Source organism: Halichoeres trimaculatus, unplaced genomic scaffold (assembly GCF_033239565.1).
Source record: "Halichoeres trimaculatus isolate MK-OKI-2021-1 unplaced genomic scaffold, fHalTri1.1 fHalTri1_scaffold_8, whole genome shotgun sequence".
Taxonomy (NCBI): Eukaryota; Metazoa; Chordata; class Actinopteri; order Labriformes; family Labridae; genus Halichoeres; species Halichoeres trimaculatus.
In genome coordinates, this window is record NW_027437186.1 from 12,391,638 (window position 1) to 12,679,995 (window position 288,358).

General features: G+C 40.1%; 8 protein-coding genes across 18 annotated transcripts; 4 read left to right on the top strand and 4 right to left on the bottom strand.

Moving 5' to 3' along the window:
• Nucleotides 1–11,922: 11,922 nt before the first annotated feature.
• Nucleotides 11,923–17,687, top strand: ccnj (cyclin J). Of its 3 annotated transcripts, none has more exons than XM_074675852.1 (6): nt 11,923–12,072; nt 12,283–12,375; nt 14,906–15,116; nt 15,223–15,522; nt 16,366–16,525; nt 16,720–17,677. In XM_074675852.1, the coding sequence occupies exons 2-6, from the start codon at nt 12,307–12,309 to the stop codon at nt 17,075–17,077; spliced, it is 1,098 nt and encodes a 365-aa protein (XP_074531953.1). In that variant the 5' UTR covers nt 11,923–12,072; nt 12,283–12,306; the 3' UTR covers nt 17,078–17,677. The 3 variants fall into 3 exon arrangements, with proteins under 3 accessions (XP_074531953.1, XP_074531954.1, XP_074531955.1); XM_074675853.1 differs by lacking the exon at nt 11,923–12,072 and adding an exon at nt 12,084–12,191 and having other exon boundaries at nt 16,720–17,679; XM_074675854.1 differs by lacking the exon at nt 11,923–12,072 and having other exon boundaries at nt 12,304–12,375; nt 16,720–17,687.
• Nucleotides 17,688–25,929: 8,242 nt separating this feature from the next.
• btaf1 (BTAF1 RNA polymerase II, B-TFIID transcription factor-associated) lies at nt 25,930–57,757 on the top strand. Its single transcript, XM_074675674.1, has 38 exons — nt 25,930–26,366; nt 29,332–29,455; nt 29,602–29,716; nt 31,002–31,145; nt 33,131–33,330; nt 39,803–39,936; nt 40,083–40,212; nt 40,324–40,392; nt 40,483–40,572; nt 40,655–40,750; nt 41,724–41,900; nt 42,108–42,248; nt 42,334–42,458; nt 42,916–43,036; nt 43,301–43,405; nt 43,583–43,732; nt 44,337–44,479; nt 44,619–44,793; nt 44,896–45,099; nt 45,285–45,702; nt 45,883–46,070; nt 46,160–46,316; nt 48,225–48,334; nt 48,934–49,135; nt 49,643–49,791; nt 49,894–50,046; nt 50,264–50,385; nt 51,478–51,645; nt 51,842–51,919; nt 52,010–52,139; nt 52,224–52,365; nt 52,765–52,895; nt 53,281–53,403; nt 53,623–53,775; nt 54,134–54,345; nt 54,439–54,598; nt 55,074–55,244; nt 56,706–57,757. The coding sequence occupies exons 1-38, from the start codon at nt 26,353–26,355 to the stop codon at nt 56,844–56,846; spliced, it is 5,565 nt and encodes a 1,854-aa protein (XP_074531775.1). The 5' UTR covers nt 25,930–26,352; the 3' UTR covers nt 56,847–57,757.
• Nucleotides 57,758–63,624: 5,867 nt separating this feature from the next.
• LOC141795485 (L-selectin-like) lies at nt 63,625–67,683 on the bottom strand. 2 transcript variants are annotated; one of them, XM_074676388.1, is made up of 7 exons: nt 67,667–67,683; nt 64,987–65,117; nt 64,857–64,908; nt 64,372–64,758; nt 64,163–64,267; nt 63,881–64,072; nt 63,625–63,745 (listed from the first exon to the last, which is right to left on the bottom strand). In XM_074676388.1, the coding sequence occupies exons 2-7, from the start codon at nt 64,987–64,989 to the stop codon at nt 63,735–63,737; spliced, it is 750 nt and encodes a 249-aa protein (XP_074532489.1). In that variant the 5' UTR covers nt 64,990–65,117; nt 67,667–67,683; the 3' UTR covers nt 63,625–63,734. The 2 variants fall into 2 exon arrangements, with proteins under 2 accessions (XP_074532489.1, XP_074532488.1); XM_074676387.1 differs by lacking the exon at nt 67,667–67,683 and having other exon boundaries at nt 64,987–65,227.
• A 2,038-nt stretch (nt 67,684–69,721) lies between these two features.
• cpeb3 (cytoplasmic polyadenylation element binding protein 3) lies at nt 69,722–141,551 on the bottom strand. 8 transcript variants are annotated; one of them, XM_074675443.1, is made up of 11 exons: nt 141,377–141,551; nt 138,840–139,732; nt 126,973–127,126; nt 110,837–110,893; nt 103,521–103,544; nt 96,777–96,944; nt 94,266–94,355; nt 82,079–82,197; nt 79,116–79,230; nt 77,005–77,186; nt 69,722–73,821 (listed from the first exon to the last, which is right to left on the bottom strand). In XM_074675443.1, exons 2-11 carry the CDS (start codon nt 139,719–139,721, stop codon nt 73,594–73,596), a joined length of 2,019 nt encoding a protein of 672 aa, XP_074531544.1. In that variant the 5' UTR covers nt 139,722–139,732; nt 141,377–141,551; the 3' UTR covers nt 69,722–73,593. The 8 variants fall into 8 exon arrangements, with proteins under 8 accessions (XP_074531544.1, XP_074531543.1, XP_074531546.1 ...); XM_074675442.1 differs by lacking the exon at nt 141,377–141,551 and adding an exon at nt 141,216–141,345; XM_074675445.1 differs by lacking the exon at nt 141,377–141,551 and adding an exon at nt 141,095–141,211.
• A 2,107-nt stretch (nt 141,552–143,658) lies between these two features.
• On the top strand, nt 143,659–183,512 carry marchf5 (membrane-associated ring finger (C3HC4) 5). Its single transcript, XM_074675119.1, has 6 exons — nt 143,659–144,097; nt 160,806–161,008; nt 176,834–176,964; nt 177,060–177,243; nt 179,231–179,397; nt 183,036–183,512. Exons 1-6 carry the CDS (start codon nt 144,078–144,080, stop codon nt 183,150–183,152), a joined length of 822 nt encoding a protein of 273 aa, XP_074531220.1. The 5' UTR covers nt 143,659–144,077; the 3' UTR covers nt 183,153–183,512.
• Nucleotides 183,513–187,220: 3,708 nt separating this feature from the next.
• ide (insulin-degrading enzyme) lies at nt 187,221–222,487 on the bottom strand. The gene is made up of 25 exons (XM_074675117.1): nt 222,317–222,487; nt 220,522–220,706; nt 219,870–220,077; nt 218,572–218,741; nt 215,917–216,039; nt 215,205–215,317; nt 214,912–215,074; nt 214,726–214,818; nt 214,515–214,606; nt 214,082–214,162; nt 213,455–213,558; nt 211,608–211,710; nt 211,381–211,503; nt 210,749–210,831; nt 209,804–209,948; nt 206,205–206,315; nt 205,874–205,994; nt 203,483–203,574; nt 198,534–198,645; nt 195,375–195,542; nt 194,746–195,018; nt 193,859–193,920; nt 191,112–191,184; nt 190,959–191,026; nt 187,221–188,121 (listed from the first exon to the last, which is right to left on the bottom strand). Exons 1-25 carry the CDS (start codon nt 222,400–222,402, stop codon nt 188,026–188,028), a joined length of 3,048 nt encoding a protein of 1,015 aa, XP_074531218.1. The 5' UTR covers nt 222,403–222,487; the 3' UTR covers nt 187,221–188,025.
• Nucleotides 222,488–222,551: 64 nt separating this feature from the next.
• Nucleotides 222,552–245,508, top strand: kmo (kynurenine 3-monooxygenase). Its single transcript, XM_074675118.1, has 16 exons — nt 222,552–222,589; nt 223,999–224,107; nt 224,433–224,502; nt 224,642–224,739; nt 225,954–226,043; nt 226,727–226,775; nt 229,054–229,141; nt 234,299–234,464; nt 234,554–234,625; nt 238,229–238,350; nt 238,823–238,970; nt 239,050–239,107; nt 239,201–239,283; nt 242,770–242,871; nt 242,948–243,007; nt 244,963–245,508. Exons 2-16 carry the CDS (start codon nt 224,045–224,047, stop codon nt 245,107–245,109), a joined length of 1,416 nt encoding a protein of 471 aa, XP_074531219.1. The 5' UTR covers nt 222,552–222,589; nt 223,999–224,044; the 3' UTR covers nt 245,110–245,508.
• Nucleotides 245,509–249,747: 4,239 nt separating this feature from the next.
• On the bottom strand, nt 249,748–266,752 carry opn3 (opsin 3). Its single transcript, XM_074676575.1, has 4 exons — nt 266,241–266,752; nt 261,023–261,342; nt 252,888–253,139; nt 249,748–252,352 (listed from the first exon to the last, which is right to left on the bottom strand). Exons 1-4 carry the CDS (start codon nt 266,563–266,565, stop codon nt 252,080–252,082), a joined length of 1,170 nt encoding a protein of 389 aa, XP_074532676.1. The 5' UTR covers nt 266,566–266,752; the 3' UTR covers nt 249,748–252,079.
• Nucleotides 266,753–288,358: the final 21,606 nt, after the last annotated feature.

Below are 288,358 nucleotides of genomic sequence, written 5' to 3' on the forward strand. Positions count from 1 at the left end.
GTTGAAATGAAAACATTCACAGCGCTGAGTGAAAAGCGTATGTGAACCCTTTGAGTTAATAGACCCTTTGTTTGGCAGCAATAACCTCAAACAGATGTTTACAGGTGATCAGACCTGGTCAATGGACGTGAGTAATTTTGGACCATTCCTCTTCCAAAACTCTTTCAGCATGATTTGGATGTCTGGTGTAGCCCACTCTCTTGAAGTAATGCTTTAGTATCTCAATTGGGTTGAGGTCAGGACTCTGAGGGCGCAGTCACACTAACCATCCGTGGTTCGCTTTAACTACAGACTGTATCAAATATGGGTGAAGTCTCAGCTACGTCACCAATCTGTTCCTGATACAGAGTAATGAAGGAAATCATTGGAAACATGACTCAAGAGACTTCGAGCCCACTTGTCTGTCACGTGAGCTGTGCTTCTGACCGGAAAAACTCTTGATTTTAATATCTTCTCAACTGTTCAGTTAGAATAAACATTCACCCCTTGTGAGTGTGTGCTGAATGTGTGAAATTGTCAATTCACACTCAAGCCGTTTTTTGAATCAGGCTGTTAACATATATTTTTAATGCTGCAAAGGTCTGTTTTTTTCTCTTGGTGTGTATGTGCTTCCCAGTTTTTCCACAGCCAGCCTCAAGCGGATACTCGATGAACTTCAACTTTTGGCACTTCCACATAGGCTTCTCTTTCTAAACTGTATATTGCTCCTTGGCTTCAACCCTAAAGTCCAGTTTGTTTGGCCAGTATGACCACTACTGTGTTCAGGCATGGTACACTTCCTTGGCTTTGGCACACTTTGGTAAGGTGTGCACTTGGTAAGTCCTGAATGTCCCCTCGGGGATAAATAAAGTATTTTCTATTCTATTCTATTCTAGGGCTTGAGCACAAGCATTCCTTTAATCCATGACGTATAATCCATCCATCATAATCGCTGCAACCACTCCTCTCAACAATCATTTTAAACAGTGGCAGGGGAGGGCTGTGTCAGACCAAAAAGACTTAACATGAGCCAAAAAGTAACTGAAGTTGTAGCCATGTTCTCTGTGTTCTCCTTCGTGCTGACTCTGAAGAGACCACACCTCGTGTAAAGAGACGCTTCATGATGACGTAGGCAGGCCATGCGTGTTATATTATGATGTGGTGACATACGTTCAAGAGGCAGTCATGCTTATGAAGTCTTTCTTATCGGCATAGTGTGACTGCAGGCCGTACCAGAATGGTGTTGTGGGCTTTTTTCACAGCAGTGGCTTCCTTCTTGGTATGCTCAGCCCAGATGTACGCATGTGCCAAGGATTTGTGTAAGTCCAGCTGACATGCCAGGATTCTTCTTTACTTAAATGTGTGTTAAGGGGCCATTACACAACGTTTTACCTGCAAATCTAGAAAAATTATGAAAAAAATCTGCCTGTTCACAGAAATGCTGAGGGACTGAAAACATGTAGTTTGTATGCCAGGCCTGTAGTGGGCAGTCTGATTGACCTCCATGGACAAGACGTCTAGCCAGCTTCTCATAAATAAAACAGAGGAGGGAGAAAGAATATATGCATATTGGATGCATCTTTGCATCATCTTTGAATGCTGATTGTAGAAGTGAAGCAACAGACACACATTTTGTTGAAAGACAGTCAGTAGATTCAGCAGCACAAGCACAACGCGGTAGTCCACCATTGTTTCTGTTGCTATTCTCCGCTGCATACATGACATTTTAAGTTCCCACGATAAAAGTGTAATACATGTGCAAAGCAGAGTGTGACATCAGCATTTTCACAAAAAAAAAAATTAAAAAATGCAAAAGTACCTTTGCAATTCATCCTAAAATTGAGCTGGAGCTTGACTCTGAACATTCTGTGCTGTGTTTTTGCAGTCTTCTTTGCAGGATGGGCATTCCTGGCCTCTCCCGATGGGATAGTGGCAACAGTGCTGAACTTTCTCCATTTATAGACAGTTTGTTTTTATTGAACTGATGAGCATCAAGGTTTTTAGAGACACTTTAGAAACCCTTGACAGCTTTATGAAAGTTAACTTTTAATCTTAAGTCTTCTGAGAACTCTTTTCAATTCGTCTCAGTACAGTGGGCATTTTACGGCATTTCCACTGACTCTTCCTGGGACAGACCCCCAAATAACCGAGACGAGCCGTCCCACTTTTTGGGACCCTTTCGTATGGGTGCCAGACTGAACTGATCTGCTCTCGGAAGGTGGAGCTACAACACTGCAGACCATTGATTGGTCGGAAGAATCATCACTTACCCCGACAGTGGCTGCATTCTCCTGGCGGCACACAGTCTTCTCTGAAACAAAGCTTGATTGCACTTTGTATCAAAGAGCTACATGCCAATCACAGGGAGGATGAAATGCTGCATGTCTTCCATCTACGCTCTTTGTTTACTGTTTCGCGTTTTTCTTCTTTGTTGGATGTATTAGCGGGGTAAACTGTGTCGCACTCCTACAGTGTCACTCTATTGTTTAACAGCTGCAGCCTTCGGCATCCAGCTTACACACTGCCTACCATGAGAGGGCACAGTTTTCCTGTAGAAACGCAAACGGGATCAGGCTTAACTGTACCTAACCGTACTGAACTGAACAGAACCGGACTGCTTGGTGGAAACGCGGCTTTTGTGTGATACATGATTCTCTTAGGGTAATTCTTCTTGAGAACAGCAAATGTAAAACCGGTGTGTGTCCTTTTTTTTTTTTTTTTAGAACAGGACAGCTTTAACCAGCACCTCTAATCTAGTCTTAATGATTGGACTCCAGGTTGGCTGACACCTGACTTCAGTTAGCTCATGGAGAAACCATTAGCTGAGGGGTTCACAACCTTTTTCACCCTGCACTGTGAGTGTTTACATGGTATGTTCAATAAAACACTGAAAAAAATCATATTGTGTTTGGAATTAGTTTAAGCACACGGTGTTAGTCTATTGTTTTGACTTAGATGAAGATCAGAAGACATTTTATGACAAGTTTATGCAGAAATCCAGGTAATTTCAAAGGGTTTACATATTTTTTCTCTCATCTGTTTGTCTTGGGCACATATCCACTTGAAACCACATCCATCAAAGAACTTGTGAAGAGATTTTATTAAACACACTGTTACACAAGTTGATTCATCTCACTGACCCACAAAAGCAAACAAGAGCATCAGCCAAAAACTAATTACCAGTGTGTTGTTTTTTACTGCTGCCAGAGGGTTGATGTTAGATTAGGAGATTAACTCAAGTACAGCCACTTTTCAAATTTACACTTCAGCAAATTCAGTAATGTGTTTGAGTGCTGAAATTCTCAAGGATTAGAGTTTTTATTAGAGCACAGACGCATGGCCTTCACATGAGTGCCAAATAAAGCGCAAAGACTGAATTCTAAGTATACAATATAGGTTGTTGACAACAATACTGAAGTTTCACAAGTTTCAGCAGAAAGATTCATTGTAACAAAGTGTGTCTCTACCAAATACTTCAACTGTTTTGCTGCCTCGGATATCAGAACTCACTTTAACTACACTTAACACACGCACATTTTGGCCACTGTTTTTGAACCCTTGACAGCATAGGGGCATATGTCTAGTGCTTTCTGGAGATGAAAAAATGCCCGTACCAATATTAGCCATGTCAAGCACAAATGGAACAAATGTGAAGTGTGCTGGGGCAAGTGTCCACACAAAAAGAGCATGGCTGTGATTACTGATGTTTCATTAAGATCCCCCTAACATGAGCTTGAGTGGGCAAGGCGTTGTGGTAACAACTTGGCTGAGCTTGATTTTGGGCTTTCAGGGTCACATTGTGGGTCATATGAGCAGCACTGGTGTGGGCAGCTTTGAAAAGACCAGCAATGTGTAAGAAGGATGAAAGTAAAATTTTCATGTAAATAAAGATAGTCCACTCTATCATAAACCTTGGGCATGTTTCAGTCAAAATTCAGACAGTTGTCAAATATAAGGTCCTAACTTTAACTGACTCGTCCTTTCACCCAACATACAGCAGGTGATGGAAATATTCTTTCTGGTGTAGTCGAGGTACTTCAGTCGAGCATTAGGGGGAACAGTTACTGTGTCTGCATCATTTTTACGACAACATGCCAAAACACAAATCAGGAACACAAATGCACAAACATGAAGCAAAATATAAAGAGATTAAAGCAGGAAATCCCTGCTCAACAGAAACACTATCACCGTGCCCAACAGCCTGCACGTAATGTTCCAGTACTGCTTTCCACATGAGCTTACTCTTACTAAAAAAAAAAAAAAACTGCTCACAATCTGAGATTTGAGAAAACATGAGCTACAACTTGAAGTTTCTAGGAGGTATACACATTCACAATAAGAACAAAAAAGAATCAGAGAATAAGATAATGGAGAGTATGTAGATCACACAGGTCACATGGTGTTCACAGGATATTGACTAACCCTTACTTTTCACTCACAATAAACTGTCCAGATAAATTTCAGCTGTGCTCATGATAGCTCCAGTTTAATGCCCAATTTTGACTTGGAGTGTTGGGAAAGTACATACACAGTCACAGTAAAGCTCCTGCCCTTTGTGTTCACCTGTACAGCCGCTTAGATAAAATCAGGAACATCCAAGGAGTGGTTTACATGTGTGAACATGGCTTTACATAGTCACATACTGTTTGTTTTTTGTCATTTTTGTTTTGTGATAATATAATTTGTGTAAAAAGCAGGATGACCTTTGTGCAGCATTTTAACAGAGCCTCCAAAAACCAAGATAATTTTGCTTTGTTGTATCAGTGAATGTCTGATGTGCAGCAACAAATCCAGAAACCTGACGAGTCATTAAAAATCCCCCACCCCGACAAGAATACTTGAATTATACAGCCTAAAGAGGATCTTACTTCTGTAAACCTGATCCAGTGTGGTTTCAATAACATCCTGTTCTCTGCTTTAATGTTTCTGGAGAAAGGGCAGCAGTGGGTGGTTCCTTGGTCAATGGATGTTCTTTCCCTCTACCAAACCTCTGCATGAGTCAGTAGGGGAGGAAGCACAGAAAGAATAACCACCAGCTCCCCCCACCCAGGACACCATTTGTCTTCCTGTGGGAGACGGTGTCAGTCCATTAAGAACAGGACTACCCACTACCTCAACAGCTAGCATCACAAATCCTCTTAAGATTTACGCCCTGTGTGCTGACACATTTTCTGCACTGCTCCTTTATATCCCTTTATATAGCACTGTTTCACTTTATTAAGACAGCATCTCTGCTTCCTCTAAAGAATGTAAAGAAATGCAAAGAATGCCACGATCATCTCAGCCCGTGGAGCACTCTGGGCTGCAACAACATGGTGTGTACAAAGTAATCCAGCGGAGTAATACAGTTGTTCCAGAGATTAATAAAAAAAACAAAAAAGGAAAAACTGTGTGTTGAAGAATTGATTTCCTGTCTCGTCTTTCACAGCGAGTAGGCTTGGGTGCCGATGCTAGCTCTACTGTAAAGTAACACCAAGTTGTGAAAGTGTTATGCTGCCTCCACTTTGCATTACACTGATTTTAAGGATGAGCTGTGAATGCAAATGGCCAAATTTTGAACCTTTGAAGGTTTAATTTTAAGAAAACTGCAAGTTGGAGGACAAAAATGTTTCCATCATGCAGCTTGTTCATGCATGAAATATCATGTAGCTGCTTCAGATGCTTTCCTGTTTGGTAGAATCATCTTTATTCACTCATCTGTGAGGACATCCATTGAGGAAAAACTGTTCTTTTATTTTGGTTTTCTTGTACTGCTTTGACAGCCTTCTTGGAAGTCTAGTAAACATTAAAATTTTATTGCTGCATCTTTTCCACAACATGTCATGCCTCTTGAGCCCCCCTCCCTCCATCTTACAGCCAGAGACGCAGCTGTCCTTTATAAACTGTATAACACTTGTCGATAAGATTAGATTTAAGCACTCTTTTCAAACTAAAAAAAATGTTAAACACAATCTAGATCAAAATTTATTTTGAGAGGCTTGAATACAGTGTCTTTATAGATGTAGCACTGTGATATCTTCTGTTGGTGTCTTAACTGTAAATAAGGAGATTACCATTCGGCAGTCACCATGCTGGTTTTTTGGACCATTTTGACCATATTTGGTGAACATTTGGAGGTGAGGAGAAGTGCCAAGTTATAAAAGCTAAAAACTCTAAGCCTGTCTATAATTCATCGGCTGGTGAGCTGGAGCTTGCTTACCCCTGTGTTTCTAACAGACCGAGATTCTGCAGCTGCGTTTCAATCAGACAAAAGAAGCAGAGCGCTCAGTAACACAGCGGACTTACTGTTCCCTTTCCTGAATCTGAAGTGAGAGGGGGCGAAGGACTTGTAACAAATAACTTGTAAAAACCTGGTCTTCTCATCACTGCAGCCCACTCTCTCAGGGCAAAAGCCAGCAATAATCCTGACTCCTAACTCCTATGCACTGGCTGACTAATAAAGAAATAAACCAAGTTGAATCGCCATAAAAATAACAGAATTTCACTCCAAAGGCCAGTTAGTGCCTCAAACTACACAGAGATCCATCTTACTGCATTTATCAATGCAAAAGTTATCAGACTCTCTTGCTTTTCACCACCATGCAGTTTACATCATAGACATATACAAACACTAGGGCCCCATTTACGCGACAATGTGTCATCTAAAAGCGCTAAAACACAATGAAAAAACTCTGTGTTTACACGGAATCGCAGAGGGACTGAAAACGCTATATTAAGCATGCCAGGCCTGTAGGTGGTGCCATAACTGTCTTGTCCAGACGCCGCTTTAGGGAGATCTCCACCAAAGTAGAGTTGAGCCGGTGTTTTGGTAAAAACCAAGTGCAGAAGTGGATCAACAGATAAACATTTTGCATGTAGACAGTCAGCAGATTCAGCACTACATGCACAGCACAGTAGTCTGCGACGATCGTAACAATGGTACTGTTCGACTGCTGTATGCGCTTGCGTGGAGAAGAGCGTCAGCAATTTCACTGAAAACACCGGCTTACTGTTTACACGGCAATGGTGGTGACAGTGTTTCAGAAGAATCCCACTCTGGAGGCCGTTTTCAAAAGTTTGCATTTCAGGTTGGTTAAAACGCTGTTTCCATGTAAAAGCGAGGCCAAAATGCAACAAAACTTTTGCGCTTCTCCCTAAAAACATTGTCGTGTAACCTGCCCCCAAATGGCTTATGCCTGCTGTGAGCCAATGGTCAGTAATCAGCCAATCATGTGGCCACCATCCTGGGACAGGGTTGCTCAGTCACCAGAGTTGCCAACTTAGCAACTTTGTCACTATTTTTAGGGACTTTTTGGACCCCCCTAGGGAGAAAATTAGAGAAAAGCGACTCGCGACAAATCTAGCGATTTCTTTGGTGGTCGGAGGCTCAGGACAGAAAAAAAGGATGTGGTGACTTCTAGCTACTTTTGGGCGGGCCTTTAGCTACTTCCGATGCTGAGGAGTTGGCAACACTGTCAGTCACTCATAACATTCAATGGAGTGTGGACTTTGAAATAACTGAAGGTTGCTCAATTTTCAACCGGTTTTCAAACGGTTTGGTTTGTTTTATACCTCAGGGATGTAGTTATTTTACTGCATACTTAATATCCATACAATAACTTACAACCAGTGTTGGGTGTAACGAGTTACAAAGTAATGAGTTACAATAACGTTACATAACTACTTTTTTTGGTAAAAAGTAGTGTTACGTGTCACTGCTGAAAATATGGTAACGAGACATAGTTCCTTTTTCAGCTGGGCACAACATTACTTTTCCCAGATACTGGTTCAACAGCAACACTGCCTCAGCTGCGCGCTTGCGCAGTAGTCACGGGCTCTCATTCTACACTGAGGCTGGTACTCCCAATAGCATGCAGTGAGCAGTAAGTCCTCATGGCATTACTGTTTTTCTTGTCAAGTGCTTTGGGGTATTTTTTCAAAATAAAGAGCACAAGAGAATTACCTCCATAGCAGAGTTTTATGGCCCATATGTACTGAGGAAATGAGATGGGGTTCTGCCCATAGTCGAGCACCATAAAAGTTTCTTTCCATAGAGGGTAACTAAGTAAAGGGACTACTTTCTCAAAAAGTAACGTGTAACTTTACTTTTTTAAAAGTAACTCTAGGGACACTTCCCTCTACCGATTGCTCAGTCATGGACCCTGTGGAGATAGAGGCTGGCTGACTGGAGAAGGATGGCCAAGCTGTTGCCTCTGATGGAAATTATTTTTCTAGTTGAAACTTATTATGACATTCTATTTATATATTCTTGAATGTTTTTCTCAATATACTTTATTATATATATATTAATGAAATACATTATCTTCTATTCTCTAAGAAAGCAGGCGCTGAAGAAGAAATATGACTTCACTGATCGTTGTTAGACTTATCATGTGATAGTTACTTACTGTATTTTGCACTGGGGCAAGATTCAAGTACCTAATGTTTGTAAGTTATCTAATTCAAATACAATGTATTCTGGTGCTGCTCCTGTTAGTATAGTAAAACTTCAAATATCTTTAAATGTAACAGACTAAAGATTTATATGATGCATTAAAACAAGATGAAAAAATATTTAGAATATAAATGGATTACTAGCTTTTCCTGTTGTATCTATTTTATTTGACTTTCGGATGTAATGCAAGTGTGATATTTGAACCAACAAACTTTTTTCAGATTTGGACTTAAACTCTTTACAGCTAGTGAATCAGTTAAGAAGTCATAATCTGTGTAAGAACAAGCATGCATACATTGTGCCTGTTACCATCACTGACCAGCGTGTTGGCTTGGGGAATCTCGTTATATTTAGAAATGTATAATTGCCATTGTGGCTCTAAAACCAGGATGGAGACATATAAAACATCAAACTCAAGCCCTAAAACAAAGGAAACATCTCTGGAGCTCAATCCAGATCTTTAGCACACCACAGCTTATACAAGTTATTAAAGCGGTAAGCCATGTGTTGTTGTCTTCAAATATTGCTTAATGAGCTTCACTTGTTCTGAAGCCTTTAAAGTCCGCTGCTGCACCCAGAGGAGGTAGGTTTTCTAAAGCAGGGACTAATGCATTGATGCCTTTCACACAAATACACAAACTCTGCCTGTAATCTGAGTGTCATGATTGATCACCTCTAAGGTTCATGTGGCCTCGATTGCTCAATCTTGTCGATATGCCCTCTATAACATCAGGAGGATCAGACCCTACCTGACACAACAGGCCATGCTGCTTCTGGTACAGGCCCTTGTGGATTTCATGCATCAACTACTGCAGTTCTCTTCTAGCAGATCTTCCTGTGTGTACATTTAAACCTCTGCAGTTGATCCAGAATGCAGCAGCACGTCTGGTTTTTAACCAGGCCAAAACAGTACACATCACCCCGCTGTTAATCTCTCTTCACTAGCTTCCAGCAGCTTGAATCAAATTCAAAGCTCTTCCTCTGGCTTACAAAACACTGACAAGCTCCTGCCCACCTGGGGTCCCTTATCCAGGTCTGCACTCCTTCTCGCCCACTACGCTCTGTTTGTGAAAAGATGCCTGGTTAAAGAAAAAGGTCAGGCATAGCTAAAGTAAACCCTCAAGAAGGTCTTTTAGGGCTACTGTGGCAGTAACTTGTCAGCCACAGGGAGCTTTAATCAGATGTTTTACGACACTGTGACCAAAGGTAAATTGGCACAGATTGTGGATTAGCGTGCTCTTTCCTTATGCCAGATGATTGCAGAATCTGATTATTGTTTTGATCTGAAGCAGCGCTTGCTGAAATGTAGGACAGACGATTTTTAGGCCTGGAAGTACTCCAATTTAAAGAAAACAAACTGGCATACACAGAAAAAAATATAATTACTTTTCTTGGTCTACATTGTCTTTACTGTTTAGCTCCAGCATCTTTAGCATATCACTAACATAGAGATCCCGTATACGGCTAAAATAGACTGTTTTCTCATAATTCCAGGTATGCAACATGTTCATAAACCCAGAGAGTTTGAAACCTGGTAACTAGTCATTAAAATAGTTTGGTTGATGTATTATCTCTTTTTATTGGCTGATCTATGCTGCTCTCATTGTAGAGGGGTCTTTTGGTTTCCTGTGTCCCAGATGTGACTTCCCCAGCATATATCTTAGAGAGTCGCCATAGCTGACTGTGCTCACCATAATGAAGCATTTTATCATTTTTTATGCCAAATGAAATACCAGTTTTGGATGTTAGACAACACCATTCCTCAAATTCAGTGTTAATGCCTGTTTTGTTTTGTCCCTATGAGAAATTCTTGGTTGTCTTCAGAGTGTGTGGGTTTGATGGTCTGCTCCTTTGACTTCATGCTGAAATGTTCATTTCATGAAATTTACACATTTTTTTCAGACCTGGCTCACTATCTGGTCTTCTTTTCTCTCTTTTGCTCAGTCTTTGTCATTACCCCTCTGCATGTCCTTTTCACTTTGCCACTGTAGCATTTGCATTTAGACACTGATTGAGTGGCTAGAAGTTTCAAAATCGAATCAAAGATCAGCAAACCATGTAATTAGCTGCTGCGTCACTGAATGGCAAGCTAATGTAGCTAGATAACTTGTAAGTTGGGACAGTGTCTTGCATTCTACCAAAAATGCTACATTACAAGTCCAAAAACTTACCAGACGACATTCATCCTATCAGTTTTTCACACTTTACAATGACCCCAAATTAGTCAAAACACTTCCTTACTCTTTGAACTTTTCCTATAATGGGCCAACTAAAGATTGCTAAAAAATATTTTAACAGATTTTTGTCATATCATCACATCCTTTGACACACAGAGACATCACGTGTTTAATTTGATAATAGTCATGAACACTTTTTATTTTTTTAAATTTATATTAACGCTACACCTTTGAAATAAATTTAGCGTAAACCCTATACGTCCCTAACCTACTGGACTCCATATGGAGATTTCCTGTTTGTTATTGCCCTGTCACAATTGGTAATGCAACTTTATCAAAGACATGATTTCAGTTACATGACAGCCCTGCTTGGGGGGGGGGGGGGGGGGGGGGGGGGGTCCACTTTACTGCTGTAACAGAAGAGGAGATAAAAGCACATAAGCTCAGGTGTCCTAGTAATGCACTGCCCTACATTACACAATGGGACCTAACCTCTGACTGGGACCATGGTTTTAAAAATAGAAAATGTACTTGGTGGGGAAAAACACCCTGAAAATGAACCTTAACTTGCAAGGAAAATACCTGTCAGGGTAATAAATCAAGTAGAGAATGGTCATTTTCTGACTGCCCCCTGATGACTGATATAAAGAAAACATGTGTATCTAATTGTATTGTCGAGGATTGTGTGAGGATCATGTCAACAGCTGGTTTATCAACCCAGGAGGAACCAGGTCAGCATGACCCCTTTGTTGAGACACAAGGCAGGAAGCCTTGCTATGAACTGCTGCAGACAGTCAAGGCCAGTTTGTCACATTTTTAGCTCCAACACAGACTCTAATGCAGGAGTAAGTGATTGCTATATTTCTTTCTTTTTCTTTTCTTTTTTTTTTCTTCTCTAGAAGTGATTGTTTTTCAAAGCGTTTAAAGAAAAAATATAACCAAGAATTATTTTTCATCCACTTCTTTAGAGTGGTCTAATGAGTATCTTACTTTCTCCCTGGATATTTGTTAAATTGTGTAACACTGAACGCGGTCAGCTGGTTTTTAACTTGGGACTGGCTTCCTCCTCCTCAGTGCCCCATATAGAGCGATGCATTTATGTACAAATCGGGAACTCTACTTCTCAGATAAATGAATTCACGGGGGAGCGGGAAATCACAAACCTCCTTGATTAAATCGAGTTTTAAAGATGCTCTTAACTAAACTGTAAAGAAAAGAACAAAAAATATACATTTTAGATCCCCCTAACTTGTGACAAATATTTCTGTTTACAACGTGGGCTCTCTGGCCCTTTCTCGTGTCATTTTCACCCGACCTCGTTGTGAAGCACAAGTGTCCGGCGGCCCCTGAAAGCAGCAGCGGTGTTTGCTAAACTCGTGCTGAGAGTCTCACTGACTACAACAATGAGTGAGAGCAGCGAGCATGTCCGGCTAATGTGAAGTTTACTTTAATGAAACCGTCTTCACTTCATGTGCTCATTGGGTGAGTCACCTCTTTTAAACCTCAAACCGGATCAGTTTTTATTTCGGCCTCAGTTAATCGGTTAACATCAGGAGAACGAGAACGAGGAATCAGATCAGCTAGCTGCTGCGAGTTTAAACGTGTGACTTTTTTTGTTTATCCATATGAACACCAGCTTTAGCAGTCAGTGTAAGTGGGTTAACTTCTTCCCTCGCTTGTCTGAACTTGCAGGATTTTCCCACAGCACTGTGTTAAATGGAGCTGGAGGACCAATGGTGGACAGGACAACTCGCTGCAGATATTTACCAGTCCCTGCGTTCCCGAGTGAGTGACACACATTCACAGCAGTGAGGGCTGCTGCCAAAAGACCAATAAACAGAGTACAGACAGAGGTCTTTACCGGCACAAGGTTCTTTGCCCAAAAAGTATCTTTTATTCAATGCTGCTCCGTAAAAAGGCTGCGTATCATTTCTTTTTGAGGTCTGTGTTTTGTCTCAGCAGAAGGCAACATCTTCATCTTCCTTATCTATTCACTATTTTGTGATGCGAATCTGAGAAATGCTGATTAGTTCTCATCAACCAAAATCAGAACAAAAAGGTGCTCATTTTTCTTTTCCGCGATTGACAGTTTTAATGGAAATTCGCTCTAATGTTTTGTTAATCCTTCAGAGTTATGTAAGTAAAAAACATCAGAATAATTAAATTAAAGCTACCCTGTGGTCTTGCCCAACATGGGAAAAATGTTTGATGTGATAATATTTCCAAATACTGCAACAATGATATGAGAAATGAACAAAAAGAGAGTGCATTTGCTTAAAAAAGATTGATTTTTGTCTGTCTTGACATCTCAACATTTCAGGGTCCTTTTTATTGAACTTTCTATGTTAAGATGTGCTGAAAGTTTTCAATGAGTGGAAAGTCAGCAGCCTGCAGACAGCAGACCAGTTTGGCATCCAGACTTTTCTACTACAGGGCATGTAGTTGTAATATGAGTAGAACATAGTTAAGCAGGTCTTTCTTAAAGGAGAACTGTTTTCTGCATTTCAGCACATGGTGCTCAAAAACCCCTGTTTATTGCCCAGCATTAATAGTGGTATCTTCCAGATTTAACTACCCATGTTTTGGGTACTTGTTTATCCTTGTAGAGTCACGCTTGCTGGCTTTCCAACTGTGTGCTGTTAACAAGCTGGGTGGTCCCCCTCTTCTGAGGAGTGTAGGATGCATCTGGCATTTTTTTAGAATAAAGACACGAAGACTATGGGACCATTTTCCACTTTCTGTCAGTCCATCTCAAACATGCTCAGGCTAAGTGAAGAATCTGGATCATGTTTATTTTACAGTGTCCTCTTTGCATGAAATAGTTTAAGCTTGCCTTTGTGGGTACAAACTTTGTTAACAGGGATAAAAAAAAAAAGGCAAGTGTATTTTAGACCATGCAGTGATTTACAATCTGGAGTCATGTCTGTTTTTGGTGAAGTACCACCTGAGGGCACAGTATCACAGATATCCAGTATTGTTTATTTATTTTCTTTCTTTCTTTCTTTTTTTTTTTTTTTTGCTGTTGTAGTTTGTTTTAAGTTTTTCTCTTTTACATGATGATTTCTCTGGACTCTCTGAGTCTTTTAATGACATTACTTACTGGGGCTTTAAATTCTTTGCTGTGAAAAGGAAAAATATCCTGAAATTGCTGAGCTATTTACTAAACCTGTCTTTTATAGAGCAGTGAATGTTTTCATAATTCACTTCTCAGTAACTCAGCTTCTCTGGGGTGCCCTTTTACAACCAGTTAACTTACTAACCTTTTACAAATTGGCACAATTAGTTGGGAAATATTGCTTTAGGTGTTTTTTTTATCACTCAATCTTTCTGGTGAATTGTCCATATCACAACTTTTTTAACAAGTTGTTTGAATGAAATTCAAAAAAAATATGAGCACAATATACTTGTTTACAAAACTACAAAACTTTTTTAGTTACAGCATTTGATATATGTTCCCCATATTTTGATAAAATAGAGGGTTTAAACAGTTCTTAAACTATCATTTTTTGTCAGCATTTCACACAGTGTCTGGAATAACAGAAAGAGGCTTGTATTTAACTTGAGAAATATTTGTAGGATGTTGTGAATGCTGATCGTGCAATAATATTAAAAGTGTGATTGATTGTGCAACTCTCCTTCCTGGTATCCTGGTCTAAAAATGTTTCACATAAACTGACATTTAAATAAGGTCATTTTTTTTCTTCAACAATCATTTCGAGAATTGTGCTCCCAGCAGCAAAAGAACAAGTAAGACAAAAAAGCTGAAAATGTCTGTGGGTGCAATGTTTTTAATAAGGTTATCCCAAGAACACAATTCAATTATGAGAAAAGAAATTAGCTTTCTTATCTCTAGTTACAGAGATAATGAACTCATTGTCTTCAGGAATCAAAAGGTCACATCTACTTGAAAACCTTCAAGGACCAAGAGTGCAATGACACTGTGTTAGAGTGATCTGAGTACTATCAGTTGCATTGATCATTGATGATTAATACACTGGAACTTACTCAAATCACTCCTCAGGTCTGAATCCTCCCTGACAGACAGAGATGGCAGTGATAGTGATCTCAACAAAAGTTTTTGTGGTGATAAATCGTGTCACTATTGAGACAAATGAGCCTTTTTCTATTTCAGGTGACACAGTAAATGAATATGTAATCATACAGAATGGCATAGATGTCTTAGTGTAAAGCCTCTTATAATTCTGTCTTTACCAGACAGAATACACATAACATCACATAAAAATAAAATAAAATGGTATAATATATTGCATAAAATATCCTATATCTTACACTTCTTTATGACCCTGTTTCTCAGGAGCTAAAGCTTCCCCCCTTCAAAGGCCAGTCCCCTCAGCTCAGCTTGAGACGATACTTTTCAGACCTCATCGCCATCGTCAGTAACCGCTTCAGGCTTTGTCCTGCAGCGCGACACCTTGCCGTCTATCTACTGGACCTCTTCATGGACCGCTATGACGTCACAGTGCAGCAGCTCCACATGGTTTCACTGTCATGTCTCCTCCTGGCCAGTAAGATTTTTTTCCACCTCTTGCTCCAGCATGTGACTGTTTGTCTCTGCATAGTGCCATCTGTTTTGTTTGCTCTGTAATTTTTTAAATACATTTGCCTCTCCAGGTAAATTTGAGGAAAGGGAGGACCGGGTACCCAAGCTTGAGACTCTGAACAGCCTGGGGTGTATGAGCTCCATGAACCTGGTCCTGACCAAGCAGAGTTTACTTCACATGGAGCTGCTGCTCCTGGAAACCTTCCAATGGAACCTTTACCTGCCCACAGCTGCTCACTTCATCGAGTACTACCTGTCGATAGCCGTCCATGAGGGAGACCTCCATGATGGCTGGCCTATGACCTGCCTGGAGAAGACTAAAGTGTACATGGACAAATATGCTGATTACTTCCTGGAGGTTTCCTTGCAAGGTAAACATTATTACACATGGTTTATCTGGTGGAGGCGTTGCAAAAAAGACATAGAAGTGCTGTCCTATAACCAAGAAAAGTGAGGTTGTCCTCAGTTCAAAATTACAGACACAATGTGGAGTAGACACTAAATCATTTCAACCTTCATCACTCAGATCCCACAATGTTTTAAAACCAAACAGTAGGGTAACTCTGCTTATAAACTGCCTTTATTTTTACACCTAGTTGACTTTTTTCTTGTAAGCGTTTCTGTTATTACATCTTCAACAGTCTAAAGGTTAAGATTTATCATTTATGTAAAAAAAAACATTTATAGTTTGATAGGAAAAAAACTCATTAAGTTAGTTCTGTAGTTAGCTTTTCTCTTTTAAGCTTGTTAGCCTTAAAGCTAAGGTTTCCCTGAACCTCATGGTTGGAATTACAAGTGAACTGAATGAGAATCCAGCTTTAGCTAGCTGCTCGAGCCAAAGCTAAAAATGTCCATTTTATGAGCTTATCCTTCTTTTTTTTCTTTTCTTTTTTTGTAGTGGATTGATTTTTTTTAATTAAGTGTTGACATTTTTGAAATTAGCTTTCCAGAAAGTCCTCACAGCCCCTTCACTAGAGTTTTTGTACCAGTTGCAATGTATTATATCTCAAACTCATAAGTTTGGGTAACTCTAGCTGCAGAAGAAGACACTCAACACAAAGTTTTCTTTTTTTGTTTTGATCTTTGTTGCTGTCAAACATGCAAACAGGTTTTGATTCTGGTCAGCTGGCTTATTTTAACCTTGAATCAAGCTGCAGCTGTCAGTTTCTATGTTTTTTGTTCATGTTTTGTTCCACTCTTCTGTCCTTCCTCAGATCATGGGTTTTTGTGCTTTACCCCCTCTCTGGTGGCTGCTGCATGTGTGGCCACCTCCCGCCTCATCCTCCACCTGTCCCCAACATGGCCCCTTCGACTTCAGCGCCTGGCAGGATACACCTGGGAAGAGCTCGTCCAATGTGCTGAGAAGCTGCTTATGTGTGTATCACTGTGTAGCCTCAGACTGTTAATCAACATGTCAGCAAGGACAATTAGAAATGCAAGAATTTATATCGTGATGAAAATGGCAACAAATTATGAACGAAAAAGATAGAAGTCCTTCATTACTGCACACCTCACCCCACTGAGTATTTCCACTGATATTTGTCCACTTTTTCTTCCTGTTCTTTTAGTGCACATGACAGTGATGTCAAAGAGGCCAACAAGCAGAAGTGCATGCAGCCCGGCCAGCAGCAGCAGCAGGGACAGACAGCGTTCCACAGTTCAGGCCAAACAGCCACTGTGGCCTCTTACCTGCACCGAACCAGCATGCAGTATCCTCAGCAGGCCCCACAGCCCACTCTGGCCCCTAACCACAGACCGGCCTCCTACCTCAGCCACTCCGCTAGCAGCCTTCAACCTCCTAATGGGACCCAGCACGGCACTGCCCAGTCCATCACTACCTCACTAGATCCAAAGAGCAGCATCACCAACAGGCCTTACCAAGTCAGCATGCACTACACCTGTGCAGCCCCCTGTTTTGATAGATGAAGATGAGGTGTGTTTGTCATTTTCAGGCAGATCTGTTGTGTTTCTCTTGAACAGAACAAATACAAAGTAGTTAACAGTGTTTTTAATTTTAGAAAGACTCGATGAGATTGGAAGAGCACTTTGATTGATGATGTGTACTCCATGTGCAATTTGCAAGCTCTGCTGTGGAAAGGCTGCGTTTGAAGTTTACTTAAGTTTAGTTTAGTTTGAGATATCGAGGACGGATGTTGTTGTGAGACCATTAGAGGCAGAGTTTGTGTCTCTGCACTGACTAGTGTAGCTGTATAATTTAGCTACAGACCAAAGTCTTGTATTTATTTGAACCAGATTACCTCAGAGTCATTGAATGTTTAAAAGTACCTCTTTCCTGCAGCCTCGATGAAGATTACAGGACTTGGTCTGCTGTGGTTGAGATTAGAGAGCACATTTGGAAGGTGTTCTGTGCCTCCCACTTTTTGTTTTGTTATACTTCTTTTTGTTTTTGTTGAGTGCCATTTGTGAAACTAGAGAAAATACCTTCTTTTGGATGTCACAAATAATTTGCTGAAACATTGTTGCTCTTCTGTTCACAGAGGATTTCAGTCAGTGCTGTGCACTAATATGATAGTTTTAAATAAAATACAAATCTGTGTTTGCTGAACTCGAGGTTGTGCTTTTCTTTACTTCATTTACTTTGTTTCTAATGGTCTCTCATATAAACCATTGGCATTGAGCAGGTGACTGAAGAAAAACAAACTTTTAAAATTTCCCACCACGTTAAAACACTGTTGGTTGTTGTTGTTGGAATAGATTAAAATAAACCAGAATGTACTTTATCAATCCCCAAAGGTAAATTCAGAGTCACAGTAGAAATATAAGAAAGTGTGTAGTGCAAAATTTCCAATAATATATAATTAGGATAAATAACTGTCAACTATAAAATAAGATATCCATCAGAGACAACAGTTTGGCCATAAATCTTCAGTCAGCTCTACGGGGTCCAGGACTGAGCTGGCTTCTTCACCAGCTGGTTCAGTCTCCTCGACCCTGTCTGCTCACAACAGGTGAAATCTTTTCAGTGTGGCGTATGTGTCCAGCATTAGCTCCGTTAGCCATGTCTGTGAATAGCATTATGCTACTTTAAACCCTGCAAATGCCCTCTGGAAAGTGGCTCATGCCACAGCCTCTCCTCAGTCAAAAATAGTGAAAAACTCTTTACATGCAGAGATGCACTTGTCGTACTCTCTGTTTTGTCGAAGCTGAGTTAATAACTCCTCTTGCATGTGAGTATTAAGAATTCAGTAGTAGAGATGTTTCCCTGACAGGTCTCGAACTGATCAAGATACAACTCCTTGAAGCCTCAGATGATATTCCTTAGAGACAGCGACAATTTTGTTGTAAATGAGACACACAGGTACAGCTTTTCTTAAAGTTGGAACTATAAATACATACTGATAAGTCCATATTTCATTAAAGCTGCAGTGTGTGTGTCTGTGTGTCTGTGTGTGTGTGCATTGGGGGGGGTTACATAAACTTCCAACTTAATGCTTTTGTGAGAGCAACATTATCTAAGCTTTGAATATATTGAATAAAATAAATAAATAAATTGAAATAAAATATATGTGTATATAAAAAAGGTCAAATCTCGTTTGAATTTAAGTCCCCCCTTTTTTTAGTTATCTTTGGTTCATTGGAGTTATCCTCTAGAGTTGTACCATTTTAAGCTACTTTATTTCCTGTGGAAACACTTATTGGTTAATTATCTTGCATATCATCTCCATTTTATTGGTGTTTAATTTTCCTGTCTTAAATTTAAATATTGTTGTCTCATTGTTTCCTTGTTAACACTTGATGATGTTTCCATAGGGCCACATTAAAGAGAAATACAAACAAACAAACATAAATTTACATAATCTCATGAGTTTACTTTTTTCTCTCTCTTTTGCTTAACCCTAATCCTCTGTCATAGTTTCTGTCTTGATCAGGCCCTTTTTATGACATATATATTGATATGTCTTTATTCCTTAAAAGACTGTGAATTAGAATGATGTTTTACTTGTATTACTTTTTTTTTAACTTATATTTTTATGTGAAGCACTTTGTTTATGGAAAAGTCCTATACAAATCAGTCTGATTGATTAATTAATTTTTCACAAAGATTTTTGGTCATGCATACACACAATTCTGTCACTGTTCACAGAGTTTGTTGTAGGTTTCATTATAGTTCACGGTTCATCAAAGACAGCAGATAAAACTGCATATGGTTTAAGCTTAGCTAGTGACAAATGCTTCATCAACAGTTGTTGCTCCTTAGATGTCCTTACAAGCAGCACATGTACTGCTGTCGGCCTAACCTCTTCACATTGTTTGCATTTGATAGCAGACAAATAATAAAATGTTTGACCTTTTCCTTTTTTCCATTCATACCTGAAACAGGTTGGAAACAAAACAAGCTATGACAGTAAATGGACACTCGAGGAGCTGCAAATTTTTGTACCTCTACACTTGCTTCACTTTTCAACAATAAAATGTTGCTGCTGGGTTAGAGAAAGAAGTCAGATTACAGGGAGGTCTGTGGAAAAGATGGCGTACTTCCCGCAAAACTTGTTACCTAAGTAGATGTTTCTTCAGATCACAAATTTCAAATCTTATTCAAAACAGCATGATGCTCAAATTATGACCCAATATCACTTGATACAGGCAATAAAGCAGTGTTCACTCATAGCTCAAGCATGGCTACCTTATGGAGACTGACAACTTCTTTATAGGTGCACCTGGAAAATGTCTCTTAGATGTTGGTTTACAAAATATAAAATCAACATTAGGCTGACTACTACCAGAACCTCTTGATCTTCTGTGGTCCTTACTTCCTCCAAAAATATCACAAGGACTGACTTTTAAAAAGTCAGCCACTAACAAATGGTTGAAATCATGGTTGCTGAGACGCCAACCAATGGTGGATTAAAGACTGTTTCTTTTACCCAACTAGGAGGTCAGTTAAAGCATATCTAAGTGATCCTCCAAAGCACTTCAGATTCCTGCATGTCCCTGAAAGCATGCTAACTAAAATAGCATATCCGCTCTGGTGTTATACGCACACAGCTTCCTGTGGAGGAGGACATAGACTGATGAGGCCGGTGATGAGAAACAAAGTCTACTCCTGCCCCCTCCCTCCCTCCTTTCCTCCTACTGCTGTTAATGCTGTTGATAACAGTTCAGGATCCAAACCAGTAGGTGGATCTATAAACCAGCCAAAAAGCTTTCTCTGAAATGGCTCTTTGTTCAGTTTATCTTCCTATGGCTGAGTGTAGAGCAGCAGAGGAGTAGGAGGCTAAAACTTCATTCATAAAACACACCGAATCAGGGTGAACAAATTACTATCAGAACAAAATACACCATTATACATTCTTTGCATGTAATTTTATGAATTAATATAAAATAAGATATATTTCCAGTGTTGACATAGGTGGACTAATGTTTAATATCTAAGTTTCAATTCCACTTAGTGTCAAAACATGTTAACAAAACAAACTGAGTCTGTCAAATTACATCAATACAAGATCAAATTACATCAAGCAGGATATTTTCTTGTCTGTCAGGATGCAATAATTTAAAGCTTAATGGGAAGAAGCTTTACTCTTGCCTATCCTTGAAATAAGTCAAAACAGAAAACTAAAAGTGCATCTCAAAAGAGAAAATGGCAAACCTTTGCAAAGACAAAATAAATCGCTTTGCATCAACGCAAACAAGACTACTGAGACATTCTTATGCTGTAAAAAAAAAATTAACAGTAAAAAAATGCCTTAATTTTAGAGTCCTTTGGATGCATAGGTTTCATTTTAACACAGTTTAATGTTGAAGAAAAACAGAGGAGCAAACAGGTGTGTATTTGAACTGAGGGCGGTGCAGGAAAACCACATCGGGGAGGAAGAACAGACACCAAAAAGTAAACCTACTCCTCTGTGCTGAGTTAATCTAGACATTGCTATCTTAATCTGAGCAGTTTGAGGTAACCAGGCAAGGTTTGGCAGAGAAACAAAAAGAAAAAATATATAAGAAGAAAGGAAATAAGATAAAGAAGAAAAAAAAACACATGATAAATGACTTTTAAGTACTTTCTGCGGTTTCCTGGACGTATTATCTGTAAAAGTGAACCACCCACCCATCCATCTGTCACCACACTAAAACAGACACGCACAAGGGTAAACAAACAGTATTTTCCATATTAAGAGTATTGTAGTCATTAGTGTATATTATATCAGTCAGAGTGGGTTGTTTTTCTTGGTGTCATTTTCCAAAACACAGCACTATTTGAGACATAAATCAGCAAATCTATCGCAAATGAAATGACAACCCTTTCATTTATAATGATTAGCAAGTTTAACAAGAAACAATGAACTTTTTTAAAAGAGCTCTATGCCTTTACTGACTGCTGGACTTTTACTCCACATACAGCAAGTTTGAAACCTTGACCTTAGATTACACATCAGTATATCTGATGTGGTTTTGAAATAATGATCCTGAACTGATAATATAAGAGACCAAAAGGCACTCTGACTCACCTCACAGGCCCAATACATCTTAAATTTATAACAGTGATATTTAAAAATGACAAGATAGAATGTACTGTAGGTAGTCCTAACACCACTGGCTAGATATGCAGAAATCAAAGAGGAGGAGAGGAGGGGCCTGAATTCATATTCAGAGTGTCCAAATGTGTGTCCAGTTCTGGCATGGGCCAGTCTTGAAATCTTATCTACCCAAAGGCCCAAATCCTGAACTACAATTACTCATTACTTCACTGTGATTAATTGTGATTCACTGTGAATTACTTTTATTTTCTAATGTGTTGTGTTGTGACACGTTTTCTAAATGCTGCGCACATGTTGTCAAATTGATGAAGATGTTTTCTTAATCTACTTGTGTTTTGTCTTTTTGCATGTGTTTGCTTAAGTTGCAGCGCTGTGAGCTCTCAGGGCCACCTTATGAATGTCTTTTATTGACGTCATGATGTGATCATTACAAATGTTGAACTTCTATTTATTACTTTTGGCCTTTAAGACCTATTGATCTGAAATTATACACCTCGAAATCAAGGTTCAAAAAATGTAATTTCTTTAATATTTTGACAATAAAAATAACCACCTTTGAAACTGTTAAATATTTGTTGAACAGTCACCTTAAATAACACCTATATTGTGTTACGGGTCAAAAGTAACTGGAAATATTTTATATGTGTACAAAGGGATTTATCCTACAAGTACACTTCAAAATTTCACAATATTCCAAGATCATTGTCTTCATCAGGGTTCCAGCTTAAGAAAAGTTAATTCAAGACTTTTTAAGACTTTTTTAAATGCCATTTTAAAATCAAATTTAAGACCAACTTCACAATGTAGGTGCATGCATTTATAAAAATGTATATATGAGCCATGTCTCAGTTCAGGGGCTGCAGCCTTTGTAGTCTGTACAGGTTACCTCATGGTATGCTGCAGTTTTAACCTGCTCTCCTAGACATTGCAAAACCAGTTATTTTGTACTTTATAGAATATGTGATCTCCAAATTCAATATACAGAAATTAAAAAAAAAAAAAAAACAATGTGTCACAATAAAGAACAGTCAGCCCTGCCGTTGTCACTTTAAAAAAATGTGTTCATTGTTGAAACTTGCAATGTGTTTTTTTCACTGTTATGAATTAAATTTAGATTGTTTGTCAACACTGTGCACAGAATAGCAACTTTTTTATGGGACAGGTGTGCTAGAAGTCCACCATTTTGTAAAAAAAAAGAAAAACTGATTTGTTAGAGAAGTTCAGTTTAAGTTATTCTTTTTTTGTCCAAAAGAGGAGATCTGACTGTGTGATTGACAGCTTTGTTGACACTAGAAGTCCCTGTAATTTACTTAACCAGGCTACCAGAGGGAGGGTGAAAATACAAAAAACACCAACGTCTTTTTTTATTTCATTCTTTCTTTCTTTCTTTCTTTCTTTCTTTCTTTCTTTCTTTCTTTCTTTCTTTCTTTCTTTCTTTCTTTCTTTCTCTCTTTCTTTCTTTCTTTCTTTCTTTCTTTGAGAAAAAAGCATCTCCCTCCCACAGATTTATGAGCTCATTTCACACACATGATGCCATGTGCTTTTTAAACAGTACAATAAAGCCTCAGATGATGGCTTGCATTTATCTTTGCATCAGGAACGCTCTCCCTCTCTCTTAGTTTGGATGACGTGTGTGTGTGTGTGTGTGTGTGTGTGTGTGTGTGTGTGTGTGTGTGTGTGTGTGTGTGTGTGTGTGTGTGTGTGTGTGTGTGTGTGTGTTTTTCTGGAGGCAGATGGTACAAGCCTGAGCCAGCGTGGATATGTCATTGAGATCCCAGCAGTGTTTTCAAATAAGACGAAGGGGGATTATTCTCAGCATGCAGCTCGTGATGGAAACGTTTGCAGATTGAAGTTGGCAGATGTCAGTTTGTTTTACTATCAGCTCCTCACCTGTCTGACTCTCCCTCCTCCAGTTTACCACAGGTATTCTCGCTCAGACGTTTTCAGCCAGAGTTATTTGGGCATTACTCTAGATTTCCATTTTTTTTACATCTAGACTCTTCACAATCAGTTAAATACAGTTCATGTTAAGAAACACAATATGCATCCTTGCCAGTTTCCAAATCGATGTGCTCATGATGTGTGTCAGTGTGGTAAGACTCACACTGAAGCTCCTTCTCCTCTGTTTCACTGAGTAAACACCCTCTCTGCAGATGTGAAAGTGTATGATATTTCTTCAAATGGAAAAAAAAATTATCTGCTTCAGGAAGAAACATCAAGATATTAACACATGCTCTGAAATCAATTTAAGGGAGAAAGAAAATGAATGAAGCCAACAAAAGAGGTTATGTACATGTTAAAAGCTTTTATATGATTCCTTTTAACGCACTGTAATTTGTTATATTTTCATTTTTTCGTTTGGGCCAGCTCAAGCACAACAGATAAAACTGGATCTACTGTAATGTAAATGTGAGCACACGAGCACTCCTAACAGCGCTGCCCTGTGCTTATTTTAGACATTGCATAACTATGTTTCATAACCAAAACTCTGAAAACAGACAGGATTCTCATTATGAGATAAAATCACTTCAAATTTGCATTTCTCTTTGTACTGAGACATTTATTTTACAAGATGATAAATAAAAGTTTAAAATATCTGTTTCCTCTGAAGCCACCTTCTCATAATGCTCTGTTAAAGAATATAATATCTCAAACATGCAGTGCTTCCTCCTCTTCATGATGCTTCAGAATGGTTATGCAGTTTTATATGCTAGGGCGCCATTATCAACAGTATTAATTATGTAACTCTGCAGTCATATCAAGTGTGTCAAGTGGAGATCTTTCTTGATTATACAATTGAAATGTGACAGAGAATATATCATTAAATGTTCTTTAAAGTGAATTTCAGTGAGAATTAAGAAAAAGTACAGAGTGTAAAAAAAATTCAGACCATGTTAAATGTTAAATCAGATTTATGAAAATAAAGTTGAAATTTTCAGACAGGATTTCAGACGTCAAAATAGAAATACATATGCCAAACACAATAAGAAAGCTGTTGAGAATTGAACAGATTTCATGCGAAAACCTATTTTTTGAGTACCACATCATGATGTCAGTAGTGACGTAAAAAATGGGAAAAATTAGTCAATATGTTTTGGAAACTTTTGTTAAAAAAAAAAAAAAAAAGTTTAGAATTCATCTTGTTGCAAAAGGGGAATACACAATGAATTTAGAAACAACAAATCATACTGCACAAGAACTGTTCAGTCATCAAGTTTAGGATTTTTGCTCAAGATAATTCATTATCAAAGAAGGCAATTTAATTCCAGTTACAAGTTTTATAGCACTGACAAAATTGGGGGATGTTGAGATAATGATTTCTGTTTCTAATTTGTCTATGGTGAAGGGGGGGGGGGGCCCTCAAATGCTTCCTTTTTAAGAGTTCCTTGTGTCTTATGCCCCCAAACTCTGAAATGCTCCCTCTAGACATCTGAGCAACAAGCTCTCTGAGTGTTTTACAAAACAAACTAAAGACAAACATTTTAAATCTGGTTTTTGATTTGGAACAATTTCTTTTTAGCTCTAGACTGCATTATTAATACGTTTTATCTTAACTTTTTCCCCAACTTGCTTTTTTGTTTTTTTTTGTTTTGACATAAATTTTGCTTTAATTCAATTAAAAGCTACTAAAAGTTGATGTTAACTAATTTTAATTAATTTCATTCATTGTCGCTCGTTTTATTGTACTGGCCTTTTGCTATTCAGAACTTATCAAGTTATTTTTTTCTTGCACTAATTTTTATTCTTTCTTTAAGTAGCCTACTTTTCTCATATATTGCTGTTGTCTATTTTATCTTTCTTTTGAAAAGCACTTTGGGCTGCACTTAAATGTAAAAAAAAAAGATGCTAAATGAATAACGTTGAGTTTGAGTTTAATGCTCCGTATACAGAAAGATTCTCAGTCTTAAACTCTAATGGCCAACCTATGACTTTCAGGACCATGGCCAGTTGCATCTCTAACTGGAAGCTGCAAGAAAAAAAAGAAACTCGAAATCATAAAAGACCGTGGATAATAACTTGTCAGAATAAAGAAGCATACTGAGTAAGTAGAGGGCTGAGAACATATCAAAGATATAATACTGGTAATTGGTGACTTAATGTTGATTTAAATGAACCATACCCACGTATGACACAACGTGTCTTAACCCAAAGAAGAAAAAAAACAATCCCTTTTGGCTTTTTTTCTTTCCATTCGTTTCCTCTTTTAACGTGCATTTTGATTGGTTCCCATTTTTGCTTGTAGCCAATCAGCTTCCACCTGCTATGGAGGAAGGAATAAATGCAAGATGGCTCCTCATATAAAAACAGTCTTCTGGGTTGCCCTCAACGTGCGACAAAATAACTCTTTACACCTTATCAGGCTGAAATATTTATCCGCGAAGAGTTCTGAAGGGTAACTCGGGCTACAGATTGGTATGCGTACGGTACTCGATGATATTTTGTGGGAGAAGATAGCGAAGAGACAAGAGGGAGAAGTTTGAAGCCATGAATCGGTGTTGAAGTTTCCCCTCTCCTCGATAGACGGAGCTGGGTGGTCAGAGGCAGCACACACTACGGGCCTCGGCTAACCAGCGAGTGGTAGCCGCTAACTAGCTACTTACTTCACCTGCTGTTTTCTGCAAACATTGAAGACAAGGGAAGGGAACTTATAAAAACACAGATTGCCTGTTGAATGTGGAACGTAAAGGCAACAGAATAAAAAACATGGCTGTTACAAGGTAAGTTTGAACAACGGTGGTGTCTGTCCGGTGTTTCGGTTTAACAAGGGACCCTGTTAACAAGAGACTTTCAGCCGAGTGCGTCTGTGGTTGTCGTAGTTACAGGGGGCGCGAGGGTACGGCTGTTTTTATTACGACAACCACAGACGCATTAGGGCCAAAGTTGCCAATAAACCGGGTAACTCATTATTTCTATACACCGGCTTTACTTAACACTTAGCTAGCTAGCCGGCTAGTACCCGCTTTAGACTTGTCAAAGAATGGCATGGCGACGGCCCACTAACGTTAGCCAGCCAGCTAACATAGTGTTACGTTATAGTGTAACTTTCTCACTATTGGTGTGCAGTTTACAGGAGGCAAGATAAGCTCATTTTCCCTAAGGGGAGTTTCAGCTGATGCGAATTTCCCGCAATTGATTTTGGCATCTAAACACTTGTCAATCAACATTAAGTTGTCAATAAAGTTGTATTCATTTAGCGCCTGTGCATAGCAAATATTATCTCAAAGCCCTTTACATAAAGAGCACACGGGGACCGTATTCCTTGCTGCAGGAAAACCAACACAAGTCCACCATGAGCAAGCATTTGGCAGCAGTGGCAAGGAAAAAATTCTATAGGCAGAAACCTCAAGCAGGAGCAGACTCATGTTGAGGAGCCATCTGTCTCAACTGTGCTGGGCTTTAAATTTGAGGAAGTGAAAGATGTTCAGAGAAAGAGATGGATAGAGGAGAACGCACAAATTTATAGCTATAGTGACAGCAATACAGATGAGTGTGTGCAATAGTTGCTGGAGGAGTGGAGTTTTGATCAGGTTGTCTGCAGCAATGATCCATAAAAACCTATTAAACAAGGAAGCTCACTCCTGGAAGTTATTTTTTATTACCTGTAATGTAAATACAGATTTTATGTTAGGGACATGCAGTAATATGACATGAGTGGAGATAAAACCTTACAGCAGTATGACTTAGGGGCTGGTTCAAGCCTCAACCAGCTTAAGTTTATCTGAAGCTTTATCAAGAAAGGAATGCTTGGGCCTTTTCCTGAGGTAGAGTTTAGACATAGGCAGAGAGGACTGATGATGGAAGTCTCTGCCTCCCATACTGCTTTTAGAGGCTGCACTGACCATGAGCAAACCTGCTGTTGTAGTTAGGTTTGCCATCTTTGTAGTTAGATCTGCTACTTCCTGTGGAAACATTTCATCATCTGTATATTTAAAAAATAAAATAAAAAAAAAGTTAATGCCAAGGTTGTAATAGTTAACTAAAACGAAACTGAAAACGAAAACTAAAATTTAAAATACATTGCAGTTAACTCAAACTAATAAAAACTAGAAAAGAAAACAAAAGCGATAAGTAAACTAAAACTGTATCTTGTGTTCACAAAACAAACTGAAACTAACTAAAATGATAGACAAAATTCCCTTAGTTATAGTTTTTGACAATATTAATAGCCTTTAGGATTTAAATTAATCCGACACATTTTCCCAATCAATTTTAGACAGTTTTAGGCAGTTGTCAGCACTGTACGGCACCATCATAGTGACGTACTGGGACGAGCATGTTTACTGCACTGACTGGCTGTGCGCTGTGCTGCCACGAAACGTAGAGGAGCAATGAATTAGAGCATCAGTAATAGTTTAATTGTTACAAAGTCCAAGTTTTTTTTTGTTTTTGAGTCTGCCTTTATTGTTACAGAGTCCAAGTTTTTATTTATTGAAGCTCATATTATATTGTTTTTTTATAATTTATGTTTATATTATTTTTATGTAATTTATGCCAACATTATTTTATATAATTTATGCTTATATTTTTTATATTAAGTTTGTATTATTTACATGTGTTGAAGGCAGCAGCCAACATTTCAGTATCAGCATTGACTGAGCAGTGAGGACTATGTTGGACTTGAAAATAAACAGTATGACAAAATATTTACTCTGACCTTTTAGAATCCTGCACCTGGTTAATAAGGTATGAAGAAACTAAAACTTAACTAAAACTAAGCCTTGTTGCAAGAATCAAAACGAAATAAAAACTAGAATGCCTGCTCTAAAACTAATTAAAACTAAACTGTAATGGACAATAAAATGTCAAAACTAACTAAAACTAAACTATTACTATCCAAACCTATTTTAACCTTGGTTAATGCTCAAAGAAAGGTTCTGAGTTTTTTATTTTGGTTCAGATGCTTTGGACATTAAAGTTGTGCATGAATTAACTTCAACCTAGGGAAAGTAAAACATTTTACAAATTGATGCCGTGGTCTTGAAAGTATTTGGAACATTCCCCCAAATATTTTTAAAACTATCTTTTACCTTAAAGTTGTTTATTAGGCAAAGCATGATATAATATTAGTATGAAGTGGAGCCAAACCTTCAAGACGAACCCATACTATTAGTTTCCATTACATATCTCTGGTATTGTTTCCATTAAAGTGGAAAATGGCAAGATGCCAGGAACAAGTTGATAATTGCCTCAAATATTTACCCTCTGTTTGAAATACAAAGGAGGTGTTGAATGTAATTCAGCCTATGTGTGGACAGTGGTCTCTGTCCTACGCAGTGAAGCAGACTTCTCTTCAGTTGAGCTTAAGTATTAGTAGTAGCAAGGCTCAATCCAGTGTCTCTAATCCAGTCACCTCTTGTATTAATAGCCTGCTAATGACAGCAGTTAAAGACCAGGATCATTAGACACTGTACCTTGGTGTAAAGCCCAACAAGTCATATTAAGGAATCATTTTAGCATGCATTAAGAGCGTGCTTAAATCCTCAGGGGGAGTCTTTGGAAAGCTCATATTTTTGAACATAAATCAAGATTGAGCTCATGTGTTCTGAGTCTGTTATTAAAGTGCAAAAGCTCATAAGAAGTCATAACACACCAGGGGTGTGTGGAGGAAGCAGCATGTTTGCGTAGTGTTGTGTGTGTGTTGTCTGAAATGTTCTGTTGACCTTTATTGTTACCTGTACGCAGACTTGATCGTCTGTTTATCCTGCTCGACACCGGAACAACACCAGTAACCAGGAAAGCAGCCGCTCAGCAGCTTGGAGAAGTGGTCAAACTGCACCCTCATGAGCTCAATAACCTCCTATCAAAGGTGTGTATGTGCGTATGTGTGTGTTAGCTTTGTGAAGACATCCTTATTCTCACTGTTTATTAAATTGCAACACTGTGTGTATCCCGTTTGTCTCTGTACAAATATGATGATTTGTTGTTACATAAAATCTTTTTTTGTCTATTAAGGTTCTGACCTACCTAAGAAGTCCCAACTGGGACACTCGTATAGCAGCAGGCCAAGCTGTAGAGGCCATAGTAAGGAATATTCCTGAGTGGGACCCAGCTCCTAGGCCTAAAGAAGGTGAGCTTTGTATAACTTATCGTCAAATTTAACCTGATGTTAGCTCAGGCTGATTCCTTCAACTCTGTGTTCCTTTGTTTTTAATCTCCAGTCTTGTTTCTCCTCCATTCAGCATTTTTGTGTATAAAAGGTTCACTACACTGATGTTCATATGAGTGAAATTTGGTGCGTCACCTAAAAGTTGTTGATTCAAACTCGATAGAGAAGAATCTGAAGCAACATGATCTTCGCCAGTCATATATCTGTGCTGTGTTTTTTCAGCTGCATCTCTGTGAACAGAGCGATGCAGGAGAGGCAGTAAGACAGGCAGTAAACCTCACATAGTGTGAAAGCTGTGAGCTGTTCTGAAACTACCTTAACTTCTCTTTAACTCGGCTAAATTTTAACTTCGATTCCTCATCCAGTCACACAAAGCTGTATAAAGAAGGCTGATCTGAGGCACACAGAGAGAACAGAAATGAGGCTGGATTATTTTTACTGATCAGTCAACAGCTGTCTTACAGTGAGCTCTGATTCATTACGCACATTACAGTTTAATACAACATGTGTCTGTTGGTTCTGACCAATCTATGAAAAGAAAATGTTGAAGGATTGTCACAAACAGCCAAATCCTGTTTGACTGTCAAAGATGAGCATCGAGTGCAGCCCTTGTTTGGTGCTGATACATGTGATCAGTGTGTGTGTGAGTGTCCCATCAGTTCACTGATGTAACTGATAAAAACGTACACTTTGTTAATCAGGTAAAAAAGCACAGATCATAATCTTTCATCGCTTTTAACAATATTTATTTTGGCTTTTTGTCATTTGAAATCAAACTGACGTTTGAAGTTGCCTTCTGCTCTTCTTGTGTTGATTTGAGAACAGAGATTTGACGTAAAAAGGAAGTGAAATTGGACTCTTCTTGACTGATGGTATAATAGGAAATAATAGGTGACCTGAAGACTAAATTTAGATTGTTTGTTATTTGGAATTCCTCAAACCATGACTGCTTCAAATTTTACATCTGAATTTTTAATGATATAAAGTAATGTTTGCATCTTTGTTGTGGTAAAATGTATCCCTGTGGAAAGAGTGCAGGTATGATGGTTTAGTATTTATCAGCTGTTAAAAAAAAGCATCAATGAAGGTATTTTTTTCCCAGATCCATCCCAGGAGTGTTACAGGATGGGTGAAATTACAACATTCTGCTTTGTAAAAGGCAGCACAGGGACATGAATGGGTTCACTAAGTTCTTCAGAGATACATTTTGCATTGATCAGCCTGTTCTCTTTGGTGTTTCCTGCAGAGTCTTGTGAAGATTTATCTCCAGAGGACTCCTCCTGCGACCGTCTGACTTTCTACCACTTTGATATCTCCCGCCTCCTCAAACATGGAGCCTCTCTGCTGGGGTCTGCCGGGGCAGAGTTTGAGCTGCAGGATGACAAAACTGGTTTGTAGCAAATCTTTTTATGTTTTCTATTTTCTTGACCTACATGTCCCAGCCAAGGTTATATTAGTTTTGGATTTGTCATTATAGTTTAGTTCTAGTTAGTTTTGACATTTTATTTTCCATTACAGTTTAGTTTTAATTTGTTTTAGAGCAGGCATTCTAGTTTTTATTTAGTTTTGATTTTTGCAACAAGGCTTAGTTTTCGTTTAGTTTTAGTTTAGTTTCAGTTTTTCATACCTTTTTAACCAGGTGCAGGATTCAAAAAGGTCAGAGTAAATATTTTGTCATTCTATTTATTTTCAAGTCCAACATAGTGCTCACTGCTCAGTCAATGCTGATACCGAAATGTTGGCTGCTGCCTTAAACTCATAAAAATAATATAAACTAAGTATAAAAAATATAAGCATCAATTATATAAAATAATGTTGACATAAATTACATAAATTATTAAAAAACAATATAATATGAGCTTTAATAATAAGAAACCGAGTCGCAATTAAACTATTACAGATATTCTAATTCATTGCTCCACTATGTTTCGTCGCAGCACAGCGCACAGCCAGTCAGTGTAGTAAACATGCTCGTCCCTATACGCTGCTATGATGATGCTGTGTGGCACTGACACAACTGCCTAAAACTGTCTAAAATTGGTTGGGAAAATGTGTCGGATTAATTTAAATCCTAAAGGCTATTAATATTGTCAAAAACTATAACTAAGGACATTTTGTCTATCATTTTAGTTAGCTTCAGTTTGTTTTGTGAACACAAGATACAGTTTTAGTTTACTTATCGCTTTTGTTTTCTTTTCTAGTTTTTTAATTTTTAGTTTTCGTTTTCAGTTTCGTTTTAGTTAACTATTATAACCTTGGTCCCAGCAGACACTTACCAAATTGAGAAAAGAAACAGTGTTTAATGAAAGAACAGGTGAACTCATGATGAAAATAGTTGGTGTCAGTCATGTCTGTCAGTTTTAGTTTGAGATGCATCCTGTCATGACTTTTTCTTGCCAAATAAAATTCATGCATCAGATGTTTTCCCTAAAATCACCTGCGTGCTGTGTAAATGGTTATTAACTGAGACCAGCTAATCGCAGTTAGAGCTGGGCTGTAAAGCTCCCCCAAAACAGCATCCTAAAACATGCTACAGCACCAATAAACTGGGCATTTTTACATTTCTAAAAGTCTTTCTTACAGTGCAGGTCACTTTTTTTGGTAGTTTTTAACTGCATAAATTTAAGAGGTACTTACAGGCAAAAATAAGTTGAGATAATGAAAACAACAGATCAGCTTGCAGCAGCCCTGAAGCAATTTTTAAAAGAGCATCGATGAAACACCTATGGTTAATTTAAAGCTGCTTTAACCAGTGTTCAGATACAGCTACATGGTGTGGTTAGAGAGGACAGGAGGCTGAATCGCAAAGTTGGTGTATGCTGTCAGTTTGTTGTTGTGTGAGCTTGAAAAACGTTTAAATGAACTATATTTAAAAGTTGAACTTCACAAAATTATTTTACCTCTGGATCCCAAAGCTTATAAAGGAAAAATCAAACATAAAAATGTAAAGGCTGAAGAATATAGAAAATGTAACCTTTTCCGCAATGTGTCTTCAACTTCAGCTTTTCTGTCTTGGGTTGTCTCTGATGGAAACAAAACCTCTAAACCTTGTGTCCGAAAAACAGATTTGCATGCTGTTTGAATATGGAAACCTGTTTCTTATCCTCCCTGGTTGTCATTTGAATTTGATCTTCTTTTTTGTCTCTTCCTTGCACTGAGTCATATCGTCATTTGCTTCTCTTTAGTTAATCTAAATTTAGCGTGCTGTGTGTGATTTTACAGAGCTGCCATGCACGTGATTCCCTGTATGTATGTACGGCTCTAACACGTAACATTTGTGATGCTGTTTTTTTACTCAGACATGGTCAGCTTTCCTAACACTGCTGCAGCTGCTAGATTAAGTGTTCCCGCTGACTGTATTTATGTTTCTTCCAGGTGAGATGGACCCAAAGGAGCGCTTGGCACGTCAGAGAAAGCTCCTTCAGAAGAAGTTGGGTCTGGACATGGGTGCTGCTATCGGGATGGACACTGAGGATCTCTTCAATGACGAGGATCTGGACTACACCTGCCAACCCAGTGGACTGAGAGCCCACGGAAGTAAAGCCACAGCTGGATCCAGCTCCAAAAATCATGTGGTGGGTACATTTTAGCTAAGATTTAATAACCATTTCAATGACAGTAAATCACATATTTGTATGGAACCTTTCAAAATGCAGTCACAAAGAGCTTTACACAAGAAATCAAAATGCACACAGACAGAATACAATAACACAAAAAAAGGAAAACATTAAAAGTAAGAGCTGAGCTGTTGATCATGCAAGATGAAATACAGTCCGGTTGTGCCAGAAAATGAAAAGTAATGAAATAGTAGTAAGTGAAATAACAATAATAATGCTGATTATTAAAAGCAGGAAATCAACAGATTTACTGTCATAAGACTGTACATTAATTTGGCGAAGTGATATGAAAGCAAGCTCAGACTGAGCTGACCTCACTTCCTCAGGTAAAGAGTTTCACAGCTGTGGGGCTGTAAGAAGAACACGCCCTCTCACCTTTAGTGACTTATTTATAGTTGGCTCAACAGCTTTCAGTCATTCGGTCTTCAGTGACTGTACAGTTTTTAAGTAGAGTGATCTGACCAAACGTGTGAGACAGGAAGTGGATGCCTGTGTTTGCTGCTTCAGTCAGCAACGGAGTGTCCTCTTACTGGAGTCTGTGGCTTTAGCTCAAGGCCAGCCTTACCTAGCTAAGTGTTCTTAAGTAAAGTCACTGTGGGGAGTTTTAACTGGTTATGTAACAGTCTCAATTTAACTCTCATACATCTCTGTGAATGAGGAGGGGGTGTACTAATGAAAGACAATCAGGATTGAAAAGAACTAATCAGGTGAAAATAGATTTGGTGGCTGTTTAATTTTTCAACAAGTGTTGATGCTTTTTGGCTTTTGTTAACAATTTTATCTGGGTAAGGGATCCAACTGAGTCTTCATGTGAAGAACTTCAGTGACACTTTTGAAAGTTTTTTCGGGCGTATTCAGACCTGGACTGTTTGGTCCCCTTTAAACGGACCAGGATTTGTTTCCCACGCTGGTGCGGACTTTTCATGCAGGTGTGAATAGACACAAACACACCCTGGTGCGGACCAAACAACTGGACTGAGGTCCACTTTTTGAGGTGGTCTCGGTCTGCTTTCAAACGAACTCTGGTGCGGTTCGTGGTTCTTCGGTGCAGGTCTGAATACAAACTAAGGTCCATCCGAACTAACTACAGGCTACATGAGCCTTTTGGGCCTACAAAGCCACCGTAACCTAACCGTCTTTGGTTCATACCTGATCCTCCATCTTCTGTTTAGCCACGCTGTTGCTAGCATGTTGTGGGTCAGGACACGCAGAGCATAGGGTCTCCTTGCTGCGCGCATTCGTCTTCGCTGTTCCAAAATTTGAAACGGTGTTGTTAAGCCTTCTTTGAAGGAGCTGCTATTGAAACTGAAAATGATTTTGCAGCTCTAATAAGAGCACAAACACACGTTTACCTCCATTTCTGGGTCTGTATTCTGTGTGCCGCCCTTTGTCAGTGCTGTCCAATGAGAGCACTGATCGTCACACACGTGTTTAGGTGTTTAAAGAATATAGTCCACTTGCAAAAAGTACAATCTGAATACAAACCACACCAAACGAAAAAAATAAAGTCCACTTTTGGTCCGGACCAAACAAGTGGACCAAAGGACTTTTCTGGTCTGAATACAGCCTTAAATTTCATCAAAGTTATGAGAAAACCTTTTGTTTATTCTTTTATTATTTGGTGGGGACGTTTTTTCCTTACAAGTCTTGTTTTGCTAACATAACTTAAACAAGTAACTGTTTCTGAATATAACAGATAAGACCCATGCTCTATCTTTAAGAGGTCAGTGACTAAATATATGATTGTGGATCCTCTATTTAATTCAAAAAACAAAAACTGTGTGTGACATCCTGACTATAGCAATTCAATTAAACTATGATTGAGATTTGGTGGATCTTTCTGCACATTCGATTCCAGTGACATTCCCAATATCAGGTTAACGCCTCAACTAAACCAGTTGACTCCTGGTCTGGCTCCGTTCATTATGCCAGTTTGTTGTCGAAGTCAGGCTAAGTATGACCTAGTTTATACCCAATTTGTTTTATTTTGAAAGTCATGGGCTGTTTTTAGGTAGTTTCCGCGCACAACTTCCTGTTCTGCTCGATCTTCCCTATGCTGAATTTGTGCGTCACAGCTCTGCATCTCACAAAAATAGGATGACAGTGAATTACCTGTGACCTGCCAGGCCACAACAGAGCGAATCCAGTGTAAATTGACAGGTTGACTTAAATGGGGATTGATAACATTTTCCTGTCCCCATTGATGTTCCACTCTATATCAGCTTAAAGCTTTTTTTTATCTGTTCAAATTACTATGGAACAAATTTTTTTTGGTAAATGTATGCAGTAAATATATTAAAAAGAACTATTTGAGTGAAATTAAAGATGACATCCTTGCTTGGTAAGCTTGGTAAGAGATAGATGTCCAGTGTGTGGTTGTGTGGGAGGAAGCAGTCTGACAGCTCTTGGTGTGGAGCTGTTCCTCAGTCTGGATACGCGTCTGTGAAGTCTGAAACCCTTCACCTGATGGAAGGTGGGCTCAGAGGTTTGACTTTGGTGTGTCACAGATGATGCTGTTGGCTCTGACTTCTCTGTTGGAGCTGTCCTTGGTGGTTGGCAGTACCGTCCCTTTAGGCAGAATGGCCTACAGGCTGTGAATTACTGCAGTCAGATGACCACTGATGGTTTTTCTGCATCAGCGTAAGGAAATGAAAAATTCTGTCGAGTGAAGAATTGCAGTAAATTGTGTAAAAAGTGAAATGCAGCAGAGCTTCAGTTGTCAAATCGATGTGCTTGTACTCATAAATGCATGGCAGCGGAAAAGCTTGTCCTGACAGGATATCTGTTCCAAAATGTGTTTGCTTCATTCTGACTCAGCTGTTGTTATCTATTCGTCCTGACAGTCTGTTTTGTGACTCACTCTGTTCCCGAGCCTTGAACAGATCAAACTGTTGTGTGTTTTGTGGATCAATGCTTTTGTTTTCATATGTTCCAGGCCTCTGTCTGTTTTTCTGAGGAGCTGCATTTATTTCAGCTTAAAAGGAGAATTTTAGTAACAGTGATTAGGAAATCAGGAAATACGATGAAGTCTCTGCTGAATGAAGCTCCACATTCCAGAGTATGAAATCATGAAGATCCCTCCTGAACGAGAAGGAAGAGGAAGTTGGATTTATTTAAGGCCAAAAGCAGCACACTCAATTCATGGAGCTTTTAGGCAGTGTGTGTTTGTAAAATGAGTCACTCAATAGTCTGGTCTACTCTGCATCGTATTACTTTGAATCCTGTGAGGTAGCTCGGGGGTCTGGACTGACCTGCCACAGCCAATCACATGCCCCGATCTGGCCTTTGCCATTGCATAAAATGTGAAATAAGCAAAAGTTCACAACTTAACCTGACTCTACAGTGTTCTCTTGAACTTAAACCACCTTTTGACAAAATTATACTCACCAATTCAGCTCGTTTAAGTAGTATTTTTATAGACATGTTCAGTATTCACTCAGCTCTGACAGTGAGAGGATGAGATGTTTTGCAAAGCAGACATTTCAAAGTGTTAGTTTCAGCTCAGGGGGAAACAAGTCGTCCATAAATTGGGAAATCGACGGTTAGATCTCTCTCTACCCCAGGATGCATAATTCATCGTCCCAGAGCAGCTCCAAGCTGCTCTTCAAGCAAGCTGTTATCACCCCAGTCTGTGAAATAAGACATTTTGATTCAGGACTTGGTTGTTGGGCCAATTTTGTGACACACAGCTCAATTTTATACCCTGTTTATTCTGTGGGGATCTTCAAACAAAGGGCGTAAGAATCACAGACCCACTACAAAAAGCAGTCCTCTGTACTTAATATAACGGAGTAAAAAAAGACTGTTTGACCTTCAAATAACATACTATTGTTTGGGCTGTCACTTTAATGCTTTAATTAGATTTATTAATTACACCGCAAATTAATGAGTTAAAAAAATTAACACAATTAACTCATTGGCTGCCAGCCATTTTCAAAGCATCATGAATGATCTTTCAAGACTCAAATAATATTGTTTTCTATGACTATGTAAACACTAAAACTACCTAAGAAGAGTTAAATCATTTTTTTATGTCTCTCTTCTTGTTTTTGATCCAAAAAACAGACAAAACGAACTTTTTTTTATCACGTTCAGGCGCTTCATCCTTTGATGCTCTCCATGATCTCCTTCGTCTTTTCTCACGGTCACGCTGCTCTTTCTCTCTGAATTACCCCAACACATTCTCAGTGTGAGCTGCCTGAACTTTTCTGACTTGCAGCGTCTGGCTATGTCTCTGTCAGCTCCCATCTTCTCCTCATATCCATGCTGATCTCTCATCCAAAGAGCACACCGCTCTCACCCACAGTAGATAACGAGCATGATTTTGATTGACAAGCTCCACCAGACCCCGCCTCACATGATTTACTTCTATAGATGCAGGAAATTGTTGCACAACATCAAAAGCAGCGAACACAGACATTTTAGTATTAGCCAGTTGAAAAATGTGGATTTCTTCTTCGAGTATTCATTTGATTAGTCATCCATCCATCCATCTTCTTCCGCTTATCCGGGGTCGGGTCGCGGGGGCAGCAGCTTAAGCAGGGAAGCCCAGACTTCCCTCTCCCTAGCCACTTCGGACAGCTCTTCCGGAAGGATCCCAAGACGTTCCCAGGCCAGCCGAGAGATGTAGTCTCTCCAACGTGTCCTGGGTCTGCCCCGGGGTCTCCTCCCGGTGGGACGTGCCCTGAACACCTCACCAGGGAGGTGTCCGGGAAGCATCCGTATCAGATGCCCAAGCCACCTCATCTGGCTCCTCTCAACGCGGAGGAGCAGCGGCTCTACTCCGAGCTCCTCCCGAATAGCCAAGCTTCTCACCCTATCTCTAAGGGAGAGCCCGGCCACCCTACGGAGGAAGCTCATTTCGGCCGCTTGTACCCGCGATCTTGTTCTTTCGGTCACTACCCAAAGCTCATGACCATAGGTGAGGGTGGGAACGAAGATCGACCAGTAAACAGAGAGCTTCGCCTTCCGGCTCAGCTCCCTCTTCACCACGACAGACCTGTGCAGAGTCCGCATTACTGCAGACGCTGCACCGATCCGCCTGTCGATCTCTCGCTCCATCCTTCCCTCACTCGCGAACAAGACCCCGAGATACTTAAACTCCTCCACTTGGGGCAGGATCTCGTCCCCGACCTGAAGAGGGCACTCCACCCTTTTCCGGCTGAGGACCATGGACTCGGATTTGGAGGAGCTGATTCTCATCCCAGCCGCTTCACACTGGGCTGCGAACCGATCCATTAGATTGATTAGTCATGCTCTACAACTTTGTAATGTCCTAGAATTCAAATTCTTTATTTTGGGACTTTAAGCGGATGAAATCAAAATGTGATTGATATGACTAATTAATTACATATTCTGTAATTAATTGGATTATTTTTTAATCGCCTGACAGCACTAGTTATTGTGTTTATTACTTCTCCAAGAGACAACGTAGTCTCACTACGGAAACTGGAATAATAAAAATGCTGAAATCTTTATCGCACACCTGTCTGACAGATAGTTCAGTGGAGACAATTTGTTGTAACTACCACAGAAATCTTGGCTTCTCGGTCGCAAATCCTATGTCCTATCCTATGTCGCAAATTTTTTCAAAAATTAACAAAATATAATAACAAAAATTAACAGTGATTAAACAGTAAAGCTACGAACAAACAAACACAGTATCGTGGAGCTCATTGTGTGATGCTGTTCAGATTGTTCTGATGAAAACGGTTCAAGTTGTGTTTTCTCATAATAGCTGTAATTTCACAATCTGTTGTAGAAACTGGGGCAGATTTGAGTGTAGCAGTCGGAGTATGACAGCCTTCAGGTGTCAACTATGAAACATGTGAATCTGCGCCAATCATGGGTTAACACATGATCATTGATCCATAAAACAGAAGCTTCTCTGAGCTGAAAATCCAAACCATTTCTTCATTTGTCTCCACCTCTGTTGCTGTTGATGTGCTGTACAACAAAGTGGCATAAAAGAGAATAAAAAAAACAACTTAGAGGAAATCACTGCAGCAGTCAGCATTACAGGTGAGACAAACTGAATTACAGTTGTGGTTTAAACATCTAATTGAAACCACCTTATTATTGAAATGTCTGTTATATCAAACTTCTAAAAGCCTCAATAAAAGAAACTATATTCAGGTTTAAAAAGTGTTCAAACTAAAAGATTGCTTTCAAAAGATGAAGCAGTTTTTAAAAGTAGGTGCAGTCAGACTCTGGCCTGAAACTATCACAGACTGAGGAGGATTGAGAGGTAGTGTCAGTATAAGTTGCGAGGGAAGCAGACGAACATGTGCCTGTGTCCAATGGAAGTAGTGACACATTTTTAATATCCAGGACGAGTGAAGCCACACCTTGATATTAATGATTTGATTGGTATTCTTGTCAGCACGTTAGGAAGCAAGTAACAAAAGTTTCATTTCTCCTTTTTTTCCAGCCTATTCAAGCTGCTGAGTTGATCGACTCAGAGTTCAGACCAGGCATGAGCAATCGACAGAGGAACAAGGCAAAGAGGATGGCCAAGCTGGTGGCCAAACAAAGATCCAGAGATGTGGATACAAACGAAAAGAGGTAAGATAATGAAACCCACCCCTGACACGTATTTAGTGTGACTTTGATTGTATCTGTCTCTGAAAATGGGCTCTGCTTATTGTTTGTTGGAAACTCATGTTTGTTTTAAGTTAAAATGATTTCCTGTTGTCTCCTTTTCCTCACAGTAACGACAGTTTTGAGGGTGAGCCTGAAGAGAAACGAAGGAAAACCACAAATGTCGTAATAGACCAACCAGCAACAGAACACAAAGTCTTAATCGACAACGTTCCTGATAACTCCGGTCTGTCAGAGGAGGTAAGGATTTCAAAACATTATCATTCATTGTGGGTCCTGTACAGTGTTACGACCTCAAATTATATCATAAACATTTGTTTATGATATATGTGTCCTGTTGCTTTCTTTCAGACACATGAGTGGCCTCTGGAGAGCTTCTGTGAGGAGCTCTGCAACGACCTCTTTAATCCCTCGTGGGAGGTATGAATACTGAATATACCTGATAATGCAGGGCTGAACATGCACTGATTGAAATCCATGTAAAAAAAGATCATGTTTGGTTGTTTACAGATTCGTCATGGTGCGGGCACAGGTCTTAGAGAAATCCTCAAGTCTCATGGTGCTGGGGGTGGAAAGCTAGTTGGGAGCACTTCAGAACAGGTACTCCTCACTCCCCTTCAGGTGTATTTCTTGTTTATAGAAAGCTGAAACATGACACAGGCTGTTTTACACCTTTGTTTAGATGCTGCGGCAGCATCAAGAGTGGATAGAGGACTTGGTCATCCGGTTGCTCTGTGTCTTTGCTTTGGACCGCTTTGGAGATTTTGTATCTGATGAGGTGAGTTGTTTCATTTTTGATACTACAGCTAGCTAAGAAACTTTTTTTGAGTTGAAACACAGTTTTAGAATGTTGGGCCAAATCGAACTGGGGTTGGAGGAGAGCTCTCTAAACTTTAATTTTTTTTTTAGAAATATTTGTAAAGGACCTCTCGTGGTGTAGTGCAAAGAAACACTGCAGGTCCTGAAAGATGTCAAACTTTCTGTTGGCTGCAGAATTCTTACTGAGGTTTAATTTTGAAAGTTTTTGTCACTGTTGGGAACTAAAAATGCACAAACATCACTGATTCAAACTTCATTATGTCTTGGAAATTTGAAACGGGTTACAAACTGGAACTGATTATTGCTACCCAACCCTACTTGTAGGGTTGTAGGGCTTTTGCATTATTTGCTAAAACAATTAATAAATCATTCTATATCATTCTATAGTATGAAGGCCAGGCCTACATGTCATGATGAAATGAAATAAATTGAATCATGCATTGATACGAATAATATATCTTTATCTAACTATCACCATCACAGAAGAACACTGACTCATTGATTTAACTTCAAGCCTTGTAGAGGTGTAATATTTTTTGTCAGAAATAACAGCATTTTGACTTTTGCTGGTTTTAAAGAAGAAGGAGCACAAGTTACAATATCCCCTCCAGGTCTGTGTGCATGAAACTTGTTTTAAATTTTAATTTTTTTAAATTGCAGACTCTGCGATTTGAAAATTGCACCCTGTACATTGCGATGTTGGTTTAAATTCAATTAATTGTGCAGCCTTAATTAAAAGTAAAAACCTCCTGGATATAATTTTATCTGGAGAAAGAGCAAAGCAGCTGTTTGCTACTTTTACTGCTTACAGTTTCTCACATGGCTACTGAAGTGTTGTCAGTGCTCATCAATATTTGTGCATTAATTGTTAACCAGCTCAATCTTTGCAAACATCTTTTTGTGATCTAACTGAAACCTTGTCCCTCCTCCAGGTGGTGGCTCCTGTCAGGGAGACGTGTGCACAGACTCTCGGTGTGGCCCTTCGCTACATGAATGAAACCGGTGTTTCCATGACAGTAGACGTCCTGCTGAAGCTGCTAAAAGAAGACCAGTGGGAGGTTCGCCATGGAGGCCTGCTCGGGATAAAGTACGCCTTGGCTGTCAGACAGGTACCATTTGTTCTGCTTGTTTATAGGAAAAGCTGTGGAATATAAAAAGGTCCTGCACCATGTTCAAACTCAATATGTTCAGACCATGGCCTGAGATAAAAAAAAGAGTGTATATTAAATGTAAGGAGATCTAACTGTTAAGATCTGTTTTATTTCTAATTTCTTTATTTATGTTAATCTTCACCTGCTTTTAACTCTGTGCCTCAGGACCTGATATCTGCGTTGCTGCCCTGTGTGCTCCCAGCCATCACTGTAGGTCTGCAGGATTTAGATGATGATGTCAGAGCAGTGGCAGCTTCTTCTCTCATCCCTGTGGTGGAAGGTTTGGTACAGCTGTTACCGAGCAAGGTCAGAGAGGTAGCAGAAGTTAAAATTAAAAAAAAAAGCAGCTTGAAGTTTTAATTCTAAAAAGGTTTGTTTGTGTGTGCTTCAGGTGCCCTTCATCGTGAACACTCTGTGGGATGCTCTTTTGGACCTGGATGACCTCACAGCTTCCACGAACAGCATCATGACACTGTTGTCGTCTCTGCTCACCTACCCGCAGGTCCGACAGTGCAGGTCAGTCATGGTGAAGGTCAAACAAGGAACGAACAAATTAATGCTTCAACCTATCATACTAAGGGAGAGATGAGGAGCAGACATAAAGTTTCATGGTTGCAGTGGGGATTTTAAGATGAAGAAAATAAAGTCTAATTTTTAATCTCTTAAAGCAAAGAAGCCAAATCAGGTTTGTGTATTTTGTAATATCTGATTTTGGCCAAAAGTTTTTACAGTAACTTGCATGAATGTCAAAAATAACTGCATGCCTTACAAAGTTAACTTGATGTACATAAACAAATGGTGCTACAGAGCAAAGCTGTGTATCACAATCTGGTGATGTCTGAATTTTTAAGTGTAGCTTTAAATGTAAACCTTGGTGCTTGATTCCGTCATCCTTTATTATAATCTTTAAAGAGATGACCCTACAGTGCCCATACTGATTGGTGTTCATTTCTACACGTTGTCTCCACTCCAGCATGCAGCAGTCGCTAACGGTCCTGGTCCCACGGGTTTGGCCGTTCCTGAGACACACAATATCATCCGTTAGAAAGGCGGCACTAGAGACGCTTTTCACTCTGCTGTCTAAATCTGAGCAGGTAAATGTGATGTAGAGCTGCTGGATATTCACCTATCAAATTAAATGTTTGTATAATACATATATAAGATGATGAGTTTGGACAATATTTCTGATTGGTAGCTCTCTAGTTGTTTTTTATTTTCTCACAAAAAACAATGTCCCTGTTGTTTTGCTCCTACTCTGCAATGAACCTTACTGGGTTTGGTGTTGGTTTTAGCTTTTAGTGTCGCCCAGCACAGTATTTATTCGCCTGCTTGAATACTCACTTGTGTTTCCTGTTCAGAGCTGTGCCTTGTGGATTAACCCCATCCTACAAGACATGCTCCGACACATATTCCAATCCTGCATACTGGAGAGCAACGAGGAAATCCTGGAGCTAATCCAAAAGGTTTGTTGCATAATCTAAAATATCTCTTATATCATGAGTGAAATACTAACAGGGGCTTTTATTTGGTGGAAGTTCAACAAATCTCACAGTTAGAATGGGATTAAAACATGTCACCACTTTGTATAATAAATCTTGCTATTTTAACTACACATCTGACCTTTTGGATTCTGTGTGCAGGTGTGGATGGAGCTGCTGTCTCAGGCCCCGCAGCAGTTTGTGGTGGCAGCCAGCTGTCCATGGATGGGGGCCTGGCTCTGTCTCATGATGCAGGCCTCACACATCCCCATTGACCTGAACATGCTGCTGGAAGTGAAGGCTCGCACTAAGGCAGGACACTTTGATTAATCCTCAACATGACAGACTCCTATGAGTCCTAATCCTGTTCTGTTCTCAGTGGATGTTTTGTCTTGATAGGTTACTATGACTCTTTCAGGAATGAAAGGTATTTTTCTCTGATTGAAAAGTCAATGCAAATATTGCGTCTCGAGGACATGAATGGAAGCAGCGAATCTTGCAGAGGTTGCTAGGTGACAGACAAACTGTAGGTGTAACAGTAATAAAAGGGACCTTTACATTTGTTTTTATGAGTCAGCAGAGCTTCAGCAAGTCTGGAAATGATCTAATAAGGTGAAGATGCATCATTTTAAAAATACAGCACCATTCAACCCCATGATTATGTTCAAGAAATAGTTTTGTAAGAATGACTTTTTGACTAAATGAGAGATGAGAGCGGATTTACTTTGCTCAAAATCATCTTGAAGTGGTTTATTACAGACAGAGTGAGAACTGTTGTTGTGGTTTTGGTGACTGATACAAAAAGTTTTGATATTACTGCCAAAGATGACAATGATTTGATTTTTTAAGGCAGTGTAGTGCTTTTCCTTCCTATCAAACTTTAACGTGTAAAATACTTCTGTCTCTGCTCTGACAGGATAAGGCAGGTACAAAGGCCAGACAAGGGACCAACCAGGTGAAGGAAACAGTTCAGGAGTATATAGCAGGTGCAGAGACGGTGACAGATGACCCAGGGACACGGGACTATGTGGTGATACGTGCTCGTCTCATGGCTGCTAGGTAAGTTGTGATTGTTGGATGAGGGAAATGTTCACAGTCCTGTTTTTTTGCCTGAGAAAACGGAAGAACCACAGTGGGTAGTTAAACGTTAGCTTACAGCTCTGACACCGTTTTTCCATCCTCTCCATCTGCAATCCAGATTGCTGGGGGCTCTGTGTAGGTGTATCTGTGACCCTCAGCTCAACGCCGCATCTCAGGAGATCCGACCAGCTGAGTCTTTGGGCCAGCTGCTGCTTTTCCACCTCAACTCCAAGTCCGCCCTGCAGCGCATAGCTGTGTCTCTGGTGCTTTGTGAGTGGGCTGCACTGCAGAAGGTGAAAACCCCTAAACACAGATTGTTTATTGTGGAAGATTTTCAAAATTCTGGGTGGATCAGGATTGTAAAATAATCAGAAATGTGTTTATTTCTCTTTCAGGATTGTCAGCTCGTGTCGTCCATGGTGCAGCCTCGTCTTCTGGCCATTCTGTCCGAGCAGTTGTACTACGATGAGATTGCCATCCCCTTCACACGCATGCAGAACGAATGCAAGCAGCTCATTGCACTGTTAGCCGACTCAAACATAGACCTGCAAGACCGGATCAACTGTAGTGTTTTCACTATTGATCAAGCTAATGAACTGGTAGGTACACCTGTGCACATATTTTGGAGCACTACACCTGATTACCTGACAACAGGAACCTTTGTAATCCTGAATGAAGCGTCTCAGTCTCTTGTATAATAAAATATCTAAAATGCCATCCTAAACTTAGCTCAGACTTTAGAAGTTACCCTCTCACTTTCAATCTCTATCTGCTTGTTTCCTAGGTAACCACCATCTTTACCAACTCAACAGAAGCTCTGAATGTCAAATCCAAACAGTGGCAGGCGTTGGACTGTAAACGACAGCAGGCTCAAGCCACAGTGCTGGAGACGAGCACGGAGTGGCAGCAGCTGCATTTGCGGGTTCACATGTTTACAGCCTGTGCAGTCATCAACCTGCAGGTTCTTCCTGACAAACTCAACCCACTGATCCGGCCTCTGATGGAGGCGATCAAGCGGGAGGAGAACACCCTGATCCAGGGGTATGCTGCCTCTTTTATAGCCAAGCTGCTACAGCAGTGTGCTGGACGCTCACCATGCCCAAACCCCAAGATCATCAAAAACCTCTGTGCCTCGGCCTGTGTCGATTCTTCAGCCACTCCTTCATCTGCCTGTCCCGTCCCTACACAGGAAAACGCCAAAAGTAAGAACTGTTAAAAACTCATCATTTCCCCAATTTTATACATTATTGTCATCTCAAAAAAAGTTGAATTTTGAAAAGCCCAGCATGTTTAACTTTTATTTAAAGTTACACGTTTTACCGGCCAAATCCACGTCAACACAAAAAGTGACAACACATCTTTCTCCTTATTCTTCATGTCAGTGGGCTGTGGGCTGGAAAAGGATGGCATGCATCACATGGTCAACAAAACTCGAGGAATCATCACCCTCTACCGACACCAAAAAGCAGCATTTGCCATCACCAGTAAAAGGGGGCCAACCCCGAAAGCTCCAAAGACCCCCACCACCGAGCTCCCTCCTGGCAGCACCATCAGCACTGATAATGACGAGGTAAAAACAAGAGTACAGTTTTCTCACATTCACTGCGTATCAATGAGACTTTGTGTAGATAATTTTTCATCTCATTTGTTCTTTTTCAGAGCAAGAAACCATTTCTCATTCAGAGACGAGGGGCGGAGTTTTCTCTTACGACTATAGCAAAACATTTTGGTGCAGACCTCACAAAGTCTCTGCCGTACCTGTGGGAGAACACAGTGGGACCTCTGAGAGCAGTGGTGACTGACAGTTACTGCATTGGTAGGTTGATGCGGTTCATTAGGCAGATTTTATTCCCTGATAGACAACACTTAAACAGCATCTTAGTGACCACTGCATACATTCATTTCAAAATGTGTTATTTTGAATTGTGTAACTATCTGCTTTTAAAATCTTGACATAAAAACAGGCTCAGATATATCTTGCTGTGATAAAGGATAAGGTCACAAACAGGCACATACTAAACTAGAAAAGCACTCAGAGAGCACAGACCTCCACCAAGCATATTGTGGTTGTCACCAACACTTCAGTCCTACTTTAATGTTGTACTCCCTTTCAGCAGACTGTCTGCTACAATTTGGTGTTACTTGCAGGTTTGTACCATGATTTGTTTTCTGACAGTGTTGAAAATTATGATGACCCAGTACATATTTCATAGATCTTAGTATCCAGAATATTGGCAGGATCTGGATCATACTTTTACATCTGTCAGAAATTATGGTGACCTTGTCTTGTACGGAGTGGCGTTATATACACATATGGTGAAAACAGCCGTATCTCAATGATAAAGAGTCCTTTGAAAAAAAATTCCGGATCCAGACCGCAATCCGGATCATCTCTAAAATTTAATCACTTCTACCTTATCCCAATTTTAACATTTCCTAAAAATTTCATCAAGATCTGTTTGTTACTTTTTGAGTTATGTTGTCCAAAGTCATAACTCCCTTGGTGGAGGTAATTATCAGCAACTGTCAGCTTTGAGGAAGACCTGAAACTATCAGTTGAGACTAGGGGTGTAAATCACCAGTTTTATGACGATACGATCTAATTATGTTTTAAAATTAAAACAGGTTAAATTCAGGTAAGGTGCTTTTTTGCCCCCACAATTACAATATGGGTCTTACTGTTATACTGTAATGTTTGATTATTATATCAAGTAATGATGCAACACTATAATTAAAAATTACTGATTACATAAACTTTATTATTGACCTCCAACATTTGACCATTTTCTATCAAATCCAAAATGTGAAGCTTTGATTTTAATTAAACCCAAACATTTCTATTGTTCAAAATTAGAACTATCAACTTAACTAACTTAACATTGATAGTTTTTTTTTTTTTTTTACTGTGATGCCGGATAACCACAGTGTGTATGTCAGTGTGATCAGACTTTGTTTCACTGTGTAATAGTCGATGTGGAGGAGGAATGACACTAAGCTCTCACCGTTTTACTTTTTAACTATATGAAATTTCATGAATCAGTGCGCAACAAAATCAAAATATAAGATAACTCACTGCAGTCGTGTGATGATGCACTTCTGTCGTGCGTGCAGCATGCATCCTCTGCTGTCAGGTCGACCGTATCTTACCCGGATACAGGAGAGCTATTTTACGATTGGCCGATATGTCTGGCTCCCTTTTAGCACTGTGATGCTAACAGCGTCTTACTACACGTTGGCCTACAGCGGTGTGAGTCGGTGGGCGCTAAACTGTACATTTTACATCAGGAGAAATATCAGGCGTGGCGTGTCAGAGAGTGAAAAGGTTCAAATGTGTGTCTCATACGCTGAGTGCGTGAGGCTTGAGAGGAAACTTAAGAACGACTCGCGGTTGGACAGAGACGGACATGCGTGTCCGGTCGGGATTTCAAAATAAAGGCGTACATCAAAGACCACGATGATGATCGATGTTTAGACTTTCCATCGATGTGATCGGATCATTGCTTAACCAATCGATGTATCTCGATGGATCATTACACCCCTAGTTGAGACAATGAACTTGTTTGGTCACTGCAGCAGCAACATTCTGCAACAACTGATTCAGAGCCCCCTCTTAATTTCCCCCACATTTCAGGACTGGCTGTTCCTGCTGATAGACTGTTGGTATCAGCTCTGATAGCCAGGATGTGCGGTGCTGATAAGTCCTGTTTGTCTCTGTGTGTTTTAGACAGGCAGGTGCAGCTGGAGAGGGGCGATGCTGCAGCTCAGGAACTGGTTAACTCTCTACAAGTGCTGGAAGTCATGGCTGGGGCCATGGCTGCTGAACTCAAACCTCTGGTGAGACTGTTAGTGAACTACTGATCACTCTAACAACAAATAACATTCACGAAGGTCCATCACCAACTCGAATGTAATTCCACCCAAGGTGTTCAATAAATCCTCACCCTTAACTCTAATGGCCATGGTGGCTACTTCTGTCAGGTCTTGTTACTTACATTTTTACTCTGTTTGCACAAATAAACAGCATTCAGTGAATGCTTTGTATGAGCATCACTTTGTATACATCTGCTTTTTTAGGAACCATATGTCAATGAATGTTTATCAAAATCTTCTTTTTTGTCTTTGAAAACACATGTCATTATTAAAGTTTTAGACGGTAAAAAGGGTTTTCAGACTTTTTTAAACAAAACATCTGTTTGTATGGTATCAGAGTAGTATTAGAGTTATTGGACTTCTTTCTCCTCCTTTTATTTGCCTTTTCTTACATTTCAACATTTCACATTTCATCACATTCATTTGATGTTAGTGACTATTTCCTGGCTACAGTTAACAGTGGAGCACTTTCTTCAAAATAAGAATTCAGTATTCAGAAGGGTTTGTGAATGTTACACCTGCTATTATCACAAATAATTAACTGTGTTTCTGTTTCCCCATAGATCTTGGAGCACCTGCCTCTTCTGTTCACCTGCCTGCAGCACCCATACACAGCAGTGCGTCACATGACTGCACGCTGTGTCGGCGTGCTGAGTAAGATCGCCATGCTGGAGACTATGAACAGCTTTCTGGAGTGTGTGCTCCCCTGGTTAGCAGCTATTGGTGACTGCACCAAACAGGAAGGCGCCATCGAGGCTTTAGCCTGTATCCTTCACACACTGCAGCTGCTAGCTATAGTCGCATTTATGGCTGACTGTCTGGATGTTGGTTTTTAAATGTCTTCATGTGTCACAATAATCAATACTAAGGGTAATGCCAATGAAGAAGGGGAAGGCACCGAAATTGTGTCCATCTTTTAATTGAATTTTTGCCAGATAACTATTTAAATGCATTGATACAATATTAACATATTTTTTGTAAATGCCTTCGGTTTTTAACCCCTTTTTTTTTTTTATTATTATTTCATTTCTATGAGCTGGATAAAAAGTCAACACTAGTGTCCTCTGCTAAGGTGCAGTCGAATGACACAAAAGCTTTCACCTTTGTGTAGTAGAAAGAACGAATTCTTGTCCTAATAAATTAATTAAGCAAAATTTAAATTGTGAAGAAACAAAAAATGTCACACCACATCCACTGGGGTGAAATCATGGATCTCCTAGCTGTTTCTGTGTTATTACTACGCAGTTCTTTCCTTGACTCCCATCTCTCCAGGTGTCATGGAGCAGCTGGACGTGGACATTGTTCCCTACATTGTGCTGCTTGTCGTACCAGTGCTGGGCCGAATGAGTGACCCCAGTGACAGCATCCGCTTCATGGCCACGCAGTGCTTTGCTACACTCATCCGCCTGCTGCCTCTAGAGGTAAAAACTAGAGGCTGAAATGCAGCATGAAGAATCTGCAGGCAAATGTCTTTAGCAGTGATAAGTCTTTTTCTTCTGAATGTTTATTTTCATGTCCATCAGGCGGGTATCCCCGACCCTCCAGCCATGTCTGCAGACCTGATCCGCCAAAAAGCCAGAGAGCGCCACTTTCTGGAGCAACTACTGGATGGCAGAAAACTGGAGAACTACAAGATCCCTGTGCCAATAAAGGCTGAACTCAGGAAGTACCAGCAGGTCGGTGAAAATTTCAACCAAAGATGGCTTGTGTTTATCTACTTCGACCAATCTTGTGTTTTTAATGTTGAAGTACAGAAATCTAGTCTAACTTTGTCACCAAACCTTCTCTGAACATCATCCTTTACTGTAAAAGAATGATCTGCTTCTGTTTCTCTTTCAGCCACAGCTCGATGCGCTGGTTATTGATGTTACTTTTCTGTATGTTGCTCCACAGGATGGCGTGAACTGGCTGTCCTTCCTAAACAAATACAAGCTGCACGGGATCCTGTGTGATGACATGGGCCTCGGCAAGACGCTGCAGTCCATCTGCATCCTGGCAGGAGATCACTACCTCAGGTACTTGATCCAAAAAAACACTCTGACTGTTTTTGTTTTGACAGCTACAGCACACTGACTCACCCGTGGCTTCACAGAGTTTATATAGGTGTTGTCCTGGTTTTAACACACTGCAGTGCAACATGTATCATGTTCAAAAATACTGCATCTTAAATGAAATTGACTGAGCACAGCTGAGTTTAGGCATTTTTTTCCATTTTCTTCCTGTTGTTGACTTATAGAGAAATAAAGAAAAAAAAACATACTTCATTAGATCATTTCGTCATGGGCTCTCCATCCTTTGATCCTCTCCACGATCTCTGTCTTTTCTCACCATCACGCCAATATTTCTCTCTCAACACCATGTCTCTTCTTCTCATATGTATGCAGGCCTCACTTACAGTATTAAACAAGCCTGATATTGATTGCCAGGCTCCTCCAGACCCCTCCTCCCTTCGCTGAAAAACACAATTGACTTCTAGATGCAGTAAATTATTTTAATTGAATTGACAATTGACAGACACAGTAACTTGACTGAGTACAAAAAAGGTCTTTTAGAGAGGTTAACATGCCAAAATGGACCAAAGATGTTGGTTCAGCAGTTTTTTTTCCACTTGTTTTCTTGTCTCAGCTTTTTGTAACTATGCTGCTAATATTAAGTTTTAAGATGGGTATTTTTCTTAAAACAACAGAAGATTTCAGGTTCAACATTTATGTGTCTTTGCACCATTTTCAGTTAAATAAAAGCTTTAAGTAACCATCCAAAACTGTTTGTACCAACATTTTAAAAGGAAGTAAAATCCTGTCAAGTAATAAATGTCTTAGTCAAGTCGTGCCACTTATAAAAAGGCACGTAGGGTTTGGCTGAATTGACATAAAAAGGGGAATTTCCTTCACAGCGTTAAGCCTATTATAAGAACAAATTTCTATTCATTTCTGACTGCAGTGAGCTGACCACATGCTGTGCAGCTCAACAACACACAAAGCAGAGTTTGACACATTCAACACCAACACAGACCTGATCTCATTCTGATCTCATTGTTCTTTAAAAAGCTCCTTCATGTTTGAGTAAACCGCACTCAGCCTCTGTCTGTGCGTTTGATGTTTTCTCAGGGCTCAGGAATACGCCAAGAATAAAGCGGCAGACTGCAGCCCCATGCCCTCTCTGGTGGTTTGTCCTCCCACGCTGACCGGACACTGGGTGGATGAAGTGGGCAAGTTCTGCTCTAAAGAGTACCTAAACCCACTGCATTACACTGGGCCTCCCACAGAACGAATGCGGTAAAGATTACTCAGGCTTTCAGAGAGGAAAATATCCTGTCAGTGCTAACAAAGTTATTCTGGCTGCAGATTTTTTTTATCTGAACGAGTGCAGTGAAAGAAAGCATTCTTTATTGTTGCCTTTATTTAACAATTGTGTCACAGTAATGGTTTTTCTCCAACCCTAAATGTTTTTTCCCTTTCCTTTTTTTTTCAGGTTGCAGCACCAAGTAAAGAAACACAATCTTATAGTCGCCTCTTATGATGTTGTACGGAACGACATCGACTTTTTTAGGTAAATTGAACTTAAATGACTCACTGTCCTTGTGTTCTGATAGCAGGCTCTCAATTTATGATGTGTTTTTCCTTTTTTAACACTTTGCAGAAATATTAAATTCAACTACTGCATCCTTGATGAGGGTCATGTGATCAAAAATGGGAAAACCAAACTCTCCAAAGCCATCAAGCAGCTGGCCGCCAACTTCAGAGTCATCTTGTCAGGAACGCCCATCCAGGTGAGGGGTCGGTCCAGAGTTTGGTGTCTGAGAGTTGACATCTTTAGTTTTGTACTTAAAAGAAGTCCCGCTTTTCCTCCACAGAACAATGTCCTGGAGCTGTGGTCGTTGTTTGACTTCCTCATGCCCGGCTTCTTAGGAACAGAACGCCAGTTTGCCGCTAGGTACGGAAAACCCATCCTGGCCAGCCGGGACGCCAAAAGTTCATCACGGGAACAGGAAGCAGGCACGTTTATGATGTCTGATGTTTTATTTTAAACATGCAAAAAGATTAAAAACTGCTTAAACAAGCAGCCAAAAGAGAACGTTAACATACTAAGTTGTTGTTAAAACAGAAAAAGGGATTGATAAGGAACCTAAAATTTTATCTTTGTCAGAGAGAAGTCCTCATCTCTGACCCTCATTAAAATCATGCCTTCTTGCTCTTTTTGGCTTATAGTTTTGAACATTGTGTGTGTTTTAAGCTACACAGTGAAACTATAGAGTGGTTAGAATGTGCTGCAACAGAGTCCAGGTGGTTACTCTCTGTTCCTAAAATGATTTGAGCTGAAGGCAGTTGCCTTTTTTTTATTTTTCTTACTGTCCTGATATCTCCTTCCTGCTAAACGTTCACGTCTCCTTCCAGGTGTTCTGGCGATGGAGGCTCTACATCGACAGGTGCTGCCCTTCCTCCTGAGGAGGATGAAAGAGGACGTTCTCCAGGACCTGCCTCCTAAAATAATCCAGGACTATTACTGTAACTTGAGTCCTCTTCAGGTACTTCATCATTTTTCTTTACCTTCTATTTTATGGATGTAATTCAAGCTGCGTCACTCTTTTTCCTCTACCGCCTCTTCTTTAACTATTTATGCCTTTTTTATGTCTGTTTTGTTTTTGCTTCTCTGTCTGCTCCCTGTATTACCTGCTTCTTCTTTTCACTTCTTTCCTTTTCTTCTATCATGTCCACACACCTACCACCCCCTGCTACCTCTTCTTTCACTATTTTACTTACTCATTGTTCCTCATAATAAGTGACATCACTGGTTTATGATTTACTGATTGGGTACAGGTTTTCTGGAAGATGTGGGATGTTTACGTGCACGGTCATAGAATAAATAATAAGTTGATGTAACAAGCCAATATGTTGTTTCTCTGCTTACAGGTGCAGTTATATGAAGACTTTGCAAAGTCACGAGCCAAAGCTGGTGTGGAGGACAGCATCTCTATGGCTTCAACAGAAGAGGAGGAGAAGCCTAAACTCAAGGCCACGGGGCATGTTTTCCAGGTATAGAAATTTTGCATTTCCCTTTTATTTCTCTGTGAGTCTAATGTGCCTACAGTCAAAATTTCATATTCCTTTGTTTTAATAAGTAAAATAAGTTTAAGTTTTAAGCGTTCATTTTATAAAAACATTGTTTTTACACACTTTTTTATTTAATAGAGCCTTTTCTAAGTATGATCATGTGGTAAATGTTCCTGTATTTCTCCCTCTCTATTCTTCTAGGCGCTGCAGTATCTGAGGAAGCTGTGTAACCACCCGAGCTTGGTCCTGACCGCGCAGCATCCAGAGTATAAACGTATAACAGAGCAGCTGGCAGGCCAGAACTCCAGTCTACGAGACATTCAGCACGCGCCCAAACTCTCTGCTCTCAAACAGGTAGATCACTGCTTTACATCACTTCAGCTCAATCAAGTGAGGGGTTTATCAAGGCTCCTCAGTGTCCATAGAAAAACTGATTTCTTTTTTTTTTTTTTTGGATAAAAACAAAGTTAAAAACCATTCTTTTATTATTGAGGTCTCAATGTGTAGTTTTTTATGTAAGACACTGAAAAATGTTTGAGGATGTGTTAATTTTTTAGACATTTCACGTCCTTCAATGTAACTGCTGCACATGTGCATTGCAGAGGGGATGGTCTAAAGGATACATCATACAGTCTGAAGTTTGAAAACAATCTGCATTCATTCCTCTGGAGTTGTTGATACAAGACACGTTTTTTTCTGCTCTGTGTTCCAGCTGCTGCTGGACTGTGGTCTTGGTGGCGGTGGAGGATCAGAAGGAGGCACAGAGGCTGTCGTCGCCCAGCATCGTGTGCTTATCTTCTGTCAGCTGAAGAGTATGCTGGATATCGTGGAGCATGACCTGCTGAAGCCCAAACTGCCGTCCGTCACCTATCTGAGGCTGGATGGCAGCGTGCAGGCCGGCCTGCGTCACTCCATCGTCTCAAGGTCAGCGCGTTAAAAACCATTCGATCCACTGGTGACTTGATGAAGATGAAAGGAAAGTTTTCTCATCCAAAGACGGAAACTTTTCTCTTGCAGGTTTAACAACGACCCGTCCATAGATGTGCTGCTGCTGACCACGCATGTAGGCGGTCTGGGTCTGAACCTGACTGGTGCAGACACGGTGGTGTTTGTGGAGCATGACTGGAACCCCATGAGGGATCTGCAGGCCATGGACCGAGCCCACAGGATTGGACAGGTACTGAGCGTGATAGGTGGCAAAGCGAAATGATGTTCCTCTTCGTTTATTCGGATCAAAAGTAGCCTCACTTTTGGTCACTGTTCTTCCTGACAAATTCACCTTTTTGCACAAATCTGAAACACAAGAAACAGCATTAATAAGTTTCAAAGAGGAGTCTCAGATTTCAGCAATGAAACCTTTTTTTCCCTCAAACATAATGGTTTCTTGTTAAAAAAAAAGTCTTGTCTCATTTGTATTTTGAAATCCCAGCTGCAATAAAACACTAATGTCTCCCACAGTGGGGTGTTCATCACTGTTTCCCTGATGAATAATTAAACAGCCTTTGAACAGCGCTGGATTGTGTGACACTGCTGCTCTTGTCTGAAACCAGTGAAGCAAACTGAGCCAAGTGAAATTAACTTGGCAGGGCAGCTCTGTCCCCGTCTCGTCTGGTGCATTCTCCTAACGCTCTCATTGTGTCTGTGTGGTGCAGAAACGGGTGGTGAACGTGTACAGGCTGATCACACGGGGCACGCTGGAGGAGAAGATCATGGGTCTGCAGAAATTTAAGATGAGCATCGCCAACACCGTCATCAGCCAAGACAACTCCAGCCTGCAGAGCATGGGAACGGACCAGCTCCTCAACCTGTTCACGCTGGACAAGGTGAGACATCGTATCAGACGCTGTCTTCAGTCCAACTGATCATTCTGATACTGCAGGAGTTAGTGATGATCACAGCTTCTTTATCAGACAAATAACGCTAAACTTTTTAAATTAAGGTAATACACAGCAAAATGATAATTTGATATGGACATGGAGCATCCTGTCTAAGTAGTCTTCAGCCAGGGACATTTAACAACTAACCTGTAGTAAGTAAAATCAAAATGCATGTTAGAATAGAGTAGAACTTTATTGTCATTGTAACAAGTACAACGAAATTTAAGTCACAGCAGCAATCAAGAAAACAAAAATAAGAAAGTGCAAAAAGGTCCATAAGAAAATAGATGATAACAGCTTGTACAGCATTCTCCAGTTCAGCCAGCCTCCACCTCCACAGGGTCCAGGACTGAGCTTCTTCAGCAGTCTGTTCAGTCTCTGTCTCCTAGATCCTGTCTGCTCACAGCAGGTGAAGCTCTTCCAACATGGCGTTGGTGTCTGATGTTAGCTCTGTTAGCCATGAATGTGAATAGCATGATGCTACTCTGTCTTCTGGTATTCTCTCTTTTGCTGGGTTAACACGGCTAGCTCGTCCATCTCATTAGAGATTGATCTTACGTTCCCAATAGCTATGGATGGAAGGACAGGTCCATATCGTCACTTCTTAGCTCACCTGAGAACCAGCACATTGTCTTGACCTCCTTCTCCTCACCTTGTTGGAAAACATCAGGCCTTACACCAGTTAGCATTGACATGCTACAGGCTGCTAACAGCTGAGTTCACACGTAAACAATGCAGCCATGGTTACATGTAGGATCTCCACACAAACTCAGGAGAAGAAGTAGTAAAAATATCACTGAAGACACAAAAAGTTTGGTGTCCATGACCAACAAATGAGCCATACAAAGTAATGATCCACTTCAATACAAAGATTACAAAAAACGGACAAAGAAGAGAGAGCTGCTGCCAAAGGCAGCCATAGCCAACAGGGCAGCGCCTTGCAACAAAGTTAAAGTTTGGTTTGAATGACAAAATGTTTTTACTGTCTGTGGAGAGGAAATGAGATCACTGAAAGCTTTTTGCTCCCTCTGCTGTAAATCGTACATCATGACTCCATAAACGAGCAAACGAACAAAAAAAGCTCACTTCATGGACTCTGCTGTCTCGTGATGAGGTACAGAAACTAATCAAACTCAGAGGTATTCTTTAGCTTGCAGTTTTGTTTTCTTATGCAAGTACAAAATGAAGCTAGCTTAGTTAAAGCAATTTTATAAAATGCTTCATAAATGCCACATATATTCTTGGTAAATATATTGATAAACAGGTGGAGTTCTGACATTCAGTCTCACACAGCGATCAAAAACACATCTGATATGTTTATACTCCAAACACTCACACCTCCTCATGCTTACTGTGCTGTTTTTTCAGTTAACCATACTTCACTTCTGCCCTGTGGTTGTGTTTCAGGGTGAAAAGGCCGAGCAGACGGCGTCAACCTCAGGGAAGGCCTCCATGAAGTCTGTGCTGGACGGACTGGGGGAGCTTTGGGACCAGCAGCAGTACGACACAGAGTACAACCTGGACACCTTCATGCACTCGCTGCAGTAACTCTGCAAACCCTCCACCCTCGTCTACTCCTGTGCAGCTCTATCTGCTGACCCAGCTGGACCTGGTCAGAGCTGTAGGAGAGCTGCTGCAGATCAGCCCGTTTCCTGTGGGTGGACTTGGGACAGTTAGTAAAGTTAGGAAGTACACGTCCCAAAGCAATAACTGAACACAGGAAAACTCAAATTCTGTTTCAGTGCTTTCAAATGGTTAGTCTGAGGCTGTGTTTCTGAACGCTGTAAAGAATTCAATCTGTTATTTCTTCAGTATTTCAAACAGCCCCTCAGAGTTTAACCATGAAACCACTTTGTGCCACCTGTAACATCTCCAGTGTTACTTCACACATCCTGCATTCATTAGCATCATAATTACTCCGTCACTGTTTCAGCACCAGGTGCTGCATCCACCACCTGCTGCTTTTCTCCCATGATGCATTGTCAGAGTATCCAGCGTTAAACCCTCTTATCTCCCTCATCTTGTGTTTTTAAAGCACTGCGACGCCCCGTTTTGTCTGTCAGCAGCTCTCTGACTGGTACAAACATGTTTCTGTTCAACAAAAGGGAAATGGGTCAGAGTGGTGACAGGATGACTTTCATCACCTACTTCTCACAGCACCTCCATTGAAAGACTCTCCTCCTCCTCCAGAGGGCGCTGCCGTGTCCACTCACTCCAGGAGAGACTGTCCACATGACCTGTGTGTGTGTTTGAGAGATGAATGAGTGTGTCCAGCTCTTCCACACGTGGTGTCAAAAACGAGCACTTGAAGCAACGTTACAGAGACTGAACATGGGGCCAAGATGAATCTGGTACCTGAGAGATGCCACAAGTATTTTAACAAGAAAAAAAAACAGACTTGTACATATTTCTGTAACTGCTGCTTTTTGTTTATGATTGTGGAGTTGTAATAAATTCTACAGACCTTTGAACAAATTGTTCCTGTTTTCATTTTCCTTCATTTCAACACATCTAAGAATATAAATGAGACAGAAATGAAACCTTACATCAGGCTGAAATATAACTTCACAAGATGCTCCACAGTCCTCGTGATTGTACAGACAGCTGCTGCTCTCCTAGGCTCTAGAATTAAATTTATGATTTTATTCTCATGAATTTGTGAGATTAATCTAAAAAATTACTTTGTTTTTTTTTTAAAGTGACCCTAATCTTTTAACCTTACTAACCTACCTAACTTTGTAACCCTTTTTTTTTCTTCGGTTGCTAGGCGCTACCCAAGTAGCTGCCTGTTGCAGCAGCTCTCTCGTCTTTGTCCGTTTCTTGTAATTTTTTCGTCTCTTTTTCGTAATCTTTGTATTTGGAGTGGATCATCACTTTGTATGGTTCATCGTCGGTCACGGACACCAAACTTTTTGTGACTTCGGCGGTATTTTTTTACTACTTTTGCTCCTCTGTTTGTCTGGAGATCCTACATGTAACCATGGCTGCATTGTTTACATGCGAAATTAGCTGTTAGCAGCCTGTAGCATGTCAATGCTAAATAGTGTAGGGCCTGATGATTTCCCTCGAGCTGAGGAGGAGGAGGTGAGGACGACGTGCTGGTTCTCGGATGTGAGCTGGGAGGTGACGACGTGGACCTGTCCTTCCATCCATCATTGTTGGGAACGTGGGATCTAGCTCCGGGGGATGGACGAGCTAGCCGTGCTAACCCAGCGGCATCATGCTGTTCACGGACGTGGCTGACGGAGCTGACATCGGACGCCGCGACACATTGGAGGAGCTTCGCCTGCTGTGAGCAGACAGGATCCAGGAGACAGAGACTGAACAGACTGCTGGGGAGGCTCAGTCCTGGACCCTGTGGAGGTGGAGACTGGCTGGGCTGGAGAGTGGTGGACGGGATGTCGTCATCTAATTTCTTATGGACATTTTTGCACTTTCTATACCCTTTCTTACTTTTGTTTTCTTAAATGCTGCGGTGACTCCTGAATTTCCCCTCGGGGATAAATAAAGTATTTTCTATTCTATTCTATTCTATTCTAATCCTCTGTCGTTGGGTCCAACTGTCCCTGAATTGGAGAAGTGGAGCAAGATTCTGTAATGCAATCCAGTAATCAGAGCTGGTAAATATATCTCTAGATCATGGATTGCAACAAAGAAAAAAAAAAAACATAAGCAGAGCTTACTGCACATTTGTTTTTCTTCTGTCTTTTGATGACAAGACGGTAAGATAAAAACTGAGCTGTTTATATCCACCAATAAAAGCATCAGTAAGCTTGTTAATGGTAAGAGAGTGATGGTATCACAGAGGGACAAAAACTGAACAGATGTCAGATGACTTCTTTTTTTCCCAACAATATTTTTATTGAGTTTTGAATTTGCTTCCAGGATGTACAGACAAAAGCGTACTCTGCCTGTCAGGTCTGTATAAGATCAGTTGGTGGAAATCAAAGTAAATCACGTGTAAATATGGTAACAGAAACAAATGAGAAAGAAAAAAAATGTAATAGAAAAGCACTTACTCAGACCTCCACCAAGCATATTGTGATTGCCAGGCAACACTTAAGTCCTACTTTAATGTCATACTCCCTTTCAGCAGACTGTCTGCTACAATTTGGTGTTAGTTGCAGGTTTGTGGGATAATTTTTTACCTGTCAGTGTTGAAAATTGTGATGACTCACTACATATTTCATATTCCAGATCTTAGTATCCACAATATTACCAGGATCTGGATCGTACTTTTACATCTGTCAGAAATTATGGTGATCTTGTCTTGTATTGTTTTGCAAAGCAATCCGACCATTTATCATGGCGTTACATACACATATGGTGAAAACAGCCCTATCTCAGGCATAAAGAATTCTTTAAAAAAAAATGCCTGGATCCAGACGGTGATCTGGATCGCCTCCAAATTTTAATCACTTCTTCCTTATCTCATTTTGAACATTTCCTGAAAATTTCATCAAGATCCATTCGTTACTTTTTGAGCTATGTTGTTCACAAACAGACAAACTCTCCAAAAAAAACACAACAATGAACAGTAATATACATATAAATGAATGGAAGCAACAACAATAACAAAAAAGGCTTCCCAATTTTAACCTGGTTTAGCCTGAATTATTTCTTGTTAGTGCAAGATGATCAAACTCAAAATTTACATTTGGCACAGGGTAGTGCATAAAAGAGTCCAGTGTGTTTTGAAATTGTGGTAGTTTACTCTCTAACATGTAAGTAACTTTCTCCATAGGTAAGATTGTGGACGTTTCCTTAATCCAGTCAATGAGTTCTGGTTGCCACTGCCTCAGCCACTCAATAAGGATACAGGGATCCACTGTATCAAAGGCTGAGCTGAGGTCCAGCAGCACCAAAACAGAGCATTCACCAACACCTGAAGACATCAAAATATAATTGGACACTCTCAGAAGAGCTATAAAATAATACAGTCCTCAACTGAGCTGCCCAATAGCACAAAGGTGGATTTGGGCACTTGAGGCCACCTCTATCAAATGGTAGGTACAAGAGTGATAAACGTAACCTTGGGCGCCTTTTATTCCACAAAAATCGTACAAACACTTCCTTTAGGTGTGAGAATAAATGGTGGCAATGGGATGTTGTGGAACAAATAAAGAAGTGTGGGCATAACGTTTGATTTAAGAACACTGATTTTTGTTACGAGTGACAAGGGCAAGGGGTTCAATCTGTCTATAAAAGAGTGACTGAGTCTACCCTGAGGGTGTAGTTAACTTCAACAATGTCTCTTAAACACGACAGTATTTTGATCCCAAGATATGTAAAACACTCTACTGTTGGAGAGGGTTTCCCGCATTGTTTCTTTCTTCTGAGTTCAGTATCATTACTGAAGATTTATCTTTGTTTACTTTATATCCTGATATCCTTCCAAATGAGTTTATTAGATCCAGCAAGACTGGAATAGAGTTTTTCCAGGAAGAAAATGACACCATCAGCAAATAAAGCAATTCAGTGTTCAATCAATATTCGTATTACTGGAACAAGAATCAGCACAGGCTGACCTTGGATATCTGCTTTTTGGGAAATCATACCAGTGAACTGATGAACTAGTAAATAAGTTATTACCAAAGTCCTCTTTCACAATCTTTGACTTGTCATCTGCATACTGTCAAACCATCTGTATTACTGGAACCTATGAATCTTGCAACAAATTTCCTCTAAGACTGGCTCAGGCTGACATTGGATATCTGATTTCTGGGAAATCAGATGAGTGGATCCATCGCGACAAAACATGGAGAATCAAGAGTATGGTCAAGAAGAAGAGTAAAGGTTGCTATCAACGCATCCTGGGTTTCATCACACCTCAGCAGAGCATAAACTGGCCTGACTGCATAAATGCATCAAATTTTCCAAGCACTGGGTGCATTTAATGAACATAATTTTTAGAATTCCAAAATTTCTGAATAAAAAATCCTTTTTATTGGTCTTATGTAATATTCTTTTTTTTTTTTTTTTTAATTATTATTACTTTTTACTAGATACTGAATTTGGGGTTTTTGATAACTGAATTACTTGAATTTCACATTTTGAGAAAAATGAAAGCCACAAGCTGTGATAAGCCGGCCCTCGCCCTTTGAGACAGCCACTGTATTTGGAGCAGGATTATCACTCAGATGTCTCTAGCAGTTCAGATTGGGACCTGAAGGAAGATGTGGCGTTGAATAAAGGGTTGCTGTAATAATTTTTGTATAATTTTGTGTTTACTGCAGCCATGTGATAATGTGTGTAGCTGCAGAAGGTTGAGAGTTCCTGAGAGGCTACAGATCATTCAGTACAAAGGAAGAATAGACACCATTAACAGGAAAGGTTTTGCTTGAAATCTAAATAATTAGTCTTGTTTACCCATATTTTACCAAATAGCTGCTGAGTGTCTTTGTTGAGTTTTCAGCAAATAACTGCATGAGTGTGCTGGGTGTGTGGGATGTGATAGAGATAGAAGAGGGTTAGAGAAGATAAAGAACAGTACCTAGGGAGGAGACAACAATTCTAACAAGGCAGTATGAATGTGTGTGAGTGTGCATTTAATCTTTCTTTATTAGGAAATCACTGGATGATGCTGGGAAATGAGAGAAGACATCACTGGTTCACCCCAAAGATAACGTTTCAGATCAGTAACTGAAGGTCTAGAAAAGGCAGATCTTCAACAATAAAAGAGTTTAAGGGCTAGAAAACTGGGTTCTTTCCTTAAAGGTCCCATATCATGCTCCTTTTCTGCAGTTTAATATGGATCATTGATGTCTTCATGAAATGGTACTAACATGTTTTGGTCCAAAAAGCCAATAAATCAAGCACAGCAGCATTGTTTCCAGGCTCTCATAGCCCCTCTGTTCAAAGCGGTCTGATTTAGTGGGCGTGGCCTTCATATGTAAATGAGCCACCACTGATACTGCCCCGCTCTTCCGCGTCATTGACAACGGCGCCACAAGCTCAGAGTGTGCAATGTTCAGAAAACAGCGAAGCTCGTTTACCGTAATGCAACACGCTAACTGCAGCTACAGTTAGCATCCTGAAGCTAACACAGAGACAGGGGGGACACTAAGGAAAAGCTCTTACGTCTGCTCCACAGCACACAGCATTTAAAATACTCACATTTCCAGGGTCCGAGGTTTCTTGGCGGATGGTTGGTAATGCGCCTGGATTCAGGACCAGTCTATTCACTAGCCCTCTGTTGTACTGTCCAACGTTGGAAAAGCAGTCGGCCGTGAAGTGACTAGCACACACCTGCACAGTTTTACTGAGTATAGCTGGCACATTTCTTTGATAAATGAACTCTAGCCACTTCCCACTGAGATGGGAAGCTTGTGCATGGAACTATGTGACTGTTTACAGCCAAAAACAGAGCAGTGATGGCTCTTCAACTTTGGCATTCTCCTCCCCGCTGCTGGAGAGAGGAGTGGGCATGGAGAGGGTGCGGGGGTATCTGCTCTGGTGGACCAATCAGGTCAGACTTGCTCCTGATTGGTCAGAAAAGGGAATTGCCAAAATCCAAACAGCTCGTTTTAGGATTTTACGTTCACAAGCACTACTAAATACAGGTTTTGTCATTAAATATCACATTTAGTGGGCTGGGAGGAAAGCCAAAGACCCACAAATTTCACCAAAAGACTCAAAGTGATTTTTGCATAATATAGGATCTTTAAAGGAAGGGTCCGTGACTTGTATCAGGGCTGTCAGGGAGAGTTAAAAAAGAACCCAAAGCTCTGTCGCACATTTTTTACTTGCTTTAATCAATAAATCTGAGTTACTTGAGAACATGGATGAGTCCTGGTCATCAACTCTTTGATCAACGAGCATGCTGGGAGTGGTGGAAAGGTAATTGAAATATTTGGGAGTCACAGAACTGGACTTTACTTTGAGCGACAAATAATATCTGCAGAGTACCCTCTTTATTTGAAAAGGTGGCAGTTAGGGAAAATAACTGAGCACACAGTTACAGAGTACCCACTCCTTCTATGAGATATTGCAGTTAGGGAAAACAGTAAAACTGTCACTTGAAGATACATTAAACTACCACTTCCCTTTTCAGACCTCAAACGCCTACAGTTACTAACTGTCATCTTGCTGCTAGCAAGTTACTGTAAAATCTACAGCAACCTTTTTACAGTTTAATAACTCAGTTCTCTAGATCTCTCAGATCTGGACACTGAACAGCTACAATGCAGAAAAACAGGGTATGACAAAAGCAGCTTCTACAAAAAAAAAAAAAAAAAGAAACATTTTCCCTACAAAGCCCAACTAAAAACGTTTTTAGAAAGTAAATTTACCCAAACATCACATCGCATGGTACTGGATCGGATCCCACAGGCGCACAGCCATCATCATAGGTGAACACACATGTGGCCTTGTAGATGAATGGACCTGGTGAACCAGAGCACTCCATGATCCTCTTGATGGAGGAGACATCTCCTGTCACTGAACCACTATGGGAAAACAGGACCATGAGAAAACACTTTAGAGCAGATTTCATCACTGTGAAAGAAAAACTGAGTCACTCATGATGAGATCACTTGAAATCAGAGGTTTTGACGGCCAGCATCACATTCTTTGAGACCTACATTTACATGTAGGAGGCCGCCCTGACCACTCTCCTGATGCTGTGCAAGTCAGGAGTCCTGGCATACTCAGCTGATATCCTTCCTCACAGGAATATTGGCACGAGGTACCAAAGGAGAAGTCGCCATTCTTGTAAGTGCAGTTCACGCTTCCTGTATCTGGGATTGTCACCTCATCTTCTTTACACTGAACAACTGCAGAGAAAACAAAACACAATCACATATCATAACCTGGCTGTGAGCGACTCAAAAATGTGATTGCAATTAATTTTTTTATTTTCTTACCTTGTTCGCACCTGTCTCCGTAAAAGCCTTCATGGCAAACACATTTGTGACTGTTGATGGTTTCTACACAGTCTCCATGTTGGCAGGAGCCATTTTTGCAGGCAGCTAAGGAGAGAAGAGAGTATCACTTAACAGTAACAAAACACAAATAGCAAAACAAAGCAGCTAAATCTATAAGTATGAGTATCTCAATCAGTAATTTTCTTAACCTGTGTAGCACAGAGCAGTTTTTAACTTCTCACATCTCTCATCATTCCACTTTCCAGGCTGATGTTGCCTTTTGATATACATCTCCACACAGTCCTCCCCATCCCTTTCATTATTTGGTTCTCCTCCTGCCCAGTTAGTTGCTTCTTCAGTCAGAGTCTTGTTGGTCCCCACCCAGGTCCACACTTTATTGATCTTACGGATCCCAATCCAGTAGTAGGTGCGTTTCTTGGGCAGCCATCTGTTGAGATGTTCAGTCTCCTCCTGGTTTTGGATGGCCACCATATCTGTATAATGCATCTGGCACCACTCTCGAGCTTTCTGCCAGGTCATGGAGCTGTTGGAGTAGGAATAGGACCAGGAGTGTGCAACAGACCACACGCACAGCACTGAGGGGGAGGATAGACGTGCTTTAGATGTCAGAGTAATACTGATGGGTTTTAGAATGTTAAGGAAACAGGGTTGTTTTTGCAGAAGATTAACTTACTTGTGCAGAGAAAGGTGAAGCTGATCCATGTGGAAGTTTTAGATCCACAAGTCTGAAACAGTAAAGAGAGGATGTTAGGAAAAGTGAGACCAAAGATGCAAGTGTTCAAGTAAAGACTGCCTCCACTCACCATTTTTATTGATATGTGTGACGGTCTGTTGAGAAGTCTTGGTATTTCTTCACTCTCAGCACATCAAGAGATAATAATAATACATTTTATTTACAAAGCCCTTTTCATCAAAAGATCCCAAAGTGCTAGAGCTTCAAAAAAACAAAAAAAACAAAACAGAAAACAAGAAATTAGAAAAGATAAAACAATTTAAAAACAACTAAAAGCAGAGAAGAGATGAGTTGACTCGGAGGTTTGTGTGCTGAGGTTCCTGCTTTTATACTCCTTATCAGTCTGCTCCACTTTTCCTGGAAGCTCCCATAACAGCACTTCACTAGAAACACGCCCCCACCCCTTTCCCCACTATAAACTCCCACAGTGGTCTCAGGAGCATTCCTATTTTTCTCTTTCTTTTCCATGTTCATTTGAGGAGACCTTTTGCTACCATTTTCACCCTTAATATTCATTTCATTTGTGACGGCCTAAAGCTTTCGATTTATATTCTGCCTTCCTCTCCTGCTGCTCCAGGTAGCTGTGGGTGGAGCTTGTTAGTGACGCAGCACACCTGAGCAGGCTGGGCTCAGGAGCCTTTAAAAGCTGAGCTGCACTGCAATCTCTTTCTCTCCCCTGACCTGTAGACTGTTGTAGGATGCACACACACCAATTTTTTTCATAAACTGCTCCTCATTTCAAAGCAACTTGTTTTCCTTATTAAAGGAATTTGTAAACCATCGCAGACTACGTGTGGTCTCCCTCTTTTCTCACACAGTTTTGAGCTCAGTTGTGACAAATTTTGTGCATTTTCTTCATGTAACAGCAGTTTTTATTAGTTTAATACACTATTTTTTTTACTCACAATGCATGATAACAAAGTCTGTGGCTCATAAATTATGCTCTGATTAAACATTTAGCTGTTTTCAAGCTGTCCAACATTGGTCCATGCCATGTGGAACACAGGCAGCCAGTCAATGCCTTTGAGCTCAGGCCACGTCCACATGTAGTCAGGTATTTTCAAAAACGAATACCCCCCCTTGTTCGTTTTTAAAAATACTTCCGTCACACGCAGCGGGTAGATCCGCCGGTGAGTCATTCCCCCATCATTCATCTGTGACGTTAAAGAACTGAAAACTCTGTTTACAGGCGTCTACATGAAACCATGAAACTGGAGTTTTCCAAAATCTTCACAAAATGATATACAAATAATTTATTCATTTTTATATCATTTTATTTTGTTTATATGATTAATAATTGTCTTAGTTCCAAAAAATTCAAAAAAAATTCTGGCTTTTTTTGATGGGTCAGGTTTTGAAGGGTTAATAGCAATTGTAAATAGAGGATTGATAAGAAACCTGATCAGTCATTTACGAGTAAATCCTGAAGCCAGAGGTGACGTGGTCAGGTTCTGAAAAACATGTCAATGAGTATTTTCGTATCTTGAAAAATAGCACTCAATACCTTGATTCTTTGCTATGGAAATGTGTTGTGCATTTGACATGGTCAAAAAATGGTAATAAAATTGTGGCCACGATATATACTATTATCATTCCTGGAGTACTGGGTAAGCAAATTGAGCACACCTACTCTCAAAACTACAGTAGTCTATGTGATGTCCCCAGGGCAAGTGTTATCCTGCATTTAAGCAGTCATTTAATTAGGCCTATGTTTGATACTTTGCTGCAATGGGCAGTCACTCCATTCAAGACAGACGGTGACCTGGCAAAGTACACCTCCAAAATTGGAGGTAGGGTCTCCACCATGGCTTTCTGCAGACAAGCAGCACTGTCACAAAAATCAGCATTCAGGAAAGAATCCACATTTTCAAGGCTACAACAAAGACTCACTGAAGCTGAGAGAGTACCTAAAAAAAGAGATAATCTAGGTGGGTAGGAAATACAAATGCCAAACAGGAAGTGAGACAAGTTTAGGTTGGCTGGATGGATTTTGATGAGAGAGGTCATTTTTTTCTTTAAGTCTATGTATAGCACAACAAACTCTCCAAGTGTCTTTGTCTGGTCTTTATTATCTTGCAAGAGGGAGCAAGCAGTACAAAGTGTTGCACATTCTGCAATAAAGCTCAACAAGTGTTAGTCCATCACTTGCTTTTAAACACTAGGACAACAAAGAACATGTCACAAGAACATTTGTGCTGAGTACAATTAAACACTTCCCTTTTTCAAATCAGTGTTCATGTGTCACATGAGAGTCACATGTCAGGAGATGTCTATTAGCCACTTCCTTTTTGTTACAAACTGTTACTGAATGAACTTTAAAATTTCCGTTACAAAGGTACAATCAGGTGAAGTCTGTAAGAGGATCTCGCCTTTAAGGCGCTACCAATAACAGCGAGCGATAGATAGGAGCAGGATTAGACCAATCACAGTGCAGTTTGCTTCAGATGACGGATACAGAGCGTCGGATAGTCTTCTGATTGGTGAGCGAGACCAAAACAAACCTTTGACCTTCCCCCGGTGGAACTATGGGAAACCAACATGGCGTGTAGCATCGATGCTAATCACCGAAATACGGATAAAGTGTGGACAAAAGACATCCAATATCGAGTATATGATAACAGACTTATTGCGCAGGGACCCTAACAAACAGCCTTTTTTTCCAGGTCCGGACGGAAGATAAATAAAAGTAGTATCTGTCTGTGGGTACAGATTACTGGCTGCACCTATTTTTATTCACAAGCGTTACTTACCCTTACTTCTCACTGCGTACCGCCACCTCCTGGTGGGTCACCAGTCCCCACTGTGCTTAAACTTCTCATCAGTGATAAATAAAACCAAAACATATCAGGATTATATCCGAGCCATTAGATGATAATCTGTATAATAAATCAGTCATGTGGAGAGATATGACCTGAATGTACTCATAACATGAACTTTAAAAACTCTAGCCAGCCCATCAATGAGGCAGCAGCTGCCCAGGCTCAGAGACAGAGGTGGTTCATGATGGGTTTAGGATAAGCTGCCTGAGCGTTCATTTACAGGAGGGTAATTTCAGGGAATATTAGGATTCAGTCTACTCTGTTTTAAAGATTGTGCCAGTTTAGCAAATGTAGACTTTACCAAATGTAATGGACTTTTATTTCTTTATAGAATCTAATTTGATTAGGTTACTAGATTTTAGGTTGGCTCCACTAAATGCATGTATTGTAATATCCCTGAAAATCTGATTTATCTCATTAACTACATACGGACACATTATTATTACTGTAAGATAATGTATGCAGCTGTAAGCTCTGGAAATGTGTATCATACAATAATCATGTTTCAGTATGAAATAATATCATTTATCTTTTTTTTTCTTTCTTTCATACTTTTTTTTTTTTTTTTTTTTGACTGTCCATGTCATGTCTTTGTCTCGGTACTCTAGCCTTGTCTCAAGTTTGAATTTATCACGATGCTAACCAATGCTAGCTTGTACTAATCTTTGGCTAGGAACCTACACTAGCTAAGATAATGAGGCCCTACAGTTTTACATGTAGAATTCATTTATCTTAACATTCAATCTTCTAATTCCTCAGCCAACAGATGGAGACATCGTTTTTTTAGCTGAACTTTTTGCGGACTGTTTGTTGGAAAGTTGAAGTTAAAGGTAGAAGATATTAAACTTACATCTGTAGGTTAACAAAACATTGAGCAAAAGCTGCTGACTATCTGTCTTAGCTTAACACTCCTAGCAGCTAGCCTAGCTTTTTTCTGTGTACCTCACAAAAATTTCTATTCACCACCTTATTTATTCTATCTATACACTGATAGGAATTTAGCTGTAATTTTGTGGGCTAACCTTTTTTTCTTGTTTCTTTGATTTTAACAATAGCTTGTGTTAAGCTAGACTAACAGCACCCTAGAAGTAGTTTTATACTTAAGGGGCAAACTGGTGTCAACCCTCTGTTCTAACATTGGGCAAAAAGGCAATTTAAAGAGGGTCTGAGGACTAGAAATTTGAAGTTGATTACAGCAACACCTTTGGCCAGCACGCAGATTGTCATAATGACATGACTCTTAACAAGGTGTGTGTTTCTTTGGAAACATGAATGGAGTTAGGATCTTTTTTTCACACTACTTTTCTTTGTTCAAGACAACATTTTAACAGGAACAACGCATAGAGGTAATTTCATTTATTACATCGCGCTGTTGTTTGAAACCTGACAACAAGCTAACTTTGTCAGTTTGTATCATAGTTTAGGCCTTGTACACATGTAGAAGGTATTTCCAAAAATGAACATCCCCTCCTCGTTTGTTTTTAAAATAATTAATAAAATAAAATAAAATAAAAAATAAATAAAAAATATACTAAAAATATATAATATTGGATGTATTTTGTCCATATAGAAATAAAACTGTTTTGATTCTGATAATCTAGTTTTGAATCACAGATTATGGTTAGGCATGCATCTAGTTGTGAGACTTTTCTAAGAACACTTAGAAAGTCTTTACAGTCTTTTTATTAAATATTCAAAAGTTTAAAATTATTCATTTGAGGCAAAAATAAGAGGGAAATGTGAAAAAATATAGCTCAGAGACAAGTCTGAGCCAAGAAAAAAGGAAAACATTTTAAAGTATTGCACCTTTCTTTTCATGACGCAGTGAATCTGTATAACAATCACTCTGGTGCACTCTGCAGTTTTTCAGAGCGGCATCATGTTTGATGGTTGTAGTTGTTGTAGAGGTTTGTGAAATGTGGCAGAAAAATTAGAGAATCACAAGTATTTTCCACGCTCCAAAATCACATCACAATATACAGCATGTATGCTCCATTCTGCAATTTTTTTTTATTTTATTGCCCATTCATTTGTTTACATTGCGAATCACTTAAACATCACCAACCACCAATCTGCTGTGTGTGAGTAGTTCTCTTTTTTTTTTCACACTAATGTAAGCAACATCAGCGAGTTAACACATAAAGCTTAGCAGTTCAAGAATCGAGACACTTTAGTAACAATATAACAAACTTTTTTTTTTTCAGCTTCAAAAAATGAAAAAGTGAACAAACCAAAAAAATAAACTTTAAAAGAATTAGCATCATAAAATTAATTTATTCCAAGTAAAAATACAAAATAATATTAATGACATTGACCAGGTATGAAAGTCTCCCCCAGAAATAACTATTAATGGTTGAGAAACAAGTCTGTAAAGAAAAATACGAAATAATAATGAAAATATGTAAATATGTTTAAATTCTTTTCTTTTTTAGCAAAACTTTCTAAAAATAATGAAAATTTTTTCTCAGTACAAAGGCTACATTACTACTGGAAGGTACTAGCAGGTAGAGTAGGTAAATACACAGTAGAAAATGATTTAGTGAATCACAATGCTTGCAATGAAAATAATTCTGCAATAAAGATTTATGCCTCTTTTTCTTGTTTTCTTCTTTTCTACAAACAGTACAAACAGTATTGCACATTACAACAAAGAATCAAGGTTCTTAGCCTTAAAAAATGGGACTAATTCAAGTCTTGCGTGTGTAGAAGGCCACCAGTCAAATGATGCACCTTGGGGGCTTCTGATCAAGTTACAGGTGAAAACACTTGTTGTGTCTGTTTTTGTGTTAAAGAACATTCTCTCTGACTCCAGCTGATCTGTGACTCTCACAAGTCTACGCTTAGCTTCAGGGTCATATCGCCTCTTTACAAAACAAAAGGGAGCACAAACTTTTAGGAAACATAAAAAACTTCTCTTAAAAAAATAATGAACAGAAGATCTCTTTCACAACTCTGGTCAGCATAGTAAATGATTGGTTATAAATATACAAAAACGTGGGAAACATGGTCAGTTTTCTCTCTGAGCACCTGATATTTATTTCCTAATGAGCTCTTCTCTTACGTTTTAACCAATTTGACCAGTGGGAACCTCGCCCAACCTCCACTGTGATAAAGTAGACTCTCACTAACTACGTCATTATATTAGATATAAAGCTCCTTCAGTTGTCGTCTTTTTCAAAAAAATAAATTCTTAAAACAAAAGCAAAAAAGCATGATAAAAATAAAAAAATCAACCATCTGTTAAATTGTTTCTTTCGAAGAATTAAATTAATATATATTTTTCATCTGAATAAACTTACTTAGAAAATATCAGTTTCTCTCCTAGAATATTTCAAAATTGAGGTATTGCAAAAGATCTTGTCAGTCAGAAAGCACGCTTTTTGTCGTCTCTTTTTTTTTCTTTTGTCTTTTAACAAAAAGGACCGCTGACCGTCTAAAACTGTTAGGATACAAAGAGTAGTGCATAACAAATATCGATCATAGAGAAGAAACAAACATAGAAAACCTGTCCGGGTGGGGGAGGAAATGTCACAAAAACACCCAGAATTCACTTTCAGAGGGATACGTATTATTACTCTTTGTTAGCCTCTTTTTTTATCAGTAAAAAAAGTATCTTCTGCTTTGATTACTTTCTTCTTCTTTTTTTGGACAACAGAAACACCAATCCTGAAGCACAAAACAGTTTTCGACTAAAATAAGAGAGGGGGAGGACAGGGGGCGCCAACACGGGACTGTCACACTTGACAGACGAAAAGGGGGAGGACACACATGAACTGTTGCAGGATCAGATTGTCCACAAAACTGCTGAAACCAGTGTTAACTTGCCTCCCCAAATCTAGAGCTAGTCTCTCATTCCTCATCCCCTCTTCCCCCCACTCCCTAAAATCCTGTTTGAACTGCTGAACCCTTTAATAAACTAAAAATCAAAGATGTCCGCCTCTTTTAGCAGGTCCATTACTTCAAGCTTTGCAGGAAAAAAAAAAACATCTGGATAAATATGACAACCCCAGCTTGCACATCTGCATCCTCTGGTGTTTTTATACCCAGTGTACCCACCCCAAACCCACCCAACACACCTCACTCCAGCCGTGTAGTTAGAGCATGTGCAGAGCTCAACCTCAAGTCTCCAGTAGCTTCAATAATTCGCCCCTCTCCTCAAACCCACTCCTCTAATCTCCTCCTCGTCCTCTCCTCCTCCTCCTTGTGGAGGTTATCTGTTACAAATCAAACATGTGAGCTCTTTGGTTGCATTCTGGGACGTAAACGTGCGCTTCTGTCAACGAATAAACAAACAAAAAAAAAACACCTCAGTCGTCAGTTAAGCTCACATTAGTTTGTCTTCTGTATGTGCGTAAGAAAGACAGCCGTCCGTCCGTCCGAGTGTGTGTGTTTGTGTGTGTTCATGTGTGTCCAGAGGCTTCTGTGTATTCTGGTGCAAGTTTGTGTTTACAAGAGAACATATATACGTGTGCATACACTGGTTATGAAGTTTCACAGGACTTCTATGTCGGACATTAACGACAGTTAAAGCGAATCACAGTTCTAGGCATACACACCTAACTACATACGGTATAAAAAATTGCACAATTATATCAACAATCACTGCAAAAAAGTACTTCACCTATCAGAGACAGTTTGAATGGTTATCCTACATTTAATTTGTGATTATTAAGGTTGTTTTCTCTCCTGTCGCGTGAGGCAGGAGCCGCCATGATTCCTCTGACCAGTCGTTTGTGTTTCTATCCAGTTTCGTGCGAGTCGAACGTTCTCGTTGTGCAAACATGGGCAGAGTCGAATAGTAGACATGATACTGAAAAGTCTTTGCATGCAGCAACCTGATTGAAATAAACATGCAGTTAGGGTCGACCCACCCTCACCCCCTCCCCCCCACCACAAAGGTAGCCATCGTTGTCTGGGAGCGCCCCCCCTCTCCCGATGATAGCTTGTTGATGCCCGGTGCTTCTTTAGATCTGTTACTGATTATTTTACACCCAGCCTGAAGAAAGTACGTATGGTATCTGTTTATACCATGGATTTAGCAGCAAAGCTATTGCAGCATTACATTTACATAACACTAAAAAATAATGTTATTATAAAAATAAAGACCTAGAAATCAAAAGCAAACTAATCCGCGTATGAGGTATAAATATTTTCAGAGTCAGAATTGAAAGTGGATATAGCCGTGTTGTTATTTGTACTCACACTACTGGATAATTGTTGCTACATCTTATGCCTCCTATCATCTTTTCTCTTTATGTGTATTTGCCTTTGGTTGTATTCTTCACGAGGGGCAATAGAACTACAGCTTTTCAAAATAAGTGCATGCTCCTTTTTACATAAAATTTAAATTATCTATATATGAATAGATAGGTAGAAAACAGAAAATATATTTATATATTTTTAAATATTTAAATGGTCCCACCTCTGTCTCAGAACGGGGGGAAAAGGGGGGTCCAACAGGACGTACCACAGCACCCAGTCAACAGCAGACAGGTGTCTAACAGATCATCCTGTGTTCTTGTGTGTGTGGAGGTGTGAGTGTGTGTGTGTTTGAATATATGATAGGATTTGTGCCAAAGTGCAAATTTTGCGCTGATAGATGTTAGTGTCCCTGCAGTGCTCATCAGCGGGGACACACTGAGTTCAGAGAGGGTGGGTGAGGGGGTGAGACCGGGTTATTTTTTCATGAGGTGTTTGAGGGGAGACAGGTGGAGGAGGTCTGGCTGTGGGGGTGTGGTTGTTGCAGCGCTGACCCAGCCAGTAGGGTAGGAAGGGGAGCAGGGCGTTGTTTTTCTTTTGAGGGGCTGAGTGGGCGTGGGCTCCCCTGGTGCAGGGCTGAACTCTGGACCCCTCCCCTCTCAGCTCCAGCGGAAGGACACGTGTCGAGGGCGGTCGCCCCCCTCCTTCACCAGCGGCTTGTGAAACTCTCGACCGGCTCTTGAGTGGATGCTGGCCCAGCAGTACTCACAGTAGTACTGCAGGCAGGTGACGTTGGCACAGAAGAAGGGGGCGAACTTCCCCCCGCAGCGAGCCCCCTGACACTCATCACACATCTGGTCATCCAGGACGTAAGGCTTCACCTCCACCTGAAGACACAGAGGGCAGGGTTCAGTTTATCCTCATGAACAGATACAGATAAAAACATGAGCTGAAGGTCAAGTCACCCAATACAATGCCACCCACTGGCCAGCTGCTTCTCATGTACGAGATGTGTCTGCAAATCAAGAAGGCCAGCAGCTGGTCAGAAACTCTGCACTGCTCAAGATTATTTTGCAAACATTTCTCCTTATAATGCAGTTAAAAAAGCTGCAACTCAGAGTGAAAACTAAAAAGTAATATTATAATGTTCATTTTAAAGATGCTATGAGGAGGATCTGTTTTAATTGCACTCCCTCGCCACCTTCTGGCCCGGTGTGTCACGCACACTGTTGTAGATTACTTTTAGTGAGGCGTGTGTTTGTTTTGGAATTAAATGGCGATCAGATAGAAACAACTTTTCTTTGTTCAAGACAACTTTTTACTGGATACAACATGCTGAGGTAAAGTATTTATCAGTACAGTTATGTAGCGCTACGGTTTGAAATGTGACATCAAGCAAACGTAGCAGCTGGCTATATGTTAGCAACATCATCAGCCCGGTGCTCCAACAAACCTGTAGGCTTTTGTGACAACAAATAAACACTGTCAGTTTGTAAGTAGTTTAGTAGCTGTTTTAATTTAGCACAGATGGCAGCCCGCTGCTCTAAGACATGTCTGTAATGTTTAATGTCAGTAAATCCTGGTTAGCTGTGTCCTGCCAGACCAAGCCAGAGCTAATGTAACCTCACTCTTCATTTTATTGATAGGCTCTCAAGTTTGAACAGACCACTGCAAAATAACTGCTGACTGTGGGTTGGAATGAACATTACCACAAACAGATTAGTCCCTGTGTCATATAGTGATTAGTGGCCAATTAGCTCAAGGCTAATTAGCCTTTAGCTCGGGCTGTATCACTTCCCCATTTAGCTTTCTGTTGCTCTTCTGTCATTTTTCTGTCTGACAGTTCGGCTTCTGTGTCCACCACCACTACAAAATTAATCACAGAAATCATTTTCAGCAGAGAAAAACACAGATCTCTGTGTTTTATCTCTTCTCACTACTAAACTTCGTCAGCCAGGGTGGTGTTGTCATAGAGACCTAAATCGGTCCTGGTCGACCCATCTTGGAAGCTAAGAAGTAGCAATCTAAAATAACTTGTAACCAGCAATATCGGCGCTGAAAATCTTATTTCAAAGTGTGCATTATGATCAGGCATATATCTAAAAGGGAGACTTTTTCAAAAAAAGTATCACTTTCAAACTCCTCTCAGCCCCTTTAAGTTGAGAGAAAATTATGACTCATCTCATGTCCTCATGATTAGATGTCATGCACACGGGCTGCATTTCATTTACAGTTAGTTCTGATATTGAGGAACTACTTTTAGTGAATAAACTAAACAATGTCAATAGATGATAACTGCAACTGTCTTCAAGCTTTCCATTCAATTCTCTTGCAGGAAATCTTCAAATCTCAAAAAATGAAAACCTTCTGAACTAAAATGTGAAATCTCTTTCTTTGTTGTTATTTTTATTTTTTATCATTTTGTATTCCAAAATAACTAAAATAAATGCTTGCATACAGAATTTTTAAGTGTCTAGGAGAGATGATAATGACAGTGATGACACTTTGCATGCCCTCAAAGGTGCAGCAAGACTCTTTTTCCAAAAAAGGAAGTCAGGCAAAGAAATAACCTTAACTCGCAAACCTTAACTCAATATTTCCTTAAGTTATTTTCAGAGCAGGACAACCTTTAACAGAGCCGGCACTGTCCAGTGTGGTATTATTAGGGTCCGAGGCCTGAGCTGAGGACACCTTCTAGCAAAGCAAGAAGGTATCCTTTTTTATAAATTGTATTTCATAAAGTGCACTTACAAAAGAAATCAAAAGTATTGTTTTCACCTCTGTCACATCTAAAGCAAAGCATTATCTTCACTACCTAAAGCAAAATATGATCACATGATCCCTGGAGCCATCAATAAATTTCCTGCCCAAAAGAGTGAGCAGGTATTGATCATGCAGAAGAGGAGGCTTATTTGAGATGATCATTTATAGTGATATAAATTGGGCATAACTGGAAATTTGAATGCAAGCCGTTTTATGAGTTATAAGAAAAAAACAGTTTAAATAAATTTACATTGAAGGTAACTTTTTTCTGATTTTGTGGCGCTCCCTGGAGGCCACAGTGCCCTTATCATTTGTCTGTACTGCCTTTGCCACAGGCCGGCCCTGACCTTCAGTGTTCAAACAGCAGCAGACTGAAGCAGGTATCCAGTGAAATGACTTTGACCACTAAGCAGGGAGACTTGAAATGAGAGCTCAGGCACCGTGGAGAAGCAGGGGGGTGGATGCTAGCCTGGTTATGGCGTGGCCACAAAATGAAAGGTTATCAAATCCTGAAACTGTAGGAGGACTGTCCCATCTTTGTTCATCTCTGCAGCAGCTAAACTCAGGCACAACCTACAGGACCGATCAGGACGCTGATCTCTTTCTGTGGCCTTCAACGCATCGTTCAGTGTTAAAACAGGAAGATCTAAGAAAACAGGCGTTCTTCTGTTCTCAAATTTATTCCTGTGTTCGACCTACTTTCTGCAGCAGATGTTAAGAAAAAGTGATGATCTGTCAAAAAATTACATCTTAAAGCGCAACAATCTGAAATCAAGTCGAACAAAGCAAAATCATTTTGACAGGGATGGCTTTTGATGTGTCTAAAACTTATTTCCTCTGACTTGTTTGTGTCCCAGTCACAACAAACTCCCCTCTGAAGACAAATGATGAAGAGGTGGGGTGCACTGCCACGCCCTGCAGAGGCTCGGCTCCCTGGCTGACACCCAGTCTCCCTCGGTCACGATCTGCCTCTCTGCAATTGGCCGACATGTCTAAAAAAAGCTGGCTGCAGCACAGCCAGAGTGGATACACACGTATAGGGAAGTACTATAATTAAACCAACCCTGTGTGTCTGCAACTTGAAACATCTGTCAGGGTACCGGCAGCCAAAGGCCAGAGTGATTGCACAGCCGGGCCTGTTCTTCCGTTATTGTAGGCCGAACTATAATGAGAGCTGTGATGGATGTTGGAGGGCTCAGGCAGAGTTCAGCTCTGCAGCATGCCAGAGGAATGACTGTGAAAACCTCAGCTGTGGTGGAGACAGAGAGGAAGGAGATTGTGAATGAAGTGTGCGCAAACTTGCTCACCCTCTTGTCGATGTCATTGTGCTGCAGCTGGACAAAGCGGGCGCTGATGGCGGCGATGTAGCTCTGCTGGTTGGAGAAAGCCACACGGCCAGCTCCCTTTGGGTATTTCAGCTCCGGGTCTGTGTCGATGCCGGCGTAGCAAACACCTCCATACAGCCGGTCCATAATCATAGCCAGCTCCACTACGGGGGGAGATAAAGAAGTAAGTTCAAAGCAGTTCTGAGCTTTGGGCATTTTCAACTCAGAGGAGATACAGGAGGGCAGATCTTCTTTTTAACTCTGCTTTCCTTTGTTCTAGTCAACTTTCCCAGGTTGCAAAGTGACAAGATAATGTATTTATTCCCAATTTGAAATGTGACAACTATTAACCCCTTAATGCCTGAATTAATTAACAATTATAAAATAGATGTTTTTTTATGTGATTTTGCATTCTTATTAATTAATTAATTATTAATTAAAATAAGTTAAGTGGAAATTGTAAAATTGAGTATAGTACACACAACCATTAAAAATAAGTTATATAATATATATATATATATATATATATATATATATATATATATATATATATATATAAAATTATTATTTTATTTTGTGTAGACTATAAATTTGGGACAACAGGCATCCATGGGTTAAACTTTGTCAACTACCAATCTGATACTTATCTGATACAATACCTTTCTCTGATAAATCCTCCGTTGGGTGATTCTGTTGTATTTATTGTATTAAAGTGAGGTCTGTTGGTACCTCCTGAAGGAACACTCACTTTACAAATGTTTCAAGATGCTGTTTTACTACAAACTGTGATACTATATAATCCTCCAAAAATTGTGCATATACCAATCAATATATCGGATCAGGACATCCCTGGTCATGTCCTGCCAGCGCTCATCCACCAAGCAAAGCTAAAGTAACCTCACTCTTCATTTTACTGATAGACTCTCAAGTTTGAACAGACCACTGCAGAATACCTGCTGACTGTGGGTTGGAATGAACATTATCACAAGCAGTTTAGCCCATGTTAAAGCTCATGCTTTGTCACTCTCCTGTTAAGCTTTCTCGTTTTTCTTTTTGACAGTCCAGCTCCAGAGTCCACCATTATTACAACAATAATCCAAGAAATTTGTAAACCGAATCATGTTTTGACCTTGCAACAGATACTAATAAATCTCATTTAGAAATAACCAATTTTGGCTATGATAGTCTCATTTAAATCACAGATTTTAAACAGACAAAAAAAATCATCTTATATGTAGGAGGTTAGAGAAAAACGAGGTGTGCAAAAAGTCGGTTGGGAGCCCCTTAAACCCATCCAGAGAGCACCAAAAACAATGTCTTTCTTCATTTTCATCCAGGGACTGATTTTACTATCAAGTCTCTTTTTTTGAACGCAAAACAATTCTGCTGACATTTTGGCTCCTTGCAAAAAAAATCTCACCCTAAAATCTAAGCAAATGTTTCATATTGCAGATCTCAGCCTCTCCCTTTGTCTTCTGGAGAGCATCAGATTTGCAATGATTCTTAATATAAAACTGCTTTCCATTGTGTTCAATTACGTGCTCTTCTGAAATAAAAAAAAATGTGACAGTGAAGTTTTCTGTTTTCTAAGTATTGATTTTAGCATAATGAGTTTTAGTATAACCATGATCATACATACTAAAGAGCTTTCAGTAAGTGAGAGATTAGATATTCCTGCAGCCTCTCTTGATAAACTAAATGTTAAACCTGGACTTAGGTAATTGACTGTTATTACCGGATAAACCCCCTCCTCCTCCTCCTCCTCCTCCTCCTCCTCCTCCACTATTCATCAGAGCAGCAGTCTCAAACTGCTGGTATAATTAGGTGGTGTCACATTGCAGACGAGCAGGCGATGTTTATCCCAAGAACACAAGGACTGAGAGGACTGAGCCTTCCATTACAGCATGAATTCTTAACATGACGACCGCTTGGCCCGCGTCCTGGAAACCCAAGTAGAGGATTGCTTTCTCACAGGGAGAACTTTCATTATAGCCTCCGGCCTCTGAGCTCCATGCCAGCCACCACTATGAAAGTAATTTAGAGGCTTTAGGGGGGATGGCGAGTAAGTCGCTCCGCTCATATAAGCCAGTTACCTGCACGCAGGGGCCGCGGCACCCCCCCTACAAAGATGGTCTTGCGGGGGTCCAGAGGCTGGGAGCCGTCCATGACAAAGTCACTGTCACTCAGGTTCCAGGGACGGATCTGGACCTGCAGAGGGTGTGAGGAAAAGTGTGATCACTAAGAGGGAAATGTGAGCTGTGCCTCCTGTATGTTTTCACCTAGCTCAGAGCTAAGGATGCAGCACGCCAGAGTATTGCCAGCGTCAGGTAATTTGTTTTTCCAAACTCATTTTGGGAGGTTTCTGATGCCAACACACATGTTTTTTCCATCCAATTCAGAAAACCTGAAGTCTGTTCTGTAACAGAGTAAAGATGTTTCACCTTTCTTTATTGTGAGAGATGACAGATGCAGACATGATTTACACATTCAAACAGAAAAAGAAGAAAACAACCTCAGTTTTAGTTACACATGGACCAATAGACTGAACATAATGAAAGTAAAATGAATCATGAAGTCATGCTGACAGATGTTTCCACTGAGCAGTACATAAGCTTTTATCTCAGGTCAAAAACCCCATGAGCTTTGTTTTTCTCGGCTTCTGTATGGATTAGTGAGTCAAGAGAAAACACTAAGTGATGATTTGGAGAAACAATCCTATCAAATTGTTTAATGACTCAATACCTCAAGTTTTTGGTTAGCTTCTTAGCTTTTCACTTCCTAATGTGAGACTGCAAAGCTTCCCAGAAAGCTAGGAAACTGGTTTGGCACTGACTGATGGGACATTACATTACCTGAGTCTTTAAGACTGGGGTGCTACCTTGCCTAAGTAACATATTGAGCAGATAGAGAATAAAACATGAACACAGTCTACTTAGTGAAACTTAATTATGTACATTTATGTATGACTCTAAGTCTTAACAAATCTTCACGTGTTTCTAAAATATTGTCCCCTCTTCCCATCCAATCCTCCAAGTGTGAATGAAAAAAAGAGAAGGCTAGCAGAAACTATTACTTGAACCAAACAGTAAAAATGTTAACTCTGCTTTGAAACTGACACTTTAAAATGAGCTTTAATGGAGATTCTTTAGCCTTTGAAACCCGCCCAAGAGGGCACTTGAGGAATTGCAGTTTTTCCACATTGGCTTCACTTACAAACAGCTGAGGTTTCAGCTTGATTAAATGTGACTGACATTATACCAACAAAAATACCCTTACAGCTTCTAAACTCTGAATGCTGATCTCTCTAATGGGGGAAGGGTTTTGTAGCTTGCAGTAGTGTTAACCAGGGATGGGTATTGATATGATTTTATTGTTACCAAAAGCCTCAACAATTTTGCCTATCGATCCAATTCTTTATAGATTCTCTTAGTAATTTCTTCTGTGAAATTTCTGTATACAAAAAGTAGCTTTACAAGTTTTCTGGGTCAACAACATTGTATCTAATTTATAAGTAAATAAATATTAAATTGGTCACTGGATCTGGATATCTCTGAACATTAATAAATAAATAAATAAAAATGAGTAAAAATAGCATGTCATGTTGTGTTGATTAACTGTTTTGTTATTTGTTATTGACTGAAGTTGGCCTACAGTGACTCAAAAATGTTTACAGCAATGACTGTTTGGAACCTTGCCGTAGTTATGAAGTCATCCATGAGCCTGCACATAACTTTTCTCTCATTTGCCTGAAAGTAATTTCCCAATTGGTGTTCTTAGTGTTATTTACAGAGTAATTGTGATGAACGTTTAAATTCTGTTGTAATACCAAAGTTACTACGGTGTATGCTAACTGCTAGCATATCGAAGCAATTTCTACAGCTCTACAGTTTCATTTGGCAGACACTTTTGTCCAAAGCAACGTACAACACAAGCAAGAATTTAGACAGAAGGAAAAACCCAGTTAGTGCGACAACAGTGCTAAGAGTTATTTAGCTGCAGGTGCTGCCATTTCGAGCAAGAATTTTTATTTCCTTATTTTTCTTAATTAATGTAGAATAATCTAACTATCTAACCACAATTAATTGCTGCAACAATTTACTTTAACCTTCAACAACATTCAGTAATTAGTGCTGAAAATTCACTAAGAGCTGGGTCTGAGACCTTCTGACTCATTCTACCCCTGAGGACAAGGAGGAGAAGGGTCAGTAGCTTCTCGCATACTTTATCATCAAGCTAGCGCTATTTTGTTTATATTGGTTTTTGGTCTATTTAGGGACGTAAAATATTGATTGTATTGAAAATAAATCTCTTGTGAGGGAGTAATGTACATTTCTTTGTGCTCAGTGCTTTTATTAAGTAAAACTTTGAGCTAAAAATCTTAAATCAGAGTTTTCCTGGGAAACTGTCATCTATCTGCTAAGCTGAGACAGCTGTGGCGAATAGTCAATGATTCATGTAAAGTATTGATAAGGGAACCATTAAGCATAAAGGCCAACGATGTGGATGGAACCATTTTATGTTACTCATCACTATGGGTGAATAATCTTCGCAGGTATCGTCATCAACTTTGATTCTGTTCTATTATTTAAAGTTGGTGAAACAGTTACTTAAAGGTGGTGGAAGTCTTGGACCAGATGGTATCAGCTCTATGCTGAAAGTCTGTTCAGTGGCTGATATATTGTTTTGGTAGCAGAAGCTCAATTTTAGACATTTGATTGCATTCAGACATGAAGAAAACTACTGCATACTTTAAATTTTATAGGCCAGTTGTGAACACAAACAGACAAAATGTTCCCCCTAAATTTGCCTGCAAACCCCTTGGTGAGGATGTGTACATGTGCAAGAACATGGAACATTCAGGAAAATTCACCCTGTGACATCTGCAAATCTGCTGACACGCAGCATTGATTCAAACATAAAAATGATCTTCATCCTCATCCTCTGCCTCTGAGGTATCCTGTCTCCCAAGACCAAACTCTTTCATACCACTGACCACATCAGCAGGTTTTGAGATTGAAGTTATGTCTGAATTGTCACAGATGAAACTGCTGCTCACCGGTTTGTCCTTGATGGTGGGGCTGGACACACACAGGTAGAGCTTTCCATCCTCCTCGATGCAGGCGTCGATCAGGGCCTGAACTGAAGTCTCTTCCTGGAACAGCAGGAAGGCGTAGCCTGCGACAGAAAGCAGACAGTTTAAGGAAAAAGATGATACTCCATCTGTGGCATACATTAGTCATACCCAGCAGACAACTATACAAGTCACAGTCCTGTGACACAGCCTCACACATTTTTCTTTGTCATTATTCACGCTTTTAGACAACTTTGTATGACCTTGTTGCCTGTTCTTCTGTTCCTCTGTCCTCATTTGACTTTTCTGCCTCTCAGTCGCTCTGCACCCGGCACCTCAGCGCCTGAGCTGCTTCAGATTAAATGGCTAAGCAAAGTGCTGCACTCGGAAAGGAACCATGCAAAATTGATCAGGCCAACACACTGCAGATCCTCCCTGAGAATCGGTTCAGGTAGAGAGAGTTTGCTGATGCCTTTTCAAGGCAGCAAGAAAGAGCGATTCAGACAGTTACTCTGTACTGCTGAATTATTTAGCTCTGAGAGCAAAGACTTCATCCAAGGTTGAAGCTATGAGGCCGTTTGGGGAGTGGCAAAAAGCCAAACCAGCAGGGTGCAATCATCACACGATGTTAGGACAACAAAGAAGAGGCAGGAGCAAAAAAACAACAACTTCCTGTTGGTCAAATAATAAAACTACAGCACTTTCACCAAATGGATGAACATATCTGTCACATGCAGTTGTCTCCCAAAAGGCTGTAAATTATTGGTTTATTTCTCTGTACCCAGCACCACCTGTGGCACCCATGAGTCAGAGGAACATGAGCTGCAGTCTGAGAGGGCTGGGTAGATATGCACAAGTGCACACAATCACACACGCCCAGAGACTGGCTTCTGGCTTCTTGGAGAGTACACTCTGTCTCCAAATTTCTATCCCTCACTTTGCTGCAGAGGCCGCGTGCTCAAGTGTCTCCGAGTATCACCTTCACACACTCAGACACACATTCACACACATATACACTGATGTGCTCATGCAGACAAATGCTCGAGTAAAAACGAGGCGAAGGAGAGGAATGTGCAACTGTCATGTTTCACTTTAACATTCCTGAGTGGAGCTGCTGCAGATGAGGAGGAATAAAGCCTGACTTGGCAGTCGACTGTGGTATGTGGGAAGGCTGAGGTGGAGAGTGTGTGTCAGGGCAGGGAGGGGTGAGGGCGTGAGCGCGTGCTGGAATAATACAGAAGTAAAGGTAGGAAGCAGGGAAGGTGAGATGGAAAGAAAAGTTTGGAGTGAGTCCTCGTGAGGCCAGACTGCAGAGTCTCTGACGCTGCGTAGGGATGTGTGGAGACGTGTCCCCTGTCACAATGACGTCCTCCTGTCCTGTCCTCCCCTCAGCAGCGATGGCAGTTGCGTCTGGCTGACGTTTATGTCTCTATCAGCAGACAGTTTAACAGTTCGCTGTGTGGTTACAAACATTTTAGTGCTACAGACGGTTGACTTTCAAGTGTCAGAGCATCATGAACATGGAGGAGAGCTGCTTTTGTTCCTACGCCATGGCTCTCAGCTCCTGTATTTGATGGGAAGCACATTTATCTGACACAATCTAATCTTAAATTACAAATACAGAAGAAGGCAATTCAACAAAGTCTAACACAGCTTAGAAAGATCACTTTTTTAGAATAGTAAAGCTCCCAGTCCACTATCAAAATAAGACAGAAAATACCCACAAGTAGATGATTAAAATGTGTAAGTTTAGTATATTCTTCAAATATCATGTAATAATGTCATTGTTTCAATGGTTTAAGTTGACTTATTTTGCAAAAAAAAGATGATTTGATATTTGGTTTTTCCACCTTGAAGCCCCCAAAGCAACCAGTCTAACAAAGAGCAGAGCGTAAAGCATCTGAGTCTGCTTCCTGTTACAGCTGCTTCCTCATTTTCATAGCTGGGGGAATTAGAGTATGCAAATGTACGAATCCAAAGAAATGAAGACATGTGTGAAACCCGAATGGTGCTTTTGCATCAGCAAACTTTGAACTATAAAAATTGAAGGTAAAAACCATCTAGAGAAGTAGGATGTCAGACAGGATCCCCAAACAACAGTACTGAAAAATTAAAAAACATGAAACCTCACAGTATTTGAGCTGAAACTTTCGTCAATTTAAAAAAAAATTACTGAAAAATTAGCATTTGTTGCACAATAACTGACCATGACGGAGGTATCTTTGGGCTTAAGCTGTTGTTGACTAGTATTAAAAAGTGAGACACTGACTTTAAATGTCAGATTGTGGCATTGCTGCCCAAAACAGGGTGCTTTTTAAACATTCATATGTATGTATCCACCTTTTTTTTAAAAAGGAAAAATTTTGCAATTGTTACCCAAAATCAGAGGTTTTCAAGTGGTCTTGCCTCAGGACCCACTCTTGACCCTCAATGATGAGTTGCGACCTAAACTTTATAATAAATGGACATAGTCCCTGTGACGTCTGTTTCTGAAACAAAGTTTTGAATCAAGTTGTTGGTAGGAGCCATTTTTGGAAATGGGCTGGGCTTTGCCCCCACTGTGCTAACAGCTACAGGATGCTGACGTGTCAATCAGCTGAGCTGTGCCTCTGATTGGGCAAACTTGTCATCTTAATATCTTCTGAACTGCTAAGTCAGAAAAAAATCACCCCATACAGTGTGTGCTGTTAGAGAAAGCATTGATTTAGGCTTAGGTTATTTTCTGTAAGATGGGTACCTAATTGGGTATTTTTATAGGCATTGAACAAAGTCTGTCTTTAGTACTGAGTACTAGTTCATGTAAAATCAAATGTTACAGTACCTAAACACATCCTTGTGACTGTGAGGGATGGGAGGGTAGGTAAATGATCTGTGACCAACCATATACTGTATAAAACATGGGCGTAGTCTCCCTGACGTCACCCGTCTGTTTCTGAAACAGATTTTTGAAGCAAATCAGGAATCGTGGCCACATTGGAAGGGGCAAGGGCTCCGCGTACAGCTGTAGCGTGCCCGTCAGTCACGTGACCTGAGCTCTGCCTTCTAGAGTTTGAAAAATAAATCACCCCCCGACCCATACGTTGTGGGTTTCTCTGCTGAGAAACAGCAGATTTTAACACTTCAGCATTGTCTCATATGCTTAGACCTGAAGTTGCCGCTTGTGACCAACTTTTAGGTTGCAACAATCCAGTAAAGAACCACTGCTCTGAATAACCAACAAAACACCTTTTTATAAGCTAGTATATAGTGACCTCAGAGTTGCCCATAGAAGAAATGATTGTAGCGGCATTGAAACAGCCTCTTGTGTTGATCTGAAGCAGACCCTTACAGTTATAAAGGGTTCAATGACTCATGTGTAAGTGTTCATTATTACTTCTTTCACTTTTCTTCCTTTGCTCTGCTGATTCAATGCTCACAGCACCTCAGGGGCCTAACCATGTATTAGGCTCAAATTGTAACTCATGTCCAAAGTTATGCATGAATGAGCACATTAAAAAACTTTGATGAAAGTAACTAGACACGAAAAAGGCATTTAACCTCTTAACTTAAACTGTAAACATAGAGGAGGCTGGTCCGAAGAGTTATACTCCATTGAGTCAACAGAGAGTAATGGAGATTGACTTGGATAGATGGCTTAACTTGTGGGCGGCCATCCTGTCATCCACTTTTAATGCAGTCTTAGATTCTTATACAGCACAGTGCACAATGTTGTGTATTGAATTCCTCCAGTATTAACCGAAGCAGCCACAGAGGCTCTAAACAACTTGTAGCAGGTCTTATTATGAGCACTTAAGAAGCAGAAAAACAGACTCAGGATCTAATGGGGATATAACGTTTCCTCTAACACACTGCACCAACAAACACAATGCAAGAACTCAATTATAATCATCTGCTATGATTTCAGCTAATCTGTCTGTTTGTTCCCGTCCGACAGAGCCAGCCTTCTCAAGAGCCGCCTCGACTTTAAGAGGATTTTGTGCCTCGTCATCTTCCTCCCCGTGCCTCGTCATCAGCCGGCATAAGTCGCCTGTCTCCCTCCATTCTGCCGTGTTACATAAAGAGGGTTTGTCATTGGGAGAAATCATGTGGTTTAGCACTGACATCCCCCCTCCGAGGAAAAAACAACTGCAGTCTAGCGCAAGAAAAAAAAAAACAGCATGAAAAGGCAGCGCTAGCCAGCAGCTCTTACAGTCTGAGGCAGGGAACAACGTGTTCCATGACCCAGGGCAGGAGTGAAGACACGGAGAGGGGGAACAGAGGGAGGGGAGAGGAGGGAGAAAGAGAGAGAAGTGAGAAAAGGTAGGGAGGCAGCGTGGACGACTGCCATACAAAGTTAGAGGTGTAAAGAGTTGCATAAAGCTGCTGCTTTACAGCCTCAGTCAGAGTGTAACCAAACAAGAAAGAAAGAGTAAACAGAGAGCAGCGAGTTTTTGACCACAATGTGGTCTGGATCAGCAGATCTTTTACGGCCCACATTTGGCCTATATTGATGGCATCGACTCGGAGTGAGTCAACTTGTGTCCAGTCTGGCTTTGATGTGTGGCCTGAACAATGCTGGCACCAAAGACGTGAAGGTTTGGACAAAGCCTTTTGGTTTTCGAATGTGAGGCCAGAGTTATAGCGTGAAGCTAATCTATACTGGGCTGAGAGAGAAATCAAACTTTATAGACACAGATGGAAAATGAGCCTTCTTTCCAGATCATTTATTACAGGAGTGGCCAACCAGTCAGAGACCAAGAGCCACAAAAATTACCATGGTACTACAGAGAGCTACGTCACGCACAGGGTCTTAGAAAAACTAGAAAAACACTTCCTCTCACACATTAAAAAAATCACATAAAATGAAAATCAATACATTTCCAATTTTCAAAGTGAGGTTTGTTGTGTTTTTAAGTGTATTTAAATGCGTACTGGAGAAGAGAAACTGAAACTTAAGTATCAATCCCAACTGATCCTAACGTTGGCATCCATATATATATATATATTTATATATATATATATATATATATATATATTTATATATATATATATATATATATATATATATATATATATATATATATATATATATATATATATATATATATATATATATATATAGTTTAGATTGATTGGCACACCACTACTTACAACTATATATTTTTTAATGAATGGATTGAAGAGCCACAAACCGAAAGGCAAAGAGCCACATGCAGCTTGCGAGCCACAGGTTGGCCACCCCTGATTTATTACCTCAGGGGAAAGTTTCTGACGTGCTGATGGTCTCAATCTTTGGTTATATGACTTCCTCTATACAGCATAGAGTTCATTTTGGTCTCATTCAGACTCAAATCAAAGGTGAAGGTGAGCGTTCCTCGGGGAATGATGACCTGTGATACAGACCTTTAACCAGAAAGAGCAACAACCATAAGGGACGAAACAGTAAATGGATCACACTGTTTTTCTAGATCCTGAGTCACCGTCATGAGCAGGATCACCCTGTAAGAGGAGGGTGCTATCAGGTCACATAATGTGAACATAATCAGTGTACCTGAACACACTCTCTTCAGTCAGTGTGTGTAGTTCAGTGATAATGCTCTGCACTCTGAAGTACAGCGTACTCCAAAGAGCTCTGTGCCACCTGAGTGCTCTGATACCACGTCTGAAGGATGGGTCTGCTGTCATCACCCTGAACAGCGCCGAGGCTTTTAGCACAAATCTGCAGTCTGCAGGTTCACACAGCTTTGCTTGGTGCTGAGCTCTCAGGCCTGCCCGTGGAGACAGGTTACATGTAAAAGTCCAGATTATTCTTCAGAGACAGAGAGGGCGCTGTTTGAACACCAACAACAAGCAGAGTGCTGCTCTGACCTCATGCAGGGTCCAGTGTTGATGTGACAGAGAGCAGCAGCTTTTGAGAAGTGAGATGGTTACCTTCACATCGTTTAAAAGGTTCTATTAAAAAGACTCATAACAAAGATGAGCTCACAGACTAGCGATACGTCTCAGGCACTTCTAATCAAAAACAGTGGTAGACTTAGGCAGGGTTGGCAGTCCTGAAAAACTAGCATGAATTTGAATGTAGCATGTCATCAGGACTCTGCCAAGCCCCTCCTCCCCCTCCCCTCGGAGCTCCTCCAAAGCAACGCCCCCGCTCATAAGCACGAGCCCCGCTGATTCACGACTATGATTCTTAATGACGGAAAGACGGACTCTGCACATCATTTTATGTTTTGCACTACGTCGAGTCATGTCTCATTTAGAGGTACGGAAACACCAAAACGTTAAAACTTAAAGCTAAAAAAACAATAAACAAACGTGACTTTTGTTAGCACTCGCAACTGTCATGCTAGCATTATCCACTTTTACCTGTGACACGACATCAGGAGTAAAGCTACAATACACATAGTACATGTACATTTTCTCTATGACTTACTATCACATTTTTTTTTCACTTTTCAGAGCCCCTGAGGTGAGAGTTTATTACACTGTGATCCAGACTACAGCCCAGAGCCAAGTACCTCATCAGGTCAGAGGGGACAGGCCTGAGGTAGAGCGAGAGGGGCAGTAGTTAGAGGCAGGGGAACAGAAAAAGAGAAGAAAGCCTCCGTCTTTCTTTTCTTGCTCTGTTTAGCCAGAGGAGCGGTTACCAGTAATCGGGGTCTGGGTAATTCCTCTGCCAAACCTGTACTCCGCTTAACTCGGGAACATGCATTGAGTCTGGGGAAGTGCGCGCTGGTGAAATGTACGTGCAGGAGGAGGGCAAAACAGCAGGACAGGATTTGATTGGTTTAACAGATCGGATCCTAATCGATGTGATTGGCTGATGTTTTCCTGGGTTTTTCCTGCTGTAGATAGTGGATATTATTCTGTCTCATTTAAGAACAAATCATGTATTGCTTGCCATCAGGACATAGATAGATAGATAGATAGATAGATAGATAGATAGATAGATAGATAGATAGATAGATAGATAGATAGATAGATAGATAGATAGATAGATAGATAGATAGATAGATAGATAGATAGATAGATAGATAGATAGATAGATAGATAGATAGATAGATAGATAGATAGATAGATAGATGATGCTCAACCATTGTGGCTGAGTGGGAGCTGAGGGCAAAGCTGTGACACAACAAACAATCCTTAATTTTTGTAGTGAAAGATGGCCACCAGCATCCATAAGAAACAATTATACACACATTATAGCAAGCTAGCTTTCACTCTCTGTTTACAGTCTATGTGTTGAGCTTGGTTAAGTTCTTGTTCTTGATAAATACGAGCTTTGAAGTTTCATCTGTTTGGTAGAAACTGGTGTTTAATGTCAAGAAATTTAACTTTCCTCGTGCTTTGGTTCATGGGGTACACTTGAAATCTCAAGGTGAGTGATTTTCAGCTACTCTACTGGAAATTATCAATGAACATTTGGCGTAAAGATGAAGCCAGTCTCTGTAATGTGCCGTACTGAGAGGTAGAAAAATCTAAACCCACAAGAGCACAGGCTCTGCTGTTAACATTAGCTATAGAGATGTTAGAGTGGTGATGTATTGATTTTCTTATTCCACTCTTGGCAGGAAGTGTCAAAATGTCAGATAATTCCTTGAGGCAACTTATGATTTGATGTCTGATTTTTCCAAAATGCCGGTATCTCAACCTCAGATTAGTCCGTGTTTTAAAATACACTGCTGAGTCAAAGCTGCATCAGTGTCTGCTGCTGGCAAACATTACCCACATAGCACAGCTGTGTCTTTGGAAGTGATACTTTGGCTCCGTGGCTGATTAGGCCACAAACATCTTTCCACTGCTACATCAGTCAGAGTCCCCTGATGCTCTCCTGTTCTCTCCATGACCTCAGCAGCTGAAAGTTGTGTTCACTTTGTTGAAATCCAACCCGTGATGAGCGGACACGCTCCGTGAGCCCGGTCGCTGTGTGCGTCTCTGGCCTTAATAGTGACATTTAAATCCAGGCTTATCTTTTTCAGACATGTGTGCACAGATTTATTCCACACAGGCGAAAACCAGGGCATGGTAATGTTTGCTTACGGTCACCAGAATGACTGAGAAATAAATGAACCAAGAACACTCAGAAAAACATGGGAGAGGGAGGAAGTAAGGGGGGAAATGTGTCTGCTCCAAACGTCTGGGGGAAATTTGATGTGAAGGCAAATATGAAGGCGACGCTCCACATTTAATATGTATCCCCTGAGAGGAAAGAGGGAGAAGTAAATCTGCAGAGAGCTTTAACTCTGTCACAAAATGTTAACAGACTGATTATTAAAAGTGAGGAGAGGAGGGCAGAGGAAGGAGGATGAAAAGACGAAAAGATGACAAAGAGCGGCTTAAGACAAAGAAAGTGAAAGTCACATGTGCACTTCTGCTTCAACCTGATGAAATCATTCTGATGGGAGACTCAAACTTCAGGGATGGTAAATAGAGGGATCCTTTGACATTGGGGCTGTTTAGGGTTTTATAACACAAATAAGTCTGTTTATATAAAGGCCTTTATACCCTGACTTTTATTATGTCTTATCTGAGCACTAATGTCTCTGACCACAGATGATAAATAATGCCTTTTGAGGACAAGTTTTAATGCCACATTTTTTTTATGTACTGACATGAGCCAATCATTTCTTGTAACTTCATCACAAATATTAACTTGTGTCCACAAAGTCTTTCAGAAATCTGGGTGTCATGATTGATGACCAGCTGACCTTGAAGGCTCACGTGGCCTCTGTAACATCGGGAGGATCAGACCCTAACTGACACAGGCCACGCAGCTTCTGGTACAGGCCCTTGTAATATCACGCATCGACCACTGCAATTCCCTCCTGACAGGCTTTCCTGCGTGCACATTTAAACCTCTGCAGATGATCCAGAATGCAGCAGCACGTCTGGTCTTTAACCAGCCCAAAACAGCACACGTCACCCAGCTGTTAATCTCGCTTCACTGGCTACCAGTGGCAGCTCAAATCAAATTCAAAGCTCTTCTTCTGGCTTACAGCTGCTGCCTACCTGGGGTCCCTCACCCAGGTCTACACTCCTTCTCTCCCACTACCCTCTGCTTGTGAAAGACGCCTGGTGCTCCCAGCCCAGCTTGGCTCTGAATCTCTAGCCAGACTCTTGTCCTCTTTTGTGCCCAAATGGTGGAATGAATTACCAAACTCTATACGATCCACAGAGTCCCTTGCTATTTTAAGAGATGTCTGAAAACTCATCTATTCGGGGACCACTTAAACCCTTAATCTGACCCTTCTCCTCTTTGTCCTCAGGGGTAGAATGAGTCAGAAGGTCTAAGACCTAGCTCTCAGTGAATGTTCAGCACTAATTACTGAATGAAGGTTGAAGGTTTAGTATATTGTATATTGTTGTATATATTGTTGTTATAAAGTATATCGTTGCAGCAATTGATTGTGGATAGTTGGCTTGATTACTCTACATGATTTAACAAAAACAAAACATAAAAGTTGCACTTAATGGCAGCGCCTGCAGCTTTTGTCGCACCAACTAGGTTTCTTTCCTTCTGTCTAAAGACAAAAGTCTAGTCTAGTCTGAAAACTACAGAAAGATGAAAAGGAAAAAAAAGGAATGAAAAAAAGGAGAAGACATTGAAGTATAATCTGACACATCCAAATATGATGAGGAGTAAACAAAGGAGAGTGAAGTTGGGAAGCAGAGCTAAAGATTAATGCAAAGAGGGCAGAAAAGAAGAAAACATAGAGACAAAACTGAAGAAGAAGAAGAAGAAGAAGAAGAAGAAGAGGAAGGGAAATAAGGAAAACAAAAGAATAAGAAATGGAAAAAAAGGACACTGAAATAATACAAAGAAGAAGACAAAAAAAACATGAAAAACCACAAAGACAGAAAGGTGGAGGAAAAAAGAAGAAGTAGTTCCCTTCCAAATGACACAGACACTGTACTAAGACCAGGAACAGGAAGTTAAAGAAGATAATGAAGATATGGAAGAAAACACGGCCCATAAGAAGAAGACAACGATTAATTACTAAGATACAGAAAGGACAGAAGAAAAAGAAAAGAGTAAAAGAAGGAGGTGAAGGAGGGGTGTGTTTTGCGGGATGGATGGAAGAGGACACAAACATCTGCTTCTGTAAAAACTAACAGAGCCCTGGAGGCTCTGCAGCATTTGGAGGAAAGTCAGTGACGGGGCAGAGGAGAGAGGAAATCAGGCATCGCTAATCATCTCAATTAGAGGAAGTCACTCACTGGATATAATCCCAGCAGGAGGGGGGGGTGCAGAAACCCAGGCCTGATGCTAACACACACCACGCTTCATGGAAAACCGAGAACACACAGCTCTGGATGTTTCCCCCACGGTGCTGTAATAAATTCTGATAACGAAGGGCTGCCGTCAGGGGCCAGTTTCACTTTTGACCTTTTGAAACACGTCTGACACACTGTTATTGCGGCATGACGTGAGCGTTAGCATTTGTGGCAGTTCATTGCTCCCAGCGTGCAGACTGTAGGGAACAGACAGCGTCACCTCTTCTTCATCCTCCTCCTCCTCATATCCACAATCACAGACAGAAATAGCTCCTAAACATTTCAGGCTCTGTGCCAACGACAGGGTCTGATGAAGACAGAGAGAGTGTGAGTTTTTCTGTCACTAAATTTTGGTCTTTAAGCGTGAGATGATCCTAAAAGCACGTTCCATCAGTTTTATTTCCTCCACCAAGGAGGTTATGTTTTTGGGAGAGTTTGTCTGTCTTATTGTTTTTCAGCATAACTTAAAAAGTTACAAACGGATCTTGATGACATTTTCAGGAAATGTTCTGAATGGGATAAGGAAAAAGTGATTAAATTTTGGAGGTGATCCGGATCACCGTCTGGATCCAGGATTCTTTTTTTCTTCCATATTTTCAACACTGTAAGGTAACAAATTATTGTACAAACCTGCAACTAACAACCAAATTGTAGCAGACAGTCTGCTGAAAGGGAGTATAACATTCAAGTAGGACTTAAGTGCTCCGTGACAATCACAATATGCTTGGTAGTATTTAAACTGAATTTTGGATTTAATGTCATCCCTAACTTCAGGAGCAAAAAGGATGCAGACTGTCCGTTCAGAAAAATGTTCTTAAGAGAAACATAAAGCAAAAAAAGAAAAGGTGAGACGCTAAAACAAATTATTTAGGTTGTAAACACATTGAAGCACCGGGAACAGTTAGGTAATCCCTGTTCCTACTTCCTCTCCAACTACAAAATAAGTCGGACTGAGCCACAAAGTGAGTCACCGCTGCAGCGAAAACATTCAGAGCCGTACGGACACATGTTAATGCGAAGCAGGGCGGAAAGTGACGACTAACTTCCATTCAGTCAGATTTGGACGGACGTTTAACACAAGGAGGGAGGACGATGACCTCTGGACCACAATCCAACATCTGTAACTCTCTTTTACTCACACAGATGTGCACTTGCTCTCAACCCCGAAGCTTTTAGTGCTCCGTCACATCTGCCCAGGCTCACATGCCAGTTAATATGGAGAGTGTGACATAAACAGGATATTTCAGCAGTTTCACTCAGAGTTTCAGAGCGAGGAAGGGGAGGGTTTAAATTAGAGTGAGGGATGAATTTTACGCAGATCTCACATCCCTCATGTCCCCTCCCCTTACATGGCCGCAGTAAGCTCATTCATTCCCCTAAAAGGACGCTGCATTTTTCCTCCAGGCTTTGGATATTAGTGGAGCCGGGCCTGTTCAAAATAATCCTCCTGAAAAAATGAGAGTGGGGGAGAAACTGGCAGAGATTTTCGCAGGTCCTCCAGACGCAGCGTATTACCATCTGCCTGTGGAATGAGAGTTATTTCCAGAGCGTCTTTAATAGCTCTCCTAATATGACAGTAGCTCACACAGCAGCTCCTGGGCCTGAGGGACTGATGCAGAGGATCTCTGGTCACCTGGAGGGGGACACACACTCAGGACCTCTGTGAAGCAAACAGCTCCTGGGTCAAAGCTCCAGCTGGGCACTTATGGAGTCATATATCCTGAATATGTCTCTCTAAGAAACAACCACAGGGAGCTGCTCAGATAAACAAACTCCTCTGCGCTCACCCTGCATGAAGCATGAATTCTGGGTAACCAGATTCTTCAGAAAACTCGGACATAGCGACACCCCTGAGGTGATATTTGTTGGTGCATGATGGGAAAGTGCAGATGATGCTCTGAGAAAGTGTTGTTACCTTTAGGGGGGAAGTAGGACTTGCTCTCAGCTTTGTGGGGCCAGTCGACCACGAGGTGTCCGTAACGGCGGAAACTGTTGGTGATCTCGTCTTGAAAGAAAAAAAAAGAGAACAGAAAGACGTTGGTGTTATTTCCATGACGTTGGGAGATAAGATATGGCTGGTCATGGAGCAGGCATTATGCAGAGTCACAGTCTGCGCTCAGGAACAGTTTCTATTTTCTGCTGCAGTTTGTAGAGTTTGCATTAAACAGGGACACAGAGTGGGCACATTCAGTGTGCAGTGAGACGACTCGAGCCGTGGAGACTCATTACTTTGTCAGCTGAGGACACGTATTGTGCTGCAGCTCAGTGCACGATACGAGAGGATAACTTTTACTCCTTATTCGACAAATGAAACTTGGTATACCTAGGTCAGTTTTTGTGTTTAATCATTGACTGGTTAATAAATTAAAACAATAAATTAGTCATAGTGTGAGTAACGTACCAAATACAGACAAACAAGGTCCCTCTGGGAAACATGTCAGAGTGAGAGTAAAGCCTGGCTCACTACAGGATTCTCTGGCCAATTTGAGCCAATTCAGCCCTCCCAACAATCAGCCTGAGAACCGAAGTCTGGGCTAAGTTTGGCCCAGATGTTGGGCCCAATAATTAGAGATGGGTACCAAATTAGGTACTTTTATAGGTACCGACCAAATCTTGTCAAAAGCACTGGGAACCGATTCACTTAAAATCTAAAGGTACCATCTTTAGGTACCTTAATGCATCGTGACTGTGAAGGAGTGGAAGAGTAGGAGATTTCCCCTGCTGGACATGAACACAGCATTACAAAGATATATATTGAAGAATAAATATGGTAAATCTAAAAAATGTATCTTTTATTATTAAACAAATTGATCTTATTTACTACATAAACACAAAAAAGTACCAAAACTTGGTATCGTTAAGTCCCGGTACCGATTGCTAGGCACCGGGCATCGGTGCCGTATCGTTTCAAATGTGAAAGGTACCCATCCCTACCGATAATCCTCCAGTGCAATGGCTCTCAACCTTTTTCTGCTGCTACCTCAAATTAAACATGAACTGGTGTCTGCCTCCCCCCGCCCCCCTCCCAATCATGTGCTCATTGCTGCTGTAAATGGATAATGAGTGCTTTCCCCAGAAAACACAGAGCAGATACACTGAAAACCAACTGAAAAAGACAGAGTCATGACATTTTTGTCTTCTCATACTTTCAAGGGTTTTTGGGGGTCTTTAAAAATCATACGATGTTAATCCACTCATTCTGCCCCTGCTGAGATGTTAAACATGCTATGAGGAGGATCTGTTTGAATCAAATTCCTCACGCCTTGAGTCTCTGCACACTGTAAGCAAGGCGTGTGTTTGTTTCAGAATTAAAGGGGATTGGATCAAAACAAATCTTCTTTGTTCAGGGCAACTTTTTACAGCCCAAGTTAAAGGCTTATTAGCCTAGAAATTGTTAGGCTAGGCTTGTGTGTTCATAAAAAGCAGTTGCACTCTGTGGCTTGATGTGAGACACGGCCACGCAAAGATCCCTCTCAAGTCTGAGGAACCGTAATTGGTGGCAACGCGACTCTGTGGCGGCTGGTGTTGCCAGATTGGGAGTTTGTTCAAACCATTCAGTTCACGTTCGCCCAAAATATGACAACACTGCAGTTCAGATCATACAAAGTTAGTTGATGAATTTCGGAAAAATAATGAAGCAGTTAACAACTAAAACAAATTCTGTAAATTAATAATAGTTAAATTTTTCCCCAAAAAATTGGTGACCCCCAAAAATCTCCTTGCAACCTCCATTAGGCTCAGGACCCTAAGGTTGAGAATGGCTGTTCTAGTGTGAGTGGGTGATGGATCAATCTTGAGCCCAACGGCCAGCTCACAGACTTATCAGAGCAGCCCCCAATCAATCTCAAATCTGCATGATGTTTATCTGAATGATTAGGCCTACAATTTCTCAGAGGATGACAATAGCCAATCAGACAGAGCCATCTACGAAGGACCAGAAATGACCTGAGATAAAAAATGTTGAGTACGCAGGAGCGGAGTGTACAGGTGTGTTGGTCAGCGGAGATGGAGGACATTTTTGTTGACTAGTGGCAAGAAAACAAATGTCTACACAATGTGTCCTGAAAGGATTATCACAACCGCTCTAAAAAAGTTAAATGTTGGAGAGAAATCACTTCTGCATTTTCTTTTCTCACTGCAAATAAGGGCTACAGCAGAACTGGCCTCATTTTCATTTCTGTGCTTTTGTTCACTTATGCTTTCTCGTGAGGTGACAAAGGATCAGGTGGTGCATCGCTCTCTCTGGTCTGATAATCTTGATGAAATCTTGAAGTGTGTGAAAAATCTTTTAAGATTTTCAAAATCCTGAAGTGTGAGCCAGGTTTTAAAGTTAGAGACAGAAAGTTAGACACAAAGAGATGAAGGCTTCTGAAGTTGAATAAATGTGTAAGAAGAGGCTGATGCTGTGAGATCTCCTTTGTTTTACCTTCATCTATATCAGGGGGCAGACCTCCCACAAACACTTTCCTGGAGTAGCGCTCCATCCTCTCTCCGTTCTGGCAGCGGGTCGGCGAGTTCAAGCCCGGGGTCAGGGAGGGGTCGCCGTGGCTGTCGTCGAGGAAACCGTCTTCAAAGGGAAAAAGACATGAGCGACCTGCAAGGAGAGGAAGAGAAGAAGAAAAAGAAAAGGGAAAGAGGAGGACAGAGAGTGAGAAGTAAACGGAGAGACAGAGGGAGGAGGGGAGGAAAGAGAAATTAAACACATGTGAGAAGTCTGCAGCAGAATCAACCCGAGAATCGACTCAAAAAAGATGAGTTGATCAGTGATTTCTTTCATCCTCTTCGCACTCAAAGATGTTTCTATTGACATACCAACAAAGGTTAAACTTACAAGTAGACTATGAATACATAAAACTACTATATCCATATTTGGTGTGGTGCTTTCAAGGTCACGAGTACAAAGGTGAACGTACAATTATACGTTCAAATTATCAAACATTTTTTACACAGGATCTTGAAAAAGTTTATTAAAATAAAACGTTGCATGGCTAAAGGTGTTAAGACTCCCATGATCCTACAATCATTTCCAAAGTTTCAAGAAGTTTCATTGACTTAAGAAGTATCTGGATGTAAACCCAAATATTTGGCTCTCCAGAATCAGCTTCTTAATTCTGTCCAGCTTTTCTCAGAAACATTTAAATGCAACATACTAATCTACATTTAAACTTTCCAAGATTACCAAAATCAGATTAATGGCTCAGGAAGGCTTTGTTTCACAATTGGGTGGGTGTGCTTTGTCAAGAGGTGAAACAGCTGGTACGGGGTCAAAACTGTGACACACAGGAACGCAACAATGTTGGACACCATTGGAGCTGAAAGAATTTAGATTTATTTTCTGATTTTTGTTCATCTCCTCTTTTTAATCTCTCCTTTTCCTCTCATGACACTGGGGGAGCAGCCAAAGTCTCTACACACAGATGTGTTCACAGAAGTCTTGTCTGAAGTCAAAGATGTGAATGTAGCCACAGAGAGGTGTTTGTTTTTCTTCACTTTGGAAAAAGAATCATAACCACTTTCACAGGTGTGCATTGCACTTTAATTAGATCTGCGAGGAAAGCAGAGCAGCACTGCATTTAACTTCATAAACTAAAATATAACATTATCAACTAAATGTTGGTAGATTGAAATTTGACTTAAAAACTTACAATCTTTACACAAATGTCTGAGTTTCAAAACAGACAACAGATTATCAGCAAAAAGCTTTTTTGGAATAAAGGTTTCTCAATCAAATTTCAAAGTTTCTCAGTACTGGAAGTTTGAAGATCAATGGCACAAAAAAATAGATTTGAGGATTCATTCTTTGTGTTCCCTTTTAAAAAATTTGATCCCACAGAGTTCAGACACTTTGGTAGGGTGGTCGGTACACTGTGAACCCCAAAATTTTAATTAATCAATTGGATTAAGCCATAAAAACTTAAAATTTGTTAGTGAGTTTAATTTACTCAAGTGTCTGGGTTTTCCGTGTTGAAAATGATGATTTCTGAGTAGATTTAACTTTTGTTACTGATTAAGTAAGCACAACTTAAAATCATTAGTTTCTGTGACTGTGTTTTGTAATCGTGAGTGAGGAAGGGACGCAGTTGATATGAGACCCTGCTGTACTTCTGGAGGTGCAGCAGTGGCACAGGTTGTCTGTGCTCCACATGACACAGAATGTTGGTCCGTGTGTTTCAGCATGGACCAGCTGTCTGTGCTCCTTATAGCGTTGATTAGCTGTCTATGCTCTACGTGATGTGGACTGTCTGCGTCAAAAACAAACTAATATATCTTTTTACATTTTCAAAATTGCCCTAATAGCATGATAGTCCAGTCAAACATTTCGTTTATTCACATATTAACCATTAGGGACACTACAAAATTAATAGGTACAAGACCACGTGCCATGGAGCAGAGACCACCAGTCAGTGCCGTGGAGCTCAGACAACCTGTGCCCAATGAAGAACAATATTTCAATGAACAGCAGGGTCTCATAACTACTGCCTTTCCTCCTCACTCACGGTTACTAAAGTTATGAAATTAGAGCTGATTTTTGTTGTGACAGTGTTTGTAACTATGAGTGAGGAGGGAACACTGTGGTTATGAGACCCAGCTGATTTAATATTTTAATTTGTAACAAATAGACATCAGGTTTATTTTATTAAAGACATTCAGTAGAATGATTTTCCATAATAATCATAACTACTTAAGATGTTGAGTTAAATTAGCTTAAGTTTCATATTTTATTACTTAGTTTTTTTTTAAGGTAACTGGTTTACAGGCATTTTTTTAAGTAAACTCAACTTATCTAGGTTTACAGTGTAGGCGTCAGACAGTTCACAAAAGCCACAACATAAATGAAAGTAAATAAATGATTGTTTTGTTTTTTAACTTCAGCTGTGATACATGTAGCTTCGTAGGGGTCTCACCTTGTGATCTCCTTGATAGGGATTATATTTCTAAATTTACTTGTAATGTGTTGTCTTATATTTAGCTTTCAGAATCAGTCATATCATAACATTAGCATTATAGCTACATTTTTCATAGCTAAAGTTAAAAAAGAAAACATCCTTGACTTACTTGCAAACTTTTCTGTGTGCGTATAACTGACCTCTTTTCACTTCTGTTGTGGCTGTACTTCCATTGTGTCATCACTTTTGCAAATTTTCTGACACCTGCCAGCCACCGTACTATGCCACATTAAATGATATTCCTGATGTTATGTTGTCATTTGTTAAGGTTTGCTGAATCTTTCTCAGTCTCTAACTCTGATGTGTGAGCAATGTGCAGAGGAACCTGGAGCAACGTGCCTTTGGATCTGAGTGCAGAGATTGTTCCTCAAATGGAGGCTCACACTGGTGCAGAAATGACTCAGCAATACATGAGTTTAATTTCTGCTCTGAGATTACTCTGCTCAGCAGAAAGACTTCTGAGTCCATCTCTTTATCTATAAGTTTGACCTCTCGCTGCAAGAATTTCAATCCCTTTCATGCACTTTGTAAAGGAGAGCCTCATCAAACATTCGACTAAAAGCAGTTTCTCTGTTCAGCTTCACCAAACTGCAGCCATGAACACAAAAGTACCCAGAACCAATGTTGCAGTGACCTCACAGATGTCACACAGCTCTCCTCCTCGCTGGAGAAAAACAGAATTAGTCAACAAAGCGCATCAAATCAGCGATGAGCTGTCTGTGCCATTCAGATGATGAATCATGTCTGAGTCAGTGCTCGCCTGAATGAGCCTCTGGAGATTCATTTTAGCAAGACTTCAGCCGATCATGCATCAGTGTGGGTTCAGTGATTGGTTTGGCATTACTAAATGATGCAAGTATTTCATCTGCTGTTACATTTCACACAGAACGGGCTGCTTCTGAAATACAACAGCCTTTAAATAGCCTGACAGTGACAGGGATACTGATCTGATGAGACCAGTTTTATGTTGCAGAAAATGATCTTTCAGGAATTTAATCTAATAATCTAAATGGATCAATCTTTAGCTCCTGCTTCTTCATTTTATGTGAATCCTCAATGCAAACACCTTGATTTGACTCAGTGTATGAAGATCTGCCTTTCCTGACGGTGAATCCCTTGTGTTTGTTGCAACAGCTTGAAGTCAGGCTGTTTTATGTTTTTTCTTTCAGGTTGGCTGAGCAGAGCCAAAGGAAACTGGCTCTTCCAGACACTTCAGAAAACCAACACAAACCTGGTCTGACTTCAAAAGATCACTGAGACTGCTGTCGTTCAGTTTCACCTGTCCACCAAACCCTATGAATAGCAGTTTCACAGAATCTACCAAGGCACAAGCAGCTAACCTGGCTTACTACTGAGGTATAGACCCAAAGTATACAGAATTTACCACATTCATTTGAGATAATTATTTTAAAAGCAATAACTAATGCAAAATTATGTACATAATTTCCAAAACTTTACTTTTTTTCCCCTTTTTGATGGAGTTTCAACCAGTTGAATCAACCTTTTCTGATGCAACTTAATGATTTTCAGTATCTGTTATGGTTGATTCTAGGGTTCTCTTACTTGGTGTTTAAATGTCTAAGTAATCTTGCACCCTCCTATTTATCTAATTTGCCTTTATCTTATGTGCCTGTGAGGGCCCTCAGGTCTTGAGGTTGAGGATTTTTAACAGTACCAAAAGTTGACACAAGGACTCACGGTGAGAAAGCTTTAAAATTCTTCAGCCCACGAATGTGGAACAGCCTGAAAACCTGAGGGCTGCACAGAGCTTAAATAGTTTTAAAAGCAAACTTAAAAGTTACCTTTTTAGTCTAGCTTTTACCTGAGTTTTACTTATTTATCTATTTATCTAAATAAGTTTGGATCTCCTCCTATTATTGCACTGCTTCTTTCGGTTTTTATTCATGTATCTTTCAGTTTTAGTTTTACATCATTTTTTCTCTTTTGCTGTTTTAGTCTTTTAATATTATATTATCTTATTTCTTTCTTATAATTTGGTTGTTTTATTTTGAGTTTTACATTTTACTTCACCTTCAGTTTTTCCTCATTAAGTTTAAATAGTTTTAAAGTTTAAAAGTTCAACAGCAATAAAAGAGAACATCCAAAATAAAACACTTAACAGTAAAAAAAAAAAAAAAATCAATACAAAATTAAAGATCATCTTGTGCACTAGGTGTGTGGGTTGGTGGGTTGAGGGTGGAGGGTTGTACACTCGTGTGTGTTTATGAGGGGTTATTAGGTCACTTACTATCAATATTATTATTATTATTATTATTATTATTATTATTATTATTATTATTATTATTATTTTATTCACTTCTGGTTTTCTTTTATCAATCACTATGTGTTGCCTCTGTTGTGTATTAAAAGTGCTTTATAAATAAAGTTTAATTGATTGATATTCAAAGAATCTCAGTGCTGGTAGTTGCCAACCCTTCAGTCAATACATACATAAAGAAAAGTTGATGAGACCTATTTTATTCATTGAAAATCCACCTCCAACATCAAATCTTTTCTCTTGCAAGCCGACCTGAATTTTTTTTTTTGATGCTATCATCTTCTCCAAACTTGACCGCAGTAACTCCCTCCTCGTTTCTGATATCACCCATGAATCCATCTCCAGCCTCACTGGTTTTACATCACATCACTCCTGTCCTTGATCCTCTTCTCTAGCTATCTGTGCAATTTAAAATCGGCTTTGAGATTTCACTGATCACTTTTAAACCTCATCAGGGTTTTGTCCTGAGTTAGACTATAGAAATGTGGACACCATGTGAGCCATCTCGCAGCCCTTGGTTCTTGGGTGGGCTCCCCCTTTGTTCCTAGAGTACGCTCTTATTAACACTCACTGAAATACTTTGAATTTCAAAATTTCAATTATCAAGTGTTGCTGTAACAAGGATTCATTGCTTTTGAGAACTTTTTCATTTGTTAAGCATTTGCAGACGTGACCATAATTTCTTTGCCTCCCAAAGGTTAAATCAAGAAAAATGATCAGGCCTTACCACAAGTACTCCTCAACTTTGCTTCGTTCCCAACAATTTCTGATCCTCATTATTACCCTCTTTTGCATTTGTTTATTCATTTAACTATTGATCAATTGAAGTGGTCTTTTTTTTTTAAAACCAATATTCCACATTCTTTTAACCTTTTCTAATTTCATCTGATACGTCGTCGTCTTCTTCTTCTCTATCCACTTCCCCTTGAAGCTTTTTAGATTAATGTTAAACCCACATTTATTCATGCCATGATTGCTTCTCTATCTTTCTTAAACATTTTTTTGTCTTTCCCCTGAATCTCTACCACACTTCAATATCTAAAAGCACTTTGACAAAATTTATTTTTAAAGGGGATAAAGATTTTATTGTACAATATTAATATTTCAGGTTACAAAGGGGGGCAATTTTCCAGTAAATTTCAGGCAAGTTTCCTGAAAATTCCCATGAGAATTTTAGCTGGGAAACACTGGAAATTTTCAGGGTTTTCCCAAAAATTCCCTGTCAAAAAAATTCCCATGGAAAGTTTCCAATTCTGAAAATTCCCTGAATTATCACATCATTTCTTGGCCTGAGCTTCTGCATGTGATTGTCATGAAACAACACGTTAAATAGATTTTAAACAAATGCACTGTCGACTACTTCTAGAGTAAGCCCCCATCAAGTTGGTGCTGCAGATAGTGCTTCAAGTATTATAAGTGTAGAGTAAGTGGGCAATGTTGGAAAAAATGTAAAAACCTCATTATGAAATTATGAAAAGTGTTTTTTGTGCTTAATGTTAAATTAAAAGAAGTTTTCATGTCAACACAAATGCAGAAAACATGCAGACATCCATGCATCGATTATAACATCAACCAGGGGATTTCTCTTCCAGGCTCCACAATCTCTAATTTAAGCCGCATTTTGATTTTTAATTTCATTAAATATTTTGGTGAGATCCCAGGTGAACACTGACTCAGAGCAGAGAGAAGAGATAATTGGAAGCTCTTTTTCCTCTCACCATCAGCAAGCAAAACAAGATTCATAGAGGCAGACAGGGTGGGCCTTTCCCCTCTTATTGATTAAACGCACAACATGAAAAAACAGAGTGTCAAAATTAATATGATTTCATTCAATCACAGCACAGATGAAAAAAGCAGAGAGTGACACCACAATTAGACCCCCCTCAGCCTCCCAGGGAGAGACACGGTCGCTCATGACAAACAGACCCCCCAGAGAAAACGTTACCTCTTCTGCGGCCATAGCTCCGGGCTGCTTGTCAGCACGGTGGGAAGGGGGAGGAGGGGGAGAAACATAAGGAGAGACAGGGAGGGGGGGGTTGGAGGAGGAACAGAGAGAGGAAAGAGATACAAAGACATGGGTTTGTGGAAATAAACCAAAACCAGGAAAATCTCTAAGGCAACAGTGGAAGCACAGATGGCCACACCTGAGGCTCGGAAACAGGAGGAGGGGGATTATTACAGTCTGGCAGCAGCCCACAGTAGACCTGCTGCACCTGCCCTGGCAACAGATGCATGCAGATGCTGCCAGGGGGAGAGGAGGCAGGGTGGGCGACAGGTGAGGTTTATCCACGGAAATGGGGCCTAAATTTAGCAGCATAATGTGACGCCACACAGTCCAGATCTCAGCTTAATGAACCCTCTCCAGCTCGTGTTCGTGCTAATCTTCTGTGAATTCTCACAAATGAGGCCATAAAGGCAGAGTGCATGCAGGACTGGAGCGAGGACAGGTTATTCATTATCATGGCCTTGGTGAAATATTAAAAGTTGGTCACGTATGGGAGGATAGCTGGGAGTGGAAACTTCCCACAGGATAAGGAGGGGGGGTGAGGGTAGCAGGTAGCCAGCACAGGGCTGTGAGGAGGGAGGGAGTGTGACACACACACAGGGAAGTGTGTGACTTTAAGAATGAACGGTGAGGTAAAGGTGATAAAATCAGGTGGTCACATGCTGCCTGAACATCTCTGTTATCTCTGTAACATTTCAGTGCTCTTTAACTCCACTGAAGACAGTGAATAGTTATGATGTCATGTATGTCAAATGCAGATGATTGGTATGTTTGCACTCACTGACCTCTTACAGCCTGTTCCCACAGCTTTCTCACTTTGAGGTCTCCTTATGTGTATTACACATTGTCTAATTCTAAAACAATATGAGGTAAAAATCCTCCATTGGGATATCTTTTGAGCCAAGTTCCCCTGAGCGATGCATTAATGAAATCAATCATGGGGGATTTCTGAAGGCTGACAGGTTTCCTGTTCCTGAAGAACAAAAGATGACCACCTCTTATGACGTTGAAATGTTCTTTTAAAGACTGTTATTTAATACAGGTAATAAAAACAGACGTCATCTTGCTCGGCTCAAAGTGAGGTCGCCATAAAAACTGCTCCCCCTGGTGGCTGGCTGCAGTGTAGGTAAAAAAAACCCATCTCCACAGTCATTCCAGATGAGCTGTGGTCAAACTTTAAAAAATAAATACACCTTGTAGATTTTTTTTTGGCATCTGGTTGTTGTGTTGATTTGAAGGTATTATTTGGTTGCCTTGTATTGAAGGTCTCTTTTTTTCTGAGAAGTTTTGTTTTCATTAGTTATAACTAAGAGCTAAAAACATGGGCTTTACGTCATGTTTAACTATGATTGACAGCCTCAGCGCTTGTGTATTTTTTTCAGGGATTGTAAAATATGTTTGAAGGGAGAGCCAAGAAGAGATTAGACTCTCCAAAGAAAAAAACATAATCACACATGACATTAGAAAAAGTTTATCATAGGTACTGCTCTAACATTATTCATCTTCTAATGGTAAGACTTCTTGGAGGTGCGTGCTGCATTAGTAGGCGGCATGTAAGCCAGATGCTAATAGCTGCGTCAGCTAGGTAATAGCATGACGGCATAGCAGCGCGACACAGTGAACTCTCTGCTAATAAATGCAACAAAGAGGACAAACACAACTTTGCCATTTTCCAAACAAAAAGAAAGTCATCTTCACAAAGTCGACTGGAGATTTAAACATGGCAGCATTATGTGTCTTTATTACTGCTCTCACACGGGAAGTGATGATTCTTTTTTAGACCAACCAATAGTCTGCATTAGGGAATGGAATTGATAAGATTTTGTCAGTACCGATGCCTTTATTGATTCTGCTTATCGATCTGGTTCTTTATCAGATCCCTTATCGATTCCCTTATCGATTCCTGTTGTGAATTTTCTTGGTACAAAGAGTAGTTTTACAGGTTTTCTGTGTCAACAACATTTAATTGAGTTTATACTGTAAGTGAATAAAATGTATTTGGTCCCTGATATTTCTGGGTGTAATTGTACAGAAACAGGTGAAAATTGCACACAATGTGACGCTGATGTACTGTGTTGTAATATATCAATAATTCAAGGAGGCCATCTAGTGTCTCAAAGTGGTTATAGCAATGGCTTAAGTTGTTTGGAAAATTTCCATACTTATGAAGTCAGCCATGAGCCTTAGCTTTGACATTTGAAATTCTCAGTATTTTTTACAAAGAGTTGATGTGATGTGTTTCTGTGATGAAAGTTGAAATTCTATTCTGAAGCTGAAGTTATACTGATGTATGCTAATTGCTAGCATATCAATGCAGTTTCCTATATACATTAGCATCAAACTTGTGCTATTTTGTTATTTTGGTAAATGAGGTGATTTATACCATTTTGAATGTACTGAATATGAATCTGAGAGAGAGTAATGTACATTTCTATATGAAGTCAGTTCTTCAGTAAAACTTCAAGCTGAAAATCCTGAATCAGAGTTTTCTTGGGAAACGTTATGTAACTGCCAAGCTAAGATAGCTGCAGCAGACTAGTCGACGTAAGACCCGGCGGCTCCAGCACAATGTAAAGGATTGATAAGGGAATCGTTAAGCACAAAGGCTAACGATATTGATGGATTGAAACATTTCTCATCAATTCTCAACAGGAACCAGATTTCGATTACCATCTCTTGTCTGTAGTGTTTGTAGCTCCACCTTCTATGGTTGGATCGATATGTCTGGCACTCAAACAGAAGGGTACCAAAAAGTGGGATGGTACCGGTCATTAATTTGGAGACCTGTCTCAAATTTTCAATGCTGTATGAGTCAGGACAACTTGGCCGTCTCCATCATTTAAGAGAAACGGTAAAACACGACTGAAAGCTTTAAGAAAAGTTCTCTGAGAGGCTTTAAGGCTTTAAGTTCTGATTCTATCATCAAAAAGACTTAAAGCTTCCTTTAATTATTGCTTAGCTGTCTTCTTGCACACAAACATTTCCATCTTTAGGTGACAGCTGAGCCTCCTCCATGAAAACTCTTCTGAGAAATCAAAGCTCTGGAAAGCAGGTGAACTTTTAGATGAAATGCAGCTCCAGTTCTTGTAGAAATCCTGTTTTTAGATTGTGTTTGAGGGTTTTCATTATTTCTGAAACACTCAAACAAATGCATTTTCTTGGAAGCAGCCACAGAGGACACAAAATGTGTCTCAGGACGATCTATAACAGCAGAGTATGCAACAGATCCTTTAGAAGCATCCCTCACAAAGTGAGTTACAAACCAATATGAGCCTTTGCATTGTGAGTGGCTTCATTGTGTGTCTCGCCCTTCTGTCTTCTCTTGGGGAATATATTGTGCCTGAGCCTCTTCTCTTTGCTATCTTTTCATTAAAAAGATCGGGCTCTACGACCCCCCTGCTTCCAAAAACCTGGACAACCTCTTCGCAGCTTTGCCCTCTCGCAGTCTGGCCTTGGCAGAGTCACCCAGCAACCGAGAGCGAAACAAAGAAGACTTAGTGCTGGGAGACCGTCCTCATACGACCAACAGGAGACAGGCGAGAAAAGGGAAAGGTTAGGGTTAAGAAAAAGCTATAACTTCAAATTGTGTGGTGTCTGGGAGAGGGGAAAAATGTCTGAAATGAAAGCAGTGATTCCTCTGGGCATGATGAGTTTGATGTCTGCTTCAAAGCTTCAGACACTTCCACTAAGCTGTCAAATGAACAACAGCAACAATTTTGGAAAGAAGACCTGCACTCTCTACTCTCCATCCTTTCTTCTTTACTTCAAGGGCTAACGCCATCCGGAGAAAGTAGAGCCCTCTCAGCATGAAGCCTAAAAGCTAATGGGACGAAATGAAGTAGAAACAGCGAGTGAAAGACTTTAAAGTTGAAACCAAAGCTTCCTCTGTCTGCACACATCACAGGCTGCAGCGGAGAGAGAGCCAGTTCTGACAGACTCAGAAGATCTGGGCAGATCTGTGCTTGCCTGAGCGTAATCCCATGACACAACTGTTTAACATCAATCCGGGACACGTTCTCCGAGGAAACAGTTGATGAAAGGAACAAAATGAGAAAGGAGTACCGGCGTTGTCAAGATGTGACGGCAGAAAGCGCTTAACAGAGAAAGCCTATCTGCTTTTACCGGTTTCTGTACCCCTGCAGGCCAAATGAACACGTCCACAGAGGAAAGCAGGGCTTTCACTGTCTTTGATCAGAAGTTGGTCAGGACATGCTTCGTATTTTGCTAAGGTGTGAGGAAGAAGACGTGAAACAATTAACCTGAAACTAGGAATCATAGTGTGAAGTGGACCAACTGAGGCCATTTCATAAGAGGGGCTTCTGTGAGATATTCCTGCTGCACGTATGGACTCAAGACCTGATCCCCTCCTGTCACCGATAGTATCTGCAGGCTGGGGGACACTTTAGGATGTGTGTGTGTGGGGGGGTGGTCTGGTTTTACATGTTGGGTTATTTTTGGAAACGCTGTTCACAGGTCATCTGTGCTTCCCCAATTCAGAGAAGTCTAACCGAGGTCTACAGTGTCAGCAGGAATCCAAAGCTTAGCAAAGGGTCGGCAGGTGTTCCCTGTGTATGCTGTCACTGGACCTTTTAGTCTGGGAAGGGGGGGTTGTTTTTCACACCAACAGTGCATAAAAATACTTAAAATTTAAACAACAAACTCCATTATACTTCAACCTAGCTGATCTTTTTACAGTTTTCAGCTCTTTTATCACCTACAGGTGTACAAGGAGACTTTCTTCCAGGAGATTTCTTGAGTCAGTGACACAGGCTGTAGCGGCTGCAGAATGAACTCTCTGAGAAATGATCAAAGAGTGTCGCACCACATAGATCTTCTTAATCAATCATCTGTCACATCTAGAAACATTTCAACATTTAGTATTTTCCCACTGAGGATCCTGGTCAGCCTGGCCCCTTTACTGAGAATCTGTCCAAAGAAAAAGCAAGTACAGAGTCAACTTTACCTTGTGATCTAGCTCTAATTTCAAGAAACTCTGGCCTCAAGTTCTGTAAGGACGATCAAGGCTCTGTTTAAGGACGTGACTCTTGCCAAGGTGTGTAGTTATATTAAAGCAAATAAATAGGAAGCACTACTTTTAACACAACCTTTACTTTGTTGAAGACAACTTTTCCCAGGATGCAAAGTGTCAAGGTAACGTATTTATCAACAGTTACATAGCCTTATTGTTTGAGAAGTGACAACGATAAAACTTTGTAAAGCCAGTTTGTACTTTAGTATCATGTCATATTTAGTGTTCCTCACAGTCCGGTGCTCTGAGACATGTCAGTAATGTGTAATGCTAGAAAATCCTGGTTATGTTCTACCAGTGCTCATCTACCAGCTCCAACCTCACCAAGCAGAGCTAACATAACCTCACTCTTCATTTTATTGATAGACTCTCAAGTTTGAACAGACCACTGCAGAATAACTGCTGACTGTGGGTTGGAATGAACATTATCACACACAGCTTAGCCCGTGTTTTAGCCTGTGCTCTATCACTCTCCTGTTTAGTTTTCTTCTGCTCTGACCTCCTTTCTCTTTTTGACGGATCAGCCCCAGTGCCATTACTACAAAATTAATCCAAGAAATCCTTTACTTCAAGAAAAAGAACTGATCTTGCGTCAAACTGCTAAACTTTGCCTGCCAGTGTTGTGCCATCATAGGGACTTTTGGTCTACATATTTCGGCTGAAGTTGTGAATTGAACTTAATCTCTTGGCAGAGCTGGCCCTGTCTGCAGCATTTGGTAGCTAAATGTCCATTCAGGTTGTGTTGCAGGTTTTTCAACATGACACAAGCCAACCAGCATCAAATACCTTAAACCACTTTTCTTCAAATAAACTAAACTCTCCCTAAAGACACTCAACTCTATTTTAGTCATCTGTCCTTACTAGGGATGGGTACCGAATTAGGTACTTTTATAGGTACTGAATGAATTCTGTTAAAAGTACCGGGTACCAATTCATGTAAAATCAAAAGGTACTATGTTTATGTTAGGTACCTGAACGCATCCTGGTGTCTGTGTGGGAGTGGAAGAGTAGGCAATTTTCCATGCTGGACATGAACACAGAATTACAAGGTCATATATTGAAAAATAAATAAGTTGAATTGAAAAGAATTTACATTTTATTATTGAACAAACTGATATTTTTTATCACATACAAGAACAAAAGTACAGAAAATCTGTACTGATGAGTGCTGATACCGATTGTCAGGTACCAGGAATTGGTACTGTATCGTTTCAAATGTGAAATGTACCCATCCCTAGTCCTTACAGGGTACAGGATATGTTGGGGATTTTGTTTATCTACACACACCATTTTTGCTGGATATTTATATTGAAAAAGTCACACTAAGACACAAGACAACCAAACGTGACATAAAGTGGTAGACATAGGGCTGTTAAGACAGCTGTGTATAGCCATTGCTATCATTACCTCGGCCAAGAGAGTTATGTCTTTGGGAGAGTGCCTCTGCCTGTTTGTTTGTTTGTCTGTGAGCAATGATTAAATTTTGGAATTGATCCTGATCACCATCTGGATCCAGGTTTTTTTAAAGGATTCTTTATCACTGTGAGATAGGGCTGTTTTCACCATGTGTCTATATAACTCCACCATAAATGGTCGGATTGCTTCGCAAAACAATATAAGACAAGTTCATCATAATTTCGGACAGATGTTTAAGTATGATCCAGATCCTGGCAATACTATGGATACTAAGATCTGGAATATGAAATATGTCCTGAGTCATCATAATTTTTAACACTGTCAGGTAACAAATTATCGTACAAACCTGCAACTAACACCAAATTGTAGCAGACAGTCTGCTGAAAGAGAGTATAACATTAAAGTAGGACTTAAGTGTTGGTGACAATCACAATATGCTTGGTGGAGGTCTGCGCTCTCTGAGTGCCTTTCTAGTTATAAAAGTTCTTGTTTTAACAGCTGTCTGTCAAATGGTTGTCTGAATTTTAAGTGAAAATCTGAGCTCATTGGATATTAGAGTGAATCTGTTAGGTGGTATTGCACTTGTGAAAAAACTCTGCAGTCACTACACTCTGTTTCATGGTAAGGAATCTACTTTAGAGAAACTTTTGGTACCTCTTGGCCACTTACTATCAAAACTTTGCCGTATGTGTTCAGACCTTCACTCCCCCTCAAACCATCAATAAACAGAGAATAAAAACAGCAGCAGCTACAACATTTAACAATGAAACAATCCTGGAAAACTTCTTCCTGCTAATAAAAGGTGACTCACTGTTTAAGGGCATTATGTGGTCTGCTCCAGGGTGGTGGAAGTTCAGGCTCATACGTCCTGTGAAAGAAAAAAGAAAATGATTTCACAAAGGAGGGAAAACATGGACAGCACAGATAAAAAAGAAACAGAGTTTGACAGATTTTTTTTCTAAAAGTTCTCCTCTGCAGAGGGAAACGGTAAATGGCAGCAGTGATGTAATGTTTTCAATGAAATGAATAAACACCAGAAAGAATGAGGACGGAGAGCAGATGTGAAAAAGAGGTGGCATTCCTTTGTTGGCCCATATCTCATGTGCACGCAAACACACTAAAAACACAGAGGCAGCTCTAAGAACTCATCAGAACGTGCGTTCTGCAGGGGATGATGGGTACAAGCTACAAGAGGCCATCTGTCATCTCCTTTCATAGACAGTCAGCTGCGCAGGACGTCTGTACGGAAGTCTCTCTGGTTCCTCTCTGTCATATTCATACCAAAATAAGACACTCAAGCTGAAGCAGGAATAGTCTACCTGTTATAGCACAAATTTTTGCTGTCTCACTGTCAACATTATTTGCAGAGGTTGCCACAAAGGCAGTCCTTTTATCCCTAACCACTTCAAATTAGAACCTTCTGACAAAACCCGCCTACACCAGCTTTTTACTCCGCTGACAGCCGACCTAAAGTCTGTTCACAAAGTCACGAGGTGAGCTCACCTTTACCTTCAAACACACAGCGATACTTAGTGATTACTTATAGATTTCATGAAACAAAGCCACCAGTACGCATGTTGCTTCACTGCATATTTCCAGACATGTAACGTGGACTTTGAGACACCAAACGGCTGCATGTTGCAAGCCGCTGTGAGGCAAACAAGTTTCAAATGTGACCACAGGAGACAGATAGTGGTGAGAGCCCAGGGGCCTCTTCCTGGCTCCACAACAAAAGTGGGGCTGGCAGTTGGACCAGTGTTGCCAGATCCTGTGAGTGAAACCAGCAAACAGAACGGTCCAAAATAAACCCACCCAAAAAGCAACTATCAAATCAAGGACAGAGAGTAGATAAAACAAATTTACGAGTCATAAGGACCTGAGTCGAATGTGGGTATTTTATGCTAACAGAGACTAATTTCTCCATAAAATCCATATTTTGGAAAAATGCCTTTTTGTGTCACTTCACCCTCAATGACCAATCAAAATCAAGCACAGGTGAGACTTCAGATATCAGCTTTACTAAAATCAATGGCACAGTGGAAACTCATCCTGAGGGGACTGTTTGTTTCCATGTCCTAAAAAAGTCCAAAGTCCAAATACATGGCAGAATACTGAAAAAATATGAAATCCCAAGTTTTGAGAAGTCAAACTAAAATACCACCAAAATGATACTGAGCTAGCAACCAGTGATGCAATGTACACCACTGTCAACCTGTCAACCTAAATGCTGCTGATGTTAATTAGCTTTGAGCTAATAACAATAGAGTGTGCAGAGTCCCAGGCCTCTTTTGGAGGTAGTGAGTCCAAGAAGTGTTGAGAATATCAGTGATCAGCCGAACAAAAAGATGTCTGCATTCTGCCGTAGCTGTTATCGTCCTACTGAAACATGGCAGTTTGACAGGGAATGTAATAAGAAAGTATAAAAAGGGGGATGTGATGTCACCGTTTTCGGAGGATCCATTTGTTTCTAGTTTAGACAGTGACAGGCAGGTTGTTTTTTTTCTTTAAGTAACCTAGTTTTAAAGTTTATTCTTTTCTTCTAAATATGCCACTGTGTAAACAGCTCCTTCATGACATCACCCATTGGTTTCTGAAGAGGCATTTTTGAAGTCACCATAATGTTAACACTGCATTACTCTACAATCATGAGGAAGTGACACATAAGCAGGTCTCTTGGCCAGGGTTTCCCAAACTTTTTCAACCTGGGTCCACCAAAATATAGGTGCCACAGACCAATGACCCCCTGTTTTATGAATAGTCTTATAGGCCAATCTTAATACAGACAAAAAAAGGCCTGAAATTCTTAGTTTTGCTGGGAGGTAAAAATTAGACCACCTCTGTGCTCGTATTACTGTTTATTTAATTAATCTGGCACCAATGTAATATTATTAACCTGACTTAGAAAAGCGATGTGGAAAACAGATCAAACATTTTCTGTTTGTATGGCTTTATAAAAACGTAACCTCTATCCTTGTTTATATTTTTTACAATAAAGGATGAAGTGTGCGCCACACTTTGGGAACCAATAATTTAAGCTACAATATATCCACTTGTCTATCAACTCAGCACACAAAGGCACTTTACATCACCTTGATGCAAGCAGACTTGCCATCCCTGAGTAAGATGTGTAGAAAGCCAGAGAGACACCAGCCTAACAGTTACACTAAAAGGATTTTCAGAGCGGAACTGGTCTTGCAGTCCAGACACACCCATACACAGCAGAAGTGGACCTTTGCTGAATGTCTTACCTGACTCTCTACTCCCCACATTACAGGTCTCTAGCTGTTCTGAGGCAGAGAATGTCCCAAAATCTTTAATTCAAGGGCATTTAAGTTGAAAACTAGTTGCCTAAACTTTGTAGAAATGGAGGAAAGTTGTTAAAGTAGTAACCTGCTGTCACCTGAGAATCCAAAACAGGCAGAGGGTGGAAAAGCTGTGGACTAATCTTGTGACAGGTCATACACGGTGTTCAGAAGAAAAAATCAAAAGCATTGGGCATCTGTATGGACTGACGGTTGTGTTTCCCACCCAGACTTAAGCCCCCAAGCAATCTGCTCAGATTCAAGTCCAACCTGCGGCACCTTCCCCATGTCTGCCCCCACTCTCGCCCTGCAGGAACAATTAAACTTTGAAAACCAGCACACACCAAAATGACTTGTGTGACTGTTACAACAGTGTCACCTTCAAAACAAGCCCAGAGTAGCTTGAAGAGGGCCTGGATGAGATGAATACACATGTGAAGGGTTTGAGGAGGAAAACAAGGGGGCGGCTTCCCTGCAGCTTAACAGATGCCAGGTTTTACTCTTTTCCCATTCAGTCAGAATCCTCTGGGGCAAAACAAGTGTGACAAGCCTTTACATTCACACACGTTTGTTTGAACACGTTGACATGGCTGGCTGAGTGACATATTATCTCTGCTTTTCCAAACTCACTGTAACGAGAAGATGAGAGTTTTGCTGACAGAGACAAGAAGAAGCAGGAACGTCCTGAGTAATGTCCTGACACTGAGGTTTTTTAACTCTGCTATCATGTCAGCCGTCGCCCACCTGATCACCAGTCAGTCAGTGTGTGTATCTATTGATGAATGTGTGGGTGGTCTATTTGTAAGTCCTTCGACCAAATCACAGGCTTTAATGTCAGATGTCTCACCAGATGAGAGGGTCTTCACTTATTTCCTGTTTCTCTATGCAGGATTCTTTATTTCTTGGTTGATCAATGTTGAAAATTTGAGCCAGCATTTGTAATTTGGTTAACATCATTGTTTAACTTTAAACCCCCTCTGCAGGAGCCAATTGGTGACACTGCTGAGACACTTTCTAAAGTCCATGCACTGTACTTTGCTCTTTAAATCTGAACCTGTAGAGCAAAAGATAAGAGCAAAGTGAAATTACTTCCCAAACATGAACTCTTGTGTTCCACTCAACACATTTACAGCCAAAGCCAAGAGCTGATGATAGGAGGGCAAAAGTCGTAATAAACACCATGGTCTGTGCTCGCTGTCCAGCCACACGAGTCATTCTGGGTGAACGAGGGGGACAGTTGCCCTCCTGGAGACCTGAAATAGATCTGAACCTGTGCCATCTGCTTCCCCAGGAGTCGAGTGGCAGGGCCTGAGGGGCCCCTGAGTTTGTCACTGCTCCACTGGTGACATTTCCTCACTGAGTTATATTCAACCTCCCCGTGGTGGAGGCACAGCCGCTCAGATGCACAAGGGACACACAGGCCACTATCTGAGACACAGATCCAACCACACCTCTTCTTTTCTCTGTAACAACCAAAAAGTTCAGACACTTCTACCTGATCACTTTAGGGAGGATGAATAGGTTTAGGATTATTCAGACACAGCTGGAGGGTTTCAACTGTGGGTGTATGAGACTACGAGGTCACACCACATTTGCTATAAAGAGGAGGCATGAGGTTATCAGCGGCAGGTTTGTTTATAGAAGTTTTGCAGTGTTTTTCCATAGAATAATAACATCAGTACAATGTAAAAATCCTCAAAGCAATAGAACAAATGTTTCAAGCTGTATTTATATTAAAAAAATCAGCAGGTCCAATTGTTTTGATTCCAGTTCCCTGCTGTAAAAACATTTCATTCTGATTGGTCAGAACTGATTAACCACAGCACTAGTTCTCAGGAGCAAAAGCAACTTGATCATAAACATTGTATCACAGGAGTTTGTTAAATGTCACCTCTGCGTGTCGACACAGTGGCAGGAACATCATGAAGAAATTTTTAACTTGCATGACAATCATACGTGATCCCTGACACACTTTGGGCTTTTTGGGGACTTTAAAGGGGGCCATGCCACCCACCCTTTCAGACGAAGCCCACAACAGTGTATTTTTGCCTTTTCCAAAACAATATTGACAGACTACAACGTTGGGTTGTTGTGAAACCAGAGTGATGACAAATCCCCACAGAAGAAGCTGGATGTCAGATGTTATCTTTCAGGCTTGTGCATAAAGAGCCAATAGTGCTGCAGGTCAAAGTTCAAAAACCTAATGACGAATCCCGGGAGCTTGTTGTTCAAACATAAAAACAAAACTTATTTTACTGACTGTGGTGACTATTGTTGTAGTTTTCTCTAGTACCCTTAAGATGATCCGACCTGACAAACACGGGGCCAGTATTGGGGGGGAACAGTCATGATGAGCTCGATAACAGAGGGAAACAGCTGGACCATGACTGACAGCAGCCAGACTGATCATAGATAACTGTACAAACTGTAGTGATCAACAGAGGGTCAGACTCTCCTCATCTCAGCACTCCTGAAGCCTCCTCCACTGTTGCTTTGCTAAAAACTCATCAACATAGCTTAAACTGGTATTTCTCTATTTGAATAACAACCACAAATTCTGGGGTAGAGAATTTAGGAAAGAACAAAAAATATCACTAGCAAGCTCTTTTGAAAGAATTCACCTAACCGTGACGTCATGACTCGAGTAGGTCTTGTGTAATGTGACTTGATTCTTGCATAACTTTTTGAACAAGTCGTTCAGAGCAGGTTGTCTCAGTTCTGGGATTACTGCCACACAAGTTGACTTCTCAACTTGAAACTTTGCCCACAGCATCCAACACTTTCAATTAAAAGCAAAAAAGCTCTCATAGGTCATTCGCCTGGGTCTCTGAAATACTCTCCATTAAAAAGAAAAAAAGCGTCATAAAGTTCACATTGAAGTACTAAGAGGCCTCTGGGTTGTGTTTCTGAACAGCATATTCTTAGTGAGTTATTTGTTCTTAGCAAATTGGTTTTACGAGGACAGTGGGCGTGCTCACAGCAAGGTGTGGAAATGTTAGCTCTGAGAAAAAGAGACACCTCAGCAGCAAAGAGCCTTAAAGCCCTGAACTTCTTCCTGCTGACGACTGCCTAAGAAACCTTTAATTATCAACACAGCACAGGCAAAACTGAGTAGGAACGAGATAAGAAAACTCACTGAGGGTAAGTGTTTGGTAGAAAAAAAGAGGAGCGCTTTCGAGATTGAAGCATCTTCGAGAAAACCTGGAGAGGTTTTCTTTTTTGTTGTTGTTCTCTTCAAACCCGGTGACCCTGACAGAAAGATGACACAGGCTCAAATGTTGCCTCTGTTTTTCAGGCCTAACACTGAAAAGAATACAGTATAAGAATTAGCACATATTCACGGATTGTTTTAGCATATTTCTGTAAGTAATTCCCCTCTGGTGCCAGCAGCCCACTGTTACTTATTATTTCATAATCATAAAACTATTAAATGGCTTTCATATAATAATAGAGGATTTCCACAATCCAGTTAAGCCTGATGCACAGCTTGGCAGTGATTTTAATGCTCTCAATAATATTTCATGGCTTTCTGGGATCTGGAAAAGCCGGGGTTTTAATAAGACAAAAACAAGCACAGACTTGTTTGGTTGCCTGGACTGGATTAGCTCAGTCATGCTTGCACGAGTCATGAATTTTCCACCATAACAAACCACTCTGACACTGCTGTTTATTGGAAGCAAGGTGCTAAAACTCAACCTTTAACACATCAAGCTTATCTCTGCACAGTCATTACAGGCGGTTTAAAGTACAGGGCTTCCCTCTGACACTGAGATCAGCTCAAGTGTTTTTAACTACAGGGGTTGACAAGTTGAGAGGTCAAGTCCAGCTCGCCGGCCAAACTTCAGCGCAGCCAAAGTGTTTGAAACTATGACCTTTCACCTTGGTTGAAGAAGCATGAGCCCTGTCTGAACCTGAATGAAGAGAAAAGTTCACGCAGCTCTGGTTCACCTTCCAGTCTTTGAGGATGGAGTTAAGACGCTAAATGTTTAACTCAAACTTTTACTAACTTTTCCCTTTAACACAACAACTTTACTGAGAGTAGAGATAGAAGGAGATTTATGTGGAAGAGTAAACTCAGCGTGGCACCTTCTCCTCCACACATTCTGACTCACCTGACCCACGCTGTTACTCTTGTTTTCTTCCTGATAAAAGCTTCTGCATGTGTCAGCTCTTATCCGCTGACCAATGCTCATGTCAACAAGCCCACAAAGTCAAACAGCACCAGTGTTTGCTGTCCCTTGACTACTGATCCCAATTAGAGCCGACACCTTCTGTCACACCAGCATCAGATCTCGTATGACAGGGGCGGCTTACAACAAAACCATCAGAGAACTGTTTGTGGAAAGCTTTCACAGAAAGATCAGCAGAAAACAAATTCATTATAGTTATTGAAGTTTGGAAATGAGATTATGCACCGCACCCTTTGGTTCACACTTTGAGGAAAACACTCTCCCAAGAAGGCTTTAGCCCAGCCTTAAAACAAACCCACAGGGGATCGAACACAGCTTTGTTTCTCCTCATAAAACCCCTAATCCAAAAATCAGTTGACCCACTTTGTGATATGTTCATAAAAACTGAACTTAATTGTTTCAAAGATCTTTAAACCCAACTGAAGATAGTGCAAGGACCCCATATTACACCTCAAAAATTTAGTGTTTGTTGAAAACTGAACACCCAATTTAACACATCTCTAAAAAGTTGGGACAGGAGTATGTTTACCGTGTGTTGCGTCATCTTATCCTTCAAAAACACTGTGAACCTGCTGGCACTGAGGAGACCAGTATCTGGGGTTTTAAGCCTGAAATGTTGTCTCATTCTTGGCTGATTTGAAATTTCAGCAGCTCAACCATTCAGGGTCTCCTTTGTCATATTTTTGTTTCATGATGTGCCAAATGTTTTCAACGGATGAAGAGTCAGGACTGCAGGCCGGCCAGTTTAGCACCCAGACTCTTCTCTATGTAGCCAGGTTGTTGCACGGCACACAGAATGTGATTCAGGGGTTGATGCCTCTCCTGAAAAAGGGCTTTGACTGGACGCTGCATGTGTTGCTCCAAAAAAATGTAGTACCTTTTTTTGAGGTGCTTTCCAAGATGTGTAAGCTACCTCACGGGGCACAGTGTCTAAGATTTCCATAAAGAATTTTTCATCTGAGTCATCAGACCAGTGAATGGTTTTCCACTTCCCCTCAATCCATCTTTAAACTGGCTCAAGATCAGAGAAGACTGATGGATTGTGTCTACAAGTTTTCTCTCTGCACGATACATTTTTAATCTACATTGTGGATGCTGTGACAGACTTTTTTGGAAAGTTACTTTGAGCCCATGCAGTGATTTCAACTACAGAGTCAGAGTTTGTTTTCAGCACAGTGCTGCCTGAAGATTATTGTGTTTGTCTAGGACCATGTCCCTTTTGAGCATCTTTCACCATAATTTATACCATAGATCAGTGGTTCTCAAACTTTTTTCAGTTATGTACTCCCTATGAAATGTTTTTTTTTTTCTGCCAAGTACAGTTTTTGGTTGGAGAAAAACAAGACCTAAAAAACAACACTGTACTATTAGTATCTATTGGATATAACATTAGGTTTATATTGGATTCAAACACAGACTGAACAAATAGTTCTATAGGAATTTTGCTCGGTTGCTATTTTTTAAATATACATTTTTGAATCTTGCGTACCCCCTGGAGTGTCCCCGCGTACCCCCAGGGGTACACGTACCCCCGTTTGAGAACCACTGCCATAGATGATGAAATCTTAAAATTTGTTACTCTTTATGTGAAGAAAAAGTAATTCTGTAAAGTTTTAACTATTTGCTCATGCTGTCTCTCATGTTGATGAGCCCGTATCCCTTTTTATACCTTGTCATGTGACTAATCAGGTGTGATATTAGCCGCACAAAATAAGATCCAGTTGACCGTTAATTTGTAATAGATTAATTAAAAATAATGACATTTTAATGACATCAATACTGCAGAAGATGCAGCATTTATCAAGTCAAACAGATTTTGGTGGATGACTGAATCAATTAATAGACATATACTTAAGCTTAAACAAAAAAAACATGTTTATTTTCAATCAAATATCAATTTTTAATGTACGGTACAGTTTTAAAAACATTACTGAATTTGAGCAGGCAATGTCTGCAAGGCTCAACTACTACATTTTAATGTCTGAAGGACTTTTTGGAAATTTGAGTGGAGTGAATAGATCTCAACTCAAGCAGCTGAACAATGTGTGGAAATTTCCAGGACTGAACAACATGCGTGAAAGAAGCCAGAGACAGGACTCTAAATTCAACATGTTTTTGTTAATTTCAGTGTCAATCAATCAAATCACATGTTGTTGATGAGTTGGTACAGTACTGAAGTAAATGACCCTAAATTTAAATATTTTTGATTGACGTATGTTACATTCTAATTTATTTTTATTTTAACATCCTACTTTTGCTCAGTGTTTCACTTCTTGCCCTGCTCTAAATGCTCTTAATGTTCTGTTTTAAGCCTCTTTGACTTGCTCTAATGCTGTCTTATAAATAAATTTGCCTTACCTAGAAAAACATAATCCTAAATAGAAGCTACATTTTAGGATTAAGTTAGCATTAGCATAACCGCCTACGCAGAGACAATGTAAACTGTAACTAATGCTTTTAGTGCAATCATGTGATTAAGACCACAGCAGCGACACTGTGGGAAGGTTTAATCTGAAAACGATCTCAATGAGGATTTTAGAGACTTTGAGAAGCCTGAAATGTTTTGTAAGAATATCAGGGTTGTGTTAGCATTAGCGAGGGAAGAAAACATACTACAGATGCAGAATCAAGTCTGAAAACTTGTCTTTTCAAACTGCCCTGACAACGAGAGAGTGTATGTGTGTATATGAGGTGAGAATCCTCTCATGGAATGTCACAGTGTGTGTGTGTGTGTGTGTGTGTGTGTGTGTGTGTGTGTGTGTGTGTGTGTGTGTGTGTGTGTGTGTGTGTGTGTGTGTGTGTGATGGTTCTGCTGGCAGCAGCAGTGTCGGCTCTTGTCAAACTGGTGGTGTTTTTCCAGGCCAAAGGGGAGAATCTCTGGTGTGTTTGTGTTTTTTAGACCGGTGCTTGGCTCTTTACTGGTGAGCTCAGCTGACCCAGTTCAGGACCTGCATGCAGACCAGAATGGGCCTGTTTGTTCAGAGAGAAACTTTTTACAAAGTTAGAGACAAAAATAAAGTGCTTCACACTCTCTCAGAGACAATCCTTTGAAAAGGACTCTTCTTCTGCAGGCTGGATGAAAACAATCTCTCCCTCCTCCAGAAAGAGATTGAGAGAGTGTACGTGTGTGTGTATGCGGTCACCTCACTCTTTTCGAGGAGCTGGTGATTGCAGTTTGTTTAACACTAAATAATGCTTCTTCTTCTTCTTCTTCTTTAAGAAACACAGCCACACATTCAACAAGGCCTCATTAAACAGCTATTCTGGTCACAATGAGAAGTATGCCAGACATGTCTGTGAAGGGATGGATGTGGGTGGGACGCGCTCAGTGGGGAATGTAAAACTGGGCCGACTGTGTTAATTAGTTTTGACTGGTGGTCCTCAGACGCATGAGTGTTACTATCTATCCTCACAGTCACTTACTACACAGTGCGTGGATCAGTTCCTCACCTTTAACAACATGTTTGCTCTCATTACCATTCTGTTTATCAAAGCAGCTTTCACATTAGTGCTGCTGACCTACATCTGTTGAAGTTAGCACCCAAAACAAAAAGATAAAAGAACATGTGCCTGAAGCAAGAGTCTGAACCAGACCTCTCAGTCAGTCAAAAAGACAAATTAGTGGTTTCAGAAAATGTCTGCTGACCACAAGATGACAAGCACAACAACTTAACACCAAAAAACTGATCGAGCTTGGTAGCAGAACTCCAGTACTGAATGACTTGATTCTGATTGGTCAAAATCCTATAACATTGATTCATTCTCAACAACACTGTCAACACACTGAAAGCATCCTCATCCCATCATAACATATCAGTCCAAGAGGAGTCCAACATATCTCACCTCTGACTGTTGACACGGTGGCAAACACAGAATACTGACAGTTAGAGGGCACAAACATAAAAGCAGCCTGAGAAGCTAGAGTTTGCCTGTTTTGGAGACTATATTCTTATATACTTGTATAGTTAGGCACACATTGTACGGGGAGTGAAGTATTTCTACAACACAGTCAAGAAGGTATAAAGATGTCAAGTTTACCCAATCAGAGGCACTTGGCTGATTGACAGGTGGGTGCCCAATAACTGTTAGCATAGTGGCTTAAAGCCCCACCAATGGCTCCCACCAATGATTGCTTCAAAACTCAGAAACCTGAGGTTATATTTTTGGGAAAGTTTGTCTGTTAGTCTGTGAACAGCATAACTCAAAAAGTTAAGAACAGATCTTGATGAAATGTTCAAGAAATGCTCAGAATGGGATAAGGAAGAAGTGATTAAATTTTGGAGGTGATCTGGATCACCGTCTGGATCCAGGATTTTTTTAAGGATTCTTTGTCAATGTGAGATAGGGCCGTTTTCACCAAATGTGTATATAACTCCCCAATAAATGGTCAGATGCTTTGCGAAAGAATACAAATTAAGGTCACCATAATTTCTGACAGATGTGGATGTGTGTATGAGTAGACTGTGTGAATGTTGTGAGTGTAGTGTATATGGGCATGCTTCAAAAAAATTATATTTTTTGTTGAAAGTGTAATATGTGGACCCCAGGAAGAATAGCTACTGCATATTTGCTGTAACTAATGGTGGATCCTAAATAAATCAAGTCAAATGTAAAAGTACGATCCAGATCCTGACAACATTCTAGATACTAAGATCCAGAATATGAAATATGTACTGGGTCATCATAATTTTCAACACTGTCAGGACACAAATTTCGTACAAACCTGCAACTAACACCAAATTGTAGCAGACAGTCTGCTGAAAGGGAGTATAACATTAAAGTCGGACTAAAGTGTTGCATTACAATTACAATATGCTTAGTGGAGGTCTGCGCTCTCTGAGTGCTTTTCTAGTTCCATATTTACAACTTTCAACCGTGTGGTTACCGTAACATCACCTGCTACAGTGAATACAGGAAGTAGCACTGTCAGCATTAGGCTAACATGGATTTTACACCATTATTATGTTCAAAGTGTATTTTGGAGCCATACATATTACAGAAAGTTACACAGTAACTTCCAACCACTTAGCATAGATGTCACTGACTTTGTCAAACAAAGTGAGTCACCTAAAGGGCGCTCGTTAACCGGACATGTGTAAGCAAACTGCAGGATCCCTCATTAACCAGTTTTTTAGTTGTTGTGTTGAGCTAACATCTCAATCACCTGCTCCACTCACAAGATATATTCACTCATGAGACAAAATCTAACTTTAATTCTGATTGCATATACTTTGTTTTTACATATTTAACCTTTTATGGTTGGATGATAACAATCATTTTTGTTGTAATATATAAAATACACTGTGATGAATTCTCTGGCAGAGGCAGATTATAACTAATGCTGTTGGCTAAACAGAACAACTGCTAAGTTACAGACAATATTTAGCATAGGAGTTAGCATGTTGATAATAACTGCTGCCAGTTCCTTTGTTGTATGGCTGTGATACACTTCTTCCATCTTCCTATTCCTTTCATATATGATTGAAAGATTATTTCAATACCCCTACCCTTAAAAGTACAACAACATTTTTTTTTATTACAGGAGACATTCATGGTTGAAAAAAATTATCGCAGTTTACCGTGGTCTAGTTAGCAACATTTCCGCTTTGCCATCCAGATAAGGTTGGGGGAAAATTGCATCATGTGCAAAGGTTTGCAGCTACAGAATAGAAAACAATGTTTTAAGTCATCAGATGAGATTTCTTTAAGTCAACTACAACTTTGGTGATTGACTTCCTCCACTTTTCAGCCTAAGGCCTTGTTTAGATGAAGCCAAATCAAGAACAAAAAAGTCTTTAATTCACCTTTTTTAAGTTTATGTTCATATAACAACACTGAAATGGTTTGCATAACCATCTAAAAACTCTGGCATCAAGTAGTATAACTTAGTAATGAAAACAGACCTGAGAACATTAGACATTTGCACATTAAGGCATGATTGCGTATTATCCAAATCTTTGAGAAAGCCATAAGAAAATGTACTGATGTCTCATCAGCACTTGTAAAATTCTGATAAACCCGCTAACTAGAGGTAAAACATGAGCCTTGTGAAGCTGATATAGGAGTATTATTTAAAGCCGTCATTGAAAAAAGGATAAATCAAGTCAAGGCTTAGTGTTAAGGGATAAAACATGACTCATGCTGTGGGTGCAGCCTGAAAATTCAATTTACGTCAAATTTGTCAGTAAGATCTTTACGTAGGGCGTTCAGAGGACAGTGTGTTCCCTGCTGGGTTTGTTATACGAAACGCTGGAGCAGAAGACCTCAGTGGTGAGATGCACAAAGCACAGACAGTCATCTATTTGCAAAAGATTACTACAGCACAGCAGGTTCCTCCCAGACAGCAAGTAGGTGCATATGTAGGGTGGAGCGGCTCTGTGGTTGGCAGCATAGCTTACTGCAGCCCCATGCTGTCTACATGAGGACAAACTAAATAAGAGAGGCGAGACAGGAATGTACACCTTTCCACATCCAGAAGCCTTTCAGCGTTTCTCCCATCTCCTGACTCTGCTGCTCTAATTTGATAAACAATCCCCAGGAAAGCCCTGCAGGATGTCACCACACCTCTCCCGTGAAGAAAGGCAGGACAGTCACTGCTGCATGAACACACGACTGCAAAAACAGACACCAGGCATGAGAACGAGACTTGCTCTGCTTATTACAGACCCTTCCCACCATTCTTTCCATCGTAAAGATGGGAAGACAGTGAGAATACAAACCCTACACCAAACCTGACAGGGCCCCAACTGAGAGACTAGATCCAAAGTTTTTACAGCAGACACGTGACCTTGGCTACAAAAACACAGGCTTAGAGACCCTGACATACTGTACATTGGATGGCCTTAAAAGGGTGTGAAGAGAGACATCTCAACATTGTTTTAATGATTTCATTAAGCAGAGCGACGTTCATTTCTTTAAGTCTGAATCTACATTTCAAACTCTAACTCAGAGGCATTGATAGGGTCTTCACGCTACAATACAGTAACATGTTTAAACCCCAAAACATACACCTTATTGAAAAATAAAGATAAAACTATTCCATGAGATGTTTCCTGATAATAGGCCTGAAGACAGATGGTTCATTAGTAAGACTTCAGAGTGCGGTTCGTAAACACTGCTTTGGAGACATCTACACCACACGTTAAAGGCTGAGTTCTTCTTTAATAAAGGGATAAACAGTAAATATACTGAAACACTTTTAACTATAAAGAAAATATCAAATGCTTTTCTGCTCCACAGTAAGTCCAGGGGGGCTGCTGCTAAAATTAGCACAGCTTGTTACCAGGACCTAGCTTCTCTTTAAGTAAGAATCATGAGTGTTCATTGTTGACAATGTTTTTGCTGAGGGTAAAATCCACAACTGTCTCCTCCTCTTCAAGATAAAAAGAACAGTAAAAAACACAAACTAAAGAAGCATCGGTTCGACGAAAATGTTTCTCCTGGTGGAGGCTGCTAGCTGAGCTGTGACCAGCATCCACCAAGTTTAAATCATTCAACATTTCCTGTCAATAAAAAGTCTCTATATTTTGATGACAAAAAACCTGTTGTCCTCATCATTTTCCTGTCTTTAAGGACAGAACGTGTGTTTTTAAGGTTCAGACATGTCAGGACTGAGTCATAGCTTCAAGACCTTATCTGTGCCCCTTAATTCAAGACACGAATATCACTCTGTTTTATCTCCTCAAAGACCCATTTATGCTCAATGTTAAATATGCATACAGATAGAAAACAGAACCTTCTGTCTGTGCTCTGTGTTCATTTTATCCGTTTTTTTTGCACGTTTCCATAAAGCTTATGGGTATGGGCCAAACAGAGCAGTACCACTAGAAAACCGTAGGGGCAGTGTTGCTGCTACTACCCGGTACGTAGCTTTAGTGAGACACAAAGAAGAAATAATGGTGGAACCAAGCGGCAACCTCCGGTCTAAGAATATGAGACAATGCTAAAGAGCTAAAATCTGCTGTTTCTCGAGAGTCTGCTTGAGGCTGGCTCCGGAAGTACCGGAAGTCACATACACACCAAACCAAAAAAAAGCTGTTTTCAAAGCAGAATTAACCTAATTACAGCCTGGTTCAAAAAACGTCACCAGTCTGAGTCGCTAATTTTACTATCAGCACCCACTGTGCGGGGGTGAATTTTTTTCTAACTTGGCAGTCCAGGGGATATTAAGATTGCGAGCTCGCCCAATCAGAGGCACAACTCAGGGTCATGTGACCAACAGGCGCCCTATGGCTGTACACAAAGCCCTCGCCACTACCAATATGGCTGCTATGGCCGATGTGCTTCATTTTCCGTTTCAGAAACAGACGAGTGACGACGAGGAGACTACATCCATGTTTTTTACAGTCTATGCAACTACCTGACATGTAGCTTTAGTAAGACACAAAGAAATAACAATGGTGGAACTTTTGTGGTGTATTTAACAACCTCACCAACCTGTCTTTTATGCAAGTGGTACATTAGCAATACCTCCTTTACAGTCACCATGTTTGTTTTTGAGTTTGTTGTTGTCACAAACTTTTGACTCTTTAAGGCTATTCAGTCTTTGTCAGGCCCTTCAAGTGTATGTTTGTATAACCATGGTCCCGTGTCTGCAGTAAAATCTTTTACTTTCATTGCCGAGAAGCTTACACTAAGCCACAAAAGGTAGGTATAAACTTAAAACTTCTGCTATAAGTTGGTTAATTGAGATGTCAATGTGAAGACCTGGAACAAAAGCATTAAAACAATTTATCTCTTGCATTCTTTGATTAACATATCATGTCCAGTAAGGGGCCTGTGGACTGAGCTGCCACTCACATCCATCTATCTGAAGATAGCTATGAGTTCATTGACAACTTCTGCTCTCTTGCCTCTCAGTTTCACTAGTTTTCTAGAGAAATTCAAATTGTTTTATGGCAGCTAAACTTTGATTCACTTAAGTTAGGTTAAAATGCTCAAAACGTTTATTTATCAGTTTCCATTTAAATTTTTTCACATTCCTAGAGCACGTTGTTTTAACATCCACCTCCAGTTCAAGTGTTAAGATGTATTCTGCATTAAAGGACCTGAAAATATTGTTTATGGTCACAACATGTATGTATCACAACATATATAACATACAAACACAATGTGAGTAAAGAGTGTTTTGCTGAGTCCAGTCAGAGCACACAGGCAAAGAATGGAAACAGGAAAATGCAGTTTGCAAGATAGAATTAGATGAATGCAAATTGCTGCATGTCTGATCCACAACAAACACAATCAAAGACACGAACAAACAGAAATCATGTGAGATTTTGCAGGTAGGGCTCATAATGTGGAGTGATTGTTTGAATTTGAAAAAGGAAATAAGATGATCCACATCAGATTGGTTCAGAGATTGGTAAAAAGAAAAAAATGTACCCAGAGATGATTAATGAGGCAAATAAAAAAAACAACCCAAATACTGTAAGCATGGACGTATGAATATTCCTAACCTGCAAAATGATTCCTCCATATAATATCAGCGATAGTCATTGGTGGGCCACCGGCAGGGTGTGGTTTACCTTTGTCATGGTCAGTCCTTATCATATCCATTAAGGAATTCTCCAAAGAGTGCAAGCTAAAAGCATCGAAGGGCCGATTCCGGTCCTGAAAACAGAGCAGAAACAGAAGAAGGGTTAGAGTTGGAGTCACATTAATACTTTTATCTCTTTCAATGAAGAAACACAAACAGAGCATGAAACGGTTTCTCAATGAAACGTGATCTTCAGAAACTGTCAGCCAAAGACTTGTATTTGCTGTTGAAATTCTACCCTTCTCAAGGACAGATCACGTTCAAACGTTGCATGCACCAACAGCTCCCAATTATGCAAGAGCAGCAAGTCAGGCTGTGGTGCAATCTGAACTAATCTAGATTAAAATAAATCAACCCTTTCAAAGCAGACCTCCAGTTGGCACTCATCAGAGTTTGTTCTTTCTATAATCCTGTTAAATCACTCAAAATTAAAATTATGATAACTTGAGCTCCATTTTATTGGCACCAGAAAGCCAAAAGTTTTATCTTTGCTGTCCAACTGCTGTGTGCTAATTCATAAAATCATCTTCAGGGGTGGCTGCAATCTTTCTTTGGAAATTACAGTTTTCTCAACACTATATAAATTTATCCAAAAGTAATGAGATAACCCAACATTTAAAGCACCGGAAGAATCAACATTACAATAAATAACAATACTGATGTAAGCTGTTTAGTCTGTATAGTCTTCAAGGTTATTTTCCAAAAAAATTGGTTGTCATTCTCAATCTTATTCAGACATCTCTACGAGTTTAAAATGACTCATTTGAACCAAAAGTGGAGCAATAAGAATACATGTTACATTTTGCTCTCATTTCACTCATGACAGCAGCTGGGCTTTAACTCCTGATCTGATGATCATCGTGATAAAATCTTCCATATTTGAGCCTCTGCTTTGTAAATCCACATATTTTGCAAGTTTCTTTTCCTTGGTTTTCTCAGAATCGCCCTGGGACTCGATGTTACAAGTGAAAAATGGAAAATATCAGGTATGTGTCAGCCCTGGGCATGACAGTGAACACAGCTGATATTGAAAAGGAGATAAAAATCTCAGTCAGAGGCTCTGTAAGCTTTTTCATATCAGAGAGCTACAGTGAAAACACAGTGTGCCCGAGGATCTGTCTGGATTTATTATTCAGCCAAGAGTTTCTTAACCGTCAGGTGAGTGGGTGGAGAGGTAACAGGGGGGCAAACTCAATCCATGAGAACAACAGTTACCCCTCCAGGCTTTCTTCTGGTCTATCAAGTTCTCCTCGTGTTTCTCGTGACCCTCATCAAGCTCTGAAGATTAATCAATGCAGAGAACAGATTTTACTGAGAAACAGAAAGCCTCCAGATGTGCTGCGTTGGCTTTTTAAATGTGACTGTTGCTACTTTTCAATCCATCTGTGCTTTTGATTTTCTTCTTTTACATTGTTTTACCTTTTGTTTCAGATAACTCATTTGTTGAAGATGTTACAGATTTATTAAAAAAATTAACTCATAAATCATTAATATGTTAGCCTTAGATCCAGGTCCAACATCAACTCCTTGATCGGCAAGAAAACCCTTTTCAATTGTGCCATGTGTTCCACAGGTGTATTATTTTAGTGGGTGGTCAGTTGGAGATATACAATTCAAGATGAAGTACATCATGTGTAATGACACTTTTTCAACACTTTGTGATAAAAGATTCCTAAAATATGATAATACATCCACAGGTTATTTTATCTAAAACTAGAAAATTCAAATTTATTCTACCAAAAAACATTTTCACGAGAGCCCAAAGGAACACTCCACAGATCGCAAGAAGAAGATCACAAATCATTAAACTCTTAAATAAAAGAACGAAATGTGAACGCACCAGATAACTTTTTTTTTTAGAATTATTCTGATTCATTCATATAGGCAAGGAGGTCAGAACAAAATTGTCTGGTAAGCGTGTGTCATGAATCTGACAGTGATTTTGCATATGCACTTAATTTAAGCGCAAAGTATGAACATTTCTACACATTCATTAGAAAATGAGGCCAACTGTGACTGTAAGCTTGACAAATCCAACACATTTTCCAACAAATTCAACAATGACGGAGTAATAAGAAAGCTTTATGAACTGATCGGTCTAACCTGTAATATACATCCATCTGTTTATCACGATCATTATGACACAACCTTTTCCCCACGTAAAAAACAAAAGCAAAAACAAAATAAAACATTAAGTCCTTAACTGTCCTTTTAACAATATTACATAATGTGGAACTACAGACTAAATAGAGATGATGTAACTTAAGTTTTGAAATCTCAGCAATGCAAACAGGACCCTTTATCAGGTCCATCTGACAGAAACTCTGTTCCTCCTGATGCAGCTGTTTGTAGAGCAGCTCTAATCCTGCAACACGTCATTCAATACATTCATTTATTAAAAACCCTCTATGGTGAAGTAGAGCTGGTTTTCTACTGTTTGTGTTCTCTTTCTTTTTGTTTCTTCTTGGTTTTTTTCCCCTCTGAAAGTGTTTTGGGAACAAATAGCGCAAGAAATGAAATTCAGGCCACTACTCTGGCGGATTAATCAAATCTCACTGACCTCAAGCTGACACCATGACGATCATGTCACCTTCTCACAGTAATCTCAATCGCTCAGTCTTAAGAAAAAATTCTTACATTGTTTTATCTTCAGATGTATCTACACGTGGTTTCTCTGAAACAGATAACTAATGCTCTCTAAAACAAAATGTTTGTTCCACAAATATTATCACGCAAAAAAAGATGTTGAATAAAACATAAAAGCTTTACCAAAAAAAAAAAAAACTCCAGTGAACCTCAAATCAGACAGTAGGTAAATGAATGTTATATTCTTGTTTTGGTGATTCTTCAGGGGAAAATGACCAAAATGTGGATGGCTGAAGCTTCTCTAATTAAAGCAGCTGTTGAGACTTTTTACAAAACAGCCTGACATTAACTTTGATTGCCTCTTTCTAACCTAAAAAAGACAACAAAACCATCAGCAACACGACTTGCATGACCTTACGTGTTTTGAAAGGTGCCTATCAATTAAAAAATATATAATTATTTACGAAAGATTACAAAATGCTCATCACTTACACGAGAAACAATCATTTTATTTTTTAATATTTGGTCCATTAAAGAAGTCCCTTATATGAAATGTTTGATCCCACTTGAACAGTCATCAGTGCATTGATCACTGCTGATGGAGCGTGCAATCACCCACAGTATGTGCATGCAGGGGAGTGACATGTGAGCCAGAGGTGCAGCCTGAAGCTGACCGGAGCTGCAGGCTGCAGTCCTGGCAGCAGCTGTGTCCTGTGTCGGCAGCCTGGGTTGGGGTCTCTTTGTCTGCTTTTGTTGCTCATTCGGCTGAGCATTCAAAAGCGTTATTCCCCCCTCTCTGGACCCGACAGCGCCACGTAGATAAAAATCTGTCCACTTGGTACAAACACTAAACACTTAAAATGCTGAGCTGTGGGTTTCCTCCCCCTCCTCACCCCCCCTCCTCTCTCACACATGTGGATGAGCACAGTAAAGGGTGGGGGGTCACTGAGCTCAGTGTGGTCAAATGACCTGTAGATATCATATATACACAGCTCCAAAGAGACTTCAAAATAAGAAACGCAGCATGTGGAGCGCAGGTTTACGGCTACATGTTGACTACACCGCAGCTCATCTTTCCTCCTGACATGAAATAAAGGAGGTCGTGATCAGAAACAGGCCGAGCAGCCAGAATACGGCCTGAGCCTGCTTAGTCAGACTGCCTGACTCTGAAACAGATGCTGGATTTATCTTATTTTATATTTTATATACTGTGAGGAGTGGGAGGAGTGGTTGTTCCCTTTTATGTGGAAAAAGTCCAGCTTCACTGCCTCACGACCAGCTAATAAATCCATCAATCCACAGATCCAGTCCAGGAAACGGACATCAGAGGAGAGTCAAAGGGCATAAAATATTAGGATTTTTTTTTTCCAGAATTGAGTTGAAATGCAAATGCAAAGAATACACTGAATACAAATTTTACACCCTAGTTTAAATGTCTTATTTCATTCAATTTTGTTTCCTGAGATCATCAAATCAAAAATCTACACATGCCAAATGTTTTTACTGTATTTCAACCTCATTGGTGAGATGCATAAACCAGAAACAGCCTCAAAGATTCATTTTCCATGACCGGCACCAGTTATTTCTTGAAATGCTATGATTGAAATGTGGTGTATTTATGATCAGTTTTTCTCAGACAAAACTGAGTGTTATTACAGTAATGTTATTTGGGGGTCAGTAAAACCAAAGAGTCCCGTGTGATGTCTTCAATTTTCTGAATTGACATAAAAGAACAATAAAACTACAAAGACTGGAAAAATTTGTGTAAAATCTAACCTACTTATCACAACATGAATAAGGAAATTAATACATTTTTGTGGGTCTTTCTAACTATACTTGAAGGGGAGAGGACAGGACAGCAAACAAAGCAGGAAACCTGGAAAGGGGGTTGGGTAATGACATGCAGGGAAAGGGATGTTGGCTGGAAGCACATTTTGGTCCAGATTATGGGCGCTCGGCATATCCACAATACAACTTGCTGGGTTTTCTTGCACATTTTACCCCCTATTACCAGGGAGCTAAGTTGCTAAATCAAAAGTGAAGTGCTTTTTGTGATTGAAATGTAATCAAAGTACTTGAATTTTGAGCTTCTATCTGCAAGCTGAGCAAACAGGTGCAGCTAATTAGACTGAATATAACTGCATCACCTCAGTCAACAGAGCACAAGTCTCCACAGACCTGTCAGTGAAGCATTCTGAAACCATCTTCTACCTCTGCCTTATGGTTTCAGCCACCAGTGGTGTGGCAGAGCAGCATACGTATGTAAATGATAAAGCTTCAAATCGAGATTAAAAAGCATGTCATATTACATTTTTGGTTTTTAAATTAAAACACCATTAAGAGTTGCTTAAAGGTAGGATGTGCAGGAATTTCTGTTACTTAGAAAACAAAACATTCAAACAGGGCTCCTCCTTCTTGGCTCAGTGCCAGCAGCAGCGCACACCCACAGCCTCAAACTGAAGCTAGGTGAACACACTCACTAGCCCAGCACCCACCTGTAGCATTGGGTTTCTACATGGGAGAGACTTGAGGGCCTGACCTGGGTTGGCATGTTAGCACAAGCTAATCACTGGGTTATTTGACACATACCTGGTTAGCAGGAAGCTAACTTGCATCTTGTGCTGCTCTCCAAGTTACCGAAAGCGTGAGAGCTGAACCAAGCTTCAGCCTTGTTTGATAAAAAGCTTAATCTGTTTGGCGTTTCGTTTCACTTTGGTTGTGTTTTTTCTTTCTCCGTACTACGTCATCTATCTTAGCTGCTCAGGATAGCTCCTTCCACTCCCCAATCAACACATTAAGGTCCCGTTTACACGGAGACTCCTGCAAAGATTCTTCCTTTGCGTTTCCAAAAGCCACCCGCGTTTACATGAGAACGGCGTGAAAACGATCCGCGTTCATATGACTCCAGGAGGAGAAGTCACTTCTTCTGTTCTTTCTTTTTCTGCCGTTTTGTTGTGTGAGACTGTCGGCAATCCAACCATAACGCGCATTACCGCCACCTACTGGACCGGAATGGCTCAACTGGAAATGTGGCTGAGCGCGCAGCCTTCACCTGAATCTGCGAGTGGGCATGCAGTGATGTCAGCGTTTCACTCTGAAACGCTCAGCTCTGTGTTTACACGAAGCTGGATGGAGGAGCGGATTCAAATCTTTCCACTCTGGGGAGCGTTTTCAAAAGTTTGCGTTTTCACCGAAAACGCAACGTGGTCTCCTCTAAACGGAAGGCCAAAACGCAACAAAATGTTTGCGGAATCGACCGTTTTCGGCGTCATGTAAACAGGGCCTAAGTCACCTGCACTCTGGGCGCACTGTGATTGGCTGATGTAACCAAGCTCACTCTCCACCCAGAAACATCCCAAAACAGCCAAAACAACAACATTCAGGCTGAGGAGAGAGTTTGAGGCAGACACTGACACTGACACATATGTATAGAGGCCCAGAAGTAACAACTGAGAAGGATTATTGCTGTAAAAGTTGAAATTTTAATTTTAAGGAAAACCCGTCAGACTCTACCTTTAACCCTGATAATATAAGCTTCATTAATATTCAGAAACGTTATAATTTTACTCACCCCTGAAATATACAGAATTGTTTTCTTTGGAGTTATTTTCTAAACATTTACGATACAAAGTAATTTCAAGACTAAAACACAGCAAAACAGGGGAAACAAAAGATATAAAAACCTATAAAAAATTAAAAAAAAAAAAAAAAAAAAAAAAAAGTACGCTGAGACACCAAAAACGTAAAAGGTCAAAGAACTTAAGAGTAATAAGGAAAAGCTGTCTGATAAACGCTGGTTATAAGAAGAGATTATAAAGTGATCACTGACTCTGCTGACCTGATTTTTTATGGTGGCTCGTTCCAGAGTTTCACAGCTTTGACTGTAAATGCTCTGTCACCCTGAATTTTCAGCCCAGATTCAGGAACACATGAAGGCTTCTAAGTGAGGACCTTAGGATACGCATTGGCTCAGAGGTGAGCCAAAGGTCAGATACGTAGTATGGAGAGAGGCCAGGAATAGCTTTAAAGGTCAGCAGCAGGATCTAAAAGTCGATTATTGATTTAAAAACACAAGGACTAGATATTTCCAATTCTCTCTCCGTAGTTGTTAAAATTTATGGCAAATAGAGATTGAGATGTTTAAACTCTGTCTTTATCTCTTGAGGGTATCAGACAATATGGTCTTTGAGTTCTTTCTATCCTGACCTATTTTAACACAGCTTCTTTACATGAGCACAGGGCTAAAGCTGCATCATCTGACAGCTAATAGAAGACACGTGTTTAAGCGAAACAGAAAGTTTATGTGGGGAATAAAGCAGAGGAAACCAGCTCCAGAGTGCTGATGTAAATGACACTTCAGTTTTGTATCAGTTCCCTCAGACGGTCTTTGAGTCTCCACCTGTCAGTCTGCTGAAAACTTCCTGCTCTCTGATCTGATATGTTGTGATTGTGATCACAGAGGCACCCACAATAACAGTGACTTACATCACTTTAAATCAGAGTATCTTCCGAGACGATCATGTGACTTTTTGTCTTAAGCCTCACGCTGACTTGTTAAGTTGAATTCCGCACATTCCTCAGCCTTTGAGCATTAAGCAGCAGCAGACGAGTACGAGCACATAACGCCGCACACGGGACTCCTCATTTTATCCTACAATACCACTGAGGCAGATCTACAGGATGACAACATGTACACCTGTCACCAGCTGTCCACATGACGGTGCGGGGCCGCTGTGTGTAACCCGGCCCCGCTGCTCGGATCAGCAGTTTGCCTGAGTTTCACTTCAGCAAACAGCACACTTGACATGTGGCAGCCTGACCTTGCATCCTGGTGATAACTCCTCTCCAATTATGGCTGTAATTGCTAAACAGCTAAGTGCGAGCTAGAGCCAGGACTGCACCACTGGGACGCCGACAAGCCTTTAAAAAAGAATCCCCTCTCTGTCAAACTGTTCAACAGCAGAAAATGCTGCAATATAATCAGATCAGGTAAAAGTACAGAAACAAGAGTAGGTGTGAGCTGTATGATTGGAAAAGGGCTCTTGAGTTTGTACTTCACCCTGTTTCAGACCTACAATAAGTATAATAAGTGGACGGAGCTGATATAACATCACCTATTTCTTTGAACTTCTTGGGCTATTGTTCCAGCCTGTAGCTTGATGTTTTGGCCTCAGGCGTGTGGATGTGTTTTGAAGCAGGACCACATTTGGAGAGTGAAACTACAAAAGAGCAAGAGGTTAGCAAATGCCAACTTGTGCCCAAGGCTAGTTAATTAGCTGGCTAATTAATAAGTGTTTTTTTCCATTAATAGAAAATGATTTGTTACTGTGATTAAATCCTTTATTTGGTGTTTGAATTTTCTGTTTATTTTTAATCTTTCAATATTTTTTTGTTATGCACTCTAAAACCTGGATTGAAAAGGTGCAAAACAAATTAAGTTTGGCATCATAAGTTAGCAGTTATGAATTACCACTGCAAATATCAGTATTTTTATCAGTCATACTTAAGATGGCCATAGATATAAACTTAAAATTTGATTTTTATTTGAACTATAATATTAGCAAAATATCTGTTAATTTTTTTTTTGTTTATTTAGTTATTTAGTTATTTATTTACTTTCTTGCTGATGTTTCGTCAGTTTAAAGAGCGGCAACCTCTGGTCTGAAAATCTGCATTTTGTCCAGTGTCTGCTTGAGGCTGAAACTACATACACACCAGAACAAAAAAAGCTGTTTTCACAGCAGAAATAAACATATTTACAGCCTGATACAAAAACAGTCTTCTGTCTGAATCTCTAATTTTATTATTGACACACAGCGTACGGGGGGTGATATTTTTCTCAAACAGGAGTTAAGATGTAAAGATCATAAGTTCGTCCAATCAGAGCTGCAGCTCAAGATCCATTTATTATACAGTCTAGGGTATCGGTCTCTTTCCCTCATTCTTAATTCAAACCTTTGTCCATCACAGTTTCGACGGATGACTGTTCTGCACAAATCTAATTCTGCCTGGAGCTTCTGCCTCTTACATGAATGTTTTTCCTTCCTGCTGTTGAATAATGTTGCTCAAATGTACAGATTTTTATAAGGTCAGAAATAATTGTAATTCTGACCTCCAGGTGCCACCAATATACAAACACCAAGTCATTCAATACGCCAGGTATGATGGGCAAAGGCACTTTCCTCTTACTGGTGTAATGAATTAAATAGTGTGACAAAATTTAGTCGTCCAAATTACTAAAAAGGACACTTTTTTATTGGCCTGCCATTTCCTTATTTTGAAATTTGAAAATAACAATAGAGATTAAAGTTTTGTGGCATGCACCCCATTGAAGATAACTACTCTATGTAATTTTAATATGTTCAATCTGCTGTAAAAAGACTCACTTCTGTATGAAGCCTAAAGTGAGACCAGTTTCTTTAGGAGCCGGAGCAAAGCTGATTCTTAAGGACCTGCAGGTTTTTATCACAGTTACAGAAGCTTCTTCTTTTTATAGACGTGGAGGATGCAATCTGACTCAGTCTCAGCAGGGGCAATATTTTTTCCAAGAGCAGCTTGTCATTAGATGAAACACTCACACAAAGGATCTTTTAAAGATCAAGGCTGCTACTATCCAACATCTTTGTCACTAAACACATTTAGTTCAGGTGAGTGTTCAAACATCATTTGATCTCTGACTAATGTAAGTTTTCTAAAAGAGTGAACTACAGTAATATGTCACTGTAACCCTGATGTTTCATCTGGCAGCACTCGAGCACATGTGAGCACATGACAGTATTTCAGTCAACAGTCACCACTCTGTACAGCTTGACATGTGGCATATTGACCTTGTGTCCTGGTGATAAGTGGAGTAAAAGAGGCACTCAGCAGAGGAAAACTGTGAGAGAAGGCCTGACTGACACACACAATTACTATCTGCTGAAAAAGAGCTATACATTTCAAGCCGGCTGGAATTTCACCCTGCACAGGGCCGAGTTTCATCTGCACATGAAGTCCCCTCTGCAGTAACAGGTTGAAGTTTTGGCTGACACTCAGCTCTCCCTGGTCTCCCTGCTTTGATCGGTTAGAGTACTCCTGTTTAAAAAAGTCTGGGACTTTCAGGGTGGAGAGGTTAGCAAGCTTATTTTCTATTTGTCAGGTAACGTAAATAAGCACAGGGATAACACGTGACCATCCATGTGACAAAACTATACAGTATCAGGACTGTTTGTCCAGTGAGACATGCCATTCAGAGCAGGGTGAAATAAAATCAAACCAGTATAAATCTGGTTCCAAATAAAGTCCTGAATAAACCGAGACCAGGGAACATAACAGCTTGTCCCCCTGTCATAGAGTAGAGGATTAAAATAACGCAATACAGATCTGTGATACAGCAGTAATGTCTGTAGTTGTGAGAAACTCTGAACATTTTACTGCTGGAAACTGACAGATATTACAGCCTGTTGAGCAGTAGCGATAAAGTCAACAGCAGTTATCCAGTCTGACATTTTGAGCTTTCTGTTCAGACCAAAAGTGTCACAGTTACACCATAATGTCACGATTTAAATCTACTATCAATTCAATCATTACGACAAAAGATAGCACAGGTTGGGCTAACAACAGCTTCTGAAATCCTGTCTACTAAAAAGCTTTGAAAAATATATTTATAAATTTTCCATTTTTAGGCACAATGACATCTGTCTTCATAAACGAGACCAAACAAAACAGTTTGATTCCCTCCACTCCAGAAACTGTTTAATTTAAGTTTCATTTTCTAATCTTAAGACTGAGCAGGATGTTTCATATCCTCAAACGTTTGAATAATAAATCCTCTGATCTGTTAAAGCCTCATTCATTAGCTGGAAAATCCTCAATATGGTAACATTTTGCTACTACTAAATGTGATAATTTGTATTGTGCAAAGGCCTAAGCGACAGATGCTGCCTTTTGTTTCATTGTAAAATGTTGTTTATTCACAGCCTTTGTTTTTATTCATCAATTTTGTCAATCTTTGGGACCCATGGTCAAAGCGTCATGTCTTCTGTCTTTGCCTGTTTTGTCCTTTGTATGTTTAAATAGTAACCTGTGAAAACGCTAACTGATCTTCTCACTCTCTGTGACCCTTTTATGTGGAAAAGATAAACAAAGGTTATCTGGGCAGTGTGCCTTTAACTACTTAGACAAACGTCAACCATTAAAAAGACAGGCTTCTTTTGAATCAATGAAACACTTATGGTCTAATAAAAATCATCAAAGGAGTTTCAAACATCAGTTGTCTGTGGGCAGTGTTACAGTTAAGCTAACACATAGTGAACACAAGTGATATGAAACTAGAGCTCATTTTATTCCTATTTTTGAACATCATCATAGGCAAGCACAACTTGATTTTTGATGTATTACTTATTATTCTTTGCTGCTCACTTTTTTTTAATTTAATGAAAGATATGCCACTGACATCCTTTTTTTCCCTTCTGATCCTTCAGCTGGGCTTCTTTGCCAAATGCGTAATACAGGTCTTGTTGATCTGAATTCAGATGGTTGCAGGAGCACCTGAATGAGTCATGTGCCCTTTAAACCTCACTCAGTGAGCTGGCAGAGGAAATTTAACCATTTACTGTAATAAACTGTGCTGAGACTGATTCGAGGACTATCCGATTGCAGAAAAAATTAAAGACACCCGATGGTTCATTCGCCAAGGACTTAATGTCTCAATTGATTTTTCTGACCCCCACGACACAACCTGCAGCATACAAGCCTTAGGCTGACAGAATCACTGCAACCGGCAGAGCCCACTGGTCATCTGTCACTTTAAATACCCCTCATATAAATGGCACAAGTGTATAAAAAGGCATTTATGGTCACACATTTTAATTAGTTCAAGATTGAGTCCTCCAAGAGTCTGCCTTTTGTCCATTATGAGGCAAAACGACTGACAGTGTAACCACTCCAACATAATTTCACATTTGTCTATTTAAAAATGTGAATCACTACTTTCCTAAAGCAGGTCTATAAATAGAAATCAGGAAGAATTTATCCTGCTGACCTATTTCTGGTAGCCTATCTTTAAGTTGTTAGTTTCACTTTGATTTATTGATCACATGGCAAATATAGGTCAGATATCTGTGAGGTGGGTCAGTGGGGTAAAACTGTCAACACGTCAGAAAGTTTTTAAAGAGATAAACATCAGATCTGTAGCAGTGGGCCCGATCTGACTGTATTTACCTGGAAAGGCAGTATGTTGTTGCTGTTGTCTGTCCTGAAGGCGCTCTCCTCCATCCAGGGTTTGGGGGTGAGAGGACCAGGTCTTGGGAATTTAGGGGGTGCTATGACATTGCTGGTATAGGGCTTTTTCATTGGGGAGATGGGGTTCAGGGCTGACGGCACTCCAACACCGACTCCTACCCCGACCCCTACTCCGACTCCCACCGCTCTGCGCGGGTCCCTGCCCGCCTGCAGCCCGCTCCAGGGGTTGGAGGCTGTGCTCCATGCGGCGTTTTGGTGATTATTCCAAGCTGACGAGGGAGCAGAAGAAGACGACGACCCCTTACTGTTATTCATGATGGTCTGATAAGCGTTTCTCTGGGGGAAGGGGCCTTGGCTGGGGCTGACAGGGGATCTCCTCTGCTGGGGCTGCTGCTGCTGCTGCGGGGCTTGCTGTTGATGCTGCTGGGTCTGCGGGGGCAGACCGATCTGCGGAGAGAAATTCCCCCCGAAGACCGGGTTGACATGGTGAGGGAAGTTCTGGAAAAGCATCGTCCCGTTCACGGAGGGTATTCCCTGGAAAAAGCTATCGTCCACGGCGTTCGTGGTTCCCGTGGACCAAGTGCTCCCAAACGAAGAGGAAGGGGAGGACAAGGGGCCGCCGGTCTCCTGGTGGAAGCTCAACCCGGGCAGGATCGGCGACTCCATCGGCACTTTGTCCTTGCTGCTGCTCAGCGCTGAAGCCGCTTGGTTGCTCCCGGCTGACGGACTCTCCGACTCGGATGAAGAAGAAGTGGGCTCCGATGACGGGGTCGGGGTGGAAGGAGGAGGGTCTACTTGCGTTGGATCTTGCTGATGGTGAGGCTGGGCTTTGTTTTTGTCCATCAGTAAATCATCCTGCATGGTTTGCTGAGCTGCAACGAAGGGAAACAGAGACGAGCAGTTATTATTATTATCGCTGTAACGCAGGAGATCACGCGCCGGGCTCGCGGGGCTGCTGTAGTATCTGATGAACTGGGACAACTCCGACAGGGAGAGGATGTTAGAAGGACCGGGCAGCTGCAAAGCGAACGCGTGATCACCCATTTAGCCGAGCAGAGGAAAAGGAAAACACACTTCCCGAGACTACGAGAATGATTCATAAATCCCACAAATTACACACGGGGGAGCGTATGGCTGCAGATATTCACCAGATTTCGCCACGTCTCGTTTTTCCCTTCCACGCAGGAACTCCGGAGCTGCAATGTGAAACTGATTCAGTGTGTGTTTTGCGCCCAAGGACCTCCCCTATTCATTTACATACGTCAGTAAATACAGCTGTCCTTCAGCAAGGTTAAAGGCAGATCTACCTTGACCCAGGTAGCTACTTGGAAAATCAACTAAGAAAAGACCAGAGTATTTATGTTTTTAATAACTGCACTTCCTTTCACCCAGAGGTTCACTTTGCCCTTTTTACGCAGAGCGAAGATGGACTTAGAACACTCTGTGTCACTAGGAAACCTTTAAACTCTCTAAACCCTTTCCTTACAACACAAATAAGTATTTCACATTAAAGAAAATAAGAAAGTAATTCCTGAGCTATAAAAGAAAGATGGTTGAACAAAATTTAGCTTGTCATAATTTCTTACAGCGCAAAGAAAGACTCTGGGCAAGTTGCGCATTGACTCATCCCTGACATAGCCTGATTAAAGAAATACTTTCTTGATAAGAATATTTAATGAAAAAAGAGAAAAGCTTGGATTGAAATTTCACCGGAAACTAAATCGTGTAGTATTTAACTCTAAGTTTATGCAAAAATCGTCTTTGCATTTCAGCGACAACGCCTTGCAAAAGCACAAAAAGTGCTATCAAGAACGCCCTGGGGAATAATCATTGCGATGATTCCACGTTAAAGCAATACAGTTGCCACGCATTAAACTCATCAGTAAGCAGGTCATTGTAAAATGACAATAAATCGTGATGTCCCTGACTATTGCAATGCAAACACATGCAGCATAACATTAAAGAAGGGTACTACAAGACACCATGTCAAATCATGCAGGGCCACAACTATCTGAATAAAATGCACATTATAAATAAGGTTTCCCTTATCTGCAGGAGAGCTTACATACACCCTACACTCAGGCCTGTTAGTAATATGACATCAAAAGAGTGCAGAAATAAGTCCGAAGATGACCTGCGGGACCATTTCAGCTGTGTAATACAACTGAGAGCTCATAAATTGGACTTTGAAGGTAGTCGCAATAGTCTGCATTGCACGCACACACACACAGTACCAGTTAATCCGTGTTTCCTCCTCCAGGAGCTGCGCCTCCAAGGTCATCAAAGCAGCACAATCAGCAGCCCACCTACCCGGCCCCTTACCACCACAAACTCTGCCAAAACCTCAACACTCACGTGCCACTTTGTCGCGAAGACCGAGGCATCTAGCACCCTTCATGAAGCCTTGAAACCCCCCTTAATCCATATGTGTCCCTGCACACAAACAACATGCACACTAACGCGCACACACAAACAGAGCAGGGTTGCTCGTCTGCCTCACTTCCACTCTGAGTTACCTGTATCGTTCACCTTTTGGGGCTCTGTGAATAAAAATATCTCTGTTTGCCTCGTCTGACTTTAGATATGACAAACGAGCTACCCTTGTGCCGAGATAGTCAGCAGTTGCCTCAACAGCTGATTGACTGCGGCGCATGGATGATGCCGAGAGGGATGTAGGGAGTTGTAGTTTCTCACTGTTGCAGTTGTTCGTCAAGAAACAGCCAGCGTGTTTTGTCTCCTCGACACTGCGGTGAAAATGATCATCAGCTTCAAAGACAGCCCACAGAGGAAGATTGAGGAGCTGCATGAAAAACACTCACTGGCTACTTATAATTTAAAGCCCTTCAGTGGCACTTGATGTGTTCAGATAAGTTTCATAAGTAGTTCTTTAATTTAAAAAAAAAGAAAGGAAGGAAAAAAAGAAAGAAAAATAAAAGAAGGCCTACATGATTTTTTTTGCCATAGAAGGAAAAAAAACTCAGATTGTCCCTGGATTCACACTTTCATGACATGTTAAGTACTCTAAATTTAGAGATCTGCAAGTGCCAGGAGACACACAAAGTGTGTGTTTCCCCCTGAATTAACCGAATGACGAAGTACGCAAAAAGTATTACTCATATGATTTAAATATTTAAAACCATCGGCCTAAGGTAATATTGTTTTCCTGTAATCCACAACTTAGTTTGACTAATATTCTTAGATTCTTATAATACAGGGTTGCAATTATTTGGTATGCTTAAATCCTCCAAGTTTCCTTAAAAATGACAAAAAAAATAATGACCATTGCTTCTAAAACTAATTCTGATTTGATTTACAATAATTGGTTGAGACAACATTTTCTCAAGCTCTCGTGACTCACTGAGTTTTTCAGCTAGAGTTCTCCTATATCTCAATGTTCCTACATTTGTTGACTTCTGATAGAATCAATTCAAACCTTTGCAAAATTATTGTAAACCATCTGAGTTGATGGTGCTTTTAACACATGCATAGGTACGAATCAGTAGTTAGACAAAAGAAGCAACAACAGAAGCCACATTATGTGATATTGCTTAAAAAAATAGTTGAATGAAATAAAGAACTAGCTGAGACACAATTGCTCCACCTCTGTCTGAGTGACCATAACTAAACTCTACTTTCTATTAAAGACAAAAAAAAAAGTTTTGTGCAGTTTATTTTCATTAATTTTACAAAGGTATACTTGAATAAGTTTTTGTTTAAATATAAAAGCTGAATATGTTACAAAAGTTGTATTCTGGTGTTGACTTCAGTGTTAAAAAGGTGGTCTAGCAAAATCTACTAAGCAGTACAAAGGTGACTGATGATGTAGTGAAATAGAAAAGATGAGCATTAGTATACTGTTGATCCTAACAACCAAGATATTAGATAGTATGCTTCACACTGTGTCTGCTTGAGTAGGTATACAAGACAATGTATTAGTATGTAATTTTTAACATATATACAGATAGTTTAAGGAAGAATGACACATCAGCTTCAAAGAAGTGAAGCCAAAATTTGGAGTTTTTCCCTTCTGACTGCAGTACAGGAAGAAGCTACCTCCTCTACCTCCCTTTCTATAAAAGAAGTGTCATGGGTCATCAAATCTTGGGTCGTTGTAACACTTTGTAGAAATGCATTGCAATCTTCCTCATATTTGTCGTCCATTGTTTAGCTAGCTGTATAGCGGTTGAAACAACAAGCAAGCAAGAAATGTATCCCATTTGCTGGACTATGATACAATCCTACAGAGTTAAAAAATATTATTGAAATATCATAGGTACAAAATATATTGATTAAAAATACTTTCACAGGCAAAAAAGCCTGTGTTTTTCTATTTAGAAACTGGGTGCACCTGTTTAGCGCCTTAAAAGTCACTTGGAGATGGGGAATAGGGATAGACATGATATAGAAATTATGCCCTCCAAGCCCCTCCTCTTAAGTCCCCCTGTCCATACCAAAAGTGTGTCAGAAAGTCAAAACTGAAAACCCACTGTAATCAAAAACTTCAGCAAACATTATTAATCCCATTGTTTTGATGCAATTACATTTTTCTTACACAAGAAGTGTTTTAATGCAAATGTTTCTTTTACAGTTTCAGGGTGTGATTTCAATGCAAAATCTTATTTCCAATACCACACATGAAAGTCATAGTTTTGGTTACATTTTCAGGCCTGTAAAATGTGGTATGATCTCTCTGGCACTCCTGTGTTAATTTCCCTTAGAAAAAATAGTTGAAATTTGCCCAAAGGAGTAATGACAGCTTGATGAAACTACATTTCCCATTCAGAAGAGTGTACAGCATCGTCTTTGTTTTGATGACGCAACCGCGCACAGCCGTGGCGTGCTGTCCGGCGTTACCTCACAGACAGCCAGTCAATGGAGTCAAACGGTCACGCCAGTGCGATAATTTTAGTGACAAACGAGACCGTAACAGATGTAGATGGGATTTAGGGCCGAGATAGTGCATGGCGTATAGATAGATGCTGTTAATACAAAGGGGGATAGTTTTATGCTTTAGAAGTGGCGTGTATGCTACTGGGGCGCCGTGTCAACACAAAGGCCTATGTAGGTAGCTAGTTAGCGTTAGCAGCTCTGTTAGCTGGGTAGTGATATTACAGCAGTTGTAGATTTTTTTGTTTTATTCGTCATTCGTTTTCATCAAGACAACGCGTGAGTGTAAGCTGATTCTCTGAGATCATTGCTGAAGCCGGCGCAGTGGTCATGCAGCAGAATCTGGACAGGTGAGTCCAATTCTATGCTAACATGCTAATAGCAGCTACGTAGCGTAGCGTTAAATAACTACGGTTGGCTGGAAAGGGGGAATGTCAACCTTGTTGTTCAGAAGCAAGTCAACTCTAACGTGTAATTGAATCTTTTTATACCATTGAAGGACACCAAATGTCGCTGAAAATAACATTGCTGGTGTAGTTTGAAAGGACGCCCTGTTTTTCACGGTTATAACCTCAATCCTGCATCAAGCTATGCTCAGAGGTTTTATATACATGTTTTTAACGTGACTTATACTAAGACACTGCAAAACAAATCAAGTCAAGAGCAACAGTATAGTTTGATAACTACTGCAAAGACATTTCCTTACATATTAAACCATGACAAACCCCAAAGTTTCTCCACAGACATCACAGAATATTGGCGATAACTTGTATAAAATTGCATACATGTAGTAACATTCAGTAGCATTGACGGTTTTGTCTTGAACCAGAAAAGCCTGTGATGATAGTGTATGATACTGGGCAAAAATGAAAAGCACGCCCATCTTCTAACCCCCCAATCACCCAGAGTATTCCAACTATTCTTCACTGAAATGTAGTTTATTCAGTTTGTTCCTGATGCCAGAAGGAAATCATCATCCCCTTTGAGCTGACAGTCGTATGACAGTTCTATAATGAATAGTATTACACTATTTTCTACTTAAATTTTTTCTCAGACCAGGAACACATACAATTGACAATACCTGCATCTTTGGACATGTTAAACATCCTGAAAACAAAGTTTCACAATAAAGCAAACCAACAGGCATATGACTGGGAAGAAAGCTGCTTTGAAAACATTAGTACTAAAGATTTGTGCAACAATCACATATGACAGTATGCCGTCAAGAAATGTCATCAAGATTTCAAAAAGTTAGTTGCAAGTTGTCATACGTTAGATTTATTTTGAAGCTTGGAAAAGTGTTGCAGTCGCAAGTTTTACAGCTGACATTAGATGTTCAACTGTGTCCTCTGACATAAACATTTCTGACAACATTACTTTTACTCTGCAGAGAGCAGCAGTTCAAATGAGAAGTTTGATGGTCACATGGAGAGGACAAGTGAGGGACTTGAGATGAAAGCACATACACAATCTTTCCCCATTTTTCTTTATTTCTGTATTTTTATATACATACTTTTATTTTTTGAATTCAGTTTCATACATTGTAGTAATAACAAGATCTGCAAAAACAAACCAAAGCATGGCGAAACATATTGTTTGAAAGTCTGTCACCACTGTCACCAGATCATTGTTTGACAAAGGATTTAACAGCACACAGACCGGAAAGGTTTATGTTTACAGTTTTCATGGAAAGATTCACAGTAAGGCATTATAAATGAAAACTTAGACAGCAGGATTTAGGGACTTTTCTTCTTAATGTTACTTCTTCATTGTCTGTAAACCAGAATCCAAAATTCTCTAAACTTAGTCTGTTGGAGCCATTTGTGCATTATGTTTTTGACCATTACTGTTTACTTTTGCCTTTTGGTTCTCTATTTTTTAAGTGCATTGAACTAATGTTCACAATGGTAATGTGTTGCTGTTAGAGTTTCTCTTAGTTGCGGTAAAAAGGACTAATGAAAAAATGTGACTTGGGTGAACTGTTTTCATTTACAAACAAACAAGGGAGACACACCAGTTGTATATCGGGCTTTGAAACACCTTAGTGGCTTTCAGGATGTTTTCATCAGGCGAAATCAAGTCACTATATGAATGTCACAGAGTCTGAGTCAGCCTTGTGTGAATGTTTTCACTGCTTTATCTTAGCAGTGCTTTAAATGTGCGACTGGCATTGTTTCAATCACCGATATCAGGAGAAATTTAAGGTGTATACTGTATTGGCTGTATATTATTAGTATATTTAAAGATTAGCAATGAAATAATGTCTTGTATTGGTAAATTAACATCTGTGGTAGTGATTCAGCAACTCAGGCAGAATGGGGCCTTGAAATCAAAAGCACTCCCTGACTTTAATCAGAAGCTAACAGCTGATACAGGAACTGCCCACCCAAAAACCAGTGAAGCTGCATCTCTCACTCAGTCTAGACTGAACTGAACTGAACACCTTGCAGCAAGCAATCATCTGTCAAACCTGCCCTGCACTTCATTTTTTTATTATGCTACATGTGTAAGAAGAATAGAGGTGCTGCAACTTAAGACTCATCTTTTCCCCAAAATAACCACTGATATCCAGTAACCTGTACAGAACTAAAGGGCATTTACAGACATTAGACCCAGCACTGTCTGTCAATATTGAACTTTAGACTTACAAACCATTTCCCAAGCGCATGGTACAGTAGCAGGAAGAAAGGAAGGGCAGGTGAACTTTGTGAATGTGCTCCAGCAGTGTGAGGCAGAGGCAATAACCCAGTCTGTGTTTGAGGAGCTGATAGCAGGAAGATGTATGCCATGTCCCCTTGCTTCCAGACGGTTGTGTACCCAGCCTCTATCACTGACAAACATAAGGCTCCACGGTCTCTTATCTGGGCCTGCCACCCGCAGCCAGCTGCCCCTGCAATGCAGTGTTTCACAGAAAGATGTGGGGGACACGTTTCAATCCAGCCTGACCTTTTTATTGGCTCACACAAAACCTCCCTGTTTTACCCTTATAGTCTGCTTTGTTGTACATATCTCAGACCCGCTGCTCTCTGCGTGAATCTCAGTATAAATAAGTGTGTTTACATAGGTGCTGACAATGACTGAGCTTGTAGCTCTGATTTGGTGCTGTGTTTCTTCCACCAAGAGAGAGTGGCTGTTTTTTTAGTTGTCTGATACAAAGTTCTGAATTTCTAGTGCCTCCCAGCATTTTTAAACATTTGAATTCACAATAAAATAGCCAAAAGACGCACGTTATACAGGAATCAGCAGCTGGTGAGCAGCTGACCTTTACCCACAGCCTATGGAAACAGCCTGTGCTGCATGCATTTAGAGTTATTTCCACCTGGCATGTACTAACCTTGGTGGTTTATTAAGCAAGCTTCAGTTAGAGCCAGAAAGTGTTAACTGAAGGGAATTGTATTGTTTTATATGTGAAATATTACCTTGATTAAATACAGTAGCATGGGTATAGACCAGTATTTAATGTGAGGTACTGCTTAGTGAGACCTGAGTGTTCAACGTATATTGAGGTGTTGTACTACAGACTGTATAATACACTGCCTGGCAAAAAAAGAAAAGCTGCCACCAAAAAAAGGTTGCACACCCTAATATTTCATTGGACCGCCTTTAGCTTTGATTACAGCATGCATTTGCTGTGGCATTGTTTCGATAAACTTCTGCAATGTCACAACATTTATTTACATCCAGTGTTGCAGTAGTTGGGGTAGGGCTGTACGATATGGCCAAAATCCAATATCTCGATATTTGTGGGCTGTATCTTGATACACAATATATATCTCAATGTTCTGATTTCTCCTCTAAAACACTCTATTAATGTCAAATCCAACCCTTTGATTCATAAAATGACAGCGGTATAATGATTCAAGCAGACCTTTTAGTTGGATTTTTAAAATTTGAATGCAAAAAGGGTAAATCTCAATCAGGTAAAGTTTAGCAAACATTTTATTTTAAACCAAACTTTATGTAGTTACATAATATTAGTTCCTGTAAAATAATTCATTCAGATTGATTCAACTGGCTGATTATATTATATTATATTATATTATATTATATTATATTATATTATATTATATTATATTATATTATATTATATTGTACTTTCAAAATATGAACTGAAGTTGTAGATATTATTAATTTTATTTTCATAAAGCAGCTACCTGGTTAATGTTGGTCATGCTGAAAGGACTAGTGACTTCAGTCTTTGAGCCTGGGGTCTGGTTGAACTGTATTGGATTTGGGTTTGTCTTCTGATTATATCCCAGCTAGAAGTATTTTGGTATTCAGCTGTAAAATAGCATCAAACTCATCTGCCGTCATGTTTCAAGCAGTGCACAGCTGATTGCCGTGACCTAACAGCACTCAGAGAGGGGCGGACAGAGTGCGCTGAAAAGCGAAAGTGAAAGTTAAAAACATCCCGCAAGAATCAGGGATCATACAGGCAGCAAAGCAAACCCAAATGAGCAACTACACTCTAGAAAACAAGCCCCAGGAACCTGCAACCCGAGACTGATAAGACGTGCAAGCGACTTCTCTTCTCCTCTCCTAATATCATAACACGCATGCACAGGAGAAATTTCTCTGGGTGGGCGGGGGGGCGTGGTGCTCGCTGTGAGAGGAGCACCGGCTGAACAGCAGAGAGTGAAACAAGCAAATCACCAAAGAGATTTACGTTCCGACTCCTGAAAAAAATTAGTTTTCTGTTGATACCCGACAATTGCGATATAGTCAATTTATACATCTCACATGCAAAAGCCCACAATACATCGAGTATACTCGATATATCCCCCAGCCCTATGTTGGGGTTAAATAACTTGTTGCCAGCTGAAAGATAATTGCCCATGCAGCAATTATCCAATAGTAGGGTGGTACCTATTTGCTTAGTTAAATCCAAGTGTTGACTTTTCTTTTGGCCAGGCAGTGTATATGGATCCACTTATGACCATCTAACATGATGTAAAGAAGGGGAGTAAAGGTAATCCTTTAGCCTCCTCGCTGACAGTTCCAGTGTGCCAGCCCATCAATAAACTTTTACCTAATTTTCATGCAAAACTTGTAACCCTAACTTTCAAAATGGATGCGTTAGAAGTAGACATGTGATAGAGGAATTGTCTACTCAGACAAAAAAGACATTAAAAAAACAGCCTGTTAACATTTTATGCTAGCTGTGAAGATGGCTGTTTTAAAAGTGTGTTTGTAGTGGTGCTTGTTGCTTCTGGTGCTCCCAAAGCCAACGTCAAGGTGGTACACTTTAGGATTTACTGGTCTTTATCCATTCCAGATTGGTTTTATATTCTAAGACTGAATACAGACAAATGTATCAGATAAAATAGTCCAATGACAGTGCTACAGATGCATTAAGGTAGTGGTTGTTTGTACTGGTGCAGATTAACAATTGGTTAAACAGCTGAGCAAACAGTGATGTAACTGGTTGTCTGCTCAAAGAAGACTGTTTAATCTTGTTTTAAGTAGTCAGAGTATTATGGAAAGAGCTTTTCTTGACAGTTTATTTTGCAGCTCTACTTAGTCACAAACAATAACTACATTAAAGAATACTTGTCAGCAACTTTTTATGGAAATCAAATCATTGATATTTGTTGAGAATTTTAGGGAGGAGCACTAAAACAGTGCTAACCATCTTCAGAAAAATGCATTAACTTGACTGACTGGCATGGTGAAGACATGTTTGGAAACTATTTGAGATCCCCTAACTCGGTGTGCTTGAGTGCATCATATTACTGTACCACCATGAGCTCTTATCAGTGTTTTTTCAGTTAATGATAGTGTTTTCAGTATCATTTATATTTCAAAATATCAACTCTGCTAGTAAGAGTCTCGATAACCTCAGATCAAAGCAAAAATAAAGTATTTTCCAGGAATCCTGTGAATGTGGTCATGTGGTACAAAGGTCTTATGACCTGGTACTGCAGGTAGTTCAAGTACTCATGTTTGTTATGGAGCAGCTTGAGGCTTAAATGGTTTTAAAGGTTCCTGTGTGAGTTGACTCAGAGACAACCTTTACTTACTTTTTAGACAAACGTGATAAACAAACCTCCCTGACTTCTGTTCACTAAAAACTTCTGTACTCCTCTAAAAAAACACATTAGCTATACTTGTTTTGAGTACTGCAAATTGAGTGTAACTAATTTAACATGGAGCTGAACGGTCAAGTGAGCGTGTCGCCTTCCTGCAGAAACAAACATCGTCCCATCTCATACTCCTGAAGGGTGTTTACATGGGAGCTTTCCAGACCTTGTTGAGTGGTCACAGTTTGGTAGCATCTGCTAAAATTATGTGTTTGTTTGGTTTTTGTCATGTGGTGTAAACACATTGTAGGATCACTAGTAAGCACTTGTTCACTCACAGTAATTGATGGGGATGTAATGGTGCACTAACATTTCAGCAAAAAAAATAGAAATGCAGCAAATAAAAAGTGTTTGGACGCTAAAGGAACTTTAAGCATAAACACAGCAAAAAACTGTTTTAGGCTTATGAGCCTCCTCTGAGTTATTTGTTTGTTTATTTATTTATTTATTTTACAGGATCTGAAATTAACTCCCTCCAACCACAAATTGGGGGTTGGTTTCCTTTCTGATGAGTACATTTCAGAGGCCTGCACTGAAACTTTTATGGCAGGCTGCACACCACTGCTTGTGGTGAGCTCCTTTTTTTCAGGTCAATATGGGGGCCTTGGATTTGCATTCTTTTTACGTTTCATTACTGTTTCTTTACTGTTTCATTACAGATCTAATCCGAAACTGAAACGCTGTTCTGAAATGATCCTGTACGATACATGTACACACCCCGTATTGTTTACACCCTTCTTATTTAAGTCTGAGAGGAGCTTTGTTTCTGCCTTGATGAACATCTATGCTGACTTGCCTGCATGACTTTGTCTTTTTAATGTGTTTCCACAATGTAGCCATTTTTTAACAAATAAGGGGTTAAAACTCCCTCACACAAACATCTTGTTGACTTCTTGTGATAGAAAAGTTTTCTAATCTTTGAAGGGTAATGGGAGTTTGCCATCTGTTGATCCTCGATTCAGATGTTTGATTCCCTCTGCACAGAGGAAAGTCACCTCATTCAGCAGTAGCTGAAACAATTTGTAACTGTGAGTTGGGCATTTGCTCGGTTTGTTTCTTCACGTGCATTATTAACCCAGCAGACTGACTGTATTGTTAAATTTTGCTGTGAAAGAGTGATTTAGGGCTGCATGATGCTGGAAAACTCAACTTTTACTTCTAGTCTGTTAACACAAATGTTAATGAGTAGGGCATAATGTATAGTCAGGTGGTTGTTATGTGATGTACAATCCTGTCAGGGTGAGACAAGACTTTGACACAAAGCAGAGGGGTCTTATCGTAGTTTAAAAAGGGTTCTCAGTCTTGACTGTTGGCAAGGCTAAAAAATAGGCCTGTCAGGGTAATCAATAAATCAATTAACCAAACGATAAATAAAAACGTCCTTGGTAAGTTTGCCAGCCTCGATAAACTGACACGTGCTTGCATGTTTGTTTTCCTCCTCTCTTTCCACCAAAGAGGCTGAATGAGAAGATGGCTCACTATGTCTATCTTTCCTGACATGGGGGTGCATAGGTTCTATAGCGGATTTAGCGGATTTATAGCGAAGTGGGCATCTGTCAAAAATGCGATCTTTGGGGTGAAGACGGGGCTGCTCGCGCGTACACACGGAGAGAGCTGAAGCGAGCATCCTAAGGGGTAAGGAGGAAATATGCTAATATGAGTGATGGCACGAAAGATGCGGTTCTTAAGCCGCCTGTCACAGTCCCAGTTTGGGAATAAGCTCATGAACACCAACGAGCTGATATGTCACATTTGTTTGAAAATAGTGGCGACGAAGAAGAAGGGGAGGTGCAGTGGAGCCTTGTTCTTTGACAATCCGCTCTTACTGAGGCTTTTGGTCTACAAAGTAAATAGAAACAAAAGCGCCAAATGGTGGGCGCTCAAAGACAGCTACATTGCCAAAGAAATGCAGCCCTTCAATATGGTTGAAAGCTAGAAATGTTAAAAATGTTTGACAGACAGAACGGATTGACTGGGAAAAAGTACATGTTACAAACAATTCAGGAACTGTATAAACTCCCTTTTGTTTAGGCTATATTTTTTATTTTTTTTATTTTTTTGGAGTTTCGTTTTTTCTTTAGAGACAGGGTCTATGTTTTATTGTTTTTGGTTAGTATTAATTATTTTAATTGACAAGTATTTTTTTCCAAAAGAGAGTCCATTTCATTTTCATTGTATTTTTTTCTCTTTCTTGTTTGTTAAATTTATTTATTTATTTATTTATTTATTTATTTATTTATTTTATTTAAAAGATCCTGACCTTTTAATTACAGTTAAATACTCTGAAGAAATTAAAGTTTCTTGCTTTTGATATGGTGTAGTCACTTTATTATCCCATTTATCATAATTACATCAATGAAAAAATGGAAAAAAAATCAAAATGATATTGACAATAATATCGTTTATCTGCAATAATATTTTGGAAAATTATCGTCTAGCAAAATTTGTTATTGTGACAGGCCTATTCAAAAGTCTTTTTAGCTAATTTACAGACCAAATTAAGATTCAACATTTTCCTTCACGTTAAAGTCTACTTTGTTTTTGTGTTCAGTGCAAGCTTATCTGTGGACAGGTTTGAGGGGAGACGTGAGGCAGAGATTAAGGTTTCGTTTAAGGGATACCGTTTCCCCACAGTTGTATCAGGTCCTGTCATTCTGCGGGCAGGGTTACAGGAACCAGTTGGATTTTGTTCTCTACGGTCTTGCTCCTGTGGAGACATCTGTCCACTGTTAAACTCAACCTCTCATTGTTATGTGTTACAGCTTCCTCAGGTTCACTCTGTACTGTAAAAACAGCGACATGATGCATACTGGTTCTTATCAGCTTTTTCCATCTTTGTGGGAAAAGGTGATGATAGTTTTAGATATAGAGCATAAAAAAGGGGGTAGGTTGTGTCCTGAGTGGGTAAGGACTGACTGGTAGATCACAGATGTGAATGAGGCGTTGATGTTTCTGTCAGAGTCTTCATGTGTGTCAGCTCCTGTGCATGTCACCTGAGCACCTCGACCCCGATGCTGCTCTCCTGCATCGTTATGTTTTATTCAGCACCAGGGCACTGTAAAATCAGTCACTGCAGGTGGACAGCAAGCTGAACTAATAATCCAAGTTGGTCCTCCACAGCCTGTCACTGCTGAGCCTCCTTTAGGTCACAGTAACGGAGCACACAGACCTTAGTGCGAGGATGACAGAAATCCACGGATTTGGCATCCATTATTAATCAGCAGGGGGCCACAAAAAGAAAAAAAAAACAGTGTGTACTTTGGTTGAGTCCAATGCTGAATCAATGTTGAGGCTGATGTGGCAGTATCGATGACTAAAAAATCTCACCCTGTTCTGAAAATGGATCCAAAAAAAGGAACTCAGTTTTACAAATGCTGTTAAACTTTCATAAGTGTAAACATTTCTTTTTCATCATTCTTCATGAGTATCTCCGCTGTGTCTATGGAGTGTTTTCACGTGATGTAAACAACTTGAGCTTGTCCATGTTGGAGGCAGTCTCACAACAAAACAGAGTTGAGATAGCAAGTATGTAGGATTATTGTCGCACAAAAAGCCAAAAATATTTCTATGTGTTTTTGCTGCACTACTTAGCCAGACTGCAAAAAGACATTTATATATATTTGACAACCCAAATTTATTGCTGATCATGGTGAGGAGTGCAACAAATTACCTGAAGAAGAGAGAACATTGTGGCTAGCTAAGCTCCACCATGATTTTCAAGGCAATAATCTGTCATTAATCTTAACATTTGAGTCTGTTCACAGTATTTCCTGCCAGGTAGCTCACATTCTCTGTCCATAGCATCTTAAAATCATACTTTAGTAAAAGTAAATATGGTATGATAGAGTATAACTTTGATTGAGAGGTAATTCACAGCAAAAAATAGTACTTAAGTAAAACTCATTTATTCTGTGGACCCCTTCTCACATGAAAAAAAAAATCTCTATTTTCTATACCTTCTATACCTACCTAGATAATGAAAAAGATGCTAACTCCTTTTATGGGTCTCTCCTGCTTATTAGACCTAATTTTTCAAAATATGTTTTTTTTCTCTTGCTGGCTGAGTCCTTCTTGATAGGTTTTAGTGTGCTCCATGGGTATTTCTACATTTGTTGCCAGATAAGACATCTTAACATCACATTTTACCGCACACTTCTACTTCAGTCCATTTAATATTTACGTTCGTGTACCTCCAATGTGGCAGCACATTTGGGTAACTACACAATTATTGTGATGTCGTCACAAACACTCTATACATTTACAGGATGGCATTGATCTTTTTTTCTACATTGTTAATTGCAAAATGAGCTTTTTGGCATTGGCAGAGAAAATTCGGCAAATTTTTCTTGGGCACACACCACATATTTGGCTCTGCTGCCCGTTCCATAAATTAATTCATGTTACTCATCAACAACACTCAATTTATTACCAAGAAGCACCATTACAACTAGGGATAGGTACCCAATTAGGTACTTTTATAGGTACCTACCAAATTCTGTCAACAGTACCGGGTACTAGTTCATGTAAAATCAAAAGGTACCATGTTTAGGTACCTAAATACATCCTTGTGACTGAGGGAGTGGAAGAGAAGGTGATTTTCCTCGCTGGACATGAACACAGCAGTGCAAGGTTATATATTGAGAAATAGATATGTCAAACTGGAAAGAAACAAATATTTTATTGTAAAACAAATTGATGTTTTTTACCACATAAACACAAAAAAGTACCTAAAATTGGTACTGTTGAGTACTGATACCGATTGCCCTGCACTGGGCATCGGTACCATATCGTTTCAAATGTGAAAAGTACCCATCCCTAGATACAACAAAGAAATAATCCACCAAACACAAATTGTCCTACCCTTTCTGCCAAGGTAAGTTAATCTGAAAGAGCTACCCATGGCTAAATTTCCCCAGAATGTGCTTTATCCTCCAGTTCATTATGGAATACAGGCGACATGCGAAGACGGGATATTTCCACTCACAGGCAGTGAGTAAGTGTGGGAACTGATGGAGCTCACAGCGATTGTTAGTAAACCCATCTGACCTTTTCCATACTTATAAAAGCATCCAATGGTTTTGTGACTTCCTGATGTCTGAAAACAAGTTCAACAATTAGATATTAAGTTTAACCCTCAGTGGAATATTTGTAATGTTCCTGGTGATGTTATAAACATTTCCTACTTCCCAGAGAGAGCAAACAGACTTCCTTCATTCCAGGCATACCTGTTGTTAAAGACAGGAAGTAGAACAGTAAACTCTCAATACGTCTTATCAGGTCACACACAGGCAGCCGGTTTTAGAGAGGAGATACTGTCCTGTCTGGTAGGTCTCAGCCTGCGTAAGCTCAGTTTTAGACCGGCAGGATTGTCAGGACTGGACAAAGACAGGATTTGAAGTTCAGAGTGAGTGATAAGAGTTAATGATGTGTCTGTGCTATCCATCTCTGAACAGTGTACCAAAAAACCTGTCAGCACATTTCCTAGTCCTTAAAAAATAGTCTTGGTGCAAATGGTACCCCAAAATATCTGTAAATAGATTATGAGAGACAAAGACAGTTTGTTCGTGCTGCATCTGTTCCAGAGGTGTGTGTTGGTGTGAGTAGACTAATCACTGGTTCATTCATCCTTTGAAATGCCACCTGTTCAGCGCTCAGTGTAGTAATGAAAATGAGAGCGCAAATGTCACAATCAGATAATCATAACTTTAAATGGATCCCTGAGCTGGATGGTCGCTTAGCAACAAACCTGTCTGGAGGCTGAGGTGAATGTTTTTGTAAGAAAATCTCCTTAAGTTTTAAAAATACTATCAATAAATATCATGCTGCTTTATAAAGACATTTTCTTTCTTTCTCTTGGTCGAGTTCTGGAGCTCAGTTGTTGTCCTGCCCTGCTGTCCCCGTTTTTGTTCTTAAATTAGTTATTGAGCTCAAACCTATGGCGTTTTTAATTGGTAGACAGAAGCTCAAATAATATTACATCTAGTCTGCTTTGCTGAATTTAGCCTCCTGTGGTAAAGCACCGAGGAGGGGAACTTTCCAGTCAATTGCATACTGATGATAAATAATGGAAAAGTGATATAATGTCACAGTTGGGGATGTCCTCTGATAAGGTCAGGGAACTTGGGTTTCAAATTAACTCCCAGATGTTGAGCGGAGCAGGGACTGAGGTGCACTGTTCACACAAAGAGTCCAATTAACCGGGACACTTTCTGTATGAGGAGGCACAAGTTTGATGAGATGGACCTCCTGCCTCTTACCAGGAACCTCAGACCCTTTTCTGAGAGAAAGAACTGTGTGGGAAGAGAGGAAAGAAGACCTGCTGAGATTAAGGCGAGATCCAATCTATATGTTTGTTAGAAAACAATGAGTCGACTTGCATTTCATTATTTGAGTAACTTTTCTCCTGCTACTCTTCTTTTATCGTGGTGTTCACAGAGCAATGCAGGAGCAACAGCATTTCAGAGGAGTTTGAAATGACTCAGCACTGTGCATTCTTCAACAAGTTATCACCTGGGGCAAAATACCCACAGCTCAAAAACAAAAACAGCACCACTGATTTACTGATTTGTTTAAAGCATGACCACTTAAAGAGTCGTTTCCTCCACACTAAACGTCACAAGACCTAACAAAACCACCATACAGCTAATTTGCATTTTACAAAAATGAGCAGTAAGAAGAGTTAACGATGGAGGATACTTTGAACACACAAACATGCTGTCTTTAATATTACGAGGGCTCAAGTTTATAGAGCTGGGAGAATTCAACACAACATAAATCATGTTTAAAGCGAGACATAAATAACTTCTGACCAGCGTCCAAACATGTTTTTCAGCAGAGATTGAAGATAGCACATACTACAACAACATTGAAAAGCTAACCTAAAGTAATTATTTTATTCTTGCACTGTTTTTGTATCTTGGACTGTACAGAGCTTTGGTCAGCTTCGCTTGTTGAGTAAATACCATAGAATGTATAATTGATGGACGTAATCTCTCCAACGTCACCAGTCGGTTTCAGAAATGGATTTTTGAAGCAGATTGGCTATCGCGCCCATATTGGGGGCTTTGAGTACAGCTATAGTGCGCCCATCAGTCACATGAGCTGAGCTGTGCCTCTGATTGGGCAAGCTTATGATCTTAATATCCTCTAAACTGCTAAATTGGAAAAAAAAAAGTGTACAGTGTGTGCCAAGAGTGAAATTACTGATTCAGACAGGAAACGCTAATTGAACCAGACTGTAAATGTGTTTACTTCTGCTGTGAAAACAGCTTTTTTGTCTTTGTGTGTATGTGACTTCAAGTACTTCAGGTACACCCGCCTCAAGAGGACACTTGAGAAACAGCAGGTTTTAGCACTTCCACATTGTCTCATATTTTTAGACTGGAGGTTGCTGCTTGGAAACCCTTAAGTATCAGTGGAGTTTGAGGAAAAAAGTTGAGAATGGTTCATGAAATTGTATAAAGCAAAGAATTTCATCGGGTGTATTAAAAATGAGAACATGGTGTAGTTTTTAAAGGTATAGAATTTTATCAAATTTATTTTAACATTAAGACTGACATTTACTTTTCTGTTTGGTGAGAAAGAAAAAGGGGAGTAGGATAATATGAGGTAAGGCCTCACCTTTCGCCCTTACAAACATACAGTATGTGTCGATCAGAATCAATCAAAATCTCAGAGGGTCCTCAAGGAGAGATAATGCTAGCATTGTTTCATATACTAATGGCACCTGCCTTTGTCAAAACCACCCAAGTGTATTCGTTGAATTCAGTTCTATGTTTTTTCGTTGTGACTCCAAATAAGGAATGCCTTCCCCAATAGATAACCTGGTGGACCACCTCCTGTCCTTTTGTATCACTTGTGTAGAAGCGAGTAGTGTCTGACATCTGCAGATGATCAAAGAGAAAGAGAAGGTGCTTACATCCTGCCATTTTAAGATGTGTTATTTACACCCCTGTTACATCTCTTCTGCCATGTGTAATATTCAGAGGTGTAAGAAAAGGGCAAATCTGCTCTGCCTCTGATCCTCCCTCTAAGAAGTAGTAAGAGAAGTAGAATGGGGGTAGAGGAAGATGCCGATGTGTGGCGCCAGGAGTGTGAATGTGAAGAGCACTGTACGTAAATGTCGTGGTGTGTGTATGCTGTATGGCTGCAGCGTCTTAACTCCTGATACCAATATCCTGGACTTTGTGTCAGCTGAAATGAATACAGATCTGATTTAATATGAGTTTTAATTTAACATTATCTATTTCTTTACGAGTTGCCATCAGAGTTGTTGGTGAAATAAATCTTGAAATACCTCCAAACTACTGAGTTAGTTATGGGTCTCTTCCTTCTTGATATTTTAACCCTCTCTAGCAAACAGTACAGACCTCCCAATGGTTATAAACACTGAGTGTAGAGCTGTTTTGGATAGATCAACCCTTTGGCACAGATGTCTGATCTGACTTATTTTGGGTCTGTATCAGGAAAAAATACCCAATACCAAGATCAGATTGGTGCATCCCTGATCTGGCGAACAAGCTTTAATTGATAGACTCACCTGCTGTTAGCTTGATTATTTCAGCGGTATGATCAATCCATACTTATCAAAGTATAACAATAAATGTACTCATGTTCCAGTAACAACCTCAATTCCTTTTGCCTCCCACCTTGTATTTTTTAACTATAAGAAGAAATACACTCAGAAGGACTTTGACGGTGTAGGAGGAGAGGAAGGAGGATGTGTTGCGGTACTTCTGCAGGATGGAGGATGTTAAAATATGGTTTGGCCCGTGGCCAGAACGAAGCATTTGTCTGGATGTCACACACAGGGGAGGCTGTGTCTCCTCTGCAGCCCAGCCTCTGCACATCCTCGCCGTGGTGTATCAGAACATTGTGTTCACTTGCACAGGGATGCCCCGCTGGATTTAGGTTTGAGTCACAGTGTGATAAATCCTACCGGCAACGTCAGAAGAAAGTAGCTTCAAACGAGGAGCAGAGGAAAGCCAGAGAGAAAGAGAAACACTGCACAATAAGGCAAATGTTCCCCGTCTTATGAAGGCTTGTGAAGCGGTTATTGAGTCGGTGTGAAATTGTATCTGTCACTTTCATGTGATGTGAAAAATAATCCATGATAAATCCTTTGCCTTTGTGTACAGATACGTGTAGGAAGAGTGGGTTTGTGAATGGGTGTCTCAGTGGACTGAACGTTTCCTGCCATGCTGTCAGCACAACAGCCTGTTTGCCTATAGGCTTCATGTATTGATCCTGGCTTATAGCATGCACAGTCACTGGCCTGGAGTCTGATGCTGCTGTGTGGGTGTGTGTGTTCAATCGCAGAGATTCAGTCTGGAGGTATTGAAGGGCCTTTGATCACTACCTCTTTCAGAGTTCTCTAGAAGTGTTTGCCAACACTTTCTTCAGTGAGCACGACTGAAAAGCCTGATCGAAGCCTCAACCTCTGACTCAAATTTGGAGAGACTTTGTGTTGCTGAGTGCCTGATTCTCCCTGAGAGAGTGACTTTACCCTTGCTGCGTCCTTGAGTCGCCCACACAGAGACAGACAAAAAATGCACCAGCGCGGGCACATGCTTTGATGTAAAAAGCACATACACACACACATGTACACATCTGTTGCCTCGGATTTTAAGAAGACAAAAAGCTCACAGCTCTTTGATCCTGACTTGTTTTAAGTGTCACACCTAATTTTAGGAGAGGTGGTTAATTTTGACTCTGCATGGTGTCGCACAGTGTGTTCCCAGCCTGTTTTTCAGTCCGGTCAAGGACTGAAAAAGTTGTGCATTTACTTTCCTCCTATGGGAACACTGCGGCTACATTTACATTAGAGGTGGGAGGAAAGATTGTTGTATCCTAATATCGAGAATTTTTGTTTAACGATTTTAAATAGGGATGCACGATATTGGATTTTTGCCGATATTCGATATGCCGATATATCGAAACCCCTTTTGGCCGATACTGATAGCGATAATCACAAGTTTGTTTTTTTCACTGTAAAGAAAGCTACTCTGTTACTCTTATTGTGACGGTCTTATTTGTTTAAGAAACACACATAAAACAAGACAAAAAACATTTGATTTTACCATAAATAAGAAATGTATTATTTTTTCAAACTCAAGACATTCATCATCAGTATTGAAATACAGAAAAATAATTTCTTTAGATCACATGAACTTTAAATGTACAATGCATTTTTAAACATAACCAAGTTGCATTTGATTATTTTAGAGCTACTGTAACAACCTGGTGACAGACACAGAGCTCTGCAGTGCAAATAAATGAAGTGCTACATTTTATTTAAGGAGCTTATTTTTCAGATGGAAAATAATAATAATCCTAACTGAATAGCACCTTATCGGCTGAGCATATCGGCAGAAATGTTCATATCTTCCGATACCGATAAACGTGTTTTTAAGCTTTTATCAGCCGATACGGAAATTGTGCCGATAATATCGTGCATCCCTAATTTTAAATTGGGATTTTTTTTTTTTGTTCAAAAATCTTTTATTTTTTATAAATTGTGGTCCTTTTTTAAAATCTTTGTTTGTAAGCTGGGTTGGAAAAAAATTGAGTTGTCATATCCCCTGAATAAATGTTAAAAAGTGACTCGTGCAGTCTGTAGACATCATCGTCATTCAACTTTTTCACGTGGTCTGGTGTAAAAAAAGCAAACTAAAATCACAAAAATTGGAAATATCTAAGAATTACAATTTGATTCGAATTGGCACCCCAAAAATCGTAAAAGAATTGAATTGGGCAAAAAGCATATTGTCCCAGGCCTGGTTTACAGGCTGTCAGTGTTTGTGTTGAAGCTCAATACTCCGGTTTCTGAAACATTCGGAATAATGACTGCATATAAACATAGCCACTGACTGTTTTTGACTGTGTTTCTAAATAATAAAACTGTTGAGATCAGTTCCTGGAGGAGCTTTGTAAGAACGTGTTACTTTTATAATCTGACCTGCTGTGTGTTTGTTTTCAGGAGTTGCTGGGTGTGCTTCGCCACGGATGAGGATGACCGCACGGCAGAGTGGGTGCGTCCTTGTCGCTGCCGCGGCTCGACAAAGTGGGTGCACCAGGCCTGTCTGCAGCGCTGGGTGGACGAGAAGCAGAGAGGCAACAGCACAGCACGTGTGGCCTGCCCACAGTGCAACGCAGAATACCTCATCGTCTTCCCCAAACTCGGTGGGTGTCATCTCACTAAAGGCTGAAAAAAAGAGCTTTAAAATAAAACCCTCAGAGTTACCAGCTCAGCTTTGACTTCTCTAGATGGAGTTGCTCCATCACTGAGGAGTGCGCTTGGCTCACTTTATTACTTTGTCAAATTCCCCTTCCTCAATTCTTCTTTGTTCTTCAAAAATTAGTTTGTTGACATTTTACAGCCATGCTCAGTCCCTAAAATTCATAGAGATCTTTGAATAATTTTTGAATAGTCACGAGCAAATATCAAACAGTGCTTTTTCTTGAAACGCCCATCCCTTATACACACCTGCCAACATTACACTTTGACAAGAGAGAGAGGGCTGCAATGCGCTACATGTCCATCATTGAACTTATTTCTTTTGGTGGCGAGGCCTGCTATTGACTGTTCAGCAGATAGCACCCCTCTTTCCCCGGCATGTCTTGCTCTCACATGGCTGTGCATGGTTGTTAAAGGAGTTCCCCATAATTCCCAATCCTTTATTGAGCCTCTCGTTGTTCTTGTTTTGGCTGTAAATCCTCCAACCTGTTGCCTCTTGGTCTGACTTTGTTCATTATGTCATTTTGTTGCTGAAGTCAAGTTAAACAAGACCTAGTTTGGACACGGTCTGTTTTATTTCGAAAGTCACTGGGTATTTTAGGTGGATTCTGTGCACAACTTCCTGTCCCACTCAATTTGATTTTGTGTGAAATTGATGCATCACAGCTTGGGTTGCATGATATACCGATACTGAGAAAGTATCGATACCCCCTGTTCTCAAAAAGTAAACAATACCACGTGTTTTCAGTATCGATTCCCAATGCATTTTTTTCGTCTGAATCAGAGACATTTTGACTCGGGCAACTTGTGAGTCTGCAGCCACCGAGCTAGGTCCTCTCTCCCCTCTGAAGTGGGAGGAGACTTGCTCTCTTTCCAAAGTGTGTGTGTTGCTGTGAAGTTAGACAGTGAGCCAGTATTATCTCCACGCGTCGATGCTTTGCCATTTTCAGTCCGACGAAGTTAACGTGCATCTTAATCGTACGATCTCACACTGACTAGCTCACAGATTGATTTCTTAAGCTGGATGCAAAAGTACAGGCAGAGTTACAGACATCAGCTTCAAGTTCCAGCGCTCCTGTGAACCGGCTGCAGCTTGTCAAAAAAGCCGGTGCACGGAGAAAAATTTGGCATTACTTTAATTGTGTAATTGGGGCGGCTTGGTAAGCCCATACACGTATCAAAGCTCGTCTATAAAGCTTACTACCCACACACACGAAGCGCCTCACTGTTCAACATCCTCACCAGATTGACAGATTCAAACGACGTGCCCAAACACAAAAGTCAAACGAGTGTCAATTACTTTGTGACAGCAAACTAGTTCACCACGACTTGTAGTTGATACGACAAATAATCAGCGTCGTAAACACATGAGCTGCGTGGAGCACACGCACTGAGTCACAGAGCTGTGTGGGGTTGACACAGTTTGAAATAAGTGACAAGTAGTTTTCTAACTTTAACAATGATAGAAACCTACAGGAGACACTAAAGTGTAGCACGGGTAAACTTTTTTTAAGAGTATTCATGTTAGAAGGGTACTTTTAATTGTCTCAACACACACAGTATGAGCTAAACTACAGTGTGCTGAGCATGAAAACAAAAGATGGCTGTTAAGGTCTGGCAGGGTTATTTTACCTGCTTATACTGTACAACAATTACTATTAGTCGTCCTATTGGTTGAATTATATTTAAGAATTATAAATGAGTTCAGGTTCCCTCTAGGAATTGATTGTACATGTAATCTTTAAAACCTTATGTGTTTGTGTGAAATATTAGCACATTTTAAAAATCTCCCTTAGCCTCACAGACACACAAACAGATGTCAGAAAACTCACTTGAGTTAGCCTTCCCTTTAAGCTGCTTATTTCTGTTCATTTTCTGATGTTTTGGGTTTTGCTATGGTATCGATTAAGTATCAAATTTTTTATGCAGGAATCGTATCGAATCATAATTTTAGTATTGTGACAACACTAATCACAGCTCCAGCATCCGGCAAAAAACTGCAACCAGCCACAGACAGAACAAAGTCTTCGCCACATAGATTGTTCCATTTTTTTATGTTAATGAATATTTGAATATTCAAAAATGATTGTCCTCTCCTACGTATTTAGGGGTCAGGTTTTGACTTAACTGAAGAATTTGTGGAACAAAATCCATCCCACAAACTTATATATAATAATTATAATAATAATAATTAATTTATTATTATTATTATTATATATGGTCAGTGGTTCATCTCAGCTCATTGAAGTTCTTTCTGATTGAGAGGGCCTGTCTGCTGTTTTGCTCAACATCACTAAGATCATTTACAGAGTTGACAAAGAGTTCCTCTCTTCAGCTCTGAATTCAATATGCAGTACTTTAGAAAAAAGTCCTGACAACTCTTGTTTACTTCAATCTGTGTTTCAAATGCAGCACTTTGAAATAAGTTTCCATGTAAACATCTGACTGAAACTCCTCTTGAAGGCAGCCTGAGAGCTGCTCTCAGAGCTGCCCAGTGAGTCTTTTTGAGAGCATGTTTATCCAGAGAGCAGCAAAGGTTCTGTTGTGATCTGACTAAATACTTCCTCTCAGTCTGACGAGGAACAGAAGGGGTCCCACTTGTTATAGACCTTGGCTGCAGGCTGATTAACAAGCAGTAGGTTAGAGAAGCCTCAGCACTAATTATGCCAACACGTCAGAGTGACGGAGGCTTCTGTTGTCCCCAAACACCAGCTGTGACTCATCTAGCGAGCATACATTATACACAGACACGCTGCTCTACTGAAGCTTTATATCTTAAAGATTTACGACGGATAATATTCAAGATGCGGTAAAAAATTAAAATAAATCTAGATGTCCAAACTAGAAACTTATTTTTTGATACTTGTTCACAGTTGTGTTCAACTCACCCGGCCCCTTGACTGAAGCTATTTTGACCTGAAAGAGGGAGAAGCTGGAATTTGAGACAGAAGCTGGCCTTAAGACAATGTCAGTGTGCATGAGGCCTGACCCAGCTGGGAAACAGGTTCAGGTGTATTTATAGAAACCAGGGCTGTGCTGTCACTCAGTGCTGGGCTTTAAACAGAAAGTTTAGCTTAGATTCTGTAAATACTTCCTCCCCCTCTTTTTGGTTAGTAGATCACCCTTTGTATGTGTGAACCACTGTCTGAGGGCTGATCATGGGCAGTGTGCTGGTAGCTGGCTATGGTTTTACTCTCTTTGTATTTAAGGTCATGTTAATTAGCTCTCAGGTCCCACAAGACCTGTTCATTAGCGCTGTTACAGCTCTCACATGTGGGATGAGAAAACCTCCTGGCAGCAGTCCTGAACATGATCATAAGGTATAATCAAAACAAATGTGTATGGCAACAGTCAGCACTACACCATGAATACATCTATGACAACACAGGAGGAGATGCTGATGGTTGTATCTATAGACTAGAGTGAACAGCATGGCTCCGCCATTTACCACTGTATGGTTCTGAAGCCAAAATACCACCGTCATAGGCCCCGCCATTGACAGCAATTGTGCATTAAAGTCCATGAGAGTATCTGAGTGGAGCCCAGTGACAAAAATAATATATATATATATATTTTTTGAGAGTCTAATCTCTTCTTGGCTCTCCCTCCGGACATATTTTACAATTCCTGAAAAAAATACACTAGACTGGCAGCTGTTACTCATCATTAAAGCCTTATTTTTTAACCACTTATTATTAACTAAAACGAAACTTTTCATGAAAAGGAGGGCCTGAATACTAGGAAGCCAAAAAGTATCTTCAAATCACCACAAAACTGTGATGTGAGAAACATCTCTAGCAGGTGTATTAATTTTCTGAAGTTTGACCACAGCCCATATGGAATGACTGGGGAGACAGATTTTTTGACCCATATTACAGCCAGCCACCAGGGGGAGCATTTTTTTTGTGGCGACCTCACTTTGAGCCGAGCAAGATGACATCCGTTTTTTTGCTTTCTTTGGTTGTATCTACGGGCAATAACAGGCTGTTGAGCCCCTTAATGTGGTTCCCACTGCACAACATTGCTGGGCAAAATGTAACATCATGAAAATATCAAAACAGTTAAAGCCAATGTGTTACTTGATGAAACCTTCTCAAGCTTTGATTCTTAAATTGATGTTAAACTTCTTCTGTTCACTTTAAAGCTCATTTAATTAGGAGTGTGGGGTAAAACAATGGATTTTTTTCACTCCTTGAAGCCCTATAGTAACCAAAAATAGCTACAGAACAAAGGAACACTACGTCCAGGTGCTGAACTAATCTGCGTCTCTCCACCTGCTCAACCTCTCGCTCTGCGGGGACAAGGACTTCTGCTAACGCTAGCTTGAAAGAACAGAATGTTTCTGGAGCAGTTCCCATGCGTTGATGACCTGCTTCCACCTTCGTGTAATATTTGTAGGCAAAAGAGTAGTTTATTTGTGGACACTGGTCTTTAGACTATCTTTACTCACTAAATGTATCTGACTGATACCAAGCAGCAGGTGAGTGAAACAAGATGGTACTCTGAGAAGTGGTTCAAAAGTCAGAAACTTGAGAGTGCACTGGTGGAGAATATTATTTTTAATACTGAACCAAAATTATACCAGTGTCTGCTCTTTTTGAGTCTATGCATTGTTCAGCCATCAGACAACTAACAGTATACCAGTAGTTAAAACCTTTCCGCTCTATGTTTTCATACTTTTAGAAAAACTTTTGGCTTGTCTTAGTGAGTTAAAAGGGACATTTACAGCAAGTCAAGTCTGAGACTTAAATCTGGGATTAAGGCTGAAACAATCAACAACAAATATATTGATAACTTAATGAAGGCTGACTTAATCTGTGCACTGTTTGCACACTGTGTGCAGAATCCACAAAGCAAATACAAGATCTCTGATTGGTCCAACATGCTTAATGACCTCCATTAATCAGCTGTAAAACACTCAACACTACCTGACAAAATAAACGTGAATTTGTAAAGTAAATCATTTGATAATTTATACGATCATAAACTGAGAAAAAGAGCTTAGTATCAACCTGCTGCACAGGCAGGAAGGAATACAGAGAGACTGTGTTAATATAATTATTTAGGAATGATATTAGACATTTAGGGTTAAGAGCTGTGAAATAATTTTGCTGTATATTATGTTTGATGCTATACTGCACATCATACTGTAAATATCTAGACTGTCCGAGATTTGGGCTAAGTTCGTCTTAATCACATGCTCTTGCTGTGAGACTCTTTCTGAGTTGAGTCCTCGTTGGGTTCAGTATCTTCAGTAATTCTTTTAGCACACGGCATCAGTCTCATCCACACACTGAGCCACATCATGGTGTCTCTGTGGTGGGTTATTCTCAGCCTGCTCTGTTTAGACGCATAGATGAGGAGTGAAATGTTTAACCTCCAGCCTGACGCCCACTTCAAACTTTGCCTTGCTTTGTCTTGTGCTCAGATGTTGATGTGGGTTGGCAGTCTGCCCCAGGGCACTGTGATGGATGAGCCAGTGGTTTATTTTGAAAGGGAACTTCCTCTCTGTTCTGGTTGACCCGCCGAGGCATGGCGCCCTCGGTGATTAGGCGTTTTGAGACGAGAGGAACAGGAGAGTTTCTTGTAGTTTTAAGAACTCGGCTCAAAGGAAATCATTCTCCAGCATGTTTGAGATTTTCTCAGGGAACAGAAATCTGATTTTTTTGTATTTTACTTCAGTCCAAGCTAGAGATGGAACAGATTATGAAAAAAATTAAACCGTTCGGTTTTGCTTGCTTGGTTCAAGGCATGTGTGCTTCATTTGCTTCGTGTTTTTCTTTGTTTTACAACTCAGTTAGGAGTGAGTAAGTAGCTCCAATCACAAGCATGCGCACTTCGAGGCGAAGGATACAGCGGGACAGTTGCGAGGAGGCGTGTTTTGTTTACATGACAAGCGGAGAAGACAGACAGAGTTAGAGGGTGTGCCTGCGGCTTTGAGTCGTTCTGCTGTCATGGAGCAGTTTTTAGATTCAGTGTGAGCTCTGATGACAGCGGTAAGAAAGTGGAGGATAAAACCAAAACTGAGTGTTGCCAACTTAGATACTTTGTCGCTACATTTGATGACTTTTCAGACCCCTCTGGAGATTTTTTTAAAGACGACAACTCTTTCGACTGTTCTGGAGTTTGGAGAACCTAAGGTTAAAGCGCTTTTTGATCTCCTCAATGGGCAGCATGTGCTATCGTGAGCCCCTCCTCTATCCAAAACACAGAGACAGTCCGATGAAATCACACGTTTGTGTCTCATTACGGTCACTTCTGCCAGTCCACAGCCCAGATAAAGGAGTGTTGACATTTTGACATAAAAAAAAAGAGAAAAGAATGGACAGAAGAAACTTAATTTGTAGTTTTAAACATATTAATGATGTTGTGTTTTACCTGCTTTCTGTCTCACCCACATTATTTCTCTCTCCTACAGAGTCTATGACAATAACATGCAAATGGATTATTATGTAGATTAGACTAGAGCCCAACTGATATGGGATTTTTGGGCCCTATGCCGATACTGATACGGGGGGCAAAAAGAAGCCAATATCCGATATATCGACTGATATATAATAAATTCATTGATATAAACAGGATAAATATTCAAATTATTACTAGCTATTGAAAAGTTCCATCTCCCATTTAATGCATGGGACTAAAGTAGATTTTAACTAAAAATGTAGCTGCTTCCAAAACATGCAATAAATACAATTACCGGTACAATAAGATACATTGAAACATTTTCTAAAATTATTTCAACAAAGACAATGACTAGTGAATTTACAAGCCCAGGTTAATCCTGCATGGCATTATGAAGTGAGACGCTGCGTAGAAGCCTTTATTAATTAACTCAGAGGAACAGGGGTGACAGAATCTCTGTGAAGCAAAAACTTTCATAATCAGCTACATTTTGGCCTTTGGCTTTTAGTGACTTCTGGGACAGCCAACAGAGACTTTCCTCACTGAGAAGTTGGCATGTTGAAACTAGCAGTGTTTCACTCAGCTTTAATGATGTTTGAAATGGGAAATAGTCTCATTCCTTCAGGTTTTTCATGAGATAATTGATTAAAAATAATCTGTTAATGGTGGATTATCAGGGTGTATGGTAAAAAAAGCACTCAACTGATCCCAGAACTATGATAAGAACTGTTCCATCCCTAGCCCAAGCTCTTAAGTCAGGTGATTTACAGTAGCAATGTCCCAACCATGAACAGAAAAAGTAGTCCCCCAGTGGCAGCTCAGTCCACGCAGACATGGAGTGAAAGCATGGCCAGAGTCTGCTGCTGAGAGACTACTCATCCTGAGAGAAGCGTGTCTCTTTCCTAATCCCATCATGGAGTGTGAGACAGAGGTGATGAGCGAGTGGAGCAGAGAGGCTGGATGTGTCTGAGAGAGGAGTGGGAGTGAAAGTGGGTCACATTGGAGCAGCTCATCAAAGGCCTGAGTGGAGTGGAGCTGCCCTTCTGCTGATGAGCCCGTGAAATCACAGCTGTACCCGCCGTGTATTTCCCTGAGACTCAGTCATCACAATCACCCCTCCACAGAGCTCAGGTCTGTGATGGTGACTCTCAGAGAACAGGACGTGCCTCAGAGCGGATCCTGCAGAGCAGAACATGCAAAAGATGATGCTGATCAGATCCTTCCTTGCATCTCTGCTGCTCCAGAGCAATGCTTTGTATATTTTAACTTCTGATATAAAATGAATTTTACTTTTAAAGATGGAGGAGTGAAGCTTGTTTCCTCTCTGCTGAGGTCGTGTTTGTACTGAGTGAGGAGTTCGGGTCTCTGGCTGCAGGGTTTTAGTGCACTTTAGAGTGAGGCACTTTCAGTTTCGCTGCATCATTACTGCAGTGCTGCTTTGCTCTTTTCTTTATCAGCGTCGTTGTCCTAAAAAAAAGGCTGTCTGATGTGCTGGTTGAGCAGGCAGCCAGGCTTTTGATGTGAATCATGTAGAGTTTAAAACTTCAAAGCTCCTACATAGACTTCTCAATTCGAAACAACCTGTGCTGCTTTAATTATCTTGACAGATGAAGAATAGCAGCTAGATGACAGTTTGAGATGTTGAGTTTAAAGCAGAGGAAAGTTAGACACAGAGGGGAGCTTCAGTTATGACTCTGCAGGTTTCTGCAGAGGGCAGCTGATCTTCTTAACACCATTTAAACTGAATTTGAACAGAATACTGTTCACCAGACTACACTTCAAATGAGTTTACACAGCTTGATTGTTACATTTCCAACACTAACTTTATGCAACTACAAATAAAAAAAATACCTTGTCATTTTGTGTCCTGTCAGATGTTGTCTTGAACAAAGAACAGTAGTGTTAAAAGATCTGCTCTCAATTAATTTGCTTCAAAACAAACACACCTTGGTAAGAGTCATGTCCTCAAAACAGTAGCTGTGTTTCATCCAAAGTGCGCTAAATCTACATATCAGAAAGAAAAAAGAGAAATGGAAACACCAAGATATATTTTTATTATTTAACACACGTGTCAAACTCAAATGTGGCCTGCAAGAGCTTGAAAGGTCTGATCATCTTAAAATAGATAATTCAAAAGGGTGCACTGACCATAAACTACATTTCCCATAGTACCTACCAATTATGTTACCTGCAAAGTGATGGCGTCCTGTTACTAGATCGCAGTGTTTTCACATAAGTGCCATTTTCGTGAATGAGTGGAATTGAGAAATAAAACAATGATTCCGAAATGTCCAGGGAGAGAAAAGTTGATGCAGATGGAAGTCTGTTTTTAAGAAAGACAGGAAGGTGAATATATGTTTGTGATTCAAGGAGAAAAACCAGCATGTCTGCAGTGTTACAAAGCTGTAGTGGTTGTCAAAGAGTACAATTTGTGCGGGCATTTTGGCACCAAATACGAACCTAAGTATGCCAAAGTGAGCCTTCAAGAACAATTTCAAATTGTGCAAGATTTAAAACGCAAACTGCAATCGCTGCAGGATGTGTTCAAGAAAGTCAAGTCAAGTCAAGTCAAACTTTATTGCTATAGCATATTTTAAAACAACTGCAGTTGGCTATCCAACCATTTTGTGCGCTGTAAAGACGAAGCCGTTTCTGCCGTCCACAAAAGCAGTTTCCAGAGATCAGTTCAAATGCCAGACCTTTGGGGGGCGCTGTATTGCTCTAACAATAAACAAGAGAAGACGCCTGGGCCAGCCTGTGAGCTATTGTTAGCACTTAGCAGAATTCCTCTTTACAGGTTCTTACTGCTAACTGCTGTTACTCCGGCGACGCCCCCTAACTATGGTAGGGGTATATATAAGGCGCATCGGATTATAAGGCGCACTGTCGGCTTTTGAGAAAACTGAAGGCTTTTAGGTGCGCCTTGTAGAGCGGAAAATACGGTAATAGAAAATATATTATGTCATCAGATTGAGAACTTAGTGGACCAAAAAGGTAAATAAATAAAAATGTGTCCTCGATCTTTTCACCTGCAGGTCAGACAGTACATACCCTCTGCCCTACCACTATCTGTAGCAGCTAACGCTTATGCTAACATTAGTTTAATTTACTCCTTGTGGTGTTCAGAAGGAGTGACAATTTGATAAAAAAAGACAAGACGACAACATATAAAAGAGTGTATGTGGGATTTTGTAGCTTCTCACCTCGGATTAATATTTCTTATCAGTTGTCTTTGTAATACATTGTAAAACTGTAGAGAGACTTTATAGGCATCCTGTAGTATTGTTTCAATGAGTGTCAGTTATCAATGCTTTATATTTTCACTTTGGAAATTTAAGAGCAGTCAGGTAGAAGTTAGTTTAACAGAAATCTGAACACAGTCTCGCCACAGATGCAGCTATACCAATGTTTAATTCTCAAAGCTAATATCTAGAGTTTCAATCCTGCATGCGGGTAAAAATGTCTTAGTTCAAATGAGATTAAGTTAATAACTTCTTTTTTGGCTGCTTCATCAAAAGTTACGCGTGGATCTGGTATGAGCTTGGTTACAGGTTATTGATGAAGTCAGGTTGTATTTGAGTAAGTTGGCTTTAGACAAAGTGTTTTCAGAAGAAGCCACACTGCAGCACACAGACTTAGTGGTATCTATACCCTGGCTGTCTTCCTCGCAGCACCTGCTTCAGCCGCCCCTTCATGCTAATTTGGCCGGCAGTATAACTGAGGACGCCGTGTCCTTGCAGCTCCGTCTTTACTGACACTCTGCCTACAGAGTAAACAAGCCAGCTGGAGCTGTGTGCCAGCGTGCATGCCCACGACTGACAAACTGCACTTTTCCCCTCTCTCCTTCACATCCCCCTCCCTCCCTCCTCTTTTTAATTATCTTAATTATGGAATCTGCTGCCAGCAGCTGAAATGGATTGCTCAGCTCTCTGTCCTGCCAGCGGCCATTAAGGGCAACCCAGTTCCCCCTGGCTGTGATGGCGTAATGCTTAGGCAGGGAGAAAGCGGAAGAGGTTCCAACCCTGTCATCAAAATATGCCGAATAAATGCACTCAGGCAGCGCAAGATTGATCTGGTGTGCACACTCACAAGTGCACTAAAAGTCAGGAGAGAGCGTGTGTGTTACCACCTCTTTAGAAGTGAAAGTATGGTAGCCGGTTTATAATCCCTCTAACTCTCTTTAGCCTCCTTTCTCCAGAAGTGGTTCAGAGAAAAGACCTTTAGCATGGATTGACCTGCTCTAAAGCCACAGCTTTTATAGCGCAGGCTGCTGCAGAAATAGGTGTACAGCTAACAGTGGCTGAATTGTACACACGCTGTGGAAAGTACTCCTGGGCAGGCAGTACAAACAGCCTAATAAAATCTGACTTATGTCCTTACTGTAAAAAGCTATAACCTTAAAATAACTGAGGGAGCTCAAAAATGACTTCTGAGAGCTGCTGCTACTTTTACACATGATGTGTGCATGACTGAAAAGACTGCAATCACGTTTTATACGACATTTTCTGACTCCCAACTTCCCTAAAAATAAAGTTAAGCCTTAAAAAAGCTAAATTTACATTGGTGGCGGCTCAGCTCGCAGCTTTTTTTAAACTAACCTCGATCCATGAGCGTGAGACTGATCTTAAACATGAGTCTGATGTCTCGCTGTAAACTCCAGCTCCATTGTCAGGGATGTGAAGTGATGGAGGCTGTCTGTACCTGAAGGTCGGCTTGTTGTTTTCAGCCTTGTAGCCTAAATGAAACGGATCATATATTCATCACTTTGCAGCCGACACACCAGAGGGGAGCGTGCTCTTGAACCCAGCCCCGCTTTCACAATGACCAATGACTCAGCACCGCTTTTACGCCACTTCACATCTTTATTTCTCAACCAGACAAGACACGTGTCAGACTCTGTGTTTTGAAAATAAGATTATAAATGTCAGCCATCCCGAGAGACGAGCCTGTTTCTAAGAAAGCGTCGTGGAACGACCTTCAACACTTTTATGAATGTGAGGGTGTCCCAGCTCTGCATAGTAATCCAGCATGAGAGGTCTGAGGGGAACAGGTTTGAACGGCCGGAAACTAAACACAAACTGTCACACTGTACATGAGTGTGTGTCCCTGAAAAACTATCCTTCATATAAATGCACCAACAACTCACAACTGGTTAAACAAGACAGCAAAATAAGACGTGACTTGAACAGCAGTGGTTGTTTTCTTCTCCTCATTGGGACAGATGTGACAAAGCTTGCCTTTTAAGTTTTCACTAATTTGTGCTTTGTGTTACTGTGTGGAAAGATTCTTGTAAACTATGAGTATAAGAACGAGGTTTCTTTTCAAGCTCCTTTAGCCAAATTATGCCAGGGTGGAGCCTCTGTTTAACGAGCTATTAACAGTGAAACCAAGACTCAGAAGAAATGAACTGCAATGCACAGCATTTCATGAACAGTTTGGGCTGGTGAAGCCCTTCCATGATGGCAGTCCGAACTGAGTCCATACCTACATGTAGCTGGGTATCTGGGAAAGCACATATATTTTTATAAGTTTAGGCCTCTTATTCTCATAAAACCCCAGTTTTACATCACTAAAAAGATGTTTTCTAAAAAAAAAACTCCAGCCAAAGTGAAGATATTGGAAAACTGTGATTTCATGGTTTTGTGAATCTGAAAAACACTGCCAAATACCGGTTTGGCATGCCTCGAGACACACATATTGGCAGTTTTACCTCGCTGTGTGTGGACAAAGGTACTTTTACCTCCGCTAAGGAGGTTATGTTTTTGTCTGTCTGTTTGTCTGTGAGCAACATAACTCAAAAAGTTACGAACGAGTCTTAATGAAATTTTTAGGATACGTTCAAAATGGAATAAGGAAGAAGTGATTACATTTTGGAAGTGATCCGGATCACCATCTGGATCCAGGATTTTTTTTAAAGGCTTCTCTATCATTGTGAGATAGGGCCGTTTTCACCATATGTGTATATAACTCCACCATAAATTGTCGGATTGCTTTGCAATACAACACAAGACAAGGTCACCATAATTTCTGACAGATATAAAAGTACAATCCAGATCCTGGTAATATTCCGGATACTAAGATCCAGAATATGAAATCTGTACTGGGTCGTCTTAATTTTCAACACTGTCAGGAAACAAATTATTGTACAAACCTGCAACTAACACCAAATTGTAGCAGACAGTTTGCTGAAAGGGAGTATAACATTAAAGTAGGACTTAAGTGTTGTGTGAAAATCACAATATGCTAGGAGGAGGTCTCTGAGTGCTTTTCTAGTATAAAAAAGAATTGGGGGGATGTAATTTGGTCTGAAGGATCCCCGGCTATATGTGTACAAGGCCTCAGTCTCTGGTTTGTGATGTGTGGATGTTTGGAGCTTGTAGCTCTGCACTGTGTAACCTACGTACAACCAGAACATTGTTCATCTCTGTTGATAAGTGTTCCCATGTTTCTCGTAGAGCTCAGAGCGTGTCAGGAAAAGTACTTCTCTGTACCAGGGTTCCAAGTGTTACGGGGAAGAGTGAATCCCTTGTTTTCATCAGGTTTTCAGGGGTTGTCAATAATGAATCTGAGAACTTCCTCTGGTATTTTTTCATTCCTCTCAAACCGTCAATGGATAAGTTTTCTTTGCTGACGAGGTGAATGTTTTGTGTCAGATTCTGCTTTTGTTGGGTTGAACTTGACTGTCCATGTACTTGGTTACTGATTTTGTTATATTTTGCTATGCTGCCGCTAACCCTCAAAACATTAGGTTTGCACATATTGCAGGCTGCCACTGTAGGTGTCTAACTCGTGGTCTTTGTCAACCACAGGAACTTTCCCCCAGAACTGCGTGTGTTTTGACCATCTGACTTAGGGTCTAAATTTAGTTTTGGGGTAATAAATTCACCCTGAAAACAACCCTACATGAAGGATAGTACTTTCCAGAGGCGCAGTAACTTTTGGAGGTGAGGCCTACAAGCTGAGGGTCTCTGATTGGTGGAGCATCCACAGTGTTTTTATTTCCCACTCTGTCCACAATAATATCCCACCCAGCTGAATGTTGTTCAAGTGTCCCAATATTTTGCTGGTAGAAGCTGGTTTGGCCTCCCACTGACGACAGCTTTACTGCTAGCTCGTCTACTTCCCAGTGTTAAAGGGATAGTTCAGTTTTTTTGAAGTGGGGTTGTATGTGCTCTATGTGACCACTAAGGACATTAGATACAGTAGAAAGTTGTCTCCTCTCCCTCAGTAAGATACAGACTGTAATCGCTGGTGAGCTGTCTGTATAACTCATCACACAGATTTCCCTGCTCTTCTGAATCTTCTTCTTCTGATCTGGAGTGTCCTGTAACAGCAACAACAACAACAACAACAACAACAGTAGTGGCAGCAGTAACACCCAGCATCTTGTCCAGTGTCCGTGGATGTTTCCTCTGTATTCCTTTCAGTCGCCATCTGTAGCAGCTCTGTGTACTCCGGTTCATACAGGTATCCTATTGGTTCCAAAGTGAATGGAACGTCATCGTTGCTGTCATAGTCACTCATTTTGAATTTCCTACACTGCCTCACAATCCTTAAAGTACAAACAAAAGAATTACGATACTTGATCAAACTTACACGAGGCTACAACGCCCGAAGCATAGCTTGTTTACATTCCCTGCAGCTGAAAGGAGGAGGGGGGACGGAGCGCACTAGCGCTGCACGGAAGGTTACATGACCAGTTAGTTAGGTCCGGATAAGTGTTTTTATTTCCGAAGACTTAATGCATTTAAAAAATATTTTATGTAGCGTACTCTTAAACTGTGGTATTACTTTTTGATTTTAGTTCTTGTAGGCAGAGAAAATAGCCTTTGAATTTGGTACCGTCTCTCCCTGTTAGCGCCTATTTCCTCGTCACCATCGATTACAGTTTGTGTCTTACTGAGGGAGAGGAGACAACTTTCTACTGTATCTAATGTCCTTAGTGGTCACATAGAGCTCATACAACCCCATTTAAAAAAAAAGAACTATCCCTTTAAGGAATCCATCTGCAAAGTGATAAGGTACGATGTCAAAACCAGCACAGGCTAACAGGCTAACTGCAGTGCCACACATAACACGCAGTGGAGTTTCCTTACCTTCTATGGTGTCATTTTTGCCAAATTGCCTTTGTTGGCTTACTGCCCTCTACTGGTGTGGCCATGTTTTGCAATTACCTTTATTTTTTGCTCCATACAATATCACTGGCCTTATTTACATAATTACCCAGGTCTTTGGCCTATGTTGGAAACACAAGCAAACAATGAGCCACAGAAATCACAACAGCTGAGCCTCTGTAGCTAGCTCCCACTGTGCTACATTAGCTCTCTCTGTTTAGCAAATATGTTTTTTTAAATGAAATAGATGAGGTCATCAGATATTTGAAGGCTAAAATCAACTGCTTCTGATGAAATTAACATCACCCACAGTAACAGCAGCACTGTCAGGAGACATGTTTTATTTTGGAGGTAAATGTTCAGGAAACATCCAAACGTATGTCAGTAAATGTGATGTTTTGAGACTCTGCTGTTAGAGTTTGAGTTGGTAGCTGTACAGTCTGTGTCTGTGTTGTGGATCTGATCCTGCAGTTGATTTACAGAGCTCCACTGCAGCACACAGAGGCTGGGTGCTGTGTGCTCTCCTCCCTCTGACTCCTGGGCCGGTTATTAATAGGATGTGTGTGGGTCTGTCAGGTTTTCTCCCTGTAAATATTGCATGATTTCCCTCAGGTCGGCTGAGAGTCGGATGCAGCAGAGATGATTTCAGACGGGGTGGTGCTCTGCAGGCACGTTTGGACTTTAGATTAATCCTTACTACGTGCTTACACCAGGAGCGGCTTGGTTATTTTTGACCCGGGTGGAAGCTGCCTGAGAGCCTCCTCCCTGTTTGTCAATAACCCCACAGTACAAGGTGTGCTCCATACCTGACCTGCTTCTCTGAGACTCTCACATGACCACATTGTTATCATTTTTCCTCCTGCTCGGCCTCCTGATGTTTGTTCAGTCGGAGCTTCCTCGTGCCTCTGCTTCTTTGACTTCAGCTCACTCGGAAACTTAGTGTTCAAAGGTCACCCTGCGGGTTAAACTCCTCCAGCTCTCTGACTCCCAGCTGCACTCGAACACTTCCTCCTGTCTTCCTGGAGATGAATGAAATTTTTCTATGGTTGTCTGTGAGCAGCAGCAGACTCATGACCCCTGCTGTACAGTCAAACACTTGTCTCTGCATTGTCCTCTGCAAAGCTTCTTACAGGCCTGAGAGTGTTTGTGTGATAATTAAACGATCCTTTATTTGATTATTTTAAAAATCACTTTAGATTCATTGTCACAGCCTTGTTTAGAGTCTCACTCTCAGCTTCCCTCCTCCTCCAGGTCCTGTGGTCTATGTGCTGGACTTGGCTGACCGGCTCATCTCTAAGGCCGGCCCCTTTGCTGCTGCTGGCATCATGGTTGGCTCCATCTACTGGACGGCTGTCACCTACGGAGCCGTCACCGTTATGCAGGTACTGATTTGTGCTTCGTTCTTGTTTATTTTGAGTCTTTTCGGTCGACTTGTCCTTTTTGATTTTTCCACTCTGACATCACGTCTGCTCTTCAGGTGGTCGGCCATAAGGAGGGTCTGGACGTCATGGAGCGAGCCGACCCTCTGTTCCTGCTCATCGGCCTGCCCACCATCCCCGTCATGCTGATCCTGGGAAAGATGATCCGCTGGGAGGACTACGTGCTGCGTCTGTGGAGGAAGTACTCCAACAAACTGCAGATCCTCAACAGCATCTTCCCAGGTGAGGACACTAGGGCTGAGTAATAACAACAACAACAATAATAAAAGTAATACATTTTATTATAATACACTTTTCATTTTATAGAAATCTCAAAGTGCTACAAGAAAAGTTATTATTATGATAATTATTATTATCTTCTACACACTATTGTAAGTTAAAAGCCTCTTTAAAGAGGAATGTTTTTCAGTGTTTCTTACAAGCATCCACAGTCTGTGGGGTTCTGAGGTGACTAGGCATGGAGTTCCTCAGACGTGGTGCAGCAGCACAAAAGGCCTGGTCCCCCATAGTCCGGAGCTTAGTTTTGGGTGGGTGGAGTATTGGCAAGAACCTCACAATGCGCATCACGATACTTGGGTCACAAGATCAGCATTTGGACAGTCCGTCTCTGTTTAACGGGGAAAACTTTGGAATTCATCACCAACTGAAATCAAACTGAACACAGACGTAAAATCCTTCACTGTTGAGGTCAAGTGCTGGCTGAAAGCAAAACAGAGCTGTAACCATCTGTAGCCTGCCATGTTTTCATTTCCTGTTTTAAACTGTGAATTTGTTTTTTTTTTTTAGGTTTGATGTTATTTTTGTAAATTTAATGTTATCCTGTTGTTTTTTCTTCCCATTTTTTTGCTGGTAAATGCACATTTTATGATCTAGTTCTTTAAAGGCCGAACTAGGGACAAGAGTTGGACATTAGCACTCGCTATAAACTCTCTGTGCAGCACATCAGATTCCTGCTTTGTTGTGAACTATGTTAAACTGCATTGTCCCCATCAAATAAATAAATTCAAATATATTTCAATATTCTACACAGTTAACTATTTGATTGAAAAAAGCTTTTCTATTGAATTGAATTGAATTGAATTTATTTATTTAATAGGGACGATGCAGTTTAACATAGTTCCATCACTAAGTATGACTCTGATGTGCTGCACAGAAAGTTTATAGCAAATGCTAATTTCCAACTCTTGTCCCTAGTTGGGCCTTTAAAAGTCAGAAAATGTACAATATTTAAAAGCATAAAATAATAAAAAAGTTTACAAAACAACAATAAAATACACGTTCACATCAAAACAAGTAATTACACAAACCAGTTCAAAATAAATTAATTTAAAAAAATGTGACAAACTAAGAATGATCACAGTTCTGCTTTGCTTTTAGCCAACACTTGACCTTTGTAGAGAAGAGTTTAAGTCTGTGATTAATTTGATTTCGGTTGGTAATGAATTCCAGAGTTGAGAGCCTTTAAAAGAGAAAGCTGGCTGTCCAAATGTTGACTTACATTTTTGTATGCTATAGTTTCCATTCACCTAGCTTCTTGTAACTCTGCTGCTGCTCTGTCTTCTATTTTATTGTGTTTGAAATAAAGAAAGTCAGATGCAGTGTTTCATACAAACAACTTGAAAGCATAAAGTGTATCAAGTTTGTCATTTAAACTACTGTGACATTAAACTAATGTTTCAAAAATATTGGGTTGAAAGATGTGGTCAGTTGGTGAAACTGATAAATTTAACTTGGAGAAACCAATGTTACTCATAAAAAATCGAATATAGTACAACGCATGGCTATGGTTATTATATTATCAGTCTACTACATTGTAAAAAAAAACAAACTTTAAATTATTTTAAATTAACTGACACAAGAATAGAGAGAAAACATTGATGTTTATGGAATATTTTGAATTTACTTAAAAATTATATTTATTATACAGTTTATGAGCAACACACAGTGGAGTAGCTCTTCAGCACCATCTACTGCAGTGGAGGTGCGGAAGATGTATTGTACTTCCAGCTCACCTAAAATATAAGTTTTTATTTTTAAAAAAAACATTGATAAAAAGAGTTGAAATATTATTATTTTATCACAGGTTGAAGTATTGGGATATATTGCTGTCTCAATTTTTTTGCACACCTCTAGAGGACACACACTCACAAACTGGCCTCTTGAGATGCTAGTAATAAAACACCAGATTAACAGGACACCCTCTTTGCAGGGATTGGCTGCCCGGTTCCTCGTATCCCTGCGGAGGCCAGCCCCCTGGCGGACCATGTGTCGGCCACACGGATCCTGTGTGGAGCTCTGGTTTTCCCGACTATTGCCACCATCGTGGGGAAGCTGATGTTCAGCAGCGTCAACTCCAACCTGCAGAGGACCATCCTGGTGGGTTCAACAGATTATCTTCTCCATCATACACAGAATAATTTGGCAAAGTCAAACATAAACCTTTAGACGTCTTTCCTTCATTTAGATATATGTGTGTGAAAATAAGGAAGGAGCAAATATGCTGCTGGGTCAACATAGAAACTGTAACCATTACCTAAACATAAAACAGAGTGTAGTTAGGAGAAGCATTTGGAGAGACCCTGAGAAATAATAAGAAGCAATAAAAGTAGCGTTTGTCTGTCAGAGGCAAAACAAAATTTAAACCTTTGCTTGTGAAAACATCAGTTGAGTTGGAAATTGTCAGAGGTCAGTGGAGGTTTCTGAGATTTAAAACGTTTTTTTGGATTTTTTTCATCAACAAATGAGAAACATTGCAGATTTTCTTTAAACACAAATTCAAAGTGCCCCTAGATGTTAGTGGTTTATTTCCTCAGAGAAGCATTAGGCTCAGAGATTGTGGGAAACATTTGAAAACGTCTCCACAGCATCAACAATGAGCAAAGGCTCCAGAGAAGTCAGTGCTGAATCATTTTCTGTGGCAGAGCTCTGAGCTCTAATGTGTGGGAGATTGATTACAGTCATTCTGTGGGTGTGGACGCCAGTTCCTCGACACAGTCCTGAAATTACCCCCCACTGATTTAAAGACAGCGCAGCATCAGCGGGCGGTAAAATAATAATTATAAATGATTACAGAACAAAAGAGAGCCCTGAGCTGGCTCTGAGGACAGAGAAGTAACCAGAGTGGATCATGTGATCTGGGCTGAACACCGTGTCCTTAACCAGTGAACTCAGTGACTGCAGACAGGTGGAGGCAGACAGAGACGGGCTGCTGATTGAGTCTCTGCTGATTTTGATGAAAGGGTTTCTCCTTTTTTTTCCTCCCTCAATCATTGCTGGATGATAGTTTGTTCAGACTCAAACATGGAAATCGAAATTCATTCATTCATTTATATGTTGTACTTTTTATTTTAGACCAGGCAGTGCTTTAAGTGGAGCTGTATAAAGCTGCTGGGCACAACCATGGTGTGTCTGTAGATCACTAACACACCATAAGGAAAAGGAATACTGTATAAAAAGCCCAGTAGGTCTCAGTTTGGGTTTTTGTTCTGCAAAATTTGTGTTGTTGGTTTTTTTTTTTTCATAAAAAATTCCAGTTTTGATAGAAGTACCAGTTCGTTTTAAGTCCCATTAGTCTTTCTTGGTGTTGATAGTTTTATTCAACAAAACCCAAGGGCTTTTAGTCCAGTCTGAGTCCATGTACATTTCACTGAACACTGCTTAAGAAGAGTAGACTCTCCTCTTTCATGTCTCTCTTCCTGTTTTCGATCCCAAAAAAAAACAGAGAAAACATACTTTTTTGATATAGTCCTCGTCTCGGGCTCTCCATCCTTTGATCTGCTCCATGATCTCTGTCATCTTTTCTCGTGATTGTGAAACTCCTTCTTTCTGGACTACCGCGACACATCCTCTGTTCGAGCGTGAGCTGCCTGAACTTTTCTGACCTGCAACAACTTACCATGTCTCTGTCATCTTGCATCTTTTCCTCATGTCTATGCCGATCTCTCATCCGAAGAGTGCACCACTGTCACCCACAGTAGTTGACAAGACTGATAATGATTGACAAGCTCCTCCAGGCTCCACCTCCCCCCATTAAAAAACATCATTGATGTGTTTAGACTCCATAAATGGTTGTAATGGAATTGATGTCTGTAGATGTCAGTGGCAACCAATGAGTTGAATTTCCTGATGTCACAGTGAGGAAAGGTCATTACACACAGGTTAAAGTGGAGTTGTAGAAGAGTGGTCTTCACTCCAAGTCAGGTGAAAGAAGACACTTGTTCTGTGGATTCTGTGGCTCTATTTCTAATCTCAAGCTTTAACTTAAGTGTTATAGACACACAGTACAGGGACTGTATGGCACTTTTAGGACAGTCCTTAAAGTGATACTCCGGGATGGAACAAGTTGGGTCCTATCACAAGGTTTAGAGCAGAAATTGCCCCTACAGCAGTGATTTTGTGCAGCAGAAGCCCTGGGCGCTCGCACCAAACACCCCCTCCCTGCTCGTCTGCCGGTTTCCTCTGCACTCAGACGGGGCCATTTTTTACTTGACCCAAAACGCTAAAAACGGACTCCCACCGAAAAAATCTGATATCGGTCTGCATTCACGCTTCATTTAGAGAATTTTCAGTGCTTTACTTTCACACAAAAACACTGCTAAATAAGGCTCTAGTTCTCATCGTGTCTCTTCGTTCTGGCAGACTACCTGCGTTTGTTTATATCTGGCACGCCATGCGCGCGGACTGATACACTAAAAAGTACGTAACCCGCTGAAAATTATCTAAATAAAGCGTGAATGCAGACCGATATCAGACTTTTTCTGTGGGAGGCAGTTTATTTGTGTTTTTGGTCAAGTAAAAAATGGCCCCGTCTGAGTGCAGAGGAAACCGGCAGAGGAGCAGGGAGGGGGTGTTTGGTGCGTGCGCTCTGGGCTTCTGCTGCACAAAAACACTGCTGTAGGGGTAATTTCTGCCCTAAACCTTGTGATAGGACCCAACTTGTTCCATCCCGGAGTATCACTTTAATGCACCGGTACAGATTGTTAAACACCTGACGCAGGACTTCATTGTTTGTTTTTATTTTAACTGATCAGACTCACAGTGGAGTAAATATCATTGATTTTCAATCTCCAACAGTCTGCTATGAACATTTTCGTCAAAAACTAAAACATTTTTTAGTTTTTATTATCAGTGAATTAATGTAGCTTTCATTGTCTCATCTGCGTTGCTGTTTGTTGATTAATATACCATGTTTTTGGTTAAGGAAATAGTTATGATGGAAAAGCAGTCACAATGCAAAAAAAATAAATAAATAAAGAAAAGAACACTGGTCTGACGTAGAAAGATCAGAAAAACAACATGGACACAGTCTCAGTGACATCTTTTACTTTCTATTGTCACCATCTTGGAAATGCTGACTGACACTGGTATGAGTCATAAAATAAAATAAAAACTATAAAAAATACAGAGACTGTTCTGAAGCAGGGCTCAAACATGTTTGATATTTACACACGTGTTCATTAATACACTGTAAAAAATATCTGAGATTTCCATCTCAGAAAATTCAAGGTACTTCAGCATCAGCTTCATTTGTTAAACACCTGAAGTTGCCTCTTGGTGTTAAGGTATATTTAAAAGCTAGTAGTAAAACTGTTCCACATCTTCGTCTGTATGTCTAAATTTATAATACGTCTCACATGAATAAAAATAAATCCAAACAGCAGAAATATAAAAAGTTTCTTTATTCAAATCAAGCTTCCACCAAACTGATTTAGTAATTCTGGTCACAGCCTTCATTAGTTGTTTAACGGCCCCAGAAGTTATCTGTTGTCAGCGTTCAGATGAAGTGGCACCAAAATCAGACACTGAGACTAAATTCTGGGTGATGTAACGCCAGCGCCGCTGTCTTCATTTTAGGTTTCTATGGCAGCATTCAGGACGATCTCTCCTCTGTGTTCATGGGATGCTAGGCTCTCACAGACGTGTGACAGTCAGTGTGGAAATGAAAGAAGATCTCTCTGAGTGTGGAGAGGTTTTAAAGAGTGTCTCTGAACCTCTCTTTCTTCCTGCTCTTTCAGGGGGGAATCGCTTTTGTGGCCATCAAAGGAGCGTTTAAGGTGTACTTCAAACAGCAGCAGTACCTGAGACAAGCCCACCGCAAGATCCTCAACTTCCCCGAGCAGGAGGAGGCCTGAGGAGGACAGACGGACACCAGGAGGACGGACACCAGGCCTCTGCTGGAGGGAGGAGGACATAAACTGTGGGACTCTTAACATGAAGTGCTGGACAAATACTCAGCCCTCATCTCCTAACACCTCACCCCTTCTCACCCCCTCTGGAGTGTCTCCCCCTCACTGACACCTCACATTTTGAAACCTCTGTGAGCTGGAGACAGACTGCAGCATGTTGGCACACACACATTAACACACACATCTCTGGAGGATGTTCTACAATCACACGACTAACCCTCATTGTTAACTGTATTTTAAAGGAGGAGAGCGGGGCATGTGTAATTAGATTTTATAATATAAATGATAATAAATTCTTCTTTTATATCTTTATTTTGCTGATTTGAAGCCCTGCCTTTGCCAATGTTTGGGAGAAATGTTCAGTGTGTGGAATGTATTACAGATGAAATAAAATGTGTTGAAAAGTCGTAAATTATGCTCACAGAGCAGAGGAGTGCTCGGGTACAGAGCGTGCTGTGTGTTCACCTGTCATTCAAACGTACCTGCAGTGCTCACAGTGATCATCTGCAGCTTGATTCTTATTGTAAAAACGCTCTTATTGGATGTTTAAACATCCTGGAGGGCATGGGGTGGGGGGGACTTTTTGCTGTGACGATTAACTCTCACGTGAAGTTGACTTCAGCACTTTCTCAAAGGAGTAAACTAATATCTCAGTCGGATGGTACTTTTTGTGCAGCCTGAGGTCTCGAACAGGACGCAGAGGACACTGATTTATGAAAGAGACTCACTGGAGGGTGCGCAGGCTGGAAAATTAAAGGGCCAGCTCATTCAAATAACCCTTATGACACTGCTGTAGACATGCCGAGTCACCATATTCACATGGTGGCTGTTTTATCCTCCACGGTCAGGAGCTCTGATCCTCCTTTAGTGTCAAATTACAACAGTGTTAAGGGTTTCATCCTGGATAAATGGAGGAAATTAAGTCTTAACTCAAAAAATATGAAGAATCAGCAAGCCATTGCTCAGATTTTGAATTAAACATCTTTTTTTGTGGGTTTTTTCCTCTAACGGCTAACGTTAGCATTAAGCCTATGTTCTAGTGTTCAAAATGTTCACTCCTTCATTTAAGTAACGTTGATGAAAGGTTTTTGAATGCTAATGCTAGCTGATGTAAAGTTGTTGAATATTTAGTTTGAACTTTAAAGCTCCTGTGAGGAACTTTTGAGTTTGTGTTGATTCTGGCGCCCACCTGTGGACAAAGTAGGAACACTTATGCCTTAACTGATTTTGTCATGTACTTGTACAGGTTGTTTTTTTTTTTGTAACCAAAACAATCTAATCTTATTTTAACACTCAAATGCCTCACTCATTTAGCGTTTAGTCACAGAAAATGTAAACAGTGCAAGAAACAATTTTAACTCAAACTTAAGAGAAAACTGAAAGTGAAGGTCTTGTTTGAGACGTCAATATTAAATTCAGCCTGTTTCAAAACCGGCTTAACAAATGCCTGTCTGTGAGGACGGTTGAGATTTGTCACATGATTCTGTCTATAAGCTAGCGCACAGCTAACTCTTGAGTCTCCCATCCTGAGTAATGAAACCAGAGAAGTTGCCGCCATGTGAATATTGTGAACTCTTTCATTTGCTCAGGTTTGTGATTTCTGCTTCTGAATCAGTGTTTGATCGTAGTGTAATTTAAAACCATTCTTCAAAAAATGACTCCACAGACACCCACAGTAAAAAGGGACACCCCCTCATGACTCTAAGCACATTTAATTTTAAACATTATAAAAACAGGTGTGTTTTCATACGGCAGAGGAAATCTCAAACCCTGAGCAAACTGCTAATGTACTCTAAAAGAAAAGTGTGTTTGTGTGTGAAAACATGAATCTGTACTGAACTGACTCTTGAAACTGATTGTGAGCACGATGTGGAAACACCTGGAGACTAATAATGACGTGTAGTGACTTCGATCTGCAGCTCCCTCGGTGTGTTCACGCTCCAGTCTGCAGACAGAGACTCATAACTGAGCCGTGTTGTCGCTTCTGATTTTAGACTTCTTGTGGTATTAGTTATCTGTGAATAAATGTATTTTTCCAAATGTTTGAGTCAGTTTTTCATGTAGGAATAACTAAAAGAAACCAAAGTTCATTCAGTAGTTTATTAATTAGAAACACACGACAGAGACAAACGGAAAACCAGCCCATGAAAACAACCATCCAGTCTCCCGTGAAACCAAAAAGATGCCCAGAAATAAAAAACAGCTTCAGATTTTTCTACATGTAAACCAATCATGATGTACGTCACACGGTGAACAGTGCGCGGCCCACCCACCCTGATATGTTATGTTGCTAGTTTCCTCTGAAGAAGAGTGGCTGTCAGCTACTGTCTGCGGGTGTGAGGGGTACCTAAGGCTGCTGCTGCTGCTGCTGCTGGTTGTCTTTGGGGTTGACCACAGAAATGAAGAGTGTCTTTGAATCATGAAGGTTTAGATCGATGTAGTAAAATGCTGGAAAACATTGGAGAAGCTTTTGAAGAGCAACAATCATAAAGGTACTCCAGTCTATGGAGGAGGGTGGGGACCACAATCACAAAGGGACTTCAGTCTGTGGAGGAGGGCGACACATTCTTTGACTTCTGACCTCAAAAATTCAAACTGCTGAGTCCATAAACTTCTAAATCTTAACTTTAACATCACATTCTACTTCTTATTCTTTATTTTAAGCTTTAGTGTTGGAAATCTGTCTTTACCGGTTTATTTTTATCTTGTGCAAATGATATCCACACGTGGTCTCCATCCCCTACGTCTTTATCTCTTCATCGTGCGTCCTTCAAATTCTGCAGCATCATGAGAGGTGATGTTGGCCTGAGAGCAGGTTTCACCAGGGGGAGGAGAGGAAATCAGCTCTAACTGCTGCATGTCTGGCAGCTCGAGAAGCAGCGTGATGTGTCACAGCAAACCCAGTGAACACCTGAGGGAGCAGGTAACGCTTACCACGTCCTACCATCTCTACCCAAGCACCAGTGCTCTAGCTGTGGTGTGTCAACGTGGAAACAATTTTGAAAACTTATCGGTATTAACAATTATTTTAACGATGCCAGAGAGAAATCCAATAATGCCAAAACAGAAGGAAACTCAGAGGGCTCATTTTATAAAGTTAGGACTACAGATGATGACGCCTATGTAGACAGTTTTACAACTTAAATATACAAACAGAATAAAAACACTCTCCCTTTTCAAATCACTTCTTCGATTTTGACATTAACGGTGCTGCAGTCTGCTCAAATCCAAAACAAACAGACCTTAATGATTAAAACTCTGGAACAAAATAACAAAAAAGGTGCATCAAACATCCAGCGATGTCTTCTGTGCCTGGAGTGGACAGGTCATCTGAAGGGGCTGCGAGCTGAGCTGCCAGCGAAAATCTTATCATTTCTAAAAGCTCTCTCATTTTTTACACAAATCTTCAAAACATAGTTGGTGTTTTAAATCAACGAACGCCTCATAAAAATCTTCCCTGGTTAAAGTTATCATATTTTCTCCAAGTTCAACAGGTGGCCTTGAGAGCTGTGAGCTGAGCTGCTGCAGGCTTTACATCATACTGCTAAAAACTGCAAACTGACCGGTTGTCGAAGCAATTATTTAATAGCCATCTCAAGAAACTCATCCTTAACGACGAGTAGAGTCATCTGATGGGGTTTTAACACTCATCGCCTGGCCCTCCACGCTGCTACGTCTCACTCTACCTCACGCCGTCATCAGGATTATTGCTCGTTGAGAAAAGTGCATATTATCGTCCTTTTCTCCCTGTGGTATGTAACAGGGAATGTTTCCTCAGAGTTAAAGGCTTGTTGCATTATTCTGACATCTTTGCTGTGAGAGCACGAGCAGGGGGTCGGGGGGTCAGATTGTGTCCTGATGCAAACCCAGTGATGCCCTCCCCGTGAAAAGGCACAAGCTGCAGAGCGCCTCTGCAAATCTCAGAGAGTGGAAGAGGAAAAAAAAAGATGACATGGAGTCAAATAAAAAGTTCCTTTCACTCTTACAAAAAGAAGCTGAGGTGAAAAAACAAAATGATGATAAAAGATTTTATTTTTGAATCCATCACTAGTAAAACTTAAAGTAAAAAACAGCATGGAGGTTCCCCTGAGATGTCTGAATTACACACTTCTAATGTAAAATGCAATAAAAGTCAAAACTTCTCTGATCAAACCGCTCCTCAAAGGCTCCCAACATTTTACCACTCAAAGGGACAAACATCCAAAACCTGTGCAGAGGATTAAAACCATATTTATAGAGGAGGAGGTCTCCAGAAATGCATAATCTGAATAAAATAATCCGTATAAGTGTGTGTCCTGTTTGTGTTTTAGGAGATACATGTCAAACATTCGAGTCCAGGAAATAAAAGACCTTCATGGAGCTACTGAGTGTGTGACCTCTACGGCTCGTCACAATAAACCAGCACGTCTCTGAAGAATCAAATAAAACGCTCTTAAAGGGGCAGGTCCCTGTTTCTACGTCTCTACGCCTGCTGCTGCGACGAGTGAGCCGAGCCTGTGTGACTCTATCATCATCACAGCTACACACATGACCACCGCTAACTTTGTGGTTCAAACACACACACACGCGTCTGTTTCTGAGCTTCTTTTCTAGTGGCTGCAGCCTGCCACACGTGCAAACACACACACATGCACCCTCTCAAACACACACACACACACACACGCTCATGCAGGCTCAGTCAGATGAAAGTCTTCCTGACGGGAGGAGGAGGAAGAGGAAGAGGAGGAGGAGGACTGGGGTGTAGGTGAGAGCATGGCAGGTTCCCTTGAGGTCACTCTTCCCTCCTCTTGTCAGCAGCGTGTGGAGCCAGCGGCCTCGCTCACAGTTTGGCAGCCATGAAGTTGATGTGAGGCCGGACCAGCGGGAAGAGAGGCAGACTCCTCTTGAACTCAGTCATGTCCTGAACCTGTGTTGGCTGCAGAGGGGAGGAGAGGCAGCAGGTTAGAGGAGGGGGCACGCTGATGTCTGAACACATGAGACACAAAAACAGCTGCACGCACGCTTAACGTAGAATCATCACTTGCAGCGGTCGATGATTCTAAGTTTACTTCCTCATGGTTTTGGCTGGTTCTGCTTTTTTCTTTTTGTTATTAACCAATTAAGGTTAATAATGTGTAAGGTAAGCTAAAACTGTTGGCCTCTGTTAGCGTCATATTGTTAAATAATGGCTGAAACATTAGTTGTAGTTGCAGCAATCGCAGCAGGTGAAAGAATCTCTGGGTTACAGGTCGCTACTAAGAAACTTAAACCATGAGCGGTGTGATAATAGCAGAGGTTAAAGTTGAGATGTTTTAGTTTCTAAAGGTGCATCAAACACAGAGCTCAGAGAGAAAGGAGAGTTGAATGAGGACAGTTTAATGTTCACTCAGGCAGATAAAAATCCCTCACTGTTGGACACTAACTGCAGTCAAATCACTGAGCCGGTTTAAAAAAAATCTGTATTTATAAATCAGTTTAAATCAAGAGAACAAACTGTTTTATGCCAATGAGTTTGTTATGAAAGACCAAAAATGCAAAAATTAGAAACAAAGAAAAGTGAAAAAAAAAACAAAAACAAAAATAAACATATACATAAATAAATGAATAAATCAAAAAAGTAAAAATAAATACAGAAATAGATATGGAATGTAACTGAAATGGAATTTCCCCTTGGGGATCAATAAAGTATTCTGATCCTGATTCTGATAAAAATAAATAAATATGAGAGATGAGTGCTTTTATTTTCTTATCTATTGATATTTAATTCTTTTTCCACATTTATGTTTATATTTATTCTAACTTTAATTTATTTATTTATTAACTTATGTATATATGTATTTATTTTTTATTTCTGCACTTTTGGACCTCCATATTTGTATCCTCAGTTAGTAGCCAGGTAATAAGCAGGATAGTGTTTGGTCAGTGTGTAGTTATGGGATATGAAACCCAAAAGTAAAGCCTATAACTCCCCCGAACCCTATTTAAAGCCCATCCTAAACAATGGCTCAAACCACATCAGGTCTGTGGTCATTAACCTGTGCCCATTGCTCTGAGTGGATGTGTGTGTGTCTATTTATAAATGAGTGTGTTACTGATCTGAATGTGTGCATGTTTATCTGTGTGATATAGGTGATTGACATGTTGGACCAGACAATTGGAGGCAGCCTTTTCTATGGCAAAACTCAACGAGTAGCACTTCATTTCACTAAATCACCCTCTAAATGCTTCTGTGCACTTTTTGGGGTGATATTGTTGTAGCTTATTGTGTGTTTTTTTATGCTAGCAGGGTGTTTCTATCTGTGTTTTGATTGTGTTCCTATTGTTATGAACTCTGCTCTGGTCTGCCAGGGCCTACAAATGAAAATTAGCCTTGTGGCTAACTCTGACATATTTAGATCTGTAAATCCTGCTGCTTTGAGCTACTTCAGGCTGACCAGAGCCCAGGACAGATCTGTTAGCAAGAAAACTACCAGGATTTCTCTGACGACTAACACGTTTTTACTCTGTCCAGTCACACACTGGCTCAAATCTGACTTTCTAGTGTAAACAAAACTTAAAGTTTCCAGTTAAAGCAATAAACCTTCAAGTATCCAGACACAGTTTCTCTTAAATGCACTTAGATTTTATTCCTCTTTAGGTTTGTCTGTCAGATCAGAATATGATCCCCAGGTCCTGACTGCATACTAAACATTATTTCTGATGGCCAGCAGGGGGTCACTAGTAGCAAAAAGTTAAAGAGATATGTAAACATAATCTGTACTGATCCATCAGCTCAATAAACAATCTCCTTTATTTCATCTGTTTCATCCCTTCCTCAGTACAAGCAGGATGTCCCACTAAAAGTAAAATACCCAATAAAGATATTTGCCAGCTTCTGGGTATGGCTGCCTGAGGTTGACCAATCACTGCTACAGAAACTAGTCAACAGACAGTTTTGATAATTGCACTCTGCTGTCATTACTTTCACCACTCAGATTGCAAGAAGGAGCATCCTGCTTAACTGTAAACAGCAATCTCCAGCTAGCTTTACAAGATAGATTAGACGGACAATGTATTTTCTGAAATTAGAAAAACTAAGATTTACACTAAAAATTACTACTCTGCAATTCTTAGAGACCTGGAACCCTTTTCTAAACTATTTTGACGAATAACAAACATCTCTGGATGAGAGGAATACTAAACACAACTAATTTCATGTTTGTGTCTCTTCACTTTCATTTATTTAAAGTATACATTTCATTACCTCCTGTTGTTATTCTTTTTAATCATTAATTTTATTTTTCATTATTGTTGTTTTTTTCCTTTTTCAAATAATTATTATTACTTTTTTTGTAAACATACATCTGTAAAATGATTTTATACCAGTTGTAAGTTGCACATCCTTGAAAGTGATACCTGGGTTGGCATCAATGTGATTTGATTATATGTATGACAAATGTTGAAAAATATAATTGTACACCTATTTTTTTGCTGACATTTTTTCAAATAAAAGAAAAATAATAATAAAAAATAATAATCAGACTGCCTCATCCAAAAAACATCCTTTAAAATATTTCAGGAAAGTCTTTAAGTTAAATTATGTCATCCCCTAATATTCTTTTTTTCTTAGACCCTAAGCATAATAATGCTTCACAGAAACGAATGTTTCTATATCCTCTTAAGATGAACACACAGACTGATGTCATGTGATGTGTTGTGTCTCTGGCATGTCGGCAGCTCACAGAGCTGGAAGGTGGATGTGTGCAGGAGCAGAGATCTATTCACAGTGATTACCTGAGGCAGGGAGGGGGCAGGGGCCAGGTTGACATCATTCTGAGCGGGGAACTCTCCCACTATGGGACCTGATGAACACACAAGGAGACCGTTAGCTCAGCCCCCCGCTTCATGACGACACAGAGTCTAAAGCAGGCTGACACAGATACTCACAGGAGTCCATCTCTCTGGACAGAACGTGCACAGACACCTTGTGTCTCTTGGGGGCTTCGACTGTCAGGCGATCCTGCAGGAGAAGCACAGACAGAAACAGGGAGGTGAGATCGTGCTGGAAGAATGAGAGTAGAGGACAAGAACTAACCAAATCTTGTTATTTTAATCAAAACCTACAGAGTGTTAAAAACACAAAGAAGTAGCTTCATTTAATTTGTCACTGTTGATCATCTCTGGCAGGACTTCAGAGGCTGTGAGCTGAGCTGCTGCTAACTTCAGCTCAGCTTGTTTTTCTCTTTGTTTCCTGACATCATGAACCCATATCGACTCAGATTTGATTAAAATACTGACCACAGACCCTGGACGCTCTGAGGCTTAGGAACTGTAACTACTCATGATTTTGAGGCTGTGTGTCTGTGTCACAGTTAGTGTGGGATCTGTGTCCAGACAGCCCTTTGGAGATTTAGCTCCACAGCCAGGCCTGGTCCCTGTCTCTGCGTGGAGGATTATAATAAGACTGAAGAATTAGCCCGTCTGCAGTCAGACGGTGTCAACTCCAGCCTCCAGAAATAAAATTTAAAAGAGACAGGGAGAGAATGAAAGCTGTGGTGCAGCTGATGCGACATTAGAAATGCATGAGGTTTATTGTGCATGGGGTCTGTAATGGTTTCTGCTGGGCTCAGATAGCGGCTGTGTGTCATTATAGAGGCTGATATGCTGTGAGCGTCCTGTGTCAGTGTCACCTCCACAGCTATGAATAGAAGTAGAGGGATGAAAGCTCGCACACTGAATCTATTGACACACATGGTCTGACTGGATTCAGAGGAGGTGTGAGTCCGTGCTCAGTGTGGAACTGATGCTGCTCTATTATCTGGAACAGGATTATCACACACATCCTGAAAGTTGGAGAATAAAAACATTTAGTTTATCACAGACTCTGGAGCTTTCTGACAGAGTCCATTTTGAACTGAAGCTTCTCCTCATGTCAGATGAAACTTGTAGCAATGAGACAGCTGTGCTCTGAAAACTGTTTTGGTCTTTACTGGCTTTTTATGGCTGAACTCTTTGAGAGACACAAAATATGATGAAAATGTTGAAAATGAATAATTTGCTATGGTAATTTGTAGGTCAGAGGCTGGCACAGGATGTTCTTTGGTTGAACTCCTCTGTCTATTTCTGGAACAACTCTCTTGTTCAGAGATGACTAACTATCAGTAAGTGAGAACACAGATGCTACAGTGTGGGTCTGTTTAAAACACACTGACAAAGTATCAGGAAGTCATAACCTGTGAGGAGAACTAGTTTCAGTGAGGAGCAGTTGATGAAAACGCTGCACTTTTTCAAGTTGAGTCAGCCCAGCTCACACTGCTGAGACTTTTCTCTGCAGAGATCTGAAATGTCTGTTTATTCCAGAATTAACTGAAGTACAGTGTTTCTCAAATGTGGGGTCCACTTTTAAAAATATACGTTTAACTAATGGCATCGTTTTTAAAATAAAAACACAGTGCAAATTCTTAAACTATTGTATACTTTCACTTTCTCAAACATAAATCTAGTTCAAATTAAATGCAGCGTATAAAAGTATCTGAGCTAGTGCATCTTGATAGACAACCACAATCACATGACCGGACAGTTACCACTACTCGAGTTCCCTTGCTTCAACCTGTATCAACACAAACTTGCAGTCAGTAGGTAAAAACAGAAAACAAAATTAAGATTTATATGCCCACCTGGCCCCATAAAGACAATCCCTAAAGGAAAAAAGACACAGAAACCAAAAAGACCAAGAAAATATGAGGAGAGTCTCCATCAGTATGGATTTACTAGTCATGGTGTCATTGAAAGCAACAAGGAGAAGCTGAAATGTCTGCTGTGTGGTACTGTCAGGTTTTGTTGAAGGAGTGAAATGCAACAAGCTCAACAGGCAAAGGCAAAAGACTTGTCATCTTTAATTAAAATAAAAAAAAAAAGTTTTTCAGTATTAATTTTAAGCCTTTTAAAAACAGTCTATATCCTGATCAGGAAAAAAAGGTGTCACTTTGTGCACTAATCCTAGCTAGTCTGTATTTGTAACACAGTATAACTAACATGATCAAAAACTAATAGTAGTTAGTACAAAAACTAAAAAAACATGTCTCCGGGGTCACCAGAAATTTGTGATGTCAAAATGGGGACACGGTCCAAAAGACATTGGAAACCACTGCCTTTATACCACATTTACAGTCAAATAAGCCTCAAATTGAAGCATGTTTGTGTAAAACTGATGCCATACTTAAGAGAATTAAGGGTTATGATACGCTGATAACTGGTTTAAAAATAAACTCTTTATCAACTAACTTCTGAGCTTTGGCTAGAAGATTTAATCTTTCAGCAAAGGTAGTTGTCAGATGGATGGACTCTGTTGCAGCACAAGAGCAGGAACTGCAAGCTGAGCTGCTACTCATTAATTGGGGGGAACTCTACTAGTTTACATCAGTTTACCATAAACAATGCCCCCAGTTTTATAAAGGACCTGAATTATCTGCTCAGCCCATTAACAATTAGATCTAGGGATAAAAAGGCCTAAAAACGAAGGGAATTAAAAGTCTTTGTTTCCCTGACTTTCTTCCCCAGGGTGTAAGGGGCTGCAAATGAAGCCATCAATTTTAACTTGAGTATAAAAATCTTCTTCAAATAAAATGAATAGACAGTGGTGCAACTTGCAGGTAAATGGAAATCTGGAGGTATCTGTATATTGCATCACTTACCCTGTAGAAGTTCATCACGTTTTCTTTAGTCAGAGTCTTCAGATAGGACACTTCAATGTTATCTGCAACACATCAAGCAAACAACGACTTAAACATCAGTCTCATGCAATGTCAGCATACCGTCAACAAAATCTCATCAACTGGCAAAGAAAGACATTTCTGTTTGCTTCACATGAAGAAGCTTTCACATCTTGAAAAGCTAAATGTTCATTATAGTATAAAAAATATCTTTTTTCAAACATGGCACAGTGAGCCATCGTTCACCCTCTGCTGAGCATGCGTATTCCTCCATGTCCTTGGTATTTAGCATGTTAGCCACCCTCACACTCCTCACTCTCCTCTCTTCCTCTGGTATCAGTAATCAGCACCACTCCCTTGGCTGCCATTCAGGGTTGCCATCGCTCAAAGCTTTAGGCAGATTACCAGTGAATCAGGCCCATTACAATCCATTACGGCACTCAGGAGAGCGCTGCCAGAGGGAGGTGTGCTACTGCAGCAGATTATTTTAGCCTTAAATCGATTCCAATTTGTGCAGCTCTAAGCAACATCTTGCTCACCTGCAGGACTGACCAAAATATTGATAACTCTTAAGAACTTATGTTTGACTTTTCACATAACACAAGCTTGGCCTGTAAGCCATGTACGACCCCTAAAAGTCGATCTGACTCTTTGCACCAGATAAAAGAACCTGACTCACCTCCCATTGTGTCAGCCGAGTCACTGCACTTTGTTTTTTATAGTTTTACTATTTTATAGACAACAGTGGAGGAAGAACAACATGGCAGGCTGTGAGTTTTGCAAAAGAGACGTGACATGCTGGATGTTACCGGTTGCTCTGGCTGTTAGTTGAGTCTTGAGGTAAAACCTTAAAAAAAAAAGTGTGTTACCTCTGTCAAAGTTGTACTGCTGAGAGATGATCTCCCCCCAGTACTTCGCACACTCAGCAGACAGCTTCTTGGGCTTGTCCAGGCGGCGGATGGCCAGAGCCTGGATGTGTTTCTGGAAGGCCTCCTCGCTCATCTCCTCCACGTACTTCTCCATGGTGCAAAGGAAAGCCTCCACGCGGCTCTCCAGGTAGTGCGGCGCCTTCTCCGACTGGATGATGAAACGCAAGCCCTGCACGCCATTAGCCCGACGAGGCCCACTGAACACGATGTAGCCTGGGGATGGATGGACAGGGTAGATCAGCGCGTGTGGTAAATTCTCTGAACATTAAACTTCTCAGTCGTAAATTCAGTTACTGTAAAACAGTTTTACTCTGATCATAAATCAGGTTCAGTGACTCAGAGTATTAATTTTCCGAAGTTATTAAAAAACACCACGCACGGCAGCTCTTCAAAAACTTCACTTTCACGCTCTCTGGGCGTTATGGACTCAAATCTAATTGCTACCTGCAGATCAAAGCAGAAAATCCTCAAAGAAAACAAAAAGCACAGTTTTCTCCTGTCTTTGTCTCTAGCATGCGCTTTGAGAAGGGTGTTGGAAGAACATGATGCGGCTTTCGTTGTGGACTCACCCAGCTGTTCTTTGGTTCTGAGAGTGTTGAAGCAGGGCTCAGAGACGATCTGACAGAAGAGCTCCAGTAGCATGTTGTCGTGGGTGCTCTGCATGTCGGTCTGATAGTAGATCTCAATGCCGCAGTTGTTGTGTACCTCGTTTCTCTGCTGGTACACATACCACCCACCTGGGAGGAACAGCAAGAAAGCAGCAAGAAGTAAGCACGAGAGCGGACTATTTAAGACGCATGTAAACAAATCAGTCAGACCAAGAATGAACTGAGCATAGCTTGATCGACACACCTAGATAATGCAATTGCTATCAGACTGTGACTGTGGCAGGACTCGGCAGGTTGAGCCAACAGCACAACATGAGCAGCTTAAACCCAAAAGGAATTCTGTGTCAGTTGTTCGGACACACTTTTGTTACCATAAGGATGACGTTAACCAAAAAGTAAGAAGCACCGTCTTCATAAGATAAAAGTTATTTTCTACATCAACACTGTAGTATTAAAATGATTTATTTTGCTTACAAGAAAAACAAGTTTTTGTTTTCTCTCTTTTTTTTAGAATTTCCATTTCCATTCTTGCCGATGTGTGTTTTTTAATTCCATTGTTTCAATAAACAACCCTTATTGTTCAGCTGTGCATTTTCAGTAGCTGGCTCCAAAATTTAACAAATATTTACAGAATGAACTGAGTTGCGAGTAAGATAATCATGCATTAACCGAAATCCAGGTAAAATTGATTTTGAATTTTGCCATAATCACCCACCCTAACACAGGTTGTAGCAGCTTCAGTTGTTGTTTCAGTGCCCCCTGGACACTTTTCTAAGACATGTTAATCAAATTCAAAGCCTGATACACAAGGAAGAAAAAGTGAATTAATCTTTTGTGTTGACCACTAACAGGCCAAAATAACTATTGAATTGAGTAAAAAAAATAAATACCATGGTTTGCACTAAAATAACCTGCTCACTGACTTTGATTTTAAAGGACAAAGGAGTCTTCTGAGCATATGAAATCAACACCTCTGGTTGGATTAGAGCAAAAATGAAAGAAGCAAGCACTAGGACATCCAGCCAGACCTGACCCATCTGAACGAATGTGTGTTTTTTTTTTGCAGTGTATCCCTGTGTTCATAATCCTGTCCTTGAAAACTGCGATCAGCTCTCTTTCTAAAGTAACTTTACCCAATTTATGGCTGCAAAAACCTGCTGAGCTGTTTCTGATTGAGATACCCGAGTGTTCTGCTTGAGGCAAAGAGGAGCATGGTATTAAAACAAGAAGGGTCAAACAGAGGACAGCTGTGACACTGAATGCTAACAGGGCACTCTTTTTGCTCAGCAGCTCTCCTCCTGCCTTTTACATGTGCTTTACATTTTCTTTAAGCAGAGGAGAGACGAGCTGTCCGCTGTGGCACTGCTGCTTCGTTCCACTCTCAGCTTTAGTTTGTGTGATCAAGCACGCTCAAAAAGGAGGATGTCGAGCTGATGGAGCACATCTGAGCTGGGGGAATGTCATGACCACAATCTTCAGCATCTCTCTCGATGTTTCTCCGAACATATCTGAAGTTAAACTCAAGGTTACCTACAAACTTTTAGGGCAGCTGGCTCCTTGTTTAATAGGAGCACTTAATTCAAGTGGGCAAACTTGAGTACCGTATTTTCCGCACTACAAGGTGCTTCGGAATATAGGGCGCACTTTCAATGAATGGCCTATTTGAAAACTGTTTTCATATATAGGGCACACCGCATTATAAGGCGCATAGAGTAGAAGCTATAGTAGGGGCTGGGGTTACGTTATGCATCCACTAGATGGAGCTGCGCTAAAGGGAATGTCAACAAAACAGTCAAAAAGTCAGTCAAACTCAGGCTACATCCACACGGAGCCGCACATTTTCCTATCCTACTATTTTCGGTGCCGTTTTTTAAAAAAAGTGCGCTGTAAAGACGAAGCCGTTTCTGCCGTCCACAAAAGCTGTTTCCAGAGATCAGTTCACATGCCAGACCTTTGGGGGTGTGCTGTATTGCTCTAACGATAAACAAGAGAAGAAGCCCGGGCCAGCCTGTGAGCTAATGTTAGCACTTAGCAGAATTCCTATTCACAGGTTCTTACTGCTTACCGCTGTTACTCCGACGACGCCCCCTGACTACAGTAGCCATGATTAATCAATATAGATCCATATATAAGGCACATCAGATTATAAGGCGCACTGTCGGCTTTTGAGAAAACTGAAGGCTTTTAGGTGCGCCTTATGGTGCGGAAAATACGGTATCTTAAGACTCTTTAGATCCCTGACATGTCCTCATTTTAGGATCCCTTTAAACAAAACTATGCAAACAGGACCTACATGTGCTTCATCATGTTTTAAATTTACATTTCTCTTGATGAAATATACAATGATGAGTGATTGTATGAAAAGATGAGGCAAAAGCTGTGTGATCTTTTTGATGTCAAAGGAACGACGGCTCGAGCAGTTCAGACTGAGTTAAACTTGACTTTTAAAACAATAATCTACTTCCTCAGGGTTAAAAGTGAGCAGGTGGTCTTTCTGATTACATTTGGATCACACGGTGCCTTTCACGTGAACTTTAAGCTGTGAGTAATGACTTTTTCCGCCCATCACTCATTCCAGGAGCAGACTGACTGTGTTTACATCCTTTCTGTCCTCCTCTGCTCCTGTTCTGTGTCTGACTGACCGTCTGGAGCCCGGCCTGGAAAAATCCCTGAGTGAGATTCAGGAAGTCTCCTGGTGGCTCTGCACGGCTCTGCGCTGCCTTTCCACTTCACTCACCTAATCAAATCAGAGACGCAGCACAGGTGCTTTGCTTGGCGTGTGTGCTGCCATGTCTGAGCTCAGAGGAGGCTTGTGTGTGTGTGTGTGTGTGTGTGTGTGTGTGTGTGTGTGTGTGTGTGTGTGTGTGTGTGTTTGCTCTGATGACGTCCATCTCAGCTCAGCGACTGTTATGTTCCTCCAAGGGAAATGAGGAGTGTTCGATTTAATCGAGTCTTCACAGACGCAATGCAGCGTCACTGATGACGGGGAGCACAGGGCAAGGACTCTTCAGCGTGGTTACAGAGAAGACAGGCATGACCGGCATATAACGAACTGGAGGGCTCGAGAGTGCTGTATGTGTGCTTGTGTGTGCATGTGTGTGTGTCTAGTATCAGACCTACCGTCTGGAATCTGCACCTCCCTGTAGCGAATCAGCTGGCTCGGCAGGAGGGGCTTTGTGTGTGCGTGCTCGATGAGTGTGTCCTCCACCATTTGCATCATACCAAGAGCAGACTGAGGAAGAGGGAAACAATTCAGACCATGAAGGACAAACAAAAACATGCAGCATTTAAAAAGACAGACATACTCACAGTGGATTCTATGAACCTTACATTGTGCAACAATTAGTTTTCATATAAGCCAACATGAAGTCCATCTGAAACACTTTCCTTCAGTAGGACTACATTTCAGGCGGGGATTTTCGAACAAACAGAATCATGTCATCCTGCCTCTGGAGTCCTCTCATCCTCATTTTGTTTTGCCTGGGTCATGCTGCACTCACTTTTTCCAAATCGAGACATTTGTTGTCTTTTTCAAAGTTCTTAATAAATAAAAAAAGGAAAGTGAGGGCCACACCAACAAAAAATATGTGTAGCAAGAGGTTTGCAAGCAGTCACAAGTTAAAAGGAAACTAATAAAGCTTAACCATACACATAACCCGTGTCATAATAATTTTAACATCCAGCCACAAAAATGTTCTTATTCCTCATGAAAAATTAATGTTACAAAGCCCCTTTTTTTTTTACACCAGATGGTCAGTCAGTTGTTTCTCAGGAGTTTCTAGAGTTCTAGTTTGATGATGATGAAGTGAATCACTGTTCCCACTGGTCAGCCTCCAGCTTTTTCTGACATTCAAACAAATTATTTCTTGTAGGCATAACTAAGCCTCTTGAAATGGATTTTGAAACAGACGCAAAAGGACACGTTGTTCCAGAGTGACAGAGTTGCATCACAGCAACTCAAGCAGAATATGTGGACAGGACAGAAAACATGGTGTGACTGAAGGTGGAGGCTCGATTACATGATTGTACGGACAGTGAGATCATGGTTTTTATAGGAGTTATGCACCAGTTTCATTTCAAAGTTTGGCATTTCAGTGTGACTTAAGATTTGCCAAATTTTAATTCAAATCCTGCTTTTGTGTGTTCAGTTTTCTGTCCTCCGGTACAATTATACCACACATGCAACAACCTCAACATAATCCTTCATCTTAAAATTAGAATTCCATGAATGAAACCAAAGAAGCGATTGCTTTTATTCTCCAAGAACGATTACTCAAAGAGGGTCCTGAGTAGATGGCAGCTCGAAAACTAATAAAATCCAGTGTTTCTCTTTTTTAAACTGTCCTTTGCTTTCTTTGAATAATTTAAAGAAAAGGAAAATTATACACAGTATGCAACAGGGTCCTGACTTTTTGCTGAACAGGCTGCTAGGGGGTGATTTTCAAGTTTTAACACAATCCAGAGTTACATGGGTCTTATGATAATGAAACTGGTCTGTATCACAAAGTTAAACGTACAGTCTGTAGGATTTTTGGATAAAACATATGCCTCAGTGTCTGTGTCTGCCTCAACCTTCTCTTTAGCCTGAATGTTGATGTTTTGGTTGTATACAGATGTTTCAGGGCGGACAGTAAGCATGGTTACCTCAGCCAATCACATCGCGCCCAGTGCGTAAGTGACTTTGGGTGTTGATAATAGTGAGTGGTAGAAGCTATCCTGAGCAGCTACAATAGTGGATGTAGCACAGAGCAAAACCAAACACAACCAAAGAGAAATGAAACACCAAATAGATCAAGTTTTTTATTAAACGAGTATGAAGCTTGGCTCGACTTTCACTCACTTTCAGGCACTTGGAGGGCAGCTTGGGACAAAGAGTGACGTGAGTTCACTTTCTGCTAACCGGATATGTGTCAAATACCCCGCGATTAGCTTGTGCTAACATGCCAAGTCAGGTGTAAGGCTCTCGAGTCTTTCCGACATAAAAATGCGATGCCACAGGTGGTTGCTGGGCTAGTGAGTGTGTTCATGTAGTCACGGTCAGAGGCTGTGGGTGCGCGCTGCTGCTGGCACTGATCCAAGGAGGAGGAGCCCACTTTGAATGTTGTGTTTACTAACAAGCAAGGTTATAATAGTTTTGAATTTGCCATTATAGTTTAGTTTTAGTTAGTTTTGACATTTTATTTTCCATTACAGTTTAGTTTTAATTAGTTTTAGAGCAGGCATTCTAGTTTTTATTTAGTTTTGATTTTTGCAACAAGGCTTAGTTTTAGTTTAGTTTTTTCATACCTTATTAACCAGGTGCAGGATTCAAAAAGGTCAGAGTAAATATTTTGTCATACTGTTTATTTTCAAGTCCAACATTGTGCTCACTGCTCAGTCAATGCTGATACCGAAATGTTGGCTGCTGCCTTAAACACAAGAAAATAAATAAATGAATAAATAAAAAAATAAATAATATAAACTTAGTATAAAAAATATAAGCATAAATTATATAAAATAATGTTGACATAAATTACATAAAAATAATATAACATAAATCATAAAAAAACAATATAATATGAGATTCAATAAATAAAAACTTGGACTCTGTAACAATTTAACTATTACAGATGCTCTAATACATTGCTCCACTATGTTTCGTCGCAGCACAGCGCACAGCCAGTCAGTGAAGCAAACAAGCTCGTCCCTATACGCCGCTATGATGGTGCCGTACGGCACTGACAACTGCCTAAAACTGTCTAAAATTGGTTTGGAAAATGTGTCGGATTAATTTAAATCCTAAAGGCTATTAATATTGCCAAAAACTATAACTAAGGACATTTTGTCTATAATTTTAGTTAGTTTCAGTTAGTTTTGTGAACACAAGATACAGTTTTAGCTTATTTGTGGTTTTTGTTTTCTTTTCTAGTTATTACTTATCCTCGATATTACTTAACTGACCTTGGATTGAGTTAGGGGGCTCAAATCATTGCACAAATTACATTTATGTAACCTTACAAAGAGCATCTACCATGTAATAAAATGATTTTCATCATTGGTTCCTTCCAGTAATCTGACTTGAGGTGAATATGATCTTCACTACTGACTGCTTTCACTAATGAAACAGTGTCAAAAGCACGGGCAGTAACTGACGCCTGCGTCACAAATAGCTTGGTGGTGTCAGCACACACAAATCCGATCAGATCACTTGCAAATGAAAGTGAGGACAGTCTATCATAGCGATCTGACTTGAAAAATTAATCCCATTTGCCTGCAGCCTGCACAAAGCTTTATTCTCCTTCTCCACCAGACTGTGACGCCAATCTCATAGAAAGTGTGACTTTATAAGAGGTTTGGAAATAATCCTCTGTGAAGGCCAGATAAAAGGCTGAAGGTGATTCTGAGGTTTGAGACTAAAAGTGGATTCAATATTCACAGAGAAAAGGGTTTATAAAGGCGTATAGAAATGGAGTTCAGAGGTATTTTTGTGTCAACCTTGGAGAGCTCCATGCCTGAGTCAGTGAAAAAAGCAGAACATCACATGTGTCCTGAGTGTCAGAAAAGGCTGTGGCAAGAAATTAAACTGGTGCTTATCACAGAGTCCATCTTTCATCAGGCTGGGAGAACGATGTGCAAGTGTATAAACGTTGAGGTGGAAGGTCAACTTGCAGCAAGCAGTTCAGCTGTGAAAGATAAACTGAGCGTTCCTTTAAATGTGTCAAGTCTGGATCAGGCACTGACACCTACAACAAAGTTTTATTTGAAAGCTCAAAAACTAAATTCATGTCATCTGTAAGACAGGGTACCACCCTGATAAGTAGTTAAGAAGCCGTTTATATTCAGCAAAGCTGGCAGTCCAGTGCTCTAAGACATGTCTGTAATGTGTAAAATTAATAAATCCTGGTTAGCTATGTCCTGCCAGTCATCTACCAAGCAGAGCTAACGTAACCTCACTCTTCATTTTATTGATAGACTCTCAAGTTTGAACAGACCACTGCAGAATAACTGCTGACTGTGGGCTGGAACGAACATTATCATAAACAGTTTAGCCCCCTTTAGCAGAGAAAAACACAGATCTCTATGTTTTATCTCTTCTCTCTCCTAAATTTTGTCAGCTGGGGTGGTATTGTCATAGAAATCTAGATGTGCCGTAAATCAATCTGACCTGAACTGAAGGCTAAGAAATAGCAATTTAAAATAACCTGTAACCAGCAATACTGGCGCCAATAATCTAATTTTAAAGTGTGGATTATGATCAGGCATATATCTAGAAGGGAGACTTTCAAGATCACTTTCAGACTCCCCACAGCCCCTTTACGTTATCTTTAAAGGTCAAAATCATTTGTGGTGGTGTTGAGTTTACAATATCATAAAAACTTCTTTTACGCTCAATGAGGAGTATCAAGTTACTTTCGAAAGCTGTTTGACATTTTGCACTTAAACAATCAAGATGAAAAATTCTAAAGTTGAAGGATAGGCTGGCATGGTTTCATGAAATTGAATAAAATGTGGCCTTAACTTTTCAAAGAGGAAAGCTCATCTTTGGCCCAGCTACAGTTCATAGACAGGTCAAGCTCTAGGCTACTGAGAATTTAGCTCTTTGTGCTCTGGAGCATGTTCTCTATCCTAAAATTATGTCTAACAGAGCATCTGCAGTCTGGAAAAAGCCCAACAGACGAAATCTGGCAAGCAAAACCACGTTCCCATCAAATCTATATTTAGAAAAGGAGACTTTTTTAAACACACTCTTAAATTCACACTTTGAAGGTTTTTGTATTCCTCCCCCGCCTCTGGTTTTTCCACTCACCTAGATTTTATCAATACCTATCCCAACACCTGAATATATGATGATAAACTCTTTAGTTTCTCTTTTCAACTCACTGATGTGGTTATAGGTTTTCAGCCTCATGAGCGTCTCTCTACCTGTATTTTGTTTTGTGTTGTTACTTATTGCTGTTTCTTTATGCATTAGGTCTTGAAGCTTCTTTCAGAGTAAGATGCCATACAAATAAAATAATAATATTCTGTTTTTAGGTGAGGCAGAGAGATGGAGAGGTCACAGAGTTCAGAAAGAAAAAAAATTGACAAACCTCTTTGGTGATGTTGCCATGGAGAAGGGCTTCAATGTGTAACCGTGACAACAGCTGAGGTATGAAGGCTTTGAGGCGTGGGAGAGTTACGTCTGCAAAACAGATCACACACACCGGTAATCAATCAAAACACAATCTCCCCAAGCTGAAGACTTCATTAGAAAAGAAAAATATCTGCTGTGTGTGTATGTGTGTGTGTGTGTGTGTGTGTGTGTGTGTGTGTGTATTGGATGTTTATCAAACTACACTGTAGTGCTCACGTTTGACAAAAAAAGAAGCAATCTAAGGCTGGTCAATAAGGCAAAAAATGTGATGTGACCTAGCACATCCTCCGGGGAGCTGCTAGCTGAGCTGCCAAAATTTGATCTTTGGTAAGATGCTATTTTTTATTTTTAAGAATTTCTTTAAATAAGTTTTGGATTGTTTAAGAACAACCTCAATTCAAAATCTGTAACAAACTAATCTAAAGTGTGGTCATACAAGGTGTATTACAGTAGGAGACGTTAGCCCAGAGGCTATGCTGATGCTGCAGAATGAACCGTTAGTACAATGCAGTTTGTCCCAGCTGATGTCCATAAGAGTCCACAATATACTAAATGTCACTGTTCCTGTGGAAGAACTCATTTTTTAGTCTGGTGGTCTTTCAAAGCCCATGGACCAAACAGTTGAACAGTGTGCTTCAGGAAGACGAACATGTTCATGCTGCATCTGTGAGCGGTGCATAAACCAAAAGGCTTTCTGGCCACTACATGAGGTGGGAACAATTTTCTCAATACAGAGTGAACTCACACCTACACTGATCAGACTTTTTTTAGGTTTGCTAAACTTGCCGGAACTTTCTGAAGTGGTTGTGCAGTGTCCAAATTTTCCCTGAAAGTACTCTGAGCTGTTTTCTGGAGCAGCAGAGCAGAGCAGAGCTGCACTTCCTGTGTGTTGTACACTCACTACTGACAATTACCTCATGCAGCCTGACCTAGAAACACTAAAGAATCCTTTTAACTGGAGTAAAGCTATGGCAAGAAGTCATAAAAGAACAAAAAAAGAAAGAAATGATCTTAGTGACATAATACTATTTCTCTTGTGTTTTTTTATGAGATTCGGAGTCTCCTGCGAGGGGGCTGCCAGCCGAGCTGCTGCCAACCTGATATCGCTCATATTGTATGAGATTTTTAAGTCAAAAATGTCTTCTTTGATGGATATATAGAGAGAAGTTGATTGTTTCTTTTTGCAGAATACATCTACTTTTTTTCTCCTCCTCCTTGCTGTGCTGTGGGAAATGGATGTGTACGCTGTTGGTGCTTCGTATCTGAGCTCAGAACCGTGGACCAGCTGGCTTTTATCTGATGCTGTGTGACAGTCTCTCTTCTCATGATAAAATGATGCTATGGCTTTTGTCATAGACTCACTTTTAGCCCCTTTTCCAGGAAATGTAATTGCCCCGCCCTCATGTCAATCTGTTTCAGGCAGTCACACATTCAGTTCCACAAAAATCTGGTCTGTCTTGGTGAGGGCAGACCAATCTGAATTCAAGTAACGTCTGACCCAGATTCAAGGATGAGCTACTACAGGGACACACACTCACTTAATACAGATGATTGTCGGTCCACGGCACCATCCACACACATACACACACAGGAACAAAAGTGTGTTGGAGCCCAGACAGGGGACAGCAGGAGGGTAAGAACACTGATAAGGGAGCAGCTGTGGTAATTGGAGGCCCTGGTGACCTGGCTATAGGCTTCTAACTCTGCAGAGTCAGAGCCTCATGTGAACCTGAGGATATTCTGTGTAAGCGCCGTGCTGGTAAAAATATAACAATCTGCCCTTCAGGTTCCAGACTGGCACTGCGGTGAGAGGAACGACTGCAGCCAGGGGGGAGAACAGCCTTGGCATTTAAATGAGGAGAAAAGAACAAGTGAAGAAAGAGTAGCCATCTATCAAGCGTGAGTCAGCTCCTAAAAAACTTCAAGAACTTCTGTGTATGAAACAGTGCAACACTATTAGTCTTGATATATCAATATTTTAACATTCCAAAGGTATGATCACAACTAAAGTCTGACGGGTCTGAGCTTCAGCTCTGCTCTAAAAGTGAGAAAATTCAGACAAAAAAACGATAACATAGGATCAGTTTTATGGGCCATGGAAACAGCTGAGCTATCGGCTTCTTCCTGGACATTTTGCCGACCAAACTGCATTACAGAAATTAAGAGCTGTGACATCCTTTTTTGATGCATAGCTAAAGCTGGCTCAGTTCTTCACCATAAGAAGCTCTTGCGTATGCATTTCTGTGTTTCAGGGAGTTCAGTTTGGCTCCCGGTGGTAAAGTGCACGATAAAGATCAGAGCAGGAACTTTGAGATTTAAGTAAAACATAGACAGGGAGTGCTCTCACCATCCAGAGCTTCTCTCAGCTCATCTTTGGTCCAAGCCACCTCAGTCATCAGCAGGCGGAGGTAGTACATGGCGTGCTGGTGAGGCTGCTCGGCCCTGAAGTTATTCAAAGACCTCATGTACTGCAGGGAGGAAGAGAACACTTAATGTGCTGAATGTAAAGAAAACGGTTCAGCATGACGCATCTACTGCTGCTCACTACTCTTCTGTAGTGCAGAACAGAAAATAAGATATGAATAGCCAGGTGTAAAGGTTAGCTGTTCAATAAACTTTAAAAGCCATCTGTTTGATAGTTTGTGAGTCATTATGACAGAGCTGAGGTCAGGGCTTACCGCCTCTTTGATGATGTCGAAGCGCTTCTCATCGATCTCAAAGGTGGCCATCTTCTCGATGATCTTCTTCAGCAGGATGTGCTGTTTGTCATTGTAACCTTTAACAGACAGCTGCAGCAGACAGCGACAGAGGACAGGAGGAACATTACCAATTGACAGACAAACAGATTTCACAGGATCAGTGCTTTATCTCATCTCTACATCTCATCCAACTGGCCTGTTTGCTCATTTAAAGGTTGAGACATTTTTTATGTTTACAAACACTGACTGGCCAAGACACATAGATCTGACAGGTGATGTATCCCTAAGATCTGGCTGCATGTTGACTTTTTCATAAAAGAATGAAAAGTGGTACATAGAAAGATTTGGGAGGCTTAAAGATGCTGTGAGGAGGATCTGTTTTAATTGGACTGCCTCGCCACCTTCTGGCTCAGAGTCTTACGCACACTGTCATAAAAATTTGACTGTTAACCCGGCCTGTTTGTAAAATGCAACAAGGTAAGGTTTTTATCAGTACAGTTATGTTATGTTGCACTGTTATTTGAAACATGACAACAAGCAGTTGTTGTAAGTTTGTACTGCACGTAGCCGGCTATACGTAGCGCTAATAGCATCCCAGTGCTACAACGTATTTGTAGGCTAACATGTCAACAAGCAAACCGCCAGTTTGTTTAGTAGCCGTCCATACGTAGTGCTGACAGCCTGATCCTGTAAAACATGTCCATAATGTGTAACATTAGTAAATCCTGGTTAGCTATGTCCTGCCAGTCATCTACCAAGCAGAGCTAACGTAACCTCACTCTTCATTTTATTGATAGACTCTCAAGTTTGAACAGACCACTGCAGAATAACTGCTGACTGTGGGTTGGAGTCAACATGAGCAAAAACCAGAGTAGCCCTTTAAGCCTGTAGCTTGGGCTGGATCACTCTCCTGTTTAGATTTCTTCTGCTATTCTGTCCTTTCTCTGTCTTACATAAGGCTTGTGTGTCCACCATGGCTACAAAATTAGTCACAGAAAAACTCTTTTTCTAAATTTTGTCAGCTGGCGTGGTGTTGTTAGACTTTGATGTGCTGTTATTCAATCCAGTCTTGGATGATCTGATTGAGCAGCTCCTAAGAAGCTACAAAGTAATATTTCAAAATAACATACATTGGCTCTGATAATCTCATTTTAAAGTGTGGATTATGACCGGGCATGTGTCTAAAGGGAGCCTTTTTCAAGATCACTTTCAAACTCCTATAAGTTATCTTTAAAATACAGTGGCTAACAAAAAGACATGTTTTTGTTTGTTCCGATAAAAAAAAATTAGACATTTTATACACCTTGGTGCTGATAAGACAGGAACTTTTTGTAAAGCTCTTCACGACTTTTTTTCAAAAACTTCTCCAGGCTTGGAAATTGTTATGATCAAAACTCCATGACATGATCAGGTTTTAACGACCTAAGCATCCTGACAATATAGCTCCAAAGTGGTTGTAATAGCAGAAAATAAGCTTTAATGCCAGTGAATGGTTGAAACACTGAGACAACAGAGAATGTGGTGACGTTTAGAGGGCATCACAGTATCTTGTAACCTGAGCTTAAATTTCATAATGTGCCTTTTGTTGACTCAGGGTGTAAAAGCTAAGTACTTTAAGGATTAACCCTATAACTACAGAGAGTTTAGGTCTTGAAGAAACAGTTCAGATACAGAGGACATATTGACAAAAACAGAATAGTAATCACAACAGTTTTGATCTACGTTTGCAAATGTTTAGAGACGCAAATATAAGTACCAAGTTTCATGGTATGAGAACGTCAACACAATATTTTTAAAAATGAAAAGAGGATTATCCCCATGACGGAGCACAAAATGTTTTGCTGTTTGATCGTATTTATCCTTTTTCTAACTAAGATAAAAACAGAGGAGCAATAAATAAAAACCAAATGATCCTCTTCATCTACGAGAGGAAAATGGATGATCTATTTAAGGACACATCACTCCATCATCTCCTGCGGTGCAAACAGATTTCACTGTCATCTCTCTGGGAGTCACAGCAGTCCTGACTATCTGATGATGACGATGATGCAAATGAGTATTTTCAAAGAGGAAAAGAACAGTCAAGGTTATTAAAAGCTTCAATTTTGCAAAGTCATCCACACTCTACGCCCTTCATGATTCAGCAAAACCCTTCAGCTAACATGGCAACGCCCAAATACACGTCCTCCCCACTCCCTGTGGCTGGAGCCCTGAAAACTCTGCTAACATGATTAACCTTGACATGGACACACTGCTGACTCATGTCTAGGACATACAGCCCAGCAGGCAGCTACACAGACAGCCTGATGAATATCTTTCTTCAATCATAGAAACATCAGTTAGAGGCCGCTAATGGATGCAGGTTACTGGGTCATATCTCAGAAAAAGCAGAGCTTTAGATCAGAAGTTAAAAGATTAAAAGAAGACAGGAAAAACACACCACCACTGCAAACCAGTTTCACTCACAGGTGGATTAATACTTTGCTGTACAGGCAGACATGCACCAGCAATGATGTATGATCAAAATGGAGCCTGATTGGACAGAATTTCCTGTGCAATTTTAATTTAAAGCTACGCAGAACTCAAATATATATTTTGGATGACACATTATGCACAAGCATACGTTTTTAAAAATCCAAGAAAGATAGCGCTTGCACAGAAGAAAAGCAGAGTCATGTCCATTCACTGGCACAACCTCAAAGTCTACCTTTCACCACCAGCCCAGCTTCCCCTCACACGCCACACAGCTTACTTACGAGGATGGCATTCATCCCCGAGGCTACGCCATACGTCAGCCCGGCCAGGCGGGCTGCATATGTATACTCTTTTAAATCATCCTTCAGTAATCTGAGCAACAAGTAGGTCATGTTGCAGTGCAGGGGGTCTGCGTATAGGTAGCGACTGATGGAAGGGGAAAAAAAAGGACATAAACAAAAATACAGATTGGGAATGATGGGTTGTCAAAAACGAACAAACAATACAAGTATAAAAATAACAAGAAGAGTATGTATATGCAGCCTCCTGACCAGCTTTCCAATAAAAACATTATCACAGCATCTAGATGACCCTTTAAATCTTTAATGAAATGCCACCTCACCTGTGATAACTACAGGTGTGAAAGACAGACATGACAATGGTTTGGTCTGCTCGATAGAGTGACAAATGGACACTTCCTGAGTGATAAGGGTTTTGCAGGGCGGTGAGCAAAAGAGAAAAGGTTTAATGAAGAATGAAGAGGAAGATTCAGACAGAACAGAGGCTGGGCCAGCCAGGTCTGGGTCAGAGGGCTGTTTCAAAAAGTGCAGGTTTCATTTTTTCTTTGACACATGAAATAAGTCAGAAATGATGTGTGAATTGTCAGAACACTTCCAAAAGACTGCAGTTATTTTTTTCTCAAGGATTGGATCTGTAAGAAAAAAAGCACTGTCAGTCTGGTCGTACAGATGGCTCACAGTCACCTGTCAGACTAGGCCTGGCTGAGGCTCAGCAGTTCTGTCTGAGGATGATAAAGTGTGGCACTACAAGGTCTGACTGGGATGCAGCATGAGGGCAACAGGGGAGGGATTTTGGATACTTACATACATCCCATAGACGGTATTTTGGAGGTCATAGTTCAAGCCAGCTAGCTCGGCTGCATATGCATACTCGTTGAGGGAGTCCTTGAGGAGCTCCAGGTATAAATATGCCATGTTACAATGCAATGGGTCCACATAAGCAAATGGGCTGCAGAGAAAATGGCAGTGGTCAAACAACACAGACGTCGGTCTCTACATTTTCTTACAGAACCAGGCAAAGGTCATTAAACAAAGGATTTTAGACTCGTATCAAACTAATAATTGCAGTGTCAGTAGCTGGAATACTATCTAATTATCATCTCAGAGAAAAAGGATTGTGAGCTTTTAAGCTGTCTACTACATGCCAACTAAATAAGAACATCTCAGTCAGCTCATGTTCATAATAGAGTTTACCTCTAAAACAAACACAAAACACCTCAACTTTCTTTCCTTTGACAGTTAAATGTATCACTCACTGTGAATATTAATGTGAAAGAAGTAAAAATACAAAGTAATCGACAAGTCTGACAGTCTTTTTAACGTTAAATATGATGGGGCAGTTTCAGTTCCACACATTTCTATTTACATTTTAATGGTATGACAATTTTCTGAATGTTACACTAACCTCTGTTATTATCTTTATTTACAGAGGCAGCACAATTACAGCAGCCTTTATCTTTTCTGATTAGACCATAACTGCTTCTGGTGTTGTAAAGTTAAACTGCTATTAAATTACTTAGAAACTTTCAAGTGTTTCTTCAATCTAAAACAACAGTAAGAGTTATTAACATGGCCTTCAACAACTAACAATGGCTTACAACCTGTTTGAGTAATAGTGTTACTTGTTGGTGTTGTTTTGAATTTAAAAGATATAAGCACTAATAAGCTTCAAGCACCCAGCTGAGGATGAACTACACACTTACAATGAGTTAAGAAAATGTGTCCAAAGGTTCATTGGTCGTGACTCACCTGAAGAACTCAAAGTTCAGGCATGCCTTGGGCAGGAAAAACTTGTCATCCTGTTTGAACCACACCTTGCTCATTGCAGTGTCCTGAAAAAACAACAAAACACACACACACACACACACACACACACACACACACACACACACACACACACACACACACACACACACACACACACACACACACACACACACACACACACACACACACACACACACACACACACACACACACACACACACACACAGACAGAGGGGGATTTCATTTTCATATCCAAGGAGTCCATGCCATTCAAAGGATAATTGTCGACAGTCCCTGGAAAGCTAAGTCAAAGCAGAAACTTTTGTTGTTTTGAATTTGGTCCAATTAAACACAAAAAGGCAGCATGTCATCCTTTCAGCCTGTCCTTCAGGGAGTGGAATAAGTGCACTGTTGTTAAGAGCTTAGTTTGTCTGATTCTTATGTGAAGGCAACAACCAAACTAAAACCTTCATGTTTTAGTCACATTTACCTTATTAACATATGAAAGCATCACAGATTGTCAAAAATACGCCACCAAGCAGAGATTGTTCTGTGCTGTACCATCCTGAGAGTGACAGTATGATGATTACAGAGCTCTCAGCACAAACACTTGCCTTGATTAAAGTCGGGACTGACGGAGAGTCTTTCTCAAGTGGATAGATCTCAAAGTTAGTGGGGATGAACTCATTTTTCATGGGTAATTTAAACTTCCCGTTGAGGTCTGCACTCGCCCATTTCTGAAACACAGACACCAAAATCGTTGGTCACACGCTCAGGGGGAAGATAAATCTCAGGCTAAAATGCTTGATGTGATTAGAGCACAATGACAACAGCGACTTACCTTGATGGTCTCTTCAGAGATGGCCTCCTGCTTGAACTGTGTACCGTACCACTCCTCCGTCTTGTCTGTTTGTCCTTCGAATGACTTTGACACCACAGCGACCCTGGAAATTAGAACAAGCTGGGTCACATTACATGTCGGAGAGAACAACAGTCTTTCGTTTTGTAACCACATGGAGAGAATTGAGTGTTTTTGATTGGCGCAGCATCTGGATCATGTTTAAGGAAATGGAGATTCACTGCAGCGTTTAACTCAGCGGACACCATCAGTAGGTGTTTGCAAACCAACGTCTGAAGGATAGATTCTCGTGCCAAGGAGACGCAATGGTGTTGCAGAGTAATTATGCAATGATTAGGGATGGGTACCGAGTTAGGTACTCTTATAGGTACCGACCGACTTCTGTCAAAAGTACCGAGTACCGATTCACATAAAATCAAAAGGTACCACATTTAGGTACCTAAATGCAACCTTGTGACTATGAGGGAGTGGAAGAGTAGGGGCTTTTCCATGCTGGACATGAACACAGCATTGCAAGGTTATATATTGAAGAATGAGTATGTTAAATTGAAAAAAAAAAACAGTATTTTATTCTTCAATAAATTGATATTTTTTTCCCACGATAACACAGAAAGTACCAAAAATTGGTACAGTTGAGTATCGGTACTGATTGACAGGTACCGGGTATAGGTACCATATTGTTTTAAATGTGAAAGGTACCCATCCCTAGCAATGAAATGAATAAAATTTGTGAAAAAATAAAACAAAAATTCCAGTAACTTTGTCACAGTGTGCACTGTGATAATCAAACCTCCCTCTCAGTAACTTCACACACAGCTGCTGAAGAGAGACTGAAGCACCATCATGATTTCTGGCAGAAGCTTCAAGGTTAAACACCCACTTCAGCAGAGGAGGAGACTGGCACTGAAACAGTCCGGGTCAGCCAGTGAGTGCATGCAATCTCCTTTATTGAAAGCATTAAGGGATGGACCAGTTACAAGTCTGCACTTCAGTAGACATATGGAGCTTCAGATAAAAAGAAGTGGTGTAGCAAAATGAGGTCCAAAGCGGAGCACTATAATCATCTTTTTTAGGGTTAATTTTATCTAACAGGGGTTTTAAACCAAAAGATTAGATCAATCCCCCTCTGACCTCTGGCATCAACGAGGCATCTTGCCCCAGAGAACTGCAGCTCACTGGATATCTCTTTTTTGGACCATTCTCTGTAAACCCTAGAGATGGTTGTGTGTGAAAATCCAAGTAGATCAGTAGTGTCTGAAACACTCAGACCAACAACTATATTCAAAGTCTCTTACATCCCCTTTCTTCTTCATTCTGATGCTCAGTTTGAACTTCAGCAGCTTGTCTTCACCATGTCTACATGCCTAAAGCTGGTGTTAAGTGGATGTTCTACAAATTTAATTCAGAGCCTGATCAGTACCAGATCCTTTAGTGGTCCTCAGAGGTTCCTAGCTTTTGGAGCAAGATTCTGATAAGAGTGAAAATACTACTTGGGTTTCAAATTCTGTGTGCTGTAAATGTAAGTCATGGGCCAAACATTACAAGCAAGTCTCAAATAAAGTTGGTTAATTTTGTTATGCAAATATCATGCATTTTGATTAATCAGGCCAATGATAACACATTCTATCTTTTATTAGAGGAGGTTCAAATTAGAAGATATACTTCATTAATCCCCCTGGGGGAAATTCATTTTTCCCTCTGGGCCATGCTGTATAATATATATTAAATACAAATTATATTAAAGGGAGAAACAAGAATTTCAACAAAGTGCATTTAAGTGTCATAATTATTTTCTGAGCACGAGCAGAAGCTGGAGTTCTCATACTGACCTGACATGCTCTGGTCTCAACTTGTCCAGCACCATCTCGATCAGATCTGGCCTGAAGTCTTCCAAGAGGTACTCAGCGGCCAGAATCTCTTCCAGAGGGTAGTACTGAAATCACAAAGCAGGAGGCTGTCAGCATGTTTACTGCTTGAGATGGAGTGATTTTAAACCTGTGGTTACAGCTTCACATTTTATCACTTCTATTTATGTTCTGAGGCTAAAATAAGTCTTTAGCTGCTACCTGGCACTGCAATATTGTTGTTAATGCAATCGTGTTTTGAAAAGTAGTTTCATCACAAGCCAGCAGTAAAGACTATTAGAGAAAAAGCTTTTCCTTTGCGGGGGGAGGGCATTAAGTATCACATCCAAGGGTGTCTAAAAAATAGCACAAGAAAAAGTCCAGTGAGCACTTCAGCAGTGACCATGAAGTTTTTCTGGCAGTAAGTGGTGCTGTGATAAAAATAAAAGTGGAGCCTATTTCTGATTGTCCCTCTGCAGAATCGGCACGCTCTAAATTCAGAGTCAACAGCAGCAGCAGCAGACAGCCTGATGACGACAGCAGGTACACAGACGCAACGGGCTGCATTGGGTCTCCCTGGAAACAACCTTTGCGGACAGAGAGGAGACTTACGTGTAGTAAACCAGCCACTTTGGATGTGTAGCCACGCGGTCGTTCCTTGTCCTTGAACCTGAAGGCCACCTTGTTTAAATCCTATAGAGACAGGTAGAGGTGGAGGATGAAACAGGTTAAGCTACAGTCATACAGAATCTAGAGCAGGAAACTGCACTGAACTCAATCTGTACATGGATCTAATCTAGTTTGGAGATTACTGTATTTGCACAGATAAACTTCAGTGTAACACTCTATTCATTTCCTGTGGTCCAGCTCCTTTGGTCATGCCTACATTTAGCTCAGTAGATACAATTTGCAGAAGTAGCTGACAGGGTTGAACCCATCTGCCTCCGCTGTCACTGCCTATGTTTCTCTATTAGTTTCTTCACTGGGCAGACACAAGTGGGTCAGATTTATCCTTCCATCCGTCTCAACAGACAACATTGATTACCTTGCACTCTTCAAACACCCACTCCTGAGGTCCCTCAGTGCGCAGCTTCTGGATGTATTGGAACATGTGGAAGATGATGTCTTCTACATGCACTGCGATGATACATACCTCAATAAGCAAAGTTTATATTTCATTTCCACACGAACCAGCAGAAAAGAGTCACATAGAGAGTAAATTAAAAAAAACTTCTGCAATTAGCTGAGCTACATACACAGGCCCTCCTCAGTCAGATCCACATTGATGATGAAGAACATGAATCCTCTGGCTCCTTCTTTTTGCCCTCCAACAAGAGTGTTCACCCAGCCTGGAGAACAACAATCATCATCAGGTTATTAACACAGATTTCTACTCATGAGACTTCCACATCGAGTTAAAAGGAAAAACATTTTGAAACTACCTTTAGATTTGAGCTCTGATAACAAACTTCCTGGCCCCTCATGGCCAATCAGATGTCCGAGATAATGTCCTGGGTTAGATTTGTAGTACTTCTGTAGGTCTGGGATGGGGAAGGTCACATACAAGTTCCTGATGTCTTTGATGGGCACCACTTTGTAGAATTGCTATAACACACACACAAAATATAACAAAATCAGTGTTTTTCCTTATCATATTAAGTCAAATAGGAGAATACAGTTCATAAGCAAGGAGTGGAAAATTGTGTCTTCTGAGTGAGATAAGTAAGCAGCTCACTCTGAGGTGTTCTTCCTGGAAGGGGTGCTCGGGGAATTCTGGGACAGGCACATTCTTGTTCTCTACTTCACCAAACAGCTTCACCACCATCGAGGTCAGTTCATCCAATGATTCTGTAAGGAAAAACAAATTTTAACACACAAAAAAACATTTGATGTTAGTGGTGAAGACTCAAGACAACGGTATTACTTAATACTCACACCATCATGTTTTCATTTTTGACAAAAGTTCTGTCAAACTGTTAACCCAACAAATGAGCCCACCCCAATTAGTAATCATCCTGCTCCAAAAAAAAAATCCCCATTTAAAAACGTAGCAACTTTCTGCTTTGTGAAAGTTGGTCTTTGAAACAATTTCAGTCTAGGTTAGAAGTGCCTCTTGGATTTGCATTTCCAGCAAATAAAACCAATGTGTGCCAAAGTCTTTCATTAGAAAGACTAAAATTAACATAAAATAACCTTTAAGAAATTCTAAATCTAGCCTTTGGGTAAAGTTACTCTGAAAGGTTTTAGTTTTGTCTTGTAATGATAAAAATGATCAATTGAGTACAATAATTTGTGTATAAAGCTTAGCATGTCATTATCAAAACCACATACTTGCTCTTACTTGCTTCTTTGTTTGTTTGTCTTGTTGTCTTGGGTAACTGTGACCTGTTCAGGCTTTGAACTGTAAAAACTGAGGAAGGTTTTTGAACACTAAAGCATTCAGTTACCTCTTCCCAACACACACAGTCCCATCAGGTTAGATGAGTAGTACGTAGAGTGAAATTGCAGGAGCTCCTGGCGGATGTCGATGCCATCTTTGGAAGGTCGGGTCTCAAGGGTCAACTTGTTTCCTACAGCAGAAATAAACAATAAATATGTACTCCATTCAAAAAGTCAGATTGTTTTAAGCAGTTTAAGTTTGACTATTAAAATAACCTTCATACATCCCCAAATCCGTCATATGTGATTCTACAACAACAGGATGAAATATGGCCGGTTTGAAAAAGAGGCCAGTTTGGTTGTCGTGTATGTATGAAAAACACAAAAGATGTAACCCTTTAAATCAATAAGAGGAAATTCAAACAACTACATTAAAACAGAAATGGCTGTGCTTAAGTCAGGAAGGAGCACACAGCACTTTTTGGCTTCTTTGAAGAGCATTAGATTGTCAGCGGTTCATACAAACAGCAGAACAAAAAGATACAGTAAGTGAGGAAAAATTGTTCCCTCAGAAATTGTGTACACCATCACTTCCTCGAACAGCTAGAAAGTACAACACACTCAGATGTAATACAATTTCCTCCAGTTAACATTATGTTCAGCATGGTTTAGTTCAGTGGTTCTCAAACTTTTTCCAGTGATGTACCCCCTGTGAAATGATTTTCTTCTGCCTAGTCCCCCCTAACAAGCACAAAGCAGTCTTGGCTGGAAAAAAAAGGTGAGACACAGCACTGTACTATTAGTGTCTATTGGATATAATATTCAGTTTATGAACTTAAACTTATAATAGATTCAAACACTGACTGAACAAATGGTGCTAAAGGAATTTTGATTGGTTGCTACTTTCTTTTATATCTTGGGTACCCCCCTGGAGTGCCCGGCCTATGGGTACACGTACCCCCATTTGAGAACCACTGGTTTAGTTTAGACTAGCATTTGACAACTAAACCCTGATCACTTAATCCCAAAGTCCACTCATGTTCAGAAGAAGACAGGAATAATAGTTAAGTGTTTTTCTTGAACAATAAGGAGTCAAAGTAAAATGCTCCTTTGTAAAAAAAAATAAAAAAATAATAATAATAACATCTTTTCCTGAATTAAAGCATAAATCCTCAAATTCTTTGAGTGAACCTAAAACTGCAATCATTGGGTAGTTTGTCATATGTCAAAGACACAGGCATGAGCAGGAGTATGTGTTGACAGATCATTAAAGTGAAAATAATCGCTGCACAGCATGAAACTGCAACTGCTCCTCTTAAGGCTGGATCAGAGAAAATGTGAGCATGGCTATAAATATTCAGTGCGTTACAAAAGAAAACTCTGGGGCCATTGATTGCATCGGAGCATTTTCATTTAGTTATGGCTGAGTGACAGGAGTCTGTCATATATATTACTACATCTTAACAGCCATCTGCCACCCATGTGTTTCAGATAACACCTCTGGCTACGTTCAGCATTTCTGGAGAAAGTCAGGTGCTGTTGATTGAGACACACTGAAATCTCAAAAGATTAAAAAAAGATTATGTTAGTTCACCAAGAGTTCACGACTTTCAGACTCGACTGATCCTCCTCTGCTCTCACTGCTGGAAGAGAAGAGGAGGCTCTAATGGAATAAAGATTATTAAATTCAAGACTGCCATCAGGTGGCTATTCTGAGCTGGGAGCTACTCCAAGTCTGCCGATCTTATCTGAGAGTGAAGTCTGTTTACGCACAGGGGCACTTTCACTTCCATCAGTACAATGTCAGGTTAGTAGCTGTTAGTGGGCGTATTAGAAAGATACAGGATGTGTCACAAGTTTCATTTTTTATAAACGTGAATTTTCTTTTGGTGTCGAGGGATAGTGAAGTGCTTTTCTTGCCTTTACTCATTATTCAGTAAATTTCATTACTTAACCTGAGCACAAATGAGCAGAGCACAAAGTGATTTGATAGTTTTGATACACAATTCAACGCACTGGAAACCTTACTGGGATTAGATGTATATAAAATAAAAAAAGCTTTTGCTGAGTTCTTTGTGCAACCTGTCTGTTTGTACCTTTTTTCATAGTCTTGATATTCAAGATTTTGATGTGCAGCTTTTGTGTAGTCGGGAATCCGTTGTAATCACAGTATACACTCTTAAAAAATGAGCACAATAAAGTCTGTGGGTTTCCGTGGGATAGCAGGTGGGTCTTCTTTCTTTTCTCTCAGCTCATGTAATTTTTAAACAGATTTTTTTCCACAGCTGTGTTATTTTTTACTGTATTGAAAAGATGGAAAGCAAAAATTCGTGTTATTTGCATTTCCCAATTTTCCTTGAGCTTATCTTTTGTACTTTTGATTGTAGTAAAAGCTGTTATTTCTATACATTTCCAAAAGTTTCACATTATTTAAATCTGTGCAACACATAGGATATAGTTTTTTCTATTTTAATCGAATAACTATTTCAAGTTTCATTTCAATAAGAGAAAAGATTCTTCCTGCAAGATTGCACCTGTGCCTTGTAGTCTCTCATATTTTCATTGCATTACAATAACAGGTTGGTAATTATCTTTTTGCACAGGTTTAAGTTTGATATTTATTTAGTATTATTTAGAACACTTTTCTGTACGCCATGTGTTCAAGCCATGCAACTCAATTTGTTTCCATCACCTCAGTTTAATTGATTAAAGTAGTTTTCTACCTGTTCCAAATTTACTGAAGGGGTGGTTTGGATTTCCAGTTGCCTTCTCCAGTTGAAACAACCTCCAGGCGTCATTCATCAGGTTCTTCTCATGTTCAGAGTCCACAGCGTTCACCTCCCGGTCTTTGCAGCTCTCATCAAACAGTGGGCACAGGAAGAACTGGGCAAACCTGCAGTGAAGCAAGCATCCAGCAGCACAGTTTAGTACAAATTATTGTTCAGATATGAAATAATAACATTTCCTCATCCTTCGTGCCAACATTTAAAAAATATCTTATTCACTGTTTTAAACAAGATGTAGGATGTTGGTGTCTGGGATCCTTTCCAAAAAGAGAAGGGCATGAGACAACATGATGAGATTTAATTTGCATGTGTGCAAAGTGGCAGCAACTGCTATGCAAATGAGAGAAACTGAACTTGTGTTTTGTTTTGGTTTGTTTAAAGCTGCACATCAGCTCAGTCTCTACTGTATCTCTCTATTATAAAATCTCTCTAATTCTAAACAATCTCACCATGACTCTTGTACTGATGAGTTTATAGTCCCAGCTACGGCAGCAAGCAAACATTAAATCATTCAACTCCTCAATTGTTATTTTCCAGGACATGTATGATTCAGTGTCCTACTCCCACTTGGTTATAGAAAGGGTATGTTTAAAGAAATAGAGCCAGCTTCTCACACACATGATCCTTTCAGGCACAACGCCCTTGTATTTACTAAGAGGCAACATGATTAATATTTCATGGTGCTCACCGCTGTCCTTTCCCACCACCAAAGTCCAGATGGCCTTCACAACTCAGCACAGGGGAACAATCAGCCCATGATATATAAACAGGTGCCTGCTGGACCATCATTCATTTATGAGGAGGTAAGCTGACACTATCCAACTGTCTTCCCTAAACCGGCACATCTAACACATGAGTGAAGCCCCCCTGCAGTGGAGGGTAGGAACTATGCAGATCATTACAAAGAGGACCATGAGGACAGCAAGTGGGTAAACAAATACTAAGACAAAGATCTGACAGCTCATTTGGATTAACACCTGAACTCCCTGAAGGAACATTGTGTGCTAATATCTAAACAAACACTAATGAGGAGGAATGACATCTCTATTTACTGGTAAAGTATATAATAAGCAGCTTTAAAGGAAGATCTTTGAACACGTATCTCACTGAAGTAATCCACAAAGATGTAATGTAAGGGCTTAGTAAATGACATCTCACTTAGTAAACCCAAGATGTATGTGAGATGCAAAGGTTGAGGAACAAAGTGAAATCAATGCCATCGTATGAACAAGTACCTATCTAGAGCTCCTTGCAAGTGCTCGTGGGACACATCAAAGTAATAGTTTGTATGCTCTCCACTGGTAAAAGCATTGGAGCTGCCCGCATGCTCGCTGAGAAACTGGCTGTACTCATTCTCCTTGGGATACTTCTTTGTTCCCAGGAACAGCATGTGTTCACAGAAGTGTGCCAGGCCAGAGATGTTTTCTGGGTCTGATAATGAACCTGTGAAATGAAGAAAACACAGAATATCAGCTGATGAAGCTGTGCTCAGAGAAAAAATTTTGGAAACTTTCATTACCAGTCAGATTGGTTACGTAGATTGAACATAAAAACAAAGGGCAGTGGCTGCAAGAACACACAAAGACTAAACCAAGGAAGTGCCCTTATGGGTTCAAGAGTCAGAGTCAGCAGAAGTTTACAGTTTCTTCCTCTGGTTTATATCCCTACAGTTATCTTTTATGGCAGCCGGAGAATTGGAAAACATAGACCAGAGTGTGACCAGTTTTGTTACTTGTTCATAAAACTATGACAATGAAAAGTAAAGAGTTTTGACCTTAATTACTTTGAAGTTAATTTATTTTGACCAGTCATGCATTCCAAAATCCACAGGATGAAAAGTTTCTTCCTCCTTTCATAGTAAGAAAATCATGATGTTAATGACATTACCTATTTGGACATCTAAAGCAGCGGAGGATTTGTCTGTTGTAGGGTCACTTATGAGAATGGCCTTCAAGCCATTGGTGAACTCAAGGCCCCTGTACACCCGTTTGTCCTCGGGAGAACGGATTATCTCGCTGACCACCCTCTGCACAGCTGGGTCGGTCATTTTGAGAGGCAAGGAAGACACAGGCCTGCATTGGAAGGAAACATTCAGTCAGAGATGAGTGCAGGAAGCCAAACAGTCTGCATCAGTTTGATATCTCACGTAGCCTTACATGTCTGCAAAGAAAGATACTCTAAAAGAAGGGTCTGCAGAAAACCACTTACGCTTGATTTAGTTTATTTCTACACAGATGTCACATGTCAACATTAAGGATACATCCAAAGTCATATTATCGATACCTCAGTTTGGAAAATTAGACACCAGCTTGACTCTACTGCAGGGTTTTAATCCCTAAGTAAAATAATAGAATTAATAATAAAACCAGGACCTCAAATGCAAACTGTATGTATGTATGTGTGTACTAGATGGCTTACATAAATTCACAATAAAGTAATTTTGTTTTGTCGATATGGCATACATCCTGTTTACTTGTTTTACTTTTGTCCTGTGTCTGATTAGTTTGTTTTATTGTTTTCCATTTTTACTGTACAGGACTTTGGTCAGCATTTTGTATGAATACATTTGTATAACTGTAAAACTGATAAAAAAAAAACAGCGGTCATTAAAAAAATATCATATCAAGCAGACAAGTACTAAAAACGGTGTGGAAATTAATTGATATTTACACAGACAAAAGAAACCGCAGAATTCAAAAGTATCGTAGCCTTGCTACCCAGCTCTGAAATGTACCTGACAATATGAAGAAAGAAATACGCAAACATCAATTATATAGGTCAACTTTTCATTTTAAGCCTCTTTGAAGTACAACTAACAAAACCCTTTAGGGACCTGGATAATGACTAGATAGTTCCACATCGGTTTGCTAATATAACAGTCTTTATAAAATACCAATACAAGAATAGTAAGACGGATTCGTAATAAAAATACTACTCTAAAGAAGAAAAGGATCAGCCGCATTAACTGTCAGTGGTTAGACGTAGTCTCAATTAAAACTTCTACACCCAAAGTACAACAGAAACCAGCTGTCGTGACTGGGTAGAGGGCAATAATATAATCCCACAAGCAGAAGACATAAGCGTTAGCATGCTAAGCTAACTACCAACAGTTCAGACAAGTACGCAAGGGTGCAATGGCAGCCGGGTTAGTTTGCTCAATACAAGGCTCTGTTGTATTTCCCCGCTGTTGTAACGTGTGTTCACTGCGCACACGAGTTGTATTTAGCTACCCCTTTAAGTAGTATCAAAGCTAAAAGTGCTACTCTTACTCAGAAGCTTAATCCAGCTAGGTCACCAAGCCGGTGTTACGGTGTAAAAAGTGACCCCGATAGCTGGTGACTTGGGGGCGACTGCGTCTGTGATTTTCGTGCCAACAGCTGTTGAAACGCCCTTTGTCTCGGTTTCCTCGCAGGTTTAACAGTTAAGAATATTCCAGTATGTATCAAAAGGCAAAAAAATCTATTCATGGGGGCTCTTATTCAAAGATTATCGTAACAGTAACAATCTACTACACATTCAGGTGGTAGCATCCAGCTAATAGGGTCACCCGTTAAATCGATACACCGGCTTTAACGGCCGAGGCGGCTAACGTCAGTTCGGTAGCTAGCTAGCGTACCGTTTGAGATGTTTTAACTATACCATTTTAAGCAAGGACTCACATTATTTGTGTCACATCACTTACCTAAAGTTTTGGTTAAAAGAGAAACCGCTGCCTGCTGACTGTAGATATCTGGTGTACTGGGCCGTTCGGTTAATGCACTTAAACATACTTTGCACCCATGGAAAATAAACCAGGGCTTTTACAGCGCCATCATTGAAGAGTCAAAAGCAGTCGAACGCAGAACAGAGTGTCAGTCTCATTTTACATGTTCAGTTCTTTTAAAGACTCAGCGACTAATAAATGAATTATCAACAGAGAAGATCAATCGAACTGTTCAAAAAACTTGGCACAAAGGTAAGTTGTTGGAGGTGTTTCTGATCATTATGAAGCGTCATTGATTCTAATATCGATTAGATGGCCTGGGGGGGCATTCCAATTATGTTCAGCGTATCAGATCGTGTTTCATGGCCTGTCATGCGCATTGAGTGGTAGATTCAGTGCGTTCGAGGAACTTTACACAAGTAAAGAATGTCAGATAAGCACGTCTTATAACGAATCCTTCACGCTTTCTAATAAAAGGAGACTAGACTTTCTCATATTAAAAAGTTAAATAAATAACCTGGGGAATAACAAAAAAAAAACTTGGGGATGTAAAAAACATTAATTAAAGAGCCAATAAATTATCAATGCTATATTCAAATAACAGTTGTTAATACATTACTGTTAATAATAACAGTAATGGTTCACTCATGAACAACAGTTTATTTATTGGTTTAAAACGTACAATAGTTTCACTCGTGAAATAATGTAATACAATTGTTTACTAGTGTTAAATCCTCAATGTCCAACTCATTTTCACTTGTCTGATCAGTCATCTATTCATCTTACTTTTGACACGACTGAGACATTTGGATTTCCACTTTGACACTTCCTGTCTATATAAAGCACTTGTACTTTTTTTACATTTTATTTTATTCATGATCATATTTTTTTTTATACCATCCTATTTTATCTGACCTCAGTGATAATAGGTTCTATTGGATAATATGAGGTCCAGTTGGTTTTTCGATGCCTTCTAAAACCAAAGGCTTGTTTCAACTATAAAACGTTACAGAATAAGAAGCTATTAAAGTTTTTGTTAATAGTGATCATGACAAGTCCAGATTTTTTTGTGAACCCTCTTTATGTAAGTGTACTGCCTGTCAGAGTCAGAGATTATATAAACTTTATTCTGCCGTGGCTTGTGGTGTTTTAGCAGAGTCCAGCTGACAGCCACTAGATGGCGACATATTTCTATACTTCAACATTTGAATGGCATTTACTATCTGACTTGTTTCCCCACAATGGATGACACTGATGGGTTCTTATGTAAAGAAAACAACTTTGTTGCAGTTTTCTTTTCCCATTCCTGTGACCGGTCACTATCTTCAAATCATGAAGCCTTTTTTGAAAATCCAAAGCAGGTCATTTTAAAAACCTTTACAGTGTGTCTTTCACCTGTTTGCTTGATATACATTCAAAGAAACTTGAATCTACCAACACAATCCTTTAGTCTCCATATTCAGTTCAATAAGTTGTTTGAAGTAGCCTAGTATCAGGCTTGGTTTGGCCCTGCTGACACCACACTGAACTGTCAGACTGTCCTGAGTTATCAGTCACTCGTGTTTGCGCTGAAAAGGGAACTGATTTCACGAGTGACATTCATGGGTCTGCCTCTGCCCCTCCTCTTAAACCTCTACCCTCTTCTTGTGTAAATCACTCAGTGAGTGGACAGAGAGAGGGTCAGACCTGCTGAGAGCTGTCAGGACAATGGAGGAACCAAGTGACAGATCAAGCAAGAAAAAAGTTGTAGCAGTAGTGGGCGGTGGTTTGGTAAGAAAATGAAAGTGAATTATTGATTTATTGTAAAGTACTTCTGGACTTTTGAGCTTTGACTAAATACTAAACCGTAAAAAGGCTCTCTTTTATTTGAAGGGAAGGCCACTGAAAACTATTGTTTGACAAGAAGGGGGAAGTTTTGGCGTATTGTGGTTAACTGTGTTTTCGTGCTTTACAAAGTGCAGTATGCAGGAAGTAAAGTGATAAAGAAGAGTTTCAGAGCAGCAAATCAGCATTTGTAGTTACACTATGAATAATAAATCATCATTATGTCTCTAAAAGTGACTCTGAAAGCACTGTCCTGACTGTTCTTCCTCAGGTGGGGGCACTGAATGCCTGCTACTTCGCTAAAAGAGGCTTTGATGTGGAAGTCTTTGAAACTCGGGAAGGTAGTATCCAAAGTTTTCTCCTTTATGTATATAACACAGACACTGAGTAAATAGGGATGACACCACACACACAGCGAAAACATTTTAGTACTGAATACTCTAAAAGTGTGAGATTAAAACTGTGTCTGATCCTGGGCAGATATTCGGCAAGCCAAAATTGTGAAGGGGAGAAGCATCAACTTGGCTCTGTCTCACCGAGGCCGACAAGCACTGAAGAATGTGGGAATGGAGGAGAAGGTATGCAGAAAGTTATTTGTTTTTATTTGTAAGGCACTAAATCAAAACCAAATTCTTCGAAACACCTCAAAGGCAGAGAGCAGGTTTCAAACTATGAGAAACACTTTGACAGCAGCTGCAGAGAGAGAAAAAACAACAACATCCTTTTGATGACAGGAACCTTAAGCAAAAACCAAACTCATGTTGAGCAGCTAACTGCAGCGACAGGCTGTGCTGAGAAAGAGAAACAGAGGATGTTATAAGAGTAAGACAGAGAAAGATAAAGAAAATGAAATACAGCAACAACACAGATCTATTTCTGCAATTGAAAACTTCTGTATACTAATCATAATAATATCAAATGCAGTTTAATATGACACAATTTATCCCCATCCTGATGCACTCGAGGCAAAGCTTCATCCTATTATGTTCAGATCATCCCTGGCTCCTGTCCCTGTTACTGTACCAGTCCTCTTGAAGCAGACATCACAGGCTGCAGTGGAGTCCAGTCTTCACTTTCTGTTGAGCTGGATTTGTAGTAATGAAATTTTAACTTTATATCTGGGCCTTGGAGACTCTGTCCACTCAGGACACGCTGGCATCTAAGGTCAGCAGGCCTCTTTGGTCCACATTTGGTGCACTGACTGCATCATGCACGCCTGAGCTCTCTGCATCAGACCCTGATATTTCACACATGCATGAGAAAACAAGGTTTTCACATGCACTTTCAAAAGGCTGCTCCTGGGAGGTCACGTGAGCTGGCTGGACAGGCTGTGGCACGATAAAGTTGTTTGCCTAAGTATTCATCCCCTTTGGACTGTTCCTCTTTCACACAGAGTTATAACCTGGAATTTAAATTTGCTTTTACAGTCGGATAAACAAACAAGAAGCTGACGTCTGTTGAATACAGAATAATTAAAGTGACGGTAATTGGTTGCACCTGGGCTTGTTTTTGTGATTCCACAGTAAAGCTGTTAAAGCTTTTCATTTTTCACTTTATGAAAAATTGCCTACATATCTTTTCCACTGCAGGTGTTAATGACAAAGTTTGAAAGTTTATTAAAGATGAGGCACCCAAGTTTATTCCCCCTAAGTCCATTTACAGAATCAAAACTGAAAACATTTATTTTGCCTCGGTGATAAGAAGTTTCACAGAGGTTTTTTTTTTTTTTTTTTAACTTGATAGTGAAAATGACTCTTAAAATATGACCCCCGTTTTAACACATTTCCTCCAGATTGTCTCCCAGGGGATCCCAATGCATGCCAGAATGATCCACTCTCTGACTGGGAAACAGTCTCCAATCCCTTATGGCAAGAAAGGACAGGTAAGGAGAACTTGTATTTTATCACTGCATTGCACAGAGGGAGTCGGGCCATGAGTCAACTCAATGCTTTTCTGTCCCAAGATGCACAGCTTCTTCCTCCAAAGGAGCTGTGCAAGGAATATTAAATGTTTCTTTGAGTAAGTTGAACCTTTTTGTATCCAAAGAGCATTCTCAAGCACTTTAAATCACACAAGAGCACAGCCCAAGTGTTGGATTGTTACTGAGCATACTGTAAGAATTGCCTCATGTATGCTGGGTCAGCCTGCAAATCTAGTTAAATCTCTGCAGCCCTCTAAATCTAACGTGCACCAAGAAAACAGATCAGTGTGCATGTATATGAAGAGGCAAAAAAAAAAATGCACTGCACACTAAGAGGTCAAGTTGCAGTTTTGATGCATAAACAATATAAAAACAAAGACAGAAAAGGAGCTGGTGATTACGTGTGACCCTGTTAGTTGTATGTTTAATAATAGATGTTATTTTAATTGCTGCAGCTTCTAAACCTCAGGGGAAACTTCCATGGTCAAATCAAACAAAAATAAACAAGAAAGAAATGAAAGTGTGTTAAATCATGAATGTATGAAGAGTATAGGAGAAACCCTTGGAGACTGCTTGTTCTCATTTCAATTAAAGTTGTTAGCTCTCTGTAGCTCTCACAGTAACACAGACTGTTCTTCTTTCAGTACATCCTGTCTGTGGACCGAGCCAATCTGAACAAAGAGCTGCTGACAGGTAAGACCTTCTGACTAATGTTGAAGGATAAGTGCTGTGTAATCTAGATTATAGCCAAATTAAAGAAGCAATGACAGTCATTATGAATCTGTGACTCTATGTTTGGCAGCAGATGTATAAAGACTCTCTCTGGACTCTCTCTGAGCACTGGCCAATACTGATTATACGAGCAAAAACAATTCCATATTGTGTTAAAATTTATTATCATCTTTACATATGATTAATAGGTTGTCTTGTGGCTTTACTCAGTTTATGACAACCTGGACTACAAAGGCTAGGCCTGGGGTCTGCCACTTTTACTTCCATAGAAGCCAATTTGCCTCAGCTCACCTGGATTAAAGTCATTCCAGAGCCACAAAATTGACTTTATCATGATAACTCACACAGTTCATTATAAGACAACACAGTGCATAAAATTCCGTAAAATCTAGTGAATAATTATCTAAATGAGAAGTTGTTTGAATTTATAAATTTTTAACGTAATGTCTTAGTTTTTTTTAATATTTTTTTTATAAAATTAAAAATTTAGAAAATTTGCAAAAAAAAATTTAGAAAATTTGCAAAAAAAAATTAGAAAATTAGTAAAAATGTAAAAAAAAAATGGATTTTTTTAATTGAACCTCAATTACTTAAAAACCTTAAAAAAATGTTTGTCAAATATCAAAATATGTATTTTGTTTGTCAGCCAAAGGCTAACACAGGGACTAAAAACTAAACCACGGGTTAAACTGTTCATGATAATGTTGACTCCAACCCACAGTCAGCAGTTATTCTGCAGTGGTCTGTTCAAACTTGAGAGTCTATCAATAAAATGAAGAGTGAGGTTATGTTAACTCTGCTTGGTAGATGACTGGCAGGACAGAGATAAGCAGGATTTACTAAGGTTACACATTACAGACATGTCTAAGACATAGAGCATGTGCCAACTGTGCTAAATGTAGACGGTTACTTAACTACATACCAACTGACAGTGTTTACTAGTTGTCATGTTAGCCTACTGATACGTCTAAGCACCAGGCTACCAATGTTGCTACATATAGCCGGCTACTGCTATGTTTACTTCATGTCACGTTTCACACCGTATTGCTGCATTACTGTACTGATAAATACCTTACCTTGGTGCATTGTATCCAGTAAAAAGTTGTCTTGAACAACAATCAAATCTTCTTGTAATTCCAAAACATACACACACCCCACTCAGTCACTATGACAGTGTGCGGAGACTCCAGGACAGAAGGTGGCGAGGCAGTCCAATCAAAACAGATCCTCCTCAAAGCATCTTCCGAAACATGATACCTTTTGACTTTGCATAACTATTTTAACAACTATAAAAGTACTTAATTCAGTACCCATCCCTAGGCTTGACGCACATGCAGACATTTTCAGTTGTTTCTGCGTTGCTGATGATGTGTTACACACGGACTAATAAAATAACGATTCAGACACAGAGATGTTTGTTTATGTTGGTGAACTTGAGCCACTTGGTATTGTTAGGTATAGCTGTGACACTGCTAAATCAAGTCACCATGCCTTTAATTATCTCCACATTCAAATCTGAGTCCTTGTGTAAAAGCATGATTCATTTCTTCCTCTTGAAGTTCCACTTCTACAAACAGCATTTTATACTGTATGGTAATATATGTTCTTGATGGAAGGCCTTAAGTCTGTGTCTGTGATACATTCTTAATTCATGACCTTCGCTGTAGGGAGCTTTGACTCAGAACACACTCCAACCAAAGAGACTGTTTTCTAGCATGCAGAGCAGATACTTCCTGTGCCTGTACTACACGCACAGCTTTAAGACCGCACAGTGATACATCAGGCAGGAGATGTGCCAGTCTTTCCATGCTGAAAGGATTTTGTCTAATATGTAATGGAGCACCTCGGTGTGTGCGTCGAGATAATTTGTGACAGCATGGCTCTGCGTTTAATTAATTAGTTAAAACAGAGGCTGATTGTGAAGCTGGGGCGCTTATCTTATCAGGTCCAATCCAGACTCCTGGAATTAAGTTGCAGATAAAGAGATTTGAAAAAGTGTGACAACATAAACATCACTTTACAAATCCAGATACAGTGTCTGCTGAAACAGCTCTCCAGGAGGTCAGCCCCCCTGCAGTGGAAACTGGTTTAACTGTTTGCTCACTGTCTTCTGACCGCTTTTTACTACAACAGTTGAAGGTTTTCTGTCTGCTTAACTGTCTTATTCAAGCGCTGCCATTATGTCACGCCTGCATATGTGATATAAGTCCTTTTGTAACATGTTATGTTCCTCCCATAGAGGCAGAGACATATTCAACCACAAAGCTGAACTTTGACCACAAACTGCATGACTGGAACGCTGAAACAGGGCTAATGACCTTTGTCAGGTAAATAGTTACCAAACTCACACACACACACTCACACACACTCATGGGTACATAAATGTAAGGTTATCTTGAGGGACAATTCTTTGTTTTAACAATGGTTTTATTGACTCTGTCCTCTCTGTGGTCCTTCATGTAAACACGTTAACTTCCAGAGGTCTGAGAGGCTGACAAACATGTTTCCTTTGAAGCGTCCGAGTGCGAACGCTCTGTAGCTGTAATTGGTCGTCCTTGAGGTAAACGTGACAGAATTTACAGCCCAATTAACAGACGAACACCCACAGACATTTTCAGCTGTGGGAATCATTGACAAGTACACAGGAGCACAACCTGAGTTTTTAAATTAAAGTCATCCTTATCTAAAATTGTGTGAAAACCAATTTGATGTGTGTTGCTATTTCTGGTTATTTCATGCCCAGAGGTGCAACTTGTACTGAGTTTAAAATGAGGGTTTAAATGAGTCACTGTGTTAGTAAACACTTTAATTAAATCAAGTTTTACATGATGGCTGTGAGTGTGTCTGGACTCTCTGAGTGCACCTTACACATCCAGGACACATCCCTCCCTCCTCTTCCTCTCTGCTGCTGTAGCAGAGCAGCTTGTGTTTGCTCTGCAGCTTGTGTAATTAAAAGTACGCAGAGAGCCTGATACAGCTGTGATAGTGATACCATCCTCCCACAGCAGCCAGGAAATGATCAGAGACACACATCAGCATGGGAGAGATGTACTTGACCTGTTTTTTCTCTAATAATCAACGCCACTTATTGAAATGGAATAACATGTTTATGAATATTTATGAACCTGGTTCAAGATCGTAGTCTGATCTGTCAAAATAACCTGAATCACTGCTAATTAAGTGTTTTATACCATTGTTAAAAAATCTGAGTGAAATTTTTTATCTATTTTAGAGCTACACTGCAAAAAACTAAAATCTTACCAAGTGTTTTTGTCATATTTTCAAATGTCTTTTTAGACTAAATATGAGCCACATTTACTTGTCTGGTCCAGAAAAGTGTCTTGTTTCAGTTTAGACAAAAATGAGGTGTGAATTGCTTGTAATGAGTAAAAAGATATCTGCCAGTGAGGTAAGACAAATGTACTTGTATTAATATATTATTCTATAGTCTTTACACACAGCACATTTCTCTTATCCCACTGGCAGATTTTTTTTTACTTGTTACAAGCAATTTAGACCTCATTTTTGTCTATAAATAACTTGAAATAAGACACTTTTCTGGGTTGGTCAAGTAGATGTGACTCATATTAAGTCTAAAAAGACATTTTTCACTTAAGACTAAAACAATCTATTAGATTTCAGTTTTTTTGCAGTGTAGTGCTAAACCTGAAGATCAAATCTGCCCGTGAAAAGTATTTCTCTGTTAAAATATCTTTTCGATGTAGAGTGTATTCCAGGTTCAAAGCTCCTGTAAAGACTTTAGCCAGTCGTAAAACATACTGAAAAGAATACTAATGGTGCTGTGTATGAGCTACTAAAACAAACAGCACCATCAGCAACAAGCTGGACTCTTTGGGCTCTAATTTTGTGGTGCAGCGCAGGGGGCGCAAGCCTGGCGCAGCCTGCGCAGTGCTAATTTGACAATTTGGTAGACTGTCTGCGCAAAGATGGGTGTGACGGCGCGCCAGGGGGAGTTGACGCAGCACCAGGGGAAGGTGTCAGCAGATTCATGTTGGCGCAGTGACAATTTCATGCCAAAAAATTGCGCTGAAAGCTCCAACCTGGTCTATCCTCGGCGCAAGGCAGAGCGCACCCCACGCAGCTGTAATTTGGTGACAGGCGCACATGTGCACACATGTCATCAAAGCCTCAGAGGCAGGTTTCCAGAGTGTCAGGCACATTTTAATGCAATAAACAATCACAGCAATCACTATTTAATGTAACTGTCTGAACCAGCATATACATTTATATCTATATTAACTGTCCCGTCACATCTGATGTCAGATTAAAGCCGTTTGTCATAATGGAAAGTTAACCTGACGGCAGCTGGAAGTTTGATGCACATCTTATGATTAAACAATAAACAGCCTTAACATCTGATACAGAGTATATATCTGGCTTCTCTCATTTCATTTAATTCAAAGAAAAGAGGGAGAGAAAAGACGAAGAAAAAAGAGACAAAATAAATGTGTGTCACCCGTGATTTCCCATATTTCTCTGTTTTAGTCTTTATTTTTAACGTGATCTAAAAAGATGGAGTACATTATTGTAAGGAGGATGAGGTGGAGACACTGGGAGAGGGCATTCAAAGGTGAGGAGAGGTGCTCATTTGATTGGTGAAAACAGCGCTCGGCTGTGTTAAACCCACTCACGGCTTTTCTCCTCCCTCTCTGCTTTTGCGCGGAGGGAGGCGTGGACGCGCAGCTCTGCGCTCCTCTGCGCTCCTCTGCGCCTTGACTGCGCCTCTCTGGGCACTGCAGGAAACTTGCAAACTGCGCTGGTCACGCCCTGTGCACACGGCGAAGGCCGGTGCAGGGCAGGTGCGCCTGCGCCTGCGCCTGCGCCTGCGCCAGCGCCTGCGCCTGCGCCTGCGCCTGCGCCAGGTCTACGAAATTAGAGCCCTTTCTGTTTGATTATTCTGAATGCCTGACACTGCTGACAGAGATAAGGTGTCATAAAGACGTGTTTCCAAATGAAATATTTAGATGAGTTTTACATTTCACTGGATCAAGAAAGCAGAATATAACTTTGGCAGGAAACAATATGTGCATATGTGCAGGATAAGATCAGAACAGAGGGCGCCAAGATCAGCACAAACAGTGAAGTCCTTACACAAGGTCTAATGATGAGTACCATTTGTACTTCGAGGTCGGGATTTGTGGGAACCTAGTGGGAGCTTTCAACTGGAATTTCCTACTGGGAAGTCAGAAGATCCACACCACCCCTGAGTTTACAATCAAAGATGGCTGCACCAGGTGTAAACAGTAATTAAGCCCCTGTTATATCCTGTTTATTTTAGCCTTTCTGACAAGTGTTTGTTGTACCAAATTTACAAAGTAAATAGAAGAATACTCAGTAGATATACTGTATTGCTGTACTGCAAAAAACTTAAATCTTATTGAGTGTTTTTGTCCTAATTTCAGCAGAAATTATATTTTAGACTTAATATGAGCCACATTCACCTGACCAGTCCAGAAAAATGTCTTACTTCAAGTTATTTGAGACATAAATAAGGTCTGAATTGTTTGTGACAAGTAAAGAAAAGTCTGCCATTGGAACATGAGGAAAAGATTTTGTATTAAGACACTATTCTACATTCAAGCTAATTTTTGAGCAAATTTTTCTTATTCCACTGGATTTTTTTTTTACTTGTTACAAGCACTTTAAACTGAATTTTTGCCCCAAAAAAAAACATTTTTCTAGACATGTTCTGGACTGATAGGTTGAATGTGGCTCATATCAAGTATAATGAGACACTTCTTACTTGAAATTAAACAAAAACACCCGATAAGATTTCAGTTTTTTGCAGTGTGTTATGGCAAGTTTTCCAACTTGGCAACTGGAACACTTATAGCTCAGAGATTACGTCATTTCCACTCCCTACTTCCCAGCTCTGATGTAAATGAAATGCACCATAAGGGTCATGTGGGTCATGAAAGAGCAGTGATCTGTGTGTTATCTGGAGTTCATGCTCCCTCAGGAAGAGAAAGGGTTGAGAGCTTTTGGTAAATCTGAGTTTTTGTTGAAGTCTTCATTAGAAAGGAATCAAGCCATGTAGACCTTTTCCAATGCTGACATTTGAAGTGCAACTCCTCACAGCAATCTGTCAAAACCATGCTGGCTGCCAGCCCTGTGATTGGTCAACTCGGTGGCACTACCATATAGTTACTGCATTTCCACATTTGCTGCATGTCATTGTTCCATCTCCGCTGACCATGAGTCCATGAGTTTGGTTGTGTCAGAGGTTTCTGTCTGTTAAAGGAAGTTTGTTCTTACCATCCTAACTTACTGAATGCTGCAAAGGTCTCTCAGAACAGACTTCTGATCTTGTCTTGATGTCAGGTCTTTTTTTTGATAATATAAAATATGTTTTTGGAAAGCACATAGAGTGAAAACTTCTTGCAATTTTAACACAAATTTAACACGATATGCTCAAAATCCCTGCCTTGGCCTGGTGATCTTATTATCACAAAGACCACACATGCCTACCAGTGTGTAGGTGGAATACTGCAGAGCGGTGCGAACACTTCAAAACATTAGTATTAGTGCTCAGGTTCTTGTTGGCCACTATACTGTAGGGTCAGTATAAAGTATAAATCAGGCTTCAGGGTAATTAAAGACGCAATCAAGGAAGTCATTGGGTTGTTTCAGTCAAAATCAAAAAGAAAATGATTTTAAAGGGAACTAGGAAAGCACTCAGAGAGCGCAGACCTCCACCAAGCATATTGCGATTGTCACGCAACACTTTAGTCCTACTTTAATGTTATACTCCCTTTCAGCAGACTGTCTGCTACAATTTGGTGTTAGTTGCAGGTTTGTACGATAATTTATTTTCGGACAGTGTTGAAAATTATGATGACCCAGTACATATTTCATATTCCAGATCTGAGTATCCAGAATAATGCCAGGATCTGGATCATATTTTTGCATCTGTCAGAAATTATGGTGACCTTTTCTTGTATTGTTTTGCAAAGCAATCCGACCATTTATCGTGGAGTTATATACAAATATGGTGAAAGTGGCCTTATCTCACAATGATACAGAATCCTTTAAAAAAATCCTGGATCCAGACGGCAGACAAGAACACAGTTGGCCACTTAATCTCAAAAGCATCGGTTTTTTTTTTTTTTTTTTTTTGTACTTTATCATCTTTGGTAGCCTAACACTAACGTGGTACATCTCAGAAAATGTAAAAGCTGCCTCTGACTTGCAGCAGCTGCCTTTAATTGCTGATAATATCTGAAAACCTATGAATAACTCGGGCTCCATGTTTAAGGTCATGCTTTATTCAAGTTTCCTGAGAGCACTCTCTCCCTGTGACATTTATTTAAGGTCAACAAAGAATAAAAATACTCTGACAATTTTATCTTTTTATGTGAGAGTATGAAAGGGAAGTAAGCAAGAAAGGAAACCCCAGGACGACCTGCTCCTTGTCATATTATACACATACTCTCAGGTGTTGGGCATGTGTGTATTTTTCCCAGGTCTGATGGGTCCAAGCAGCAGATCCAGGCAGACCTCATTGTCGGCTGCGATGGAGCCTTTTCGGCCATCCGCAAACAATTCCTCCGCCGTAGTCGCTTCAACTACAGCCAGACCTACATCCCTCATGGCTACATGGAGCTCACCATGCCTCCCATCAACGGAGAGGTCAGGCCTCTGTGCAGTAAGCTCCGCATTTTAAAGACTCATCGAGGATGTTTCTCTGTTTCATTTCCCTCTTTGATCGTTCTCCCCAGTTTGCTATGAAGCCTAATTACCTGCACATCTGGCCAAGGAACACATTTATGATGATTGCTCTGCCCAACCTGGTGAGTACCACTTTATAGCAGCACTCCTGTTGAGTCGTGTTATTACCTCGCATTTCATGGTCACGTCTCTGAGTGAAAACACAATCAGCTCAGGAAAACGTGCAGCATGACCTCAAAGACGTCCTCCTACAGTTGATTAGCCTCGTTCACAGAGGCTTCAAGACCTACCCTTCTTTTCTGTGTGTGTGTGTGAGTGTGTGTGTTTGAGTCAGTATTCTTGTCCTTCTTAATCCCAGAAAGATTTTTCTGCACGGCTGACTCAGCACCGCTCAGCACCCCCCACCCTCTCAGTGAGACCAGGTTAAAGCTGCAGACTTTGGAGCTTATTCGCTCTGTGGCTGACTGCCCTAGTTCCCAGGAAAAAAACATCAGGGCTGAGAAAAAAAAAGAAACCAAACACATCCTTGCTGCTGTGGGTGCCATGGTAACAGAGATAGTGCTAAAAGGTCCTCGGGGAGGAAGTGTGTGGTGATGATAAATAGCACCTGCTCAGATGGGCAGATAATGGCACACTCGCAACCTCAGAGCTTTTTCATCCATCACCTGCTCAGGGTGGGGCTCAGCTCTGACATTTTCATGGAGGATGGACAGTTTAAGACCCATGAAAGTGGATTTTTATTAAACCATAATGAGCAGTACAGAATATGTCAAACCCCTTGTTAAGTTAACAGCAGACATTATACAGAGATGCTTCTTAATGTTTTAGTGGAGGAGTCTACTCAGAATAAATTATTCTTGAGTAAGACTTAAATGCACGATCAATTCCTGTACCTTTTAAAAAAAAGCTGTGCACAGTGGGTATTTTTTTATAACGAAAAATGAGTGAAATCACTGACAGCATTAAGCTTTTGGGTCTCTGTCACTTGTGCCTCTCTCCAGTTGGATTTCTTTCAATTTGGAGAGAGCCAAAGGTCAAAATTAACTTACCATTAAAAATGTTTCTGTCACATCTCAAGAATTCACGCTGTCTGTTAAGAGCCCAATTTTTACTCAATGACCTAAAATGTAACAGTGACCCCAAATGTAATTACAAAAATGTTATAAAACTCAAAAAGTAATAATTGGTCAAAGTAATGAAAGTGCTGAATTGCAAAAATAAATAAATGAATAAATAAACGAACAAATAAATAAAAATCAATCAATAAATAAAAGCCAAAATGTAGTATAAGTGAGGTCCCCAAATGTAAAAAATAAAATAAAAATACACAAAAAAAAAATCAAAAAAAAAATTAAAAAAAAAAAAAAAAAAAAGTTTGAAGTTTATGTCATGTGACATGAACAGGATGAAAATTATCATCTATGGTTGAGGTCTTCAACAGGGGGTTTGCTGCAAAGTATTGTAAGGGGTCTGTGACATTTGTGGTTAATGAGGCAAATATTCACATTTTTTAATACTTGTTTTCCCTACTCACTGTACCTCAAAATTATTCCAAATGAAAGTACAAATACATGAACTTGTGTATTTTCTGTATACCTTAGTATACAATAACAATACAAGTACAAGTACAATAACAACATACATTAATACATGGCACTAGGCTCAGTTTAATAAAGTACACAGTTAAATATACAATTTTTCTATTTAGTTGAGGTCCCTGCTCCATCTCGTGATCAGAAAGGGGGCCCTTAGTTTAATAAACGTTGAAGACCCTTGATCTATTAGGAAGGGGAATCATTTTCAAGCCAAGAACAGCAAAGATCATCACAGCACAACTTTCTGTTTATATATAGCATTGATGTCAATGTAAAAACAAGACTGATGTGATTCATAGAGGGGGATCTGGTGACGATGAGGGTGTCAGAGTTCTGAACCAGTCACAGTTTCTTTAGGGACTTGACATGGAGACAGAAGAGGAGAGAGTTTTAGCAGTCGATGCAGGATGTGACCAGGGTGTGAACAAAAATGGAGGTGCTGGGACCGAGGGGTGGACAGAGGTGATTAATGATCGCTCTTGTTCTATAGTCTTAAGTTTCCCCCCTCGTTTTTTTCAGTCCACTGAGCCTTGTTCTTCCTGTGTAAGGAGAGTGAGCTTGGGTCCATAGTAAACAACACGTCACTGGTGCTGATAGAATCACTCATGTTTTACCTTGATTGTATTTTTGTCTCTTTCAAAGTCAGCAGACCAGAGAGGGTCATGCTGACATGACGCTGCTGACAAAAGAACATGAATAAATCCCAAATGAACTAATTTTAGGATACATTGGATCCCACATTGAAGTTCCTAGCTTAATTATGTGGTGGAGTTTTTCTCTTGTGCTGTTTTTCTGGCAGTTTTGTCAAAAAAAAGGGTCTAGATGACCTGGATCATCTGTTAGTAGAACACTTGATAATTACACTGCCTGGCCAAAAAATAGTCCCCCTGAAAAAAACAAAAGGTCACACACTCTTATATTTCGTTGGACTGCCTTTAGCTTTCATTATGGCACTCATTCCCTGTGGCATTGTTTTGATAAGCTTCTGCAATGTCACAACATCTATTTCCATCCACCGTTGCAATGACTCTTCACCAAGATCTTGCATTGATGATGGTAGAGTCTGACCACTGTCAGTCAGCAATCAGTGAGGCTAACTGGGAAAAAAGGCTTCAATTTGCTAGGGAGCATAAAGATTGGACTCTTGAGCAATGGGAGAAGGTCATGTGGTCTTATGAGTCCAGATTGACCCTGTTCCAGAGTGATGGGCCATCAGGGTAAGAAGAGAGGCAGATGAAGTGATCACCCATCATGCCTATAGTGCCTACTGTCCAAGCCTGTGGGGGCAGTGCTATGCTCTGGGGTTGCTGCAGTTGGTCAGGTCTAGGTTCAGCAACAGTCTGTGCTCAAAGAATGAGGTCAGCAACTACCTGAATATACTGAATGACCAGGTTATTCCATCAATGGACTTTTTCTTCCCTGATGGCACGGCCATATTCCAAGATAATAACGCCAGGATTCCTCTGGCTCAAATTGTGAAAGAGTGGTTCAAAGAGCATGAGACATCATTTTCACACATGGATTGGCCACTACAGAGTCCAGACCTTAACCCCATTGAGAATCTTTGGGATGTGCTGGAGAAGGCTTTGCTCAGTGGTCAGACTCTACCATCATCAATGATGATCTTGATGAAAAATTAATGCAGCAATGGATGGAAATAAATCTTATGACATTGCAGAAGCTTATCAAACAATGCCACAGCAAACGTGTGTCTTAATCGAAGCCAAAGGCAGTCCAACAAAATATTAGTGTGCGCAACCTTTTTTTTTTGGCCAGGCAGTGTATCTCACACTGCTTCAAAAACTCAAACTATCCCTTTAAACACAAGTCTGCTCAGGCTGTTTATGTTAATATATAGCTGACATTTTCAACATGAAGAAGCTGACACAGTCGTAGTTGAGTTCCTTGTCTGTTTGGAGACACTAATGGATGTGAACTGGGTGGCACAGAGACACGAACATGTGATTACATTTTTTGTTTGACCATGAAATTGAAAAACTTTAAAAGCAGAAAACAATCTTGTAACAAAGTTTCATTGGTGTGTAAACACAGGTGACCTGATTTGATTAGATTTTGTGAGGCTTGGAAGCAAACATTAAACATAATTAAGAGTTTATTTCTCCACTCCAGGACAAGACGTTTACCTGCACCCTCTTCATGCCCTTTGAAGAGTTTGAGAAGATCACCACAGGAGATGAAGTTATCGAGTTTTTCCAGAAATACTTCCCTGATACCATCCCATTAATAGGAGTGTAAGTCAGTTTCTAACCTCCACCCATCTCTTTGCTCCCTCCTCTTATCTCTTCATCCAACCTGCCAAACCAGTCTCCGAAGAACATTTTCATTTCCCATCGCCCTGTCGACTCCGGGACACGCACAGCCAGGATCTGTGAAGTGTGAAATTGCAGAATCAGTCTGACATGGGTTTGTGCAGCGGGGTTTTAATTTGAGGTGAGCCGTATGTCGTGGGTCACAGAGAGATAGCAGGGGATTTCTCTCTGGGTTGACTTTAGTCTGAGCACACAAGCATGTTTTTAATCTCCACTTTGGCAGTTTTACTTCACCGGAACAGCTAGATACACAGAACGTGGCCATTTTAGCTTCCAACGATGCGGCAGCTACTTTTGACAGTGCTAAAACCCAAATCCGTTGTTTACAAGCAACTCTGAAGGTGAATACTCAAAATTAGTTTCTGATAGTTTTATTTCTGTTTCGTCCTCACAGAGATGCTCTCAAGAGGGATTATTTCCGTCTTCCTGGGCAGGCCATGGTGTCTGTCAAGTGCTCCCCGTATCACATTGGGGACAAATGTGTCCTAATGGGTGATGCAGCCCACGCTGTGGTGCCTTTCTACGGGCAAGGGATGAACGCAGTAAGTAACACTTAATGAAGGAGAAGAAAAGGCCAGAGAGAATTTAATGGAGACTCATTCAGGCGTCTGTGTTCTGCAGGGCTTCGAGGACTGCATTGTCTTTGACGAAATAATGGAAAAGTTCAATGAGGATTTCAGTAAGCACCTTGAGAAGATTAAAAGGGGAGCAGACAAAGAAATGACAGTTTATTCAAAAATGTGTCCTTTCTTTTTCTCCTCTGTCTGCTCAGGTGCTGTGCTGCCTGAGTACACAAGAGTGCGAGTCCCAGACGACCACGCTATCGCAGACCTGGCCATGTACAACTACATTGAAGTAAAGCACATTCACAATTAACCACAATTAATTGCTGCAATAATATATTTCAACCTTCAATAACATTCAATAGTTAGTGCTGAAAATTCACTAAAAGCTGGATCTGAGATCTTCTTACTCATTTTACCCCTGAGGACAAAGAGGAGAAGGCTCAGCTTAAGTGCCTAAGTGTTCCCTGAACAGATGAGTTTCGGACACCTCTAAAAGTAGATAGGGACTCTGCGGCTGGTATAGAGTTAGGTAATTCATTCCACCATTTGGGCACAACAGAGGAGAAGAGTCTGGCTAGAGATTTGGAACCACGCTGGGCTGGGAGAGTGTAGACCTGGAAGAGGGATCCCAGGTGGGAAGGAGCCGTTCTTGTTTTTGTAAGTTAGGGCGTGGTCACACTGGCCATCCAAACCGTGCCGCGCTTCAGCACGATTGACCCCAGCAGCACTGTTCACCAGCCGGAGAGTACGGCCAGCAGTCACACTATCCCTATATGAACCAGACTTTAGCGGGTATCACACACACACATGGCCTGCCTACATCATTGTGAAGCATCTGTTTACATGAAGCGCAATCTCATCAGAGTCAGCACAATTAAACACAGACAGCACTGCTGCAACTTTAGAGACTTTTAGACTTATGGTTAATCTTTTTGGCCCGACACAGCCCTCAAATATCCCCACTTTATTTAAAATGACTGTCGAGAGATGCGCTCGCAGTGATCATAAGTCATGTATCACACGCCCTGTCCGCGTGCTTGTGCTCGTGCATGAAGTAAACCGTGCCCACCTCTCTGAAGCGTCCCACAGCAGAGAAGTGAATCGTGCTCATGCGCGGCACGGTTGCGGTCACACTGGCCATTCCAAACATGCTTAGGGGTTGAAGCCTGCTTAAGCACGGCACTGTTTGCCAGTGTGGCCGCGTTCTCAGAAGAAGAGCTTTGACTTTGATTTCAGCTGCCACTGGCAGCCAGTGACAAGAGATTAACAGCGGGATGATGTGCTGTATTGGGCTGGTCAATGACCAGACGTGCTGCTGCATTCTGGATCATCTTAGATATACATATCAACAAGATCCTGCATTTGAGGCCACATGAACCTTAAAGGTCAGCTGGTCATCAATCATGACACCCAGATTTCTGGCTGAATTTGTTGCACAAGTTCATTGAAATCAAGCAGGACACTGATCTGTGGTTGAACCGAGCTTTTAAAGCTATTAAAATGGAAATAAAGAGGAAGAAGTTCAGACAGTATGACTACTTTTCCTCAAGTAGCAGAACACAAACATGCTTTTAATTGTATGATGAAAGGTGCAGCTCAAAATATTAATCCCTCAGAGAGTTATCACCACCTCTTCAGAGTTATAAACCTTTTTCAGCTCTTTGTTTCTTTTCAACAGTGCTGTTCTTTGGTGCAGCTGTTTGCAAATAAGCTCCAAAGTCCATGTCATATTACCGTTCAACACCCTGCAGCAAATGAACAAAGATATGAAAGAACATTGTGTTTTCAGCTAATTAAACGGTTTGTGAATGTTACAACATGTGAGTCCTACCTTTGATTCAACTGGCCAATCTTGTGTTTATAAAGAGACAAAGCAGGCAACCTCCCACGCAGAGTTAGACAAAAGCGACTGCACATTTTATTGTTATGTTGATAGAGCCTGGTGGTTAAGGACGAAGGTGAGGTTGAGTAGTTAATCTTTTATTTTTTTTAATAGAGAAGTTGTTCCTCTCGTGTGAATAGCTGTGAAATAAATGTAAGAGAATACAGTGCAAAATCTCTGAAATCCAAAAAGGTAGAAATCTAATAGGAATTAAGTTGATTGACATTTTGCTGCTAAATAACAGTATTAATGTGTATCATTGTGGCAAGGCAGACTCTGTGAACAGTTGCTATTGAAACTGTTATGATAGAAGAAAAAAGAGAAGCAGCTTGAATATCTGATGTTTTACAGTCATAGCAGTGTTTGAGTACAGTAAAGAGTAAATTTTTCTTCTTCTACTGCAGTTTGCTTCAGAGTTGTTATAAATGCAAGACAGCACAACAGGCAGAGGTTGTAAAAAAGGGAATTTGGTGGAGGGTGCATTTTTATTTCATTTTTAAACCACATTTTGGGCTCAGCACTTCTGTTACATTTGGGTCATTGTTATATTTTGAGTCGTTCCATTTAGGGGTCTAACAAGGCTGGCCCTGGGGCTTAGTGGAGGGAGTCACTGGATTAAGACAAAGGCAGATAGTGAGACAAAGAGTACAGGTTAACACAGGAAAGAGCTGGTGACAAAGAGCCAAGTGTAATGCGTGAAGAGCGGAAAAATCTAGAAGCAAGAGCAAGAAAAACACGGATCTGACTTATCAGAAACTTATTAAAATCAGCCTAGATCATGACAAATTTGAACACTTTTTGCAGTTATCATTACCACTCAAGGAGTTCAAGCTCCCTTGTACCAATAAATAACTCCAAGTTGCACTCACTGGCGGTGCTGTTGCCTGATTTCAGGAGAAGATCTAAAATTGAAACATGCTTCATTTTATTTGGCTAACCTATTTATAATGCTCATGGAAACTAATGTTTTTGTCACAGTGTCAACAGACAGAGACTAAGTATGTGGGACTACTTTAGACTACTTTGAGATGGCGTGTGTGTGATTTCTACAGTTTGTTTTTGTAAAAGAAACTCTATTTATGATCATAAGTAAGTCAACTGGGTGAGGCAACATCTCTACATCTACACACTATTCATCTCATCCAACAGGGGGACTGCTTTCAAACATTTATCTATCAAAGCATGTGTATTTAAAAAGCCAGAGCTCAACCTCCTGACATCCTAATTCAAAGCCCAATGACTGACTTTTTTTTATTATTCACACGGTAGAAGAGTATAAAAAAAAACATTAGTGAAGAGGGAACACCGTGGATATGAGACCCTGCTGTACAGCATATCTGTGCTCCACAGCGTGGATCAGCTGTCTGTGCTCCATGGCGTGGACCATGTATCCAGTGATCTTTACAATGTGTTTGGTGTTAAAAGAACAAAATGTGTTGAAAGCCTTTGCTATGTTGGTCAATTTTAAAATACAGTGTAATAAAGATTACACAGCCGGTCCATGCAGTGTTGCACAGTCAGCCTGTTCCCCCAAGCAATACCTTAATGTACAGCAGAGTCTTACATCCTCTGTGTGCCCTCCTCACTCACAGTTACTAAACACCATCACAACAAAAAATATTTTACTGTATAATAACAGTATTTTTCTGCAGAACTCTTTGCATTGTCACTACAATGAGGGTGTTTGATTGTTATAATTTAGGAAAAAAATGTTAAATAACTGTGTTTTTCTGTAGAAGTCTAATGAAAATTTCTGTGAATTTAATGTATTTGCACTTCATTTAAATTAGGATATTTTACTTTAATTTAAACATTTTTGTTTGGCAGCCGTACTTTTTTTTTCCACTTTTTTTTTCCTACAGTGTATTAATCCTCATTTGTTCTGTGTTGTAGATGCGAGCTCATGTCAACTCCAGATGGTTCCTTTTCAGAAAACATGTGGATAACATCCTCCACTTCCTAATGCCAAAAACAATAATTCCTCTGTACACAATGGTAAGTGCCCCAAATAACACAGTCATCACATTTCCTCGATGTGAATCTTAACTCTGTTTCTCCTCACTGCCTGCAGGTCACTTTCACCAGAACAAGGTACCATGAGGCTGTAGAGCGCTGGCACTGGCAAGACAAAGTAAGAGCTTCTCCTCATGCCCAGTCATTTAATCTTTTCTGCAGCCTGTTTATATTTTCTATTAAATTTTCAGGCCCATTTCATAGCTTTGAAGATTTGAAGAATGTAATTCAGACTCTTTTGAAGTCACAGTTTTATCAGCAGCGAGTACAAGAGGCCTATGTGACTCTCACTGGGATAAATACTTCCTCTTTTAGAAACATTTGATTTATTCTAACACAAACACAACGCTCTGCTGCACAATGAAGCGTCACTGATTCACCAGTTTGGCTGCACAGGAGCAGGTTCGTCCTTGGCACCGCGTTGAGCTGTGTGATGTGACCTTTGCTAATGGTCCACAGTCAGAAGGACAACAGGGATTTCAAGGCTTCCTCTGTACTGTGAAAAACCCACAGGGTGTCTGGGTAAGACGACCTCTATGGGGCGGGGAGAGGAAAACTGCTGAATAAAGCAGTATACGGCAGTACAGGATGGTCGTCCTGGACAAAGCTGTGACACACTGACGTGGACAGATAGAGCATCTGCAGGAACTGAGGACACTGTGTCCTATCCATAGACCAACATCAAAGGTTTCTGAGCTGTCACTATTGTTGCTTTTGGAGGTAATGATGATGACTGTCAATATTTGCACAAGAGAAGAGGAGCGAGGTTTTAAAAAAGTGCATTAACATAGAGCTAAACTGAACAGAACCACTATTCAGTTACACAAATTTATGATTGAAGGCCAAAAATGTCAGTCATACAATGTGTCCAAACTGTAGTTTAGCCAATCCCCACCAGCTCAGCTTAATGCCTACTGCTTTAACACTTTAACGATTTACTACCTGATGTAATCAGGCACAAATAGCATTATTTTTTTTACTGAGGCAGGATTTTGGCATACTTGGATTAATATCTGGTCAAACTGGTATGTAACCACTGGACCAGAGCAATGTAAAGGTTTACATGCAGGGAGAACTGAACCCTCTGCCGACACTAACCATACGTAACAAACAGATTTGATATTTTTAACTGCAGACTCTGTGACCCTGTGTTCAGCTGTATTAAAAAGGCTGTGTTTTTCTCTGTTGAAAAAAATTCTTGCATTTATTGTGCCGTAATAATTGACCCTCGAGTCAAAACTGTCTAAAAAAGAAAGCTAAAGAGGAGAGTGATAGAGCACGGGATAAAACACGAGCTAAAGGCTAAAACACAAGCTATGTTGTTTGTGACAATGTTCATTCCAACCTACATGCAGTCGTTATTCTACAGTGGTCTGAGTCTAAAACAATGTTACGTTTGCTCAGCTTAGTGGGTGAACACTGGTTGGACATGAAGGGAGCACCTGTCTGTGGGTAGTGCTAAAACAATAGCTGGATGCTAAACTATGGTAAAAGTTTACAAAGTTTAATTGTTGTCACATTTCAAAGAATAGCTCACACCAGATGAAAGTTTGCTGACCAAAATGTTGGGACATTCAATAAATTTGTCAGTAGAGAGAAAGTCACAGAGTGCAGCAGCTTTTCATTTAAAAGCTCAGGAAACCAGTCACTAAAAAAAACCTCTTACAGATAAGTCTGCTGATGCTGGCAATAAACTGGAAATTCAGTTGTTCTTAAATTGTAAAAGTACAGCCTCACAACACTGACATTGTTTGAGGTTTCAGCTTTTTTCTCTGTGTTGTTGCTAAAATCAATTTCTCAGGATGATATGATGATTGGATCGTAAACTACTATAGTCCATCTTCAGTACATTGACCAGTTATAGTCATGCCAGTTCAACCACCGATTGTTAAAACCAATCTTCTATATATATATATATATATATATATATATATATATATATATATATATATATATATATATATATATATATATATATATATATATATATATATATACATGTGATACATGTTGTCAAATTAAAAAAAAATAATTGAGAGTCAAATCACATTTTTATTTAATGTGTTTTCACAGGTCATAAACCGCGGCCTGATGTTCAGCGCCACAGGAGCTGTTCTGGGAGCCTCCTACCTACTCATTAAAAACCCTCCCGACATCAACAAGCTCATCATTCCCGCTGAGAAAATGTGGAACAGGCTTCTGGCCCTCAGGACCACCTGAACACAGACACCATCTATGATCTGACAGACAAAAAGTGGAGCTTTAAACATCAGCATGAACAAAGAGTCCAAACTTTAATCAGAGATTGATTCAGCTCTTAATGAATCTGATGAAGGCTCAGCCAGGCTGATGAATGGACTGTAATAATAGCCGTCATAACGTTGCCCAGTCATTATGATTGATAATAAGAATTAAATGATAATGGTTTGACTAAATGAGCTTCAGCACTGAAAATGTTCAGCCCCTCTATCTGATTGTTTTCAGGCCACTCATCATCATTTGCACAATTCTGCTGTGGAAACAAAAATGTCAGTGTTAAACTTAGTGCCAGTGGCTCAGCACATGCTGTATGAGCTTGTGGAGACGATTAAAGATGGTTTGCAGATAATTTTTCTTCTCAGCTCACAGTTACTGCCAGGTCTGCTTTTCTCTGGCACAAATCCTGCACCATACAGTCAGCAAAATGTGCCATGACAGAGAAACAGATTATAACCACCTTTTAAAGTTTTGAGATCATCCAATGAAGTATTGTTGTACTTTTGGACATCAAAATCAAATCAAAATCCTATTGTTTTTTAATCTAATTTACGGATCATTGTCACCCAATGGCGACGTGTGAAATCTGTCTTCATGGTTGGCTCTTGCCTAATTATATCTGTAGACTAGCTCCAGTCCCTCTGTTGTCCAGTTTGAGATAGTAATAGCTAGACTTCAACTAACTTCTGGCTAATCTGGAAACCAGCACAGGGTTTGGGCCAGGTGTCTGCAACCTTTACTATTAAAAGAGTCACTTTGTCTCATCTCACCAGGATTTAAGTCTTTCCAAAACCACAAAATCTACTTTACCTCCTTAAGAAGCTGTGAGGAGTTTGAAAATGATCTTGAAAACGTCTCCCTTCTAGATAGATGACTGATCGAAATCAACACTTTAAAATGAGATTATCAGCACCAATAGTGCTGGTTACAGGTTATTTTAATTTGCTACTTATTAGCTTCCTGATCAAGTCAAGTGGGACTGGATTGATTTATGGTACATCTAGGTCTCCATGACAACTACGGGCTGCCGATAGTGCTACATATAGCCGGCTGCTACAAAATTTGCTTGATGTCACGTCTCAAGCCGTAGTACTACGTAACTGTACTGATAATTTTCCTTTCCTCGGCTGGCTGTATCCAGTAAAAAGTTGTGATTGAACAAAAACATTTTGTTTCGATCCAATCTCCATTTAATTCCAAAACAAACACACGCCTCACTGAAAGTAATTTATAACTGTGCGGGGACTCTGGGCTAAAAGGTGGTGAGGCAGTCCAATTAAAACAGATCCTCCTCATGGCATCTTTAAATCACTTGGGGTCTGAAACTTAAGGTTAGTCACAAGTTCAAGGAGGCTGTTGATGCAGTTGGAGGCAATGTAGGAGCTGGCTTTCTTGCAAAATATATTGCGTATTCAGTTCAACAAAATAGTATTAAAAATCATATTAAATTATGATTTTAAAATGTCAGTGTTCTTCATCATTGATATCCTCTGTAAGAAAAAATATAAAATGTTCTTCAATAATATTTTTAAAGGGAGCCACTGCAGAGGAGGCAAAAAGCCACAGGTTGCAAAACCCTCGTTTAAGACCATGATGTTATGGCCTGACAAACTGCTACAATACACCTGCCTGTCAGTCAAGATTGTCAGAATCACGTGCTAATATGTTTAAGTCCAGACCTGATATTGGCTGTGTGGACCAGCTGTTTTGAGTCACTTTTAGTGCCCCCTTGTGGACAAAATTTTACATTTTATCTCATTCCTGATCTTGTCTTATTCATTCTAAGGTTGTTTTTGTCCTTAAAAAAAAAACTCATCCTGCTTCTTTTAAAAGGTCAAAAATGTCACCTGTGGCAAATATTTTTAGCAAGAAAGGCATGCTGTCAGTCGTCTGTTATAAAACCAACCACCTGAGAAAAGAGGTGACTTCAGGCATTAAAGATTACGGTACAGAAGTTATTACCTCCATCAAGGAGGTTATGTTTTTGGGTGAGTTTGTCTTTCTGATTGTGAACAACATAACTCAAAAAGTAGCTGGTGGATTTTGATGACAATTTAGGGATGATTAAGGATTCTTAATCATTGTGAGATAAAGCCGTTTTCACCATATGTGTATGGTCTGATTCAAATGACTAGCAAAGGGTTGTTCCTCTGACGGCGAAATAAGCCAGATTAAAGGGAGCCTGTAAGAGAATGATTCTATTCTCATTAATTAAATTCACCCTGTAACATTTCCCTAATGAGTTAATGAGTCTCAGCCTCAGTTGTCTTTATCAGAGCAGGATGTTCATTTTGTAAATAATGGTCTTAATTAGAGAAAGAAAGACGATAAAATCAGGGCATGCTGTAGGGTGAGGGAACATCATGAGAAGACTGAATCGGGATTGAAAAACTGCAAAGAAAGGACCTGAAAATGTTCAAATAAAAGTGTATGTCATCCTTCAGTTGCAGGAAAATGCGGTCAGAGGAAGTGGCTGTTCATTTTGTGTGATACATTTTGTGGGCAAATGTTAGCATCCCTCCTGATCACACGGAGACCCAATAGACGTAGCCTGTCAGTCAAGCTAACTCTTAAATTTAGTGATAAACAAAAGGCAAAACGAAGCCATGTTCAAAAACGGTTGACTGCAAAAGCAAAGGAAACACATGTTGGGCCCAGAAGAAGTGCATGTTTTACTTAGAGGAACTGTGAGGACTTGCTAAGTGATCTTGCAAACATCTCCCTTCTAAATATATGCCTGATCCTAATTCACACTTTAACACAAGATTATCAGTGCAAATATTGTTAATTTAGAAATGCTACTTCTTAGCTTACCAGTTGGGTTGAGCAGAACAGAATTGATGTATGGCACGTCTAAGTTTCTACAACAACACCATGCCGGCTGAGTAAATTTAGAAGTGAGAAGAGAGACCTGTGTTTTTCTCTGCTGAAAACAATTTCTGTGATTAATTTTGTAGTGATGGTGGACACTGGAGCTTAACTGTCAGACAGAAAAAAGACAGAAGAGCAAAAGAAAGATACACATGAGAGTGATACAGCCCGAGCTAAAGGCTAACACAGGGGCTAAGCTGTTTGTGATAATGTTCATTCCAACCCACAGTCGGCAGTTATTCTGCAGTGGTCTGTTCAAACTTGAGAGTCTATCAATAAAATGAAGAGTGAGGTTACATTAACTCTGCTTCGAGCATTGGGCTGTTGGCTGTACTAAATATAAATGGCTACTAAACTACTCACAAACTGACAGTGTTTACTTGTTGTCATGTTTCAAACTGCAGAGATATGTAACTGTACTGATGAATACCTTACCTTGGCTGGTTGTATGGGGTAAAAAGTTGACTTAAACAAAGACAATTTGCTGTGATCTTCGTTTAATCTCAAAACCAACACACGCCTTATTAAAAGTCAAGTCTTCACAATAGTGCTTATATAGCTTATGTAGACATGCTAACTTGGCTGTACGGATGGGCTCATTATATTATGTTGGTATGCATTTTAAGACACTTGGAGCTCCTGGGATTTTATGGAGCACCCAGAGTGACTGCAAATAAAGTTAAGGTTTATGCCCAATAATAAAAAGAAATAACTGTGTAATGCTAATAACACAAGTCAATAATTACTTTTTTAGAGTCCAGGTGTTTTAGTCAAAATGAGAAAGATGATTAGAGGAGGAAGACAAAGATGTGTATCTAACAGTTTCTCTACAGATAATTGAAGGGGGGCTGATCACCCACTTGATGAATGCCAGTCGCAAACAGAGACAGAGGACGTCCTGAGTAGCCTGCTCCTTCCAGCAGATGTTGAAGTGTGGAAAAACATTAAAATTGACACTCAGATGTATGTACACCTCACCTCATTTCAAACCCCCTCATCTGAGCCTGGATTTTTAGAAAAGCAGTCGAGTCTACATTTCCAACATGGCAACGTCCATCATTTGGCTTAATAACTCCTCTTCAGAGACTACTGTGTTTGGGCCACTGAGCCTTCATTCGTGTTATAGAGTGTGTAGTATCTCTCAGCTGGGACGTTCATGTTTGAATATGGTGACTTTTGGCTCTCGAAAACCAAATATGGTTGAATAGAATCAGTTGCCACCCCTTTTTTTTAGACTGCCACATTAATGCTTATTTGATTAGAATAAAGAGACAGAACCTGAGTACACTTATCTACCATTTAGGACTCATGCTAAGCTAAGCTAAGCTAAATGTCTTTGGAACATGATTTAAAACTTTTCCCTGCAGATTTTGGAGCAGTTTGTCTTTGAAAGACAGAAAGAAAGAAAGTGCAGGTACTTTGCATATCCCCAAGGTATGCTTTGACCAACCATTATTAAAACAAGGGCTGCCCGGTCACATCGCCACTCAGTGGGCTTTTTATCAGCATGGAAATCAATTCATCACATCTATTCATAGCTGACAGCTCAGGAGGTTATGAGAGGAGTGTCTGACTGGAGCATTCAGAGGTCCCAGTCTCATCTCCTTTTATCTAATTACACTCCAGTCCTCCTCATACATATAAATCCTCCAAATACCATTTCACACTGACTGCTTGTCACACTGCACATAAAGATGGAAGTGAGATAAATACACAAGACAAGTACCTCAAAATAGCATCTCTTTATTGAATCCATATACAATCAGGTCAGTTTGTGTATAACGGTGTATGGCTGAGGAACTAAGGCGTATTTTACAGTTGGGTACCAACCAAAATTGTCTGCTATCACATATTGATCCATTTCACAGCTGGCTCCTAAAGACACGGCTCTGCAGATGTACTGGGTGTTATATTGAACAAAGAAGTGTGATTCTTTTTCTACAGGAAACATATGACGAGCTGTTACTACACCATCATGTACTTTATCACCACAGCTGATGTTGGATGAGTATGTCACACATTCAGACTACCTGCTCACACAAAACACTGTCAGGGGAAAAAGGTTCAGCTAAGACCTCAGGCTGACAGATGATTATTTACAATTGGTTGTAAAGCTGCGTTCAGACCAAGGGGGGATCATTTATACATATTTTTTCACTCGTTAAACTCTGTTCCCTTATGTTTGCACTTCTAGAAATGTTGTGCTGATACCAAAGGTGAATAAAAAAATCACACGAGTGAATTACAATTAAAGTCAGTGTTAAGAGGTGAATCACACAAATTATGCAGCGCAAAAGATGCAATTTCATGGCATGTTTAACTCATTACTTACTTCATTTGCTTAGATACGAGATTTAAGAAATATTTTCTTTAGTTGATAATAAATAAATAAAAATAAGAAAGAGAAATGTTTGAAGCACCTGAGATTTATTCACATTCTTTATGTACTTTTCTATTAATATTCTTAATTGTGTACAAGGGCAACTGTAGAACTACAGAAGAGGATTAGCGATGCCAAAAAAAGGCATTTTTTTAAATTAATATTTCTCCTGAGAAAAATGTCAGAATTTTGACTTTTTTCTCAGACAAAAATAGTTGAAAAAAAAAGTACATTTTTCTTTTCAGTGGCCCTAATCCTCTTCCCTGAAAAACTGAATTCCCCCCTGGGGATAACATAAGTGTTTCTAATTTTGGCCTACTTCTGGGCCTTCTTATGGCCTACCTGTTACTTTATTTTTTGTGATTGGAGGTGGAATTAAAAAGAGCAAGTTTAGGGGAAAGTGACTGTGGAGGTTGAATAATCTGGTGGATTTTTAAAACTTTTGTCGGTCACTGGATTCCAGCTATCTGACGACTGAGCACCTTAGCACCACCCAATTAGCATTAACGGCCTGTGGTCTCCGGGTACTCATGTCAATGTGGATATTAAGCGAGGAAACTCAGGATATTCTGGTGTTCAAATATGTGCAAATTAAGCAAGCAAACAATTCCATTTGCAGCTGGTGAGAACACAACATAATAACACAACCATGACCATAGACTGTATGTAAAGAAAGAAGACGTGACAGCTCCCCAAAAGTGAAACCAAGACATTCGGAACTCCCCCTGCTTACCTTAAAGTCAAACTATACATATAAAAGGTTTTTCTTAAGCATGGTATATATCCAAATTTCATTATTTCTGAGAAGCTTGATGATTATTTGATACATTAAAAAGCGATATAATGCTTGATGGCTCTTGCTTTAGCAGGATAAAGAAGGAACAGCAAAAGACAGTCTTGCTCGTACACAGCATTCACTGACCTTCAATGAGTGACTACCAAAAGAAGCTGTGACGCTGTAAACTGAACTGACCTGAAGTGTCTGTTCCCTTTTGATTTAACTGTGTGTTTTGGTAAGCAGAGAGGAGGGACAATAAAGCCAAAGCTCTGCAAGTGCAAACTCTGGATGCATGAGTGTGATATGTCAGCGCAGATCTGCCATCTATCTTTATAAACAGTCAGCGATGCTCTCTGAAGCACAGCTTAATTACCTGTTACCTGGGGGAGGCTCAGACACGATTTTTGCTTTGTGGTTTCACTGTTTACCAAATCACATAACTGCTAAACTCTTCCTCCGTATCACATCCTGAGCCCCAAATAAACACACATGAACTTCTTTTATCTGTAATTAAACAATAAAAGAGTCATCTTAATCATGAATCTGAATTGTGATGTATGAGTTTTCTGTCTGTGAGTTGGGAATTGTGAAAAAGTGTTTCATCAGTTTCTTGAGTCTGACAGGCCCTGGCAGGACAGCATCAGGAGATTTTTCAGAATAAAAGCTGGAAAATCAAGAACTCCAATAAATGAACAAGGTCACAACATTATGCTGACGTAATAATTTCCTGTTTCAGAAAAAAAAAACTTTTCTCTCTGTCTGAACGCATCTAAAGAAGAAAGTATAAATGCAGAAATATCCAGGAAGGTCACACAGGGTCATTTTGGCTTTGGACTGCATGTAAGGTCCTAAGGCAAACAGAGTGGGGTTGTTGGTAATTGAGGGTGAAGTCCGGTCTTTGTGGATCACAATGGCCTCACTTGGATGACATTAACCTCACTGGACTCAGCAGCCTTTGAGTTCACATCCAGCTGATGAAAGTCATTGCTGGTGATGATGAAGACAATAGAGGAAGAGCTGAAGGTCACTCTTTTCTTGGGGCGGTCCCTGCTGCCGTACGGCCTCGACACCACGATGGGCCTGATGGGGCGCTCAACTGGAGCCAGGGGGCGCTCTTTGAGGCTGCGCTGGAGCCACGACAGACGGGAGCAGAGTAGCTGCAGCAAACAGCGACGAAACTGAGAAAGAAAGGGGACAAAAGAGATGAGATAGCACCCTGATTTTAGTGTCTCACACTCTAAGGGTGCTAACAAACTGAGACCAAAGACAATCTGACACCTACACACTAAACATGCAGACTGCACATGTTAAGGTGTTGCAAAATGAGGCAAATGCAGGGATGTAGATTTTACTCTTGAATCAAATAAGATTCTCTTTTGAAGAATTGTTCAAATCAAATTCCCACTTATTCTGTGTGAAACGCCAAGTAGATGAAATAAAAACTACCTTTTTGACAAACACAGAGTCTCTCTGCTTGCTCAATCTGCAGCAGCATGAAACCAATGCCCCCTGATTGAGAAGATATTGATTTGTCCTACTTGTGCAGAGTTCAGCTTTGGTCACTGGAGGGGAAAAAATTGACCGAACACCCCGGAAGAGGCCAATCACGACTCCCCAAAGAAAAGTATTGTATTTCAGACAGCAACTAAAACTTCAGCTCACAGTTAACTAAGGTTCATTCTAAGTTAAATACAGAGCTACAGGAGTACCAACCTTCCTGCTCATGAACACGTAGATAAGTGGGTTGTAGGCAGTGCTGGACTTAGCGAAGAATGAAGGGATGATGGCCAGAGTGGGAGAGACCATGCTTCTCCTGCCGAAGGCCTCCATCATAGAGACGATAGCGTACGGTGTCCAGCACACCAGGAAGCAGGAGATCATCAGGAAAAACATAACAGCCACCTTCTTCTCATACCGCAGGATCTTGATGATCTGGACTGTCTGGAGGTCCTGGATGGAGCGCAGCTGCAAGATACAGGAGACACGTGATAGACACTGGTCAGAAAACAAGACAAGGTGACAGACCTGCAGTGGAGAGCAATATGCATTCAAACGAGATCTGGGTGCACAATGGTGCATCCATTCTAGTGTTGAGTTCTGGATATACTGGTGTTACTCTGTCTCCTCAGTGATGAAACAATGAAAAACTCTGAGCTCTAAAATTTGGGCTAACACAACTGCAAGACTTGTACAGCAAGACTAAAGATCACTTGGTGTCCCAGTGTGAAAAAACACTCAGACAAAATGATTACGATTTTATTAGAATTAATTAAAAAAGCACACAATGGAAAGACTTGATGGGGGAAGGGCCAGCTGGGATATGGAGATATTGATATTGTGCTAGAGCAAATGTATGGTAACACTGTGTTACTAGTTGGTTTATGGGGCTGCACAGTGGTGCAACGGTTAGTGCTGCAGCCTCACAGCAAGGTCACCCGACCACAGATATTGAGAAATAGCATCTTAAAGTATTTTTTTTTTCCTCACAGACAATCTTATTTTAAATAGTAGATTATGAACAGTCAAATATTGTGAGTGAGACTATTTCAAGATCACTTACAAAGCTCCCACAAATCCTTTAAATGAGTTAAATAGCTCAGTATATAAAGCACTGCATTTGTCTACCGTCGTCTTGTCTTCCCTTAATTTAAATAACGGCATCCTTCCTCAAATAACACATTTATATCACAATCATGTTGGATTTGATAGAAAAGCCGTTTCAGCTTAGACTGCTGAAAAGCTCCTACGATGAGCATGTAAACACCAGAACTGGACCACAATGAAGGAGGCCTGTATATTTCTGGATATGCGGTACCTTTGAGGTTTTTCTGAAGAATTTCCTGAACAGTGTTTGCTGTTGTATTGTACTGAGTTATGAGAGTATTAAAAACTTGAAAAATGTCTCTCTAAGGTATAAAGAACATTCAACAGCCCACCAAAATTGGAGGAAAAGGCTTTAATAACACTGAATGCATTTGGCAGCTTAACCTAGGTGTCTTGGAGACTGAGAATTTTTCTCTTAACAAACCAGAAAGGTGGAAAATTGCAGAAGCTCTACTGCTTAGAAAAGACTGGGTTGTCTCAAAAAGCCAAAATATAACTTACAAAATGCTAATAAACCTATTTCTAAAAATAAGAAAAAAAACCCAAAACATTTATGGTATCCCTACACTGAGTTTTTGCCAAGCAGGGCCTGGTCTTTGATGAGAAATGATCTCATTTTACAAACTCTTGACTGCAGATAGCAGTGTAGCGTGACATGAAGGAAGCAAAGTACTTTACTTTGCTTTGGAGTTTGTCAGTTTAATCAATGTTTAGCTGATTAAAACAGTTTTAAATGTTTTTTTTGGTTCAGCAAACTCTAAGAGAAGCTTAAATTAGTCCCATATTTTATCTGTAGCAGGCAATCCTGCTGACAACTCGATAGCTTTATTTTTTAACATTACTTTCTGGTAGCCCAGAAATAAAGTTTGGAACTTACTTATAACCCACTGAGGGAGTTTGGTTTATTGGTAAGCTTAAGTTTGTGACAGCTCTGCTACCCCAAGGACAAATTACACACAGCATTGTGTTTATACTGTTTATATTCACTGTTTTTATTTTTTTAGAGTAGGAGACCTTTTCAGATAATCCTGCTCCTTAGGAAACCTCATGAACAATGACGGATTATTTAGAAGGATGTGGCCTAGACTATGCTCATGTATTATGCTACTGTTTTCTCCAGATGTTTTACAACGGTGAACTTTTTTTTTTCAGTTTGCCATATCCAGTGTATGTGTTCAGCTGTTCACATTTTTGGCAGAATTACAAAGGTTAAATACATTCTTTTCAATTAAGTGGCTTTCAAATTTTTTAGCCTGCTTACTAACACAACCTTACTAAGGTGTAGTCCTTATTTTTGCTATCATGATCCAGGTCTACGTCATAGTTTTCTTCATCCAGGTCTACAGACAGCTCATGTGAACAGTGCAGTTTTACCTCAGCAGCAGACTCTCTTCAGCACAAGTGTGGAGATGGAAAGATTTAAATTGTAGATTCCAGACTCACCTGGAAAGATTACAGCCTCTGACTAAATTAACAGGAGTTTCCATTTGTATTCATGAATTCACAGCTTCTTCTTTATTTATATTTTTACAGTCCTTGTGGAACTATTTCCATATAAATGTTCTGCTGTTTCAGGTTTCAGCAGGTGAAGTTTTCAGGAAAGGTCAGTATCAGACTGGACAACAAAGTGAGGCCAAATTTCCACATTAATAAATATTAATTGATATGATGCATAATTAGATTCCTATTAATGTTTGAGGAGTGTCCTTATCCTTACTGGACCTTAAAGAAACAAGATAGTTTATTGATTAAATGTAAACTTACTTAGAAAATGTAAAGTTGCAAGTATTCTCTGTAGGGATGTCCTGATCCGATCACGTGATCAGGATCGGATCGGGATCGGGGCATTTTTTAACGATCGGAGATCAGGGGAGACAGAATTGGAAAAAGCCTGGGGCCTTAGTTCTTGTTTTTAATTAAAATGTGTATCATAGAACATCATCACTCATTTTAGAATATAACTTTATTTGTCATTATAACAAGTACAACGATATTGCAAACAAGAAATTGCAACCTTATTGTCACACATATACAAGGTTTTCTTGTGGTGCACCACTGAGAAGCTTTATTTTTATTCTGTTGATCCAATGCTGCACTAAATGGAGGAAAAAAACTATATCCATGTTGGCTAGAATGATACCTTAATTTAATTAAAATAAAATAAAAACTCAAAGGACAACTTCTAGGAGTTTTTTTCTTTTCTTTTTGCCTAATGCATTGCTGAAAGATCGGATCGGGAAATATTGGGATCGGCAGATACTCAAAATAAAAAAATCAGAATCGGATCAGGAGCAAAAATAAAGGTCATCCCTGATTCTCTGTTTTTAAAGAAAACAAATCATTCAATTATTTCAAAAAAAGAAGGGAAAGCACCACCAATAGCTGCTCCCCAACAGACACAGTGTTAGCACCTCGAAGGCCACTGAGCTGATTTCCAAAGGAGGCCTCAGAAAACAACATACATCAGCATCTGAGATGAACTTTCTCAACTTTGGATCAACTCATTTATAATAAACCTTTGTTTCTACCTGGGAGAATTGACACCACAACACCTGTCTCTGACATGTGGAGAAGAAGTGACCATCTTGTATCTATTCTGTTATAACGTTCTCTCATACTTCATATTTGTATAATTTCTCAAATTTGGCTGCCACAACCCATGTTCTGCCAAATCACACCTCTGCTTATATCAGCCAGAGGCAGTTCACCCTCTGACCACTAGATGGCGACATGGTGCATTTGATACGCTCCTTGGTGTGTGTAGGCTATGCAACAGGCTTTAGTGGGATACAAAAACCCTGTTTCCACCAAGCAGTTTGGATCAGAACAGTTTGGTACGGGTTGACTTGGTTAAGCCTGGTCCTGTTTGTGTTTCCAGAGCCAACTGTGCCCCCACAGGGTAGGCGGCGTGTAAGCCTGGTGCTGGTGCTAGCGGCATCAGTAACATAATAGCTTGATGCCATAGTAGCGCGACATGGTGTACCCTGCTAATCAACCTACTGAAGAAGAAAAACGCGACACAGTAAACAAAGAGCAATGATGGAAGACATCCAGTAATTCGTCTTCTTTGGGATTGGCATGTGGCTCTTTGTTACAAAGCACAACCACACTTTGTTAAATGTTTTTCTTTTTTACCGCTGTTGTGTGCAAAGTGACAATTCTTTTGACCAGTCATCAGACTGCAGTGTTCTAGCTCCACTTTCTGGGGTTGGATGGGTACCCACCCTTACAGAAGGGTACCAAAAAGTGGGGAAGTATAGGTCAGTAATTTGGGAACCTGCCCCAGGATTAGTCGATGGAAACGCCACAAAAAATGTGCCATACCGAGACAAACTGAACTAAACCGCTTGGAGAAAACGGGGCTATAGGTTATCTCAGCTGCATAGAGACCTGACACAGTATGCCGCAAATCGGCAACAACCATCATAAAGAGGATATACATACAATAGGCCATGATTTATCTAGACTCAAGCTTATTGTATTCCTAAGACCTGTATCTGCTCAAGCTTAATAAAAAAATAAAAAAATAAATAAATAAAAAAAAGCATTTTGGATTTCTAGCTGTCAGAGTTACAAACAAGAGCCAGGCTAAGTGATGTCTGTAGTTATGGCACAGCAGAGCTACCAGTCCCAGCTGTACTGTTAAGACGTTGGTACTTTGAGATCAATGTGCATTATTTTATTTTTTTTAACTTAAATGTGTATATATTTTTTTCCTTCTATGTACAAAGTTCTTTATTATTATTATTATTATAATTATTATTATTATTATTATTATTATTATTAATATTATTATTATTATTATTATTATATCATTAATATTATTTCATTTTTTTTCTTACTAATTAAGCTCTAGTTTTGTCTAGTTTTGTAACATTTAGTGTGTATTTACAATAACTGTACAGAGAGTGTGGTAAACTGGAGTCAAATTCCTTGTGTTCTTCAGATACTTTTTGATTCTGATTCTGATTATTGTCACGTCAAGTATTATGATAGGACTGAGCAGCACCAAAGCTATGGAACAAACTATTGACTTGATGACATGTTATTACCCCAAAGCTAACTGAAAGTAAAAGAAGGAGAGCAGTGATGGTTGAGTGACTTTTCCCATTCACAGGTTTGCGAAGGAAAGAGAAACAATAATGTCCCCTGGTCCCTGTCTTTAAGCCAGACCTGTGGACTGTTGGCTGTTAGCGCCACTCCTCTGAACAATGACTGGCACACAGAATTGTCCCAAATACAGCTACATAATGAGAAAATGATACACTCATCAGACAGGCGGAGGGCATATTGTCTGCAGAAATGACCTCACCACACATACTTTAACCGACATGTGGTGACGAAAGGAGTCTCTTTAGTCTGGGTTTTAACCTTTTTAAAAGAACATCCTGTTTATTCCTCTTTGCAGCAGTATTAACAGAACATCCAAGGTTGATTGGTGTGAAATGGTTTGTCTGCAGGGACATTTGAAATTAAAATCAGGAAAATTAGATGTCAGTGCTCAGGATGTTTATTTTTTGTTGCTGAAGTAACAAAACATCATCACTGATTTATATTATATGTGTTCAGAGAGTTTTGTGGTTCTGAAAGCATTTAGAAATATAAAACACATCAGCAACACCAAACTGTAGACAGAAATCTGGGTCATTTTTTTAAAGGATTGCATGTTTTTTTTTTCTCATTCACACATTTGCTTACACACAATGCTGTCCAAATGTTTCGTTGGCCATCTGCTCGATCCAGCCACAAACAGATCAGAGAATTTTTGGCTTCAGATGAACGTTCAGCTGTGTTTCTGCCGGGATCACTACTACAGGCCTGCTCATGTCATATATACTGTATGACCAGGCTGTCTTCATCAGATGATGACGTCTGTGAGGCTGAAAGGCTGCACTTCTAAAGCACAGCGCTCGCATCAAGAACAATGAGCTTTCCAATTATTCCTACTGTACAGATGGAGCCCTGAAGGCCCTGAAGTATTTTATTGATAATGGAGGCGAAATGAAAAAGGAGCCAAGGGCAGCTCTTGGCCATAGAGGGTCAAGGATTTTTCATTAAAATGAAAACGCCACAGGAGTCTGCAGGGTCTTTATCTGCTTGGGCCCAAAGTGTTAATATCCTAAATATATTCTGCACACATTTCTCTCTTTTACATTTGTTTATTTTCAGCGCTAGAAAAGTGCTGGAAGCAGTTCAAAGGTCAGTCACAGTGGAGGTGACAAACTGATGTGGGTACAGTGGACACAAACTGATGCTGTGTTACAGTTACTATTACTGAGTGTTTGCACTGAGAGGTGGTGGCAGTCAGTGTGAGAACACAACTGAGAGGGTGTAAAATGTCACTAAAAGCTGTTTTTGTTGACCTTTGGAGAAACTAGCGAGCTGAAGCTAGTATTTGAACACATCATGGTCCTCTGCTTCACTCAGAGTTTAGATGAACAGTTCAAATGCAACACACTGACAAACTCAGCTCCCTCTAGCTTCAGTAGCTACATATCCAGTCAGACACTAAGTGCACAGCTGATCAGAACATTTGACATTTTCTACAAAATATCACCATATTATTTCAGTTAACTGATTCAGTGTGGACTGAAAACATGGGCAGCACATCAGCTTCCCTGAAGTGAAGTCAAAACTTAAAGAGTCGTCCTGGTAAAAGGCAGCAATACAGACCTTTGTTACAACAGGAGGATGGAACAGGAGGGAAACAAGAGAATACAGGTACATGTCAAATAAACTGTACTCAAGCTCCTTGCTGGTAGAGCAGTTAGATCTTATCAGGTTGATTTATGAGAAAGTGTTCATTTATTCAGAAGAGTTTCTTCTTGGTGTATGCTTCTTATCCAGAACACATCTCAAGCACAATTCATCACCATTGGGGATAGACTGATTCTCGACTGGGACAATTATCTGCGCTGGTATTAAACATTTGGAGGCATATTGACAAAACCCGACGGCCCATAAAAAAATCAATTTAAATCTTGGAAATTGTGGGCGAAGAGATTTTGCAGAGTGGAGAAGCTCCAAAGAGCAGTCATATCTTTCTTGGTAAGTTTAGGCAGACATCCCAGTCCTCTACAAGTCACAACTACGATTAACCTTATTGTGAGCCCAATACCATTACAAAAATAAACTCTGCTTGCTCACAGTCCCTCCAGATGTGTCTGTTAAACAAATGAAACAAGGTTACAGGAAAGCAGGTTGAGGTGAAGGCTGATTGGCTTTAGTCTGCTGAGCATTAGGGGGTGATATGGGGAAAATATGTCAGGATGTTTTTAATGGCAGGATCAGGTTCTAGATTACATCGGGGATGGTTTTTCAGGATGTTTTTAAGACTAGTTTCACATGCAAAAAAATTTTAGGTCCCAAATATTTCTTATCCTGCATTCTGAATTATTTTTATGCCCCAATTTTTAATAACTTTAATCCAGTCCTGTGTCCTCTGATGTGTTTCCATGTGGTCTTTTGATACAAAGTGAGACATTACTGGACAGACTTTAGTCTGGTTTGTGACCTTGACAGAAAAGGTAAATGTACACATCATTTAGAACATGACTTACCTAGTGCCAAAGCTAACACACTGTATGATGAAAGCTGCAGTATGTATGAAAATGGAGCCAAATTTGGCCCCTTGACCTGACTTGAGGCATATCTGTGCTTTAACTTTGATGATATCATTCATAACTGATGCTCTCTGGTTCACAGCTAGTCTCCATCTATCTGTAATGTTTGCTCCCTGTATCTGCATCTAGGGATAGGTACCGAATTAGAAACTTCCATAGGTACTGCCCAAATTATGTCTGTAGTACAGATTCACATAAAATCAAACAGTACTATTTTTAGGTACCTAAACGCATCCCTGTGACTGTGAGGGAGTTGAGAGTAGGGGATTTTCCATGCTGGACATGAACACAGCACTGCAAGCTTATATACTGCGAAGTAAGTATGTTTGATTGAAAAACTCTGAGATTTTATTATGAAACAAATTAATATTCATTAACACACACAGAAGTACCAAAAGTTGGTACGGTTGAGTACCAATACTGATTGCCGGGTACTGGGCATCAATATGGAATTGTTTCAAATGTGAAAGGTACCCATCCCTATCTGCATCAGCAGCAGCAGCAGCGGCAGCAGCAGCAGCAGCATTCCATTCATAAGTTAGTGTAATTCATTTTGTTTATTTGTTGAACTCATTCATAATTTATGAAATATGCAGAACAGAACAAATAAACATGGCCTACCATTTGCACAGTGTAGAGGATATTCCCGTAGCAGTAGATCATGATGCCCACAGGCACAAAGAAACAAGCCAGGAGGAAGAGGAGGATGAAGGAGGCATCATTTGGGTCTTTAGAGGCCCAGTCCAGTGAACACCCCAGCTTGTGGATCTCCAGTGTGTAGCGGTTCCAACCCAGCAGGGGGGCTCCCGTCCAGGCCAGAGAGTACAGCCAAATGTGGGCAATGGCCCGCCAAGCCCAGGGGAAGTCCACCACCTGTGCATGGACCACCCGGATGTAGCGCTCATAAGCCAGGGCTGCCAGAGTCATGATGGAAACAATGCCTGGCAGCAGGGAGAGGAGAGCAGACAGACATGCTGAGTAGTACAGAGCGATCAGGGCAGGATCTGGGTCAGTGGCTACTCAGCGTCTATTTGGACTCAGTGAGTTTTATCATGCACTCTGAACATCACATTTAAGTGTTTTGTCATGGATCCTTAAAACCATGGGGACTCTTCCTCTCCACACACACACAAGCACACACACATGAATCTGAGTTTTGCTTTCGGCACACCACCTGAAGTTGTTCTAAACTAAGGATGTATTTAATTTTAACACAAATTAACTTGTAGCATTTCTCCTTTCACATCATTTGTTTATGCTTTAAAAAAAAAACTGAACATCTGCAAACCAGATACAATTTCTTCATCTCATAAACTGTGAACTAATCCAATGACAATCATGTCGTACCCTCATTTCATTAGTCTCTTGATTGAAGAGAGCAACACAAGTGTCCCTGAACAGACTGAGTGCAGTGACTCCTGTCTGCCCTGCTCCGGTTTCAGGGCGGATGGACGAGCATTGACAGAGCTGCCAGGGCTTATTGCTGCAGTCCCTCTGGCCAGTGCATGTCGGACACACTGACATCAACCTCCTCTTCGTCATATATATAACAAGATAGGGAAACTAAAGGACACAGATAGAGCTGCGGGATCTCTTTTAATCTTCCTTTGATGTGTTTTCTAAAGGGGGGAAATGAGTATAAGTGGGGAAATATAGAATAAAGCATTCAATTTTTTAACTTAGTTAAGGTCTGTATTTAGCAAGATAAAGTTTTAACAATGCTTAGCCATCTATCATGCATTTTAAGAACTGTATCCCTTACTTAGAAGAAAAGACCATTAAACCACATAAATAAAAGCATAATGACTTAATAAGTTGTTTCCCTGCTGATGCTCTTCAGAGGAAACAGGACATCAAGAGGGGCTGCTAGCTGAGCTGCCTGATGTCGAATGGTTTTAACAGAAGCCAGATTATCAGCATAGGTGGACTCCTTTCAAAATAAAAGGGCCTGGTGAGTAAAATTTGGCAAATATTGAAGAAGAGAGTCTTAAATTAAAAATAGATGTTTTTTCCTGATGCTCTTCAGAGGATTCAGGATATCAGTAGGGGCTTGGAGCTGAGCTGCAGCTAACAATGTTGGCTTATTCTCAAGGATGGAGTGCTTTCAGCATTTCTGTTTACTGGTGTCTACTGAGAGTCAAATTATCAACAAAGTCCCCCCACTTTAAATCAGACAAACTCAGAAAAAAAACAGTAAAAAAAACAGTAAAGGAAAAAAATAATAAAGTAGGTTGATATTAAATAATCTGTGTTCTGCAAAATCCTGTGCCACTCTCAGCAGGTTTCTTTTTTTAGTTATTTGACATCAAGACTTCAAGCCACGATGTAAGAAGTAACCGTGGCAGCTTTCAGGGTTTCTGAGGAAAAAGTTTCGAAGCTCAGAGGAGCCAATCACTATAATGAAAAGGCTGACTCACGTCTTATGCACGTTTGGCAGGTATTTGTTTAAATACTGTCGTCCACACATAACCGGGCAAATCTGCTTATAATGGTGGCTTAAAGCATGCCAAACCCATAGGTGGATGGGTTTTTCAAAACGTACAACATGTGCCAGCCAATCAGAATGAACCCCTGTCATTCAGCTGTAAAAAAAATCTCTTTCCCAGCATATACACAAAACCTTGAAACAACAGTTTTCTAAAAGCTCATCTTTGACCGGGGTTTTTAGAAAACATTGCCTTTAGCTGTGTCAAACTCTGGTTTTGTGTTGACGACAGGCCAAAGCGTATAAAAATATATGCAGTTTCCCTGGCTACGTGTGGACATGGCCTTAACCAACCTCATGGTCTACCTGAAAAAGAGGGTAAAGATGTGGGGGTGGAGGGGAGGCGGGCCTTCAGCTACTTGGCAAACAGCCACAACCCATCAGCCATGCTCCTAATTAAGCAAGACTAAGAAAACTAACTGCCCTGTTCTCTTAGACTCCAAAGCTGTAAACATGTTTATTTGTCCTGGAGAGACAGGCATTTTAACATGAGTATCTTAAGTGGACACTCGAGGAACTGCAGTGTTCCACATTGGCCTTATTTTGGCTATGCTCTCACTGCAGATCTTAATGCTCACTTCCATTTTTTTGTTTGGCTATTCAAATTACATTTTTAACTGTGACCTGTCTGCAGACTGCGATGTGTACAGTTTACGTACCAGAGGTGACTCGCCAAACTCTGCTTTTGTCTGTGATGCAGAACTGTGACGTGTGTCACCCCAGAATGACGTCTCAGTTGCATTTATTTTCCGTTTAGCCCCAGATCACAGCAGAAGTGGTTTAGAGTTCCTGCTTTCATAAATCAGTTCTATACCTTTTATCGTTAATTTAACAGACTAAATAGTCATATGTTATTCATCTAACATACAAATCGTTGCGTTCACATTTCTCCTCCTGCTGTTTCATGCACAGCGGAGTTCTGCCCCAACGTGTTCACAGACACACAAATGTGCGCGCATATACACACAAAGACAAGCACTTTACATGTAGTGGACAGAGAGCTGGAAAACTACCACAAGACACATCTCTTAACGTCTTCTCTGTTAAGACACAACACTTGCTCTCCTGAACTGCCCCCCCCCCCCTCGGCTGCTGACAATGTCACCGCCTCCCCCTCAAGGCTGTAAACCTGGGGAAAACACTGAGTACCACATTTGAATCCGCTTTAAAAAAGTCAGATACAATGTGACTTGTCCTGTTAACACAGTACATTTACGTGAAAAAATGGAGATTCAGTACTTTTAACTGCAGTGTGAACAGAGCCTTTGTAACAGTGGAAGTTTCTGCGTTGATTATCTACAGCCTTTGAGGGGCTGATAGGTGAGCTGCCCTTGACAATTTAAATGCAATTTTTGGGTGAAAGGATTCCTTCAGTGTTCATTAATCCCACTTTATTACTTAGGGCTGAATTATCACAGAGGTGCCCTCAATTAAAAAAGTTGACTCTAGCCTTGAAAGTAGTTTTGCATGAAACAAATCAACGTCTCTGGTGCTCTTTGGCAAGACTTAAGAGGCAGCTTGGTGCCCACATATGCAAAGTCCATACTATCTTAACTTCCAGATGTCCAGAGATTCAAACCCTTCATCTTTTATCAAGGTGAAATTCAAAAGTCTTTTGACTTTGAGGATAAGAGCAAGTGGTTGTGATTGCTTTTTGCAAGCAAAAACACTGCTTGTTTTTACCTTTCAGCAGTGGACTGTCAAGCCTATTCAAAACAGACAAACTAAATTATTTCATCACACAGCTCTACACATATCATATCATGACAACATTTCACCTTGGAGGGTTTTCCAGGTTTGAAATATCAAACAGAGTAAAATCAGGCCTCCTTAAGCTCATGTAGTGCACTGTGAATAATGAGGGAGGGGTAGGAGAGTCCTCAGGATGTGTACCCGCTGTAATTGAAATCTCCATCATCTGCCAAGCTCATCAGAGAGAGGGCCAAGAAACAACACCCTATCTGCTCAATGTCAATAAAGCAGAAAGACGTTCCCTCCTCTTTGGAATCAAATTTGAACAAATATTGCAAAGAAACCACAAACTATGCAGTTTTTAAGATGTAACATATGTAATGAAACTAGATCAGCAAATCCAGCGCTGCAGCCCGTGGTACTACAGACAAACATGTTCTTTAGATCATGTGCACAGACAATCACGGGGCAATAATGTGTTTAGCTCCCTGATAGGGCAGCAAACGCCTGAAGGGTGTTACTCTAATGAGCTCATTATCACACCCCCTTCCTCCTGAGCTACAATTCCTGCAGGGTGACTTACAGGCTGACCCTCACTGTTCATTCACACGTCTCAAGCTTTACACAGATACACTAGCAATAAAGGACAATTATTGTGACAAAAGCACTCCTTCGCACAAAGCAAGTACCTGCAGAATGAACTCCTTTTGCATAAAAGAAACACTTAAACCCAGAGGAAAATGATGTGTGACTGGAAAGGATTCAAGGTCATTAGATTTTACAGCGGCTCCTCAGGAGAGAAGGAGAGGGAGAGCTGGGATCAGCGGGGTGCACAAAATGATGTTCAGCTGTTATCTGGATTATTTTCTGTGGTATATCATCCTTTTATGTAGATTCTTTACTGGGGATGAGCATCTTGCATTGTTACAGCAGACATAAGGCAGCCGTTATTCTGAATATGGCTGTGTCAGATGTTGGTTTTACTACTGTGGTACAGGTCATAAAGGAGAAAAAGTGGAGGGCTGAACTCTTTCAAATGTTTTATACAACTTTGTAAAAGTACTGATGGTATACTCTACATGATTAATGGCTATATTTAAAAAAGGTGGTATTATGTGACTATTCTGTAAGGTATACTTATATAACTATAAATATATGACACGTGCAAGAAAAGCATACAAAGACTATAGAAATGTGGCAGAAGTGCTACAGTAGACTATTTACAAGTAGGAAATAGTCTAGTATGATAAATAAGGACAGTGGTCCTAAATATGACTTATCAGTTTAAGCTTGTATGTTTAGCAAATTATATATATTACATTAAATATTTATGCAAACTTTTAACACTGTTTACACTTCCTTTAAAATAAAAAAGGACAAGTCATGAGAGCTATGGGCTTTGATAAACAATGGTAGTAGGTCAAAGTCAATTATGCTCCCATAATAATGACTGCCCTCTTTATTTAAAGTAAATGAATACTGTTATCACTATTATTACAATATTTATATCATTATATATATATATATATATATATATATATATATATATATATATATATATATATATATATATATATATATATATATATATATATATATATATATATCAGGGACACTGTATATATGGCTTTAGTAGATGAATGCTGTGTTTTTGTTGCTTACCGAACAGGCTGTTGCTGAAGCCGTCCCACACGCATGTCGCCGGGCTCCAGGTCCAGCCGCCTTGTACGCACGCAGCAAAGGTAAAGTTTATTCCGATGAGAGAAACCAGTAAATCACTCACACTGATGTTGACCAGCAGCAGATTGGTGGGCGTACGGAGCCTCTTGAATTTACAGTACAGGATGATGACCACCACGTTGTTACAGAAGCCGAACACCCCGATGGTGCCGATGGTCAGAGCCAGAAGTTTGTAGGTTCCAGCGGCGAACAGGGGATGGTACGGGTCTACACTTCTACCGACTCTGGTCTCGTTAGCGGGATTCATTGCGCGTGTGGAAACTTGGGTTCCAGCATTGTGTTGTACTACGCATGGAGTGAGAGCGCGCGTCCTGGACACGAGACTGTCTCCACACACTGTCTCAACACGCTCTCCTCCACGCGCTCCCCGCGCCGCTCATTCAAACCAGCTCGAGACTGCCTTTTGATCAAAGTGGGTCAATGAACCACCGTCACACGCACGAATCAGACGTGTTAGGTTTCCGACTCCACCTTCAAAATAAAACAGTCCCTGCCCTGCTCGGCCACAAACGCAGCCTCATTTAAACGTAATTTACATTGATGGAAATCAACAAACCACGGGAATATACTCAAAGCCTAAACGTCAGTTTCCTATTTCATTCAGGATTCAAGGATTTATTTATGACCACATTTTTAGTGTACTTGATAAGAACTCAAAGTATTTCTGAGGAGGGTCAGGACAGGTTTTTTTCCTCTGTTTCTTTTGGAGTGGCTTCCCTGTCATTCCTTAACTATAAATGCTGAGGTATTACATTCATGAAGGCATACTCTGGCCATACTGGCCATATTGATAAATAACATGTTCATTGAGCTTTTTCTTGGAGTTTGACTGAGTAGTAGAGACACTGACAAATTAAGGTTGGTATCAAAAATATGCTTGAATGTTAGATGTTTCTTCAAATGTGTGGTGTGCATTTCTGTTGGTGTCATAGTATTTTACATGACCTTTCTACCATTCTTAACCAATCAAAGAATCAGCCCCATTGTATTGCCAAATGGTGAAACCATAAAAGCATGAAAAATATTAAGTAACTCATCTTCCTAGAAGTTATACAAGGGTACTGATGAAATAAGTTTTTATGCAATATAATCTTGAAGTATATTTAAAATATTTATTTTCTAATCTTGATGTTATGGATTTGTTGAACTGAGTAAATCAGTTTGTCGCAGACATCAATGTTTTCTCTATATTTTTGGGTCAGTTAGTTTAAAATCATTTTGAATTTCATCTTTTACAGTGAAGTAGACTGATATATCCTATTCATAGTAACTTTTTTTTGCAATAGATCAGATTTTTATGAATAACCTCACAAACTACTATAATGAAAAGTCTGTTCATAGTATTGTTTGCATTTTAGACTCATGAAAGAGGCATCTCTTTCATTTTCAGTGTGGACAACGTCAAAAATTTCTGTAATTGGCTTTATAGCAAATTCATTTTCTTTATTTGTGTCACACCAAGCCTTACAGTGTCCTTTTTTACAGATTAGTTTGAACCATTAATGTCACCTCAGGTACCTCATACTGATCCTTCTTTGTTAGCTTTGCTGTAGTTTAGTGTCTTGCCACATAAAGCGAATGGTGGCTGGCTAAACCTTTTTTTTTCCACCATGGATTCAGATATTGTATGAGCCATAAAATAAAAGAGGAAAATACATTATGGAAGTAGTGGTCACAAACATTTCATTATAATTGCCTATTATAAAAAGTTTTATTCAATGGGTGCAGTGGATGATGCAGACTTTTCTGACTGAAGAGGCCAAACTGAGTCGCTGATATGTAGAAGTGGCAAAACGTATATGCAAACACTTGTGTGCTTTCACTTTGCATACTTTTATTTTGAAAGCAAATTCTGTGGCCCCATTTTCCTAATGATTGACAAATTGATGGTACTTTCTGACTTCACACCATGACATGATGGAGGAGGATCTGTTAATGAGACTTACACAGAGACACACACATGTGCGTGTGTACAGATAAAGAAAAAAAATGCTGGTTCTTTAACAGTCTCTTAAAATACTGTGTATTGTATTGGGCATTGTGTCTCAGAGCACTGTCCAAAGAATTAATTGGAAGATGAAATCTTCATTCCCTGAAACACATGAAGCATCCCTTTCTCACACTCTTTTTTTTGTGTGTGTGTGGAAAAGCAGATTATTTGTAATACTCCCTGAAACAAATACTCCTACAGACAAAAATGAGTCTTAATTTAAAAGTAACCACCTTTTCTATTTACACCAAAATCCAAGCAATTAACATGTTTGGAGCTTCACTGTCCAGAATTATTAAACCTACCAACATAAGACTGTGAAAAAAATGACAAAAATGAAAAATTATGTTGAATAAAAATACAAATGGAACAACAGTCTGCTGAGGCAGGGTTGTTATTCATAGATTGGATGGTGGATTTGTTGGCTAAATAACCAGGACAAGTTTAGGAAAGCAAAGACAACAGATAGAAATTGGGGGAGGGAGGACAAAAATGCTACAAGCGCCCAACATTCACACTAAAACCTCTGAAAGTAGACAAGAACATGCACCTAGGGGCAAACGTCACAGAGGAGGTACTGTGACAGAAATAAACTTTCCACAACACTGTCCTGTTGGTGATATTAACTGGGTGGGACAATGCCTGCTCTACAAATTTGTAAGATAAAACTGAAGTCATGAAATGCAGCAGACCCTTGTGTTATCGTCAAAATGTCAAAAAAGAAAAATTCCTGCATAAAACATCATCCATCCTTCCTAAAATGAAGGACACATGCTTTAAGTTAGACCTTTTAAAAATGAGATGACACATTCTTAGATAATACATTCCCACTTTATTAAGCAAAAAATACAACATGAATTAAATATGGACAAGTGATGCAGAATAGTCAGAGGCAACACAATGAAAACTGAGGCACAGTGGACTGTATCTACAATGATTTATCCTTGAGGGTAAAGATCAGCTTCACTGCGGCCTCATTAGGATCTGATTTAACATCTTTCTAGTTTTCATTCTGGTCAGGTGATCCTTTGAAAAAATGTCATTTAAAGAAGAAGTCCTCTCACAGTGAAAATATCCCAGTGTAATATAGCTTGAGTGTTAAGGAAGGTGGCAGGAAGGCAACACGGCAGATGTCTTTTCCAAAAGTGGGTATTTATTTACAGTGGAAAAAATTACATGTGTCTACCCACATAAATGCAACAGAAATTAAGGCAGCAGCCCCCCCAACCATTACTCTTGCACCCAAAACAAATAGAATCAACTTCATAACAACATAAGCCTTAGCTTCCTTGAACTTAATGATCTTCTAAAGAGAAAAAAAAAAAACTGTTCCCCCAAACAATACAAAAATGAAAACAAAAACTCCATCCAGCAGCAAATCCCCCCACACAGTTGGTACGGCCTGGTGATGTCAGTAATGACATCACCACTCCTATAAAAGCCAGGAAGTGCTGGGCCCGCTCCCTCTACATTGGTGGGCACAGCATGGCAACTAAACAGAACAAACAAAAGGTAAGTTTGAACAAAGAAAAGTTTTCAAAAGAATGTGCACCTAAGGTTTAAATAAAAATGACTACAACTAAAGATGGAGTGTGTTCTTTAACTTACTTTGTGCTCTGATGTGATCTGTAGCACAAGACCAACACAAACAAACCCAAGATAGTGTTAGCAAATGTTACAAGAGCAAATTACAGAAAACAAATAACTGAAAAGAGTAATGAGTTGGTTGTTATTTCTTTGACAAGTGGTACCTGAAAGAGTTCACCCACTTTGTCACACATGCATTAGTATCATCCTCTTCATGTTCTGTCAGGAAGGAAGGAACTCTATGGATCCAATGCAGTTGTTTAGCTTAGGGGTAATATGCTGCAACATATTCCACCCTAGACCATATTGTCCACATGGACCGTTGTAATATATATTCTACAATATTATTGCCTTTTCATTAGCTGTTAATATTTTAAACTGATGAAAAATGTTGCTTTTGGTGTTATTGGATCACTCTGTTGTATTCATTCTAACTCTGGTTAAATTAACCCACAGTGTGACATGCTCACCATGTGCCATTCTACCCTGGCTGGAATATGTCAGATGATTTGCAAAGGCCACAAAAATAATGCAAGCACCACAACACAACGGAAAAACAGTAAGTAAAACATTCATCTCTTGTATTTACTTCTTTTATGAAGCTTGTGATATCCTTTGTGGTACTTATATTTCTGCAATATTTATCATATATGAACCTTTAAGAAAAAGTCATGCCATAACGTTAGCATTAAAGCTATATCTATCTTAGCTGAAGTCAAAAAAGAAAACAATCCTTTACTTACTTTCATGTCTTTTCGATGTCCATTGGGATAACCAATTTCTTTCAACGTCTATTGTGTTGTTTTGTTTGCATTTGTTTTGTTGCTTTTGCAAAACATCTGACACCTGCTGGCCACCATACTACATAAATATTGGACACACCTTGTTTTTTTTTCTGGCAAACATGTCACTTATTTGTTGCAATTCCCAACATCTACAGCAAGAACCTTCTTCCTTCTTATTCTCACACTCTGCTGCTCAGATCATCCTGTCAGGGCAAAAATGCTAGCTTATATTAATTGAGAATCAGTGAGTTGATGGTTGCCATGTGCATTCCAAGGGATACTGTGAAAATTGTATTTTGCAAACAGTGACACTATGGCAACTGGCTGATCTGACTAAAATGAACTGCGAGAGTGGTACAAAATGATGATACATACACTCAGAAAGGTCTGTGCACTCATCATTGCATTGCACACTGACTGCTCATGGTAAGCCAAATAGACCCTCGAGCCTGAAATGTTCTGATGCTGCTGATGTACATCTCAAGCATGTCCTTTGTCCAGGATTACTGTTGCATTAAAGGTTGCTTTGATCCTGTTACTGGCCTGGTGTGCGATTTTATACAAAGGAAACAGAGACATGATGTGTTCACAGATAACAGTAGCTTCACAAACAAGGCACTGTTCTTTTATGTCTTATGCTGAATTCACTCACTGACCTGTAAGATCTGTAGCTTCTCCGACCATCCCTTATAGTTGCACTCAAAATTATTCAACCCCCATTACAAATAAGGTTTAAAGAGAAAATGTACACACTCTCTGCTGTTTGCAACAAACAAATAAAACAATCACATATTAAATAGCTTATGTGCAGTCTCAAGATGATTAAAACCCCTGAATAGAATTGCTGATAGGTCACATCCCCAAATGAGGTGTCGTCTCAAGCACACCTGATGCAACTAATCAAGGGCTTCATTAGTTGGTTCAGGTGTGTGCTGCATAAAGGAAATCAAATAAGGGTACTTTCATGGAGATGTTGTACTGCATGCTAGAAATAACAAAAAGATGAAGACAAAACATCACTATCCTACAAAACAAGGAAATAGATGAAGAATGATATAAAAGGCACTAACGGTTTCTAGAGATACTGTTGGAAGCACAGTTTGAAATAAACTAAGGCTGCACCACATCGGGGCATATTGACGGGAAGGCTATCACCAACAGCCACCAGGTTCCTGAGAAGGCAGGTGGTCAAAAAGAGAGACTGCAAAAGACCTGTAGCAAGACTTGACTGCAGGAACTAAGACTTACACAGTAACATACTGAACACTGAGGGTTTCCATGGTCAAACTACAAGACACACTGTTACTGACCCACAAGCATCAGAACATTTTTCTCCAATATGCTCAAAAACCACATAAATAATCCAGGGAAGTTTTGGGATTCTGATAGGAGCTTTTGGGGCCTCTATGTCTCTCGTCTGGAGGAGGGAAAACAAATTATGTGTCGAAAGGAAAACCCTGCCTGCAGTGAAGCATGGTGGGGACTCAGTGATGCTCTGGGGCTGTTTAGCTTCTTCAGGCACTGCAAACCTCAACACGTGGAGAGAAAGATGGATTTAGTGCTACAAGTTGCTGTTCATCAAGAATCTGCTTGAAGCTGGTTGCAGAAAGACTGGAAACCAGGTACACACCAAGCCAAAAAAAAAACAAAGAAAATACTGACTTTTACGGCGTTGCAAAGCCTATTTACTGCCTGGTTAAAAAACGACTTGGGTCTGAAATGCTAATTTCTGTATCAGCACACAGAGAAGATATTAAGATCAAGAGTTAATCCAATCAGAGCCACAGCTGCACTCACATGACTTGTGGGGGCCTTATAGCTGATAAAAAGGAAGCTAAAAGCCAGCGTCATATCTAATACGGCCCCTGCCAACGATCTGCTTCACTACTCTGCATCAGGAACGGACGGGTGATGTCGCATAGACTAGGTCCATATTTTATACAGTCTATGTTTTAAATGCCTTGTGGAAAGATTCTAGTGAGTAAATATATTCACATGTGGCTGTTGGACTGTTTTTATGTTCTAGCTTGAAATATTTCCACACTGCTGACATTGAAGCCATGGAGTTGCTAATGCTAAGCTAACAGACTGTCCCATGTTTGTTTGTTTTCACCCTTTGAACCGTGTGTCCCTGAAGAGTTACCGTAGGGTTCTGTGAAGCAGATTTTATTGTTGTAATGTGTCCGGTTGTGCTCATGTGTTCTGTAAAAAAGCAAAGTGTGGCTGCTGTTCCACATCAGTGTTGCATACCTTATTACCTCCGCCAAGGGGGTTATGTTTTTGGCAATGTTTGTTGTCTGTTTTTTTTGTTTGTCTGTGAACAACATAACTCAAAAAGTAACTAATGGATCTTGATGAAATTTTCAAGAAATGTTTGAAATAGAATAAGGAAGTAGTGATTAAAATTTTGAGGTGAGCTCGAGCACCGTCTTGGTCCAGGACTTTTTCAAAGGATTCTTTATAATTGTGAGACAGTATAACATTAAAGAAGGACTAAAGTGTTGGTGACAATCACAATATGCTTGGCGGAGGTCTGTGCTCTGTGCTCTGTTTTCTAGTTGATCATGTTTTTATCATAACTTTATGAGGTTGGGCAAACTCAGAGCGCTCAGTTATGCTGATGCATTAGCGTTCAGCAGCAGTTTTTGCTTAATGACACCCAACAGGTCAAAGATTAGTTGAGAAGATTGGCTAAAAAGTTGATCGTCGATCAGTTTGAAAATGCAAAAATTGGCCTCAATCACATACTTGTGATCAGGGTTGGGAGATCGCTACTAAAAGGGGTTGAATAATTTTAAGACTGAAATCGTCATTAGAAATGACAATTTGTGTTGAATAAAACTAATTTGCAATGGGGTTAATTATTTTTCTGTGCGCCTGTGACTTGAACATGTTTTACTGTAACTCTTGCTGTGTCCTTCATGCCTGTCATGCTTCCTGAGACCCCCTCCTTCCTCTTCCTGACAGGGAAAACCTCATGCTGTGAGTGACGTGTGTGACTAACAACCTCGGATACACACATACTGTTACACCTCAGTGATGACCTAACCCCAACGTTCCTTGCTTCGCTGACAGCAAGGTGTAACAGTGGGACAACACTTTTGTCTGGAGCAGGCTGTGTAGGCTGATAAAACTGTGTGTAAACAGGCCAGGAGATACTGAAGGACCAAAATGTCAGGGGTGTGTAAATTTCTGTCTCTGTGGGAAGAGCTTGGTGTAGTCAAGTCACATCCCGACTCTGCGGAAGCACATCTCCACGTGCACGCAGCGCCCGATGACGGCGACAGCAGCTGATTGTGTTGTGTGTCTGCACCCTCAGTGACATTTAGAGGTGCTCGGTGACAGAAATGTCACTTTGTTGAAATGTCTGATTTCTGCTGCGACATTGTTTGCGTCTGACCTCATTTCTCATTGCCTTCAGGTTGATCCAAAATAGCACTCTCCCTGTCTCTCTCTCCTACCAACAACACAAGAGCTGTGTGAGAGATGAGCATGACACACACAAACACACTCCAGGAATGTTTCAGACCTGCTGGCGTTCATCCACTGACGCACTTGTGGTGTATAGTCAGGTATTTCTTTCATAGCTTAAGACTCACGTTGATGTAAACGCCACAACTGATGCCGTAGTCTCTTTTCTCTTGCATCATGGGTAAAGAGAAGCTGTGAGCTGAGGTCATGGGTCATTTTCTTGGAGGACAGCGTCACACATCACTCAGCTTTCTTGTGATTAAATTGACGCCTCAGTGAAAGCACAGCTGGGGAAGACCAGCTGAGTTAAAATGCTATGGTTGCATCATCATTGATCTTTTGTTGAGAATACAATGCTCTAAAATAAACAGTGAAATTCAATTAACAAACAGGTTGGCTCTGCTATCACAGTAGAATGAATAACTCAGTATACTAGAACAACAAGATATCTATCCAATGTACACACATTATGAGCAGAAAAAAACCCTCAGAGTTAAAAAGACGCTGAAGCAGGAGATAGAGAAAAAAAACTGCAGTTCCTCTTGTGTCCACTAGAAATTGGCTCCAAAAGTGAACCAGTCCTCATAGATCCCTATGATAAAGTCAAAGTTAAATGGCAGTATTTAACATGTTAACAGCTGGAACAGAATAAGGTTTCTATCTAGAGGTAATACCTGTGATCACATAAACCACTAAAGCGGGTCTGTTTCTATAATAACACCTTAATCTTTTATTTATTTATTTATTTATTTTATTGCACAAATGAGCAACGAAACACAAAATGAACCATACATCATGCATAAAAGAACAAAACAAGACTGAACAAAGCAACAAACTAACATCAGGAAATGTGCAAGAGGGGCCAATAAAACCTATAGAGGCTTGTCGAGTGGCCATCCTAAAACCCTCCAAGAATGAAATGTACCCATACATTCACACAAATACACAAATATATTACAGTAATTAATAAAAAATAAAATACTCCTAAATTGAAGGAAAAAAATCACTTAAGTGTTAGCAAAAGAGTAATAGGAAGATAAGAATGTAGGAAAAGAAGATAAAGATTGTGGTGATGAAATGATTAATTGATCCAATAAAAACTGTGTGGTTTGTTTCTTGAGAGATTTTAAACTGGTGATGTTTCTGATGTGACTAGGTTACTTGTTCCAGCAGTGGGGTCCTAAATCTCAATCTGATTGAGAATTGCGAGAATGGTGTCCTGAAAAAGGCTGGATGGAGATTATTGACTGGCCTTGTATTGTAATGATGGATTGAGAATGGAGTCCTGACATTTTTTTTCTAAAGAGTAAGTTATTAAAAGACTGGAAAATAAACCAACATAGCTGCAGATAGCTAAGGTCAAATATGGGGAGAATCCTGAGCGATGCAAACAAAGGAGTAGAGCTGCTTAAGCTATGTGAGAAAGTGATCATTTTAACGAAACATTTCTGAAGAGAGAAGATGCAATTGAGACTGTTTTCAAAGGTACTGGCCCAAACAATATTTCAGTGTGAGATGTATGGATAGATCATTGTATAATACCTTTTATCCTTATATCTTAAGATAAAACAGTACATTTTGTTGTTTATTCTTCTGATAGACACTGTCAGAAGCTTTAGTTGTCTTGAAAAGAGAAATTCCTAGACTCATCTAACTTGGGTGGGATTCAATATTGCTTGTGTGACATAATTTTTAAAATGCTTTCTCTAAATATAGATATTTTACTTTTGACTAGTACCATTAGGACATGTGTAACCCCCTTTTAATCAGAAGAAGAAAGAAAAAGCTTTCACAGCTCTTTGTGCTGAAATTAGAGCAAATGTGGAAAATGCACTCCAGTCTGCAGAGTGTCACTCATCTGAGACAGGTGTTTTTTAAATGCCATAGGGCCGGTTGTAAAAAAAATACTGCCCATTTTATTGACAAGGAATGGGATATACCCTCCTACATGCAATAAAGCAGCATTACATGATTCAAAATACTTGCTGCACTGCTCATATAATAGAAGTTTTACTGAAGGCTATGGATATGATTGTCGTTATTTATTGATTATTATTATTAATTCTTTTAAAAGTTTTTTAATCTTTCACATTACCCTGTTAGTGACTTTTGTGTTCATTCAATAAGATAATCAAATTAGTTAAAATCAATCAACAGTTACCTTAGGCCAGGAATTGCCTGTCACGTGTTATATCCTACTGTAATAAATTGTACTGTATCTTATCTTATACTGTATCATCCCATTGTGCCATACTGTTCTGTACTCTAACTGTAAGGTATGTCCGGGTTAGACAAAATTAATGTTCAAATGACCCCAAAAAATAATTTCTACATCCATGTCCCTCACTGTCCTTCATACATGGTGCCCTTCACTCAGCACAGCTCCTCTTAAACCAGTGACAGCTTTGTTTGTCAGTTCCTGATTTTGAGGTGGAAGCCAAGCATGTCAGGAGAGGACAGGTGAGAGACACCACTTACCTTTTACATGTTTACCAGCGAAATTAATGATTTATGAAAAAAAAAAAATCACTTAGTTTCTTTGAAATCCACATAAAGTTTTCAAACTTTAGCATGACTAATGGCTTTTACTCGGCTAAGTTTAGCACAGGGCCTCTCAGCTGAGTTGATATCCTAATAGGAGAGACTGTGAACACCAACAGCATGCATGTGTGTATGAAACTCTACTAAGCATGAGGCTTCCTTATTACTGTGTCTGTACTGTGTGCGTATGGTAGTGTAGTGCACTGTATCATGTTGTATCCTATTGTATTGTAGCATATCAATTCAGGTACCAACAACAACAACAACAACAACATCATGTGTGGCTGTGAAATCAGCATAAAAATTGATAAACCCATCACTTTATCTGGTTGTTTTTGTGGAGAAAGCAGTCTCTCATTGGTTAAATCAGTTTGTTAGCCTTTGCTGCTGACATGTATTGAGCACTTCTTTTTAAATGTCTTTATCTGGACCAAGTTTCTGTAACTAGGTCAAGCTTCCAATCAAAGCACTCGCTCAAACCCCCTCATCTCTCTCCCATTTGTTGTCTTCCTCACTTTAATGAGAGGCGATGGACATAATAGGTTCTGCTGAGTCTTATTAGAGGTAATCTCTACACATATGAGCCTCCACTCTAACAGCAAAACCACGCACAAGCAACCACTGGTGTGCAGTGCCTGAAGAGTAATTACTGCAGCTTTATACACAATGTACTGTGAATGTAATTAAGGTTTAAGTGGTCTCTGTCTGTCACAAGCATTACCACACAGAACTGCACAGCATCGTTCATCACAAGCACATAGTTTTCTGTCACTACTGAACATCTTTACTGATGCTGTGGTTGTTGTGTAAAGTAAACAACAGCCCCCTTTTGTTAAAGTGATTTGAAATTTATAATCAACATATCTTGATTAATAAATCCAAGTTTACAAAAACAACAAAACACTTCCCCTTGAATTTACAATCTGAGGCCTGTAGTACAAAGCTGGATTTTCTCTTGGCAAGGTAACTTCAGGGTTAACTCTGGATTTTCCATCCCACAATACTAGTTCACTTCTTATCAGGATAAATCACTGCAGTAAATTATGCTGAATAGCTTGCCTGCTCTGGAGCAAGTTAAAATCTGGATAAAAGATCAATGAGCAGAAAAGCACCACCACCTCCTGACCGATCAGCTGCCTTGGAAAATGTCCTGCCTATTCTTGAAAGATCCTGTCGAAGTTGGTGTGTGGATCATGAGAGGAGCACTTATGAGAGAAAGAGATTTTATGTATCAGTGTAATCCTTTTGATGTCTTAGATGACATCCTGTACCAAAAATACAGATTTTCATTGGATGGACTGAGCTACATTTATCAGCTGATGGAGTTATATGTTACTAATACTACACATCACAGTCAGGTTAACAATAATGGTCACACATAGCAGCACTGCAGACACATGAATTTACATAACGCACGAATACTTTTGCGGTCATGATGAGGAACTAATATTCAACACATAACCCACTCACACGGGGGCTGAGCCTCAAAAAACTAAATGGAAATATAAAGCAAATAAAGGGCACTGCCGAAGAGCTCTGCCCCTGTAATTTTTCGCCAGTATTCCTTTCTGGCTCTTTCTGTAGCAACAGTGTTGCTTTTTGTCCTGGATGATGTGTTTGAGTTCTCTGTATTTCTGAAGAATAACCATCTGCTCCTCCAGGGAAGAGTAGGCTGCTCTGCAGGGTCTCTTCCATTTCTCCGTGTTTGTGATAGGTCAGATGCTGCAAACCCCGCCCCTTTTATGTGAACGTGCACTAAACAAGAGTGGAAAACCGTGGGTTCACTTACTGAGTAGATATCCAGCTTCGTAGTACCACCTATCAGGATTGTGAATGTATCATTACGTCAGCCCAAGTAACAGAGAGATTTCCCAGGTGTGTGGATCCCGTTTTGTAGTACAGGCTCCTGGTCAGATGTCTGGTGTATGTGTGAACTTGGGGTTGATTTAAAAAAATGAGCTTCTGAATTAGAAATAACAAGACAACACAACATCAGCCGTTAAACACTAAATGCTATGTTAAAGCAACCCCGGTGAGAAGGTCAGTCTGTGGGCTTGTACTAAAAGATGCTGGAAGAAGAAGTTCCTTGAGTTTATTTTTCTGAGGTCTGTGCTGTTTAAATGATCATTTTCAGCATTTATCCTGTTTTTTTTTTTTTCAGTATCAAAACGCACTGGGTCACTGTATCATATAGCCAATCCTTTTGTGTCTTTTCTTTTCTTGTTCTGTTTCTATCCTGTTTATTTTAAATTCCTGAAACCGGAGACAGATCCTTCTAAAGGTTTCAAATACTTTAAAATGTGTTTCCTTCTCTTGACAGTGTTTGTGTCTAACTCTGTCTTGCGCTTTGGTCAGTTGAAGTCTTGCATTTGTTCCACTGTTGTTCTCTTAGCAGCTGGCACCTGCTTATGAAAGTAAATACATTAAACTAAAAAAAATCATAGCACATGGGTCCTGAACCGGCTTCTCTTAGCCTGCTGTGTCATATAATCCCTGCTCACAGAGATAGATTAGCAGAGAGGAGAATATGAACCTGGAAGTTAAGGACAGAGGATCGTGCAGCTGGGATTCACTGTTGTTGACAGAATGTGCTTTTAGCCTTCACATCTGTTTTTTTTTTTTTAGTTTTTTTTTTTTAAATGTTTGTGGGCTTTGAGAAAATTTGATTTAATCTGAGTCTGTACTGCCTAAAAGTTAAAGTAAGAGAGTTCCTCTCTGTCTGTGTGTCATGTCGATGTTCACACTGCGTTCAGTGATGGAGACATTCATCGGTACATATCATCATCAGACCGACTCACTGTCACTGCAGAGCTTCTTTGAAAAGTCACCAAAGGAGCCGAACTGTCAGTGTGAGGAAAGGAAAATGTGTGAATGTCTCTGTCCTGCGGGGCTTTTGTGTTTGACATGTAAAAGATCTACACAAGGTTATTGCAAGGGTGTAAAAAAAAAAAAAAAACACGTAGCTGAACGAAGAGGGATGAATCGTGTCTGATGCAAATGGTTTGGTGGTGAGACAGCGGCGAGACACTGTCAGGAAATTTAACTTTCTTTAATCTCTAATGTTTCTGGCGACCGAGGTGCAGCTACAAGGTCAGGCAGAATTAAACAGTAATCACAGAGAGCTGCAGATCTGTGGCCCAATTCTGTCTCCACAAAAGCAACTTCATTATGGCGACGTCAGGAGAATTCAAGATATAATCTGTTAAAGGGATTCAGCACAGCACCCTCCAGGTTAACATGCTAACCTTTGTGCCACACACTATCTATTTATGAATTATTCATTTCAGTGACGCAGACCAGGCACAGGCTGTAGCTAGTTAACATTGTTGTTTGTGTGCGTGTGAACATTGCTTTAAAGTTGTTAACTAGATCATATCTACACACAAACAGGGTTATATCATTGACTCTGAGGCTTACACTGAAACAGTACAAGTGTCAGTGACTGCTTCAGGCCCACTGCTACTCTCCCACCCTCCAGGTTTCTCCCCTCAGTGGAGGCATCCATCCAAAAGAGTTTTTATTTTCCGGCTGCTGGTTTCCCAACCCACCCTGAATTTTGGAGCCAGGCCAGTTATATCAAACTCTGCCAGAAGAATGCAGAAATTAATCTAAACAATGTAACACAATTAATGCTGGACCTTTTAATGTTTTCAGTCTGCAAGCATTGAATTAATCATGATAATGGGAAACAGGTTGTGTGTAGTAATGAGCCCTCAGTGGAGTACTCTGAAAATACCCTCCAGTCTACGACTATCACTCCTAAAAAAAGATAAAGTGCTGAGTGAAAGTGTTGATAAAAGCAGATTTTATTGTTTAATTGAAAAATATATTCAAAGTATATTCCCCTTTTCCCCTCGAACAGGAAAAACAAAACACTGGAGGAGCTGGGTAAAGCACCATCTTCAGACTAATTAGGTTAATTTGGTTGGGAGCAGAAGTGGGCAGCAGGGACATCCCAGAGAGGTCAAACCTCTCAGGAGTAAAGATGAGAAGAGGTTTGCTGAATCTTGCCAAGGTGTGCGTTTGTTTTGAAACAAATGAACACAGAGCAGATCTTTTTAACACTACAAGACAGCTCTTCCCATGATGCAAAGCAACAAGATAGTTATTTTATAATGTAGAGCCGATGTATGAAACATGAAAATAACCAAACTTTGTAAACTCAGTTTGTACTTTAGTGTCCTGAAAGTGATCAGACTATATGTCCAGTGTTCCCCACAGCCTGGTGCTCTGAGACGTGTCTGCAACTCGTAACATTAGTGAATCCTTTTTAAGCATGTAACCCAAAAGATTCATTATTGAATAAATAGATTTTAAAAAATGTTGTCACACTAACTAGGTTTTCCTCCTATGTAAATTTGTATGTCGCTTTGGACAAAAGCGCCTACTAAGTAGAAACTGTAGAACTTTAAATAAAAATTACATTTTGATAGATAACAAATGTAAGATATTATCATTAAATTGTAAAATATGGCACTATTATAAGATATTTTTTATTGTTCTTTAATATAAAATTATTATAACTAAATATTTCATGATGATTATTTTAACAGTTTCATACATTTTAAAATAATGTTTTTTTTTTTAATTTTCCAAGCTTCTAAAAATCAAAAAACAAAACAAAACAAAACAAAACAAAACAAAAAACAAAACAAAACATTTTTTACAAAGTCAAATGAATCAATACTACAAGTGCTGCAGCAACGTCTGTCTAAAGGATCAGCCAATCACTAAACATACTCATAAGGCTCCACTTTATGTTCTTTGATTGACAGGCCAAGTCATTATGCTGATAAATGACATTATGAAATAAAAAGGCCATTGTGGAAAAGGACATTATGAAAAAAAATACTATTATTATTTTTGATTTAATAAAATGTCATTATTTTAAAAAGTATGAAATTGTTAAAGTAATCATTGTAAAATTTTTAATTATAATAATTCAATATTAAAGAATTTAAAAAAGATATTTCATAATGATATTCCTGTATTTTGAAATTTATTGGCCATATTATATTTTTGTCTGTTATTTATTTAAACGGTATTTATTTCAAAATGTTTTTATCTATTTAATTATGTATCTATTAGGGTTCCATAGTTATGTCCTCTCAGTGCTCATCTACCAACTCCAACTTCACCAAGCAGAGCTAACGTAACCTCACTCTTCATTTTATTGACAGACTCTCAAGTTTGAACAGACCACTGCAGAATAACTGCTGACTGTGGGTTGGAATGAACATTATCACAAACAGTTTAGCTCGTGTTTTATCCTTTTGCGTGTGCTCTGTCACTTTCCTGTTTATCTTTCTTCTGCTCTTCTGTCATTTTTTTCTGTCTGACAATCAGGCTCCACTGTCCACCATCACTACAAAATTAATCACAGAAATCGTTTTCAGCGGAGAAAAAAACGCAGATCTCTTTTCTCACTACTTAATCAGCTGGCAAGGCGATGTCATAGAGACTTTGACATACTGTTAATTAATCCAATCCTGGTCAACCTGATTGGGAAGCTAAGAATTAGTATTTAGAAATAACCTTTATTGGCGCTGATCATCTATTTTCAAAGTGAGGTGTTACAATGAAACATATATCTGGAGGTGAGACTTTTTCAAGATCACTTTGAAACTCCTCACAGCCGCTTTGCTTTTATTAAGCCAAAACAACTTTTAAATCAGTGAAGGTTTAATTTCAAACACAAAATTTGGGCAATAACTGACTTTTTGTGGAAAAAAAAAAAATTCTATGTAGTTTTTCTTTTGATGGTGAAGTACTTCCCACAGAAGAAGAAGAAAAAAGGATAGTCAATAATCTTAAAGTGTTATTGTAGCAGGACCCCATGGGGGAGGCTGTTTGTTCACAGAAGTATCTCTTCACAGCTTTATTTTCCCACCTTGTTGTTGAGTGTTTTCAGTGGCCTTGAGACAGATAGTTTTTCAAAGTGATGGCATAGATTTTTACTTGTTTGTTTTTTGCACACACAAACATTTCTCCTGCCCTACATCTCACAGATTGAAGCTGTTCTGTCGGTGAGAGGCACTTTTTCTGTTTTCTTCATCTCTCCTCTGAGCTCTGACTCTCCTCTTCCTCTAAAATGTTTTCCACCTTTCTCCCTGGTGTGACTGACATCTCTGGGGTTTTTAAAGCTCACTGCAAAAATGTTTGAAGTCAATACAAAATACATCACACACCTGCTCCTTCACAAAGATCACCGACTTCTGCGCCAGTGGACGCCATGGAGTTGGTTTTATCTTTGCTTTGAGTTTTTTTTTTCTTTTTTTCCTGAGACACAGGTTTGATGATCCTGCGGACACTGAAAGCTCAGTATGCAGTCAGATGTCTATTTTCTCCTCTGCTCAATCAGACCGTCTGCTTCCTTTGGTGCTGAATAATGTTGTTCAAGTTGATATGCTTTCTAAAACTTTCATAAAAACAACTGTGTCCGTAAAACTGATCGTTTCATAACTGCAGTCCAGTCACCTCTCTCTGAAACATGCCCTCCAGGCAGCGCTTCATGTCAGCTTCAGTGTCCTTCCCTGTCATGGTGAGAAATGCTGATTCACTCGTGCATCTCCTTTTGACACACACACACACACACACACACACACACACACACACACACACACACACACACACACACACACACACACACACACACACACACACACACACACACACACACACACACACGCTCACAGTCAAGAGCAACTTATTAAAACCAGCAACTCTTTAAGACCTCAATGACACAAAAACTCAGTTATGGATTGAAAAGCCAGAGTAATGTGTGGACTGAACAGAGGCCAAAATATAAAGTCCACACTGAGCGGCTCCCCTGAGAAAGTGTGGCCATTAAAAACTAATTTACTGCCATTTCAAATTTGATTTACATACTTAATGTTCATCCTAAATGGCTTTCTAAATCACTGTGCCCGAGTCATCATATGAGATATCATGTGGTGATTTGCACCTTAAGCTCCTCCTCCAGCAGAAGTAGCTGTTATCACTTTGCACAGGAAGACAACATGGCTCTGAAAACACATCCATCTACATATTATTAGAAGAAATATGGGGTGATCCCTGTTTTTACCAGCTCTGGAGTTCCTGGTTTTTCCCTCCTTCTGAGTTTGGGTAGCTCTCCCTCTACCTGCTCCTGCTGCTGCAGCCTCACCACACCTGTGCCTCATCTGAGGCACAAGTGAGTGACACAGGAGTGGACTTTCACTCCTGTCCCATCCCATTCCCACAGAAAAAAATCCTGTCTCGTCTCTCTCTCATAAATTACTTTTAATGAGGCGTGTGTTTGTTTTTTTGGAATTAAATGGAGATTGGATAGAAACACGTTTTCTTTGTTCAAGACAACTTTTCATTGGATACAATGTGCTGAGGTAAGGTACTTATCAGTACAGTTACAAAGAGATACAGTTTGAAACGTGACATCAAGCAAACGTTGTAGCAGCCAACTATATGTAGCGCTATCGACAGCCTGGTGCTCCGACGTACCTGTAGGCAGACAAGTAAACACTGTCAGTTTGTATGTAGTTAAGTAGCTGTTTATATCTAGTGCAGCTGGCAGTCCGATGCTCTAAGACATGTCTGTAATGTGTAACGTAAGAGAATCCTGGATAGCTATGTCCTGCCAGTCATCTACCCAGCAGAGCTAACGTAACCTCACTCTTCATTTTATTGATAGACTCTCAAGTTTGAACAGACTACTACAGAATAACTGCTGACTGTGGGTTGGAATGACCATTATCACAAACAGCTTAGCCCCTTTGTTATAGAGTGATACAACCTAAGCTAAAGGCTAATTAGCTCGGGTTGTATCACTTTCCCGTTTATCTTTCTTCAGTTCTTCTGTCCTTTCTTCTGACAGTTAGACTCCTGGGTCCACCATCGCTACAAAATTAATCACAGAAATAGTTTCTGATTACTTAACTTTGTCAGCAGGCATGGCGTTGTCATAGAGACCTTGAGGTGCAGTAAATCAATCCGGTCATGGTCAACCTGATCAGGACGCTAAGAAATAGCAATTTAAAATAACCTGTAACCTGTAATACTGGTGCTGATAATCTAATTTTAAAGTGTGGATTAGGATCAGGCATATATCTAGAGGGGAGACTTTTTCAAGATCACTTTGAAACTTCTCACAGCCCCTTTAATAGATAGGTCCTTACTTCTTACTGAGCATTGCAAATCAGTTTTTTTTAGCACATTGGATTCTGCACCGGTGTTGTTCCTTTGCTGTTCAAACCTGTGTTAAAATCAGATCGTGTTTAGCTTGATTATAACAAGAAGTGACATAATGAGTGCAGCCAGGCCACAAGTCAACAGGTTTGAGGTTTTACAGCCCAACATGATTAAAGAGAGGATCATCTTTGGAGTGGGAAGTGCAGCAACTCCTCTGTAGCTCCAGCTCTCTGCAGGTCCTTCAAAGTGCTACATTGAAGACGTAGCTCATGTGAGTTGATGAGTTGACGTACGCTATTGACGCTTGACAGAGCGGAGCCTGACCTGTGACACATTGTGTATTCCCAGCAATTTCAGACTTGATCCATTAGCTTTTCTTTCAACCTTTCCCCTCTGGTTGCTTCCTTGTTGTTTTGTTGACTGTCACATCACCTCTGCTGCTCGGCTTAAACTGTTTCTATACATACAGCATTTTGTAGTCACATCTGACATGAGGGGGTACACAGACCCTTCTTTATTCACTTTGCAGCACATATTAGACTGTGCACTTTAGATCGCTGATGGTGGTTAGATATCAGGTTAAAAAACAAACCTTGCACTCAAGCATCAACACCCAACAAGACCCAACAAAGCACAGGTTTCCAAAGGTGAGTAAGGGTTTAGTCACCTGTGTCCAACAGACTGAGGTCTGATTTCTTTGTTAGCTGATAGTCTTTGTTTACTTCCTCTGAGGAGTGTTCTTCAAAGTTACGTAACACCCTTTGGTTGCCTATAAGTTACAAAAGATGTTCATGACCTCAGCCATGTAAGGGTGTTGAATAGCAATAATGCATTAGTCATGCAACGACTCAAAGACTGTATGTTATGATTTATTCAGACTTGAACGCGACCTTTTCCTTTAACATAACCATTTTGACACATTTGAGTTATCATTTAGCTTTTCCTGGATTTTAACAGTTGTTGGCGAAGAGTTTGGTTTTCTTTCGAAGCCTAACAAGATATCCAAAATGTGCCTCTCCATGAAGAATGAAGTGTCTTTTATTAATATTTGTGAAAAGACTTCATGTGATTAGAGAAATCCATCAAAAAAAAGTCCCCTTTCTTTTCTAGTTTACATAAATCGACACTGGCCTAAATCTACAACAAAAGCGTAACTTGGCTTTAAAGATCTTCCCATCACCGTCAGACTCTGTTATCATTAAATCCCAATGCATCCAATTAAGTTATTGATTCTGGTTTCCACAACGTGTCAGTTGGTGCAGGATTTCAGAGTGTTTTTCTCTCCCATGCTGGTTCAGACAGAAAGAAAATAAGTGACTATAAACCACAAGAAACCATAAAGGCTGTGTCCGCCTCCACACTCTGCTTCAGTGCATTTTATTTATTTCCATCATTTATTACCTCCCGCTGCTGAGCAGACCAACAGAATCTACCCTCCACCTGCAGTCTTCACTGCCCAGCAGCAGCTCTGAGATTACACTGAATCATTCAGGTCAGCACCTCGCTTTATCCAGGTCTGTGTGCCAAAACTGCTTCTCTGCCAAGACACAGTCTAATGCCTGCATGTGCATCAAAGATTGATATAACATTTTACAGAAGATTGAATTACAACCAATTACTAAAGGGTGTAAAAATCAAATGCACACATAACATAGTTAAAAAACAACATTGAATGATAAAAGAATCTGTGAAAAAGTTTGACTGAAGAAAACATTTCAGATGTACTTTGCACCAACTAACACAAACAGAAATGTCTTTATATGGTATATTTAGAAGTTTTATAGTGGCTGCAGCTGGCTGGTTTTCCAGGCTTGTATTACAAATTGCATTGCTTAAATGAGAACATGACCCTTGACATATTGTATCTCTTTTGTACCAGTGAGTTTGTTCAAATCCATCCAATTAATGAGACGCTAGTATATTTTAAATCATACCTCAACACTAACAATGCAATGATATTTAATCACTTTTCACCTTTCAAAACAACTAAAAGGTTTTATTTGGAGCATCATGAACAACTTTATTAATTTAGACAACATCAAACACAAATCTTGACAAATGCATCCGTCTTATTTCCAGGCAACAATGTCCCATTAAACTTAATTTAAGACAAATTCATGTGACAAGTCCGGACAGATGTTTTATTTTATGTTACAAGCCCACAAACAAGGACTGTGTTGGATGAAATAGTGGCTTATAATATGTTAATGTGAAACTAAAATTCTGCAGTGATTGTGTGGTATTGCGTTGAATTTTGAACATGCAGAAGCAGAATATGTCTATTGTTCAAGCTACACACACACACACACACACACACACACACACACACACACACACACACACACACACACACACACACACACACACACACACACACACACGTACACGCACACGCACACTGAGCATTGGTCTATCCTGTCAGTGCTGTGACATTTACAGTGACCACGTTTCACCTTTGTTGCACCTCTGTTACCACGTCTGGACTCACTGTGACCCCACTCCACACTCCCCCCTCTGTGACATTAACACTGATGGTGAGATGTAACAAAGGTGAGACTGTCCTAAACTAACACGGAAAGGGACAGCAGGGTCTGATCATACAGTTAAAGAGAAGTTTAAGCCTGATCCAGAGGAAAGACCAGAATTCTCTTTTATCAGTAGAAACCTCCCCCCTTTCATATTTTTTTTTCTTGGTACTTCCTCCTGCTGTTGTCTCCTTCTCTCCCTCACTCTTTGTTTCACCTCCTGCTCTGGCCTTTATCACTGACTTTCCTGTCAGAACAGATAAAGCTAAGGAGAAGCACACTATCTCTTCGCTGACACTTTCTTAAAATACTCTTCAACCTCCTTCACGTGCCCTTACTTTGTTCTGTTTCCCAGTTGGTAATTATTATCAACTTACCCTCAGAGTTAGACATTTGAACTGAAGGACACACAGTCAGTATGCTGTAGCTTTATGATGGGGTAAAGTGTTTGAGTCTTTAGTCCTCAGACCTCTTGTTTCTGCCGGTCATATTGTGTAAATGAAGGCTTTAGATGCACACATCTCAATGGGGTGATTAGCATGTAGTAGTGATGTGTGATAACTTCAGAGGAACAATTAGCTGTTATTATAAAGCTATAGGAAGCTTTGTTTGTGCAGTTTATATATCTTATAATTTGCACAGGGAAACATGTTTTCATGCTGTACCAAACAACACACGTTACATCTTTTTCTCCTCTGTCTCACTGACATGAAAGTGGGCGTTAAGTAATCAGTATGTGCTCTCAATTACTGTGTACCGTGTCCAACAGCTCTTTAATCCTCTTTCTTGTTGTTGCTTTTGTGAACAAGCTGCAATCTGTTCCAAAGTCTCATTTATATCTGATTTAGAAGACTTATAATGGAAATAAACAGCAAACAAAATACTTAAAGCATTGCCATTTAAAATCTACAGCACTGATGTGTTTCATGGTTTGTTTTGTTCAATTATGCACAAATA

Bases quoted from the DNA above. Each gene is read 5' to 3' on its own strand.
- ccnj (XM_074675852.1), top strand. From the start codon at position 12,307: ATGGAGCTGGAGGACCAATGGTGGACAGGACAACTCGCTGCAGATATT. The intron at 15,117-15,222 runs GTAAGATTTTTT...TTGCCTCTCCAG, and splicing joins GTCATGTCTCCTCCTGGCCA to GTAAATTTGAGGAAAGGGAG. The intron at 15,523-16,365 runs GTAAACATTATT...GTCCTTCCTCAG, and splicing joins CCTGGAGGTTTCCTTGCAAG to ATCATGGGTTTTTGTGCTTT.
- btaf1 (XM_074675674.1), top strand. The intron at 42,459-42,915 runs GTCAGTCATGGT...TCTCCACTCCAG, and splicing joins CCGCAGGTCCGACAGTGCAG to CATGCAGCAGTCGCTAACGG. The intron at 50,047-50,263 runs GTCGGTGAAAAT...GTTGCTCCACAG, and splicing joins AACTCAGGAAGTACCAGCAG to GATGGCGTGAACTGGCTGTC.
- LOC141795485 (XM_074676388.1), bottom strand. The intron at 64,759-64,856 runs GTAAGTTAATCT...CCTCCCCCTCAG, and splicing joins CTTCACCTTTCTCTGCACAA to TGCTGTGCGTGTGGTCTGTT. The intron at 64,073-64,162 runs GTAAGAAAATAA...TTTTCTCTGCAG, and splicing joins CGGAGACAGGTGCGAACAAG to TTGTTCAGTGTAAAGAAGAT.
- cpeb3 (XM_074675438.1), bottom strand. From the start codon at position 139,904: ATGGGTGATCACGCGTTCGCTTTGCAGCTGCCCGGTCCTTCTAACATC. The intron at 103,545-110,836 runs GTGAGTCACCTT...GCTGACAAGCAG, and splicing joins CCACATAATGCCCTTAAACA to CCCGGAGCTATGGCCGCAGA. The intron at 96,945-103,520 runs GTAACGTTTTCT...CTCTCCTTGCAG, and splicing joins GAGCTATGGCCGCAGAAGAG to GTCGCTCATGTCTTTTTCCC.
- marchf5 (XM_074675119.1), top strand. From the start codon at position 144,078: ATGCAGCAGAATCTGGACAG. The intron at 144,098-160,805 runs GTGAGTCCAATT...GTTTGTTTTCAG, and splicing joins ATGCAGCAGAATCTGGACAG to GAGTTGCTGGGTGTGCTTCG. The intron at 161,009-176,833 runs GTGGGTGTCATC...CTCCTCCTCCAG, and splicing joins CATCGTCTTCCCCAAACTCG to GTCCTGTGGTCTATGTGCTG.
- ide (XM_074675117.1), bottom strand. From the start codon at position 222,402: ATGTTTAAGTGCATTAACCGAACGGCCCAGTACACCAGATATCTACAG. The intron at 214,819-214,911 runs GTAGTTTCAAAA...GTTGTTCTCCAG, and splicing joins ATCAGAGCTCAAATCTAAAG to GCTGGGTGAACACTCTTGTT. The intron at 198,646-203,482 runs GTTTGTCAATTT...CCTCTTCCTCAG, and splicing joins ATGGCAACATCACCAAAGAG to TCTGCTCTTGGTATGATGCA.
- kmo (XM_074675118.1), top strand. From the start codon at position 224,045: ATGGAGGAACCAAGTGACAGATCAAGCAAGAAAAAAGTTGTAGCAGTA. The intron at 234,465-234,553 runs GTCAGGCCTCTG...CGTTCTCCCCAG, and splicing joins TGCCTCCCATCAACGGAGAG to TTTGCTATGAAGCCTAATTA. The intron at 239,284-242,769 runs GTAAAGCACATT...TCTGTGTTGTAG, and splicing joins CCATGTACAACTACATTGAA to ATGCGAGCTCATGTCAACTC.
- opn3 (XM_074676575.1), bottom strand. From the start codon at position 266,565: ATGAATCCCGCTAACGAGACCAGAGTCGGTAGAAGTGTAGACCCGTAC. The intron at 261,343-266,240 runs GTAAGCAACAAA...CCCTGCTGCCAG, and splicing joins CTTCAGCAACAGCCTGTTCG to GCATTGTTTCCATCATGACT. The intron at 253,140-261,022 runs GTAGGCCATGTT...TGTATCTTGCAG, and splicing joins TCCTCTACACTGTGCAAATG to CTGCGCTCCATCCAGGACCT.